The sequence below is a fragment of the Zeugodacus cucurbitae genome, chromosome 2 (assembly GCF_028554725.1).
Source record: "Zeugodacus cucurbitae isolate PBARC_wt_2022May chromosome 2, idZeuCucr1.2, whole genome shotgun sequence".
Taxonomy (NCBI): domain Eukaryota; kingdom Metazoa; phylum Arthropoda; class Insecta; order Diptera; family Tephritidae; genus Zeugodacus; species Zeugodacus cucurbitae.
In genome coordinates this window covers 56,619,405-56,853,068 of record NC_071667.1, presented here as the reverse complement: position 1 = coordinate 56,853,068, position 233,664 = coordinate 56,619,405, and the positions used below count along the sequence as shown (strand labels likewise).

Here is a 233,664-nt window from a genome sequence, read left to right as displayed (position 1 = left end):
GACTTGACTTGAAATTGTCGCGAGCAGCAGCATAAATTAAGCCTTTCAATTTCACACTAACACACATATATATATACTCATATATGTGTATATATGTATATAATATACATATGTATGTATGCATTCATCCTTGCAGCTGCGCCTGTATGCCTATGAATAAGAATAGTGAAATTATTATTGTTGAAGAAAAAAAAACTTTATTTTAAAATGCATTTATAACGAAAAAAAGTGAAACAACAACAAAAACAAGCGCGGCTGCATTGTGGTTGAATTGCACGAGCCGCCTTGGCTTTGCTCTGCCACACCGCACCAAGGCAAACTATATGATGTGTCAAGCAAAAAGTTGTTGGTTGAGGTGTATGACATTGTTGTTGTCATACGCCATACAAGCGCAACGGCAACAATAACAACAACAAATATGCGGTAAGTAAATTATTGATATTTTCAATAACTTCATCGAAGTGGAGGTATAAAGAAATATTATTAAGATTGTCGGCTGCTGGTGTTGACCTGTGTGTTGTTGTAGCACACTTATGTATGCACATATAGCCAACAACAACAGCAACAGCATTGTCAACTCTGCACGTGTGCTGTTCACCATTTTCGAGACGATTGAAATTATAAATGAATTATGGCAAATAAAAATGAGAGAGAGAGAGAAAGTAAAAATGTGAGAATACGGATTTTTCTGGAAATATTTTTTTTTCAATAAAATGCATGAATTTTCATTTTCGTGCCACGCATAAGCGCGCATATATTTTAATAGCTGTCAATATATATAAATTCATATAAAGTCAGAAGTGTGTGTGTTAATTGGAGATATAGTTATATACATACATACACACAATTTACTCACATATGTGTTTGTAAGAAGCATGCTGTGGCGCCTCAATAGTGTGAAGTTGCTTCATTATGCATTGTTGATTAAAACCGCACGCATCGGCGGCACCTTCAGTAAACACATACATACATACATATGTATATGTATATGAGAGTGTGTGCTTGTGGTTGACCTGTTGAAAAGCCGTACACGCTTTGGTTATGCTTTAAAGTGCATTTTCATACACATGAATACACGCAAACATGCATATATCCACACATACAATACATACATACAACATACAAATAACCACGCAGCCTCTCCTTCCATCCTTACTGCCACCTCCGTCACGCAAATTGATTCCTGCAAAGTGTATTTTTAATGCAAAATATTTAATATATGTATGCCAAAAACAAAAAGCATTTTCGTCTCGAAATTAAGGTCACACTTTTTGCGCATGTTGCATGTGCAACACTATTCGTTTCGGCATAATTATGCGCTTTTTCTGGCATTCATACTTGCAAGTCTCTTATGTGCTGTCTTTAAATATTTCGCAATGATTTATGCGCTGGCACTGTGCGTCTGTGACAATCTTTTATTTTTGGATGTTGTTGCGCAGCTGTGGCGGTTGACAAAATGTTGCATGCTGCATGGTTATATTTACCAGTAGACGAGTAAATTTTATATTTATGCTTAAAGCTCGTGTTAACTGCTCGTAATGTGGCACTAATTGCACATATCATTTTACAAGGATGATTATTATATTAAATTGTTGTAGATGCGTTTTTATAAGATTGGCGATTTTCTTGACCCATATTCGCCAGAAATGACTCCTTGTGACTTTTTTCTCTTAAAAACAAGTAAGGAAGAGCTAAGTTCGAACATTTTATACTCTCGCAATTTATTTATTTCATTTTATTAATATAACCCACTATTTGACACACATATTCGTCCTAACCTAATATTAGGTATGTGGGACCTAGGTAAGGTTATGTATGACCCGATTGCACTCAATTTTGGTGCCTCTGAATTTCTTCAAAATAACCGAGAGGATTACCTATATTTTCGTTAAAAAAATGTACTAGAAGCACTGATGTCCTCATGTCCGATATATGGGGCCTTAAAAACTGTGTGATCAGATTTCGATGATTTTAAGAAGGGCGATGCCACACTATAAATGCAGTATTTGTGCAAAGTTCTGTTCCGATATCTTCACTAGTGCGTACTTTATGTATTGTATTGAAAGTAAATGATCCAGATTGACTTCACAGTTCTGGTATATAGAGAGGGCGTAGTTGTGGACAGATTTGGCAAATTTTCACAACATATCATTGGGATTCCAGAAAAATATTACGAACCGAATTTCATTTTAAATTGGTCGAGTAGTTTCCGAGATGAGATTTTTTACCCATAAGTGGGCGGAGCCACAGCCATTTAAAATTTTGTATAGCAATTTGGGTGGAGTCCTTCTGTACCTTATAATTTATGAAATTTATGGTTTCTGGTGTTTTCCTTATTGGTAGTTTTCAACATAACGTTTGTAAAGGAGATGGGGGTGGTTATAATCCAATTTCCTCCAAATTTAGACTCTATAAGGTAGTACCTAAAAGAAACGACTATGGAGAATTTGAATTATAAAGCTCTTTTGGTTTACGAGATATATACCAAGAAACACGTGTACCAAGTTTCATCCAGATATCTCAATTTTTACTCAAGTTACAGCTTGCATGGACGGACAGACGGACGGACGGACAGACAGACATCCGGATTTGAACTTTACTCATTACCCTGATCATTTTGATATATGTATATAACCATATATCTAACTCGTTTAGTTTTAGGACTTACAAACAACCGTTAACCCTTGAAAGATTAAATTTTACGAATCCCGTTATTTTTTGAACACACTACGTATAATACACTATGAACACACTAGTACCACGATGAAGTGAAAATCTGCAGATGGGATTTCGTATGAATCCATCGTCTTTGGCTCTGTAGTTATTCCGTAATTTATACAATAAGGCATCAGCCGAAGTTAGCGAGGAAGAGGTAGACCGCCTTCTCGATGGAGGAACAAAGTGAGGATGGTATTGGCTTGGTGTTTCCTACTTACGTCAGATTAAGGAAGGGGTCTGGGTTTCAGCGCACAAAAAATCATTTTTTTTGTGTTTCTTTATCTCAAATATCGATTAAGCAATTTTATTCAAACCTTCTATACATTATTGAGCATAATTTTGACCATGTTCTGTAAATTTTTCATGCAAAAATATTAAAACATTAGCTCTTGACAGAGCTCCCCCTAGGACGTCTTGAAAAAAAAAAAACAATTTGCGGTGTTCACTGTAACTCGGCCGGAAATCATCCGAAAATGAAAACCCATAAAAATTGAGTAAAATTTTAAACAAATCTTCCCCCCAACGTTCTCTGATTATTATTTTTTTATTTAAACATTTTTGGCGGCCATCTAAAGTTTGAACCGTTATTTTAGACTAAATTTCCGCCATTTTCAGGGTGGGAAACACCGTTAATGTTAAAAAAAAAATTTACTAAACGTAGGGGGGGAAGTATTTTATGTGAAGAAAATGTGTACCAAGTTTGAAAAGAATCGGTCGAGTAGTTTTCAAATGACAGTGAACACGGACTTCAAAAAAGTAGTTTTGAGAAAAACGCGTTTAAAGCCGTAGCTGTTAGAGTTAGAGCGTTAAAGGGCCCGAGACTAATTAAACAATAACTTCAAGAATATTGCTTAGATCGGATTAAAATTTTGAGGACATATTCTTGAAATGTTAAACAATAAGATAAAACAAAAAAAATCGATTTTTCGAAAGTGAAAACCTAGACCTCTCCCTTAGATTTAAGAAAAGAAATTACCAAAAAGTGATTATAGAATCGATTATATTCGCTTAGTTGATGAAGAAAGGAAGGTATGATTTTACTTTTCTAAACTAAGATCTTTATCAGAATTATCTAAGAAATAATCACGCGATCTAATTTTCAATCTGAATCGATATTTTGAAGTAGTTTTCATATAGAAACTAGCAGACCCAGCCACACGTTTTGTGGCTAAATTAGTAAATCTTTCAATGCAGAGAAAAAATTCTTACGCATAAAGACGAAAACGTTATAGCCGATAAATTTTAAAATGATTGATAGACATTATTGTAGATCTGTGTTAAGCGTAAATCACCATAATTTGTATAACTTTGATTTTTTTTAATCGTATATTGAAGAAAGTAACAAATGACCAAATTTCTTGGCTTTGGTGACGATATTGATTATCTTTTTCACATAATTTATGTTACGCAGCATGATGACAACTCACTACTTCTTTTAATTGCAGGTGAGTGGGGATAGTCCAGAATTTTAAAATAGTCTGTGGGATAATTGAATAATTCATCCTGGTTTGTAGCTGTGTCAACTCTCCTTTAACGAAATTCTAAATTGTCGCATTAAGATCAAAGTGATCCTTGTTTTTTTACCACCAATATATGTCATTCAATCAGCCATTTATGTTTATTATATTATGGTTTCATGTCAGAAAAAACACGATCAATAAGCTCCTCTTTCGAGGCCATGAAGTGACAGAAACCCGTTAAAAATGTTATTAATCCATCAATCTCAGTATGATATTGTTGGAAAAACACTCGTATGTTATTTGTTAATTGCCGATTCTTTATGTGTCGCCACAAATTAGATGATTTTAGGAATGTGATTAGTTCGTCAGCAACAGTTGATCCAGGAATAGTCTGGCGAAAATCACCTGTCAACAGAATCATGGATTCACCAAAAATATTTTCGTTGTCGCGTAAATCTTTTAAAGTCCTGTGCAGTGCTTCCAGCGACTTGAATATCTGGAAAATCTTCTTATAGCTCTTTTTTTTGGCGATTTTGCAGACTGGTATTTCGTTGATTTGCAATTTAGGAGTAATTTCAAGGCCGAATTGCCGTTTGTCTGCCTACTAACAGGTGCCAAGTTGCTCCTATTCCCATTATAACTGGGCGTTGAAAATTATTGAAAACGGTTCAGGAATTACCTCAACCCTCATGTACTATATATGCTGATTTTCGTTATTCTATTGGACTTTATTTCAAATTGTGTGTAATAAAATTACATCAATAAATTGCGACAGTATAAAATGTTCGGTTGCCTTTCCCTACTTGTTACAAATTGTTTTGGGCTATCGACACAGCCTTATACAATTGAACAATGATAAAAATATTTTAACAAAGCAACAATGACAACTTTCAAAATATTATTATTTTTATACTCTCGCAACAAATCGGACCACTGCCACGCCCACAAAATGGCGATAACCAAAAACACATAAAGAGCTATAACTAAGCCATAAATAAAGTTATGAAAACAAAATTTGGAACATAGGATCGCATTAGATAGGGGCATATTTGAATGTAATTTTTTTGGTAAAGTGGGTGTGACCCCGCCCCCAAATAGGTTTTTTGTATATATCTTGCAAACCAATTAAGCAATATAAACCAAACTTTCTGCAGTCGTTTCTTTTAGCCGTTTCCTTATACACTCCAAAAATGAAAGACATCGGATAATAACCACGCCCACCTCCCATACAAAGGTTAGGTTGAAAATTACTAAAAGTGCGTTAACTCACTAACGAGAAACGTCAGAAACACAAAATTTAACATAAGAAATGGCAGAAGGAGCTGCACTGAGATTTTTTTACAAAATGGAAAATGGGCGTGGCGTCGCCCACTTATGGGTCAAAAAGAAAATATCTCAGGAACTACTCGAGAGATTCGAATGAAATTCTTGGCACCCTGATGACACGTGTGGAAAATGGATGAAATCGGTTCACAACTACGCCTACTTCCCATATAACTCAATTTTGAATCCTTCTGATTCTTTCACTTTATAATGTATACATAAGGAACCGATAAAGATAAGATAAGAAATAAAACTTTACACAAATACTGTATTTGAGCTGTGACATCACTTGATGAAAAATTGTCAAAATCTGACCATGACTTTTCAAGGCCCCTGATATCAAAAATGAAGAACTCAGTGCCTAAGGGTAACTCCCGAACTTAGCCTTTCCTTACTTGTTTGGTTTGTTTTGTTTTTTTTTTTTATAATTTTGTTGTCAATTCAAATAAAATCATCTTCTTCCTCGCAATTTTTCAATATATACTTACTTTCTAATCCTTCCCTGACCTTCCATAAATATTTCAAAACTAAAATTAGCCAGATCGGTTTGGCCCTTCTTGACTTTTTTCGAGACTAACGACACAAATTGTTTGTTTGGGTGATTAGAAAATTGTGGATTTAAAACTCTTTCAGGCAATTTTTCTAATTTTTCTCTCCGTAAGAACCATCTCGGTACCTCTAAAAACATTCTAAACAAAACATTTGCGAAATCGGTTCAGCGGTTCTCGAGTTATGCGCTTAGCAACACATTTTGCGATTCATTTTTATATTATAGAAGATAGATATACCTGTAATATTGGCAAATATATAAAATTGTTTGACCCAAGTATGCAGTACTCAAAATGAAGAATATGTGCCCAAACATGTATTAAAGGGTTCCCACGCCTTTATTGAATATTCGTTCGTTTTCCATATTTTTTTTGTTTGTTAGAAGGTATACAAACATGGCAAATACTTAAAAAAGTAATTTCTCATAGAGCTGTCAACACGAATTTTAAGTGCTGTGCATAAACGCAAGCATATGTTTGCATGTTATATACATACATATGTACATATGTGCAGAGTTAATAACTGTACAAGCAATAGTCATTGCCTGCTATTGTCCTTTGAATGTAGATGTGAGTGTGCTTGCACCATATTGAACTGTAATTACTGTGGGAACTCAGTGAACTTGTTTGGAAAAAAAACCTCGTGAGCATCGATGAAAGTAATTGTTATGCAACAACAAAAACAATGCATGCTACAGCAAGTGCATCAAATCCTTACACGTGCAACGGTTTATAAAGATATAGATATGTATGCATCTGCACTTTTGCTGTTGTTAGCACGTAAAACTCATTAAATAGCTGACATCTGCTTTCGATTGAGAAGGCAATGCCCTCAAACACTTGAAGCGACAAGTTCTAGTGAGCATTATGCGTTGCTATGCTAAAGGACATGCGCAAGGATATGCAAACAAAAGCAAAAGTAGTTATGAAAAAATGCTGTAGTTGTTGTTATAAAAAAAAAAAAAAAAACAAAAAAAATATATATGCTTAATTGACATATATCGTACACTGGCACAATTGTCCTTTATGTGGCTGCGGCTCATTCTCAATTTCGCTCTACAACATTTTCTCCGACTAAATACCAGCAATATTTTTGTTTGAAAATGATATGCGTAGTTAATTTTTATTGCATTTTACATTTGAAAAAGAAAAAAAAATTTTTTTTCATTTTTTTCAACACACAGTTGACATAATGAGCACATCCTGCCCACAAAGAATAACAAAAACCCAGACAAAGTGGGTTGCACAGCGCAGTCGTAACTCAGTGGGCAACTGTCAATATAACTCATATTATTTATTTACTTTTCTGTGATTTTCCAAGGCAAAGCAATCACTTGCAGCTTATTTTCAATAAACTGTGAAACCACAAGCCTCCTAAGAGCATTGGGCGAGAGAAATCGCTGGAGAAAGTGGTTGAAGACGCGGGGAGTGCGGGAAAAGAAAACAACAATGCTGTAATGTGAGCCAACAAGATGTACTAGTAGCTAGAATGCTACTTCAGTGCACTAAATGCACACAAACACACATGCACATAGAGATACTCATGCGCACCTCATTGTACTTTTCGACAACTCACAGTCGTACGAGTATGTAAATACCCATAAGGATATTTATGCATGTATGTCTGTATGTATGTATGTGTGTGTGTAACTAATAGCAGCTCCTTGAGCGCAACTATTTACACTGCATCCTGCGAAAGTAATGTGTAATATCTGTCAGCTACCGTTAGCTGCTCTTTGACTTGTTATTGTTATATGTTACTTCTGTTTATGCTTCTTCTTGTTTTTCGTTGCATTGCAACGTGATTCCTTTATGTCCGCTAGAATTTATGCTAGTACATGCATACATACTTATATATATATGTACGATATGCAGTTAGTTATTTACATGTTTTGTTTGTTTTTTTGTTGGCAAGGATTTTCAAGATTTTCTCACGCATCCTGCGCTGCACCGCACTACACTTGACAGTAAACTGTCATAATTTAACAGTTTGAATGTGTCGGCAAAAATAACAATAGCGACGTGCATATGCAACGGGTCTTGTAGGAAAGTGTGCCGCAGTTCAAAGTGCTTCTAAAAGGATACATCTTCTTTAGAGATTTAGCTAAGATTTTAGATGGCATTTAACTGCAGTTGTAAGAAAAATCCAATTGTGATACTCGCTACTGTCGATAAGATCCAATATATGTAAATATTCTTGAAGTATTATTCTAAATCCGAGTGGTTCAATTTTGAAAAACAGTACTTTATTCTCTCCATTATCTATCTATCATTTCATCATATTGAAAATCACAACAATATAATTTGGTCTGTTTCTTAGTAAGATTAAATAATGGCGTTAGATGGTGCTGCTGACATCTGATTGCATGGATTGAAAATTAAGTAGATTTTATACCTCTATATGACGTCTAATGAGGTAGAGAGAGTCAAAATCAAGAACAAAAGTTCAAGATAAGAAATCAAAATGTGCTGCTCACTATTGTCGATAGGGTAATATATGTAAATATCCTTGAAGTCCTTGATATAAATCCAAATTCTTACTTTTTAAAAAAAGAGTACTTTGTTACATCCATTTTCTACAAATAATTTTATGGTAATGGAAATCATGACATTTCAACTTGGTTTGTCTATAAGTAAAATACGATAAAACGACGAAACTGCGGTAGGTGGCGCTGCTGATGTATGGATAAAAAATTGAGAAAACTCCAATTGGAAGTTGGAGATTTAAAAGACTTCTAACAGGGTAGAATTATTAATTAGTGCAAGATCAGAAAGCGAAAGTAAATGAAAAATTTTTACAAACGAGTCAAGTGAGTCTAAATTCTATAGTTGGAATGTATATGGTCCGACCATAGGTGATATAATGTATAAGGTCTCAGATATGATTTGAAGCTCTAAATTAACATGACCAAACCATTTGAAAACCAACCTTATTTAAATTATCGGATTAGGAATCACATATAGATGAAGTAGATAGAAATCAAGTTACAGTTAAATTCTAAATAAGAACATAAACTACAAGAATCAGAAATACATACGCCAGAATGTGGGTATTAATTTAAAAAAGAATATATAGTAGATAGCCCATTTTGAGTATAGCGAATTGGATAAAAATGAAGGTCTTACATATTTTCAAGAACCTCAAAATAGCTAATTGATTAGGGAATGCCTTGATATTGGCTTATCGGAGTGAAATTAGTTAGAATTTTGAATATGTAATTTTCTTTACCATGGAGCGTAATATTTAGCTTGAGATCACACATTCGAAACCATCCACTCTGACTTGTTCCAAATTTATAGAAAACAAGTAAGGAAGGGCTAAGTTCGGGTGTAACCGAACATTTTATAATTTTTTCGCAATTAATTTATTTAATTTTATTAATATAACACACAACATGACCCACATATTCGTGATATATATGGTATAAAGTCCATTGAATGTTGGAAACCCTAATATTAGGTATATGGGAGTTAAGTAAAGTTATGACCCGATTTCACGTATTTTAGGCAAGGAGACATATTATTAAAAGAAAGATATTCCCTCCGAATTTCTTCAAAATATCTGCGAGGCTTACCTATACTTTCGGTAAAAAAAATTAGAAGCACTGAGGTCCTCATATTCGATGTTTAAGGCATTGGAAATTTATGGTCCATTTTCGGCGATTTTTAGGAGGGCGATGTCACAGTATAAATGTAGTATTTTACTTCATATATTGTAAAATAAACGATTCAGACCGTCTTCAAAGTTCTGGTATATAGGAACTAGGCGTGGTTGTGAACCGATGTGGACTATTTTCACAACATATCATTGGGATGCAAGGAAAATATTACAAACCGAATTTCATTGATCATTTGTCGAGTAGTTTCGGAGATATGGTTTTTGACCCATAAGTGGGCGGAACCACGCTCATTTAAATTTATGTATACCATTTTGAGTGCAGCTCTTCTGTACCTTCTTTATAATGAAATTTATCGTTTCTGTTGGTTTTCCTTACTGAATTAAAGCATTTTTAGTAGTTTTCAACGTAACCTTTGTATGGGAGGTGGGCGTGGTTATAATCCGATTTCCCCCATTTTTGGACTATATAAGGAAATGCCTGAAAAGAACGACTCCTGAGAGTGTACATAAAACTTAGTAGTATCGCCATTTTTTGATCGTAGCAGTGGTCCGATTTCGCCCATCTTCGAACGTAACCTTCTTATGGTGCCAAGGAACACGTGTTCCAAGTTTCATTAAGATATCTGTATTTTTACCAAGTTACACAGACAGACAGGCAGACATCCGGATTTGAACTTTACTCATCACCCTGAACACTTTGGTATATATAACCTTATATCTAACTCGTTTAGTTTTAAGACTCACAAACAACAGTTATGTGAACAAAACTATAATACTGTTTTAGCAACTTTGTTGCGAGAGTATAATTATAAGTTATGTTCTGACAATCAAGATTGGGAACTTATAGTAAAAGTACTTTTGGCAAAACTACTTTTTCGGATATTATTTTTGCTTTTGTATGCTATCTTCGCCCGAACACTTTCTTTTAATGACTTGAAAATTTGAGATCAAAGAAGACTAGGCCTAGAAATAGTACTGGTAACATCAAAATACGTTATATAAAAGGATTGTTCAAAAAAATGTTTGCAAGTAATTTCTCTAAAATAATTTTGATATAAGATTCAATTCCTGAAGTGTATCAGTAGTAGTAATAGTATACATAAATTTATAAAATTTATTTTTTGGTGCAAATTTCCTACTAGGCAACTTTTTTAGAGTCTACAAATACTCATATGTGTTTCTATAAGGTTAAATACACTCACACATGTAGTGTGTAGCCATTGAGTAGTTTTATAGGTATGCACATTGAGCTTGCCAAGACATTGCCCTAGTTCTGGTTCATTACTTTTAATTTACATAAAGTGAAATATAAGTCAAAGAAAAATAAATATTAGAACTCTTATTTATTGACACGTTTTGGTTCAGTGAAATTCAGTGTCATTTGTGAAATACAAATGGAAACGCATAATACATACATACACTTAAAGGTATTCAACTGACTTTAAGAAGGGTTAAGCATGAAGCACTAATATATAAGAGTTCATAGCCTTGACTGAGTTCGGTTGAACTAATTTGACAATATGGAATGCAAACATATTTGGGTCTTAAAGTTCTGCAGTATTAGCTTATGTCTATTCCTTTTCTGGTAATACGTATTCCTATAATCGTTGAACCACCCATACTCGAAGTAATCGTATGTATTATTAATGCTTTTGGTTCAACAATTTTTTTTTTCGAGAGTGTCGAAGATCTTTAATATATCCTTTTATTGATCATTGAAAGAATTTCTACAGTTATTTGGATTTATTTCTTGATCTTTTGATATTAGGCGATATATGGAAAATCATTTAAGTATTAAACTCCTTCTGAACAACATATGAGTTTATGAGTTTCACGAATAGTATTTTCCGGCTCTGAAATATACTTGGAGCCTTACATTCTCTCCTTCAAGTTTCTCTTTCTTCAAGTTCTCGCTCTCTCTATATATATATCAACTGACTTCACTGCTTAAAATTTTGTCAAGTTTCCGCTATTCACTTCACTTTCAGTTTCTGATCTATATTGACCCTACTCTATATTAGTATAAATTCATAGTTGTTTTAGACTGTTTTTTCACTATTATTATTTAAACAAATAATAATTCGTTACCAATTAAAAACAGAATCTACTAATGCACATCTGTCACGAAGAATGTAAACTAATACGAGCATTATTATGAACAGCATACGACAGCTTCGAACACATGTGAGTCGTCAAAAAAAAAAAAAAACGGTTTTAAATTCAACACGCCCTCCTGTCCCCGCAGCATTTGTGCCAACACACACTCTTCATTAGAACATTTATAATTTTCCATTGTGAGAATTTTCAATCGAAAATCCGTTATGGAAAATTACAACAACTTAACAATGTACATTTGTAGCGTATATTACCTACAACAACAAAGTGCTCAAATATCTTGTAGCTTGTGGCGAAAGCGACACAAGTCCTTTGAATGACAGGAACAAATTTGGCACGAATAATTAAATTTGAAAATAGTGCAAAAAAGGGGAGTCGAAATAAAAGGACAACAACAGATCTACCAGGCTGGCAGGCAGCAAGAGTGTGGCTAGCAAATGTTGCATGAAAGCCTTAAGTGTAGCTGTATGGCTTGCGGTTGCGAACAGCCGGCTGAGCTGTTATGGCTGAGGTCAAGCGTTTCAGTGGGCTGTAGAGGCTGTCTTGGCCAGGTGTCGAGTGGTAGGTCTGACATCGTCTACATGACTGCACTTTTGTTATTTCACAAAATAAACACTTGACGTGTTGCTGCAAGTGGTAAACACAAACACAAACAATAACAAAAACATTGTCATTGATACTGGCAGGACCTGACACGAACAACGGTACATACATACATATGAACATTCATTCATACCATCACACACACATGCGTCTTAAAATACATATACATATATATACATATGTAGATGAGTTTCGTCAAAGATGGTAAATGAAAATTCTCCAGTTTTGACCCTTGGAAAATTGCAGACTTTTGGATCATTAAGACTATTTAAAGACAATATTAAAGAATTCAAAATCGCATATGTTCTGCTTAAATTAGGTTTTTTTTTTTTAATTTCCATACACTTAAATCGAATCGAACAAGCAACTGGTATAAATGAACTCGACTGGTATAAACACATAGTTATGGTAAAGAACGGGTTATACCATTTGAATGAGGTAACCACAAACAGTTTTAAATTCAACTTGATAGCTTTGTTGTTGTTTTCATAAGTAATTGTTGAATAAAGAGTCTAATATTTTGACCTAATTTTGATCATGTGACCACCTTTCGAGTAGTGTATGAATACTGTCTGTTCAATTTTGCATAACTTTTTCAGTATACACGGTATATCTCGCCAATAACGACCTTGATCAGAATGAAAATCCAAACATCTGTCAATTCGTCGAAACGTAAAAGCGATAACTGGAGTAAAAATGACGAAGTTTGATATTATAGGTGGAGGAAATCGGTTCACGTCTAATACCCAGGGACGTGTACACAATTTTGAATTCCATCTTATTCGTTCATATTGCAATATAAAAATCAAGAACCAATGAAGATATCGGAATAAAACCTTCCACGAATACTGACTGGAGGCATGACTCGATCATCTAAAAAAAAATGGGACTTTAACTTTTTCAAAGATCCGATATTCGATAAATGAGGACCTCAGTGCCAATTTGTTTACCGAAAAACCGTAAATCTCTCAGATATTTTATAGAAGTTTATATGATCCAAGTAGAGGTACTTTTTTCAATAGCCTTTTTTTTAAGATCACGCGTGAGTCGTGTCAAGCTGTCATTTTATTTTTGTTCAGTATTGTTTGGCATTTCATCATGGAAATACTTAAGCCTGAACAACGTTTACGAATTGTTCAACTTCATCCATTTTGGGACTCAGCATTCATTATTGGATTATATTCGACCGAATATACCACGTCCAGTACGCAGTGAAAAAATATAGAAGTCGCAGCTGAGAGCGCAGTTCGCAGCAACTCGGACTGTTATCGCGCCTTGATAACCGATTATTTGATGCCTGAAATTGACTCTTGATCTCGGCGAGATTTGGTTTCAAGAAGACAACGCCACTTCCCATCAATCAATCAATGGATTTATTGAGAAAACACTTTGGTGAGCAGATAATTTAACGTTTTGGACCAGTCGATTAGCCAACAACATCGTGTGATATCACACCGCTAAACTTTTTCCTGAGGGATTATTTGATGCCTGAAATTGACTCTTGATCTCGGCGAGATTTGGTTTCAAGAAGACAACGCCACTTCCCATCAATCAATCAATGGATTTATTGAGAAAACACTTTGGTGAGCAGATAATTTAACGTTTTGGACCAGTCGATTAGCCAACAACATCGTGTGATATCACACCGCTAAACTTTTTCCTGTGGGGATATGTAAAGTTTAAAGTCTATGCGGACATTCTCGCTTCGATTCATTCCTTGGAGCAAAACATCACGTATGTCATTCACTATTTACCTGCCATTTGATAAAGAAAAACTTTACAAAATAAATGCCAAAGGGTGTCCTTTGGAATAACCACCCTTTATAATGATTTATTTTAGTGGAATTTATGCCAAATATATGGGTCAAATCGTTTATTATCTGAATAAAATTAAATAAATAAATTCTGAACTTAGCTCTTCCTTACTTTTTTAAATTTGTTTTCGTAAAATTTCTTTTTTAATAATATATTTTGTGTTTTTTAAATTCTAATATCAAACAAAAAGGGAATAATAACCCTTTTTAGCCCAATATGTTGCATTGTGCTTAAGAGTTTAGTGTGAGTTAGTTGGGTTGTTGGGGATGCCCATACGCAGATTTAGCACATGAAAGAGCCACGAGTGTAAAATTGCATTAAACAGTGAACGTATGCTACTGTGAGCTCCAATTAAATAGGCCAAAATGTCTTAGAAGGAGATTAAATCCTATTTTAAGGCTTCATCACTCGTTTCGTATTTAGTAACTGTACATGAGAGATTCTCACTGGCATCCCCACAACTTAATGTGTATTTTAGTGTTGATTTTAGTTTAGTTCAGTGATCCCTCTTTTAAGGCGTTCAATAGTACTTTGCCAAAAATTTAGAAAACATTTAAAAAAATGTTGCACATAAAGGTCCATTTGCCTCCAAATTTTAAACTGAATATAGTTCATTTAAAGCAATTACATGCCACTCACTCGCATTACTAAATGTCTGCAATGTCCTTAATACGCTTGCTTTCACATTCTGATGTGTTGTGTCTGCAGCAACAAAAACACCAATAACAACAACAACAACAGCGTTAGCAGCAGGACCAATGCACTTGTTGGCCATTTAAGTAAGCAGCAATACTTACAATTGGCAGCCAAATGAGCTCAAGTAGCCTTTTAATGTGCGACAATAAGAGCAGCAGGCGAGCGCATAAGCGACCAACACACACACACACACACACACATAGTAGCAGTAACAACAAAAACAAAAACAATAACCAACAAAAATATGAGGAGAATTAGACAAAAAAAAATGAAATTGATTGTCATTCAAGTGGCTTACAATGTTTGTACAATGATTCTCCCTGCACTGACAAGTGCATACAAATCTCTCTGCATGTGTGCGTGAGTGAGTGTGTGTTGGCACATATTGGTGCGCACATCCTTTCGACAGGATGATTTTTAAATGTCAACCATTACTCGTGTTTCTGTTGTTTTTTGTTATTGTTTTTATTATTTTCATTTCGCTCTTCACTCACACACACACACACACACACACATTTACCCACACAGACGCAATCGCCTTTATTTATTTAATTTTATTTACCCAAATGCATTGTATGCTTCATTTGACTTGTTGTTGTTGCTGTTGTTGTTGTTGCTGCTGTTGTATTGCATTGTTTTCATTGAATGCATTCGTTATGTTTATTTAAGTTTATGGTGCTGCAATTGAAATCTGAGCCTTGCCAACATTGTCAATGGCATTATGAGTGTTCAACGCCAGAATGATTGGAGACTTTGTTTTCACAAGAGGCAAATTGGAGTAGACAAACGTACACATACATTCAAATGTGTGTGTGTTTTTTGTTGGCATATACTGTATGTGTGTGTTTGTATGTACTATATGGTATTATTGTGGCATTAAAATAAATGAAAGATTGGTAAACCGTAGAGTTTTATGTTTGAATTTTTTTGTACAATTTTCGGTGTGTGTGTGTGTGTACGTAGGAATTTATATTAAAAATTTCATAAAAAAAAATATTTTTTTTCATAATTAAGTATATTCATTTAATTTATTTCAGATATGAGTGCTCTTTTGCCGCGAAGGTGAGTCAAGCGGCTTTTTTGTAGCAGTTGAGAGTGCTGTGACTTCAGGATGAATCTGGAACTACCATAATAACTCACATCCGCATTTAACATTTCATATTAGACCAGTTGTTAGCCCAGTTATTAGACCGAGGCTGAACTTTTTACATCTTTTTTGTTTAGTTGATATTATTTTAATTATCTCTCTGAGATGCTGTGAGCGGAGTTTGAATATGTTGTAGTGACTTTTTAAACGTCTGGTCTAGTTAATTTAAAAGGAATTACTAATTGAGGTCCTATCTTTAAAATAGATACTTGAATAGGGTGTTTTTAATTGACCGATAGTGGTTTATATCTTTCCTTCTATACCTAAGGGGACTTTTAGATAAAACCGTGACATAAAGAATGGAAATGCGCAGTACTACTATATATAACCTGGGTTTAGATCTCTGTCCAGACGATTATAAAAAACAATTTTTATAGTTCGATGGGCCCTCGGTAAACAAGGTATTCCTACTACAAGACATCTTTTTTTCATCCTTCAGTCTTTTCGATTTAAGACTTGTAGGTCCCTCACTTCAGCAATATGTCGGATAGTTCTGTTCTTAATTTTTTTTATTTTTAAAAATAGTGGACGAATTTTTATACCAGACCATGCGCGGATTTCAGATATCTTACCTATACTCTTATCATCTTATGCAGTATCTTAATAAATCTTTGGTGAATGACCTCGGGTTTCAAATAATTTTAATTAAGGAGTAATCGTTTGAAGGTTAGAGTTAGGTTTTGGAGTTGTTTTGCCAGAAACGTAGATCAAGTATCCCACTTGATAGGAAGAAACCGGTACTTTGAAATGCCTAAAAATTCTAGGTATGGTTAAGGAGACCTGTGTATCGTTGAAGTTCTCTGAGTTTCTTATAAACTTTTAAAGACGGCAAATAACAATTTCAGCCCATTTTCCTGATTCACTTTGGTCTTAAGAATGCTGGATCGTCGAGGAGATAGTGTCGTGAGGAGTTGAGGTGTTAACTCACCGCCGAAGCACCCACTTACTCGAAGCCCAGTTGTATAGCGGTAGACCGCAGAGAACAAAGAGTTTTCAACTAAAAAACATTGCATAAATCCTGGCAACAACGTCTGTAGCGTTTTTTACAACGAATTTGAAAACTACCCAAACGTCAAATTTAACAATTAGTCTATTCTTGAGAGGTTGGTGTGAATCCGGTTAATCAGAGGGACTAAGACACCGAATTTCTCACAATTTCACCATTTTTGTCCCAGGGGCATTTTGGGCTATGCTTCGATCCATGTTCTTCTTGTATTTCAAGTTGTTAATGAATCTCATCTATCATATGTCTATGTCGTAATCTATTCCTTCACAATGACGAATGAATATCTCGCATCCAATCAAACATATCTATATACTAATCTCCACACATATACATATGTATCTAGACACTTGAAGTGAAGTGAAGCATCTATCCAATGCACACAGCTAATAGTTGCAATACGAAGAGATGACATTTTTCATCAGGACGAAGGCATGTCCTTCAAGTGAGACCTGTCACTCCATTTTATACACTTTCCTTTTCACTAATTCATCAGCAAATGTTGATCAATTATGATAAGGCGAGGGAAATACAACAACAGCGTGTGTTTTTGTTGTGTGTGACATTCGTCAAATTTCAGAGCCAGCGCTGTCGGTGCAGGTCATCACTTTACAACGTTGCTTTGCGTTTGCTTTTTCGGCTGACCTTTTGACATGGCACTGTCGAAGTGAGTATTGAAGCGGTGTCGCACTCTTTCGTACTCGCTTAAGCAGCTTGTTTGTCTAGATGTCTGTTTGTCGTCTGCAATTTGGATTTGTGCCATATGTTCGAGTTCAAAAGTTGACATTCAATTGACTGTATTTATAAACATTTTATTTTTCGGCATGCGATCGCCTTAGGGCAAATATGATTGGATTTTTCGAACGCTTATATATTTTTGTTGTTTTGAATATACCTAAGGGAGGATGTGCATGGATAATTGTACAGATGTACACCCAGTAGGAAATGAAAGTATTGACCGCCTTTAATTTTAACGAATTTAACGAATTCTGAACACACCCCTTTATTCTAAATCCCGCCCATTATTCTTGACGAGTATATATCAATAATATCCATAACTTCAAAATAATACCGTGGTTGCACCAAGTCCTGGCTAAGACTTGCTATATATTATGATCCGATTATAGCAGGAAAACTGCTTTGTACAATCCACTTAATTCAACTGATCGATGTCGAAACTTAATTTCTTGGCTGTTTTGGATTTTAAATTTCAACTAACTTTTAAACTTTCTATAAAGCTATGCTAATTATTGAACTCCTTAAACGATGATGGTAGATTTAGCTGCTACAGGAACATTCGAATTTTTTAGGCTCTTCTGTAAGCTAATGATTTCATTAAAAAATAGGCTCCATTCTGGCCAAGACAAAATGATTTACCATTTAACCCCTCCCCCATTGAAGTGGTTGAATTTGGCTAGGATGCTTCCTTCCATCGTATGTTCCACATATGTAGATTTGGCAATGCGTAAAAGGTCACTTATCGGATCGAATGAGGAGATATACCAATAATATAATGTTAGTACAACTGAACTTCCATAACTGAAATTCCTATAACACGAAGATCTCCATAACTCGAGTTCTTGAATTGGCAATAGAAGTAAAATTGCATACAAATTTAAGGGGTTATATACAGTAAGAAGGTCGAAAAAACGACATTTTTCAAGAATTTTTTCTAAGCAAACTATTTGGTTTATTGATTTGAAACTTGGCAGGTATATTATGACAACCTTAAACTATATTTACATATTTTTTATTGCCAAAAATAATTATCGGGAACGTTGATATTGCCAATTTTGCAGAGGTCCGCAAAAAAAGGCCTCTTACGGTGAGCACGATGTCCTTGGACTGGATCATCTAAATTACAAAAACCAAATAAGGATCCTTCCTTTAAAAAAATCCTACCACAAAAAATAATTTTCTGACAAAATGGCGGCCGCTCAAAGCAAAAGGTTCTTTAATTGTTTATAAAAATAATAAATTTTCATCAGATGGGAAAATCCTTCGATGAAATACTAAAAATATAGTTAAGAAGCTTGTGTAAAAATGTCAGACCGATCGGTTCAGCCGTTTCTGAGAAATCTTGCTCACCGACTTTGAAAACACCATTTCGAGAAAAACGAGTTTAAAGTTTTGCCCCTACTGCGAGATTCCTCGGCGCGCCTTCACTAATGTGTCTGTCTATAACTTCGAAAATATTCGTCGGATCGACTTGAAATTTTATGTGTGTATACTCAGATATATATATATATGTATTAAGAAAACGCAAAGTTCGATTTTGTGAAAATCCAAACTGTATATAACCCCTTAATACTTCCATAAATCGAACTTTTTAAAAATTGTATGTTTTAATTAAAACTTCTATAACTCGAAGTCTCTCTCTCTAACTCTAATTTGAGGTCTTTTTGTGAATTATCATGATTCGAGTTAGGGTAGTTCAACTTTATTTGGATACCTTTTATTACGAAGTAATAAGTTCGGCTTGCTTCTTTTATTTTGGTTCAAAGGTATAAGGTTAACTGTAGCATACTTTTAGGTTGACACAAGAGATGATTTCAAGTAAGATTTCCCCACTGGGTTTACTCTCTCCAATACATATACAAATACAAACAATTGTCTGTGGCATTTTGCATGCTCGTCGCTCTGCCTTCATCGTTGTCCTTTAGTTGTTGTTCTTGTTGTTGTTGCTCTGGATATTTGTTCATTTTTTACATATCAATTTTATGACAGTTGACAGGAAATGGGCGTGGTGTACTACTGTGTGTAATAAAAACGAAACTGAGAGTAAGCAAAAACAATAAAAAGGCACATTTTCCACACAAACAACAACAACAACCATAAAAAATAGACAACAGGAATAAGTCAACTACAGTCAACATATGATTGATATCATTGTTAAGCTTGTGTGTGTGTGTGGGTGTGTGTAATTGTGCACACACAGACAACAATGTGTTGCTCGGGCTTTATTTGTCGTTGGTTTTTTTTTTCGTTGCCGCTGCGGTCATTATTTACATATGCGTTTGTTTTTAATTACTCCACAAATGATTTATTTACTTTATACCATGTATATTGTAATTTTATTTCAGTTCCACATAATTACCGTATTTTGTTTGTTTGATTGCCGCGGCGACAGGAGACATGCGTAATAAAAACAACATTTGTGTATATTACATATACATCAGACATACATATGTGAATATCCTTGATGATGCGTCCTTGCGTAGACATACACAGACATGCGGATTTTATGTGCGCTACTCCTACTACTGTGCAACTTGTGGCAATAAAATTCAATGTAAATGCAATAAAAACCAGTTTGCCAGCTATGTAGCTGTTGTAATTGGAGGATAAGTAAGGATATTTGCAGGATCTAATGGTGGATGTTTTGTAATATGTCAGTAAAAGTGAAAAAAAAAAACAGAAATTAATTTTCATTTTCACATTTAGTTAGAAGTCAAAGCATACAACTGATTAGTTGGTTGTTCCTGGAAGATTGTAAGTACAATTCATACTTTACATACATATAGTATAAGCTTTATAGTTTCACTTCTATAGAAGACATACAATAGAAGCAGATACAAAATATCCAAGTAACACAGGTCGAGCGTAGGTGACATATGATGTGATCTTGATATTAAAAAATATCTAAATGTTGCTCGAGAATTTAAGAGTATTTTATATTGAAAGGGAACTAAAGAAGGCGGGTAAAAGTAGTTTTAGATTCACCATTACACTTTCTCGTTCTCCATTCAAGAAAAAAAAAATTATCTCTACAAGTAAGGAAGGGCTAAGTTTACAAGAATTTAATCCATATGTATATTCGGTATAAGCTCCACAAGAATAACGAAAAACGATATATGTATATAGGATATTAGGGATGGGGTTACTCTCGAACCGATTGACCGATTTCACTCTTTTTCGCTACCAAGCCATATGCAGCCTTATTGTAAATTTCATGTGAACGACATTCCCAATGTCGGATGCTTGTGTCTCCACCACACTTCAAAGGGCTTCACGACTATTTTAGCGTTATTAAAGCGCAAGTGGATGCTGTAAAAGTAGCATAGGATCTATTGGTTCGTAGAGTAGTATCTTTCAGTGAAGTGATTCCCTCTGGTAGTAAGTGTTCGAGACTGATAAGGAAATGTCTTCCCTCATATTCAGACAACACCGGTTACGATTAGACTAGTTTGGGTGTCTGGCCACAGAGGAATACCAGTTAATAACGTAAGGCTGATAACGAGCTTTCAAGGCTAGGTACATTAGTATTAACTACTGTAGAATGGGAACAAGTAGCAGGACTACCTATTCTTTTGTGATATTCCACTAGACAGTCAGGCTTCAGCTGAGTTCTGGTCATCCGCAAGGTTCTGCTGACCCAAAGAAAATCGTGAGACGTCTAGGAAGCACTTCGCTCTAAATAGTAAATCATTATTTGAACGCGTCATTGTCCCATTAAAAATTTTATCGAATGCTAGCTGCAGAAATTTCCTATGCAGAATCATCTCAACACTTGCGGATGGAATGCCCCACCTATGCGAGATCGATACTAAAATTCCTCTAATCTCACTTTTTTTTTTAACTACCCTCCGAATTTGTGGATTTAGAAGTAAAAAACTTATGTAGATTTGTAGTTCGTTCACGGCGTATAGACGAGTTCTAATATCTATTTAGGGGTTTTCTGAGTTCACAAAGGACTGTAGACTATAAGGTCTAAGTGTATACCTTCTGTTGTGGCATGTTCCGTTTTGGTAGAAAATCCTAATATAGCTCCTAAAGAAAATAAGAAGAAAGTGCATTCATTTGAATAGTAGCATAATTCCCTCGATATAATGGGACCACCATTGATATCGATTGGAGAAAAGAACAAGATTGCTACCCAATGTGCGTCCGATTAAGTTCTTTTCGTACATGGTATTTTGAAATATTCCATTACAACTTCTTCGGGGTGTAGAACGCAAGTCGGGCCGACACTGATAATTGTTATATAGATAATGCTAAAACAGTCTCATTTATATGTAAATTGATTTTTCCTTTATATTTAGCTCCAATAAAAAACATAAAAACAAAAATAAATGTGACAGAATGCCGAAATTCGAATGAAATTTTTCATTCACACGAAATTCATGATACGAATTTTTCTTTCGTGTGAAAATAAAAATTCGTTGGAATGCTTTATTCACATGAAATTTACAATAAGGCTGATTATATCGAATATTATACGTTTTCTTAATTTTGATGAGATATCTAAGTGAAGTAGGCGTAGTTGTCAACCGATTTCGGTCATTTGTAATAAGTAAGCGGTTAACTGATTTATGTGGTGTCACAACTTGCTATTCGATTTACATACATTTGATGGGTCCGGTCTGTTTGAGTTATACCAGTTGTTTGTCCGATTCACAATTTTCGAAATTAATCAAAACATGTTCTTATTCGCCATGAAACACTTTTTATCTAAGATTTGAAGAGAAGGAACCATTTTGCCTTTAGTTGTAAATAATGTCCATCAATGACTTTCATGGGCCACCCTATTTCGTATTTCCTAAGTGAAAATTTATGGTTAATAAAATAATTTCCATTAATAAATCTTAATAATCTCTACTACTACACTGCCGTTTTGTTGTACTTAAGTATTGTTTATTTTTGCACAAAGATACAATTATTTCATTTACAATTTTTACAGTTACAAAACTGAAATTTAAATCACATCAATGTAAACAGTGAAGTGACGGTCAATTGCATTAATTACAATTTTAATTAGTTCTGCAAGCATATTGTTTCAGTTCGTTGTGTTTTAATCAAAATCTGTTTAATAAACTCGATGCGTTTAACGGTATTTAATTGTTATATGGCTCATTGTTGAATATAAAGCCATTATTCTCTATTTAAATAGACATACTTACACCACTTGTATTTATTAATAATTTATTGTTTGATTCGTTTACATTCCATATTACATTTATATCAATTAAGATTTAAGCAAAATGTGTATTTAATTGCAATTTAATTTACTCAGCAATCAAGCCTGTTTTCATATAATGCTCCACATTGCGTGATTTAATACCAAGTGCTTACGAATAGTATTAGTGTGACATTGTAAATCATTATTGCATTAGTTACAAATATTATAAAAATTATATACAAAACAATAAATAAAAACGATCTTTAATTTTTAGTTTGAAAAAATATAATTTAAATATTTTCATTCGAAAAAATATTTAAAAAATAAATTACCGTGACATTATAGCTAAAGGGGAAAGAGTTTTAATAATATTAAATATCACAATTTCCAATAAACCATTATTCGTCCGAAGACTTCCTGTAACTCAAACTTCAATTCGCCTAAATGTAGGCAATTGATTACTTTGTAATCTAATTTAGTGTAGCGAATCGAACAAACAACTGGCATAAATCATAAAGAACCAGAAGAGAAGACGTTACTTCATCACTTTATTAAATAATGGGAATTATAAAATTTAAAATTGCATGGGCTTGGAGCGTTCAATTGTTGATATATGGTCATGCCTCTGAAGTACGATCAAAATTTCAGCTGCATTCATTGCTTACTTTATCTGTAGCAACGGAGCATTGCGATCGTTTGTTAAAAGCACCCAACTCGTTGCTTGTTCGTGAATTCTTGACCAAAAAAAAATGAAAATGAAAATACTCCAGCGGTGCCCCAGCCTCCTATTTAGCAGATATGATTAAGTGTAAATTTTTCTCATTTCCAAAAATAAGGGCTGTCGTACGAGAAATCGCTGAAAGAATTAAAGCCTATCCCAAATATCCAGTTTGAGAAGTCTTTCGACGATTGGAAGAAGCACTGACATATGTGCTTAATATCGAATGGCGATCATTTTAAAGGCGACAATATTAATGTAGACGAAAGAATAAATTTTTTTTTAAACGAAAATTCCCGTTATTTTTTGAACACCTCTTTTATATGTTTAGTTTTAAAAATTCTAGTTATTAGAGAAGATGAAATACAATTTTTTCACAAAAGAATATAGAGTATGGTGACACACTGTACAACCACTAATACAACTAAGACAACAAGGCTGACAACGTGCGAAAAAACCGAAAAAATTCAAATTGATATCAGTTCACACCTCATTGCATGTCAGCGTTTATAACAAGTCGCACCGAAAAAAAAGGCAATTCAATTCATCAGCAATAATTAAAATGTGTTTTTGTTTATGACATTTACAACAACAACAACAATATGCTGCTAACGAAATGCATTACAATAACAAAATGCAACTGCAATAAGAGACTGATTAAATGCCACATAAAATACGGCACATAAAGAAATCAACGGAAAAGCATACACAAACAGAAAGGGTAAGGAAACGAGTAGGGGTAGCAGAGATAGCAGGGGTAAACAGATTCAAAACGACCGAAAACGACGCCAACGGCGGTTTTGTGGCCTCAGATCTTTCGACGCTGCCGTGCAATATACGAACATTGTTTGTATTTGTTGTATTGCCTCAAGTGTTTTATAATAAAAATTTCAAAATCGTACAGCATCGGCATGTTTAGAATATTTTCGAAAATTACTGTTGAAATTTTTTCCGAAATTTTAATTGACGAATCTTTAATGTGTGTATGTCATATGTGTATTGGCTGTGTTCGTTGTTATTGGTCTGTTTATTTCCAATTGCCGACATCTAATAGACAGAAATAAAACAAATCGTGAAAAGAAAACAAATAGAAATGAATTTGTGGAAAGCGAACGAGCACTCAAACGCTCGTTTTGTTTTTGTTTTATTTTTCGTGAATGGTTTTTGGATGGCTGACGAGACTGAAAATGAAATTAAAATTTTATATTAATGCTATGAGCAGCAACATATGTATTTAGACAGGTACATATGTATGAAGTTGTACAAATGTTTGTCCTTTTGTTTATACAAAATATTGAATTTTGAATATTGCTAATAAAATTATTTTATGCATATTTGACTGTGCTTAGGCATAATAAAAAATACGCTTTGTAGTAAAATTAAAAGTGCGGAAATAATTTGAAAATCATAAAATTTAAATTGTTTCTGCATTTCAATGCTTTGAAAGTACTACATTTTACTGTAGTGTTAAATAAGTACTAAAGATTTAGTGATAAATAGGGTTGGTGGTTTCTATAACAAAACATAGAATTATTATGAAGTCTCAAGGGTTAACTCGCATAATATTTAACGTATTTTAATGAAGATCCCTGTTCAGATTAGTAATGCACATATCTTTCGTTCTCTATTATTGTATATGAGTGTACTTTCCGTATTGGCCTCCGATATTTCGCCTCAAATGGCTTTAAATTGGACAGTGGCGGAGTTAATGGTCTGACATTTCATTTATGAGTAGTACTTTGCTCTAGACATGCGGAAAGAACTAACCTATATATACCAAAAGGTGTAGCTCTATTGTAATAAGTCATTGACAGTTTTTGAGTTCAATATCTACAAATCCAATTTTAGGTTCGAAATCTTCGGAGTTTCGGAAAGATTATATTACCAAGAAGAAATTATTTCTTCTTCATAAAAAAATAAAATTTTTCATGCCGCGACTATTGATATTGATAGAAAAGTTTTGGTGAAAAAAGTACCCAAATTTATATATTCCAATCAGACCAATTCTCTCTACGTTTTCAGTTTATCTATAAAAAACTTGGGAAGACTTCTTAAAAAAACTTTAGTCTATACTATACATACTCTATGTGAGAAAATAAAAGTCCAATAATCTTTAATTTTTAGTTAGAATCACGGTCGGGCAGAAGTTTATAATTAGAGAGAGCTCAATAGCGGATGCCATCACTAAAATACTATTCAATAACTTCATGAATATAGCAAAGATTTCAAGTACCTTCGGCTCTCGTAGTGCAATATTTAGCATCGGCCAGATATTATGTATGCTGAATTAAATTATATCTTTCCTAGTTTCTGGGGGTGCAATATTACTTCTACTTAAGGGGCACACCTAGTGTATTGGCCTACAAAATGTGATTTTTGGGATTTTTTATTAAAAAAAATACTTTATCAATTATTTCAAAATTTTAAGAATATATTTATACATGTTTCAAGAATATACAGTGAAATTTTTCACGAAAAAAATTAAATATTTTTTAAGTTATAGTCGATCTCCAACGGCCAAAAAAAAAGGACCTTCACTGCTGCAGTGATTGTGGCCTTCTCTGTGGATGAAATCTAAAAAAAAATTCTCGTTAAACTAGATAATATTGTCTGTACAATGACCTACGATAAAAAAAATCAAAAATTGACAATATGGCGGCGTTTTAAAAAAAATAGTCGAATTTTACCCAAAATTTTGGTCGTTTTTGGCCTGCCAAAATTCGATTTTTTGATCAGATCAAAAATCGATAGGTCATTGTAGTGAGAAATATATATAGAACATGTGAAAAAAATTCGATAGTGATCGGATCATTTGTTTTTGAGTGATCACTGCAGCAAATTCGGAAAATGCTGTTTCGAGAAAAACGCGTTTAAAGATAAAATGATCGTTTTCACTGTTACCGAGCGGTTACTCTTTAAATTGCTATAACTCAAAAACTATTTGAGATATCGATTTGAAATTTTAATATGTTATTTTTAAAGGTGTAATCTACCAAAATTTGAAACAAAAAAATTGATTTTTTTTTTTGAAATTTCACACTAGATGTGCCCCTTAAAAATAGTTATTTATATTATTGCTTTCAAATAAATTTTGTTGTTCACGGCCTCCGCTGCTTAGATTTAGACGGCTAGTTCCTCTGCCAAATAACTGCGACAATTTGCATCAGACAAGTTACGGCTATTGATCAGCGGCCGATTAGAACTACCTCAACTAGGGACAACTGAGAACTCGGAATATCTAGTAGTGTGACTAGAAGGGCCATTTGTACGATTGTTACGATTTTATTTATGGATTTGATATAAACCCCTTTGGTTCATAAAGGGATGTAGTTATTTCACAAGATATAAAAAAAAGGAATTTCCATGTTATTATGAATACTCGACGCGAGAAAACCCCCACCCCGGACGACTACTGCGAGCTTGAAAATCGTGATGTGCCGAACCTGCTGGTTAACGTAGTGTAAAGTGTATATAGATCCTTCTGGTGCACGGGTGGAATCGAATGAGGAAGATCCCTTTCGGATCTATCCATTTTAATGGTTTGGGTGGCGAATTCCGGAGAGTCGAATCGTTGATGATCGTGTAGTTGTTGTGTGGTGTGATGTGCTGTGTGGTGTGATGAGCTGTGTTCCCTGCCAGCCAGGCCTAACCACTTTCCCCTCATGTTTCTTCAATTACTAACACCAACGCACACGTTTGGGTTGTTTTGTTTTTGTATTCGTACGTGTGAGGGGAATAGTGGTTAAAAAACTCACAAGCAGCTATGCTGGCCTATGGCAAACTCACCACTTTTTAACCACTTTTGTGGGTTTAAGAAACTTCGGTTTAACCAGCTTTTTCACCACCTTTGACTGGCAGGGTTGTGTGCTGTGTATGATGTGTACGTGTGTAGTGATGTGTGCTATGATTGAGTGTGGGATCTCAGATGTGGGATGTTGTTGAAAGTTCATATGATGGTTGACCGGCGCTTCCGAATGTTATGAGAGATCTAGTCGTACAGTAGTGAATTGCAAGAAGACAAGCAGCTCTCCGACTTAATTCCAATCTGTTTTATCTCTGAACTGAATTGTTACCTCTCTGAAAGAAGCTGCTTTTACTAGTACTAGTGTTATCTAACGCTGAAAAACACTGCAGTAGTCTGGAGACCAGAAAAGAAATCCCCAACAAATCCCCAACAATTTTCCCCAGCATCACTCCTTAACAAAGCATTTCCCTGATGCTCGCTTAGTACCGTAAACTTTTGTATATTGAACTACTGTGAAATACTTAGGTGCTCTTAAGTGGCTATAACAAATAACTTAAAAGTATTTTCAATTATTCTCGCTTGCTTGAGGTCAAGGTACGACTACAGCATAATCCATTTGAAGCCACTTGAAGTGCATAAAAGTCATCAACGATCGAAATTATTGACTTAAGGGCACTCGGCAGCTATCAGCAAATCACAAAGAAGAAACCAACGAGTGCGTAAGTGCAATAAGATGTGCATAATATGCAACATAACTGTAAATATACGTACATATATATTTATGGGTACATATGTATGATTACTGAAATGCTTGTTGAGGCATTTTGAATCATTGCCGCTATAAAACGTTACAACAAAAACAAACAAAATAAGGCTGTTGGGAAGGAAATCTGCAACTGAAAGTGGCAGCAATGAATTACATATCCTAACATGACATAAGCGGCAAATTTAGCTGCAACAGGGGAAAATTATATAAAACAATTAAATGGAGTGGAGGCAGCAAAAAGTTGTGGAGGAAAACTTGCGTGTGTGAGTGTGTGTGTTAGAAAAGTGCTTGGCGAAATGTTGACGCTGCAGTTGTGGCATGCAACAATACTAAAATAACAACAACAACAGTTTGTGGTAATGCAACAGAGCATATGTTACGCGAAATCGAGCATTTGAAGATCAGAAACAACAAAAACTGGCAAAAAATTGAAAAACTATAAAAATAAAGATCTTTTTTTTTAATAAAAAAAGTTAAGGAAAGATAATAATCAAGTAAAGCCCAATGAAACGAAATAAAATCATATGGAAGTGCAACAAATGCGCAAACACAAATGCTGACAAAGCCATCAGCTGGTAGTCGCGTGGGCTGAGGAAGTTCCTAGTAGCTCATACACACATATACAAACAAAACAAGTAAGGAAGGGCTAAGTTCGGGTGTAACCGAACATTTTATACTCTCGCAATTTATTTATTTAACTTTATTAATATTATAAAATACACAATTTGACCCACATATTCGTCATATATATTGTATAAAGTCCATTGAAAGTTGGAAACCCTAATATCAGGTTAGAAGCACCGAGGTCCTCATGTTCGATATATGGGGCCTTCAAAAGCTATGGTCCGATTTCGGCGATTTTTAGAATGGGGCTGCCACAGTATAAACATAGTATTTGTGCAAAGTTCTGCATCGATATCTTCACTAGTACTTACTTTATATATTGTAAAGTAAACGATTCAGATTGTCTTCAAAGTTCTGGTATATAGGAAGTAGGCGTGGTTATGAAGCGATTAGGCCTATTTTCACAACATATCATTGGGATGTAAGGAAACTATTACAAACCAAGTTTCATTGAAATCGGTCGAGTAGTTCCTGAGATATGGTTTTTGACCCATAAGTGGGCGACGCCACGCCCATTTTCCATTTTGTAAAAAAAATCTGAGTGCAGCTTTCATCTGTTATTACTTATGTGAAATTTAGTGTTTCTGACGTTTTTCGTTAGTGAGTTAACCCACTTTTAGTCATTTTCAACCTAACTTTTGTATGGGAGGTGGGCGTGGTTATTATCCGATTTCTTTCATTTTTGGACTGTATTAGGAAGTGGCTAAAAAAATCGACTGCAGAAAATTTGGTTTATATAGCTCTATTGGTTTGCGAGATATGTACAAAAAACTTAGTAGGGGGCGGGGCCACGCCCACTTCCCCAAAAAAATTACACCCAAATATGCCCCTTCATAGTGCGCTCCTTCATACCAAATTTTATTTCCATAGCTTTATTTATGGCTTAGTTATGGCACTTTATGTGTTTTCGGTTTTCGCCATTTTGTGGGCGTGGCAGTGGTCCGATTTTACTCATTTTCGAAAGCAACCTTCATATGGTGCCAAGAAATAAGTGTGCAAAGTTTCATCAAGATATCTTAATTTTTACTCAAGTTATAGATTGCACAGACGGACGGACGGACGGACAGACAGACATTCGGATTTGAACTCCACTCTTCACCCTGATCACTTTGGTATATATAACCCTATATCTAACTCGTTTAGTTTTGGGTGTTACAAACAACCGTTATGTGAACAAAACTATAATACTCTCTTTAGCAACATTTGTTGCGAGAGTATAAAAAGAGCTGTGCGACTTTGTGCTGCCGCTAGAGAGTTAGGTTGTTGTTACGAAGTGCAAAGATCTTTTGAAAAGTTGCCAAAAATCGGGAGGCACTTCCACGGCGGCTGCCGGTTGTTGGTTGCCACCAATTGGCGTCGCCTATGTCGCTGGTGCCATGCTGCCGCCGCTGTTGCAAGCTCATCAACGAGTGTGCAAGCGTTGCTCGCGGTACTTGGCAAACACAATATTTGTTATTGTTGTTGTTGTATTTTTTGTTGTTTTGTGTGTGTGTGTGTGTGCATTCAATTTCACTTGGCTCAAATGGCGCGGAATTAACCCCAGCAAATTTGATTGCAACTTGCCTTTGCAACATCTTTGTTTGCAACTTTGCACTCGCACACACACACACACACGCACACTCAGACGGGCGTACTAAGCACTTACACATGTAAAGTATGTACTTAGCTAAGTTGGCTGCTCTTCACACGCGTGGGTGCAATTTTCATTGGATTTTATTTAAATCGCTTTCAACTTTGCCAGCGCCGAGACAGCTGTTGCAAGAGCTGTTGCAAGTGTGCGTCGCGGCGTCATTTTTCCACAAACACTCGCACTTGGCGCACTTCGGGTGTTTATATTTCGCCTATAATTTCATGTTTTTCCATAGTTTTTTTTCCATTTATTTTATTTTGGTTGTTGTTGTTGTTGTTGTTTATCTCATTTGCAATGAAGCGTTAAAGAGGCCACTTTCATGTGCTGAAGGCCATAAATGCAATTGCCTGCCTCAACAATGGCACTCGGCTAAATGAAACTTTTAATCGTTTTATGCGTTGAGTGTGCGCGCGTGTTGAGGGGGGGTGGTTGTGGCTTACGAGTGTAGGTTAAAAATAATTGTCGGTGCTGCTTTTAATGCAGTTCTTATGAAAGTGCAACAATAAAATGAAATTAAAAAGCTTTCGCGTAATAAGTTTGTGGAAATTGTTGCTTTGGTAATCGTCAGGTGTTCCCAACTTAAGTGTTGCTGCTTATATGGAATTTTCACAAAAATAGTATTCGAACAACATTACAAAGAATTCATTTGCTAAATGGCAGAGTAGGAATTGCAAGCTTTCAAATGTGTTTCTAACATGTAGAAGCTTTTCACAAAATACATCGGGTTGGTGCTTAAAAGCTGTAAGCTTTACAACTCGTCGGTTAACAGCAAGGCAAGCATATAACGAATAGAAGAAGAGGGTCGGCTTAATATCAAGACATAATATTTGCTTTGCGGTATTCGTTTAGACTAACTTACGTAGCTTCGTTGTAGTATGTATGTATGTGATTGGCATTGCAACCGTTTAGCCGGTTATAGCCGAAACGATGATAGTGCGCCACTTTTCTCTATCCTTCGTAGTTCGGCGCCAGTTGGAGAACCCAAGTGTAAGCAGGTCGCTCTCCACCTGGTCCCGGAGTGGAGGCCATCTCCTTCCTCGGCTTGCTCCGCCGGGTACTGCAACAAACACTTTCAGAGCTGGAGTGTTTTCGTCCATTCGGACAACATGATTTAGCCAGCGTAGCCGCTGTCTTTTTATTCGCTGAACCATGTCAATAATCTCGTATAACTCGTACAGCTCATCGTTCCATCGTCTGCGGCATTCGCCGTTGCCAATGTTCAAAGGACCATAAATCTTGCGCAAAATTTTCCTCTTTGAAACTCCTAGTGTCGTCTCATCTGATGTTGATATCGTCCAAGATTCTGCACCATAAAGCAGGACGGGAATGACAAGCGACTTGTAGAGCTTGATTTTGGTTCGTCGAGAGAGGACTTTACTGTTCAATTGCCTACTCAGTCCAAAGTAGCACCTGTTGGCAAGAGTTATTCTGCGCTGGATATCGAGGCTGACTTTATTCGTGTTGTTGATGTTGGTTCCCAGGTATACGAAACTATCTACGACTTCGAAGTTTTGATTGTCAACAGTGGAGTGCGCTGACTGTTTGTTTGATGACAGGAGATATTTCGTCTTGTCCTCATTCATCACCATACCCATACGCTTCCTTATCCAGTACAAAACAAACGGCGCGGGTATTGTTTCCAATGATATCGATATCATCGGCGTACGCCAGGAGCTGTACACTCTTATAGAAGATTGTACCTTCTCTATTTAGCTCTGCAGCTCGTATTATTTTCTCCAGCATCAAGTTAAAGAAGTCGCACGATAGTGAGTCACCTGAAACCTCGTTTGGTATCGAACGGCTCGGAGAGGTCCTTCCCAATTATGACGGAGCTTTTGGTGTTGCTCAACGTCAACTTACACAGCCGTATTAGTATTGCGGGGATACCAAATTCAGACAAATACATTCAGCTGCATTGTAGTAGTAGGACAAAATAGGAGTCTGAATATTTTTTGTTGCTTCTAGAATCGTTGATCATTAATTTTACTGTTGTTGTGAGCAAACAAAATTATTTTGGAAATACGAATATGTAAAAGCTTAAATTGAAATAATTATAGCTGAGTCATGAAGATTAACACTGATAAAGAATGTGAACATTTTCTTCCATTTCGTTTTTCATCACCAGATTAAGTTCCCTATCGTAGTTGTCGTAATGTGGCATGGAAATGTCCATTCAAGCGTTAAATAGCAATAAGGGAGAATTAATCCGTATTTGGTTGAAAGTTAGAACCGATTTTTTTCCGAGGAAATTTTGTTCAAATTCCTCGTTCACCTTCGATAGGACGTTTCAAATCTACAAGTGCTTTCTCACATGCGAAAATTGTTCTCACACCCAATTATACACAACACACTGCACCAAAAATGAATGTAAATTTTTAACAAACAAAAACTTACCTCGATATTATGAATATTTCAATTTGGAACGAATTTCTTTATGCTGCTAATTCCATTATACCATATTTATTTACTGCAATCAACTATTTTAATTTCATTGCCTCAAAATTATTTAGTAAATCATTTATAAATACTCCATATTTTCTATCAAATAAAATAAAAAGCCGAAGCAAAAAATTGTTGAAACAAAATTTCGTGAGAATTTCACAATATTATAAAAACAAAAAAGAAATACATATAATAACACAACAGCTGAGCTGCATTATTGATTTCCAAATAAATGCATGCAATCTCTCGGACAAAGGCGCATATGCAATGATGATGAAAGTAGCAATATTTATAATAAATACTGTTCAGTTGTGTTGTGTTGTGTTTGCATCACTATTTATATAAATATTGCGTTGAAAAGGAAAGATTTCAGGAAAGCTGCAAATTAAACGGAAACATGAATTCACCGTAATTGAGTTGATTCGATTGAAAGGTGTGCGTCGAGATTTTGATGAAAATTTTTAACATTTAATAATTCATATTATTTTGAAAACAAGCAAGGGCTTTATATGTTGTTGTATTCGAATAAATAAAAAAAAAATTCTATACAAAAATGAATTTATGATAGCTGTACTGGTGGCATAACATAAGAGTTTCTATTTGAGATAAATAAATATGTTTATGAAAATATATATTTTTTATAGAGAATAATTTTGCTTCGAACATTAGTTGAATCCACGGTCTGTGAATTTTAATTTAATTTTCTGATTTAAAATGATTATATATTTCTTCATCATAACGCTTGTTTTTTTAGACTACCATTTTCGACATTGATCTTATAAACAGCTGTTATTTGATTTTTATTCAGTTTTGTTTGCCATTTTATAATGAACGAACTTACTCAGGAACTATCTTTATTGCTGTCATCCGACCCCAATTGCTGCAATAAGTTGGGCCTCTCGGCTGGAATTTATTTGTCACTTTCCCGAAATCATTTTCAAAACAAAATGGCGAACACTTTTCTTTAAAGTAAAGCTCAATTCTTGGCCATAATGATAAATTGTGTAGTCATACAGCCGTAAAGTCGTATCGTATTGTAGCTATGGGATGACGTCGTTTCAATTGAATCCATATGTTTTGTAGTCAGCGCGAGTCATTCAAGAGGACTGCGTTTATTGGAACGTTTGAATAGTGTAAGATCATAAGAAAGCCTTTCACCGTAAAAGTAGTTTCATCCAGACAGTACAGCGAGTTACAATTTAATAAAAATGAAGGCAAATTGTCTGAAAACAGTTTCGAACTTCTTCGGCATACACCGTATTCTACCGCTCTGGGTCTCCAAGGAGGCGTAGAGAATGTTTATTGGAAAAGCAATTCATCGATGATGAGGTAATTGTCGAGAAAGTTAGAAGATCCCTATAATCGGCATTTAGTTTAAAGAAGAGTTTTTGGATAAAGCACACATTAGATAGCATGAAAATGAGCTACCTATATGACGCGATGTCTGAAATTGGTATCCCTGCAAAATTAATATGGCTATGTAAACTGACGTTGAGCAACACTAAAAGCTCCGTCAGGATCGGGAAGAACCTCTCAGAGCCGTTCGATACCAAACGAGTTTTCAGACAGGGTGGCTCACTATCGTGCGAAAAAAAATAATATGAGCTGCAGAGGTAAATAGAAAGGGTACAATCTTCTATAAGAGTGTACAGTTACTGGCGTATGCCGATGATATCGTTGGAAACAACACCAAGTTCTGCTTTTTCCAGACTGGATAATGAAGCGAAGTGTATGGGTCTGGTAGTGAATGAGGACAAGACGAAATATCGCCTGTTATCAAACAAACAGTTGGCGCACTCGCGTCTTGGCTTCCACGTCACTGTTGACAGTCATAACTTTGAAATCGTAGATAGTTTCACTTCACTAGTTTACTTGGGAATCAGCATCAACAACACCAACAATGTCAGCCTCGAAATCCAGCACTGAATCACTTTTGCCAACAGGAGCTACTTTCGACTGAGTAGGCAATTGAGAACTAAAGTCCTCTCTCGGCGAACCAAAATCAAACTTTACAATTCCCGTTCTGATCATTATTCCCGTTCTGATGTATGGCGTAGAAGCATGGACAATGACAACATCCTATGAGGCGACTCTTGGGGTTTTCGAAAGGTTTTGCGCAAAATTTATGGTCATCTGAACATTGGCAACGGCGAATACCGCAGACGATGGAATGATGAGCTGTATGTGTTATTCGACGACATTGACAATAAAAATACAGCGGCTTCGCTGGCTGGGTCATGTTGTTCGAATGGATGGAAGAGGACGACCTCCATTCCATTGGAGAGACCAAGTGGAAAGTGGTGATCTGGCTACTCTTGGTGTTTCCAGTTGGCGCCAGAAAGCAAGAAGTAGTTTCGCAAGAGGGCAATTTTTATCCGCTTATCACTGTGACATCTCAATGCTTGATTATTCAATTGGGTTAACAGACGGACGGATAATTCAATGTTACAAACAACCATTTGGTGAACAAAACAATGTGTTCCTAGAGTATATAAGTATAATACACTGAGCTATCATATTAACTAAGTATATACATATATAAATAAACATTCAGACATGATGATCAGAAATATAATAAACATTGAAAATTCCGAATTTTCAATTAAATAAATATTATAAAAAAATAATTTTGTGGTGTTTATGACTCACATCCGCGCTTTTCTATTGAAATATTTGTATTTCCGGTTAGACGAATACAAATAATAATGAAAATCTTAACAATGTTCATTGTCAATTACGTATAAGCCTGAAAATATTTTTTGAGAAAACAACAACCACAAGAGCAATAATTCTTAAAGGCCCTAGCCGCAGGTGTGACGTGAATGAATGAATTTGGCGTGGAAAGTGGTCGCTGATGCTCGCCAGTGTAGGCGTCGCGGTGTGGGCGGCGAGCACCACTTTGGACAACATTTTATTTGAATTTGCGATTTTTGTTTCAATATTTTGACAAATATTCATTTTAAATTTAAGCATGATGTAAGCTGTCGCACTTTTGCTGCTCGTTAAACGGGATTTCGGTGACAGACATGATTGCCGTGACAATTGGCGACATGGCAGTACGGCCGACATTTTGGCCACGCGCCCAATTCGCAATGAGACGAGACTAGGCGAGCAAAAACAACAACAAAAATTTATAAATGAAAAGTGAGTAGCCAAAACAACAAGTGAGCAAGTGGATGGAGTGAAAAAAAACCGAAAAAGAAAATGCGTAAGAACCGCAAAAACTACGCTACTCTTCAAAATATCACGACATCGTTGCGATCCGAACAGCCAATGGCAAGTGGCGATGCTTTGCACGAGCGCAGAAAAAAAATGTAAATCAAATTTAGTTTGAGAGCGGAGAAAGAAAATAAATAAAGTGGAAGAAATGCACAAATAAACACAAAAGCGAAAAAAGAAAATGCTTTTATTTGCTGCAAATGGGGCGAGCGGTCGAGCGTTAATCGCTTTCGAATTGAGTTTTCAAGTCGTGCGCCAAAAATTTAACAATTGCCTGACAGCCGCAAAAGTGGCAGGCGACGCACACACACACACACACACGCATGCACACACTTGTGGTTGGCAAGCAGCTGCCAAAATTACAGCAACAACAACAACAATATGTAGCAAATAAAAATGAACTTATTCGTGAACGCACTTGAAGCCCTTGCGGTTGCTGGCGGCACCTGACTCACGCTGGCCAAAATAAACAAGGTCCTCTAGAGGCACCCGAGTGCCAAACGGAAAACACTTTAACCCCTTTCGGTGGCTGTGTGGCAGAGTGTTTGCGCTAAAACGCTGGCATTTCCAGTTGACAATTTACAAAAAAAAAAAAATAAAAGAAAAAAAATACAACAACAACATATACACATATGGCGAATGACAATCATGCTACAACAACAAAAACAACAATCGAAAAAAAACTCTAAAATGTCAACAGAGTAGCCAATTCGACCACAAAAACAATAGCAATAGTAATTACAACAACAACAATAATAAAATTACACTAACAACAACACTATTTTAGTTGAAGTGGAAAATGCAGAAAACTCGCTCGGTTTTTGCAAGCAAATTAAAAACACATTGTCCCATGCGTTGCACGTTGCACGTTGCCACTTGCAACTGCAGCTGCAACAACAATGCTGCGCGTTGCACTTGAGCACTGCTGCGCTTGGTTGCAGCGTCAATGCGTGGCAGGATTTGCTAAAAATAGACAGGCGATAGTGCGATTTGGCAAAAACCAACATCCATCCATCCGCTTAGGCTAGTAGCGTACACATGTGGCAGTGGCACATAGCTACATAATATCGTGTGTACACTGCGCGCTGAGTGTGGCAAGTGTGGCGGGCGGCTGTGTTCGGTGCATTGACAGTTGGTGGTGGCCAACAACGCCTGCCTGGTGTGTGCTGGTCCGCCTGCTTGCCCGCCTGCCTGCCTTCCTACCGGCCGGCAGTCCCGCTCGTCGCAAGCTGCATCTGCAAGCCATTTCTCCATCGCACTTCATAATAAAGTTAAACTGCAAATAAATTGTATACAAATTTTCTAGTTGGAGGTTCAACAAAAATCAAAACAAAAAATAAATGCAAAAACAATTTGCGTTTATGTTGTGGCAACAAGAAAAAAAATCAACAAAAAATTTTAGCGCAGAAATCGCAAGTGTTAAAGTTCGACAAAATGGCATATAAACGTGCATGTGTGTGTGTGACGTGGCGTCGTGCAGTAAAAGTAATCGTCAACCCGCAACACACTTGCAACATATGTGCTAAGATCGCTGTCGCCGCCGTTGCTCATGGCTTATTGCCGCACTTCTAGCTGAAGTGTAAAGGCTTTGTAATTCTTTTACACAAACACATATAGCTTAATTTCATATATGTAAATGGCCTGTAGGAAAGTTTTGCATATACTTTCTTGAGAGACACCATTTTTCAACTGAAAATAATATGAACCGGACACTTAACACTACGGACTGATCCAGCAAGCAGATCTCCCTTCTCACCTCACCTCAAATAATTATAAGAGCCTTCTATTGTATTTCACGATTTTGATAAGTGGTCCGAGTGGAGTGGGCGGTTGTAGTTTGATACTCATTAAATCATATTGATGTTCTAAGACCCTTATATCCATGGCTTTACAATATCAGATTTTCATTGTTTTCGATAAAAATTTAAATTATCTGCGGTTATCATGGCGCGATAACGGTTGCCATTGATGGTTACGTTCTCACCGGCATCAGTTTTGAAGAAATATGGACCGATGATTCCACCGGCCCACAAACTACCGGTTGTTTTTTCTGTATGAAATGACAGCTCTTGAATCTTTTCAGGTTGTTCTTCGTCCCAAATACGGAAATTTTGCTTGTTTACACACCCATTGAGCCAGAAATGTGCCTTATCGCTGAACAGATTTTGACTCGAAAACGTCGGATCTTCTTGAAACTTTTCAAGAGCCCATAGAGAGAAGCGATGTCGCTTGGAACGGTCGAGCGACTACAGTTTTTTTTTGTTTTGTATTTTGTACGCTTTCAATTTAAGATCTCGACTTAAAATGTGCTAAGTCGTTTCATTCGTCAGTCCGATTTGCTGCAAACGGCGCCGAATCGATTCTCCACGGTCGTCGTGTACACTCTCATCTACGGCTGCTATATTTTCTTCACAACGTGCTGGATGTGGTCTATTCGGTCGAATATCATCCAATAATGAATGCTGGGTCTTAAGATGGGTGACGGCGTTGCGAATAGTACGCTGAGTAGGCCGATTATATTGAATTTTAATAATAAAGTTGAACAATTTGTAGACATTCTTCGGGCGTAAGTATTTCCATGATAAAATGCAAAACGACTCATGCGTGACCTGACAAAAAAAGACTATTGGAAAAAGTACCTCAAATTGGATCACCCTTTACTTGCCAGGTGTCGAACAACTTAAGTTCTTCAAAGTATTATAAAATATGTTGTATTAAAACAACATATCAGAAGCTTTAGTAGTGTAAAAACAATATACATATTTTGAGAGAGAGTCAACAACTACCAAAACTAATGAAAGGAGAGTAATCAGAATTTTGAAATATTTATTTCCTCTTCAACCTCAACTTAAGATTTTACAAAAAAAATTCAGTAGGAATCAGCTGGAATATTTTGATCCAATTGGACCAATTGTTTTCTAAGCACTAAATTATTAATTCAATTAGATAACTTTAGATATGAAATAAAGCAATATATTCGAGAGTCGAAGAAGAAAGCTGTTAAATCTCCAATTTCCTACTGGGCTGCATGGCTAATTCAATATATCTTTTTTAAATACAATTAAACCAACAGCAATTTAGCAGCAAAACAGTGAAAACTATAAAAAAGAATAAGTTGAAAAGAGAAGACGATTTACAGCACGCCGAGCAGGGTAGAAAGAGTTGGAAGGCAAAAAAAAAAAATCTGAAAGAAAAAAATTAAAAAAATTTAGAAATAACAAAGCTACGAAGTGACATAGAGCATGAGCGCAAAGCAAGTGAACAGTAGCAAAGCAAAAACAACATAGAGAACAACTGAATATGTGCGGGTATATATGTACACACATGTGTTTCATCCATTTGAAGATGCTAGCGCTAGAAAGTGAGTGTGAATAGGCAATACACAAATAGTAAAGGCAACAATAGCTGCAACAACAACAATAGCTATAACGGAAGACGAAGGAGTGATCGAGTGGCGCAGATCCTCAGGATGCACGCACATGTGCTGGTTGGTTGGTTGGCTGATGCGTGTTGGGTGTGTGTGTTTGTATGTAAATTGTCGCACATGTGCAGCATCATTATTGGTGCTGTTGATGTTGTTGTTGCTATTTTTGTTGTTACATATGTGCAGCACCAAAGACACAAGACATTACCGCTGCTGCTGCTGTTGCTGCACGCATTTAAAACGTTGCAACAACGGACACACCGATTTATTAACGAACGAAACGTGATCGGAGGCGGGTGTCTTGAGTGCGTTAGGCAAAACGAAAATCTTTCACACGAATGCACGCAGACACAAATTATTGCTAATATACACTTTGTTAGTTATTGTTTTTTGTTCTATTAAACAGTGGAAATTCAAAACCGTGCCGATCGCCTTATTTCTGCGTAGTCATTGGGATTTCCCGCGTCGAGTCGCTTAATTTTTTGGCAGCGTTGCCAAAATTTCGCTAAGCGAAACCAAAGACACAATTCGAAACAAACACAACAACAACAAGAGAATAATTAATTTTTTCGTGTTAAAATGAAATGGACCAGCGCTGGCAGTCTGAGTGTCGTCGCTCTGCAAGAGGTGACAATTTAGCACGCCGCAGTGATTCGCATTATTCAACAACGGACACGCGACAGACGCGCGCCACCGTATTGCGGGCGGAACTTGAGTGAAAAAAGAAACGTTTTAAGCACTTTGCGTCAATGCGCGCACAATTGGCGAACGCGCGTTGAAAACATTAAACATCAGCCATTTATGTGTGGCATAAAGTGTTTTTTTCGAATGTGCAGCAAATTGAAATTTAAGAGATTGGCGACGGAAATTACTTGAACTGAAAGAAAAAATTGTGAAATAATAATGAACTTATATTGAAAAGATAAAATTAAGAAAAAAAAAAATTGAAAATTAAAATTTCGAAAAAGAATTTCGAAAACATAAATTTCGAAAAAATATATGAAATTAAAAAGTTTATTATATACAACATCACAAACTAAATAATAAAAGAAAAAAATTCGAAAACTACATTTTCGAAAAACACAAATTTCGAAAACATAAATTTCGAAAATAATTAAAATTTAAAAAATCGTATATCAGAAACACTTATCAAAAATTAAATAATAAAAAAATCGTGAAACTATTTTTGAAAAAAATTCGTACATAATAATTTCGAAAATAAAATTTCGAAGGTAAAATTGGAAAATAACTCATAAAAATTCTTAATGAACGCATATCAAAAATTAAATAATAAAAAAATCGCGAAACTATTTTCGAAAAAAATTCGAACATAATAATTTCGAAAATAAAATTTCGAAGGTAAAATTGGAAAACAATTCATAAAAATTCTAATAAAAAAATCGTGAAACTATTTTCGAAAAAATTCGAACATAATAATTTCGAAAATAAAATTTCGAAGGTAAAATTGGAAAATAATTCATAAAAATTCTTAATGAAGTATTCGTAAACATAATTCAACAATTTTTTTTGGAAAAAATTTATAATATTTAGTAAACTTTCTAATGAAATAAAGGAAATTCAATAAAAACAATAAATAATTATATAAAAAAATTAAATTGTATAGCTAAACTGTGTAAACTAAAAGTTAACTGAACTTCAACAAAAAGAAAACAATCTCAATTAGAAAGATAGCAAACGACTCAACATGTCTGCCACCATGAAAGTGAGCCCACCAAGTCTCAGCATATCACCGTTGAGCGCCGTAAAAGTGTCATTCCCCAGCAGCTCGCCAACTAACGGTAACAACAACAACAACGATAGCAGTAGCAACAACATAAAAAGTGTCAGTCATACCACAATGTTGCCACAAATTAAATTGCCACCAGCTTCACCGCTCTATTCACCACTTTATCCAGCCATGGATGCCATAGCATCTACACCTAATAATTATGCTAATAGCAGCAGCAACAGCAACAACAACAGCAACACAAGCAGTAGCAACGGCAATAACTGTGCGCTACTCATGTCACCGCCGCTCAGTGCACACATGTTAAGTGCCAAGACTGAGCAGGATAACTACCAAGAATCGGCAATTGTGCAACAACATCAGCTCAGCCTTCAACAGCAGCAACAACAACAACAGAGCGTTGACTTTCTTGCACCGAATTGTAATTTGAAAGCAGCTTACGGCGGCAGCAGCAGTCACAGCTATACGGACTTCACCAGCGCTGAGTTGAGCTTTCCGGATTTTTCGCTCAGTTACATGGTTGAGACGCCCACATCGGTTTATGGTAGCTGCAATAGCAACAACAACACAGTGGATTGTATAACTGGTAGTCAATGTGGCGGCAGCGGTGGCAACGCTTCGTCGACTAACGTCAGCTTTTGCTGTGCTGACAGCGATGAGGTCATGTTGCAACAGCAACAACAACAACAGCAATATAATCGACAAAAGCAGACAGCTTGCCAGGGCGGTGGTAGCAACGCCCAGGATGTGTTCCGTTTCGAGCCGGAGGATATAGCACGTTTAATATCGGCAGATTGTGAGACAAGCTGCAGCTTTGTGAACTCACCGGCAACGGTGGGTTCAGTTATGCCGCAAGGTGGCGGTTTGTCGGTGACAAATAGTTTACAAGCGTCTTTTTCGCCACGCACGCCCTACAGTCCTTACGTCACAGCGACGACTTACGCACCGTGTAGTGTGCCTCCCTCGCCGGCAATGGTGGGTGGCATTGTGCTGGCAGATGGAAATTATCAGGCGCTACAACAACAACAGCAGCACCAACAGCAAATGTCAACGGTGTTCGGTGGCGTTGAGAGCAATTGCAGTAACAGCAATAGCAGTTGCGACCTCGGTGACAGTCAAATGTTGTCGGCCGGCACTGTGACCACTGACTGTTTGAACTTGGACATCGAATACTACAACTATGATGAAATCAATTGTCAATCGAAAAATCAGTCACCCTGCTCTTCGCCACCGCTCGACCCCTGGATGACATTAAATCTAGCAGACACGATTGCGAATGCCGCAGCGGCCGAGACGGCGGCAGCGCAAGCTCAATTGAAACATTCACCGAAGCCGAGCAACACCAGCTACGCCTATCAGTCGTACGACACGCAGTACATGCCACAACTAACGCCGGAGATTAAACAAGAGTCGACGACTATTAAGTTGCCCTCGATGATGTCCACCTTTGGCACGCCTAAATATGAGTCTGTCTACAACTATGACTACGCCTTTGGGCATGAGGAGATCTCCACACAGCCACCGCAGTACCAGTGTCAGCAGCAGCAACAACAGCACCAACAGCAAATACAAGAGAAATGGCTGCCATACGGCTCCACCGCCGTGCCGGTTACTGCGGCTGTTGTACACAATTACGATCATTTGCCCGAGAACTATCAAAACTGCAATTTGTTGCATGCGGAAAAACCGAATCGTGAACACAAAATCATTTGGACCATCGACGAGTTGGACGAGATGCATGAGGAGCTCATCGATGAGCTCTGCTCGGCCAGCACCAAACAATCGAATCACATGAGCGGCGATGAGGATGTCGATGTGGACATTGCTGGCTATTTCGAAGAGGAGAACTCACTCGACTTCGCCCTGCAGGCGGCGAGCAGCGAACGTGCATTTGATGATGTAAATGAGGATGATAACGATTCTGTGTTTCACATTAGCGACTGCGCCGGCATCAACTCAAACACCAACAATAAAAATCAATTAGAACAACAGCCGGCACGTCGTCGTCGCCGTTACACTTCACCGGGCGTTGAAAAGAAATCAACTTGCCATACGAGTTATGATGCACACGCTCGTGGCGCTGTGGCGCAACAAGACTTAGAACAAATGGATGCCTACATCGATGAGCCGCAAATATGCCGTTGGACCGATTGTAATGAGGAATTTCCCAACCAAGCTGAATTTGTGGCGCATATCGAGAAACGTCATGTGGACGCGAAAAAGCGTGAAGATTTCTCCTGCTTTTGGTTGGACTGTCCACGTCGCTATAAGCCCTTCAATGCGCGCTACAAGCTCTTGATACACATGCGTGTGCACAGTGGCGAGAAGCCGAACAAATGTCCGGTAAGTTGAATTTGTTGTTTTTAGTTACCCGAAATAAGCAAGAGAGAAAAAAGTTGATGAACTGTTATAGGGGCTACATATGGTTCCTCATTAATTGCGAAATAGTATGTCTTAAGGTGCTGAGAAATAAGTTATAGAACCATCCTATAGACTGTATACAGATTTTGTCTTTCAAGAGTCAACTTCTGGTTTCAGCACCATTGCATGTATTCTAGTCTCAATTGAACGAATGAAATAGAGGTCTGAGAAAGAGGCGAAGCTTTCCGTTTTAGCAGGCACTGTCAATCACAGTCTTTTAGACCATTATTGTGATTTACAACTTTATAATTTTTAAATCGACAGACCTTTAACTATCTGGTAAATATTCACATATCCCAACCTTACTAAGCACATCTCTTTAATGAGTCCAGCATAGACCAGTTGTTTGTTCGATTCGCCATTCTTGAAGTTTGTGTCGAATCTAAAGCAACTCAGGAAATTTTTTCAGTGAGATTATATCGCATCGTGTTTTGTGGTGCATATCACTATAGCAGAACGTTAACTCTTACAGTCTGATAGATCTCTTGAAGAATATGTATTAGTCTCATTTTAGACTAAAACTCTAGAGTTATCATGTATATTGGAGAACGTTGGCTATAACATAGCGATAATCAAATTAAATGATGAACTTATATCGATAAGTGCTGGACATTAAGGCAAAATTGCAAAAAATTGACTTAGTATGTTTCAATAAAAATCCATGAAAATTAATCAAATATATTTTATGTGTTTTGTAAAGCATTGAAGTAATTAAATTTGTATATATGGAATACACATGTTTGTACATAAATATTTACATTATAAAGTCTATCCAGCCTTTGGTGTATTGATGACAAGTCAAGATGTTGGCAATGGACTTGGGACCTGTGCACTGAGCACCGAACACCGAACACTCAAATGCACAGCTGTGAGTTTGTTTGAAGCAAATGAAGTTGCATGCAACATATACACACAGGCACAAACACATATACGTGCTCCACGCAGCAATCGGTCTCACATGCGACTCTGCTTATGTTGCACTTGTGTTGTTGCTATTTTTAGAAAATGTAATGCATGTATGGAGGAACGTTTGTTTATGTTAAAGAGTTTAAAATAATAAAGGGGAAATGTACGGTGAGCATAAAAAACGAGTTGAAAGGGCATTTTTATGTGCACGTGTGAATTGAATAATACGAAACATTAGGGTGGTGCTTAAAAGTGATGAAGAAATTAAAAAAAAAAATTATATTTCATTTAATTTTAGACCACTGATGTCAAGAAAATATAATTAAAAATAGTGAAAGTTATTAAATATCAATTGTGTAAGGTTGTAAATGACTAAGGTGTGGTGACTTAAGGGGTTATATACAGAATATTTTGATTTTTCAAAAAATCAAAAAATTTTGTCAAAAAAATTAAAAAGTTTTCTTAGAGAAAATTCTGGAAATATATATATTATAATTTCCAAAGTTATAGCTGCCTGTTTTGACCCAGTTTCAAAAAAAGATCCTTGCGGTGACAATCATAAGTCCTTGGAGATTCATCTAAAATCAATCGGATAAAAAAAATATGGATAATCCTGGGCCTGATCTAAGGTTTTTTTTTTTTGTTTCAAAAGTTAACAAAATGGCGACCTCAGGAAATTTTTTTCTAGATTTTCGGAAAAAAATCTACAGTTAATTGGTATTAAAAAATCGAAATTTTTGAAAAAAAAAATCTTTGGTTCAGGCCTGAGTTTATTATGCATTCTAAAAGCTGTAGAAATTTCATTAAAATCTACCGAGCGGTTTTCCTGACTACCCCTAACCCCTTAAGCGCTCCATTAGTTCAGAATACTCTCAATAAAAGAGATAATTATTTTTTTTATAACTATAACGAGCTTAACTAGAAATATATCTATGATTGTGCTATCATCGATTGCAACATTTCAATGAAATTGTAGAAAAAATATATTTTTTTTATTTTTTTTTCATTTTTGTCAGTTTATGACCCACCCTAATGCTATATATACCGCCATACCTTCAATTTCATTTGTTTATTTTCGAAACAAATACTCCTCACTCCGCACATAAAGGTATTTGTACTGCCTGCCGCTTGCGCTAACGACGCCGCATACAACGGTTGTTTATTGAATAACAGTATCCACTGTTGAAGCAATAAAAATGACACATGCCATTTTATATTTCGTCATAGACGAACGTGAAAGGATTATTATTAAAAGAAATATTCAAATTGGAGTGAGAGAAATGAGAAATGCAAAAACAGGCGAAATAAAAATTCTATAGCTGTCAGCCAAGCAATTTGCATGCGCCACAAATGTTACAAGGACATTTGTTCTGTGATCTCAATCCATTTCGTCAGGCGTACTGCCAAAGGCTGCCAGCGGTTTGAGCGTTTTTCATTATAAAAGAGACATAAAAACGAAATAAACAAATATTAACGGTCCATTTTTGCTGCTTATGGCTGCTGGCGTTTTGCTTGCCAGCGCCTTATACTATGCAAAGGATATAGTTGTATATATATAGATATATGAGCATATGTAGACGACTAATGCAATGGATATGAAATGCCGTTATATACGCAGTGTACAGTTGCATTTACGCGCACCATTAAGATACGTCTGGTAAATGAACTCAGATGCTGTCGCACAGGTGTGCTGAGATATTTAAAAAATCTGTTCTTTTAAGTTTTTTATAATTTTTAAGATTTATTCTTAAATTTTTTTATTAATTTATTTTCTTTAATTTTTCTCCTCTTTCACAGTTCCCCACTTGCAACAAGGCATTCTCACGTTTGGAAAATTTGAAAATTCATCAGCGCTCTCACACCGGCGAACGTCCGTACGGCTGCCAATATAGCGGTTGCCTGAAAGCTTTCAGCAATAGTTCGGATCGTGCCAAGCATCAGCGTACACACTATGATACGGTGAGTGGAAGTGATAAAGCACTCTATATACTAATTCTGAATGAATAGGGATTTTAAGCGAACTGTTAATAGATTTAGGATTCAGAGTCAAAATAAAACTATCTTAAAGAGCTTTGAAGGGTCAATAAACTTCAGAAAATTAATCGCTAGAAAATTTTATTATCAGTCCACTTAGTCAAAAAATTTATAAGTTCAATGTAGAAGGACACATAGTGAAAAAATAATTGTGCGCCTAGAGGTATGCTACAGATTTTTGAAAACAATCTCTTGCCTTAATTTTTTAAATGTATTTAACATGAACGGATGTTCATATGATATAGCCGCTTAAATAGTAGGTTTGAGGTAACTCTCGTGCATTTCTGGCCTTACGTAATTCAATAATTTACTTCAGAACCGTATTTAAAAATAAATTTTCAATATTTTCATAATTTTTGAAAGTTAAAGTAGGTGCCGTCATGCCATAAATAACCTTGCTAACTTTAATTGCATGTTCTAACTACTTGGAACTGCTTTCGCTGCCACTTTTGTATTACGCAGTTACTTGCAACATGTTGAAAGCTTTTAGACAAAATGTTGCGAGCACCAAAAATGCACGCTTTGCTGTTAAAATGCTTTGCTACAAATTAAGTCAAGTCGCCGTGGCTGTTGCACCATTGACCTATCAACAACATATGCTTTATTGCAAAATTCATCAGCTAAGCTAATAGGAAACAACAACAACAACAAGATGCACTCGAACGCACAAAGTATGCAATGCAAGAAGGCAACAACAACAACAACAAGAGCGCACGCTGCAAGTCTGTCGGAAAGCCACAGCAAAGGGGTATAAAGCGTCACTGTGGCAGCCCTATGCGTGTGCGGTAGTATTAGTAGCACTAAGTCCTGTGTATGCAGCAAATACTAAGTAATTGCTGTGGCAGCATTACAAAGCAAGTGTGTGTGTATGTGTGGAGGGCAGTAAAGTCAAAAATGTATATACATACATATATGCGTTATATGTATTGCTGGCCAGCGCACAAAGTGAATTTCAGTGGCAGCATATGTGTTTGTTGTTGTTGCAAGCATACTGCTTTTGTTGGTTAGTTAGAAGTTTGGCTGTTTATTTGATTTATCGCTTCAACATGCAACTGCATGCAACGACAGACTGCACCCACAAACACATACTATGCTTGAGTGTGTGTGTGGCTTTGCAGCAGTTAAATGCTGCCGACTTGAGAGCCACAAAATGGCAACAACAAACATGAAATTATTAGCAATATCGAGGACAAGCGCCGCCATGGCAATGGCAAGAGAAATAGCACTAGCTACAACAACAATAATAATACAACAACAACTAGTGCACAACAATATCACCGAGTAGCTGCTTGTAAATAGCAATAATACCCATACAATATGCATAAAAGGGCACAGGCAAACTGCATGCGTGCCACAAGCAAACACACACGCGCACATAGACACTTACATACAGTTATGTTTATATTCTCAACTGGTTGTTGGTTGCTTGGCGCTGCCACTGCCGCTTGCAACATTTCGAAGAAAGCGAAATTTGCGCTCGGTGTCTACCAGTCAGCAGTGAGTGCAACATGTCGTGTGGCAGCTTTATGCATGTTACCGCAAATGCTTTCAAATGCATGTATTAAATGATTTACGTTTTGCTGAAGTTCGCTATGATTGTTTTTGCCCCGTTTTGCCTGCATTATTACGGTGTTGTTGTCGTTTTTGTTGTTGCGTGTAACTAGCTGTAGCTGGTAGCTGTTTGCCGCTTTGTTGGTCGCATTCGCGTACGACAGTGGCATTATGAGTTACTATGCTTTTGAGTTGCTGCTTTATGAAATTTATCGTTGTTGTTGTTGTTGCTGTGACCGTAGTGACCGCTTTTAGTGCTGCGTACAGCTGCTGCACACCTCTAATACGATGGCATTCTAAAGGCAAATTGGTTTTCGAAATTTTGGAAACTCAGATTCTGTGGTGTTGCCTACATTTAGGCGCATATATGAAATCTGTGAATTATGTATATGTTTATATTTGAGATTTTTTTAAATAATTAAATCAATTAAAAACATGTGGAAATGTCAGAAAAAATATATTTTTTGCTTTAACATTAATTATATGATTATCGAATAATAAAGAAGGGTGGCAATATCGTCTAAGAATATAATTATGCTCCACAGTTCGACATTATATGTAGTAATGCAAATTATTTTATTCAATTTATTCAACTTGTTGTTTATTTTGAAATAAATTTTAATTAATATTAGGTGGCAACTCTAAAATATTTACATACATTTCAGTATATTTATAATTTAAGGTTATGCTAATTATATATGTACATATGCATGAGTGGCAACTCTGTAATATTTATTTATTTCGAAAAAAAATTGTAAGCGAAATTACACACAACTGGCAACTCTATTATTATTATTTTTTTTTAATTTTAAAAATTATTATTATTGCATTAACATAAATGTAGAAAATATTTTTATTTTAATTATTTTGCAAGAACTTTATTTTTTTGTTATGTAAAATACAGCTGGCAACCCTTTTAAATTTTTTTTAGCTGTAAATTAAATGTTTTGTGTTACAATAATTAATAATTCTATCGGTTTTTTTTATTGTAATAAATATACATTTTTATGTTGATCTAAATATATTTATTTATTATCATCATCTGGCAACTCTGCGCAAATTTTGAATTTTAATTTTTATATTATTTACATATTAAATTGGCAACCGATATTTAACAGTTTTCAATAAATTCAATTTTATATATTTCTTAAATTCACATATGTGGCAACTCTTTTTAACTTTCATTATTTCTTTTTCATTACAGAAACCCTACGCCTGTCAATTGGCCGGCTGCACGAAACGCTACACCGATCCATCGAGCCTGCGTAAGCATGTGAAAAATCACGCGCTTCGCAATGCCAACGGCCATTTGGGACGACGAAAGTCAGCGAGCGCGGCAAGTGCCAGCAGTGGCAACAAAAAAGTCAACAACAACAACAATGGCCAACTGGCAACAGCAAAAATGCGCCGCCACTCGGAATCATCACTGGCGCATGCAACAACAGTGCAAATAGCCAGCGGCGCGACATTAGAGGCGCAAATAGCAACAACAACAACAAATGTTGCAACATTACCAACAACAACAACAACAACGGTGGCAACAAAAGCATTAGCGCAAACGACACTAATTGGCAGCAAATTAATGAATAATACACAGAGTCAGTGTCAGAGTCAGCAGTCAATGCAACAGTACACACAAACACGACAGCAGCGCAGCAATAGTTGCAGTGAGATGTCAACACATTACAACAATGGCAAGAACAACATGAACAATAAGCTCTCTCATTATGATAATCACGATGAGTTAATGACAGCAACAACTCAAGCGACAACAACAACAGCAATTGCTGTGCAGCCTACCCAACTATTGGCAGGCGCAATGTCAACATCAACACCAACAACAACAACAACAACAGCGGCGACGACGCCCATGTACAAGGCATCAACAGCCATGTCATATACGATGCGGCAACATGCCAATAATGCGTTGAGTATCAACAGCAACAGCGGCAACATGGCCGCATTATTTGTTGCCACGACTAATACCAGCGGTGGCAAACACAACAACAACAACAACAACAACAACAACAACCACAACACCGTTGGCAATGCGAAACAACACGAGTACACCACAAATGGTAGCAAAAGCAATTCGATGAACTTTAATGAGTTGTCAAATTGCATTGTAACCATCGAACACAATCAAAATGAGAATTCAATTGATTGCAGTGACGACAACAACAGCAACAGCAACAGTGACAACAATGAAGCCATTAACAAGTCCACGGGCGCTGGGCATGTGGCATATGGCATGCGACGCCACGACACACAGGAAATGGATACGATGAGTGTGTGCAGCAACAACAGCAACAGCAGTGGCAGTAGCAACAACAACAATAGCCACTGCAGTTGTAGCAGCAATAATGAACATATCAATCAATTAAAAGAACTTGGTCAATTTTTGGTATTAAGCCCAAAGGCCACGAACAACGACTGTAGCAACACAGTCGACGACGACGACGCCAACAAACAGTCAATAACGTGTGCAACAACAGCGCATACCGTTGCATGGCATACACCAACTAATTGCAACAAATATATGGTTCATACAAATACCGCTAATATAACGGCTATTAGCAACATTAGCGCGGATATGACGCAATCCACAGCGGTGAAGGCACGCACAGCTGCAACGTCGACGGCAGCAGTGGCAGCAACAGCGACAGCGTGTAAGCATATTAACAGCAATGCCACCACCATCACCATCACCACACCACCGCGGGCACCATTGGAGGAGTTCGTCTCGTTCGAGTATGTGAAACGCATGTTGGCCGACACATTCGAGCAGGAGGCGGCCGATATCGGCGATAGTCCCAGCGGTAATGATACGTATGCGGCAGCCAATAAACAGCCGACAATGAAGGCCGCAAATAATGTGGCTGTCGAAGGCGCTGTCGCCGGCGACGCGGCACAAGCCATTAGCGCAAATAAACAATGCAGCAACGCTGTAGCGCAAACAGCTAATGGACAAAATGCCGACGTGGCTGAAAGCACTTGTGCCAATAGCAACAACAACAACAAAAACAACAGCAGCAACAGTGCTGCCAATGCCGGATCGGATTATGCAAATAATTTCGAAATGGATTATTTGCAGAGTTTCATGTAGTGCCGACGCGTGTGCTTTGCTCACACACATACACACACAGAGAGACTCACGAGTACCCATTTTGTTTGTTGTTTGTGTGTTGCACTAGCTGCATTCGTGGCACAATCAATTTGGTAGCAGCAGCAGCAACTTATATTAGCCTCAGCGGCAGCAATACAGGCGTTGGCTGCCTATATAAGCCTATTTCAAACTAATTTTAATTAATTCGCCGCTGCCATATAACGGTATTTTCTTCTGCAGGCAGCTTTTAGTTTAGCATAGTGAAAGTAAGCGCACATTTACACTATTAAGTTGTTCATATTTGCATTTGATCAACACTACAGTTCACACCAAAGACATAATTCGTATACCAAGTAAACGCTATATACTCTTAGTAAATAAGTATATTTAGTAGGTTTTATATGCTTCCAAAGATCTCAAATTATTTGAGTTTTTAGCAATTTAAGCGTATATTTTTTATTATGCTAGTTGAAGATTTTTGATATTTTTTTATATATAAAAAAAATTAAAAACAATATATATATTTTAATTAATATAAAGATTAGTTATATATAATCCTTACCAAATGAAAATCGTTCCAAAGCTTTAAAAAATAATTTTAATATATAATTTAATTAATTATAAGTGTAAAACAGAGTTTTTTACTCAGCCCAAGGCCAACGCTTCCAGTTCTATTATATAATTTATGTATAAAACCTAGTATTTTTAGGATATGGCTTCGAATTATACACTAGTTTGTATGCTTATATCACAAAAATAATAAAAAATTTTAAACTTTTTCTGTATATAAATGCTTTGCTAAAATACAACTAGTTCTATAAATCTAAAATTATAATATCATAAAATAAGTAAAAAGAAAATTACAAAATTAAGCCATCATTTTAGAAAACTAAAAAAAAAATAATCTGAAAATGATAATTGATTTCAAAAAGTCGGTACTTAAATTGTAATGACAAGCCTTTTTACAATTTTTGTGATGAAAAGTAATTTTTAGAAATATATTTTTTAAAGTTTAAACTAAATTTTAAAATTAGCAAAAATTAAAAAAAAAATCTTAATATTTGCTACAAAACTTTGGCACACTTAACCCAGTTATTCTTTATAATATTGTGCAAAATGAAATTCCACTGAAATTTTTCATCAATATTTATATTTTAAATCTAAATTTAGTTCATAGAGTTTCCTAGTATAATTTTATTTAGTATGTCCAATTTATTTACAAATTTTTATGCTTCCCTTTGATATTGAAAAACAAAACACATAAATTTGGTGATTAAAGCGTCTTCCCTTTGCTGAGGTTTAAGTTTTATTTTAACATATAAGAAATAGTTAATATTTTTATAAACGTAGTTAAATACATATATTTAGTATACTTTTGAAACTAAGTTATATGACATTTATATTATTAAAATTTTATTTAATTGTTTGCAATAAATAAAGACAATTGTTTTAAAATTTAAATATTTTATATGCTTTTATTTCCTAACAAAAAACTGTTTGGTCAAAAACAAACAATTTAAAAATTTTCAAGGGTTTTCGAAATGGTATTGCATCCATCGTCTGCAAGTTCTATCATATTTTCAGGGTAAGAAAGACAATACAAAATTCTTTGAAATGGGCTATTTATTTTTCATAGTTTTTATGGTTATGAAAGTATAGTCTCGTCTCTGGAATGTATGCAACGGAAGGAGAACGTTAAGTCAGTAATCTTCTGAAAAGTGAACAGAGTTGATACGGTCGTCGAACAGTTTCAGAGATATCTGAGTAAACTTCAATGTATAGTAGCATGGAGTTATTTCTCTTTCGCACCCTGTCATACAGTATGTAAATGACGGATATTGGATAATGACCACGCCTACTCCTCATACGAAGGCTTGTTGGACATACACACATACAGTATAACACAATTTTGAATTCAATCTGATTTTTTTACTGTACAATGTATAAATGAAACACCAATAAAGATATTTGAACTAATACTGTTTAGGAGGTATGTCATATATGTGATTGTCGTTGAAACCGTTTAGTCGGTTATAGCCGAATCGATGGTAGCGCGCCACTTTTCACTTTCCTTCGCAGTTCGGCGCCAGTTGGAGATCCCAAGTGTAACCAGGTCGCTCTCTACCTGGTCCCTCCAATGGAGTGGAGGCCTTCCCTTCCTCGGCTTTCTCCGTCGGGTACTGCATAAAACACTTTCAGAGCTGGAGTGTTTTCGTCCATTCGGACAACATGCCCTAGCCAGCGTAGCCGCTGTCTTTTTATTCGCTGAACTATGTCAATGTCGTCGTATAACTTGTACAGTTCATTATTCCATCGTCTGCGGTATTCGCCGTTGCCAATGTTCTGAGGACCATATATCTTGCGCAAAATTTTCCTCTCGAAAACTCCTAGGGTCGTCTCATCTGATGTTGACATCGTCCAAGCTTCTGCACCATAAAGCAGGACGGGGGTGTCTCATCTGAGGGCTTTCTTCGATTTTTCATTGGTACTTCGATTTTATGTGGTGGGTCCCTAACCCTACGCACAACCGTAGAAGCGATTTCGTCTTCTCACTTTAGCTCGCCTTCAAACGGATGTATGTTAGCTACCCAGAGGATACTTGGTCTAAAACCGGAAGTCGTGAGCTGCTTGAATCATGTGGAAAATAATCGTTTCTGGCCACTCCCAAGTGAATGAAATACGTAAAGGACCAAAAATCGAGTAAACTTTTCGATTAACTTTTCGATTAACTTTTTTTAATCGTCCATGCTTCGTTACCATACAGAAGAACGGATATTATGAGCTACTTGTAGAGTGTTAGTTTAGCCTTTCGAGAGAGGGCTCCTAATTGCTTTCTTATGAGCACAGATAGCCGCAAAAGATTGTCGTCGACAAAGGCAAGTAGCTGGACACAGTGGTAAAACATTTTACCCGACCGATGAACACCTGTTCTACGTAAAATAATCTCCTTGATAAAGTTGGAGAGGTCACAATATAAAGGGTCGTCTTGACCGAAACCTCGTCGATAGCAAAGCTTCGGATAAATGATGGCGCTGTGGTTGCTGTGTGTTGCTGGACGTCATTCTGTAAAGGCGTATAAATTTTAAGATATACCAAGCTCAGATAATGCAGCATATACACGATCCCTTATCGGGATATCAAAAGCTGTATCGTAATCGGCAAAGAGATGGCTCGTCTCGATTTCATATTCTCGTGTCCAGGAATTGGAAACCTTGTACACACTGTGTACCATGAATCTTCGACACATTTGTTACCTGAATGAATTCATCAAAAATATATGTATATATTAAAATTGGGAAGGACCTCTCCGAGCCGTTCGATACCAAACGAGGTTTCAGACAAGGTGACTGGATAAAATAATACCAGGTGCAGAGCTAAATAGAGAAGATACAATCTTCTATAAGAGTGTACAGCTCCTGGCGTACACCGATGATATCGATATCATTGGAAACAACACCCGCGCCGTTAGTTCTGATTTTTACAGACTGGATAGGGAAGCGATGCGCATGGGTCATTAAGTAAACAGTCAGCGCATTCGCGTCTTGGCTCTCACGTCACTGTTGACAGTCATAACTTTGAAGTTGTAGATAATTTAGTTACCTGGGAGCCAGCATCAACAACACGAACAAACTCAACCTCGAAATCCAACGCAGAATAACTCTTGCCAACAGGTGCTACTTTGGACTGAATAGGCAATTGAACAGTAAAGTCCTTTCTCGGCGATCCAAAATCAAACTCTACAAGTCGCTTATCATTCCCGTTCTGCTTTATGGTGCAGAATCTTGGACGATATCAACATCATATGAGACGACACTAGGAGTTTTCGAGAGGAAAATTTTTCACAAGATTTATGGTCCTCAGAACATTGGCAACGGCGAATACCGCAGACGATGGAACGATGAGCTGTACGAGTTATACGACGACATTGACATAGTTCAGCGAATAAAAAGACAGCGGCTACGCTGGCTAGGTCATGTTCTCCGAATGGACGAAAACACTCCAGCCCTGAAAGTGTTCGATGCAGTACCCGCCGGAGGAAGCCGAGGAAACGGAAGGCCTCCACTTCGTTGGAGGGACCAAGTGGAGAGCGACTTGGTTACACTTGGGATCTCCAACTGGCGCCGAACTGCGAAGGAAAGAGAGAAGTGACGCACTATCGTCGATTTGGTAATAACCGGCTAAACGATTGCAACGCCAATCATATACACATATATATTAAAGAAAAATAAAAGCAATTGATATATGACTTTCCCAATACCAAAGCACTCTTCATTTACGCGCAATTACTGCTCTACATCAACTGCAATAACGTAATTTATCCAAACAATGCCAATTACTACTGTTTATAATACATTGCTATGTTGTTGCACACACACAAACACAATTAAGTTGAAGCGCACACGTAGACAAACAGATAAAGGCCACACGAAATGACTGCAATAAAACAATTTGTTAAAAATTTAATTAACCGAAAAATAAGTTTACAGCTAGTTGGGCAGAGAAGAAACAATAAAAAAATAAAAACAACAACAACAATGCAAATTACGGTACAGTAGCCGAAGAAATGTGCTGGTTGCGCAAACAAAAACATAAATCAGGCGTGAGCAACGGCTCATGAAAGCGGGACTAACGCATGCACTTTCCAATAGCACACACTCACATATTCATACATCCATATGTGAATATGTATATGTAGAGACACATGTGTGAGTGCCGAAAAGTTTGGAGAGCGCCGCCACACGTGAGGCAACAACTTTTAATGCTTAACTACAAGCGCAGTTTGTTGCACAAGTGCAGAGGGCACACTCATATGCACCGTCTGCCAGTGTCAAGGAGCTGCCTTGAAAACGTCTTCCCTGCTGGTGCGTTGTAGGGCTGATGAGGTTGGTCGGGGGTACCGCTGTAACGCCAACAGTGGCATTGGAGCACATAATTCATGCGCAAATTAAGTTTCAACTTTTGCCACCAATTTATTTATACGTTGCAACAACAACAACTCGCTTTGTTGTTATTTTGCGTTGTTTGTTGTGGCTGGTGAACGACGCTTTGCACTTTGCTCGTTAGGGCAGACATACTTACACATATATACATGAAGCACATATGCAACATCAAGCACAACGACAACAACAACAATTTTCAATAAGCGCTTGTTCTCGTAATAACAATATCACACGCATGTTGGCTGCACTAACAACGACAATAACAACAACAATGAACCACATTCGATACAATAAATTAGATTTTCTTGTATATTTCGTGGCCACTTGCTAACTACAACAACAAAAACAGTAGCACAAGAAAGTTATAATGTGTTGGCACTGAGTTTTTCTTAAGAATGTAATGAAAATGTTACTTGCAGCAAGCAGGCAAGTGACAGGTTGTTGTTGCAAGTAAGTGCATTTCTGTCTGTATATGTATATGTGTGAGTGCATCTAAGAATGTGTGGCATAAACACATTAGTTCTAATGATGATTTAACAGCAGCTGGCAATCATAAAAGAGAGTGATGTCATACTGTCTGCAATGCCAGTACGAAAATACAAGAATTTTTGCGATCCCACTAACTGAAGTTGAGATAGCCGTTGGCAGTTCGAAAATGTCGATAAATGTTGTAACTCAACACGAATGAAAGGGAAATAAATTTCTTCCCATATAATTGATTAATGACGCAAAGAAGAAGTGAAGCTACCAGGAAACTTTTCTGCAGAAATTCCAAAACTTTAATCTTTATTTCCAGCAATCACTGCACTTGCTACGGCATAGTTCAGCTAATCACCTCAAACTAATTTTTATAGTTGCTTTTTTTATTTTAATGCTTAGAATTTCCAAGAGGTACAGATGTCAAACGAGCTGTCAAAATGAAGACCTGTCATTTATATAATATAAACTTGGCAAATTGCATATGAAATGACTTGTAATGAAACAACATTTAGGAATTTAGGAATAGTAGAAATTCATTCCGAAAATTCCCCTCTGTGAGAGTGAGAAGCCCTATTGATACAGTCGATTTTCATTCGCATTTATTGAAGTGAATTTTTCACCAGCAAAATCATACTCTGTAGACAGGAACAGGTAAATACTACATTTAGTGCCAGATCGAAACTATAACATGAATGCCTAGGAACCTCACCAAAAAGATCACGGAGCTTCTGTCGAGTCACTATGGATGTGTGTTGTCTGGCGTTGTCCTAATGGAATCCAATTTCTCTTCTATTGACCAAAACTGAGCGCTTCTGAGCGGTTGTTTTCATCAGACGGTCTAATTGATGACAGTTCGGGTCCGAAATCAAGGGTGGCAGCTCATCGCACCAAACATCTATCAAAACCTTCATTACCACCAATTCTGGCTGGGCCACCGTTTGGTGCATCTTTGATATCAAAAATACAGGAACGAACTCGACGGAACTCAATTTGCGCTGGATTAGCTGTTACAGTATCAGGACTATACAATCTTATTTTCAGCCGTCTGGGTTGCGTTTACACTTTTATCGAACAATACTGTGTCAAGCAACTACAAAACTATCTAAGATTTTTTAGTGCGAAATTTTATCTTTATAAAGCCATATAGTGTAACTTGATCACCATTACAAGCGAGAAACAAACTACTAAAGCCATATATTGGAAAGAAAATGGATTTATTTTTGGAAACAGTTTGTAGACCTTTCATATGAATAATAAATCTTAATTTGTAATCTTTTTTACACCAGTTAAGGCTAACACTTTTCCAGCAACACATAAAAAACACGTTTTTATTGCATATTCTTTGGTGGAAAATGTACAAATTTGGCGAATAAAAATAAAAGGTTTTCGTTTGTCGCTTTATGTTTGCCTACCAATTCAATAGAATTGCCGATAATCACTGTCAAAGTAACCATTGATGACAACTATTTTCGTTGATGTAGCTCTAATTGAATTTACAAAAAAATAAAATGAAAAAAAGTTAAGAAAATAAAAATGTGAAACACCCACTTTTTGGTAGTAATTACAACATATTTATTAACGAAAATATTTCTGCTCCACATATACATATTACAAGCAAATACGTTGAATTATATGAATTACAGCTGCGTATGAAATAAAAATGGCCGACAGTGTTTATGTGCAGCATTGCATATGCGCAGTTTTATATTAAATGAAAAACTTCGGGTGCGACATGGCGTATGTGAAACCTTTTGCTTGTCGAACTTTTATATTTTTTAATTGTTTCGTATAAATACATTTATATTTACATTTTACCTTTGATTACAAATTGGTAATATTGCATTACATATGAGCATAATTTAATTTCATGGCGGTTGCGTTGAGAGACAGAGTGGAATATATAACAAATTTTCAAAACTCAGTATCTGTCAAAACTGGTACTCACATAGCAGTGAGTAGTCGTTTCGGACAGATGTTGAAAAGAAGGAGGAAGAAGGAAGGCAAGAATTTCCTCTGAAAATTGAATACTTACATCTTGGTAGAAAACTATTGAGATGATTAGCGTTATACTAGCGATAAAGGCAATTTATCCAAAATTTAGACCGCTATAGTTATGATAATTTCAGAGGTTCTAGACCTGAGAGGTTCTGGGGTTGTGCAGAAACGATTATACATACGTTCAATGAAAGCGAAGTAAGCATTGGAAATGGGAATTGTAGGAGCTAAAGAGCTATTAGGAGGACGTTCTCAAGCAGCTAGAAATTAATGGCGAACTATTTCCTCGATCAATCGATGGAACTTTGTATAACCTGTTAAAACTGATATATCACTCAAACCTCTAAAATTGACAAATTATTCATAGAAACCGACAGTTGATGAACTTAACCCTCTCATTCCCGAATTAAAATGGGCGGAGGTAACATTTTTTTAGAACAGATATATATTAGTCTTGACTCAAATATGAAGTTTATCCTAGTTCATTAGTTACAAGATGTTGCCTATAATAAATATATATATAAATATATTTAAAAATAAATTCTTAATTTTTTTCACGATTTCCAAATCAACGTTGATTTAAGCAGCTGATGATTGAAAACACCGCTGGTCAAAAAAATTTAAATAACGACATTTGGAAGCCGATAAGTACAATGTTGCCTATAGGCAACACTGGGCATGAAAGGGTTAACTTAAATCTGAAACAGGAGGAAGACATTTTTACTAAAAATTCATTTCGTGTAAAAGAAGACCCCAAAAATTGGTATTCATCAAGGACAGACTAAAAATAAATCTGGATGTTCGACCATGAGTTCGCAGGAATATTACCATATATTCGAATATAGTCTACTTCTATCGAAATATCGCTTGTTCTAACAGTGCTTGGTGTGCTGACTCCCGAAATATATCTGATTTGTGTTCTTTCATTATTTTCAATACTTGTTTTATATTAAAATTCCATAGTGAAGCCTTGGCCCAACATATCCAGCTATCATTTCCATCAATATCTGCCTGTATAGGCGTGTGTATGTGTGCGCCTACAATCATGTGTTCTGACTGTGAATCATTTTATAAATAAATACTTTATAAACAGTTTTATTTCGGTGTGAATTCAGCGCTTTTTGTATGCAGCTTGTGTGTTTCGTTTGTATTGCCACAAGTGTTTACTCACACATATATATTTACATAAACACAACGGTGGGCATGTGCGGGGCTTTTGAGTACTTGCAATCGTTTCATCGGTGTATAACTAGGACGCACGGAAGTGAGGTGGCAGGTAACCAAACACCACACTCGTATTTATAAAGCAAATTTCAACTGGTTTCACTATAATTAATTAATCACATTAAATGCTGTTCATCTCTGTGTGTGTGGGTGTGTTGACTTCTGTTGCTTTATATTTTAAATGAATTTTAAATGGATTTTAAATATTTCACTCATCATAAGGCGTGCGTAGCGACGTCACTGGCGGCAGCGGCGTTTTTCGGTTGTCTGCTTGCGTTCGAGTTGATGCTGCTGTTGATGGTGGTGGTGGTGATGGTTTCATTGAAGTACACATGTATCCGATTCTGTGGTTAACCGTTGGGTAATAAATGAAGTAAATAATGCCGGCGTTTGCATGTGAGCTTGTGCGTGTGTGTGTGTGCTTACAAGCCCTTTGAGCGCACTATTGAAGACGCTATTTAATTATATGAGTGCGGTTTTCTTGATGGTAATGTGTAAATTAATGGATATTAAAATTGATAAGTTGACTAGTTTGATTTTTCTTTCGTTTTCTGGTAGCGTAGTTATTTAATGCATGGTATTTATTGATGGTTAGCGAGCATAATTGCACTTTACGCTTCAGTATATTGTTGGAGAGATGCTTTAATTAAATTGTTTTCTTAATCGTTTTTGTTTTTTTTTTGTATGTTTGTGAGACAAAGCTATATGGAACTTATTTACGATATTCTTCATGCATTATTGCAAAAATCTTAAAGGCTTAGATTTATTTTATATAACTTTTTGTATTAAACTACAGTGTTTTCCAAAACATTTCACTTTATTTCCGGATGATTCAATGACCGATTTCACCAACTTTTGGCAAGATATTACAGTATGGTTTTACGCGAAAGTCGAAATTCGGTGTATTAGGCCCCCATACACCTAGAGGTAACTAAGGGGATTACTGAACCGATTTTATAACAATATTTTCGTGAGATAAGCTATAGGCACTAAAGTTTCCAGATGCTTGTAGTATTGTGGTGCGATATTGACCTTATTATGATGATGAGGGGTATCATACCTTAAAGATACAAGTTGTGCTTAGTGGGCATTGGCATTTTGTTCATTGTAAATTTTAAAATTTTCAACTCGGACGAACAGTTGGTGAGATTCATTTCATATGCAGTGCTGCTGCAGGTTACGTTGTATGAAACTCACGTAGACTATGACAGATAGTTCTTTGTGAAGGCAGGATCACCCATTGATTAGGTATTAAGATTCGACAAAGCACCCTGACCCTAGTACAAAACTGCAGAGACTTATGATTTCTATATCCATTATTTCGCATGGTTGTTAGTCTTGATCTCGCTAAGATCGATCTCGTTACATTCCAGTAGAAAGTGATGAGATGATTCCAACTCGTACTCTTTCAGACAGCTTCTACAGCTGGCGTCCGGTAAGATTTTTAATCTAACAACTTGGGTCCCTATGGGGTAATGGCCGATTAGAACACCTACAACTAAGGGGCGCTGAACTTCACTAAGGGCCAAGAACTCGGTAGTCCTTTTTGCGATTCACCTTAGGCCAGAAGAATCTGGCGACTGCGCAAGTGCTAGTGACTGACCAGCGCTTACCCAGTTCAGCCGAGGCCTATCTGTTCAGTAGTAAACCACAATAGGATAACGGTGCTTCTAATTGTTCCCATGCTATTGTGAGCGAGACTGACATACCTGACTTTGCAAGCTCATGCGCCTGCGTTTTTCTTCAGATAGTTACCGTACTTTTAGTAGTTTTGAATGAAACTTTGATTAAGGGTTGGCCTTGGTTACTATCCGATTTCATCCATTTTCACACTGTTTTAAGAAAATACAGAGAGTGACGATTTGAGATATATACATCAAACTGGTAAGGGTGTGAGATAACTCACTTATTTTAAAGAAAACAATTAAATTTAAATCACACATTTCCCTCCTTAATCTTATACTGTCTACCAAGACTAAGCTGCTTTATTAGTGATATAGTTATGACTATTTATACAGATTTGTGGGCGTGGCTGTGGTTTCATTTAGGCCATCTAGAGTAACAATCTCCTCTGTCTATGGATCGTGATCATTTTGGTGTGTAAAACACATTAAAAACTAACAAATCTTTTGACAATCCTTATGTGACCTGATTACCATATTTTGAAATGGTTTTTCTTCGACAATGTGCCATAAATTGCAACGCCAAACAAGAATTGCTGCACATTTTCGAAGCCTCCATTTGCATAAATTAGCCAGGCTGTGCTTAACGCATTACCAGCGAGACGCGATAATGCGAAGGACATAATTTAAGCACACTTCTCACATCTTATGCGCACTTCCTGCCACCACCAACACCACTACAGACCTCTCAGCAGTGAAAATGAATGTTTGTCATTGCTTTGTTGCCGCCACTCGCTGGTAATGCAGCATTTGTGCTTGTTTCATTGACTGGATTTTAATTTGTCTGCATGTAATTTACAATGAGTTTCTGTGAAATGTGGCACGGTTTGAAATGTTGCAAGTACATCAGATGGTCCTTAAATGCAATAAAATACAAGCGCCTTTTTATGTATGGGTGTGTGGGGAACACGCCCAGCAGATATCATATTAATGAGCGGTGAGAGAAAGTAGCACACAAACACACACTCTCAGTCATGTTGCAACTCCATTTGCATGCGCTTGTTGCAGCGGCGTCACAGTGGTGAGGACTTAACGTTGAGCTGTGGTCAACTTTTCACCCGAGAAAGCTGCTTTTCGTGGTCACACGCACTTCATTGTTGTTGTTGTTGTTGTTGTTGTTGCTGTTGCATGCAACATTATTGTTGCGCTGTCGCTGCAATTGCTGTCAGCAATTATTTTTAAATCAATTTGAAAATGTTCGAAAAAGAAATTACGCGCTGTCGTTGCGAACAAACACACACACACACACACACACACACACACACACACACATATATATATATATATATATGTATATGTACATATGTATATATACTCACACATATATATGTATATGTAAATGAGGCCTTACATATTACAGGCGCATGTATTTTTTTAAAATGTAATGTATTTTATGTTATTGTCGACTACTTTTGTTGTTGTACTTGTTGTTGTAGCATGCAACGTTTAACCCGATCACCTGTTGTTGTTATTGTTGTTTTGTGCTTTTCAACATGCAGTGCAGCCGCTGCTTCTTTGTTTATTTTAATGGGCGTAGCAAGCATCGCTTGTGTGTGTGTGTATGCGTGTTGGTTGCGCCCAACATTTGGCTGAAGTAACTGCGGTTTTTGTGCTCATCATTAATTTTACAGTTGTGTTGCAAGTATCCAGCAAACAGTTGCAAAGGTAATAATTTGCGCTGATTCATGAATAATTAATATTTATTTATTTTCATACGCACATTAACACACACAGCCCAATTAACATATAACACACACACATATACCCTTACAAGAACATATATATGTATGTGCATGTACCGTTACACATGTATTTTATGCATATTGTTAATTAAACGCTGTCACGCGTTTGCGTAAATTTGAAGATTTATTTACTTAAAGCAATTGGCGTACAACTGTAAGTGCACACACAAACACACACACACACATTTTTACATACATATATAAAATAAATATGTAAATATGGAGCCTTAAGTAGCCGCTGTAATTGCCTACATCTGTGCGGTAATGCGTTAAAGGCACAAATTAAATATTTAAATGATGCATTGACATGTCGAAGTGCTCAATTAAAATCGGTAATTTATTAGGGTTTAATTTAAAGCTACGAACTGAAGAAAATATTCCTTTTTTTTACGGCGTTTATTTCCAATTCTGCGTGTACATGATTGGCGGCAATATCAATAATACAAAAAAAGTTTCGGTTGAAATATGTAAATATTAGCGTTTGATGAAGTAAACCACTTCAGTTAATATGCATTTCTGAAGAAATTTTGATTTGGAGGCAAAAATTGCGGAGTAAATGAAAAAAAGAAATTAAAAAACATTAAAAAATTATTAACCCTCGCTATAATGCCATTAAGGACTGCGGCAAGAATGTTTTAATTAACTGAAAATATTAAATTAATTTAAATATTAATTATTTTTAAATGGCCAAACCTCAGTTAAAGTAAGATAAGATCTAGGGTATCAAAAGTACTCCGTGATGGAGAGTCTTAATCTGAAAATCTTGCAAGTCATTCTCTTTTCGTTTCTCGTCTCATTTCTCGTGTGCCAGAGAGTCGAATAACGAGCGCTCGCAGCTGCTTGCTGAACAAAATTTCTAAACCTCCCAAGTACGCGCTTGAGAGTCGAGTACGGAGCGTGTGCTGCGGCTTGAAGAACAAAACTGAGCGTTCCCAATGCCTTCATAATCAGAAAGAAAGATATCGGACACAAAAGATTAGAGGTCGTAATCAAGTTTTAGCTCATTGCAAATAAAATATAATTTCATGTTCGAATTTTCCTCATTTTCCTTCTTTATTATGAACCCACGCAAGAAACGGTAAAGTACAACATATGTATGGGAGAGTCTGTATAAGTGTGTAAAAACTTATAACTTTTGAAATGTTTATTTAAGTCCGTGCGTAGCCGGAATGGTCTGCTAGTGTAAAATAAAACTCTTTTATTTGTGGAACATACAGGTGTTGAGAGCTAATTAGCACTTATTTATATTAATAATCTTGTTCTACTAAAACACTTATGTTTATATTATTTTTGCTTATTTTATTTCAACTCATGGCCAAACTAATAGAAAACAAATAGAAAACAAACTATTCAAAACTCATGTCTCAATACCTTTGTTTTTGTACAAAAACATGTGAAATCCACGATTTAGGTGAGACCGCTAATTAGAAACGAAGATATGTATCAAGATAAACATAATTATTATGGATAGTTTACATTTATTTTTAGTTAGTATTTTGTTGTATAACCCTTTAACTTCAATACTGACCCATATCGGTTGCGTCTTCATATAATAAAATTCCGACAACGCGCCACTTATACTGATTTCCATGTAGTTCTTATTTTATCAAACAAGTCATCAATATTTGGGATATTTTTGTCACTGACGGCTCTTTAATGTCACCACAGAGATGTTTTAATGTGTTAAAGTCAAAACAAAACAATGGTCATGCCAAAACATTGATGAAATTTTAATTTTCTGTAACTTTGGCATGTACTTTTGATAGTTATCCTTTAAAATTTTCACATAACAGCCAAATTTTACTGAGCCCCTGAAAAAATAACATTCTTAGGTATAACAACGAGTTTTTTCTTACTTAAAATTCCATCAATTTTATGGAATACACAAACACCACATCAACAAAATCATCAACACACATCGACCAGCATGCTCCAATAGTGATAGTAGAACTAATGATGCCTTGGTGATTAAACATACTTTCGATTATTTAGGCCTATGTTTTAATAACAAACACTGAAAAATCCACACGTCGTTTTCATTCAACCATAGCTAGTTAGAAGCGGCGTCATGCGTGCGCCGGTAAATTTTTCTTTTAGATATTTAGACTCAAATACGTCCTAAATTTTTCATTAAATACCAGTGAAATTCTTTTTGGAGTGTTTTCGGAAGAGGATTGCTATCTTGGGGTCTAATCTGATGTATTTTCCTGGTGTTTTTTAGGTTCAAGATTAGCAATGGTGGTTTTGAAATTTTGATTATTGTTTAGGCCATTAAGGGGCTATACCAGTGTGACATTTTTAAAAAATCGATTTTTTTATTTTTTGCGTATTCGATAGTTTATACCTACAAAAATGTCCTGTGAAAGCGGTAAGATCGTAACTTGAATAGTTTTTGAATGGAAGCGTTCTAAAGAGCGACCGCTCGCTGGTATAATCAGCTATAGTCGAAACTTTAAACGCATTTTTCTCGACTTCAAATTTAAACTGAGTATTCTTGAATATATTTACTACACAATGTCCTTTTTAATTGGTTGATAATTGTCAATTTGGCATTAAAAGAAAGCCATTTTTTACCTAAAAAACGGTCATTGTATAGGAAATATATATAACTTTAATAACTTCATTCGGCCAGAATCTTGTCAGCAGTTAGGGCATTTTTTTCTGGCACCTTCGAAGACAGCATATAACTCCGTTGTTTTTCAATATTTTTGTAAAGAAAAAATTTGGAAAAGTAACCTTATTATGTGCAAACAACTTTGAAACAATCGATCGAGTACTTTGTTTTAAAAAATTCACGAAAAACGCCTAATTTTTCAGGGGTTACACTGGTATAGCACCTTAAAGAACAATTTTTAAACATTCGATATGCTTTGCAATTTCACGAATTTGTAGCGTAATGAATATCAAAATAAGACATGGGCAGGGCAAGGGTACAGCTGATAAAAATAATGAAGAAAAACAATCATTTTGTATGAAATTCCTCCAAATTACCACTAAATTACCACTCTTGTTTAGTTGAATCTGCGGCTAAATTGAAAAAAAAAAATCTTAGTAATTGCATCTATACCTACAGATTGGATCAAATCAACTTCAAATAACAACTGGCAAGCACATAAAATATATTTCATTTCAGAAATATAGTTAATATGTAAGCTGCCACGCCCATTTTATAAATCTACTTACACACTCTGAGTTATCGTTTAAACGAGTATTGCATTTTCAGTATTTGGAGCCAAGCATAAATGTTACGTATACGCCATGGCGAGCACATAAACATTCCTTTTTGCTTTAAGTCTAAAAGTATTTGTAGGAAATACCAGGAATATGTAATGGTAGCTGTATTCCAATAAAAATAGACTTTATTTTATTTTATAATTTATTAAACTGTAAAAATATCCGTTGATAATCGAAATAAATTAAATAAATGTGATAATCCTTGAAATTTGTTTGCATTTAATTGCATTTTATTAATACAAGATTAATATGTTAACTAGCATAAAAAAAGGTTGAAAAAAACTGACTTGAAATAAAATTAGTGAGATTTCGAATGCAACAGCCAATGTAAAGCCATTTGCCGGAACAGATAAAACTTGTATTTTTAATAGGTCTTAATTATTTTTTGAAGATTTGTCCATAAATCATTCAATAAACCGCGAATTCTCAGAAAATGTATCATATATTCAAAAATTGTCATCTCCGAAAAGCAAAAGTGATAACATAAAATTAATATTTACCTGCATCCACCACAGCATTTTTGAAATCATTGCATTTGCGACATGATCAGCGATTTGTATGCACAAGAACAGCAACAATCAATGTATACAGGAAGCAATTACAAAACTAGATTGTATGATTTTGTGGGAAAAAGGTCCTGCGGTCATAAAATTTTACGCCCGATGTGATTGTTGCACGATTTTGGCACCGATAGTGACAGCATAAACAATGCTAAGCACACAAACAAACACACGCACACACAACGCGCGCGCATTTTAGAACCGTGACATTGGCGCTAATGCGCTCATAGCGCTGAAAGCAAACAAATATGCAGATGCCACCTAATGCATAAACAAATAGGGTGTGAAAAGAGCGTGGATGTGACAGCGTACGCGGGGACAGCGGACAGTTTGCAGCTTTTGTGTTTTGTTTGACGTCAACCACCTGCTGGGCGACTGCATTTCGTGCGTTCGCTGCATTATTGGCATTTAAAACATTTTGCACTGACATAGACACACACACACACACATATATACATATATACAAACATTTGGCTATGCATGTGTGTGTTTATGTGTGCAACAAAGCAATTAACACCAGCGCAGCAACTGAATTTCCCCCTTTTACTCTGAAAATAAATAATTTGCATTCACAAAAATTTTCCGATGGCATTAAGGTGTGTCTAAGGTCTCTTTGGCAATGGAAATCGCAATGTTTTTTGCAAAAATTCACAGATTTCGGCTTATTTCCGATATGACCAAGCAGTGAAGTGCTTGAGATCTGAACTGTTATGATTCTAGTTAGTTATGCTTCAATACTCATCCATGTTGATTAGATAAGTTTTCACTTCAAATTCAATTGACAAGTGAATTCAGCAGTGCATTATCTACTTCTCTTTGAGTCTCAGATAGTCCATCCGTTGAGTCCAATTTTCGATGATTCGCTCGATCATTGCGATTGGTACCTGGCGATTGACACGCGTAATGTTTTGTTCCAAAGCCTGAATCGAAGCGAGATCCGATGACCGGAAAAAGACGCCGTCTTTTTGAAACCAAATGTCACCGAGATCACGAGCTTCAATTGCTGGCATCAAATAGTCAGGTATCCTGGCGCGATAACAGCCGCTATTTTCGGTTACGTTCTCACCGCCATCATTTTTTAAAAAATATGGACCGATGATTCCATCGGCCATAAACCAGACCAAACCGTTGTTTTTCTGGATGAAATGACAGCTCTTGATTTTCTTCAGATTGCTTTCCGTCCCAAATGCGGATTTGCTTATTTACATACCCATTGAGACAAAATTGGGTTTTATCACGGAACGGAATTTGACTCGAAAACGTCGGATCTTCTTCGAACTTTTCAAGAGTCCATAGAGCGAAGCGATTTCGCTTTGGAAGGTCGAGCGGTTTCAGTTCTTGCACAAGCTATATTTTATACACTTTCAATTTAAGATCTCGACGTAAAATGCAGTAAATTCCAGTCAGTCCAAGTTGCTGCGATTGGCGTCGAATCGACTCTCCACGGTCTTCGTATATACTCTCAGATAAGGCTGCTATATGTTCTGCACTGCGTACTGGACGTGGTCAATCGATCGAATATTTTCCTATAATGAATGCTGTGTCTCAAGATGGGCGATGGTGTTGCGAATAGTACGCTCAGTAGGCCGATTATGTTGACCATAAGTTGAGTGAAGCGCGCGAAACACATTTTGTACAGAATTTTCATAATGAGGTTGAACAATTTGTAGACATTGTTCAGGCGTAAGTATTTCCGTGATGAAATGCCAATCAATACTGAACAAAAATAACATGACAGTTTGACATGTCTCCTGCGTGAACTGTCAAACAAAGACAATTGAAAAAAGTACCTCTTACCCGATATAACAAGGACAAGGAGATGCGTTCATTATTTTTTGTGTGAATAACTAAATAGTGTAACTTAATCATGCCTAAAATGGACTTCATTAATCCACATTATAAATGTAGAAAATAAAAATTTACAATTTCAATTTGCTTATATTTCACAGCATAAATCGTGATTATTCAAATTTATTTTCAAAATCATACCTTGGACTAATAAATCACACTTTTAAATTAATTTTGCAAATTTATATTTTCAGCTATAAATATCATGTTTGTGAGCACGTCCGTACATGCTATTGGGTTTTCAGTTGCACCAAGGGTCATATAAAATCTGCATTGTTGGGCGCCTGAAAGTGGACAACAAATGTATGCGTTGGGTACGTGAAATCATTTTCGCCAAAAATTGTATGCGAATATTCCAATATGCATTTTAGCCTAGTGCAAAATGTTTGAACAAAGGTAAAATTACTTTTTTTTTTTGTTTTACTTTAGTAAATAATTTGAATAAAGGTCTTCTCATTGTTTAAGATAAAAAAAATTATATATATTGGAGCTCAGTTAAATTTCTTAAATATGCTTTATTGAGAAATATTAAAGAAATGGCAGCGAAATCACGTTTTATTATAATTCAAAGCCAGAATTCTGGTTTGATTCACATGAGTGCTCCCTAATTATTACGATAACTATGGAAGTATGTATGTGTTTGTATGGTGTGTATGAGTGTGTGTACATTTGGTGTGTTTGGTTAAACATAAAAACATGTGAATACTTACTGACTGCGACTGCACCCTGTGCTGCATTGCTGTTTTGGTCCTTGTGTCTGCTAGCGGCAAACGAATTATCATAAACAATACCAGCCATGGTCACCGCACATTACAAACAGCAAACGCCTGTTGTGTTCAGCTCCACACTCCCATACAGACATATGTACATGTGTATATGTGTGTTGCATATGTATGCGTTGCAAATGTATGGCAGAGTTGCATGGCATCATTTATGAAATGGCGGTAAAAGACATTCAAAAATGGAAAATACACTAAACCAATAGCATTTAATCGGCAGTGAGCATATTCTATGTTAATAATAACAGCCAAACAGCAGCAGTTATGACCATGAAAAATATTGTATTAAACTAGTAAATCCGAAACACTGCTTGTGGTCTTAATAAATATTTTGTGAATGCGTTTGACTTTGCAGCAATTATTGTCAGGGATGCTTTGGCGATATTATCAAGCAGCACGTGGTTGGTTAAAATGAACCCTGAGTTAGTAGTAACGATTTTACGATATATTTCATAATTTTACAAAATTGGAAATATTACTGTTGGCGGTGAGTCGAAAATAGTGAGTCATGAAAGTGCCAGAAGGAATTAGAGAGAACGCTACTTACGAGTGACATCTGAACTATGAATTTTTCAGGTAATATGGAGAAACGTGGCAGCCGAACCTTTACTTAATCTGTGAATATTGTGGGACAGATTTACCGTTATACTCATCAAAATACGAAATTCGCTGTTTCCTCTTTCTTGAGATCAATAACTGGATTGTGATGGGATGAAACTTCATGAAACTTTAACAGCATTTCAATTAAGATGTTTTAGTTTAGTTTACAATATGTCAAGGATGAGTTTACGCATTGCATATAAACACACTTTTTCACTTTCCGCAGAAAAATGTATTCATTTTTACTTCAGTTTGGACTTGGACCACTGCACCGCGGAACCGTCCCCTAGAGGTTTCTTCTCTTCACACGTACCTACGAGGGATATGTGGGATAGAAGATGTCAATGGAGGAGAAGTGCAGTCAGCTTTTTCACTGATGGATCGAAGCTAAGGGGAAAGGTGGGTGGGGGAGTTTTCTGCATAAAGCTCTCTATCAATACGAGCTTTAGGCTACCTGACCACTGTAGTGTCTTCCAGGCAGAGGTCGCTGCTTGGTTAAAGTAGCAGTGAACGCACTGCTCCGTTTGGTGACCTCTTTTAAAGAGGTATGTATTCACTCCGACAGCAGGGTGGCAATACTGGCATTGGATTCGATGACAGTACGCACTGTGCTAGTTAAGGAGTGTCTTAGATTCTTATCAATAGCTTCTAGCTATTTTGCGAACCCACTAGTGTGTGTACCCGGTCACCGCGGGATCGTTGGTAACTGTATAGCGGACAAGCTTGCAAGGGAGGGTACCCTAGCTACATTGACGTCGGAATGGGAGCGCATTGGTAGTCCATGGTCCACCTGCGCAAGAGCGCTGGACATGCAGACTATACATGAGCTCGTCAAACGCTGCTCAACTACCAGTACTTGTGCAGTGGCGAGGTCCTTTTGGCCCTTTGTGGAGCGTAAGCGGTCCTTTCAACTGCTTTCTCTGGACAAGGTTCATCTCAGCGTCATCATGGGTGTACTTACTGTACATTGTCCAATGAGTACCCATGCGATGAGACTTGGGATCGTGGCAGATGCAAGTTGCCAAAGCTGTATGGAGGAAGGCGAGATGGAATCATCTAAGCATTTCCTTCTACATTGTCCAGCTTTTGCCAGACTGAGATTGAAACACCTCGTTAGGCCCTTTTTCGGCGATCCTAGCGAATTGGCTAGAATCGATATTAGCCGCCTTAAGAAATTTGTAACGGATTCCAAGCGTTTTGCTGAATCCTAAAGGTCTTTGATACACAGGGAGTTTTATTGGTACCACAATGGACAGCGCCAGGCTATCTAAGTGAGATCTTCTGTTTTTACAGAGATCTGCCTACAAACCTAACCTAACCTAACCTACTTCAGTTTAATTACTCTTTTTAATTAAATATGTTTATATGCATTATGCAAAAGGGATTGATACAAAAAAAGTGCAAACGCAATGCAAAAATGAACCAAGAACAACAAAAACTTATATCATTTAATTTTGTTAGTGCCAAGAAACTCTTTTCACAATTCGTTTTTTTTTATTTCTTGGAATGTGTTACATAATTGACAGTACTTTACCGTTACATATTGTCGAAATGATATTTTAAATGAATTTGCGAATTAGTTGATGATGCATTTTTGCTATTTTCTTCCAATATTGTCTTTTTAAAATACCTGGCAAAGGTTAATAGTTCAACTATTGTGCTATAATCACCATTTGGTTAAAAACGTTTGAGAGCTATGAGAAATGTTTCTGTAACACTCGAGAGAGTCTATAAAGGGTAAAATCATTAAATCGCTAACGGACGACGTGAGAAGCACTAATTGTTACATTAAAGAATAAAATTGGACTATGGAAGTGGCACCGCCCACGTTTGGGTCCGAACCGAACTCAAGAACTACTTGATCATTTACAACCATGTTTAATACATATCATATCCTCGACATCCTGATCACAGTTTGAAAATTTGCAAACACATTTGTGGATACAATCTGATTCATTCGCTTTACAATATATAAATCAAGCACTAATGAAGAAATCGGTATTAAACTTTGCACAGATACTGCCATGTAAAATCACTCACCAAAAAATGGTCGAATGTGGAGCATCTAACTTACGCTATAGATCATATCTGTAGTCTATAACATATGCATTCGGGTTAACACTAATCTGTTATGGTCTAAAAATTTCTATGTCTTGCATTTTATGATTTAGGAACTACTTCACAAAAAAAGTAGATGTAACGTCTTGAGCTTTCGAATAAGTATAAGTAAACTCCCTTTTTTGGAATAATTCCGTTTCAGCTACCTTCTGAGTTGGGATCCTACCGAAAGCTGAGGAGTAGCTCTACTACTGATTTTGTTTCCACTCTCAAATTTCTTCTTTTCTGCGCTTAAGATAATGCTAAAACCCAAAAAATATCTTTGTTTTGATCATAATTAGTAAGACTGAAGGTAAATTATATGGGAATGTTAAATTAAGCTCATAAATAATGCTAATTGCTTGGGATCTTAATAACTAATTAGAGAAATCAGATTTTTATGTTGAAATTACTTCTAATTTTCTGATTACGCCTACATCACTGCTTCTGATAGCTGACTGGCGTTCTGCATGCGGCAGCATAACGTGCCGGAGAATCTAATTTTGTTAGTGGTAAACCAATTTCACCTTTTTTTTTGCCGGTGCATACTCCGCGCTTCACAATAGCAAAATGCTATTAAAATTGAAATAACCGCACGCTCGTTTCGCGTTGCGCTGGCGTACAATGGCAACAATTTTACTTAACAAACCAGCCACAAATTTCACGACGTGAAGCAGCAAACACAAATTGCTACGCGAGTGCGCACACACACATGCACATACACTCATGCAAATATTTATGTAGCAGTTGGTGTGTGTGTGTGTGTGTGCGCGCTTGCAACCGTATAACTACATACTTAAGTAAGCATAAATAAACGCGGAAAACACAATCAAATTGCAACCAACAGCGGCAGCTCAAACAACAACAACAACAATGAGAACTACAACAGCAGCAGCAGCAGCTAGAGCAATGCAAACATCAGAGGCAACAGGCAAAAGGTAGTTGATAGTCGGTGGAAGCAAAGCTACTAAAAACCGACACCGCAGCGACCAAAGCGAATGCCAGCGCGTACATAACAACAACAACAGTAAAAACAACAACATCATAAGCAAAAACAACAAAACGTACTAAAAAAACATGTGGACAAAACAATATTGTGGGTGGATGAGCAATGCTTGCTGTTCGCTGTTGGCTGCTTGCTGGCAATGGCACGGGCGGCAATACAACAACAAAAAGGTGATTGCTGTGGCACGTTGCTTGCTGTTGTTAACTCTGCTTGTGTGCCTGTGTGTGCTTGTTAATGTTGGTGTGGCACACCGGAAGCCAAGCATATAAATAAAAATTAAATTTCCATTGATTAGAAAATTGTAAATGCATAGAATTTTAGTATCGCTGGCGGAAAATCGCAACCAAACGCCATCTTTGATTTACATAATTGCTGCAGCGCATGGCGGATGTAAGCGCGCGCACATACATACACACATACAATCATATATTTCCATACAAGTTAGCCAGCGATTGCAGGCGGAATGGATGTTGTGTGTGCTGTGGTTGGCGCTGGTCAGCTGGTGGAAGGCAACAACGCGCACCGCTAAGTGAACAAACGAAAGCGCTAGGTGTGTGAGTGTGTGCGCGTGGGTATGCGCTGGCGAAAAAACGGCGCATAAACAAATGGTGATGCTAATCGCTTGCCAAAGCTGCAAACCTGCTGTGGCCAGCTAATACGCGTTGCGCCGCTCCGTGTTTTTTCCACATTTTCTAGTTGTACTTACCGACCGCGCGCACGCACACCAGCCGCGCAGCAGCACAGCGGATGCTTGTAATTTGCCATGTTCACCATTTGTCCGCGCTTCCGACTAAGCACGCCAAATCGAGCGCTGCGGCCAGGCGCTCCTCTCTGATACATACTCCGACACACACCGCTGGCTGGCTGCATGATTTCGCTGTGATTACAATATTATTGAGCACAAATTTGTACACACTCTACAAATTTCTGAGTATTCGAAACAACAACAACAACTACAAAAACAGCGCGCGATAGCGGTGTGATAGCAACAACAAATGTGTACCGTCAACCGCCAAAACCGACTGGATCAGTGAAATATGTGGAGCTTTTTGCTGTAGGCATTACCACCAAAGCAAAACACAAGCTGTTGTTGTTTTTGTTGTTGCAGTGCTGCTGTGCTGCTTGGCATTTGATTTCGGTTGGAAAATTGCGAATATTTATGGATATTTAATATTTAGCGCAATCCACGAAATGGCAGCTTTACTTAATAAATATCTCGTGGCATTTGATTGCATTGTTTCTATTGCTGCTCCGCTAAACTACCGTTATGGGTTTTTGGAAATTTTTAATTAAATTGCAAATTCGGGCAGAAATTATTTCTGAGTACGAGTTGGTGGTATGAAAGTGGATATTTTAGAAAATGATTGTGTGTGTGTTGATGTTGTGTTTTTAGGTTCGCATTAATATCCCATCGCACTTGCAAACCTAAAAAAATGAAATCCAATTATTTTTGGACCTTCAATTAAGAATGTGCGCTAATCAAAGGTGAGACTAGTGTGTGTTTTAAGCTCATTGCAAATGTTTCAAAAATATAAGTTTGACTTTGCTTGCTGAAGATGTCGAAATAAATATCTAAATAAAATACAGAGAAAAAATGCTTTATTTTTTTTTACGACTTCCAAATGAATGATGATTTTAACTAATTGGGCTAGGCTTTTTCTTAAATGCTCAAAAAGTTTGTTTGGAGGAGAAGAAAGTCACTCGTAAATTTAGTGTACCGTAGCTTGTATCAATGGAATTTAACTTCAAGACCTGCATGCTTCGAAAAGTTCAGTGCCTCACTAACGAAGATAAGGGCTTGTTAGTCGCAAAATGAAAAGAAGATTCAAAAAGATTCCGTCTGAATTTCTATAAAATATATGAGAGATTTACCAATATTTTCGATGAAAAATTGTCCATAAGCTGAGTTCGATATATAGGAGCTTGAAAAGTTATTGTCCGTTTTCGACAATTTTTAATTCTGCAATCAGTTTACTACATACATTATGTCAAATAAGTAGCCGGATTTGAAATTTTAATTAATTTGAAATAATATATAATTATATATATAATTATAATTAAAATATTATATCCCCTTCAAAATAGGCCCCTACTGAGGCAATACACTTCCTCCAACGAACATTCCAATCATCGAAACACTTTTTAAAGCTATATTCCGGGATGGCCTTCAGTTCTCGTTGCGATTTAGTTTTGATGTCTTCAATGCTCTTAAAACGGGTTCCACGAAGTGGTAATTTGAGTTTTGGAAACACGAAAAAATCACATGGTGCCATATTTGGAGAGTACGGTGGTTGCTCGATGATATTTGTTGAATTTTTGTTCAAAAACTCGTTCACAATGATCGCTTTGTGCGCTGGTGCATTAGCGTTGTGCAAAATCCAACTGTTGTTCGCCACAATTCTGAACGACGAACATTCTCTCTCGCTTCATAACGGAGGGCAAGGTTAGAATTCCGAATGAACAACGCCACGAATATGGAAGAAAACGGTCAGCATCACCTTGATTTACGATTTGCTTTAGCGCGGTTATTTCGGTTTCGGCTCATTTTTGTCGCGCCATTCCGATGATTGTTGACTTGTTGGCATGCAAGTACTCGAAAACCCATGTCTTGTCACCAGTTATGATGCGTTCGATGAACGTTGGATCGGAATTTACGCGTTCAAGCATGTCTTCAACCACCTTAGTGCGATTCATTTTTTGAAGAAAATTCAGATCTTTTGGCACCGCTGCGACTCTCCGCATACCCAAAACATCAACCAAAATATGGCGAGCGGTCTCATGAGACATATCCATTATTTGGACTATCTCTCGCAAACTATAATGACGATTTTCGAGCACCATTTCCTTTATTTTGTCGACGTTTTCTTCAGTTGAAGAGGTCGAAGGCCGTCCTAAACGTGGCAAATCGTTCACTTCTTCTCGCCCTCTTTGAATCATTTTTACCAATCGTAAACATGAGTTTTCGACATGGTTGAATCACTAAATGTTTTTTTTCGTTTGAAACACAAAATTTCACATATACTCTTTGTTCAATATTTTTATTCATAGTAAAAATCGCAACGCACACAAAAGGTTGACTTGTTTCCAATGACGCCGTAAACAAACTAAATGACACATAGCAATAAAATGAATAAATAAATAATGAGATTGAATTAAAATTAAAATTTGATTTCGCCCATTTTCCATCTGTGAAATCAGAGTCTTAAGAAAATATTATGTACCAAATTTGGTTGAAATTGCTCGACTAGTTCCTTAGGTATGGTTTTTAATCCAAAAGTGGGTCCATTCCCCATTTTATTTAAATTAATGTGAGTGCGGCCCTTCTCCATATTTTCTAAAAAATTTTGGGTTTCTGAACTATAGATTTTTTGAATCACCTGGACCTCTCTCGAGATTAGTGAATGTTTGTTGAATTTGCTAAGCTATCGCTTATGTCACATCTTCTACTAATTTCTCTTCAGGAATCATTGTTCTGCAACAAGCTCTTCATCAATTATCCATCCTTGACTTGTTAAGAAGATCTTTTTGATGTTATGTAACTGCTGCATTGCACTACATCTTATTTTCAACACAACATTGCTCACGCAAATAACAGCAGATCAAATAAAAAATGATGAAATGATGAAATGTTGCTGAGGCTTGATTTCCTACTGAAATAGAAATTTAATATGAAGCCGTATACACAACCAGAAAATACAAAAAAATAAAAAATCGTGTACTGTCACTCATTCGGCAGCAATTAATTGCACTCAATACAAATTTAATGCGGCTTCATCCCCTAACCGCTACTCGCAACTCACCAAATGCAATTATAACACCATTTTTTCTTCACAACTCTCTCTTGTTTGCACTCTTTTTGCGACGCTTTCAATTGCACTTAATTCGTTTCTTCATTTACGGGCACGGCACATTCAGCTAACGCACTGCCAAAGCCCATTAGCCCGCAAAAATCAATTTAACCCCACAAATGGCGCTAAGTGCCAGGGGGAAAAAGTGCAGAAATAAAATTCAATTATCGCTTTTAAATTAAACTGCCACTTCCGGTTTTGATGACATTATAATCAGTTGATTGCGAGGTGGTGAGCCGTGACAGGCGGGCGAGCGGCGAGTTGGGGGCTTAAAGTGCTCTTACTGCGGTTGCAACGTTAGCATAATAACTGATTAAGCCGGTGAGCGGAGAGTGAGTGAGAAGGCGCGTGCGGGTGTGTATTTGCTTTTTGCTCTATTTGGTTGGTCGGTTGGCGGTGGTCGCCGCGTCATCGGCGCTGCAGTTGCAATTGACACGCTCGGCTAATGGCAGTTGGTTAACGGACGCGGATTGAGTGGTTAACTGAGTTGTAGGTTAGCTGCTCGATTGCTTTGCCGGGCTTACATCCACCAACCCATATACAAATATACTCTATGTTTATATATCTATATCATTAAGGTGGTCGGTATTACTAGAATAATAAGTCGGATTAAGGACCGGGTTCCAGTTGTTGAAGTTATTTGCAAGAAGACGGGATAGAATTGTATTAAGTCTGATGTATCTTGCCTTTGCAAGATCATCTAGACGAACTAATATAGTGTATATAAATCAGCCGATTAAACTGATATAAGACGAGTTCCAGCAGCTTTTTCAAGACATGAGATCCATTTGCAGTAATTTTCTGGTTGTACAAAGCACTTGTCTTTAACTAACCAAATGTTAGTTTCATCTATAGCTGATGGAATCTAACCTAACGCAACTCAATGAGTATATATTCAGCTTAGAGCATATGTTACAAAAAGCATACTTTTACGTAAGACCCACCCTAATATGGATATTTACAACACAATAGGTATGCGATAGAGCGTTCAACATTGCACTGTGTGCTCTGAGCACAGCGGTGCACGAAAGAATGTGAACGAAAACTAATCAACTCGTCATTGTTTTGCATACAAGAGGCTGGGCTGGGCACAAACACCACAAAGCCGCTTGCATTTTGCTGTCGAATATTGGGCTTCTTTGCAATTTGTGCTACAATGTTTGTTTATTTCTTCTTATTTCTAGCTTCAGTGCTTTCTTTAACCAAGCACCATTTATATACAGTTTTTAAAATAACAGCCACGGTTGCATGTTAGGTCTGCTCCCGCATGGACTATCGACAAGCGTCAACGCTTGAAAGCGCGTGTCATTCTCAGAACTTTCAAACATAACGCAGCCGTCAATTTTCCGTAGCGGTTTCGCAATATTAATTGGCGCAAAGACATTCTCCAATGCAAAAAGCTGTCATTTAAATTTACGAGAACGACGGTTGCAATGCATAGTGTGTACTCTAAAGGCAAATAAGAAAAGAAAAACGAACAAATGGTCATGCGAACACTCTTCGAAGGAAAAACTGATATGGAGAGTTGCAACAAAGGGTTAGGTTAGGTTATGTGGTTGTCAAAACGAAAGGGTTAATATGAAGAAAATATTTTCGAAGACAGTCAGCTTTTTTTCTCCTTTACAAATAAAACCGGTGATATTTCTAAAACTTGAAATTACCACGTCTAACAACATCTATTTTTTTCGTGCTGGTCTAAATACCCTTTGAAGGAACCGTTCAGAATATTGCCATCCGAATAACTGTGGTTACTGATATTCTTGGTACCAAAACTGAAAGCTGAAAATTATTTTATTAATGTAGTTAGACTGAGATCTGGGCTATTCTTACTCATATTTAAATACCAGCCATATTGAGGTCAAGTAACCTATTTTATTAAAATATTACACTATTAACCGTATATATCGGTCGGAGAAGGTCAAGTATAACGTCGAAAATCACTACAGCGGATATATGGACCGATATCCATATTTGGCACTAGACCACATTATCCTATAATTTGGTAGATATTTTCGCTATTAAATCAGACATAGGCACTGAGGCCGTCATATTTGATATCTGGGAGCATGGAAAATTATACTCAGAATTTGACCATTTGTTGGAAAGCAGAGACACACCTTGAAGCCACTATTTACGCAACGTTTTATGTTGATATCTTATTTGGTGTTTGAGTTATAAAAGGTTTTTCAAAAGAGTCGCCACAAAAGTAGAGACCGAAAACGACGCTATAAATGTTCATCGCTCTATTGACGTTAAGGTTAGTAAGGTTTGTCATTTCATTTCATCATGGAAATATATACGATCCAACAATGAGTAAAAATTATTCAGTGGCCTTAACTTTAAGAGCTCTACACCCTTCGTAGCAATGAGGCTCATTCCAGTTTGAATAGCTTTGTCAGTAAGCAAAATATGCGTTATTGGTTAGGCAGCAATCCACACGTACTTCATGAGTCACTATTAGTTCCCTAAAAAATTACGGTTTGGTGCAGTTTATGGGCCGGCGGCGTCATTGGCCCGTACTTTTTCCGTGATGATGAAGACCGCCACGTTACTGTGAATGGAAATTGCTGCCGCTCAATGATAACCGATGGTCTGAATTGGATGATATGGACTTGGACAATATGAAGTTTCACAGGACGGCGCCACAAGCCACACAGCGAATGTCACAATTGATTTATTGAAAACCAAGTTTGGTAAACATGTTATCTCACGAAATGGCGCAGTCAATTGGCCGCCTCGGTCGTAGGATTTGAAGCCGTTAGACTATTTTATATGGGGCTACGTCAATACCAATAAGCCAGCGACAATTGATGAACTTCGTATGAATATCGAACGTGAAATTTCACCAGTATCGACCGATTTATGCTTGAACACTGTCGAAAATTGGGTTCAGGATCTGAACTTCTGCAGGCGTGTCCGTGGTGGCCGTTTTTGTTTTAATTAGCGCAGAAAACCCCTTTATATTAAAAGTGAAATAAATTAATGGAAAATGAATTAAACATTGTTTCATATGGGAGTAGGAGTGGTCGTAGTTCGATTTCACCCATTTTCAACTGTAACATAAAGCTAATAGGAACGATTATAAACTGAATTTTATTGATTAGTTGGTGAGATATGACATGACAAGTACTTCATAAACCGAATCTCATTCATAACTTCTGTATTTATTAAACGTTTGGTGAACAAAACTCTACTTCTGTTGCATTTTTTAATTTTTATTATATCGATATTTATTTATGTTTTACTTATGCATACTTAATGATTATTGTCAAGTGTTGGCTATATACATAACAATATTTATTGCTAAGTACTCCTTATAGTATATGTGGTTATAAATACTTATGTAAAGGCCAAATGCGCTGGCACTTTAGAAAATATAGTGTTATTGTTGTTTTTCCTTTTTAACTTTTGCCAATATAATCACTTTAACGCCTTACAACTTTGCTGTCATATAGAATGTGCCCCACTTGTTTTGTTGTTAGCTTTGTTGTTGGTATAGTAACATTGCCTGTCGCTGATGTGGTATTAAGCTGTGGCCAAAGTGCTGGTGGCTCTAATAGTCAGTTGTTTTGTTTGTGTTGTTGTGCTGTTTGCAGGCCGTCGTTGCTGCTGCAAGCTAATGCCGTCCATTGTTATTGTTATTGCTATTCGTTGGAGCGGCTGCTGTGTTCTGTTGTGGTTGCTTTCAGCTTGGCCGCAGTGTAGCCCACTGAACGCGCTGTGCTTTGACAGGCACCGCCAATGGCGACCAACACACCAGTTACAGCTCGTTGGCCGCTATTGGTCCTTTTGCAGTCGGTGTCGTGTCACCAATACAACTTAATCGCATTTTCAGCACATAATCAGCAGCACTTTCCGCTGCGGTTGGTTGCAACAACGCTGTCGTGTGAATGCAATCGCTGGAAGAGTGGTGAAATTTTTTATAAAAAAATTTGTTTATTAAATTTTGGTGGACCAAATTGTGACGTGATTTTATAATGATTTCGTAATTGTAAGCTTTTAGAAATGTTTTTTTTTTATTAATTTTCTTTTATCAATTAGATTTTAGAGCTTTTTGAATAAATGTTAGCTCTTGAAAGTTTGACCTCGCCACTGTTCGGGTTAAAGCGCTTAGGAAATTATGCAAGTTCAGTAGCTGTGGCATGCACTTGTAAGAATTCTTTTTACATCTCTCCCCTTTTACTTTGACACATCTCAACAGGCGCGTTTGGCCTTTTGCCATAAAGGAATTCGCTGAAATGGCGGTTTTTCTGCTCACATTCTAATATTTTCTCTCTTTTTTGCATTTCAGCCGCTTCAATGAGGAACACAAAAGCTTTGCCATCACATAAGAGGCTCACTCGGCACACGCACTCACACATACACACTCGTAAACACATATTTGCAAGTGCCGTTAGATGCACTCGTCTACTTACTCGTGCGCTTTTATTCTAATCCAACATTCTCTAGTTTGCTCCAGTTGCTTCTCAATATCCTTCGAGTACACATCCTCTCGGCTTCCTTGCATATCTGGCCTTGCTTTGTGCACATCCTGCACATCCATGTTGTCCACGGCGTTTAATTCGCCTACGCAATCCGCATTGTCCTTCTGGCCCACTCCTCGCCACGCATCACTGAGCACATTGTCCTCATTGCAGTGGTTCTCGTTATCGTTACTGTTGTTTTTGGCGTTGTTGCTGTTTGTACTTTCGCTTGTGCGCGCTTCCAATATGAGCACCGCATCCGCCAACAGCTGTCGCAACGGCACAGCGCTGAGTGCGCGCTCATCAACAACAAAGCTCAGTATCGGCAGGCGATGCACCACTTTGATGTGCCGCTGTAAATGTGATGAGGCTGCGAGCGCGGCAGTAAGTGAAGAAATTCAAAATTCAAATGAAAAGGAAAGCAGTTTTTAAAGAAAAGTTCGAAAATGTGGTGAAAATTTTAAAGTAAAAATTTAATGTAAAATTTCATTGATGAAATGTACGATGATGCCTCAAATATACATATATACTAGCTTGGATCCAATTGTAAAATTTTTTATTAAAAAAAAAAATTATCTATTATTGATATCTTAAGTCCACTTCCACTAAAAAGGGGTTAAATTAAATAACATGGAACGATGGCTAGTTTCATTCTTATAAAGCTCTTCATTAACCTTTAGGAACACATTCGATGCCACGTATGCTCCAGGTATTGAATGTCCCAACTGTAGTGGTATTCAAATTAACAATTAGTCCACATCCTCATAAATCGAATTAACAGCTGCGGTATTTTGTACCGATCATATTAAACTTTGATTTGGTTTGAAAGAAGCTAAGCTCTAAGTCAACTTCCACTTCTGTATAATTGAAAGACTTAACATTTAACGAGTAGAGACTACATAGAACACCTTTTTGAAGAGAACATCATCGCTTTACATGTAAAGGGATTTTCAATAGGGAAGCTACAAAAGTAGACTGATAGGTCTACTAACGACGTCATATTGTTTGACATTTCTTTTCAGTGAGGTTTGCCAATTCATCATGAAAAGATATACGATCCAACAACGAGTCGAAATTATTAAAATTTACTTACGAAATTGAAGTCAATGGTTGAAGAGCGCTACGTCCTACGTAGCGTTGAGGCTCATTTCTGTCTGAATAGCTCTGTCAGGAAGCAAAATATGCGTTATTGGTCAGGCAGCAATCAACACGTACTCAATGAGTCCATGAGTCATCATTGAATACCGAAAAAATTACGGTTTGGTGCGGTTTATGGGCCTGCGGCGTTATTGGGCTGTACTTCTTCCGTGACGATCAAGACCGGCACGTTACTCTGAATGAGAATATTTTTGTTGCGGACTTGGTAAATATGTGGTTCCAACAGGACGGCGCCACAAGTCACGCAGCGAATGGCCATGCAAAAGAAATCGAGTTCCATACATAATGGCATCAAATGTACTTTCACCATAATAAAGAATATCATTGATATCCCAAACCTTTTTTGTTTTATTTAAACTTTTGTAGCGTCCTTATTGAAAACCCCTTTATAAGGAAATATGTTCCGATGTATCATTTCCAGAACACGAACTTACAGTATCTTACAGGCAAAGCTAAAATATTCTCTACAACTTTAAGGTCAAAGGTTATGAATGGAATATACTCAAGTGACCTGAAAGCCGAACTTAAGCCATTTCGTAGACTGTAGATATAGATAATATCATTTCGAACACAGGGTAAGTATCTAAATCGAGCTTTCCCCGATCCCGAATGTTATTTTGTCGATCCTTCTGGTTAATATCGGTGAGTTTAAGTATATGAAAGAGGATTAAAAAAAAAATTATGAACTTGGCTTGAAGTAAAGTCTTTGAAGAAGATTTTATACATTTTATCGAAAATTTTAACCCGATGATTCTCATTATCAGTGATTGTTTTTCGTGTCTACTGCTGTTTTCCCATAGATAATATATGTAAATAAAAAATCTTTTTCTTCGACAACTTTCAACACTCTACTCACCTTTGAATCTCTCGTCGCAGCCATCGCAGGGACAAGGCAACGCAGCTTCGCCAAACTGCTGGCATACAAATGTTCCAAAGGGTTCCACGTTGGACAAATGCGTTACCGATGGCGCGACTTTTGTTGCCGCCGAAGACGGTTGGTCAGAAGAAATGACGATGGAATTAAGGACGGCGCTAGATGGACAATCTTCAGTGCATGCAGCCGCCGTTAAGGGAAGCTGCGCTTCATCCGATGTTGTGGATGAAAAGCACGATGACGCCAAAGACGATAAAGAACGCAATGACGAAGTTATTGATGATGACTGCCCCAAGCTGTCCACTGGCGATAACAACGCATTTTTGTGCGCCGTAATGGCCGTAATTTCTGCGGCGTCATCAGGCGGTGCATGGCATGCTACAATTGACGCAGCCAAATCGTTTGGATCCACTGAAGTGGAGAACACACCAGACGAGAGCGATGATGCAGGTGTTAGAATTGCATGTGCTGAGGCAGCGATGTCGCTGCTGCTGCCACAGCTCTTGTTGGAGTTGGAGGTTTTCCTGCTGCCTGCACCATAGTCAACGCAGCATTGCTTCATATCGACAGGTGTGTGCGGTGTTGCATCTGTTGCTGCTGGCTGGCAGAATTTATTTAAATATTCAGTGGAAGAACTCAGCGTGCGACTGGCGGGACGTCGTCTGTCCACGTAGAGCAACGTGGATGACGGACAATTGCAGTTTTCATGCTGTTCGTTGTTTTTGTAGTCATTAAATATGCTTTGAGACGACGGTTGACTTCGCTGCATGGACGGACAGCGTTCCACGGCGATGGCGTTGACGGGTGGTGGCTCCGTTGACTGGCTGTCACTTGTACTGTTGGCAGTTGAGAGCTGCTGTTGCTGATTTTGGTGCTGCGGCTGCTGCGCCCACGTACTCAATTGCGAATGCGGTTGAACGTGCCGTTGCTTCGGCGATATTTTTCCATTTATCCATTCTTTAACTACTTCTTCTTCTTCTTCGGCTTCTGGCTGGTGGTTTTCGCATGCTGGTGCGGAGTCATTTGTAGTCAGTGTTGCTGTTGCCGTGAAATGCTTTGACACGGCTTTTACCTGCATCAGCTCATTTGTTGTTGTAGTCGCATTTAAATTTGTTTTTCTTGTTGTCACACAATTCAATGGCATTGTCATCGTCCTCGTCTCGTTTTGCTGTTGCGTACACATCAACAATACCGAAGTTTTCATTTCGGCTGCTGTGGCTTCCACCGCCTCACATGTGCCGACGCTGTCGCCGCCGCCGCCATTGTTGTCACTCAAAGTCGAGTGGTTTTGTGAATTTTTCATCACCGCTTCCACATCGCTGCTGGCATTTCGCACAAATCGATTCGAAATGGATTGCAGTGGCTGATGGAGACGCGCGGCGGCGGGTTCATCATGAATTTGCGTCGCTGCTGCTGGGGTCGTTGCACCAGCAGACGTCGTCAATCCATTATCAATGCTGCTCATACCAATAACTTTGCCATTCAGCTGTCCACTTGTAGCTGCAACACTTGTTGAGAGATTCTCCATAGATGTGGATGTGGCACTGCCATGCCATAATTTCATTAGAATCTTTTTTCTTTTACTCGCACGCTTCGTCGCACACGTTTCCGTTGCTGCCGCAGCTGTGTCTGCCAGCTCGATATCCACCTTCGGTGCGGTGTCTGTTTCATTTGTAAAGCTAAAATGTCCCGGTTGCCCACCACCGGGTGCCACATGTTGACTAGCACCCGGCGCACCGTTCGACTGTGTCGCTCTCAGCCAACTCCGCCTTGTGTAGACATTCGCTTTTCTAACTTCCGTTTGCGCATCGGAGTCATCAATCGTTTGTTTGGCTGCCTCGGCGCGTCGCCCACGTCTAGTCAGCACTTTTGCTCCACATTTTACACCCGGTCCGTATAACTTCTGGCGTAATTTGTCTTCATTGCCGCTACACAAATTGTATGCACTCGTGATAGCTGCGTAGATTTGCTCGGCAATTAAAGCGCGCTGCGGCGTGTAGCGGTCCCGACAGACGGGACAACGTTCGGCGCGTATGCGACAGTTGAGACAGAGCAAGTGACCGTTTTGGCATTGCATTACCGGCGGTGTGATGGTGTCCAAACAGACGGGACACTCGATTATGCCCAATATGGATTGTACGATGGTGGCGAGTCGCTGCAGTGTGCGTGGCATTGGTGCACAGCAAATACTCTGAGTGTGGGGAAAGTGACCAGGAGTGGGAGCGCGTGTTGAAAAATTGTAAAAAATTGCAATTATCTATAATGTAAGTGAGGAAGTTCGAATGAATGATTGAAAGTCGATGAAGTGATTGAATGCTGAGTGGAATTGCGTTGTTTTCGACTGGTCATTAATTATCGTGCAGTATTTGTTGATTGCGTCAGATAAAGTTCTTTTTAAATCTTCGTTTGAAACAAGTAAAAATCTTTAGCGATTAGGGAGTTTATCTAATCTGATAAAGTTACAATTAATGTCTGAGACGAATAAGAGAGTGAATAAATGTTAAATACCGTTAGGAGCGAGTTTTCAGTAAAATTTGTTTTCAAAGACACCTCTGAATTCTTATACTATAAAGAGAGTATTATAGTTTTGTTCACATAACGATTGGATATAAGTCCTAAAATTTAAAGAGACAGAGATATGGGATTATATAAATCAAAATGATCAGGGTGACGAGTAAAGTTCAAAATCTGGATGTCTGTCTGTCCGCCTGTCCGTGCAAGCTGTAAGTTGAGTAAAAATTGAGATATCTTGATGAGATATCACAAAAAGTATTTTGAGTTCGAAAATGGGCGTAATCGGACCACTGCCACGCCCGCTAAATAGCAATAACTGAAAACATATTAAGAACTATGAATTAAGCTATGAAAGTAAAATTTGGTATGAAGGATCGCACTGTGAAGGGGGATATGTGGATGTAAATTTTTTGGGGAATTTTTTTGGCGTGGCCCCGACCTTTACTAAGTTTTTGTACACATCTCGTAAACTACTAAAGCTATATTAAGGAAACTTTCTAGTTTCTTTTTCTTTTAGGTACTACCTTATACAGTCTAAAAAAGGAGGACATCGGATTATAACCACGCCCACATCCCGTACAATGATTATGTTGAAAACTACTAAAAATGTTTTAAAGCAGTAAGGAAAACCACAAGGAACCTTAAATTTCATTATAAAGATGGTACAGAAGAGCTGCACTCAAAATGGTTTACAAACTTTTAAATGGGCGTGGTTCCGCCCACTTATGGGTCAAAATTCATATCTCCGAAACTGCACGACAATTTCAATGAAATTCGGTTCATAATATCTTCCAGGCCTTCCAATGATATGTTGTCCAAATCGGTTCACAACCACACCTACTTCGCATATAACAGAACTTTGAAGACGATCTGAATCGTTTACTTTACAATACTTTGGATAAATACCGCACATTTAAGAGTGTCATCGCACTTTTAAAAATTTGCTGAAATCGGTCCATAAGTTTTCAAGACCCTATATATCGAATATAAGGACCTCAGTGCTTCTAACAAATTTTTTACCGAAAATATAGGTAAGTCTGTCAGATATTCTGAAGAAATTCAGAGGGAATATTTTTCTTCTAATAATATGTCTACGTGCCAAAAATGAGTGAAATCATAATTTCAGATAATTATTTTTTTTATTTGCGGCGGTTACTGAATGGTTTGAGAACGCCTCTAATTAAAATAATAGTATAAGTACTAAGTTCGAATATGGGTCAAGGCTTGACTCGGAGCGTCTAACTGATATTTTGAGTTGGCTGCTTCAAGTTACTCTCGGGTTCGTACCAACCATAGCCTAAGGCTATAGAACAACTCCTTTAGTAGAATGCCATAGGGCAAAGTGGAAGTGGTTTGGAATTAAGAGGCTGCGGAATTTCGGCAAGGGAATTCTATTTGATTAATTAGCAGGACTTTAATCTAAATTCAAAGACGTTTGGAAGTGCGTCGGCCTTAAACCGATATCTAGGTCGTCAATAGAGATAGAGAGAAACATTAATACCTTTAAGCTTTTGCGCTTCACAGACTACAGGTAAATATATTTTATACGGTTATATAAACTAAATTCTCACTACCATCAAATAATATTTTAGCAATTATTTAATAAAATTCCAGTCGCCATTCTATTTTCTCTATTTCATTTTTCAAATATCGAGAGCAATTTGCCTTACAACGAGACTAATGACTTTTCAACGGCGAAATGAGAGCAGTTGCAAGATAGACTAAGCAGTTTTCGCTTTCACTTTGCCACTATTTCCACACAAACTATGCCATAATTTACTTAAATCAAATCTCACACATGGAAATATATAAATGTATGTGTATTTATGAATAGGTGTGTGTGTGTGTGAGGCTGCAATGTGCAGAATGCAAAATTTACCTCCGGGTCACATTTGAAATCACTACCACAGCTCCAGAGCAGCAACGTGACATGTCCTGATTTGGCTTGAACCAATTTTGCAATATCCGTTATGCGCAACCCCAACACGTCTTCGCCATTAACCTAAAAATGGAATTTTAAAAATTGTATTTTCCGCATTTTGCAAACGAACAACGCGCGCATACAAACACCCATATGCACACACACACACGCACACACATACTGGGGATAGTATTAAAGTTCACATATGCACAAGTTGGAAAGAGAACGGCATAAATCAGACAAACAAACACGCACACATATGAGCATATCAAGTAATAGAACTAAATGTGAGGCAAAGCGGCAAAGATATCACACATATATATATATATTGTATATATCGGCTGGCATTTGCATGTGTGTTTGTGTGCGTGCATTTGTGACGAGCGAGAGTGAATTTGTGGTTTTATTTACCTGCAAGTTTCTCTTGTTATTTCTATACTGTGCTGCTGTTGTTGTTGTTGCCGTTGCGGTCAAATTACTGCAGGTTGTTGCAGTATTCACCAAATCAATGACAGCAATACAACAACAATAGCATACAACAAAACCACAACGCTTACAAAAGTGCAGACATCAAATAGTCTATGCCTGCATTAGGTCAGCACAATTGTGACCGCGGAATTAGGTAGGTTGTACAAATATTTCATATTTGATTTGGGAATAAGAAGGATTTGAGTTAAACTAAATAATATTTTAGAAAACCATTGAGATTAAAGCTGTTGACCATATTCAAAACTGGTGCCGTAGCGGTTCCATGGGCACAATTATTTTTCTTCTTGACTGGCGTAGACAACGCTTACGCGGTTATAGCCGAGTCCAAAACAGCGCGCCACGCATCCCTGCTTCTGGCAGTTTGGCGCCAATTCGTTATACCAAGCGAAGCCAGGTCCCTTCCCACCTGGTCCTTCCATCGGAGTGGAGGTCTCCCTCTTCCTCGGCTTCCACCAACGGGTACTGCTTCGAATACTTTCAGAGCTGGAGCACTTTCATCCATTCGAACAACATGACCTAGCCAGCGTAGCCGCTGTTTTTTTATTCGCTGGACTATGTCTATGTCGTCGAATAACACATACAGCTCATCGTTCCATCGTCTGCGGTATTCGCCGTTGCCAATGTTTAAGGGAAACGCAATTTGAGCGAATCTAATATCGGCGATTGGCGGCATGATGAGAGCAGCAAAAGTGCTTTTGCAAGTAAACTAGACATTCAGCCGACGCTCGTTCCCGACGAAGCGGACTCAACCGCCGAGCAGACGTACAGCAGCTTTTGCATTGATATAAACTAATGGAGGTTAAAGAGTGCGCGAATGACACCCAGGAACCTTGAGTCAGCGTACTTACTGGAGCTGCATGTCATTCGAACCGGACACCGACATTTTCATGAAAAATCGAGGGCCTTCGATGGATTCACGTCATCCAATCCCTAGGAAACTTGGAAATCCATGCATTTGAAATTGTGCTATGAAATTATGCTCTGCTTAATTCGGCAGCGCAGCTTACCTGTGATTTGTGAGACACCAGAACCGAAAATATAACTATCACCAACTTAAACCGAATATGGAACATCGGATACAGGAAACGGAAGTTAAAAATTAGCGGAAGTCAAAATAAAGGAAGTCACAGGGCGGCGAGAAACTGACCTTACACATGAAGTACACTGGATAAAAAAGTGACGGTAATCACCATTACAGTAATTGACATAGCCGCTTCCTGCGTCCTACTTCCGTTTCCCATATTTGATATCCATTTTGAATTGGTGTTGTGTTCATTTCGAGAACCATCAATGATCATTTCCGTTGCCCACAGTACATCCGTTGACCCATAAATTCATGTGTATACATATCTATACTCCCCGGCCGCACATATAATATAAATATTTCCTCACCATACATACGAGGGCTGCTATATATATTTCTGGCCTAGGCAACACTAAGTGTTGCCAGGTGCAATCTGACATTTCCATTGGAAAGTTTGACATTTTTTAGCATAACATCACTCAGAACATTTTGTCATTTAATCAGGGAATTAACAGGGAATTAAAAAAATCATCTCGGCCAAAAAATGGAATTAACTCGTGAACATTTTCGTGCGATCATTTTTCACAACTTTCGACGTGGATTATCGCGACAAGAATGCATCGATGAACTAAAATCTTTGTATGGCTATGAAGCACCATCTTATAGCACTGTGAAAAACTGGTACAACGAATTCAATCGTGGCCGACGCTCGCTCAAAGACGAATTCCGTGAAGGTCGTCCAAAAACAGCCGTTGTGCCAGAAAACATCGATGCCGTACGTGAACTGATAATGCAAAACCGTCATGTAACATACCTTCAGATAGAGGCATGTCTATGCATTTCTCCCACCAGCATACATTCGATATTGCATGAACACCTGGCCGTAAAAAAGGTTTGATCTCGTTGGATCCCGCACAATTTGACAATCGCTCAAAAAAAGGCTCAAAAAGAGTGCTTCGAAAATTGGTTTGAGCGCATGCAAAAGTGTATAAATCTTGATGGAGAATATTTTGAAAAACAATAAAACCATTTTCGTTGATAAATATTCCTATTTTCATTATTAGGCCAGAAATATATATAGCAGCCCTCGTATCTACATATACCAGCCAATATTTTCCGACATCCACCTGCTGCACAGAAAAACCCTCATAACATATTTTCATTAAAATTTTTTCGAAGAATTATACTCGTTTGACAGAACTTATTTTTAAAGACAGCCGCTAAAATTGCGAGGATAGATAATATTTAGTTACATACACCCTTGCTTGGAATAATAAATTTCAAGAACTTGGTTACAAATGTAAGACATTGCCCTAGATATATTATATTGTCGCGCTGATGTCTTTAGGGAAATGTTTAAGATGAATTAAGAGAACGATAGTTCCGATTTATTGAAGAACTTAGAGCAGGAAAAAAATCTAATATACAAGAGACCCTTAGAAAGTGTAATATGTAGCCCTACAGTAGCAGTCAGCCCTAATGCGAAATTCAGTACTAGTATTTATATATATACACGGCTATATAAGTTTGTATGTACAGCTGACCTTTTATGCGGTTTTATGCATATAACAGATATGCGTATGCGTAGATATATTCTTTATATATACAAATGTATATATGCTGTGCACCATTTGGGCAGCTGCTTTGACACGTTCGTCCGGAAGCGACGATCGCAACGCTTAATGATTTGTTGGGTGTCAAAACCGCAAAATGGAAAATCGATAGTCGAAGCTCGAAGCTTGAAAATCGAAGCACCGACGACGACTTATTGCTTTTGTTTTTGTAATACAGTTGAAATTATATGTCACGGATGCAGAATGTTTCAACGCTTCAATTAGGAGAGGTACATAATTGTGCCGGTAAAGCTTCTTTAAAACGCTTTTTACCGTTTTATTTACTGTCAATGGGAGAAAATGTAAAATCAGCAATGCATTCTGTACTCTGCTGTTTTTCGTTACTCAAAAGAACTCACACTCATTGAGGCAACTGCTTTACCGACCAAGCGCCTAAGCCTAGATTAAGCTTACTTGAGTGCTACTTACATACAGACACTCAACTGGGAGCTTTTCGATCGAGCTAAATGCTTAACACTTTGGAAACCAGTTAGCTGGTTTACACAGCTTCCGCTGCTACTGAATATAACTTTGTTGTTATTGTTATTATTTTTTTAAACTTTTGTTGGTAATATTGTTTTAATTCTGTAGCTTATTGCTTATACGCATTCTTTTGGTTTATATACCGCGATATATATGGTACTTGTGAGATATATGTATACATGTATGTATGTATGCATGTGGGTATGCAACGATATGTGCAGTATCTAACTGGTTCTAAATTGCTCCCTGAACCTGACCTTGTCTACGATTAAGTGCTCATTCAACTTCTATGCTGCGTAGCGTGCGTACTCAAAGCGATTGAAGGCAAGAGCGGGTGAAAGGTGGCAAGTGGGTTTCGTTACATGACTGAACAAGTGTATTCTCAAAGCACTGGCAATGCGGAAAATATACGCGTAACGCATTAAAATACTATGAAATGACCTTTGAATAAAAATGCTGTTATTATAATGCTCCGATGATAATGTTGATGAGATTTAATATCGATTTTTGTACAAATAGTTATTTATAATAATATAAAATTTAAATACTGAGGCATATTTATCAGTAATGATAATAAGGCTGTCCAAGTTTATCGACAGTAATCAGGCGGAAATGACTTTAAGATGCATTTTGAACTTGTAAGGTTTTGAGGGTTTATATCTTTTGATAGTCAGAACGGCAGAAAAGCACTGTATCAGGAAACCCAAAAATGACGTGAGATATATTTTCATGGAATTAGTTAAGAATATGTATGGGGTTAAAGTTAAAAATGGGGATCACGCTTCAACTACTAAAGGCAAGTACACGAAGTTCATCTATAAAAAATATCTTAAGCCCTTCTTAAATCTCCTTTGGTCTTATAACCCCAACAATATCATTATCTGTCCATTAAAGATTGAACTATTTTGTGGGTAGATGTATTAATGTTTTTTCTTTTAACGCTTACTCTGCTTTTGAGGTGTGCTGTAGTATTACTCTCTAACGAATACATATACCTCATACAAATAATTATATGTGCATGAACTTTTTGCAAAAAAACTAAAAGATTAGACAAGAAAAAACGTTAACTTCGGCTGTACCGAAGCTATTATACTCTTCACAGGTACATTTCTTTTATAAAAAAAGAAAACATTTTACTAATTCTTTTTAGCCGGGTTGTTTGCTAGAAATATTAAGGTTATATAGTTAACCGATCTAAAAAATTTCTTCGGAGATTATATTATTACCTTAAGCAGTAATCCATGTCAAATTACGTGAATATACCACGTCAAATGCGAAAATTTTCCATACAAGCCATTGATTCCGATCGTTCGGTTTGTATGGCAGCTATATGCTATAGTGAACCGATCTGAACAATTTTTTCGGAGATTAAAAAAGATTAAAGATTCTATGAACAATAACTCACACCAAATTTCGTGATGATATGTAGTAAAATGCGGAAGTTTTCCATACAACATACAGACAGACAGACAGACGGACATGGCTAAATCGACCCAGTTCAACATACTGATATACTTTATAGGGCCTCCGACGCGTCCTTCTGGGTGTTACAAACTTCGTGGCAAACTTATTATACCCTTTTCAGGGTATAAAAATTGCGAAATGTTTGTTATTACGATTATATATGATATAAAAAAACAGAACATTAAAAAATTAAAATTTTGTTTTAAAGTATAAAACATAATTTAATTTGAGACATACAGTAAATATTTATATGTGCATTTTACTATTTTTACCAGTAAATCTTATACATTTGAGTTTATCTGAAAGAAATGTTTATTTTAATAGTCAGGAATTGGCCCTTACATTTTAAAGCTGAATTAAGCCACTTAATCAGAGAGAATTAACTAATGACAGTAGAATCATCAAGTCCGCAACTGCTAGCCGTCTCATCATCCTTTTGCACCGATCCTCAATGAATCCGCTGCGTCGCACTGTACCATAATTAATGGGGTTTTTAAGATGTTTTGATATACATTTTCGATATTGCTTTAGTCTAGACGCATTTTGGAACCTGTTTTTTTTCTATGATTGTTCCTTGGCTAACAAGCTCGTACCACGAGTCATTTTGGGCTTAAAGTTAAATGAATCTGCTTAACTCTTTAATAATTAATTAAACCAATACACCTACAATAATTTTGCAAACCAATTTTAACGAAAAAGATTTTGTCGCAACACTATCAGCAAGAAAGTTAAGCTAAACTGATTTTGCACATATAAATATTTACTACACAATACCTAATTTACAAGTATATTCTTAATGTAACGGTACAGCGAACGGGAAAAGTATGAACGAGTTTTCGTTGCATAGTAACGGCAACATATCAACCTTTTATTCTAGATTTACCGAAATTCAAAAAATAACAGTGAATAAGAAATATAAACAATATCAAAAATGCACATATACATATTTGTATGATATTATATATTTATCAGTTTTACAGTTTTCAGACTGATCAGTTTGTTTGTCGAATTTACATTGAATTACATTTACGCATTTCTTCATAATTAATTTATTTTAGTCCCTATATCCCCGAGACAGAAGTATAGAAAAACTATTCCAAAAGAACAAATATTTCCGATAATTTGTGTGCCATTTAAATGCTGGACACTTTTCTGAAGCCTCTTCGATTTGTCGTAAAATAGTCCCTCTTAGAAACAGCGTTATTTGAAAAGCATTTACTTAAGCTAATATACAAACATAATGCCATTAAAATCTAGTTAAACACTTAGTAAGTGTCGTTAAATACACTTTTGTTAATGCAACAAAATGAACTCGGAAAATTTAACGAAACAGAAATGTTGATGACATCAAAGCTTATATTGTCATATGACACATAAACATCTAAAATCTACACAGGTGTTTTCGATTTTGTTTGACATCCGGAGACTGGCTTTAATAAATGAAATAGTTTCAGAAAGCTTTGTCATATATAATGTATAGTAGATTAACATTAAGTTTTTTGTTCAAAGTCAGTGTAGGCCGGCACGACAAGTATTTGCTAATTATACACTTTCCTTAAACGACTCTAGAATCAATTCAATTAAGAATAAAGCCCTTATATTTATATTTACCTATATATATGATATAGATTACGACAATATTTGCTCATTTGTGTTAAGTAAACCCTTTTAGAATTTCGAAAACAACTCGCTTCGTTCCAAGTTCACATATATGTATACATAAGTATATAGGCATGCAAGCTGATATTGCAGCAAGATAACTGCACATATTTATTTAAGATTGTCGTTGTTATTTTTATCTGTTGTGAAATATTTTACTTGTCTGACATTTTTCGAACTCATTAATTGTGCAATTTGTTAATTACTTCTAACACGCCATATATTATTGTAAACATTTTTTTTAATGTACACAACAATAGTATTTTATTTATAAATTTTCTTTATTATAGTGCAAAAGTAGTGAATAAAAATATATTCGGATATTTTCTTTCGTTATTAAATTTTTTTCTTAGAAGATGATTACTTTGAAATAAATATTTTGAGATGAAGAAAAATTAAGGGCCCTTACATTAGATATGGCCAAATCTACGTTTTTTGTGTACCAGTAAAAGTAAAAAAGTGTATAAGTAAAAAAGTATTTTTTCAATTTTTCGAAGTTAGGTGACAGGTGCTTCAAGGCGTCAAAGTAAGATCTTCTTAAACTTTTTTTGGTGAAAGGTCTATACAGAAATTCAACAAATACATATACATACATACATAGGTCGGATTATCATATTCACATATTTGTCTTTTCACAAATTGGACCTGTATTTTTGGAAATATAACGATCAAACTTTGACCTCTCCTAGTTACTGGCATATAAGCATGACCTAAGGTAGATTAGATTATACCCCAGTCAAATAATTATATGTGCATTTCGGCTTTTGTTTATATTTCTTATTCACTGTTATTTTTTTTGGATTTCGGTAAATGTGGAATAAAAGGTTGATATGTTACCGTTACTATGCAACGAAAATTATTTCATACTTTTCTCGTTCGTTGTACAGTTTCATTAAGAATGTGCTTGTGAATTGGGTATTGCATAGTAAATATTTATATGTGCAAAATCAGTTTAGTGGATCTTTCTTACTGATAGTGTCGCAGCAAAAACTTTTTTTGCAAAAATTTGTTTTCAAAATTATTGTAGGTGCATTAACTTAATGAATTGTTAAAACTTTGATTACATTTATTTAACTTTAAGCCTAAAATGCCTCGTGGTACTAGTTTATCAGCCGAGGAACAAGTAATAGGAATGCATAGGAATGCATCCAAGCGGTTCCAAAATGGCTCTAGACCAAAGCGACATCGGAACTGTATCTCATAATTTCTGAAAATGGTATAACAAAATGGTATAATATGGTATAGTACGACGCAGCGGAAGAAAAACAACATTGATGACCGGTGCGAGAGGATGATTCGACGGCTAGTAGTTGCGGACTTGATAAGCAGCGATCAAATATGGACTTAGTTAAGACAGAAAATCACAATAAATATAATTTTTACAATTATACATAAAAATCAGTTTCTGAAACACACCTCCATGGTACCTAAACCAACGCTAAAGAAAGACACAATAAAGCACATTTGAGGTTTGCAAATAAATACCAATTCTGTGCCGATGAGCGATAGAATACAGTCTTTAGTGACGAAAAAAAAATTAAATTTGGTCGGCCCAGGTCATTGCAAGAAATATTGGAGGGAATCGCACCAGGAACGACGGTCCTGCTAAAAGCGATGTTTTGGAAGCGGTACCTTGATTTCATGGGCTGCAGTGGAAAGCTATCTACATGTTTTATATTCACTCAAATGAATGCTAATATCAATGTAGATCTTTTGGACAGCGAGTTAATAAAATTTGCTGGCAATATTTATGGCATATAACTGGACATATCGAAAGGATAATGCTTCAATTCACACGAAGAACATCTTTAACGACCGGGAAATTCCGGTATTACAATGTGCAGCATTGAGTTCGAACCTAATTCCTATTGAGGATCTCTGGGGGAACCTCTCTGCTCATGTTTTCCAAAACGGAAAGCAGTTTGAGACAGTACGTCACCTTAAATTAGCCATAAAGCAAGAATTTGCCAATATTTACATAACTATTCTACAGTCAGTAGTTAATTCTCTGATTAAGCGGCTTAATTTAGTTTTAAAATATAAGGACAATTCTACTGACTATTAAAATAAACATTTCTTTCAGTTAAACTCAAATGTATAGGCTTTACTGGTAAAAATAGTAAAATGCACATATAAATATTTACCATTAGCCTAAACTTCAATTTTGTTTTATAGTTTAAAAAATATTTTGAAATTTGTTAATTTTTTGTTTTTTATATCGTATAGATTAATAATAACAAACCTGCATACTCAGAAATATTTTACAATTTTGTAATCTTTAATTTTTTTTTGCAAAAAGTTCATGCACATAAATTGCACAAATTTTTGATTTCTTAGAAAGTAAATTATATAATTAATAATATTGTTTTTGCATTACATTAATTTCGAAGGCAAATATTTCGATTTTGGAGACTTATTTCGAAAAACGTAGAAATTACTTTATTTTCTTATGACTCAATATATAAGAAATAAATGTTTTGTGCAACACCCAGCCGAGTTCTGTATAGTGCTATTCAAAAGTAATCCCAAATATCCAATTTAACTCACGAAGCTAAGTAATTATCTTTGCCAGTTAACTTGTTCGAAAAAGGAGATTTCATAGAAAAGTGGTAATTATTGTCTGCAAAATTTCTCAAATTGGTGAAAGAAAGTATTTTCCCGCAGTACCTATTGGTATTAACTTTGATAAAATATAAACAAAATACATAGATAGCTCGCAAATAAAAATATTTGCTAAATATTTCCGCTTTGGTGTGAATGGAGTACGTAGATAAGGCGCAAAAACGGCGATGCCTTATGTGACGGTAAATATTTGTGTTTTGCACATAAAGATGAGCAATTATGCGTTAAGAAAATGAAAACGCGCCACGTGACTTCGCATAACGGTAGAGATAACTATATAAAAGCTTCCAAGTTTTTTGAGTAGCTAAAATAGAACGAAAACATTTAAACAAGGTGATTATTTGTTAATGAAATAATTTTAATTTTGTCCAAAATATTAATAAAAAAAAAATAATAAAGCAATCAAAAATAATATTTTCTCAAAATACATTTTTTTAATCAAAAAGCATTTCTCACATTTCATAACAAATATGAGTCAGCCACTTCACGATATAATAAGAAACAGTGTTCCAAAAATAAATTCATCTTGAATGCAAGCCAGAATATCCGATTGCCAATAAATTATGCATATTATAAAGTCATTTCTCATTTGTTTACAAAAATCAAAACAAAAACGTAAACAACAAATCAAATGCAATTGCTGGCCTCTACATGCGCTGCATATGAATCACAAAAAGAAATGTGGCGTCTAATTACAACGCACTTTATAATAATATGGACGATATATATGCATGTGTAATTGTGTACGATTGGCTCAAAACTCAAATGAATTAATGAGAGCCATAAATTCGCTAAATAAAAGTATGTTTTGTTGACAAAAACTCTCAAATGCTAAAAATACACCTTTGCAGTATGAACCACCAAATGACGCGTGTGAATTGCCCTCAACGAGTAAAAGAAATAAAAAATAATAACAAAACGAAAGTAATAACAGGAGAAAAACAAATAAAAATAAAAAGAGCGAAATACAACAACACGCATTGCGGCACTTGTTAATCAAAAAAGTAATGGCTTACACACAATTGTATCTAGTGGCCATATTAGGCCACAAAAAAAAAAAAATGAAATAGTACAATAATAACAAATAAAGTAAGCAAGTGCTTTTCTATGTTTACACATATGAATTAAGAAAGTGCTTAACGTTAATTCAGCAGAGCGTGTGCTCGTTTTAAAAGTTAAAAATATGTATGTAAATTTTGCTGGAATTTATAGTACTGTTAGATATTACAAATTTAAAAACAGTAATTTTAATAAAAAAGTGTAATTTTTCTCCCATATGAAGGTTCGAAGCATTTTTCAAATGATATCAAATCAGACTTAAATTGCTAAAAAATAATATTTTCCACAATTTTCTGTTCAATAGAAAATATTGAGTACCAAAAAGTTAGAAGTAGACTCTAAAACCGTGTTAAGGCACATGCAGTACTGTGGACTAATCTTCCAGGCTTAAAACTTATTATTTGGCAACAATTAAAAACATATTAATAACGATATACATGAGTGCCTTAGTTCATTACCCGGCACAATAATTTGATCCCGATAATAATTAGCGGTACAATATTACTTATACGACATGGATTTCTTAGGATATTATACAGTACTGCCTTAGAAGTATGTTGCAACGACAATTGCAAAGGGATAAATTGATACCAACAACTGGCAGTTGGTACAACAACTATGTAAGGTTGTAAGGCTGTTTCCCAAAGGGAAGCCTGTATCCCCCCTAGATGAACAATTAGGAGTCGACAAAGCTCTGAATCTGCTACAAATCTGCAGAAATTTTTAACTTCAATATTCACTATTTCGAGAGCCTGCTCGAAAAAGTGAGATCGAAGAAATCTCGTTATTGATCTCGCAAAGGCGAGACATTCCAGAAGAAAGTGATGAACCGAGTCCTCCTCATCCTCCTTCTACAGCTAGCGTCTGGTAAGATTTTTAACCTTACAGCGTGGATCCCGATGGCACAATGGCCAGTGAGAACCCCTAAGACTAAGGAGATGTAAGGTTTACTGAAGGCGAAAAGTTCGGTAGACCTACCGCGGCTTACCTTAGGCCAGAAGGATATTGCGACTACGCATGTGTTGGTAACTGACCAGCTCCTACCCAGCTCAGTCGAGGCCCATCTGTCCATTACTCCTACATGCTTCCATGCTTCTAATAGTGAGTTCGTCGTTCCTGACCTTGCAAGCTCATCAGGCTTACAATTCCCCACGATTCCGCAGTCGCCAGGAACACAGACTAATCTAATTGAAAAGTATAACGATGCCACCGACAGTAAGGATAGGCATTCCTTAGCCAACCTTGAGCGCATGGTCAGTGAACTCAGGGCTAGTATCGCCGCTCTACTATCCGAATGGATCGTCATCTCCCTAAAGGTTGGTGCGCTTCGAAGAAATATATCCGACAGCTCCCGACAGTAAACTCCTCCGCCAACCTTTTTCGCCAACTCCATGTTAAGTGCCAATGTTGGTGTCGCTCGTTGAACATTTACTATAGTTTCATATAGCCAGAAAACCACCTTACTGCTCCTTGGGGGGTTCCCCTGTTAACAGCACGATGCACACGCGCGCTACCCCAATCCGCCACGATCGTTTTATTGCAGAGAAGACTGAGGACAAGATGCTTAAGGTTGGATTCAACCCCGAACCTATTCAAAGCTCCAATTATCGCATCCGGCAGTACATTATTGAAAGCCCCCTCGATATCGAGAAAGGTTCCAACGGCAAAGTCATTGTGTGCGATAGACTTTTCTATCCAAGTAACCACTGTATGTATGGCGGTGTCTAATGACCTACCTTTACAGCAAGCGACTATAATAATTTTTTTTTTTTTTAATTTTCAAATATTATACATTTGACTGCGTTTTTCAATTTAACAAAATTAAAAATTTTGCACTAAATAACAACAAAAGCGCAAAAAATGAAACGCTTCCTAAAAATAACAACTAAACACCGAACAAAATCAGCAGCATGGAGAAAATCCCCGAAATTCAAAAGTCATTAGTCACAAAACAATAAAATAACAATCAAAAATTACGGTTAAAAGATTAATAAAAAAAATATATATATTTTATTGATGGATGTGTTATGTTTAACTTTTTGATCTTTGGTGATTCCGAATAATAGACGCATCACCTTTTCCTAGGTTGTTATGCACTCTTAATTCATTTGAAATTTGTTTCACTAAAATCCGTGAAGACTTGTTTCTATGGAAATTTTGAATTTTACCGTTTTAAGTTGGTTGTGTACTATTTTCAATTGTTTTAATATGATTTCGACACTGAGTTATTTTAAATTTTAAGAATATATTGATTTTATATTTTTTTATTCATTATATTTATTATGAATTTTTGGATTTCGAATTTACTCGTTCGATGTATACATTGTGGATTCGGTATTTAAGAATATAATTTTCATAGATTTTGCGGTTTTTGATTTTTTTCACGGAATTACTTCCCAACAATTCGTGCTAGTTTCTTAAAACCTCGGAAACCATTTGGCGAATTGTGTTTACCACATTTTTATCTTGAATATCCTGGTTTTATTTTTGGCGTTTATACTTAATATAATCAACAGAATTTCGACACAATTTTTTCTTTGCAATTTCTATACTGAATTGAACTGTAAAATAATATAAATTATTGAACTAATCTTCACTTCTAAGCTATTGTACTAACATTCTTGAATAAATGCTAAATGATGCTAAAAAACTGAAAATATAATTGGTAATTCTTGTTCATAAAAAAACCTGTTTTTCCCAGTTATGATGGAACACGTTTCTTGCATTTTTTTAACTCAACAAAAATGAACACAGACACAATAGACTTAGCATACAGAGGCACACACGCGTCAAAAGAATTGACGGCTAATTGCATTTTATTGCAAGAACATAAAATTATTTATGCTTTTTTGTGCAACTTACTAACCTCCAGCACACAATCGCCCGACTTCAGACCGCTCATTTCCGCTGCGGTGTGTGCATCGACCGCGCTCACCTAATGACAATGAAAATCGAAAACGAGAACGAAAATGCATGAATGAATGAAAACGCCAAGGCAAAGTTGGTTAACAAATCAGATTACGAAATCGCATAATCTATCTATGTTTGTATGTAGCTATGTTAAGCTCAGCAATATTTGTTGATCGCTACGTATACGCTATGTAGCACACTTGGCACATCACTCATACGCACCCACGGATAGGGATCCCATTTGGTGCGCGTCAAATGGAAGCCACACGCGCCCGTTACGGTCTTTCGTATGCGCAACAAACGCACCGAGGGCTCGTAATGCGCGTAAATGCTGTCAGAGTCGAAGGTAGGTTCCTCACTTTCATCCGGTTTTTCGTTTGCAAAACTATTCTTTGGATCCGAATTGTTTTCAAAATCGTTCGAAAATTCGTACTTCATCTTGGTGAATAACCGTTATTTTGATTCACATCCGTAACATTGGTCGCGTGTATTTCACCAATCGCGGCGTCTAAATTCTACTGACTATGCAACGCTCAATAGATCGTCTTCACACCGGTAGGTACTGGCGATGACAATACATTTGCATATACAGAAGAGTACGCACATACATAAAGAGATATAAACAATGGCTCGTTGTGGTTAAGATCGTTTGCAAGCGCCATAATCCGCTCTGCTAATTCAGTTTCAATCGCAGGTGAGCTATGTGCAGAGTTGCTACCCACACACACAGACACTTATGTTCCAGCGAGAGCGACAATTGCGCTCTCAATTTGCATACTCACGTGTGAGTGATAACAATGCTGAAGCGTTTCAACTTTGTTGGTGGATGTGTGAGTTGAGAGCATTGGCGCATTTGAGAGTTTTTCTTATTTTTTCTCAGCTGTTCACACACCTTCGTTTTGTAATCTAGGGCAGAGTGCGATGATTAGTTGTAGATAACCGCCTATTAGTTCACTCTTAGGACAGGTTTATACGCCAATTATTTATCTTACTGGTTTATTTGAATTACAAATTCATCAAGGTCAGCGCAGGGCAGCTGAATCGTGTTGAATAAGTATAAAGATAAATGTTTTTTATATATTTTGGGTATGAGTGGAAACAATTTTGTTTTTATGAGTACAATGATACCATTTGAAAGTGAGATTTCGGACCATGCACAACGAGAGCAATCCTCTGCGCGCGCAGATGTACTCAGTATCTATTGTAATACTTGGACCCATGCAGAAAGAAACCATACTTTTTGATATAAGAAGTCAAAAATTGACAATAATTATTGATCAACGGTTTGGTTGCTGGTGGTCATCTCATTTGCAAAGGTTCGGTACGTATTTGGCTTGTTGTGTACTTGAGTCTCCATTTGGAAGGCATCAGTGATTGACTTGTAACCAGAAGAGCGAGACACAGCTCATTCAAAAGTTACTACAATGTTTCGGATGAGAGCTCCGTATTTAACTGATTACCTTTGCTGACGGTTTAATGATTGTGATTTCAGAAAAATATTTATAATGTCCGGTGCCTCTTAAGGAACTTAAGGAACCATTTACGTGCGACAATGAAAAATACTCGGGTAAATAAAAGCACAGCATCTACCGTGTGAGCTGTACTGGGCGAGACAAGATACAAATTCCGCTTTACGCCTACCAATTTAATTGAGCAATTAAAATTTTGATTTAGAAACAAATTTGTGCCCTTCACACTGCCGGCTACTCAAACACCGACCAGTTTTTGTTTTTGTTTTTCATAAGAAGTTGATAAGTTTCATCATTTGGTATAATTTAATTTATTTTTAGCAGCGACACCTACCGTCGTGTGGCGTGAACAACAATTCACAGACAAAGAACGTATATATAATTACGAATACGGTCTTTGTTGTAGAGTGGCATTTCATTTTAAGTCGATTAAAATTCAATTAGAAATTAATATAGATTTTTATTTTGTATGGCAAATCGATCTCAATCAGCGTTTTCATCGAGCAGTGGCCAGTTAATTGATCAATTAGCTTCTGTGTCATAAGGCTATTAAGAAAAAAATATGGAAATTAATTCCGATTATGGTACAGCCAAAGCCCGCACCTGTCGTGAAAAAGGAAGCGTACGACAAACGTTACAATCAATCTTATTAGGTTTCGGAATTTAGGTTTTAGGTTTTAGGTATTTTACATTTTAGTGAGAAAATTTAACTGATAAATGAACTCTACAAAATTCTAAATTTTTTCCATGAGGAAGAAGATAAAATGAAATCGTCTTCGGAAAGTTTTAGTGAAATTTTTATTAAATTTTTATATGGAACTGTTGCAGCAATATTATTAAGATTATCCATGATTTGTAATTAATAATATGATCCAAAACGGTAATATCATTCTTATTAACGTAAAAATATAACAAAATTATTGCTTGTCGTGATCTCTTACACAGGATTTCCTGATGCGATAGTCGTCAGAGAAAGAGAAGGGAAATTATTTCTTCGGGAACAACGTTTACGAAGCATGATAATAAGCCTTTAACACTCTGTTTCTGTACGACAGCCTTGTAGAGCGCTTCGGAAATAATTGCTATAAAAAGGTTTCAACGGGGACACAATCCATGCAGCACTTAATGCCTTTTAAGAGGACGAACTTTGAAAGATCGAAATATATCAAGAAATAGCTGGATCAATTGCTGGTTAGATTATATGGTTAAACTTCGTTAGAATACTTTCTGGAGGTGTACGTGAAGTCAATGGCATATGCCCAGGTACAAGTTCGTATGACTATGTTCGTCGCCTTATTATAAAGATATGGTCGTTTATGGTGGAAAAGTAGCCAAAAAGTTCTTCAACAAATGTTGTTTAGTAGAGTAAACTACTATTTAGAAAAATCATTTTAATATTTTGTGTTTTATTTGAAATAATTATTTCCCTTTCTATATCTCTGAAACTTCAAGTATATACTCATTTATGTATCTATATAAATAAATTGGTATCGAATATGCTTTTTATTACAATTTATGGTCTTATAAGCTTATTTATTAAAAAAAAAATGGCTTCAGCTAGTGCTTAGGCTTTCTTCCCTCTTTCACAATTGTTGTCAATAGCTTGAAATTTATTATTAATATACTCGTACAATTAAATGATTTCTAAAGAAAAATGGACAGAATCAGATTAAAAAGTATTTTAGAACTAAATAATTCTCAAATGAAAAATCGTTCATAACGATTTTTCTTACAATGAACAATAATTTCACAGTGCCTACATTTGATAACAAAAACCGTATATTTTTCTCGTTTTTTAAACCCTTTACAAACGCAACAATAATAATAATAATAATGCTAAGCTCGTAATGACATCATAACCGACTGACCCACATACAATTTAAGGCGAAAGTGTATGAAATGAAATTAGTTGCCATTATCACCATTGTAACTACACTTACAATGCACATAAAGCACAAATCATGATTTTTCACAAAAACATTTGAGAGTTTGAGAGTCGCCAAAATGCCATACATACATACAGACAAGAGACTCTTTGTATGTGATTTGTAGCATTTTCTGTAAATAATGGAAATTATGGCTACACTTTTCACACCTTTGTAAAAATGTACGAAAAATTACAGAAAATATGAAAATCACAACAAAAGCGTTGTCGAAATCCATTGAACAAATAATTAAGCTCCAAGCATGCATGACAAGTGTTCGTGCAAAGCTTTTTATTGCACAAACAAATATACGCGAGTGTGTGTGTGTGAGTGTCAGTATAGGCCATTGTTTGTGGACAAACAGGAAAATTGGCAGATATACATATAAGATATATGTATGAGTATGTATGTATGTGTGTGACATTTTAGCGCTTTTTGTAGTACTCATCGCCGTGGCTTGTAGCCGCGTCTTCCCACTGCCCACACTTGAGCTTGCACGCAATTGTTTGTTTGCCATTTCAATAACGTCAATTATAATTAACTGTGCGATTCACAAAGCACACACACACACAACACTTCCACTTGCCACATACAGACATACGTACAATATGTGTATATATATCTACGTGTCTGCTTGACTCTTTGACAGCGCCAGTGGTTTTACAATTACTCTTTGACAGCATCCGTTTAGCAGCCGCAGCTTCTGTTGTATTGCCCACACACTCACGCACACACACAGTGGCGAGTACTTGAACAGCCGATTGTGCTAAATAATAAACTATAAAATGTTATTAAAAAAATTTCAGAAATAAATAAAAATTGCTTTTGCGATTTGCGAAAAGTTCAGCGCACTTCTGACGCAGCGGTGGCGGTGACTTTTGGCAATGATCGCAGCTGTTGACTCCCCGCTGAACTCGAATCAAAACAGTGATTGTCTTGCAATTTGCCTAATTATATTGGCGAAATAGTTTTGTGTGATCGAAATCGAAAAAATATTAATTTTTTTGTTAGCGCAGAAATTTATTTGTACGAGTGCATTTACCTTTTGAGTTGAGTTGAGTTTTGAAATTATTTGGTACCACATGAATGGTAGCTTTTAATCAAAAATATGACCTATTAAATGTGCTGTCATTTGTTTATTGTTTCGAAAAATTACTTATTACTCTCCTACATTTTTATCGCAGCGCGATTGTCTATCAGTAAAATGTGAGTAGCCTAAGAAAAAAGCTTTAAGAGGGGTACCCAATTCGACAGAGTGTCACTGACCAAGCTTTGAATTGAACTTCATGGTATTCGGTAGTGACGTGCCGTTACTCATGACGTCTAGCAAAATGTTCAGAATCTTGTCTCATAATTTATTTTGTTTCTTTTCTTTTGTGGAATAAGTCGGGTCAATCTTCGTGTGCAAGTATACGTCATTCGCAACATTATTTGTAACAAATTTCTACTCTATATGTTGTATCTTAGACACTTAGTCGTTTCTTCTGCGGTTGACCTCTGGAACCTCTAGTATTAGAATGTTTTCGACTTTGTAACTTGTGTTATTCGAAGCTTTATAAATGTTGCGTAGATATTTTCTCTAGGCTGCAGACGTCAGAATCTAGTTGCATTGTAAGGATAGAAATTATTTCAGTTATTTTGTGAAAGATTTATCTAAATTTCTTGTGTAATTAGTGACCTCTTAGAGCCCACATTTTGTGGAACATATATTAAAATTGTTAAAATATTTACTGCCGTTTAGAATTAAAGTCCATTATTCCCTGTCCCAAGCGCAGTTAAACTTTCTGTATCTTGACTGCAAAAATATTGTGGTCTATATTGATATTTGTTTCTGGGATTGTAAATATGTATTTCTGATAAAACTACAGGTTATCTGACATCTATCACACATTTTGAGAGAACTTCTCACCGTTTTTGAATCTGTACTACGGACAGGCAAGTAGCCTGAATAATCTATTGACTTATCTTGGCGATGAAATAGTCGATAAGAATTTATACAGAGCAAATATTACGACTACAATAACCCTCATAAATAACAATTAAATTGTTATATAAGAGACTTACATCATTTCCTATTAAAATTACAGAATGTATTGGCCTTTTTTTATGTATAATACTGTATCTGGATAAGTATTGGTTTCACTTAATAATCCAAATCGTCTTCAAATCTCAGAAACTAGATTTGAATAGCGTAGGGCATTAGTTTAGAAATTTTTTAAGTTTATGAATTATGATTTAATGGGTTAGGTGGGCTTAAAAATTTCAAAATTTAAAAAAATATTTTTTTTTGACTTATCAAACAGTGCAATATATCAATTGATTTGATATTCGAAGATATATACCCTTTGGACGTTAAGCCCATCAGGCCACCTCAGTATGATTGTAAAACTTTAAACGCGTTTATCTCAAAACTCAATTTTTCATGTCGGTGGACACGATTACTCAAAAAGTTATAAAGCGATTTTGTTCAAATTTTGCACACATCTTTGGAATAACATCATCTAGTCAATTAATGAATATTTTTTTAAGTCTGTACTATAACTATTTTTTTCAAGCCAATATATGCCGAAAATTTCACCAAAAAAGTGAATTTTTTGGTTAAAACTCTGATCCACAACTGACCACAATTGCGGTTCCATTTTCACGGTTCAGCCTTCAAATATTATATTATGCAAGCAACTAACAGAATATCTGACTTTAGAAGCATGACAGTGAATATAATATACCGATGTTTGTATTGAGTGGAGAATTTTAATATCTCGGTGTTTAATAAATTCTTTAGCCATTTATGGAACAATGAATTCCATGAGTTGTTTGCTGGGGGTACCGCAAATGAATATTCAAAGCTACTAAGCTTTATTTTAGGTTGAGTGTTTCATGTCATGCAAACTTTCTTATTTTGTTCATCAACTATTCACTTTCTTAAAAACATTGAAAATTTCCACAGCAAATGTATAAATCAAAATAAAATACAACTTTCCAAAACTCACATTGGAATGCAATTTTGAACTTAACAGGCTGCAAATACCTCCCACACCATTAACACTCCCTCGAAAAAGCCACTCAAAAAGCTGCGCCAAGCAAGCTTACACTCAATTGCGGTTAAATACAATATTTCCAGCCACAAACGCTAACACGTTTGGTAATAACAATTTTCAGATTAACACGGGTCTTTGAGTGGCGCGCACACATGTCTTTAAGAAACGCTCGCGCATGCGCATTGAAAGTGCCAAAGTGAATTGTGCAAACGAAACAAAGTTTGCGAATTTCACACCAAAAGTAGTACAAGAAAATATACAAATTTGTGAAATTTTATACACCAATGCATATTATACGGCTGCACCGTTTAACAAAGCTTACTAACCTAACTTGCCTGAGTTGAGCAGAGCGCGCGCATGCGTTGGCCGAAGTGTTGCAAGATCAAGCGCATTAATTAAAAGCGAATATTGTGTTTCAATCGTTGCTAAGTAAATGAAAAATTGTGAAGAATTGCGAGTATTTATGAAATAAGTTGGGAAATATTTTTAATGAAAAAAATTTATTTGTGAAATAATTATAAAAAATTTAAATAAAAGTAATATTTTACTGAAAGTAAAAAAAAAAATAAAATATTTTTAAAGAAAATATTACGTGAAAACAGCATTGCCGTTATAATAAAATTACACTACATTCGGTAAGTTTAGCAAATTTGTGCATAAAACTCAAGCATTTGTGATCAATATAAATAATTTTTTTCCAAGTGAGCTCTGAGTAGTCTAAGCTCTAATTACTAATCCATTAGTCGTTCGTATTCAAATCATGTTTTGCTGCACGTGCACCAAGGCAGTGCGCCCAACGTGATGCTGCAGCAATCAGTCAGATGTGGGTTTCAATGAACTTTTTTTGCATTAAGCATGTCGATGGGCTTGCTAATTGACGCAGGTGCTTGAAGTGTTTTCTTATTCTCTTTTTCTTTCAATGCAAATTTGAAAGTTATTGAACTGGTTAATGTGCTCAAATGATTTTCGAGTTTTTGAATTAATTTCCGTAAGTAAAATATTGCCGAAATATTTCTACTGAATACATATTGCATAATGCTAACCGGTATACTTATTGTGAACTTTTTTTTATATAATATATGACAATTTTTCAAAGTAGAGCTTTTATTTTAAATAAGGCATATAAGGCTCTTACATCAGCTTTAGAAATGGCTTGAAAACCCGCTACATTTAGTCTTTTTGAAACTGACTGATTTTTTTTTTCTTTTGAAGGACGAGCAGTCATGAATGATGTTACATCCTTTGTACCCCTGATTACAATAATATAGAAAGTCATAAAGAGAAGCTCGAAAGTAAAACTATTTCAAGTTGATAAAACTCATCATTGTGCATAACATCAACTCTGATAGCTTCCCTGATTTCGTATCTGATTGTAGCCTAGAGTTTATTGAAAGATACATATGTGCGAAAATCGAAAATTTATTTTCGTTTCGAAAACGTTGTCTTTATGCCGGCAATGGTCTATTCAACATAAGTCCATTCGCCCAATATTTTCTTAACTGCGCGTTGCTTTCATTATGTACATACTTCCCTTAAATCGAAACTTCGAATCGACAAACTAAATAAACAAATCTGCTCCAGCGGAAGCGAATACCCCGGACATATACACCCGAATTATTAATGTAATGTACAATCTTCATGAGGGAAGTCAATTTACAAATCAAAAGCCTAAGGTGGTAACTGTTCTATAGGTTTTACAATTTTTCAATAGAGTCAGATAGATGATATTGCTATGAAATAATAAAAAAATACATATCAGATCCCAAAAATATCGTTCAATTGAAGTCTTTTATATGTCTGTCGAATATATTTGAGTTGTTCATTGCATTGTTGATTAACCCATTCCCGCTCATTGAACTCGCTTGGATACAGAAAATATCATTTTTTTGTAACCAAGTGAGTACAATGGGATTGAATGGGTTTTTTGTACCATTTTTGTCGGTACCCAAACGAGTACAATGGGAGGGAATGGGTTAAGAGGTCAGAAGATCATGTGGGTTGAGGATGAATATGCTTTTGCTGAACCAAATTTCTAGAGTCAACTTATATAGGACCAAACAAATCTCCATTGAACTGTATTTTCTCAGTTATTGTTCACTACCATGTCTATAAACCAAACTTCTGAGCAAAGAGCTTGTTAAGGCTGTAAACTGTATATAAACTGGGTATATGAAAATACTGGTTATCGAGATGAAGATACTTTTTTGTTATGCGGCGAATATTGCAAAAGTTCACTAAATTATCAAAGAATCTCCCCTATTTAAAAAATAATTATGAGTCATGAAATTTCCCCTAAGATTTCCCTACACAAACTCACTCCGAAAATCACCAAACGGTAATTTGTTGAGGCATAAAGTAGCCTTCAATTATTAATTAGCAAAATAAATACTCGATAAAGAGGAAAACATTTGTATATGGTTATTTTAGGTACTTCCGTCTTTTAATTAAAACAAACATTTGAGCGTGAACTGGTTTCATTAAAATAGTACATAAGTACATATATATAAATAAAGAAATATGAAAAAGTATTTCAGCAGGCCTATACAACGAATAGTCACATAGGTGGCACCTATGGCGGCCACTTAAATACAAATCTGCCGAAGCAGCTGACTGTATGTTTGCTGTGTGACCAACAAGCGGTCTATTATAGGTTCGAAAACCACGATAGACCTCTATAGTGATATTTGCTTTGTTGGTTTATTTTAGAGTGAGAAAAAGTGCTGAATCTGATCTACTAAAGATGCTTAGACCTCTTAAAACTGTTGTCTCGCTTATTTGTACGCTGAAGCCATCTTTTGTATTGGAAACATGGCCTAACCTCTGCCGCATTTATTGAAGCAAATGAACTGCCACTTTTAAGTATCTCATAGATAAATATTTACAAGCAATCAGCTGCGTGCAAGTAACTTGCCGCTAAAATGCAATGTAAGCACTCGTTTGTCTAGCGAATGGCGCAACCACCGACACACACACACACACCGAAGTCCCCGCGCACTTCGCCTATCTCTGTCTGGGGAATAAAACGCATGCGCAACAATTGTTTGCGGCAACTGGCAATTGGGCCAACATTGGCGCGTTTGTTTGTACACGCTCAAATAGCTAGTTTCGCATGCTTTGCAGCGTTTTTTTTTTGTTTTCATTTCAAAGAGCTTTATTTGTTTTACACATTTGTGGGTTGGCGCTGAGCTGCCGGTATGACGGCGGTGCTTGATGGCGGCTCTGATCAATGTATGAGCTATGAATGCGCTAATGCTTTAAAAGCCATAGACAGAAGTATAACTACATGAGAGAGGTGCGGTTATGGTGTTGCCACTTGTGACGCAACCGTTTTGTATGGAGAAGCCGACGAATTTGTTTTACTCAAAATATTGCTTTTGTTGGGAGTCGCTTAGGTACTGCGAAAATCTGAAAATAATTTTTTCGTTTATATATTCCCACTAACTGACTGACTTTATTTGAAAACTGTTTCCAATTTACAATTACAGTTAAGTTGATATTATTTATGTGCAAACCGTTGCTGAGAAATAAAACCGCAGTTAATACTTGACTAACCGCTATCCGAGCAATTGGAGCGTGAACGACTGTATTTAATTATTTATTTACGAACATTTGCAACACTCAAGCGCCGCTTAAAAAACAAGCGTTAATTGTACAACCAACGACTTTTATTTACAAACTCATTTTGTAATGATTTGATTTGTGTAACTGTTAAATTGTGATTGCCTAATGGGGCATTGCCGCTGGAATAAATGAGCTCATTAATGCAGTAAACATAATCATATATGCATGCAGTCTGAAAAGTTTGTATAATTTCTATAAGAGGGCGTAACGTGGGATCGTGGGATATAGAATTTGTGAATCGTTATTTGTGAATCGATATAGAATTTGTGAATCGTGGGAACAAACAAATTATTAAGTCACTTGTGGCACCAGTAAAGCAATAATTGAGAATCCCCAAGTAGAAAAAGCGCGTGTTACTGAGTCACTTGAAATCAGACAAAATTATTTCAAACCGTTTAAAGCACTTCCGTGGTTGAGTTCACGCTTCTAATATTATCTTGATCAAACAATAGTACTATTTTTTCACCCATCTAAACTCTAATACGAAAATAAGCGAAGAGCTCAAGTAACAAAGGCATTTAAAGAAACAAGAAGACGAGACAAAGATTACACAGACGCCAATACTTGATTAATTGCATAATAAATCAAAAGTGTTGACAGCAAACGTTCATTTGAAGCATCGCAAAGTTGGAAGTACTAAAATTGCAGAAAACATAAGCTTTCAAGACGCGAGCAAACAATTAAATTCATTTGCATACAGGTAAACCCATTGTCCATGTCCGTATGAGTATAGACTCAAATCGACTGCTAAACTATGAAAGAACATATTTCGTAACTACCGCATAATTAATATTTCTTTTATGCGAGAATTCTACATTCAAACGAGTGTCAGCGTTCTTTGGCCAGCCGCCAAGCCGCCGAACGCTCGTTGCTCGCGTATCAAGTGCGTCTGATCAACGTCACGCAATGTCAGTTCTAAACACTCGAAACCTGTATTCGAAAACGTTTTCATGGTCAATGTCAGTGAATAAATTTAAATTAATAGCATGAAGCAAAATTGTTCGACATAAGGCCGCTCCGGAAAAATATGATAACGACATTTTTGAGCACACTTTTGAGTGTTTATAATGCCTGAATATCTGAGTTTATTTTTAAATGAGCTAAATATATTTTTTAATGATAACACTTGGATATTGGATTGTGAAATAAAATAAAAAAATATTAAAGAAAAGACAAGTCACAAAGTCAATCATATATTTATATGACTTCCACAGTAGATCTGCCAATATACATATATTTAGATATAGTAAGTAGTTCGAGGTTTTGTCTGCTGTAAAAATTTTCTAATTTTTCAGCGGTTTGATATCTTTACTACTGAACTGAAGCTGATAGAAAAGTCGATATCGGCTATCAGGCGATCTCTCGAAGGAATACGACTTGAACTATCAGAGAACCATACGATTTATCAGATCGCCTTATATACGATGAAGATGACAGATATTTTAATGCGCGTGACGTCGGTCACTTATGGGTCAAAAACCATATCTCAAAAACCACTCGGCCGATTTCAATGAAATTCAGTATATAATGTTTTCTTGACACCCTGATGACACGTGTGGGAAATGGGCGAATTCTGTTCATAACCACGCTTGCTTCCCAGCGGAATAAAACACTACACAAATACTGTATATCATCTGTGGCTTCACTTGTGGAAAAATTTTCGAAATCGGACTATAACTTACCAAGGCCCCGGATATCGAAAATGAAGAACTCTGTGAATAAGGGTAACTTTTCACCGAAAATATCGTTAAATCTCTCAGATATTTTAATGTAATTCAGAGGAAATTTTTTTTTTAATAGTGTGTTCCTGTACCCAAAATAGCTCCCATATTATAGTTTTTTCAAAAATACGATGTGTCCTTACTCCGCATATATCGGTTCATATGCGAGATATCTTAGGAAAATTAAGTGAGCGTATAGTCTTGGATATAGTGTACCTGGGTAGTGAAAATGTGTGAAATGGGTTCAGGAATTATCTAAGCTATATATCATGATTTTCGTTATTCTAGTGGACTTTATGCCGAATATATGGGTCAAATTGTGTGTTATCTATATAAAAATACATCAATAAATTGCGAGAGTATAAAATGTTCGGTCGTACCCGAATTTAGCCTTTCCTATATTGTTTTATTTGGTATTAGATCAACTTTTGCTAATGCCATGCGGTTCAAATTCGAATAATTATTGATTTTAATGCAGATTTCACAATTTCACAGTTTCTATGCAGAAGAATAATAGCGATTTCTTCTATACATATAGATATATGTGTATATAGTACACGCCCCATTTTATATAGACGAAGTTAATGAAAAGTACATAGCTTCGGCATATTGCCTTTCGAGCTTTCAAGCGTCATTCTAAGCGGATCTGTGACGACTTGGCTCGAGCCAAGCACGTCAACTGTCAGCTAGATAATAAATGAAGTGAGAACTGCTAAGCAAAGATAAAATAAATTTAATTAAAAATAACATAAAACTAAAATAGACACTAAAAAATATTCAGTATGAACACGTTTACGGTTCCTCAATCAGAACTCAGAAATATTATCGGCAAACCTGAAGTGCAGTTCGTAACTATTCTACTGAGCAGAAATTTAAGTGCGGTTGTCGGACTGCACTCATTAGGGGGTGCATGCGAAGGCAGAATAAAAACACGGGACCAAAACTTTTTCCGGCTGCCATTATTACCGCACGCTGTTTGCCGCCAATTGTTGAGCTGAGCGTGCGAGTTGATAAATGATGCCTGCCCAATTAAGCGAGCAGGCAATCGCTCGTAATGCGTTTGGTTTGAGCATTTATTTATAACTTTGCCGTTCGACAGCTTTTGCAAATTCGTTTTATTTTTTTCCTTTTTATTCATCAAGTATTTTATGTTTATTTTGTTGCTGTTGTTCATTGTTGTGCGCTTAAGTGTGCTTGGGTGCTGCCAGCATTTGCTCTCGTAGTTCCGGTATGAGCTTAAATACCTGTCTCCATGTAGAAACCCGCATAAATGTGTGTCTGTATGTAGTCACATGCGGATACGTGTGGCTTCTACAGCAGATTTGCGCACAATTTTTCTCGAGTTACCTGCACTTTTTTTGCGCGCTCATAATTATTAGCGCTGCTGTCATGATTACAGCTTAAATCCGCATATCACTTAAGTACGTAAGTATGTCCGCGTAAGTTGCGAAAATATTTTATGATGAGTCAGTGGTAAAATTTCTTGATTTATATGCATATATACATATGTGTTTGTATTTATATATAGTATATTCGCACATTTTTACTTCCCCCTTTCTCAAGTAATTCATACAAAAGCTTATACAATTTAATAAGTGTGTGCGTTCATTGTTCGAAATTACTTTAAAGTAGCTTATGAGTATATATGTACATATTTACGAGTATAAATACTTCAATAATCCCTTACATACCATATTATATGTTATAGTTATACATAAATGATACATACATGATACATGATATATACATAAATACGAGGAAATAATAAGTTTGGTAAAATCAAAAGTCATCTCAGAAAGCGAGAAATTAGGTTAGGTCAGTTAGCGAATGTATTAAGTGAAAGAGTTACTTCATCTTTTTTTGGATAACTATATACATGTTAGAAATTCAATGAAAAATTTGATTTTTATTAATTTTATTTAATTTATATTAATTTATAAAATAAAAAATAAAAAAAAAATAAATAAAAATATTAAAATTTTTTTGGTCTAATTAAAAGTGATGTCAAGGTCATCTCCTTGGACGCTCTCTCAAGGAAACTTTATTAAGCACAGCAGATTAGTTTTGGTGAAAGCAGTGCTGAATGTAATTAGTAACTTTTATGGGTCGTCGATGTCATCTTATATGATATCCAGGCACTCTGTAGGTTCGTTAAGATAACCAACCAAAGCGGTCTATAGATTTCGCGATCTGTAGATTTTCGGATGGATGGTAGCTGTTATATGGTATTACATATTTATATGATAACGGAGACCTCTATGTGGTGGTATTCATAAATCTAGATGTTGATGATGATAGAATTTTAACAAAAGCTTGACCAAAGAAGGATTTTATGTTTTTCAACTAAAAAATGGATTTAATATCCTAGGCTGATCTCATTCCTTTTATTGAAGCAGTATATGTTTCGCACATAGTAGGAACGATCTTATAGTTTCTTCTGGATAGCAAGCGGCGATATAAACAACCTCACTAAATTCGGGAAGTTTGAAAAGATAAACTGAGTGAACACCAATTAACCCCAAATTGTTCTCAATTTACGATTAATTTTAGAATTTTATTAATTGTTTAATTAGTACTTAATTGACATTAAATTTATATACAACTATCTGAAGTGTTTTTGAGAGATGTGTCTTAAATGATGTGTCAATTAGAATCCAGTTTGGTTTTTCGGGTGTTAAGTGACAGTACCAGTGTGACATTTTCAAAAAATCGATTTTTTTATTTTTTGCTTATTCGATAGTTTATTCTTTCAAACATGTCCTGTGAAAGCGGTAAGATCGTATCTTGAATAAATGGCAGCGTTCTAAAGATTGACCGCTCGATGGTATAAGCAGCTGCAGTCGAAACTTTAAACGGGGTTTTCTCGAAACGACATTTCTCAAAATTTCTGACATCAGACCGATCGATTTCAAATTTAAACTGAGAATTCTTGTATAGTAAATAATACAATGACCTACGATCATTTGTATTACAACGACAAAGGCTTTAATAGCCTTTTTGAATTTTTTTGTTTCGGCAACTCATTCGGCAGGAATCATGCCAGCAGTTAGGGAACTTTTTTCTGGCACCTCCGAAGACAGCATATAACTTCGTTATTTTTCAATATTTTTGCAAAAAAAAATGTTGAAGTGTAGCTGAAAATAAACCTTACAGCTCTATTCTGTGCACTTGACAAAATAACAAAAAAATTGAAATTTTTTTTCAGATTTTTATCAAGTAAGATTTTTTTTGGTATTCTGTGACAATTTTGATAAAATAAAAAGCTTCAGAACGCATGCTTTTCCCCACACGTGTGGGAAACAAAAAATGTAAACAGAAACAGCTGATTTCTGTCCAATTATATTTATTTGAATTGAAGAATTTATTTTGAATTATTTTATAACGCAAGTTTTCACATGCATTTCAATATTTGTTGCAAAATAGTTAATAATTTAACTTCAATTTCACAATAAATCCTTTGCTCTTGGTCTAGGCGTGAAGTTTCTGAGAGAGCGCAAATATTCCATGCTCCGAATCTAGCCCCATTCTTAACCGAGCCTTCTTCATTGTTTCTTCGTTGATAAGTTTGGTTTACGATTGACCAGTTATCAGCCTAACTATCCGATTCTGATGTATCGAGAATTCTGAGATATCGACTGAAGCCTTACAGGCCTGATGCAAAGTATTTGGTTTGATTTTACAACCCCATGTACTCTATATAGATGACAAGGTTATACCGCATTTACGCGGTCGTCAGAGCCTCGCTAATCCCTCTAACCAAACAAGGAGAGCCGCGCGTAAATGAGATTGATTGATAATCGGATGACAGAGGCTATATGTTCGCTTTTCCATACCAGCTCCCTCTCTAGTCGTTTGCTCCCCTCAAAGCCAAATAATATAATACATATACATATATCCTTTATAATATATTTAAAACTATTTGGAATGCAATTTTGATTTAGGTGGTTGTTATGTTTAGCTTCAGAAAAGTTCCTTGGGGACAACGAAATCTAAACTTTGTTCTTTATTGGCAAAAATTTGCTAAGCTGTAATCACATGCAATATATAGAAAACAATTTCGTCAAAGTTACCCTCATTATATTAATTTTTTTATACAAAAAAGGGAAAAATAAACTTCTTAATATAAACTCAATAACGCGAGCCATCCACATGTTTATATTTTTCCTCTTTGTACAAAAATAACGACAAATGTAAAATATCTCCATTACAACAAATTCACTTTCACAAGTATCCACAGCGAGATATTTTATTTGTCAAGAGCATTTTACTTCTTAACAACTTATAAAGAAAAAAATTTTTTATTTTAGACACAGAATACGAAATGCTTGATAAATTTCAATTTTTTACAAATTAGAAATTTGTTGAATTTGTAAAGTGCACAGAATAGGGTTGTTATTATGTATAAAAAACTTCGAAACAATTAATCGAGTACTTTCTTTAAAAAAAATCACGAAAATCGCCAAATATTTCATGTGTTACACTATAGCTATAGCTATAAATAGGCTATAGGAATAGCCCCTTAAAGTAGGTCTACTTGTGAATAACATTTCAAGCAATATAATAAATATATTTCTATAAATATTTTTGAAAGTATGAAAAGTTAAGTTAGCTTTCGGGACCGATCTTCGTGACAAAGATCATGCGGAACCTACTTGATTTTATAAAATAGAGGTTTTTGTGGTTCCAAAAACTGCCTGATATGGATCAATTGATCCTCGTGTATCGACAAAGTGCTTTGAACCGACCAAAACTCTTTTAGTTTATATCGAATTCGTTCAGTTCACTGAAGTTATGTCATCGAGTTTAAACTGGGCCTAACGCAAGGTAGAAATAACATTAGTACATGTTTATCGTTTCAACATATTTGAAAATGTTGCGAAATTTAAATATTATATTATTAAAAAGTTGGTGCATCTATTTCGCTAACTGTTTCAAATACAATCCAAAAAATGTATATTGTTTACAAAAAGCACCTCACCAGACAGTGCCTCCTTTAAGCTCAAGGTCAACAAATTGCGTTAACTTCCATTTCGTGTTCGTTCTCCGATTCAGGGCTAAGCTACGCAATTACACCGCTGTCACCGAAAATGCCCCGCCCAGTCAAGAGCATTGAGCCATTAATGCGTTCGTGTGATGCATAATACAACGGCGGCTTCACTTTCGATGGCGATAACGTGAGCGTCATGTAAACGATGTCATTTGTAATGCAACAACAACAGTAGCAACATTCGCAATAATAACAACAACTATAGGAATTATACTAACGAGATGGGAACACAACAACTGCGATGTAACACCTGATCGACAGGCGACACACGCCGCCAACAACAACTAAAATTGCAACAATAAAAACAACAGTTACCTTTTAAGGCCACCAGCGCAAGCCGAAGCGGCAAGCAAATAGCAAAAATTAAATGAACATTTGGGCGCGCTCGCCGTTGCATACAAATTGACGCACATCGACATACAAAGAAACATATTTACACAGACATACATACATACATACATACATATATGCACATATGCACGTAGTGCCTTGCTCAGGTGTCTACTCACGTGTGTTGTAATGACGCTGGTCATATTGTTGTTGTTGTTGTTAGTGTTGCTGTTGGTTTTTTTTGTGTTTGGGATTTTCTGTGTTGTTAGTTCACCGCTACGAAAAGGGTTATCAGCGTTGTTGGTGTTGTTGTTGCTGCATTTTTCATGTTTGTACAGCGATTTTGTAGGTGAAGGCTTTGTGCCAATTCAACCGGCAATTAAATTCACGTCAACAAACACGCATCAACGGCCAGTGAACGCCAGCGAGAGTGGTGCCAAGTGACAAGCACTTTTGCCCAGCCCGTTGAGCGTCAAGCGTTGATGGCACATTGTCGCGCCCGCTCTCCATCGTCTGTATGTGCGAAGCAGCTGTTAACTGTGTCTTTATTATTATTGTGGTTTGGCAAGTCGTGTGCTGAGGTCGCTGGGCAAGTGGCAACCACATATGATTGTTGACTTTTATCTTTGTTGATATATTTGCCATGCTGCTTGTTTGCTGTCGAACAGATTCGTGAGGGATCAAGTGTATGGTATACTATATATGATAGATAGTAGATAGTTGTGTAATATTCATGATTCTGATGTTAATTCTGTCTGTGCGTGGTAACAACTCGCAGATTTGTGTATAGTAGATTTTGGTAGAGACTATGGAAGAAAGTTCAAAATTTAAAATTGAGTTCTTGGTTTTATCTGTTCAATAACAATTTGGTTTTATCTGTTCAAGACGAAGTAACACCCATTAGCTGTAGATTTAAGAATTGCAGACTTATCTGAATTACCTCTCTAAAAGAAATAGAAAATATTTCTACACCACAATTTTAGTAATCTCTTTTAACGAAATAGTTTGTTACCCTGTAGGATCTGATGTCTCCTTTATACGAGTATAAGTAGCAAGGTTTAAGCCCTTTACAGCAAGCTTCAGTTCAAATACTTGATTAGGCCTATTGGGATGAGCCCTATATGGATTGTGAGTTCGCTGGACGAGTTACAGTCGAATTGTTTTCTCATGAAGAGTTTAGTGAATATTTGTGATCCAACTTTGGGCACGGGTAGAGAAGATAATGCCTTCTTCTACTAGTAGAGCTGGATTCTTCTTCTACTATTACTTAAAAAAAATCACATTTGTTCTATATAATTTTTGAACATCACAGGTTTTGAGAAATGAATTAATAAAAAAAAAAAAGGATTAAATTTCAGTTTTTTCGACACATGTATTGGCAATAAGGACACAAAAAACATTGATTTTGGGGTTTACAGTCATCTAAGAACTTAAAGACGGACTTATTCTGAGAACCTTTGCCAAAGAAAGTTTACCAAAAAAGTCAACATTAAAAAAGTTAGAGACCGAAGAAAAATGTGCCTTTCTCTTACAATGGGCAACGTTGATGAAAAACTTCAAGAAAAATTTTTGTATGAAACCATGATTGTAACTCAAAAAAGTAATGATGCAGTTCGATTCGTAGGACCCGAAATAGGGGGAAACCGTAGAATTTGGTCTTGTCTTTTTTGAAATTAACTATCACAGTGTAATATTTCTCTCCCTCTCAGAGGTTGTCGGTTGGTAATAGATACCACAGTAGTCATGACTAAGGCAGAAACTAACTGGTAACGGTCTGTCCTTGTCGCAGTTGGGGGGTTTCTAGTTAAGGTATAGCCCCTTCATGCGGTGTTCATTGCACAGCGTTCAAGGATGAAGTCATACAATGGAAGGGTATGCAAAAATGGCTGGATCACGCGACCTTTATCGAGGATAAACCTGGGGTCCTTAAACAGCCTAGTCTCGAACTGACCTTACGAATATTTAATTCCATTCTAAATGTCTTTGCTAGTCTACAAAACTTCTAAATTATCATAATTCCTAACTGTAGATACAACTAAGAATATTTTTTTTAACTAATTCCAAGCTAAACTATTTTATTTATAATCTATAATATTTATTCATGAAATATTATTTCCACTTCCAGCGATCACCAACAGCCAGTAAACAAGTAACAAGAAAAGAAAATGTTGAAAATATGCAAAATAAATGCCTGTCCGAATGGCACACTTGGCCTACACCTAAGTCGAGCACCCTGGGATCCCTATCCATGGGTGAGTGGCATACAGGAGGGCTCCAGCGCAGAAGAGGCCGGCATGCGCGTCGGCGATACAGTGCTGGAGTTTAATGGCAGCGATGTGTTGGGACAGAAAATTTTCGAAATTGCAAATAGAATACGCGAACACTGGCAGAGTGGTGCAACCGATGTGACGGTGGTGATTTGGCGCAAACAAGCGGAGGAGGACAGCAGTTGTGATGAGGATGCTGACGAAAACACCGAATATGAAGAGGATGAGGAAGTGGATGTAACGAATAGTAGTGATAGTGAGACATTGACGTCACAGGAGGAGGGGCAACGTAAGGTGAGTGAAGTACGAAAAAAATGAGTGTTTTCAAGCCACTAGACTAATTTTATAACAACTAAGAGTCCAAATCTTAATGCACTTTTGTCATAATAGCTACAGTCTCGCGTCAATGTAAACCTTCGTTTTTTGGTTTTTACCGCTGCTAGAACTTTAGCACATGTCGAACATGTTGCAACTTGCATGTCACGCGATGCCTGCATTTTTCAACGTTGCTTTGTTGTTGTTGTTGTTGCCAGTCATTAACATCTTCTTCACGCAATCTTCTTTAATTAAGGTAATCATCACGCTTCACTGTTACGTAAATGCCGGTGTTGTTGTAATATGTATTTGTAAGCATGCGCCGAGAATGTGGGTCAGTCGTGCCTCTACCACAACGGTATTAAACGCTTCGTTTACTTCTAGCCATAACGGTAGCACTTAGCATTGGTTTTAAAGCATTTCAGTTTTCGCAATTTTCACGCATAGTTTGCCAAGTTATTAATTAACTGTTTAACGGTAGCACCCAGAAGGTCACAGCACTGTACATGGATGCTTAGGTTAAGAAATACGAAAAATTATGAAATCATTTTGAAATTATGCGCTTGACTATGACTTACTACTATGTAAATAAATATCAGAAAAAATGTAATCACTACATTTTAGAGTTGAGCCCAAAACGTTTTCATTTAATTAAGCATATTGAGCTTATTGGCGTTTGGCTCAGCTACTGTGGAAGTCGCTCAATGTGAGCATATGTGAGCATTATCCAAATACTAATTTAATTGATTATGAATATCAGTATCAACCCACACACACACATGTATATGCACATATGTCTGTCCGCTTGTCACAGTGGGCTTAACAGGCCAGCAGCCAGCAGCTATACGGCCGCTTCCCTTTGAGTTGCGTTCAGCAACCAAACAATTTTATTGAATTATCCATGCAGCAGCAATATATTGACTATGATTATGCTGCATTACAATTTAATTGACCTAAATATGCAAACGGTGGCCGTAAATAACCGCAAGCGTACACACGCACACACACGCATGCATTATAATCGTCAAAGGTTTCTAGGCTTCTTTGGGGTGGAGAGTGAGTTCACAGAGTTGAGTGGCGCATATCAATTTCAATCAAATTTCAAAATCTTCTCCATACGGCTATCAAGCGTTGCTTATATTTACTTAAGGCCAAAAACAAAGCGAGATATTGCTCATAAGTAGTAGTGTTTCCATTCGTGCTCATAAATAGAAGGCCGTTTGCTAGATCATCTAAAAATAATTATGGGAAAGGTATTGAATTTATGGGGATCCTTCTAAACTTCTTGTCCAAACGGAAGGGCTGGTGATCTAAATATAATATTTATGTCCTCTCAAAAGGGTCTAACACGACATGAAAGATTTTATACTTGGAAGTAGAAATATTATACTCGAAATCCTATATCTCTGAATAATCTAAAGATGTAATATAATTTGCGTTGTAAATATAGAATTTGAGAAGTGACTTTTCAAAAGGGGATATTTACATTTTTTAACTAAGCATGCAGTCTTGGTTTTTGTGCTAATATACACAATTTCGTCACTTCGATTATGATCTTAAATGTATAGTTTTCAAGTAAAAAAGTTTTCAATGTGATCGTCCGTTTCAAAAAACGATATTTTATATCTATGTGCATTTCAAAACAAAAGAGGATATTTACAAAATAATTTTTTATAGCGCATGTTAGATTTTTCAAAAGGGGATATTTACTTTTACAAATTGTTTTATTTGTATCTTAAACAATCTCAGCTGCGGCTGGTTTGGACATTCGCCCAGTTTTTTTACTAGCTGATTTAGTGAGTGATTTTAAAGACTCTTATTGATTGATTGATTTTACCACATCATCAATGAGAAAACCATAGAAGATCGAAATAGTGGTGAAAGAAAGGATAATAGTGCGAAGAAACAGCGAGAACGGAAGTCGTAAGGGAATAAATTTGATTTGAATTTCTATATTTTGCAGTTATGCAGACAATGATTCTCTGTGTATTAGTTCTAAGATACCTTGCTCAATTCAAAATTCTGATACAAGTGCAAATTCATTCCGCTGAACATCGGTCGAGTAGTTCCTGAGATATGGTTTGGTACCCATAAATGGGCGACGTCATGCTCATATTAATTTTTTCTTTAATGTGAGTGCATCATTTTTCTACCAAAACTAAAGAGGATATTATGAAAATCCCATATCAAAAGGGGTATTTTGTTTAAAAAAAAAAAAAAATATTTTTTAGTAGGTCTATAAATATTTCCAATAGAATGTTTTCTTATTTTGTGAAACAAATTTGAAGATGTAGATATCCCCTTTTGAAAAGTCACTCCTCATTTGGTCTGTTATTAGGTAGGTACACATACTGACTATATTAGTTATATGTAGCTGCTATTCAAACAAACTAGTTCCAGAATTAAATTTTTTTCGATGGTTTGTGGCAGGGTTTCACTCGAATATTCCATCTAAATCAATACTAAGGGTACTCTGTGCTCTTTCGAAACCGAATTTTCTAGTTTACTATAATTTGCAGTTTCAATGAGTAAGTGAAGACTCTGTATTGGTAGTGGGGCAATGCTCTTAAAAATTGTCGCAATCGAACTTTAACTTTTCAAAGTCTCAGATATTGAAAATGATAACCTCAATGCATATGACTAACCAAAAATATCGGTGAATCTCGCAGATACTTTATAAAAATTCGGAGATAATTTTTTTCTACTAATAAGGGCCTTTGTGTCAAAAATGGTTAAAATCGGGTCATAGCTTCTCCTAGCTTACACAACATTTGTACCTATTATAATGATTTTGAAATATCTGGTGAGTTTTATATATTGGTTAATATGTAAGATACCTTAGCCAAATTAAGTGAGCGCATACTTTTGGATTTAGTGTACCATGGTGATGAAAATGAGTGAAATCGGTTCAGTAATACCTGAACCCTCATATACAATATATAATAATTTTCGCTATTGTAGTGGGTTTAATGCCGAATATAAGGGTCAGTTTGTTTGTAATCTAAATAGAATCAAATAAACAAATTGCGAGAGTATAAAATGTTCGGTTACACCTGAACTTAGCCTTTCCTTACTGGTTATATTATAAGAATTTTCAATACCAACTAAAAGCAGATGATTATTATTTGTTTTCAGCTCAAATCATTTACTTAATAATATTTGTATTTTTAGTATTTGCTACATTTGATTTTCTCCAATCGAAAAAAGTTCTCTAACTCTACAGTAAAAAATTACCCACATTGTACTCCGTAATTGGCGAGATTTATTTAAACAAACTTTCCGCAAAATTTTTCTAAAAAATCCACTTTACTTCTCTCTCTTTTCATGCGAACACGGCGACTTTGAACATGCGACGGCGTACATATTTGCAGCGCGTGCAACGGGCGCATCAGCAGCATTCCAGCATTAATCAGCAATCGTTGCAGAAGTTCGCCACATGCCTGCAACACATTGCCCAATTATTGGAGTGTCCTGTTTGCCTTGAGGTAAGTGTGCCGTGCCTAGCATATCGATGAGTTGGCAAATAGTTTGTCGGCCGCGGCGGAGTGGTAGGCGGTGGATAGCAATTGCACTCAGTTAAGTTTGTTGTACGCCTAGTTGCGGGTCATGGCAGTAATTTAATGCGAGAAGGGGAGGGGACACACACTTTGCGTTCATGCATATTTGCTTGCATTCAATATGCTTAATAATTGAGTGTGTGTTGGTGTGTGTGTGTGTGTGTTTGTAATATTTGAGTCCTTAACATGCATAGTTAAGCAATGATAGCATCAATATGACTCTGCCTGCATGCATGTGTGTGTGTGTGTTTGTGTATATATATATGTGTGCATACGCCAATTTAGCTTGTTAAGCCGTTTAGCTGTGTTGAGAGTGTGTTAGTCGGAGGGGCGGGGCGGTGCGGTGCAGTCAACTATTAGCTCGAACCATTGATAGCGCACACATGTATACTGAAATATGTAAGTATATATATAAATGCCTGTATGAGTGTGTGGGTGTATTTGCACTGGATTGCAGTCACAATTGCTAATCACAGCCTTCTGCCTCTGCTGCTGCCTTTGTGTTTGTTTGTTTGTATTTGCTATTTACTTTAGACGCGCGTTGCAATTGTTATTGTTTGTTTTGCAGTGCATTTACCAAAAACGACAACACAAACACACACACACCCACACACACAGCCAAAAAGTCTTCAAAAACAATATTAAGCACACACTTGAAATTTTATTTGTTTGAAACACACACACACACACAAACTCGAGCTGGCTTGTTGGCAGTGGCAAATTGGGATGCCATGCGCTAAGTAAATATGCACAACAACAAGAGCAACAAAAGCGCGTGAGTGTGTGTGTGTGGGTCGCTAACAAGCGCATCTAGCGAAATTAAGTTTGGCTTTGCCAGAGAGTTGCAAACTTTTTGCGTGCACTGTTTTCCGCGCGACTGTTTACTTAGCTCGCTGTTTCCATGTGCATTTCGCTGCTTGCTTGACTCACACACAAAAAATAATGCACTCTCACAGAAGAGAGCACCTGAACTAATACAAACACAAATAAAGCTACAACAACAACAGCAGCAATAACAAAATGAAAAGTTTAACGCGGTCTGCCCAATCAATTTGCAAAGTGAAATGTGAGGCTATTGCGTTGTTGATTTCTTTGTATGCCAGGGCGTATGCGTAACACTTTGCAGGAGCACTGCGAATGCGTGATGTTGGTTGACTGTGGCGTATGAGTAACATGTGCCGAGTGTTGCCTGAAGAAATATAATGAATATGAATGCAGTGATTGCAATTGGATTTGCATATGCTAAATTTAGGAAAATATAAGTTAGAAATAATAATGGAATAATAGGTGAAATAGTTATGTGCAAACAAGAGGAGAGAGAGAGTGAAGTAATAAAATTAGCGAGAAATAAATAAATTCATTTTTGTATAAATAAAAATTGAAGTGAGAAAGAAATTAAATAAACTCATTAAAAAATTGAGGATATCAGTATTATGCATATAGATTTTTTTTTGAAATGGAAGAAAATGATTGCGGTAAACGGAATTTTAAGACGATAGTGTACTGTATTTAAGGCTTAAAAAACAATATTTATTTTAAAAAAATATTGAAATTCTTTCAAAATTGTAAGTATTTTTCTGAAGCGCCTGGAGTCTGCACTTGTAAATAGGTGCCGGTGATTGAGGTCGTGCGATGCATCTGAAACAGTCGAACCAATTTTTTTTTTATTTTTATAAGTTTCTTTTCTTTATGAACTAAAAAAATACCGAAGAAGTTATAAAATTCCAAACTTTTCCGAAGTTTGAAAAAAAATTCGCTTTTTAAGAAAAAAAATTTACTTTAAGTTGCAAAACAAGTAGTTTAAATAATCCTTTTGTCCTACTTTTTTAGTTCAAATAGAAGATATTTTAAAGCTGCAGCTAGATCACTTTGGGTTTTTTCGATCGGCGCTTTAAAGTCTGCGTGAGCATTCGCACCTGCTCGACGCTCGGCCCCTAAAACTGCTCTAGCTATAATATGTCGAATTGGCCTCTGGAATTTTAAAGACATATTCTTGGATAGTTTTGGAAGAGATATAAAACGAAACAAAAAAAATCGATTTTTTGAAGCCTGTAAAGCAGACTACTGCCTTAATCTGAAACTGAAAATCGTCTTGCAAGTCATTCTATTCGCATTGCAATCGCATGCCAGTGAGTCGAGTAATGAGCGAAATTTCGAAAACTCCCAAGTGCGGGTTTGAGAGTCGAGTACGGAGTGTGTGCAGTGGCTTGAAGAAGAAAATATTAGAAATATTAGTGCGAGCTTACTAGGACATCGAGGTCTGAGCGTTCCCAACGCTTTCATAATCAGAGAGAAAGACAACGGACACAAAATACTAGAGGTCGTAATCAAGTTTTAGCTCATTACAAATAAAATATAATTTCATGTTCGAATTTTCCTCATTTTCCTTTTTTAAAATGGACCTATGCAAGAAACGGCAAAGTACATACATATGTATGGGGGAGTTTGTATAAGTATGTAAAAACTTATAAATTTTGAAATGTTTGTTTAAACCCGTGCGAAGCCGGATCGGTCTGCTAGTATTTTATAAACTTAAAATAATTATTTTCAAATTGTATATAAAATAGATTTCTATATAATTATATTTTAGTCTCACCAAAATAAGCAAACATTCCTTTCGAGAGAGATTTCTACAATTTTCCAGAATGCTTTCCAATATCAATACAATTTACTACAAATAATTAAACATTTCTTTCCTATTGCAATGCCTCTGCATTCTCCTGTAGTAAATGTGAATATTACATTTAATAGCAATTAAAATTATTTGCATTCTGCATGATAAATAGAAGAGCAAGTAGGGAAATATTGCATAGTGCTTGGAGAGATGAAATATGCATGTGTGTGTGCACTTATACATATATGTATATATATGTAGGTGCAACTGGAAGTATAAGGTATATATAATAAATATATAATAATTACATATATGTATGTTTATATAGACATGTAAATATCTGCGCCAGCGGCATTGTGTCTGAGAATTTCGTAAGCACAATTTCGACAATTTCGTTCAAATCAAAATTATTATTATGAAATTATGCCAATAAAGAGTACAACAACAAATCGACAGTGCCATTGGTGAATTGCTCAAGTGTCAATGTGGAAATTTTACTTTACTGCTATTGAAATGATTACAGGCGGTAGATCTAGTAGATACTAGATTTTACTAATATAAATTTCGGCACACAAGCAAATAGCAAATGGATTGGTAAAGGAAGGGAGCAATGGGACTTGGTAGGTTTCATATGTATAAAATTGCAATTTGGATTATTAGTTCGAGCAAGCTGCTCATACTTACGAAAGTCGGATAGCCAGCAACTTATTATTGAAGCATTTTCAAAAGGGAAATATATCCGTGCTTTCAAACTTGTTTCTCACGTGTGGACCATCTATAGCGCCGTGAAGGTATTATTTCTAATAATGCTATCTTTCCTAACTGAAATAGAATTTCGAGTCCATGAATTTCATTTCAGTTTATCCACTGTGTTTGGGATCATATTTTAAAGTTAGGTGAATTTGCTAAACAATTTTTAAAGCACAGTATTCTATGTAAGACCTTGATATAAGTTTCTAAAATATTTAATTGCATTTTTTTTGTACAGACCTAATATTAATTATTGCGAAGATGCAGTTATTTATTATAAATAATAATTAGCAAGTCTTCTATAACACAGCAGAACTGAAGTATATATATACATACTGAAATAAATGTATATGTAAAATTATTTAAGCCAATCCTTATGTCCATATGTACCTTTAACAGAATTATTTTATTACTTGTAAATATACTCGTATGTATGTATATGCAAAACCATAGAATATTTATGGAAATTAAATAAGTAATAAACTGCACCAATAACGGTAAGTTAATGCATGCAACAATGCAAGTTTGCCTCAGCAAGTTAATCAAGTTGCACTAAAAGTGAGGTGATTTTGTAGAAATCGTACTAATAATAAATACCCTTGCGGTAGCACAAAGCACAGTGCCTATGCGGCTACATATACACTCATACGCATAGATAAATGTAATTATCCAATTTTCAAAAGCTACTAAACTACTCGAATACTAATGCTTTTGTGCAGTAATACGCTCAATTTGCTTTAAGGGATAATTGCGGATACAGATACATACTTATATATATACATATATATATACTATATATAAATATAGAAATGTAGTTATATTGGTGAGTGCAGTAATATTTGATTTTTAACTCTTACCAATATCCACACCAGCTTCTAAGTCGACGCGTTGAGGTGGAATGCTGTGAAAGCTTTAGGCGAGGATACACGGAAGAAGAATAATTATAATAATAATAATAAGAAGAAGAAACAGAAACAGAAACAGACACAACACAATTCGCATTCGGTTTACATTATGATTTTAGCCTTTAGTAATCTGTTTATTTATTTAAACACTGCATATCTAATGCATAGATCTTTGCATAACTTGTGTATAATAACAACAACAGCAACACAACACTTTGAGATATAATACTCTTATAGAGCTTCGTCAAATCTGCTGCAAAGATTGTATAATGACATTCACATGTATATAGATTAAAATGATTTGCAAACACATATGTATGTATGTATGTGTATATTATAGTACACAAGTATATACATAAATATCTTCAATTTATTACCTAAGTTCGCATATTGGAAGCACTTTCACTCGTGTGATACAGAAGACATCTGTTTATTTTAGTTGGGTGGACATGGAAAGGTAAGGTCAAGCTATATTAGAATGAAACCGAAGCTTATTATTATTTATTTAGTTTAATTAGTTTTCGAAAACCTCTTGTTCTTCCTCAAGTTATTGTTTTGTTCAAAAACTTAGAACGGCTTGTTAGAATATTACAGTTATTTCACTGCTAACAACGTCTATTGTTGGTATGGAATAATTACGGGATATAACATCGAATGATGTACTCCGGATGATCAGAAAGGTTATGTTTATACTTTCAGATCAATGAGGAGCAATATTCTAGTTGAAGAAAATGAAAATCTAACATTGAGCCTATCTAATCTCACTTAGTTCCAAAGGATGTGTCTTTATTCACGGGGTATATGTTCCATAAATATGCCGCGAATACAGAAACCGTGAATACGGGATGGTAACTTATATGGGATTATAGGGGATATGTTCCTAGGTGACAAAAAAAAAAAAACAAATAGGTATATAAAAAATGATTTAATTGAAGTTTTTAAACATTTTAACTAATTATCTTAAGGCTTAGGCAATGGTTTGAAGAATTTTGTAATTTTTTCTTGCTTAGCAGTTTTCAAAAGCTCCTGATACACAACAGTCGCATTAGCAATTTGTCTCTTAAAAATTAGACTTCGTTCCATAGACGAATCAATGTTCATAAAGAAATCGCAGAGCTCATTTGCCATTCTTAAACCTTCACTAAGATTTTTCAAATTGAATGTCACGTTTCCAGAGCTTGTTGAAAGCTCTTCTTCAATAGGTTGTGTTCAGTTCCATGTGAGCCCCTTCTATATGGAAATATTACCAAAAGTTCAAAAATATTGCAAAAATAGTGAAATATTTAACATTTTCTGGTAATAAGATCTATTTTACTTTTTTATTAGTCCATTTGACAAGAATATTGGGTTGGATACCTATTGGAATAATTTTATTATTATGTATGTATGTGTTTATTAGATCCGCGAATAAAACAATTTTTAGTCGCGAATATAGAAATTGGGTCTCATTTTTTTAATCCGCGAATAGCGAAAACGCGAATAAAGGAAGCGCTAACAAGGAGCTTTTACTGTATGTAATTTGAATGGAGGAAAAGGAGAGTAACAATTTTGAAATTAATTGAGCTGCTATGTTAAGATTGATTGTGATTAGATTTTATGCACTTTGTTAAATTAGTTTGTATTTCTTGAATATAAACTAGTTAATAGAATTTTTTTTTATTAACTACAGTTTAAATTATTGATATTTTTAATTTCAAAAAATAAAATTTCACTCATTAAAATAATTTACAGTTTAAGAATTGTATTTTTATATTACGTCTACAACTTTGCTTCCGCCGTTTTCCAATAGATGTCTCTAGAGTCAAGCACTGGTGGATTAAATCGATTAAATCGTGTTATATCGATCTTGGACATTTGTGTCAACATTAACCCAACAAAATATTTGTATAGATCTGTTTGCATCCCAAACTATTAGTTGTAGACCTAATAATAATATTTAAATTTATTTTTTCTACAATTTTATTCATACCAAAGCGCTCATATTCAAATACAGGTTCTACATTTCTGTCTACTAATTCTTATCACAGCAAAATATGCACACATTTCTAATTACTCTGTATAAGTGATAATGTTAAGCAATTGCGATTGTTGTTGTTGTAATTGATATCATTGCAAATTAATATTTCATTGCTGCTGGCTACTGCCACAAACAACTACTGTGTGCTGCTTGCAGGACTAAGATGAACATGAAATTTCGTTTTTTTGTGTGTGTGTAAAGTAAGACACGCACACAGAGAAGAAAATAAAGTTCTTACAGTTAAGCGTTGTTTCATTTAACATTTTCTTAACAAATACATATAGAGAAGCACCGAAATGATTATTACAATTAATATATAATAGTACATATTATATAAATAGACAAGCATTAGATTGACACACAATTTTGCTAAAATTATTCGTGGCAATTATAAACATAAATATGTTATCATACTGCAAAGGTCACTTGAGGCTATGTACACTTTCTGTACATATACACAGAAATATATGTTAATAATGTATATGTGTTTGTGTGCATAAGTTTACTTGCTTATTTGCTATATTTATTTACTAGGCAAACAATTTGGATGATCATGCTTATTGCCACATTATTGTAATATTTACTCACACAAACACTTCCATATACACACAGACATACATATGTATATAGACATAGAATAAACACATAGCCAGAGTTAAATAAATATTTATGATATTCGATTTCTGTGCGCGCAATGCAAATAAGCAATGATTTCCACCATGCGGAGACTGACTTGAGTATACATACAATAACATACATATATACCTGCATATTTGCCGAATTGCACTTTATTATTTGCCACAAAATCTCTTCTTCTTCTCCTGGTACTTCTTCTTCTTATGCTAACAAAATGAATTAACATTTTTGTCATCATTTGATGCTATCAATGTGGTTGTATTTGTGGTTGAATTATGGTTTTATAAGTCGTTTTGGTTATCTTGACTTTTGCCATTGCACACACACTATGTGCATATGTGTGTGAAAGTGCAACTATACCCAGCAGTAAAGTCATTTGAGACTGATGAGTGGCAGAAAAAATTATCGGTTAATTGGAATTCTATATGAAAACAGCGCATAATCTTGTACAGTTATACATAAAATATCTAAAAAATTAACCGTTATGTAATTAACCGAAAAATATTGCGGTAGTCAGTAAATTAATATCTGGCATACACTGAGAAATGTTGTTCTTGTTCTACTAAATTTAAAAATTTAGATTGCTATTGGCTGCTAATCCCCAATATCGAGAAAACACATAAATAGCTAAAAATAAATACTTCGTGATACCGAATAACTCTAGAATGTAGATCAAAGCCTATACCTATGTGTCGTCGAAGCGCCTTGAACAGATCGATTTCTCTACAAACTAGTTCGCCTAGATAGCAAAAATGTAATATTAGGTTGGTAAATATCTCCTTTTCGTTTTTTTTTTGCTCTTTATTCAGTGCTTTATAAAAAGTGTTACAGTGATCGGAAGCCCCTCCTTATTTACGAAGAACTCGGACAGCCTCTTTTCACAAGCCTCTTTAGAGTTCAACTATACAAAACCAAGGGCGTTGGCCATGGACAGGAATAGGTGGTAAACACTTGGCGCTATGTCAGGGAAGTGTGTGGTCTGGCGTTGTCCTGATGGAACACTACACCTTTCATGTTGACCAATTCTGGACGATTTTGGTCGATCACCTGTTTCAAGCGGTCCAGTTGTTCGCAGTAGATGGTAGAATTAAACGTCTGGCCATATGGGAGCAGCTCATGGTGGATGATACCCTTCCCATGCCACCAAACACACAACCGCGAAGCCGTGAAATTCGAAAGATAAAAAGGCGGAAGGGAGATATATTGCCAACCTCATATTATAAGATGCTAGTTGTTTCAAATTAAGAAGACTCTCTGTATTAAGAAGACACCAATTCGTCTTTGGTTAGAACTCCTACGAGTAGGAAAAGGCTAACATTACTGAGTGAGATGAGCTCAAAAGAACTCTAACAATCTATCTCAAGCCATAATATTTTGCGTTAACTCTAGTACCTATTTATTGGTATTCGGAAAAATATGTATTTCGAAGTTTGTATTTCTCTTTCTCGTACTTTTTTGATATAATTTTAAATCTTATATGTTATCTAATCTAATATTTTAGCCAATTATTTAAAAATGTGCTGTAGTATCTACAATAAGAACTAGTCTCTTACTCTCTTCAAACTAGTTACATTTACCACGGTGTACATATCTTCTACTTTGCTCGCTTAGCAAATGTCTACATGTGTATCTCATTTAAAGGAAATCGTATTTAAATTAATTTGAAAATTTTAAAACTTGTTTACTCTTTAAGTTTAACAAGCAACAGTTGGTGTTTAAATTTGAAATTTTCTAACTAAGTTGACATTTTACAAAGTTATTTATGTTTCATCAACTCTATCATATACCTTAATTTCTGGTATATTTGATAACAAGTGATTTTTGTGCACAAACAAGTACTAGACTCACTTGTTAATTGTAAGTAATTTTATTTCTCAAATCATGATAACGTTTTGTTATATTTTAGTATATTTTATTTTTTCCAACGAATGCTAATCGCCTGAGGATAATAATTTTAAGCCATAAAACTAAACGAGTTACATCAAAGTGATCAGAGTAATGAGTGGTGTTCAAATCCAGATGTCTGTCTGTCCGTCCGTGCAAGCGATAACCTGAGATATCTTAATGAATACCTGTATATTCCTTGCCACCATGAGAGAATTGGTATTGCAGATGAGCGAAATCGGACCATTGTCATGCCCACAAAATGGCTTTAACCGAAAAGCTATAAAGTACTATAACTAAGCCACAAATAAAGCTATGAAAATGTTTTTCGTTATTCTAGTCGTCTTTATGGCGAATATATGCGCCAAATTGTGTGTTCTCATAATAAAATTAAATAAATACATTGCGAGAGTTTAAAATGTTCGGTTATACCCGTGTTCTTCCTCTTTGGTTTACTGGTGTTTTCATGGATCGATCACATTGTGATTTGTATATTTTTTTCGCTCCTCCAGTTTTAAGTACGTAAAATTCTCATCGATATGTCAAAAATGGTTGATCAAAGTAAAGCTAGATTTTAAGGCGGTGGGGTCTTACTGAAGTTCATTATTCAAAATATCGAAACGCTTCGAAACGATTTTATTCTTGAAAAAAATTGTCGCTAATACTCTTTCAACTGTTTTATGAAAAAATCTCAACGAAAGCTCGCAAAACTCGACCACTTATGAAAGCACAATACTGTTGCTTGCTTCGTCATACTCTTCGGGACCATTGAAAGAACTAACTATTATTATACTCTTTAGAGATAAATATTAATAGGAGTTATACAGGTATAATATTATTAGGTCTACAACTTTGCCTCCGCCGTTTTCCCTCTCTCTAGGAAATGAACTGAAAATGTCACTTTTTGAGCCGAATTCTCGACATTTCTTTTTTAATTCCAAGAAAAGTGCGGCTGAGGCTCATCGAATGCTTTCGGATACGTACGTTTAGGCTGTCCTAAGTGAAAGAACATATCGCGAATGGTTTCAACGTTTTAAGAATGGTATTTATGAAGTCGAAGACTGGCATGGTGGTGGAAGGGAGAAGATTTTCCTGATCCTGATCCTGAGATTTTCGAAGATGCAAGTGAAACCATCACAGAAGATCGATACCGAATGCAATTGATGTGTTTGAGCCGAGCACTAAAAGAAAAACGGCCACAGTACGAGGAAAGACACGATAAACTCATTCTCCAGCATGACAATTCTCGGCCTCACGTCGCAAAAGTGGTCAAAAAATATTTGGAGACGCTGAAATGGGAGATCTTACCCTAGTAAAATTAATGGAAATAAGACTTTGCTTAAACTGTTCACGAGAGATACCTGGAATCTGTACTTTGTCTTTCCATCGAAATTTCCTCAGATGAAAGATCCATTCGATTTAAATGAGACTATTGAGAAGGTTAGGTAGGTAGATCTGATAATCAAAAGGTGTCTGAGAAGCCGGTTCAGATCTTCCAATATTCTATGAGCAATCATTCGTCGAGAATAGAGCTATTTTTCGAGTGATAGAGTTCTACAAGATATCTCAAAACTGAAATAAAGTAAAATAAAATAGAAAGAAAGTTCTTAGACGCCCGAAAAGACTTCATGAACTGCATTAATTTTCTCTAAATACTTTGTTTTTCTAAAATTGCAACAAAGCTGTGCAGTTGTTGCATTTCATTCATTTAAATGACATGTAATACTCAAATGAGTGCTTGTAGATAGTATGTATGTATGTATGCATGTCTAACTAAGTCACTTTGTTGTTGCGTGTTTAATGCGGTGTACACTGTGTGTCAATGGGACCACTGAGCTTTAATATAACATATCCATATTATGATAATTAGTTCATGTAATTGCGATGTGTTAGAATTTCAACATTAGCATTTCCTTGTATAAAACCGCACGACTGCACCGCATGCGTGCATGTATGTGTGTGCGCAGTTGCGTGTTAGTTGTGCATGCTTACTTAATATAATTAAATTTGTAAAGTTTTTTAAATTGAAAAACAAAAAAAAAATAAAAATACATTTTATACATACAAAACGCGCTGCTATATAATACAGTTCACCAACACACGCATCACTCATTCACACAAGAGTATCTCCCGCATTTATTTACTCATTCTTTATTTGTAGGTTATTCGCCCACCTGGTTGGCAGTGTTGTAACGGACATGTGTTGTGCAACAACTGCCGCAGTCGTTCGGTCAAATGTCCGGTGTGTCGTGTGCCGTTAGGACCCAGAGGACGCTGCCTCCTCGCGGATAAATTATTCACCGTGTTGGCTGAGAGTTTTCCCTGTGATGGCGGTAAGTTAACCACAAAAACAACTCATTCAAACCAGAACGCTTAGTTTTTGGAAATTCAACATTTCATCGTTTTTTTTTTGCAACTTTATTTTTTCTAAATTGCGCGTCCGTTATACGCGCGTACGAAGAGGGAGGGAATGAGTAGCTAAAATGTTTTAGCATTTTGTAAGTATCTTTTGCCAAACTCATTAGTTCACTGAAATGATATACTTACACGCAAAAGTTCTTTGGATTTAAAGTGATTAAGTGTGGGGCAGCATTTAAAACGCGCAAAGTTTACACAAAAGGGAAATTAGAATGCATTAGGGGTGTTCTTAATTGAAGTTAATTGTTCTTCATTTAAAAATTTTATTTTAACTTCGTAACCCTTAACATATCATAATGTCTGCCTGGAAGTGTGTCGAAAAGCTCTTTTGACATTTGGTTTGAATATTAGGTTTTATAGACACTATTCAGTTTCTACAACAAAACCGGGCGTCTGATGTTCGAAAAAATCTAACTCAGACCTTCAGATTTAACCAATGCAAAGCACCAAAGCATATTCCAGCAGTAATCATTGACGAGCTCTAGGTAAAGATTTTTAAATGTTTGAAGTCCTGATGCGTTGACCAATGCCTAATTTTTCACACCAAGAGATTTCCTGTAAATTATGGGCTATCTGACGAAGTAGGCGCGGCGATATACTGTCCGGAATTAAGAGTAGGGTAACAATTCAAACTAACGGATTACTGCAGTATATTTCAAGCGGAGGTGTTTGCAGCTGAGCTATCCTTAAGCGCAGCAACAGGATGGTCTAAAGTCAGCATATACGTAGACAGTCAGGCGGCAATCAAGGCTATATCCTCCTTCAGCATATCGGCCAAAAGTGTCTTGTGTGGTATCACAGCAGGGGATGATGTCGCCTGAAATAGGCGTGACTGTGGGTGCCAGGCCACAAAGGCATAGGGATGGCGCTGATAGATCGCGAAGACTGCAGGATATGTCAAGAGCAAGGCACCAGAGAAACAATGGAGCACCTCTTGTGTGAGTGTCCTGCATTATCAAGACAACGGCTTCAGCATTTAGGGGCTACACATTATGTTAATCTGGAAGAGATTTCGTTTGTGAAGCCACAAAGCATTTTGAAATTCGCGTCAAGCGCAGGCATCCTAAAGGATGATTATTCCTACCATTAACTAACTCCATTACCTACGTGGCGGCACTCCATCTGGTGTCTCAAAGGACCCTATCTATCTAGCTAACCTATGGGCTATCTGTTTGTTCTACAATGTCCTGTTCCGAGCAATACAAGACAAGAATTGAATTAAAACACTTCTTTTGAATCATTATAGTCAGGAACCCTGTTAAGCAGCTATATGACAAGAGTTCATAAAACGTGTTGGACTACATTTTTTCCTGAGAAACAATAATTGGGAAAGTAAATGTTTCATTTGAAATATAAAATACTGGCGAGCTTGCTGGATAAAGCTATTTAGGAAAACTTGTTCATTATAATGAGCTTTTTGATGCTCCTCTATATAACTTACAAGCGTTGAATAACCTAATCTAAAGTTATCCAGTAAAGTTATCGTGAAAGTTGGTGCATTTCGGTCGAATGGTTCATATATTAAGGCCACGAAAAATTCTGAAAATAATTTATATGTTCGTGTTAACGAATTCCGATCGTTATAATTATCACTCCAACTGTCCGGTCAAACCAGTATATCTTAAGGTTCTGAAAAGTGTGGTTCTTAGATGTAATATCGACCCTTCGCTTTCATTACCTGAGAGGCACGTCACAATCCAATACTCTTCACTGTTCCAGCAAATAAGAACAACCTTACCGTACATATTATACTGCAATTTTTCCATTAAACTAATCACTGTGTGATTTTCTTGTCATGACAACAAATTTCCTTAACAAAAAAACGAAGATAAAAATGAAAATCCAAGAAAAAGCGAAAAATAACTAAAATTCTTGAAAGAAAATATACTTCAACTTGTTGCCACTAATGACCTCTCCCGTGCCCAATTACAGTTATGCAGCACTGTGCCGCTGCTATATGCTGATAAGTTTTGCAACAATCATTAGAATGTGCTTATTAATTTCCGTTTAGTCGCCGTTGCCACTGACAGCACTCAGCACAGCTCAGTTCGTTCGTTCGTTCTCGCGCACACTTTTGTCATCCAAGTCTTCAGCAGTTTCGTTTACACTCATCGTCACGTCACTGTCGACGCTATCTAACTTTCTTTTTTTTTTTCTTTTTTGATTCCGTTTTGCACTGTTGGGGGCCATAAGTTTCATTTGCTATTTTTCCGTGATTTTTCTTTTATGTTTGGTGCACTTCTTGTTTTCTTCTTCACGCGCTTCAACTTGTTAGCGCTTCCTCAAGTTTTCCAGAATGACGTTCAAATTTGCGTTAAGATTAAGTTGATGTTTACAACCATTAATGATGTCAAATAGACCTCTGGGCGTCAATGGCGGCAGTGTCGAAGAAATAAAAGTAAAATTAAACCAAAAATTATTAGAAAATGTAAGGACGGCTTGTTGGGGGTCGATGAGGGTATAATTTGTTTGATGACACTGTGTGATTTTTTGGTATTTAAGAGCACTTTGCTTGTTGTTTTATTTTCAGAATTCAAATATACGGTTTTAATAATATCTATGACGTAAATCTACAAAATGTTTTCAAAATAGGGATTCATATGAACTAGCTCTTCGACGTTCAGAGAAAATTCACATTTGGTTGTAATTTTGTGACACTTTCGAGTGTTCTCTTTTTATAAACTCTTTCTTGTTTATAAGACGAATCTCGACGGCTACATTAATGAGCGAAAGTATGACAGCGGTGGAACGAAAACCCTGACGTTTTAGTAGAGAAGCCCAGCTTTCTCTTAAATCTTATAAAGCTTAATGTCTTAGCGCTGCTTGTTACACATTTCAGCTCTTCGATAAAGCTGCAACAACGTTCTTCTTCGGATCTCACAAATGATCGCACAATTGCTTGATCGTCAATTCTTTTGTATTAGCAGTAATAAGACATTCCGGATATAGAAATCCGTGGAAACACACTTAAAGTTGTTTATTCCAAGATGGAAGGAAATAGTCTGGGCGTTATCGAGAGCAGAAACACGAGTTAACACACTAAAAGTTGTTGTTGCTTCCAAGAAGAAAAGAAACTGTCTGAGCGTTATGAAGAGCATATCCCCGATTACTAGCTTGATAACATGAAAAATTTTTCTTCCTCTCTGTTTCTCTCCCATCTACTCAGATCAACTTTTCGTCAGCATCAGGCTGGATTGGAGCAGCCTATATGTACTTTCTTCACTTTCCTTTTTGAAGTTAATGAGTCAAACTTTCAAATCGCTCTTGGAATGTTTAAATTGGTGATAGGCGCAGCTTTAAGTACAACTTTCTCTCCCTTACTAAACGTAATCTTCTGACTTCGAAGTCACAAAAATATTCGCCTGCTCAGCCCGTTATCCATGCTGGGCATGTTTGTGTTGCGTTATGTGCTGTCGTCACTGTCACAGCACGCATTTACATGCTGTTTCCTTGTTCTCCGCTGCACTGCCACTCCGCTGCAGAGCGCCGGTTTATTAAGCTTTATTTTATTTCTCTTCTTTACTTTCATGGAATAATTATGTTACATAAATTACTAAAGTTTTTCCATATCGTTAGTGTTATTGTAAAAGTAATCGCCGCATCCGGTGTGCTCCACGCATCACTCCGCACCGCACCGCACCGCATAGCATGGCATGGCGCCGCATTGTTGTTGTTGTTTTATGTTAATGCTGATGTGCAGGCTGTTTTGTTGTTATTGTTATTTGTTATTGTCGTTGTTCTTTAAGTAGTTGCAGTGGTTATTATTATTACGCTTGCCGCCGACACCATTGCTGTTGTTGTTGTGAATTTTGTTGTCCGTCCTGCTATGTTATGTCTTGCGCTTGTGTTTGTATTGTCGTAAACTTTCCGCGTGTTTGTGATTTTCAATCTGCGCGCATTCATAATCTTAAATACATAGCGTTTCAGCTAACGCATAACACGGACCTACACTCCGCCACCCCTCTTTTTAGGTACGGATTAAGTGAAGTTGTTCGGTTTTTTTGTGTGATTTGTAACAACTTCCGTGGCTGACGTTGTTGTTGCGCTGTTGTCAACTCTTCTTTCTTTTGTTTTCCAGGTTTTAAGAGCCATCAGCAGCAGTAGTGGGGTTGTATTAGTTAACGGCAATTTTTTTATTTTTCTTTATACAGTTACAGTGCACAAACACAAACACACCGTGAAGAACAGCTTACTTCCCACTCACAAAATCAGCTACACTTGTAGCCAGCCGACGATGGTGCGTTGGCGGGGAAACAAGGAGTCTGTCGCTGGTGAAAAAAACTTTTTTATGATGTACCCTAACGAGGCCAAGGGACACTTTCAACTATAATAAAGTTGAAATTGTGTAAACATTGACTGTGAAAGCATATTGTTGTAATCTTTGAGAGTATCCATTACAATAACAACAATAACAATAATGATAATAATAAACTATAAACACAAGAACAAAGGCAACGGCATAAAGCATAACGCATTACTTGGTGCTTGGTTATAGGTGTGGGAGTGAGGGGAAAGGGTGTAAACTTTAAAACATTTTGCATAAGTATTAGTGTACCGTTATTTACTGTTACTTATGAACTTACATGCCCGCTTACTTTCAAGCGCATTTAAGCGCTTTTTTACTTTCATTAAATGTTGCACTTTCTACTCCATTTGATCGTTCTACAAAGTAGGATTAATGAGTAATGGCTTAATATTGGCATATATTAGATTGTCAAACATCCTTTCTGCTTTCTTTTCTCTTCGTTCAATGCTTTATAATAAGTGTTACAGTGATCGGATTTAGTTCAAAGATCCGCCGTTTCGTTCGATAATCTGTTTCCATCTAGACTGCAACTTCATAATACCCCCCTCGTAGCAGACCCTTTTTTTATTTTCGAAGCCCTCGGACAGCCACTTTTCACAAGCCTATTTTGAGTTCAACTTTACACCTTTACTCCTTGGCGCTATGTCCGGACTATATGGTGGATGCGATAAAACCTCCCATCAACGAAATGTGTGGTCTGGCGTTGTCCTGGTGGAACACTACACCCTTCTTGTTGGCCAATTCTGGTCGCTTATGGTCGATCGCCTGCTTCAGGCGGTCCAGTTGTTCGCAGTAGATGGTAGAATTAAGCGTTTGGCCATATGGGAGCTGCTCATAGTGGATGATTCCCTTTCAATCCCACCAAACACACAGCAAAACCTTCCTGGCCATCAATCTCAGCTTGGCCACTGTTTGAGACGATTCACCGGCCTTCAACCACGACCGTTTTCGCTTGATATTGTCGTATGAGATCCATTTTTCGTCGCCAATCACCATCCGCTTCAAAAATGGGTCGAGTTCGTTCCGTTTCAGCAGTCCAGAGGGTTTTTTTTGCGTCAAATCATGCGGCACCCAAACATCAAGCTTTTTTGAGTATCCAGCATCTCATCTCCTGGGCGATGTCACGAGATGCCACATGTCGGCTGACTTATCCATGGCGTCGTTTTCACCCGCTCTAAATCGTTGAAAACAGTCCTCCGCAGTTTGAAATGATAGAGTACCATCCCTCAAAACAACATTAATCTCACGGAACGTTTCTCTAGCGGATTTGCCTTTAACGAAGGAAAACTTTAAAATAGCGCGAACTTCGGCGTTAGTGAACTCCATGTTTACATGTCTATAACTGCTGAACGCAATATCCAAACTAATCACTCAAAGAGTGGTTTTGTAGGCTATGTCAAGACCTTTCAAAGATATATAGTATTGCCAGATACGAGCCCTGTAGCGCTTTATACATAGCCGCGAAATTCCAAAGACAAAATGGAGGAAGGGAGATATTTGCCAACCTAATATTAATATTTATTCATTAGAACACATTATTGTAGTCGCCTTCCAAATGGTCCCATTCGATATTAAGAACGCTTCTTCTGACCGTCGAAACACTTCTCAAACTAGATTTTTTGGATAGCCTTTGGATCTGTCAGCAATTTCTCGTTTGCTTATCTTTGGAAATAGGAAAGAGTGACAAGGTGTCATGTCTGTGGAATATGGAGGCTAGGGAATCGTTGCAGTAATATTTTTGGCCTGAGCTTTTATTAAACGAAAATCGCAAAGCTCATTAAGGTAGTCTGCTTTACAGGCTTCAAAAAGTCGATTTTTTTGTTTTGTTTTAAATATCTTCCAAAACTATTTCTGAATATTTCTTTAAAATTCCAGAGGCCAATTCGACATATTTTCGAAGCTAGAGCAGTTTCAGTGGCCGAGCGATATACATATATTTTTTTGGACCGAAATCTTTAAAGCGCGTTTTCTCGAGTTTTCATTTTCACAAGTGTTAGAAAACGGTGCCGGCGATAGCAAAAAGAATATATGTCCGATCGAAAAAAACCAAATGATCTAGCTTCAGTATTAAATTATATTCTATATGAACGAAAAAAATTGGACAAAAGTATTATTTAAACTACATGTTTTGCAACTTAAATTCAATTTTTTTTTTTAAGTGAATTTTTTTTCAAACTTCGAAAAAATTTGGAATTTTATAACTTCTTCGTTTTTTTTAGTTCATAAAGTAAAGAAGTTTTTTAAAATTAAAAAAATAATTGGTTCGACGGCTTCAGATGCATCGCACGACCTCCATCACCGGCACCGATTTACAAGTGCAGACTCCAAGCGCTCCAGAAAAATACTTACAGTTTTGAAAGAATTTAAATATTTTTTAATAATAAATATCTATTGTTCTTTAAGCCTTAAATATGGTACACTATCGTCTTAAAATTTCGTTTACCGCAATCATATCCTTCCCTTTAAAAAAAATTGAAAAATTGCTAAAAAACGCTTTTTTTCGGCTTCTAAAGAAGACTACTGCTTTAAAAAACACGTCTAACCTTAGCGTCTGCTATCTACAAAGTAAACAATTGCACTTCAGGAGGATAACCAGTGATATATTCAATTTTAGAATTCCTTGTATTTTTTGAACAGACACTCAACAGAAGTTTGTAAGGTTCGTCTTTAAACGATTTAAATGCAAATCGGGGAAAAATTTTGGATTAAATTAATCAAATTGACCTTGATGTGGCGGGCGTGCAATACAAACACGGCTGCTGGAAGCAAACTTTTAAATACTTTACTATAATTGGCAATAATAAAGAAATTATAGTAAGAAAAAACCAACAGACGGCGCTTGCTGTAATTAAATTAGGTCATACCGCAAAGTACTAGCGCTCAAGTGAAGCGAATGTGTGTGCGAGTGTGCAAATCTACAAATAACTGTATATTAGCTTATGGCGGAATCTAAACGGAGACACGCCGAAAAACAGCGATGATTAAAGCTTAAGAGCAGCGGCGCTGAGGCAGCGTGAGCGACAATTAAGCGCCAGCTGCTGATGAGTAGCGCGTGCTAATCGCTTAAAATGTGTTCAATTAATTAGAAAATATTAACTCAATTAACGAACGGCAGCGCACAGTTTTCGCATGAGATGAGCAGACTGATATTGCGCTTACAAGGCGGTGAAGCTGCTGGCGACAGCCAGACTTGATTAGTCAATGTTGGACGAATGGTGTGTACGGTACGCAGTAACGGTAAACGGTAAAGTGAATTTTTTATTTTTTTTTTCTCTAAAATTGAGATTTCTGTACGAAATATGTGCGCTGGCACGCACCACAAATGGCTGCTAGCCACTTTGGTGCTCCTTGCGAGCCTTAACGTCGCGCTACAGCAGAGCATCGCGCAAAACTACAGCAGCGGCATCTTGCGCATGGCCAAAGCGGCGCAAATACGCGCCTACATTGATCCAGAGCGCGAAGCTTGCGATGATTTCTATGAGTTTGCCTGTGGCAGATGGCGCAAATTGCATGCCAGCAGTGCAGCCAAACCGCGCTCTGCCTACTTGGATCAGCTGCAGGATCTGTATGTGCGCAAGAGCGCCGATATGTTGCAGAGTGGACGCCAAATGGCCGACACAGCCGATCGGAAATTGACACAATTTTTCGAGTCCTGTCGCAATGAGGTCACCGTGCAGCAGCTGGGCTTGTCACCGATTGTAGACTTTGTGGACTTTCGTGGCGGTTGGCCGGAGATTAAGTTGGCCACCTGGTATGAGTATGAATACGATTGGTTGAAAGTTGTTGCCGAGTTGCGACGTCGTTTGGGTGTGGACATATTGATTGGCTTGGAGGTGGTGCCAGACTACGAGGAGGATGATATGAATCGCCTGAGAGTCGGTGCACCACAACTGAAGTTGGGTGGCAAGCAACTTTATTTGGACAGCAGCTATGATGATGAACGTGATGACTACCGCGATGATATAGCGGAGAAGCTGCATAAATATTTTCCCGATATGGGTGAGCGTTGGGCGAAGGAGGTTGCACAGCAAGTACTCGATATTGAGCAGCACTTGGCTAAAGGTCTGCCAGATAATTCAAAGCTCACGCTGGCACAGATGACACGCCAACGCTTCGTTAGTGAATTGAAGTCAGTGTATGGCAGTTATGTTGACCTAAACCGTTACTTAACAATGGTGGTGAATCAAACGATATACTCAAAAGTCTATGAGACACCTGAGGAGTATTTCTCGAATCTCGTAGAGGTCGTAAGGGATACACCTAAATTGCATATAGCCAACTATACAATGTGGCGTGTGCTCGATCATCTGGACTTCGCTGGCGAGATCAATACGCCACACAATGATAATTGGTGTGTGCGCAAGATTATCTCCTTCATGCCGGCGCAATTGCAGAACATGTTCAATCGCAACTACAACAACATATTGTTGGTGAATGACCTGCAATCGACTTGGGCTGACATCAAACGCACTTTCAAAGACGAACTCGCCTCGGAGCTTGAATGGCTTACGGAAAGCACACGGCAGCATGCCCTACAGAAACTGGAGAAAATACGTCTGCGTTTAATTGCGCATGAGGACGCCGAGCTGGCGGATCAGTTACGTAATATTGACATACAGCCAGGTCAATATTATAGCAATCTGATCAATATTTTAGAGTGGGACACACAGCATAAACTGCAGGCATTGTTTACCAAACCAAAGACCGCACAGCCTGAGGTACGCTTGCCACGCTACAATCCATTGAACAATAATATTGAAATACCCATTGTCTTTCTGCAATCGCGTTTCTTCTGGGATGCCGAGTATCCGGAAGCCTTACGCTACGCTACGCTCGGTTACCTGCTGGCGCACGAAATGTTGCGTGGCTTCGATGCGGCCGGTCGTCGTTACGATCAGCATGGCTATCAGCGTTCGTGGTGGGATGCGGCCTCAACGGAGGCTTACGATGAAATCGCCAAATGCTTTATTGCAAATCACTACAACAATTTGAAATATCGCGGCCAGAATATGTTCAGCAGCACTGCGGAGGAGCAATGTATTTTGGATAGTGGCGCTGTGGCGATTGCGCAACACGCCTACCAGGATTGGTGGTCCAATATGGAAGACAGGCAAGATAAGCTGAGTATGGAGTCACTGCCATTGTTGGATTATACGCCACAGCAGCTGTTCTTTATTGGCTACGCTCAACTGTGGTGCGTGGATTATCACGATTCGGTAGAGAAATTCGAGACCACGCCCGAACCGCTGCGTGTGAACGGCGCATTAGCCAATCTGGTTGACTTTGCTCGTGAATTCAAATGTAGCATGAGCAGCAAAATGCATCCGCAGCGAAAGTGTGAACTGTTTTGAGTCACAGTTAAATAGAAAAGGATGATTTTATTGATACATAAATACATACGTGTACAACATACCATACTAACATAGTGAACTTGCTTAGATATCGTCTGCACTGTATTATAATTAATAATTTACGATAACTGTCGAGGAATTTTTATGAATAAACACATGTGTTTCTACCAAATAATAATCAGTCTCATTTATTTATAAAAAAGCATAAACATAATATATTTATTTGTATACAAATTCAATGTCAACACATGAGCAGTGATAACCCTATGATCCCCAATGAAGTACATATATATGAGATTCTATGAATGACTATGACAAAAATAAAACTACAAGCTAGGAAAGACTAAGACTAATCGACCTCAAATAAATCTTCACAAATATTTTTAGTTTCTTTCCACATTTGATTGAATTTTTAAGGCGAGTTGAAACTCATCAATATTATTGAACAGTATACTAAGAAAACGCCATCAAGGTGAAGGATGAAGCAATTACAACAAGGTTATAGACAAGGTTCTTCAAACTAAAAGCATAGGAAGTTGCCATAGAAATGAAATATTTTAATACTAATTATAGAAAGAAAAGAAAAAATCTACTGTGGAAAACCGAAAAAACTTACAATTGGATACAATTTTAGGAAGGTTAGGAAGACAATGCGGATATAAAATTATAGACTTTTACAAAAAGCTGTCAGTCGGAAACTCTATTGAAAAGGGTTGCCATCTTTTACAATTTGTTTATTAAATTAAATTTTCCGTCATGCATATAAACTAAAGACAGATTCCTATTAAAATCATTTTTATTTTTAAAGGTATGAGTATATATGTATAAATATATAGGATTGAAAAGATTTTGAGAAGAATTTCCGAATATCTTCATATAATATTTGGAAAATTGATGTAATAATAATGCTCTCAAATCGTCGGTATATCGAAGTTTAAAATAAATTTTGCTAATAAATTACGTCTACCAAATGAGGTACGGCAATATATTATCGCGCCATTAACCACTTATTTCCTCATTAAAATTTTCAAAATTTGTTTTTTTTTTATTTGTTTTGAATATTTCATTATCAATTTTAAAGTCAACGTCCCAATTTAGTGCCCATTTCATTATATGAAAATTATTGAATACAAGTACTTAAGATTAGACTTAAACACTAAATTTCAAGGTCAAAATCTGTTTGTTTGTGAACGTAGCGTCAAGCTTATCAGTATAAAAACATATACAACAAAAATTAGAAATATTCTCCAAATATAAAATCCTCTCTCAGCTCAGAGAGTAATGTGACAATGCGCTCAAATGGCTTTTGCTATGAAATTTGATAAGAAGGCGCATATAGAAAACAGAACCTATCTTAACACCAATAGCATGTAATATGCGGGCATATAATACATATTTAAAAGGTGGGCAGCACAAATAATCACATTAAATCCAGCTCTCTGAGCAGCTTATATGGTCAGATATAGGATTGAAAGTCTTAAATTAGAAACTGTAGAATTCCCATACAAAGTTTTGGGTCAGTAAGAAAGTGGACACAAGCAGCATGATTCTTCATCAAAAACTCCCATGCAGAAAGCATCTTCATACTAAATGTCCGCAAGTATTTATTGATGACAGTATTCATAACGTTGGAACTCCATACCAAAACTGTTAAGACCTTTTCCTTTTCAGTACTTATTCAACTCAAAATAATATTACCTGATAAAGACGCTGATTTGCAAAATTTGGTATGGAGTTATACTTTTAGCTATGCGAAAGACTTCTCGACTTCCACTTCACCTGTAGAGTTCGTCAACCATGTTGCCTCAAACTGAGTACTAGTTCGAAGTGAACCTAGGGGCAATCAAGCATGTCAACACTAAACCCAAATACTCGTACACTAAACACAATCAAAAAATTTTCAATTCGCAAGAAATGAACTATTATCATTCGGAATTACTAGTTAAAAATGCTTTCCTTACATATTCCTTATTGATGCTTAGTTGGAAACGCATATGGATCAATATTAACCTGCTACTGTTTCATGGTTTCATCGATCAACTGCCTAGAGCGGAGTTGTACCGAGCCATGTGCAAAACCTCTACGCAGTTGGTCGGGTACGGAAGATAAACTTGATAGTGAAACCCTGAAAGATAATGTCGAGTATTCGTTTGAAATTTGACATACTAAAATCTGCATCTGAAAATCAAGAAGCTGTTCAAAGACGGCGTGAGACCCACCTTATGCCATCAACTGCCAAATTTCAAACTCAAACTGCCAAATAAACTCACAGAGCTCTAAAAATACTAGTATAGCCCATAACTAAAAATGTTGAATAATTTTCTATAGAAAACATTTTAAACAGTTTTTTTTTTTAATTTTTCATTTAATTTCTTCTCTCTTGTAGTTCGGAGCAACCGAAATTCTCCAAAGGAGAAGCGCAAATGCACACCTGAATCCAAGGGGCGTCCCAAGGCGACCACGACAGCAGCAAGAATACAGCAAAATGAAAGGGATCAGCAACACCCAAACCAACAACACCCACAAATCAAAGCCAAAGAAATGCAACAACGAGATAAGAAGAAGGTCAAAACTGCTGTTGGCAGCCAAAAGAATGTGTCGAATGGAAAAGTTGCTGCCAAGGAATGCACGGCAACACCAACAACTACAGCAGAACAAGTGAACAGCACGACTGACAATTGCCGGAGCAATAACAAAAAGTTAGCGGAGGCTGGCGGCGCCGGGGACGGCAGTTCAACGTTGCGCTGTCACTGGCAATGGCGGCGGAGTCGGGCGCGACTTGGCAAAGAACAACAACAACAACAGCAACAGCAGTCGAGTGACGCTACACAGCAAGTTTATAAAAGTTACGCAGATGAGCAATTGTCCATCACAGAGTCCAGGGCGGTGACAGCGTTGAGGAGCATCCCGACAGGGACAACAACGACGACGACAAATGTCAGCAGTTGAGCAGTCCTATAAGTTAAGAGTACAAGCGCGGGAGTTTAGGGGGGATGCATGCAATGCATTTTGTGCAGCAAACTGTGGGTTGGAACTGTGCGCAATTCAGGGAGGGGGACGTTGAAAGTAGTGCTGGGCGGTGGCAAGTGCGTGGCGTTGTGACGGAAGGAAATGCACTGGTCAACAATGTGCTCGTTAAACTCAAGTTGCAGTCAAGTAAGAAATCAGCAGATAACATAGAACGAGGTAGAAAAGTCACGAAATGTTAAACAAAAAGGAGCGCCAAGCAGTTCGCAGGAGTACGAAAGTAACAATTTGTGTTGAAAAATAAAAATAAAATAAAAATAGTCATAAATAAATAAATAAATAAAATAAAAACTCTAGAACAGTTGCAGTTGCAATGATGAAGTTGCAAACTACAATCACAACAACAACAACAATAAACTATTCAACTAAAATAAAACAACATTTATAATGCCCAGATTAGCAGTTGTTGGCATTAGCCAAGCCGAGCCGAACCGAGCCAGTTGAGTTGAGTTGAGTTGAGTTGTGCGGTGCCGGGCCGCGTGTGCCACGCCGTTATGTGTGTGTTGCCGTCGGCAGCTACTGCTGGGGATTAGCAACAATATCAAAATTATCATTGTCCAACTGGGAAATCATGTGGCATTTGGAACGTGCAACATTCAGCACATTGAAGTGTGGTAAAAATCAAGCAAAACAATGAGTCTTGCCGTACTGGCAATACAACAACAATAATGTTTGCAACAAATTACGGCAAATAACAGTGTGTAATGATGGCACTACAAACAACAACAACAAATTCAGACAACACAGTATGCAGTAAGGCAACAATAAAGTAGTTTGCAAATAGATGAGGCAACACACTAAAGAGGTACAGTGCGGCGAGCAAAAGTTTAGGCGAAACCTAATATATTATTTATGTGTTTAAGTCTAATGAAAGGAAAACTTGCATCGATATTTTTTATAAAAATTGTTAAATCAAAGGATTGCGAATATAATCTGAAACGAATATTCTTTATAAAATAAATAAAACTTGTCATGTAACTAGTTACGAACTAGTTTTCTATGTACCAGTTTGCAACTAGTCAGATTTTAGACAACTCTTTTTGTACATAAAATAATATGTAAACAATTTTATCAAAAGCTCTACTACGTAAGTTTTCTTAACTTATACAAATTCATTAAAATTCTGTATCAGTTTAGAACCACTGTGTCACTTGAAATTTTTCAAAAACATAATAAATTCTTAGTGAGCGGAGGCAGTATTAGGTGCTTCATTTAGATGTAGGTATAACCTTCTCAGTCAAGTCAACAATTGCAAAATGCGGGGTAAGAAAATCTAGCAAATTTCGGATAACAACAAACAGTTCATCAAGGCGTTTTGGAGATGAGCGCACAGTTGCAATGAGCAACAACTTGCTTCACCGTTAAATATATGTAGGACAGAAAAGTTGTTCCAGTTTTTTATTTTCACCACGCTGTCGCCCTAACCGACCAGATTTAGGTGAATTCATGTCTGATTAACCACAATTAGCGTTTATACTGGTACCTCCACCGGCTGAGAATAAGCCACTAGTTATATGTCTTGCAGCCTTTTCTTCTGCGAATTACTTATGGTGTTGAAAACGTGAAGTGAAGCTTTGAAAATTTAAACTTACTGTTCCCAATAAAAGAAGAAATGCTCTATAACATTTGATCTCTCTATATATTTTTGGCTTTTTTCTCTTTCTCTCTCGCTCGATCTTTGCAGGTGATTTCCTCATAGTTTTTAATATATTATATACAATATTTATATTTAAAAAAATATCGACCCACGTAGCATAACGCTTTGGCTTTACTACCTATACCATACAAGACATTACATTCTGCTGATGATTTCATGATTATTTTAAAGGATTTCATATTTGTTTCATGTTTTTAGAATAATGTCTTTAGAAAATAATTATCCGCCAGTTCACATAATAATTTTTAATACAAATCATTAAATTATGTATCTCTTAGTCTTAAATATAGATAGTCTATATACATATGTTTGTACTTGTCATTGCATGTTTTTGAGATGTTATCATCCTTATTGTTCCAACTTTATATTTTATATTTATTTAATCTTCTTAGCTAATTAACATAATTGTTATGATAATAATATAAAATAAATAATTATATTATAAATCGCTGTTATTTTTTTAATTCCATTCAAAAACTATTCAAGATACGATCTTATCGCTTTCACGGGATAATTTTGAAAGCATATCGAATAAGCAAAAAAAAAATCGATTTTTTGAAAATATCACACTGGTATAGCCCCTTAATGTAGACGAAAATTGTTCCATTAAAACACAATGATGATAAGGGTTACAAAACTAACGATCGAGTTAAAGGTAATGATGTTATTCGTGGGTATATTTCATGAAAAATTTTAACTTCCTTCCTAATAAAAGCTATAGTACTTGAGAATACTTTAGATATATATGAGAATACTTACGAAAAAGATAAATATAAAGATAAAAGATAAGATTTGTTGTAAAGATAAAGATAAAGATAAAGATAAAGATAAAGATAAAGATAAAGATAAAGATAAAGATAAAGATAAAGATAAAGATAAAGATAAAGATAAAGATAAAGATAAAGGTAAAGATAAAGATAAAGATAAAGATAAAGATAAAGATAAAGATAAAGATAAAGATAAAGATAAAGATAAAGATAAAGATAAAGATAAAGATAAAGATAAAGATAAAGATAAAGATAAAGATAAAGATAAAGATAAAGATAAAGATAAAGATAAAGATAAAGATAAAGATAAAGATAAAGATAAAGATAAAGATAAAGATAAAGATAAAGATAAAGATAAAGATAAAGATAAAGATAAAGATAAAGATAAAGATAAAGATAAAGATAAAGATAAAGATAAAGATAAAGATAAAGATAAAGATAAAGATAAAGATGTAGGCGCCTTCTTTTCACAATTACCTTAATATTCGCTATTACATGTCTTTATATGTATATATTTGTTCAGTTATTTTCGCACTATTTTATTATCTGGGTCAATTATTTCTTTTTCAGTCGATGGCTAACGATTAAAGCTCCAATTTCAATTCAAGCACAAAACATCCCCAAACATTCTACATAACATCTTTACCAAAAATAGCACTAATTAAATTAAGAACTGAGAGTTTCAATAGAAATATCAGCAAATTCGATAAAAATGGAATTGTTCTTACAGCAAGTTGACATGCTAGAATTTCAGCTGTCAATGTGAATATTTTCGAAGTGAAATGTAATTGCGAACGTACCAAGTGCCATTATAGAACATACGAAAATATATCGCCTCGAACAAAAGTGGCGAATGGAAGAAGAGAGAGGAAAAAAATAATGGTAAAAATAAAATATGCTTCCATATTCTACGAAGAAAACAGAAAATAGAAAGTGCAAGCAAAGATGAATTTGCGAGAAGTAAGGTTTGAAAAAAAGTGAAATCACTTGCACATGGCATATCAGTATTTTAGGGGGTGGGGGCGGAAAGTGAATTTCTCGACGATTGCTACTATGAGTTAGCGTCTTGGTTGCCGTTGAACTGCCTGTCAGGCAATTGGCTACATGTCTCCTACTGCTACTGCTATTCGGCTACTTTTGTTGTTGTAACTGCTGCAGTTTGAGTTGCTCATTTGCAGTGACAGTTAGGTGGAAGTGCAAGTGGACGAAAATAACACACATACACACACACATCCATATATAAATATATGTATATAAGAATATTCGTGTATACTTGTATGTATGTGTGTGTGGGTGTGTGTAAGTGCTTGATGGGTGTGTAATGCAACTACTTGGGCGTTCTGTCTGCCGATGTAGGACAGTTGCATTAAAATGTTCAAATCTTCGAGGTCTTTGAAAAAGGCGGTATGGTGAATGGCTCAAATGGTTTGTACACTTTTGCTGGTAACAAATGAAAAGTGAAAGCAAGTGAATTGAAATGACATTTGAGAATTTTTGGAATTGAAAGTGTGTCGACTTTGGACAGAAATAATCAGACGAACTGAATGCGCTATTTACGCAATTTCAATTTTGTGGTCAAATGGTTGCGAAAGAGAGGAAACTCATAAAGCTGCTTTATTGTTGTTTGATTTTCGACTGTTGAGTTGTGTTGAGCTAGTGATCTTTTGCTGAGCTATTAAGGGTCCAAGTGATCTTCACATTGTAAAATCAAGTGAACGCGAGGTCAATGGTTTCACTTATTGACTCAATTGTTGAAATCTTAATAATGTCAAGATATTTTGTAGCTTTCGTTGGTAGTCATAAGCACCTTATCCGAAGGCCCCGCTCAGACTAGCTGTTCGGTTTAAATCTTTTTCTCAGCATGTATTCTTATTAAGATAGGGTCATTTTAACACTCATCTCTTCCAAGTTTCCCGCTCTCAACTATTTTAAAAATAAGTGCCGAGTATTAAGCGAGTTGTTACCATAAACCAAATCCACTAAGTTTTACTCTCTGTGTACCATGTTATTGTCTAATCTCACTCAACGAAGTAAGGAACAAATGTTTACTGCTACAATTTTCACAACGTAGTGTAAGGAGATCTCAAAAAAATATTTGCTAAGTAGAGCAGATTAAAAAACCCAGAAAACTTGTCACGAGACTTACCCAGCTCCTTGCCGGAGAAAGCGTGTTCAAATTTTAGGTAAGTATTCTTGAAAGGTCTTGATTTAACTTTCAATACGCTGCTCGCCCAAGCGATGATTGAATATAAGCAACATTGAGAAAAGCTTTCCGAAGAAGCGCTACCTTTATTGGGAACAAGATATTTTTAATTTTTTTTAGACACTGGAATCGGCATCGGATTCTGTGAACTATTAGCTAGTATAACTTTAACTATTTTATTGAAGCGGACGATTTCAAAATGTGCCTTCTTTTAACATTTTTAAGTTTTTTTCAACCACAGCAAGCTTTTGAAGAGTTTTTCAGTTAAACTGTCACTGTGTAGTTCAAAATATTCTTATCTTGGCATCACTTTTCTACCCCAGAAAGGTTTTCAAGAGCTTTTAAGCTAAACTATCTCAGTTTTGTTCAAAATATTCTTATCTTGGCATAATTTTTTCAACCACAGCAAGCTTTTGATGAGCCTTTCAGCTAAATTGTCGCTGTTTTGTTCAAAATATTCTTATCTTGGCATAATTTTTCTACCAGAGTGCTTTTCAACAGCTTTTAAGCTAAATTGTCGCAGTTTTGTTGAAAATATTCTTATCTTGGCATCATTTTTCTAATACAGAGCTTTCCAAGAGCTTTTAAGCTAAACTGTCGCAGAGGCTTTTGAGGAATGATAAGTAAATCTTATAAACTGCAAGCTATATAACTAGTATTCGACGGTGGTAAGTACAAGCTTTTTCAGAAAATATCTAAAGAAATATTTTTCCAACAAACTGAATTTACATTATTACCATTTATTTGGGATTTCCTGAGGATTTATTTTCAATGAGTCCGCAAATATGAAACCCATATGTTTTAAGTAAACAAAAATAAAAAAAATATATAAAATACCTTTGTATTTGCATGTTAAATGTATTTTAATATTTTCAATAAATAAATTTACGTCACCACTTGAAAGTAGTTTGGTTTTTTCGCCTTTTCAAATTAAACGCAGTAATGTTGCAAGTGGAAAAAATTGTATATTTCAATCAACAACGGCAATATTCGCTTAATAAACCAGTGTACCACATGTACACTGTCGGCGAAAAAACCTTTGTACACTTTGCAAAAAGCTCAATTTACATAATTTTAAAAATGACAACGCTTGCAGATTTTTCCACAAAACAAAACAAAATGTCTCCATTATAATGCCGAGCGCTTGTGAGCCGGGCTCCATGCAACGTTTGGCGGCTTATAAATTGTTTATTGCATTTTTTTCAACTTTTTGCAATATTTCTTATTTGGTACCGGCGGCTTACATGCCAAAAAATATTTATATGTCGACATATTTCACTGCATGCGGCCACGGTTTTTTCAATTAACGGTGATTATAGCGAAAGCAGATTGAAAAAAAAATGGCGTTCCGCTCGGTGCACTGTGCAACATTTTCCGCATTTCATTTTTTAATCAATATTTTGCTTGATCAGCGAAATCAGAGTGAATACATTTATGTATATATGTGTGTGTGTGTGTGTGTTAGTGGTGGGTGTGACAACGGCGCGCACTATACCGCGCTCCACCTTTGCTATTTCTGTGTGTATGTGTGCCGTTGTTTGTGTGTGTGCGTCCATTATTCGCCGCGTTTGTGGTGTTGCGGGTGCGAGAATTAATAGACAGCGGTTTTTAAATTTTCTTATTTCACAAATAAATGTGACATAAACCCCCCCAAAAAAAGAGAGAATATGTTGTATTATAAAGACATGCTGTCTACTCGCAAATTTAAATGAAATAAATAACGACATTAATTGAATATTTTTGTGAATCTTTTTCGAATTCGTAATTTTTTCGACTTTAGAAAAGGCTTTGCATTTAAATCGGATGAGGGTCTAATAAGCGAATCTGTTATTACCAAACACATCAAATGCAAATATTGCGCCTAAAGGTATGCAACGAAATATAAGTACGCTGTAGTTTTTCTATTTATTGGATTTGAGTGCTTTATGCGTGAGTGGCTGAGTGAGTTTACAGTGATATTGACATTAAGGTGACCAGATTAACCACATTAACGTTTAGATCCATGCTTTTTAAATCAGTACATGTTAAAAATAGTTAAATATTATATTTATGTTTTATTGATTATTAATGAAAAAGTGGTTGAAAATATAAAAATGTTTGTCAGTGATCACTAGTATACTTGTAGTTAAAGTATTAATTTTGAAGTTGTGAAAAACATTAATAACAACTTTAAGGCCAGCCTTCCTTTTCTTCCAGCTATATTTGATTTAAGTGATTACACCATTCTTGAGCTTCGAAAATTCGGCATATTTTGATTGTTCTTAAGTTAAAATAATAAGTAGCAAAATTGAAATTATTGTCATGAAATTGCATGGTTAAAATTTTTTCTCTGAAATTAAAAATAAAATGGTGGCTTTTTGGGAGGTTGACACCAAAGCTGCAATTTTCACTCTGAAACAAGATTTAAATACTTTTTCACATCCTAACAGTATTCAAATACAGACACTGTAATTTTTTATTAAAACTGTATCATATTGAACGGACCCTTATTTTATTTATGTTCAAAATAATAACTTTCGTGAAATTCTAGAGTGGAATTTAAACGAGTATTTTCTTCTGACAAGTTCATTGAAGCTATTATTAAAACTGCAGAGTCGCATTTGAAAATAACATTTATAAATTTTGAAAACATTTCTAAACAACCCGTTATTTAATTATTTTCTGCAGAATTTTAGTCTTTCAACATTTATTTCCAGACGCAATTTCGATGTTATAAATTTATTTATTAAGAGCCTTCTTTGCAGAAGGTATCTTTTCAATTCATTAAACAATTTTCGTGGGGGCCATCCTGCTTTGCTTGTTATTGAGTTTGAGAAATAATCAATAAACAATATATAAGTAACTGATTATAAAATATGTGCATATTTTTATTAAATTAGCAAATGATTTTGGTAAAATCTTTCATAAATAAAAAATGTTATTAAAAAAAAACAAAAATTATAAAAATAAAAATAATGAAATCGGTCTGTTAAGTAGGTGAGGTGATATATGCATGATAAATGGAGTGCTTTTGAACGTTTGAAGTATTTCTTTTTCTCACTGACTCTGGTCACCTCAATCGAGGCTAGAAGCAGTCACTCTTGAGCACACCGATTTACTGCCTATATACTCTCGCCTGAGTGGATAACAAATTCTTTGTTTATTTACATTAGGTGCAGTCGCATGTTAATAGAAATATGTAATCGGTAAATAATTAGTACTAAACTGTGAAGGGCCTAAGTGAACTCTGCAATGACTTAGTGTAGTACAATAGGTATACAAATTAAAAAGGAAAATTCAAGACAAAGATTATGAAAGGTGTTTCAAATTATCTTAAAAATGTAAAAAAAAAAAATAAAATAAATTAATCGGGAACGAAGAAAAGTGTTGGTTGGAGACCTACTTCCAAAATATCCATAATTTAACATTTTTATTAAAATTATTATAATTACTATTATTAATTGCTATTATTATAAATACTCTTACCACATTTGTTATTACTGTTAATATAAATATTTTCGTAGCTAAATTCTTGCTAATTATTTATTATAAATATTTTTCCTCCTCTATATTTTCAAATATTGACTAATGCGATATTTTGCGCCACCAACCTGCTGAATGCACTATGCTTCCGCTATTTCTGTTCGAAAAATAATCCGCACTGCACTCAACGACTCTGACGCGCTCTTTATGAAGGCATACACATGCATTAATTGCAATTTTTCCTTATTTTATTTAATGTTTTTTTCTTTGTTTTTTTGTTTTGAGTCACATTTTATTGATTAAAAACCGAATGTAAGCAACGCAAGAACACTCATATGATTTTCGACTAGTGAGCTAAACCGGTGCGGCGCGTTCATTCAAAAGAGTTCAGTGCTTTCGCGCCGACTATTTACATACCTATGTATATACTTACGTAGATGTATACTTATTCGCTTTTATTTAAGGGAATGTTTGCTATATCAGCAGAGTAAACAAAAAATTTTGCGACGCGATTTTCTTAAAAGAAAAGTTTTTGTTTTTTTCATTCAAGTGATAACGCGAAAGCTGGTTTATACGCAGTTATTGTGGCAATGCATTTGTTGTAATTAAAGTGTAAATTTAATTGTGTTTAATTTTTTATAAAAATTCAAATTCTATATATCCAACTGCTTTGATCTGATGTAAGTAACTATAGACATATTTTGTTTAGTTCATTTAAGTTCTATATAGCAATAACAGCACGTGCTGTTAATTTATTTTCTCTTATTTATATATATTTTCTCAATTGTTGTGCTCAAAAGTTTTTGCTATGCGCGCCTTTGTACTCTGTCTGCCTATAAAGATATACACATATGTATACACATATATATGTATGTATATAGTGTGCAACTATTTGTATTTTAATGGTCGGGTGTTTAGTGCGTATGACGTTTAATGCGACACTCAAAGTTGAGTGAGTGACATTGACACTGACCAACTCAACAGATTGCACTGAGCGAATGCTCGACTGTAGTTTTTATTTCTAAGTTTTTCTATTTGTGAATGTCTAATAACATTCGCGGTTAAATATATAAGATTAAAGCGGATTGAAAGTAAAAGCACGGATTGAAAATGCTGCACGTCCTATCTTGCTGGTAGCTTTATTAAGAGAGACAGAAAAACGGAAGCATAGCTTGACAGCAGGACTGTAAGTGCTGCCAAGCCAGGCTTTTACAAACATATGATTGCGGTGGTGCCAGATAGGCGCGAACATGCCGGCCGCCTTGAACGACCGTTCAAAATATTACAATTTGATGAAAACTTAAAAATATTAAATGTCAAAAATGTCTCCTTTTGTAGGTAGTAGCGATAGTTTGATGATAGGTCTCAGCAACTCCCCTTCAGATGTCTTCAAGTTTACAACTCGAACTCGATCATCTGTCCCTGGAGAAGTCTTGATGACGCGGCCTAATTTCCATTTTGTAGGCGGTGTGTTACTTTCGTGGATAATTACAACATCATCCTTTTGCAAGTTTGGTGTTGAACGTATCCACTTTGAGCGTCGTTGTAGACTGACAAGATATTCGTCTCGCCATCGTCTCCAGAAGTGTTGCCTGATTGACACGATAATTTGCCAACGTTGAAAAATTGTTCCTTTGAAGATTTCTAGATCAGGATCAGGGAGTCCCTTTAGCGGTTCACCAATCATGAAATGACCAGGTGTCAGAACTTCAAAGTCATTTACGTCGGTAGGAATATAGCAAATTGGACGAGAATTTACACAGGCTTCAACTTCAGTCAATACTGTGGCAAATTCTTCGTATGTTAAAAGCGAAGGCCCTAAGGCGCGTTTAAGGTGGTATTTGATTCTTTTTATACCAGCCTCCCAAAAGCCACCCATATGTGGCGCGCTTGGCGGATTGAAATGCCAAGTTGTTTGAGCGTCTGTGAAATAAGATGAGATCTTCTTGTCATGAATGCAGCGTTCGTATGCGAGTCGTAACTCCTTTTCGGCACCCACGAAATTAGTGCCATTGTCGGAGTAGAGATGCTGGCAGAAGCCTCTTCTGTTAGTAAAGCGTTTGAAAGATGCGATGAAAGCGGTAGAAGAGAGATCTCCAGCAAGCTCGAGGTGCATTGCGCCAGTGCTCATGCAAATGAATGAGCAGATATATGCCTTTGTAGATTTAGCACCTCTTCCACGAGTAAATTTCAAATTGTAAGGTCCAGCATAATCTACTGCGGTATGTAGGAAGCAGCGGGTTGAAGTGACGCGGCTAGCGGGTAAGTCAGACATGAGCTGTTGCATTGGTCTACAGTTCAGCCGTCTGCAGCGGACGCAGTTACGATATATTCCACGAGCTAGGTTGCGTATTCCAGGTATCCAAAAACGTCGCTGAATTGTAGCTTGAATGATTTGAGGTCCACCATGTAACGTTAGGCGGTGTATTTCAGATGCAATTAATTTAGCGAGCGGTGACTTCTTTGGCAATATTATAGGATGTTTTACGTCGTTTGAAAGTGTTGCGTTTCTGATGCGACCTCCTACACGTAGGATACCATTTGAGTCTAGATACGGTTGTAGTCGCGCTAGACTGCTTCGAATATGTATGGATTTATTTGCTCTGCAATTAGAAATTTCCTTTTTAAAAGTAACTGACTGAGTATACTTTACCAAAGATATTTCAGCGTATCGAATTTCTGCGCAGGACAAATTGCCAGATTTGCGTGTCCTAACGCTAGATTGTGCATTATTGATAAAACGGAGTAAATAAGCGGTGATGCGTTTTAATTTGTTGAATGAATGATACTTCGTGAGTAAATCCCAATCGTCAGCGGTTTGTGTGAGGAGAGTCACTGGTCGTTTGGATTTTAACTCGAGATCTGTTGAATGTTGTTGCGTGCAGCCGAGCCATTGACTATTGCTCTCCTGCAACCATTGCGGTCCATGCCACCATAGTTGATGTTTGAGTAGTTGCGATGGTGACATCCCTCTTGAAGCACAATCAGCGGGGTTGTGCTCTGAAGCAACGTGTCTCCAGTGTAATGCTGGAAGCACTTCTTGTATTGCTGCGACGCGGTTGGCTATGAATACTGACCAGCGGCTAGGATCGCTTTATAACCAAGCTAGAGTAACCATAGAGTCAGTCCATGCGTATAATTTATCGATAGTGTAGTTCAAACTAAATTGAACTTGTTGTAGTAATTTTGCCCCTAAATGAGCTGCACAAAGCTCGAGGCGCGGTAACGAAGTAGTTTTCAGAGGTGCTACTCTCGTTTTTGCTGCTACTAATACGACCTTAAACGTACCATCCGAAGATTGCGTACGGCAATATAAAGCAGCTGCGTATGCGACTTCTGAAGCGTCGGTAAAAATATGAAATTCAGTATGGGAAGTTTTACTAGTTCCCAACCAGCGGTTTAATTTAATTGAAGATAGTTGCGGTAATTCACGGTGATGCGCTAACCAATCCTTGGCGACTTCGGAAGGAACCGGTTCGTCCCAGTCCACGTTTGAGCGCCAAAGTGTTTGCAACCAAATTTTAGAGCGGATTGTACAAGGTGCGATCAGACCCAGTGGATCAAATACCTTGCTTGAGTCAGAGAGAAACGTGCGTTTTGTAAGTGCGTTGGGTAATTCATCATTGTTTACTGCTATAGAGAGGCAATCGTGATTGGTATGCCAAATTGTACCAAGTGTGCGGATTTGATCTCCATCGGCTAGGAGATGCGAAATTTGTTTAGATGCGTGAGGTATTAATTGTTTCACGCGTTGACAATTTGTTGCCCATTTGCGGAGTTCGAAACCACTTTCAGAGAGAGCGTTGGAAACGTCTTTTTGAAGTGAAGCGAGATCGTGAAAGGTGTCTGCACCAGTGAGTAGGTCGTCCATATAGAAGTCTGATTTTATGACTTCTATAACCTCTTTGCTTGCATTGGATGCGTTGATAGCAGCTTGATGTAATGACTTTATTGCGAGGTGCGATGCGGAAGCGATTCCATACGTGACTCTGACGAGTCGATAATCACGTACTGGTTCTGCGGGATTTGAACGCCAGACTATGCGTTGATAATCGGTGTCTTCTTTAGCGACGTAAACCTGCCGGTACATTTTCTCAATATCGGCTATGATTCCAAAGCGGTGTGTACGAAAGCGAACGAGAATGGAAAAGAGATCTTGTTGTAACTGCGGACCAACCATGAGAGCGTCGTTTAATGAGTTTCCAGATGTAGATTTCATGGATGCGTTGAAAACGACTCGTAGTTTCGTTGTTTGACTTGTCTCCTTTACCACCGCGTGATGCGGCATGTAATACATTTTGTCCGTTGTCGTCTCAGCCAATTCCATGTGTCCCATAGAGATTAGTTCTTCCATAAAATCTGTGTACTCCTCAAGAAGTTGTTTGTTTGCGGCGAATCTTTTCTCCATGCGGAGGAGTGCTCGAACTGCGGCTTGTCGTGATTCACCAATCAATAGGTTTTTCTTGAATGGTAGACGAACGATGAAGCGACCATCCGGTGCACGTTGCGTTGTTTCATAGAATAATTTCTCACAAAGAGATTCTTCAGGTGAATAGAACTTACGAGTGGGTAACTCTTCAAGTTCCCAAAACTTGCTGATAAGTTGATTTAAATGAGTATCGGAATGTAAAGTTGTAACCTTTAAAGGTGGGTTCTGCGAATTAGTTGCATTGCCAAATAGTACCCATCCGAATACAGTGTTTTGTGCCATTGGAGTACCCCGTTCACCCTTGCGGAGTCCACTTAGTAGAAATTTGTCCATTGTGTCCATTCCAATAAGAATGTCGATTGGACCGGGGTCGGAGTAGTTCCAATCGGCTAGCGGTAAATCGGTAATATGCGGCCATGCGGATCTCGGTAGAGAAGCGGTTGGAAGATCGTTAGTGATTTTCGGTAAGATAAGCGTACTTACTTGAAATTGTGTCTTAAGGGTTCGAGGGGATATATTAAGCGTTACCTCACCCTTTGTACGACCTCCTTGTAGTGAGCCAATCCCAGTGACATAAGCGGATGAAGGCGATCTGGGAAGGCGAAGGCGTTGGATGCAAGCCTCGGTGATGAATGATGCATGTGAACCATTATCGAGGAGTGCGCGAGCGGGTTGCCATCGACCGGCGAAATCTTGTATCATAATTTCTGCGGTTGGCAGTAAGATGACGCGATCAGCGTTTGCGTGGTGTGCGGTTACATTAAAATGTTCATTTGCGGTGCTCTCGGATGTTGCGGGTTGATTGATGAAGCTTGCGTGAAGTAAGGTATGATGGCGGCGTTGACATATTCGACACGAAGATGTGCTGCGGCATCTTGTCAACATATGTCCTTTACTGAGGCAGTTTATACAGGTTCCTAACTTCTTGATAGCGGATAGTCTACCTTTGGGATCCAATTGGCTGAACTGCGAGCATGAATAGATTCTATGCTCTTCGTTACAATAAACACAATTCGACACCTTGGTAGCAGTTGATGTAGGAACGTGTATTTCTGGTTGCGTGAATGCGGTATGAAAGACATTCTTTGTTGTTGTCTTTGCGGTAGTGCTGACTGACGGCACCATTTCCAATGATCGTGCGCGGTTTTCGAGGAATTCTCGAAGAGCGGAGAAAGATGGCAAGTCATCTAGCAAGATTGATAACTCCCAATGTTTGCGAGTTTCGTAAGATAGCTTCGAAACGGTTAAGTGAATGAGCCAGTCGTCCCAAAATTCGACTGGTCGCCCGAGTGCACGTAACGCACCAACGTGCTGAAGTATTGAATTTAGCACTTGTTTTATGGCCTTAGCGTTGTCTTTAGCTGCGATCCCGACTGACATGAGCGCTTTGATGTGGCTGTCCACTATGACTCTCATGACCTTGTACCTCGCGGTCAATAAGTCCCATGCTTCAGCGTAGTTGCTATCACATACCGCTAAGCTACTCACCAAGTCCAATGCTTCTCCATTCAAGCAGTTACGTAGATAATGTAACTTTTGTCCGTTCGACAAATTTGCGTTCGTATGAATGAGAGAGCAAAAGGCGTCGTGAAATGGAAGCCATTGCGTAGGATCACCGCCAAATAACGGCAGTTGCAGTTTAGGTAGAGGTACAGGAACAGGTGATTCTGGAGCAGTACTTCGTTGCGGTGTCTGCCTTTGAGCTGCGCGTAGACGTTTCATGTTAGCTTTAGCGGTGCTATACCACTCCTCTCCTTGTATGCGTGATTGCTCCTCTAAGGAAACGTTCTCGTCCCCACATGTTAATTCTTGTTGTGCATCACAAAAGCGAGTCCATTGCTCTTCTAGCAATTGCAAATATGTTGTAATTACTTCGGTATCGACCGAAAGTGCATCCACTTTGCTGGATTGCAAATAGCGTTTGATGGAGTTTAATGCGGAGTCGCGAATTTTCACGGAAGACATGCTGTATAACTTACTGCGGAATGATTGCGAAAATAATAGCGGGTTTGACGAATTTTATCAAATTACTGATAACATCCGGCTCGAAGGACCAGAAATGTGAATGTCTAATAACATTCGCGGTTAAATATATAAGAATAAAGCGGATTGAAAGTAAAAGCACGGATTGAAAATGCTGCACGTCCTATCTTGCTGGTAGCTTTATTAAGAGAGACAGAAAAACGGAAGCATAGCTTGACAGCAGGACTGTAAGTGCTGCCAAGCCAGGCTTTTACAAACATATGATTGCGGTGGTGCCAGATAGGCGCGAACACTATTGTTTTGTTTAGTTTTTGTTATTTCAAACATACAACTATGAACACAATGAAACAAAGCAAATATTTACGCTAGTTTTTCTTATTATATAAACCTTATAGATAATCTATAAATAAAGTTTTTGTTAAAAATATTTACATTTTTAGTTTTTCGCTAAATAATTTATTCAAAAATTTCGAAATTTCAGAATTAAAAGTTTTTTGTTAAAAGGAAAATTTGCTTGCAATGGTCAATTTTTTATTCCATTCTGTGGAATTTGATGTTAATGACAAAAACTTAACATTTTTCAAACTATATTTCAAATTATACAAGCTTGTATAGAAGAAGAAAAGTTTCTACTCGTCAAAAGGGAATTCATGTTAGATGTATAAATATAGAATACATGCCAAAAAAATCTAGACCCCCACAGCACGATAAGTTGAAGGAAATAACGTTAGTGAGTCCTCATAATCTCTTAAAATTCTCGTCAAGTGCTGGCATCCTAACCGATATCTAGTGGACATTGTCTACTACCCAGGGAATACGTGACGGGACTCCATCTGGTATCGCTAAGGACCATAACTGGTATATGCGGGGGCTGTTGGTCCTCTAGACATAACTAACCTAACCTATAGTATGAAAAAAACTAACTTGGAGAGTCAGATTTTTTGCTAGAATTCAATGCGCTTATTTTGCATTTCGTCTTAACTTCGAATCATTAATGACAAGTGTATAAATGTGGCAGCTGTTGATAAATAGTTTCAAATTGCTTGTTACGAACAAAAACGTCAGCAAATTCCACAAAATTATTTTGGATGACCATGAAATGAATGGATTCATAGATATTATAAGAACTATAAGCACAATGACGAGGCAACTGCCGACATTAAGGTCTATCCTTTGGTAAGAAACCAATTGTTCTATATAAACTGTATCGAAAAGTTGAATGTATAATGGGTGTAATATTTATGGGGTTACGCCTCTTTAAAACTTAAAAAAATCAGTTTTATTTTTTTGCTTAATTTCAAAGTCTATATTCTAACGAGTATTTTGTGGTGTCTCCCAAAACAATGTCTCAATAATTACGAAAGTTATGATCATTAGAAGTAAGTGCGGTGGGAGCGCGCCGATAGTACATATTTTTCTTTTCTGCGTTTTTCTCAAAACCACATATTTTGAGACTGTGTACACGAGAACTCAAAGAATATTCAACCGATTGACTTGAAAATTAAAATACATCTTCCTAAATAGATTTTTCACAGAGTAACATGGTATTTTTTCGATTGAATAATTTGAATTTGATTTGTCAATTGTACACAAGTAAGTTATTACTTCCTCATGACCCGATAATTTAGTGTTCTTATCTTTCTCCTGATCGAATGTTGTTTTGTATACTTTTTTTTTAATTTTGATTTTTTTTTTGTTAGAATTTGTTGTTCTTTCATAAAACGTTTTCTTTTCAAGTTTTCTGTAGAATAATAAATTTGTCACAATAAGTTCGTAATGCTAAGGTACCATGCTTTGTACACTCATTTAATATGATTCTTTTTTTTTTTTTGTTTTTAGCGCCCTTGAAATCACCCTTAATAGCACAAGACTTGAGTAATCCATTATTACTCTTTCAAGGTACCCAAAATCGTCTTACTGATTACGGATGATTAAATTTTTAGTTCTTAAAATATATGGAAGGAAGATCCAAAACAAACTAGATACTCTTAGGTCTGATTTCTTGCCTCATAAGACGAATCATTACATAATAGAAATACGCTAGTATATACATACTTACAGTTATGAATTAATATTCATGTCACAAAATAGAATTAAATGTATTTCAAACCTTCATCCTGAAAGTAAAAAAAAAAACAAAAATGTGTTTGTAAAAAATAATTTAAATTCATTTTATTAAATATTATTATGTAAACCGAACACTAAGAATTATTTTTTAAAGCATAACTTTACTACTTACAATTTAATATTAAATGTGATTATTATTTAATGGAACTTTGCAATATATAGTTATTGCCTAATTTTTGTATTATTTCAGCATTTCAAATAAATGGAACCCAAAGCCCTTGCAGGTAAGTCAGAAGCAGTTCCCTTATTAACACAAAACGATCAAATCGACGGTGACCCCATAAATGGTGTTCAAATATTGCCGGAAGTTACAGTTGGAAAATTACAACAACAACAACAAATGATGGAGCAACTTGAAGAGGACAAAGATGGTGTTGAGCTTGAGCACTTGCTTTTATACAACCAAGAAGGTGAGCAGCATGGCGATAATTTTGATGCTGATAATGAAGTTGGCGATAAAAACTATACAAAAAAGGATAAAGATGGATTCCGTCTTGGTAAGTACCTTCTGAGTTTGTATGCAGTTAATTTAAAAGTGTGTGATATATAACGATCTTAAAGTAACGGCTGGAATTCGCTAAATCCCAGTATGTAACGAATCGAACAAGCAACTGGTATACATTAAATAGACTCGTATTGTTATTTTGAGATAGAAGAGCATATGGTTTGACACTTTAATGAGGTAACAATATACTTTCTAGTATAGAGTTCGGCTAAAAAGTTTTGTGGAATGCTTCCACATTGAAATATTTTGGCATTTAATTTAAATAAATTTTTTTAAATTTAAATTAAAATTTTTTTAATTTTTTTATGAGTGATTGAATGCTCACTAATGTCAGTAATTTCTTAAAGTCTATTTCACTTAACTTAATATTTGATGTGAAATCACAGTCTGCACTTTGTTGCTGTCAACAAGATCAATCGCACCAATCGTAGTAAAACGAATAATATGCTGTTGACAACAACAAAAAAATGTTTATCTCCATCATGTTATGCAATAAAAAGCGTGAAAACAAGCATTCAACACATTTTATGTGGCACAAAAGGAAGAAAACGAAATTTGTAGGGATGTATGTGTGTGTCTGTATATGTAAAAATGTTAAATATGTAAAGCAGAAGATGAATGAGAATCGGAGTGTGGAAAAATGCAAGCAGCAACCGGAATTCGCAAAGCTTTCTTCACATGTTATACGCCCCGTCTAAACAAAAACATAGTCGGCTTTTAGGTGCTTGTTGACTGCGGCTGCTGACTGCTGTGTGTGTGTATGTGTATGAGCGTGTGTGCACCATAAAACTCAAGTGTAAATTGTGACATGCATGAATTGACTGCGGAAGCAAACAGCCACACACAGATCTCAATGTGTGTGTGTTTGTACGCGCGTACCGTTGAGTAAATAATCTTATGCCAACAAAATTGTTCGCAAACATTTGCAGCTAAGACCGCAACTGCTTACTCTATGACTTGCATTTCCGCCCGATTGCTTTGGTGGTCGCCATGGCGTCCGCCTTAACGGCGAAATCAAAGTCAACACACACGCACAAATATTTGCACAAGCACACATGATTGTTGCTGTTGTTGCTTCTTTCTTTCTTACTTGTACAACACAAGGTATTTTCAGCGCTTTAACACTGTCTTCTGTCTGCAGCGCACAGCAGTAGTAGGATAAGTGGAATCCTCGCCAAACAAATCTGCATCGCTGACAACATGCTTTCCGTTCGCCGCACTCGCTCACTCTCTGCCTGTCTCTACTGTGCACAATGCCTTGGCTTTGCTTGCCACAGGCAAAGTTGAAGCTTTGGCTTTAGCTAGAACTTCAGCTTATGCAATCTCCATGCCAGTTTATCTGCTGGAATTTAACACGCTCTGACTGTGCGCCAGCTCCGGTGTGCCCGCTGCATAGTTGAGCTGGTGAGACTTGTGCCTTAACACCGACATAATTATTACTGAGCACTGCTGAGCAGCAGGGTTGGGTGCGCCGCATTACGGCGCTGTCAGTTTTGGCAGCCACACCAAAGGGTTAAGACTTCCTCAGTCGGCTGCTGCGAGGCTGAGTTGTGCGGTTGCACTCTAACATTACATGTTAAAGAGAATATCGTAAAGCGAAAACAGCAACAAAAGGAAATGTGTGCTGTTTCGGAGAATATAAATGAAAATAGATATCGCTCATTTACTTGAATAGTGTCACAACTCAAAAAACACGATTTTTGAGTTGAGTATGCAGAAATGTGCGTCCATATTGTATACAAAATTCATTCCGATGCGTAGAAAAATAAACCGTGATATAAGAATGTGCCGTTATTAAACTAGTTATGTTGCAGTATTTTTTAACCACAATAACGACACTTCTCAGTTTTGCCAGAATTAGGCATGGATTTTTTTCCGAAAGAGAGACATATTTTGTGTTACAAAGATATTGGTGAAAAGTAATTAAATTTTTCATATTGATTGATGAACAAAAACGACACATTTGACTTATGACGGCGAAATTGAATAATTTTTTTCACAAATAAGTACACAATTCAAAATGGGTCACGTTTATGCCCAAGAAAAATAATTAGTACATTCTATTTGGTCCATTTATGCTCAACATGGTAGTTAATATATTACACGCCACTAGAATTGTTAATAAACTTATGGAATTTTTCTATATTTGCTAAATAAGGGACAATTGAAAACTTTAAATCGCTCTCCTGAAAAATCGAATTTTTTGAGTTGTGACACTATTCAAGTAAATAAGCGATATGTTCTGAGGCTTTGAACTGATGTAAAGTTCATCTGGAGATTTCTAATACTTAAGGTGGATATTTTGAAGTACAATTAAAATTTATTTGAGGAGCAGAAATCATTTCATGAGTGAGTTTCGAAGTCTTTCCAGTGCGGCCTATCATATTTAGTTATAGATTGTTGTCTACATTATTCATAGCTGAGCTGGTGGTTTTCTCTATATATCAATTATCTGTCCAGTTATCTGGACTAGTGGCTGCTCCATAAACAATATTTCCCTGTCGGTCCGAAATTCTGTTAAGATTTTTTATTTGAATTTTTAACGTTCTTTCTGCCTGCCTGTAACCTATGTGTTACATTTGCTGTCTTTTTTCAACAAAAAAACTTCTTGCTTTTTTCCGATAACTCTCTACAGATTTTTTGCCGGTTTCTATTAGTGATGAGCGATAGTTCACTACCGGTGAAATAGCAAGTATATAGCAACTGCGATCAATTTTTGTAAATATCAATGATTTACAATCACAATCGACGTTAAGTAATTTGAGTTCGATCACAGTTCATATAGGAGTTCAGTAATTCTAATTCGATCACTGTAGCAATAGCAGTTCGAAAGTAGCAATCACTGCTCAGTGATCACAGTAGCAGTTGTGATTTTGATAATTTTGGGTACGTTGATTACAAAAGCAGTTAAATGTACCCAAAATTTATTAATTAGTTAATTGTGATTACAAAAGCAGGTAAATTGGGATATTTGTTAAAATTAATAAATGTAAAAAATTAAAAAAAAATGTGGAGTACCAATTCTCATAAATTCGTCTTTTTTTGTTTGTGATCGCAATAGCAATATAAAATCACAGTGATTTAAAAATAGCAATATCGCTCATCACTAGTTTCTATTACTTTCTACTGGCCCTATACACCTCATAGCCAATACATCACTCAAAGCGATTGATAAAGAAAAGCTGAAAGCCTGAGCTATCTTTTTAGTGCTAATGCCACGTGTTTTGATCACAATTTCCGTCGCAAGGAATACGTTTTTTAGCCATAAACCATCTCATTGAAATGCTCAGGCCATTCAAATGCTCGCATACAGATCAATTTTAATCAGATGAAACATGAGAATGTCAGTGGAGACATTTTATATGAAGAAGTTATGGCGAAGTAATTTGTAAAAATCACTGTTTCAATTACACATACATATTTATGAATTAATTTATGTAATAGTGAAAATGTATAATGAGCTGCATACACTTTTTTCAGGTTTTCAAATAAAATTTTCTGTTGAACTGTGCTCATGAGCGAGATGAGTTGATGTATTCCTCATCATTGCATTTGCATACGAAAAGTTTTTGCATGTGATTATAATGCAGATATTTATGTAGTGTATATGTAAGTCCTTCACAGTGAAAAATTATCCACTGTTGCTACGAAAAAATTAACGGTTAAATGTTCTACAAATGTTTTATGTGAGATAGAGTTGGAAATATATAATAATGAAATTACGTTGAATTCACCAATGTAAAACCTTTTTTGTGAATGATTTGTTTAAGCTGTCATCCCTTAATTCTGAAATTTATCGCGAGCAGTTTAATTTTCGAAAATTTTGAGCAATATAATAACTAACTGTTACATGTGACGACATTAAAAAAAAAAGCTTTGGTAATGAAATACGGTCGGGAAAGCAAAAATTAAATTTTTATATATATATATGGTTCTGAGGGAGCTAATCACAAGGCGCTTGTTCTCAAACTTGAACCATTTCAAATTGCTTTCAGATGACCGTACATCCAATCCAACCATAGAGCCATAATTAAACAACAGAGTTTAGTTGTTGGTTGTTGGAGTTGGTTTATATGTAAAGAACCGTCCAATTAAGTTTAAGAAGTTAATAGAAATGTAACTTAAGTGATTTAACACACTTCTACAAAGGTCCCATAAATGCCTTTATATAAGAACGCATTTTACCCTCATTCCGAAAAGTTTTAAAGTTCACAAGAAATATCGAAACAATTTCAGGTTATGTCTAGTCCCTTCCATAAGACCAGCTGTTCTTAAAGGTCTGCCAAATGATCTGATCTGATGTTATATGGGATTAACATTCCTCAAGATGAAAAAGGAATTACGTGGAACTATAGAAATTCCGATATCTGTAATCATCAGTTTCGAGTCATTAACCATACATTTGGATGATGTATTGGTCTAAGCGCTCTTAGGCTATTGCAGGCGAAAGTATTTCCGATCTAAAATAAACATTTCGATAAGAAATTTAGTGAACATGATACACAGGGACTCGGAGTTTTAAAATCGTTTAACTATCATTAAGGAAGATATATCAGATAATGCTATTGTATTTCTTTGCGTTTGTGCTAAATATATATAAATATCATTTTCTTAGAAAATATCAGCAAAAAAGTTCCATAGAAATCAAGTTCGTTTTCTTTTCCACTTTCCTCTAACAACTAATTGATAATATTTCTATGGTATTCTGTACTGATCCGTAAAAAGATAGACCCCACAATCTGCGCCAATTACCGTGGTATAAGTCTCCTCAATATCGCATATAATGTCCTGTCGAGCGTAATGTGTGAAAGACTTAAGCCCACCGTCAACGAACTGATTGGACCTTATCAGTATGGCTTTAGACCTGGAAAATCCACCATGGACCAAATATTCACCATGTGCCAAATATTGGAAAAGACGCGAGAGAGAAGAATCGATACTCACCATCTTTTCATCGATTTTAAAACAGTTTTCGACAGCACAAAAAGAAATTGCCTCTATGCCGCGATTTCTGAATTTGGCATCCCTGCAAAACTAATACGACTATGTAAACTGACGTTGAGCAACACCAAAAGCTCCGTCAGGATCGGGAAGGACCTCTCCGAGCCGTTTGATACCAAACGAGGCTTCAGACAGGGTGACTCACTATCGCGCGACTTCCCGTTGTTCTGACTTCGTTTGTTCTGCTTCTTCCAGACTGGATAAGAAAGCGAAGCGTATGGGTCTGGTGGTGAATGAGGACAAAACGAAATATCTCATGTCATCAAACAAACCGTCAGCGCACTCGCGTCTTGACTCCCATGTCACTGTCGACGGTCATAACTTTGAAGTTGTAGATAATTTCGTATACCTAGGCACCATCATCAACACCGATAATAATGTCAGCCTTGAAATCCAACGCAGAATCACTCTTGCCAACAGGTGCTACTTTGGACTGAGTAGGCAATTGAAAAGTAAAGTCCTCTCTCGGCGAACCAAAATCAAACTCTACAAGTCGCTCATTATTCCCGTCCTGATATATTGCGCTGAAGCGTGGACGATGACAACATATGATTAGACGACTCTTGGGGTTTTTGAGACAAACGTTTTACGCAAAATTTATATTCCTTTAAACATTGGCAACGGCGAATACCGCGGACGGTGGAACGGTGAACTGTACTATTTATACGACGACATTGACATGGTTCAGCGAATAAAAAGACAGCGGCTACGCTGGCTAGGTCATGTTGTACGGATGGAAGAAAACACTCCAGCTCTGAAAGTATTCAATGCAGTACCCGCTGGAGGAAGCCGCTGGAGAGGACGACTTCCACTCCGTTAGAAAGACCAAGTAAAAAGACCATATATATATATTCTGTACTGATGAATTTGTGTACAGTTCGAGGTACAGTAATAGGTAGGTTATAAATTGATTAATAAATTGGTTAATGAGGTCATAAGCATTTTTTCCCAAACATTTTTTATTCACGAAGTTTCAAAGTACTTCCGAAGTGCTGATATTTCCGAGAAACTATTTCGAATGAAAAATATGTATGCATGAATATTAAATATCGTTTCATTTCGGCCCGAAGGCTACGAGCTTTCCAACTCCACTACTATGCATGTAATATTGATTCACTGATGTTCTCTCTCAGAGTGGATTCTATCTAAAGATCGATTTGGCGCTTTCATTATATATTTGATCCACTTGCGAATCCCTCGAGCATCCATATAATAAGAAAATAAGATAACCTTTACTCAGAATTGCCATTTTCAGTGGACTGAATTTAAATTTTGCTCAACTGATAGCGTACAAAATTTCACACGCTGTGCTAGTTGAGCGCAATTCAGCACAGCTGCACTTGATGGCACTACTTACTTAAGTCCTTGCATTTGCTAATCCTGTAAAAGAACTCGCTTCATCTTAATTCAAACCTAACTCGCTGGCCAGAGCCCTGTAATGCACTGAAAAGTTGCATTAAAGCGCAGAAGTGGAAAACCCAAAGGCAAAGTGCTGAGCGGTGAAGTGCAATTGTTGTATTGTGGCAATGTGGTCGAGCACTTGTAGCGCCACAAATGTTATTTATGTATATGCGTGGATGAGTGTGTGTGTGTGCGTGTGCTTGTTGTTGTGTGGTCCACTCAGCAATGCTGAAAGCTTCACAGATAATCAACATCACAACGCATTGCATTGCATTACATCATCTTGTTTTCGAACTCAATTCCACTCGTCCGAACAAATGCATTGCATTTCATATTTGCCAATATGCTGTTGGTGTTGTTGTTGTTGTAAAAACATGTATGTACATATATGTATATGTATGAGTGTGTGCATATGAATAATCTGTGCGCACTAGCTCGCATTTTAAATGCTTGTCCAATGCAAATCCCCAACTCATGCGTCCGTGTAATCCTTTTGCTCTCGTCGCAGCAGCAGCGAGCGGCCCGAAGCGAGTCAAATGAATGAATTTCTTTGCAATGCAAGTTAATTATCCATCGTAGCTCATCAAGTGCCTTGCTTTTACCCCATACCCCAGTTGGAGTGCTGTGTAAATGTGAGGTTATGTGTAATTGTGCACCGAAGTAGTTTTAATGCTGAATTGCCTTCGAATGCATGAAGCTCATGAAACGAATATATGGGAATGTAATCAACCTAAATGACAGCCAAACAAGTGGACTGAATGAATGAATAGTGGCGTAGTCGAATGAAGCAACAGATAACAGCACAATGATTAGCATGAGTACATGTGTTTCTCTTTTTTTGGTCTCTGGCATGTGAGGCTTTGGTAAGATGAACACTACTCTTAGCACTTAATATTTTCGGAATTTTCTTTTTGTTTTCCCAACTAAACTCCTATTAAGTCTATGCACACTTACCGTTATGTGAATAACGTATTAAGTTGTCCGAATTGAAGCATACTTTTATATTTCCATTTCGCCAGGTTTTTTCCCACCCAGTTGATGAATTCATTTGGTTTGCTTCAATTATGATTAAGTTACTTCAAGTTAGATACGACCAATGTAGCCCAAGTGGTTGAGGGTGGATCCCCACTTCGACTCTTTTATTTCAGCACTCAGTCTCAGCCGTTTAGTTGGTGGAATTTTCCTCGCTAGTGAAATCAGAGAAGGCTTGAATCGTGAACAAAAATCAAATCTGGGATTTCAATTTCGAGACAGACTACATTTTTTATAAAAATATAATTGCCAAAAATCATGATGAAGTGATAGATATTGCTGGAGATAAATATACAATGCATACCATAGCTTCGGTTGCAACCTTACAATTTTATTTAAGTAAGATTTTGTTGAATCATTTTTCTTAGAATAGTCCAAGACCCGACTGTATACAAATAAAATTATCACTTAGACAACCCAATTGAACTTAGAACACTGAGCCCGAGTCCGAGTCCGACTCTGCATTGAGGACTGAACTGTAAAAAAAGGAAGCAAAAGTTTTATCGTTTCATAAAACAACTTTTCAATATTCAGCGGCTTAAATAGATAAAAACTCAGACGGCTTAAGGCTTACTCGATTAATAGCATATTGTTTGTGAACGAAAGATGACCTCTAGAAAGTTTACGAAATCTCAGAAAATCCAATGGTTTTGGGCTAGTACTTTATAAGATGGACTTCTAACAATGCGGAAATCCCAATACAGATGTAAACATGCAACACTGATCTGATTCCGAAAATAATTAACGAATAGGTGAATGAACAGACGATTAGACTATTCAATAAAAGAGTGGCAAGGGATTGATGGGAACGAACGGATGGATAATTTTATATAAAGATGGATTCACAGACGTACTGATGGTTGGAAAGACTAACGCACAGATAAAGGGCGAATAAATGGATGAAAGAACTAGCGTGCATAAGGATATAGACTTCCCTTTTAAATAAAAATATAATGGTCCGCCATTGTGAATTTTTAAAAACCACCAGATCAGATCAATAATCATTGACCCCCCATTGAAACCCCCGAGTAAGGAGTTTCAAGCGAATCTGATGAATTTTTTAGAAAAGCTCCGCCATATTGGGTCCGCTAATTTTGAAAATCCGACAACGGATCCGTAATCAATGACCCCGAAAAATCCGATGAAGTTTTACAAAAGCATATTGGTGTTATGGGATCGAACCTCGATTAGGATTGAGCTACCAAAACACATAGGGTACAGATAAGATAAGACCCACAGGTTAGAAACAAGTTTTTTTGTGTGGCTGTATTATTAATAATTCGTATTATAGTAATGAGAACCAATCAAAAGATAAGACCCGTAGGTTATTTAGATCGACTTATTTCGGTTAATCCCAATCTTAACAGAATTCTCCGACGCATATTTAGATACACAGTAACTTATACTTTCGAAGAAACCTTTTAAAAATGTTAAAATAAATTAACCTTTTTTTCATAACAAGTTCTAGCCTAGGAAATATACAGTAATAAAATTTTAACGAAAAAAAGTAAACAAAATTGCCAAAATATAGTGGAACTCAAATGAAATATAAATTCGAAAATAGGCAAAAGTAAAAGAATAATAATAAAGCACACAAACAAGAATCAGTATAAGTAAGAGTAAGTGGAGCATCCTTACATACCTTCCCCCCAAGTAAGTCAGAATATACCATAAATGCTAAACAGAAGGTCGCCTGACAAACCGCGACTGCCACTTTTGACTGTCACTCCACGCTCCGACCGCTTTAAAAACCAAATGTCGACAATATGTTGCATGCTGTTGGCAACGCTGCTGCAGGACATTTATTTGTGTGTCTTCCATTCAACGTTTTTGCACATTTTCTTGCTCCTCCCGTCCACATAACTGTGCACTGTGGCTGCCTGTGTAAATAGTAATACAAATCATAGAAATCAAATATAAACATGACACAAGAGAATTTTCTATGCGAGTAAAGTTGAATGCGACAGAATGTGAGAAAAAACAGGGAGATGAAAGTAATGGAAATGGGCAGCAAGTGTATGAAGAGGCTGCATTTTGATTAAAGCAGCATAATGTTGAGCGTTGCTTTAGGTGCTCCTTTTACCTTCGTCCACTAATGAGTTCGTCGAATTGTCACAAAGAAGCGGAATGCACGAGTTGAAACTACGAAAGTGGGAGCGTGAGTGTGACTTGAGCAGCTCTAGGGTTTTCGGTAGTATGTGTGGAGAGTGGGGAAAAATATGTAAATCATTTTTTGTGGCGCTGAGTACATTGTAAATATTAACTTTTGTTATGAAATTGCAAAAAATTTGCAAAAAATATGTTAAGCAAAACAACAACAACAGTTCTTCAGTACCACTCTCTGATTTATGCAGTGAAGTTTCGTACGAGATTAAAGAGTCCTGGAGATACCAGTATCTGTACTAGAAATGACTGTCCACCGAAGTATTGTATTTGCATCAATATAAATGAGAGCACTCAGCGTCGATGACGGAAAAGTTTCCAAGGCAGTTCTCCTTAGCAGTGACTCTCTTCTTCACTTGAAGTCGTTCCTCTGTTATGATTACCTATATCTTTAGTACGATATCAAAGAACAGAGAAAGAGAGGTAGTACTTAAAATTTCGGATCACTGATTGAAAGCACTTACAAAAAACCCTAAGCGCTTTAGATAGCAGTTTACTAAAGGTCTATCAGGTCTTGATACACTACCGTTATGGCTCTGGACACTCGTGGGAATCGGATTGCTAAGCTTTCAAGCTTTGGAGCTTAATAAGCTTACTGTAGGCATGTGTATTGATTAGCTAAAGTTCTCTGGTTTTCAATGCAATCAACGACTTTTTTGAGATTCATGTAAAACAACTATTTGATCTTAACAGAAGTTAAAAATTAACTTTTTATAATATTTCATTAATTATATATTATGGTGGTAAATACCTCCCTTTTTCCTTTTGAAATTCGCGACTATGTATAAAGCGCTACAGAGCTCGTATCTGGCAATACTATACATAATACTAAAACATCGAGTTAGACAGAAGATGGGAGTTCGTCACCAAACCATTTAAAACCATCTGCAGAAGGCCGGATACACAAAAAAGCTTGATTTTGGGTGCCGCTTGATTAGACGCCAAAAAACCTTCTGGACCGAATCAACGCCTGCGATATGCTGCGAACGAACTCGACCCATTTTTGAAGCGGATGGTGACTAGCGACGAAAAATGGATCATATATGACAATATTAAGCGAAAACGGTCGTGGTCGAAGGCCGGTGAATCGTCCCAAATAGTGGCCATGCCGGGATTGACGGCCAGGAAGGTTTTGCTGTGTGTGTTTCGTGGGATTGGAAGGGAATCATTCACTATGGGCTGCTCCCATATGACCAGATGCTTAATTCAACCATCTACTGCGATCATCTGGACCGCTTGAAGCAGGCGATCGACCAGAAGTCCTCAATTAGCCAACAGGATGGGTAGAGTGTTCCGCAAGGACAACGCCAGACCAGAAGCTACGGGAGCTCGGATGGTTTGTTTTTTCGCATCCATCATATAACCCGGACATAGCGCCAAGTGATTACCACCTGTTCCTGTCCATGGCGAACGCCCTTGGTGGAGTAAAGTTGAACTCAAAAGAGGCTTGTGAAAAGTGGCTGTCCGAGTTCTTCGCAAATAAGGAGGGGGGCTTCTACGAAGAGGATGATATTTTGAAGTTCCCGTCTAGATGGAAACAGATTATCGAACGAAACAGCGCATATTTGAACTAAAACCGATCAATGTAACACTTTTGATAAAGCATTGAATAAAGAGCAAAACAGGGATGTGGCGAGAATACCATGAAACATAGAGACTAGATTCAAACTCGTGTTTCAGTTATAATTTCACCGCACTAAAGTTTTTTGGTTTCATAATCTAATAATTTATCATAAATAAAAAATTTCTGGAATCGATTATACGGTACGATTTGAAAGCATCTCGTGGTGTGCATAACTTTAATGGCTCCTCTTAAAGCTTTATGCCACATTAACTAACAATTAGATTTGCACCTTTTGATCACTTCAATCAAGCAGAAATTCTGTAGTTGATGTGCCACAAAACTAAATGATCCCACACATGAAAATCATGCAGAATAAATGCAGGTGTGTGTGTGTATATTTTCAATTATTGCTTGGAGAACAGCACTTTAAATGCTGTACAGTAGGCGGCGGTGGCGTATGAGTGACATAATCGCACATGAACACAAACACTTACACACACCAATACATTTCTTAAATCATCAACTAAGTACCTGAGCTGCTGCTGCCGGAAAGTAGGTGAGTTGCTTTCAGTTATTTATTTTACGAAACTCTCCGACGGAAGTGCATAATTTACACGTTGTTATTTTGTGTGCGAGGTACACAAATGCCTCCAGTCGCTCCACATAAGCAAATATGTGCACACCCACACACGAACAGAGCAATTGTAAGGACTTCACATGTGTTTGTGGCTTGCAGTAGTTAATGGCTGCACCTCCACTTGCTGCGGCGGCGGCAACCCAGCGTCGGTATTCAGCTTAAGTAGCGCTTTTATTTAAATGCATTTAATTAGCGGCCTCAAAACTGCATGAAAACGCTGTTGTGGAATTCTTTTATTTACATACAAACATGCCACACTTCTTTTCAGCTCAGTTGTGTGGTGGTGTTTAAACCACAGCATTTTTATATGCGAAGGTGTAATGATTTTGTGCATAACGGTAATTAATTATAAAATAAATTGAATAACGGTATGTAGTGTGTAATCTGAAGAATTTGCTATATTTTTATTACAATGAGAAAATGCGAAATATGCTAAGAAGTGGTTGTATAAGTGGTTGTGTTGCATACTTCAAGGCGCATAATATGTTTTTCTATTATTTCTGCGCCAAATATGCATTGTATAAAAATTTCTACTGAGCTGGGTCCACAGGAAATTTCGATGTGAATAATTCTTTAGAACATATTAACCCATTAGCGACCATAAAAATTAATTTTACTTTAGGTTTGTGTAAATTATAGTTGAAAATAACTAAATTTAATGGGTTAGATTGTGCTAGAAAATTAGTTATATTTAACTTTACTAAATGAAAATAGTCTTTATATCCCGATACATAAAAGAAATTAACACTTTCTTTACTCACTATGAAAATACATAAGTTTTTAATGTGGCAACTACAAGTATTTGACTTGAGTGGAATAAAATATTTGAAAATCTTGCACTTTCCCCTTAATTTAAAAGTGCACTCTCGCAATTCTTTTTCTTATACTATTACCTCATTTGAAATGCGGTTTCAGTCGCATTTGACTTACCTTCACGCAACCAAACACATATACTCATACATATATTTGCTTCCTCATAGAAGATTTCATGCCAATTTGCATATTGAGTCGTTGTATATGATTCCCAACCAACACTGCGCTGCGCTTTTTGGTGCCTTCAAGTGTCTACAGGTGCTTAAGGAATTCTATTGAAAACAGCGCTTGGTTCTTTTTTCGCCGATTTATGCATACACTTGGCGCGTGTGTCGCAGTGTGATGCGGAAAAATTAGCAAATCAAGTATAAATGGCTTCGCCCACACACCCTTACACAAGCACACACCTTACTCACACATATGTACGAATTTTTCCCACCTTTCACTTGTCGGGTAATTAAATACAGCTATTTGTTCATTAACTCAATACTTGAAATTACACGCATGATAGCATGCATAACTCGCTCATGTGCTCCAATTAAGTTGAATCGCTTTTCTTTTTTCTCAGCGAGTATTTATACAATTATCTACAGGTCACTTGGCACCAGAAATGCCAAAAGATGTAATGGAAATCGTATTTTCTTTTTGTAGGGAGATTGGCATTTCAGGAAGTACGCTTCAAAATAGTAAAAATATTAACCTCAAAATCTCCCTTATTCATCGATGTGACCCACCATAACTATTTATGAAAATCCAGCGATGTGGAAAACCTACTCTCAGAGTAATCATCAATTCTTCCGTTGATCGTCAACTAAAATCATGAGCAATTCATGAAAGGATTACTTTAAAATTATTATTGTTCAGACAGTGTCTTAATGAAGAGTACCTTCATCTGACATCTATATTCGTAAGAGAAATTGGGCTTTTGTACATTGTAAATCGCACTCATATAGTAACATTTCGAAAAGTCTGTTTGGTTAGATGACATTTTTGACCTTCTCTTCTTTGAAAAATGTTTCGGCAAACGAAATTTTGGTCAACGATGGCAGTGATTGTTCTGTGTGTCATATCGGCTTATAGAGTTTAATTTTTTTTTTTCTCTAAGTTTATTCCGGAAATTGTTAAAATAAATCAATTAAACACACAGAAACATAGGAAAATAAATGTGTCTAAAATGTAAGCAACAAGATTGAAAAATATAAACTAAGTAACTTTTTTCTATCAAATTGTTATTCGTACTCGGAAAATATATGAAGTAATGACAATGAATTTGTTTTGTGTGGCATAGTGACAATTAAATTAACACCTATTTGACTGAACGATTTGCATATTCATTCATAACAACAGCGAGGTAACATGTGAATCGGTGGTTGATCTGACTAAGTTGGAGAGTTCAATTCGTAGTTTAACTCAGTTTTTTGATAATGTACCTAATTCCAGGAGTTTGCTTCAAGAATTGTTTGAACCTCTGACTAAAAGTTGGTAACAAATCAAATGCAACGAACTATGCATCAACTATAATTTTATGTTCCCAAATGAGAGAGTTTCTTAGGTTAAAACACCTCTGGTTTTCACGCCCACAAACTGTGCTATTGCAGCTTGATTCCTATTACACTTGATCTTACCAAAGAGAGGAGTCTCATCACTGGTACTGATAAAGCAAAGAGGTTTTCTTTATTCTTAGATTGTGTTCAGTGTTTATGAAGATGAGATTCCCAAATCTCACTGTTAATAGTGACCTGTGAACTAAGCCTCAAGTTCGTTCAAAGTTTATTCGATCATTGCAGATCTCAAGTCTCGCCCTCGTGTGTGCATTTTATCACTGTAAGATCCGCTGTTAGAGATATAAATCTTTGAGTCTTCGAAATCAAACAACCTCAGCATTCTTTGTCTGAATGCAAATATTTCAGGCTCAGCCCAATCAATCAATCTCATGTTATTATCGGAAGTAAGAGAGTTTGTGGATTGGAAGCTGCTAACTCTAGACGTCAGTGGATTCATTACTTATCATTATCAGTGGATTAAAACTGATTTTGCATAATTGCAGAGGCTGTGCTAGCCTCGAGAGAACCATGCTCAATTTAACTACCGGAAACTATTATATAATATTTCAATATTCATAACCGCTGCATCTCCGCTGGACCGCTGACAATGGCACTGCTAGAAATCTCTAATTTTATGACTTTCATTGTTAGTTTTTTTTGCTGTTTTTATAATTTTTTGACTGACACAAAACTTCGGCGAAAATTATTGTGCAAACTTTTGGGTAACAATTGAAAAACTCCGGTAATTTATTTCACTTGCAGCTGCACAAATGGACAATCGCAAATGCAGCGAGTATGGTGGGTAACTCTAAAACAACTCAAGCGCTTGTGGCCTTTGCCTTTGCCAAACCCTTCAACGGCGAATACCGTGAGAGTGAGGGAAAAGAAAAAAAATTGATTTCAAAATTTACATTTCAGCTAAAAAAGATAGAAAAAATGCGAATTTTCATAAGTTCCACCCAGCGCGTTCGCATCGTGGGCGCTCGAAATTCATATTCAAATTGTAAATTTCGTGCAGTGACTACCAGTTTGACAAGACAAAGTACCAAAGTGTGCCGAAGTACGCCGAGAGTTCTTGTACGCGTGGCAAATGAAGCGTTTCGAAGAAGTTGCAAAAAAGTATTAAGTGTTAAAATAATTCAGCAGGCGGTAAAAGTGCAGTAAGAAATGCCGAAATAGAGTTCGGGCAAAAGATGGAGAGGACTTAGCTTAACTTGGCATACAAGTTGTAGGAGTATGCGTTAGGGTGGAACTGAAATATGTAGGAGACTGAATTTACATATAATGTTTGTTAAAGCTCAACATAATCTAATTTTAATCACTAAGCCTGCTAAATATTATTGCATGTGAAATCAGAAATTCAGAACTATAAATGTTGGAAACCATCTTTGCATCTAATACAAGTGACTACTATTGCAGATTGAGGTTATTTGAACTACGACCTCCTCTGAAAAGCTTTCGTTTTCACTTTAGCTACGGTATATTTGACTTTATTAATTAAGACGATGAGTGAATGGATCCTTTATCTGATTTAAGGACCTCCCTAGTCCACACACTCAAAGTGGTACATATGTAAGTAGCTGAAGTTCATTTTCTTGCGAAGAGTCGAGTCATATCTTATCAACTTGCATTCTGCATTAATATAAGTTTTTAAGACATTTGGCAAGCGCAAAAAGTTTCATTATTTATTTGTTTGAGAAAATGACGAAAAATAATGTAGTTTGGTAACACTGGACTGATTTATTTTATCAAACTTAAATTTATTTTTTTTTTTTGGTTTTTCATTTCATACAAAGTTTTTTAGTATCATCTAAGCTCTCATATGAACTTTTATCGCTATTATTTAGGGTTGGTTGTCTTTTGTATTCAGTGTATGGATCAATTAGCTTTTGAAGACTGGTATTATTTTTTTCAGAATACCAAAGCTTTTCTATTGAAAGCTAATAAAGCTTTTATTGTATGGCTTTAGAAGCTTTCAGCTTCAGTTGATTTTATTGATGATTCTTTTTCTTTACCTTTCATAAATTATAGTGGGATGGTTTTAGGCGAATCCGATATATGAGATGAGCTCCTAAGTCATATGGGAATTGGGCGTGGTTATATCGGACTTCGCCCATTTTCAAGTTGCAACAGCAGGTTGTTCTGAAATATAAAATTTCAAATAAATGTGGGCATTGCCACGCCCATTGTATAGTTTTTGAACTAATCCACATTTAATAGCGTATTTAGACAGGAGCTAATTGATCAATTAATCGGCCTCTGCTCCATTAAAATGCTTATTAAAATCGATTTACCATACAAAATAAAATCTACATTTATCTTTTATTGAATTTTAATCGACTTTAAAATCAAATGCAACTTTGCGACTAAGACTTGATCAATTAATTTGGCTGTCTAAACGCTATCGTCAAACTCACATGATATAAACAACCGTTAGGTACAAAAAACATACCTTTTGCAACATGTTGCTAGAAAATAAAAATTACTATAAAGCTACTAACGTTTCATTCCTTTAAATGTAAAAAATATTGCAAAACTTCAAATTAAATTATTTAATTAAAATGTTGATTATTTACAATGTTCGCAAATTAATTAAGTACCTCTGGTAAACAAACCAACAACAACTACAAACTATTGCAAAAATTGGGTAAACATCGTCTTAGCATCTCTTTAATAACTGTAAAGATAATATTTCTATTTACCAAGATACATAACGATGATAACGGTGGATGATGGAGGAAGTAAAAATAAACGCAATAACTACAACCGAGCACAAATATTTGAATTTCATTGTAAGTCGCCGGGCATGTCTAATTAGTTGTACACGCATACAAATGCGTCAGTACCCATATTTATATTTGAATATACAGTATAGACAGCATTAAACAAACCGTGGCCTAAAGCTTAAATTTATTAAATACTGTTTTAAAATCAAATATTCAAGTGATCTGATAGTAATATTAGGGGGTGGAGTTGTTGAAAGGAAATTGTTATGGGTTTATGTTAATATTAAGGGCTCATAATTAAAGCTTAAATTAATTAATATATTTACAGGTGATAGCCTTTTCGCTAATTGAAAGCCCAGTTTTTGCCTTTCGCACAGCCGTTATATATTTTGTTTTTCACTGCTTATGTAGTAATTTGGTAATTCCCGCAGTGGGTAACAACACGCACAGTTGAATTCAGTTTCAACTCGATTTGTATTCGATTGAAAAATAATTACTACATAAATAAGACTTCGATTAATAAGAGTAATAACCGCTTCACACAGCCAAATTAATTGATCAATTAAAATGTTGATTGAGAAACCAGTTTTTGCCTTTTATACTGCTGGCTACTCGATAGCTGTTATACATTTTTGTTTTTGCTTTTCATAACAAGTTGGTAAGTTTCATCAGCTGATTGCTATTTTTAGCAGCGACTTCTACCGTCAATTAGCGTGAACAACAACTTGCAGAAAAATAATTAAAAATTAAGGTAGATTATTATTTTGTATGGTAAATCAGAGTTTTAATCGTTTAATGTTGTTGTTGTTGTTGTAGCGGTTATCTATCCCTGCCTGAAAAGAAGAGCATAAATCTAGTTGTCGTTGAAATCATCTAACGGGAGGGTAATTTCTACGGAAACACCCAAGTAGAAACAGCTTGGTAAGCAGTTCATTATGCTCCTCAATAGGCAGCATAATGGCCTCACTGTGAAGGTGTGTCATTGGTGACATCAAGAGACATCCTGTTGCTGTTCGGAGTGCAGTGTTCTGTCACATCTGTAGCTTCCTCTGCTGCGTGTCACTGCATCCAGGCGACCATACCGGCGCTGCCTAACTTCGTTTAATCGTTTTCGTTGACTTTACGGAATAGCATGTTGACATTGTCATAGGTAAGTGCCACTCTTAAATTTTTTCTTAACACGCACAATGACAAATCCAACATGCCAAATTTCTAGAAAATTACAACAATTGTTCAAAAACTTTTGGAACAAAATCATCGGTTTCAAAGTACCTGTCGTATGTTTATATTTTACCAATGTTTTTTTCGAAAATATTTCATAGCGGTCGATTAGTATTTGGTTAGCAAATATTTCCCTTCCGCCTTTTTGCCTTTTTAATTTTGCGACTATGTATAAAACGCTACAGAGCTCGTATCTAGCATAACAATATATCTTTGAAAGGTCTTGACGTAACTTACAAAACCACGCTATTCATGATTAGTTTAAATATTGCGTTCAACAGTTATAGACGTGTAAACATGGATTTCACGAATGCCGAAATTCGCGCTATTTTAAAGTTTTCCTTCGTTAAAGGCAAATCCGTTAGAGAAACGTTCCGTGAGGTTAATGGTATCTTGGGGGATGGTACTCTATCACTTCGAACTGCGGAGGAATGGTTTTGACGATTCAGAGCGGGTGAAAACGACACCATGGATAAGCCAGCCAACGAAAGACCAGTGACGACGACTACCGATCAAATCATGGAAAACATCGCGGTAGACCGACATGTGGCATCTCGTGACATCACCCAGGAGATGGCATGATTTTGTCGCAAAAAACCGTCTGGACCGAATCAACGCCAGCGATATGCTGCTGAAACAGAACGAACTCGACTCATTTTTGAAGCGGAGTGACTGGTGACGAAAAACGGATCACATATGACAATATCAAGCGAAAACGGTCGCGGTTGAAGGCCGGTGAATCGTCCCAATTCCAAACAGTGGTCAAGCCGGGATTGACGGTCAGGAAGGTTTTGCAGTGTGTTTGGTGGGATTGGAAGGGAATCTTCCACTACGAGCTGCTCCTATATGGCCAGATGAGAATGGTTTTTTGGAGTGCTCAAATAAAAGCGACTACAGTCTGTGAGTTCTATTTAGATCCAATACGTTTCACATTCCTCTCAAATCTAACAACTAACATTAAGTTAAACAATATTATGACATAAACATTTTATTCCAAATTTATCTCTCACATGATTTCACATTCATATATTAGACCAAGACAAATATAATAAGTTTTCATAATTTACTAATTAACAATTCTAATTTAAGGAAATAACGCAAACAATTTACTTTACACACAGTTTTTATCGCTCACATTCAAATATGATCGCATATCATAATGAGATAATATTAGGTTTTGAGAAGCTACTTTTTAGAGTTGAAGATTATAGTCTACTAATTAAAAAATTTGAAACTATAAGCCTCGTATATCAATAATGAACTTGTTTCATGTTCTATTTTGGAAATACTATTAATTCATAGTAGGCGTGTCACATAGGCGTGGCTTAAAATTCAGTATGGTATTCAAATTTTGAAAAGATATATGCTTATTAAATAAAAAAGGTTGGGTATGGTTTTGAAAAGAATTTTCACTATTTCACGTGGATCCACGAGTCTATTTTGGACGATCTAATAGAATTTATGCACATTTCAGCTTATTATACCCAGTGTTTCTAATATACGAATAAATATACTGACTAGTAGCTGCTAATTGCTAGTTCTAATTGTAAGAAAATATTAAACAAATGTTCTTTAGAATCGTTAAGAGATGCTAAATATGATATTCTTCACTATAATGAGTTCGATGAACAATGCAAACACAAGCGGTTTGTAATATAATAGAATATCGCTAATCAAATTTCTCACATATTTCATGGAGAAACGATTTACCTACTGGGTCTCCAACTAAAGTATAACATATTTAACTACATCTTCATCGCCGCCTGTCAACGCAATTTAACTACAAAATAATTATGTTAATATTTTTCGATTTAACGAAAAATCAATCATACAATTTGCTCAACGAGTTAACAGTTGATTTAAAGTGGTTCGATAATGTGTGAAATGTCGTGCAAATATTGATGCTCCCGGTAATAAAACAACATTACACAGCAAACAAGTGGCGACACAAACATACACACACACACACGTACTGGTTGTTGACAGCTGACAGTTGATTTCTCTTTTTTGTTACCATTTCGCTCAGCTCATGTGTTAGTAGCAAGTGTTGGAAGTACGAGACACATCAGCGCTGCCATTCAGTTAGGCGAAGCGTGTTCACAATCCTTTTGTGTTGATCTCTACAAATGTGTCACCTGTGGTTGCAGCGCATTGAATATTGTCTCTCCTCCAACTGCGCTCATTGCTTATCAGTTGTTTGTTTTATTCATTTTTAATATATTCACATATGTAAATTTGTTTGTTTGTTTGTTTTTATTTGCTCGCCTTGTTTATTTTGCACTGTCTGAACTATAATAATAACACAACGAGAGCAGCTCTTCTGCTCAGATGCTTCTTCATATCATTGTATCGCTGAGTAATCGCGTGCGCGATCTTCGTTTGTTGCTCACCTTTTCAGTAGTTCAGTTGTGGTTTTTAAACGCGTTCAATCGGTTCGCAGCGGTTGCGTAAATGTCGCCAGTCAACAGACACGCTCCTTGTCGCGGTACTTTATTGCTTCTCATATTGTTTATAGCGTTTTTGAACAAGTAGTTGAAATCTCAGAAATACTGAAGTAAGTTTGTGAAGATCAATTTTCTTTTCTAATTGTTGGTGGCTTTGCAGAGATAAGCGATATAAGAAGTTAGTGCATATTTAAAAAAAATTAATTCAGAACTTGTGAATGTGTGTGTCTTTATTAAAGATTTCAACGAGTATTACATTGTTCGTTTAATTTATAAAAGTCAACTGGAAATGACTCATCTTTTATATTTATAAATCGAAATATAATGCGTCAACAGCTAAAGGAACAAAGTGGACTTTGTTCTGACGTACAAAAAAATATATTTCTAGTTTAATTTTTCATCAATGTCTTTCCACTTTTCATTAAGGGGTTTCGTGGATTCAAAAAATTGATTTTTTGTTTATTGGGTTATTAATTTCTACAACATCTCAAGAATATTGTCTTAAATTTTTAAGTTGATCCGAATTATGGTTTCGGAGATATAGTCTTTGGAAGGTGTGAGCTCCAAGTCAGGTATTGTTGTTAATCAAAACTTTAAAGGCGTTTTTCTCGGAACCGTGTTTTCAAAATCGGCTGTCAAATTTTCTCGAAAACTACTCAACCGATCTTGATGAAATTTTGCACAGTTGTTCGAGATACAATTTAAAAAACAAATTGTCAAGCAAATTTGACCGAAATTTTTTTTTTTTTTTTTTGGAAAAATGTCTGCCAAAATTCCATATTTTACTTTTTTGTCTTTCCTTCGTTCAAGCACGAGGTGATGAGAATTGCATCGAAACTAATAAGTGTTCCTCGAGGACTACTAATCCTATGGCTCCTACTTTCATTATTAATATAGATATTGGGATTTGCTCAATAACATTGTGACCTTTCACAGAAAACTAAATTTTCAGGTCTTCAGAAAACTGTCTGAGTAAGGTTTACTTTACAGATTTGGGTATATGATGCGCGTCATCAGGATAGCGCACCCAAGCAGGCTTGGTTGATACCAAAAATTTTTTTTAAACTATTTGCATCAAAAAAGCTATAAAAGGACACACTACTAGTTTTTTCAAATCGTTTTCCATTTTGGGACGAAGAATTGTTTTATTTGTGGAGGAAAAATCTAAAATCGAAACGGTTCATGAATGTGGACTGTTTTTGCATAAAATGGGGCAAAAAGTGAGAAGGCATCGAAAAATAATTTTCAATTTTTTTTTTAAATAACGAAACTTATGAAAAGAGCTTCAAATATGGGTAATCGTATGGACCCTACTATTAGTACTCCTCGAGGAACATTTACCAGTTTCGGTACATTCTCATCTATTTAAGCTTCCTAAATAAGTTTCACTCCAAGCACCTATATAGTTAAATAATATAGTTAAAGAATATATATTCTGTCATATTGGAGGTTTTTAAGTGTTTCTATGTTCCGTAAAGAGGTCCGAAAAAGCGTTGAAACGACAAAATCTTCAGTTTATGTAACATTACAGAGGTGACTCACAACACGATCGACGAATTTTAAGTGTAAAAGATGGATTTCGGTAGGACAAGTTCAAATTCGAGTCTACAACTATGTCAAATTGCCTTTATAGTTAGTTATAGTATAAAAATAGTAGTACCTCATCCGAGCTCATCTCTAAAACTGAGAACTAATAACTAGATTAATGGTTATATTCCAGTATTTAGGCAATGAATTTGTTCTTGTATTCGTGTAATCTTACATCTAGTCCGAGTTCCGTGACTGAGTAGAAGACTATCAACTACAACGGCCACACTTCTCTCTAACTAACTTACTCTGAATGAAAGTGATGCTTATTGCAGCGGCAAATATTTTCCCAAAAATAATTCTGTGGAAGGTTACCGAGGCGACAGTTTCTGACCGTATACAAATCCACTCGGGTTAGGTAGACTACCCGACTATCATGATTGTAAAAGTTGTTAGTAAAACCAATCCAAGTTTGGACTGACTTCCCTGCTTCTTATAACCTTGCCTTTGACCATAACTGGGATATAGTAGACGTTTTCCAGCGAGAGCTGGAAATGTCTCATATAAATACGATATAATTTTACGAGCAGGCAACAAGGCTAAAAGGAACTCATCATCAGGTTTGACTAAATATTCAAGAAGATACTACTTATTATGGCTAAGTAGCACAGAAGAGGAAAAACTTAGTCAATAGTACATACTAGTCCTCATTACAATGGCATAAATTGAAATTATTTTTTCTGTTCGATTTTTTTTCTTTTCACCGCGATTTTCCACAATTTCTGCCGGTGGAAAGTTACCGCAAATTAATTATGCCGTATTTATTTGACAGAGAATTTATTGGTGGTGTATATACACCCGCATCGAATGATGACAAACAACAAATAATATGTATAAAAAATTAAATTAATCAACATGCAGATTATTATAATTCACACCTCATCAGAAGTGCTTGTTAAAAATTATTGTCGCGAGGTAAACCATGGAGGCGCCTGAAAGCGAACATAAATCAATTTATACGCGTGTGTGTGTGTTTTGTGCATAATATTGTCACATTGATCGATGCGAAAACCCAATAAATTCAAATATTTGCACAAACAAGTAACTGTTAATTGCAATATTTAATTTACACGCAATAAAAGTCAGAAATCAGAAATGGAAAACTTTCGTGAGGCAACACCTACTCGCACGCCTTTACGTAATCGGCTGTCTATGAAGCGGAAAATTGGTGTTGCGACATTTGACAGGGCCACTTCCGCTGCCACTGTCGCTGCGTCCGCATACACTTGCTGCGACAGCAACAGCAACGGCGACAGCTACAATGGAATTCAATTTAAATTATTAAGCGCGCGAAAATGCGCTGCAAGGAAACAAAATGAAGCCAATTAAGCGGCCAAAGTTGAGGTGCTACCTTGTGGTGTGGTGGTGGCATGAACGTGGGCGGAAGCAGTAGTTGCGCCAGCAGGTGGCAGGTGGCAGCGCTGTCTCAGTTGTTATACGAATGATGTTGCTGTTGTTATCATTGTTGTTGTTGTTATTAATATTATTATTGTTGTTGTTGTTGCTGTTACGGCTTTTGACACCCTCCACAGGCACGGTGTCGTGGTGTTGCCTCATTGTGGCAGGTGCGAAAAGTGGCAGCTAAGTAATCAGTGCTTATCAGCAGCTGACAATCTGTTTATGCCACTCGCCGCCACAATATGCCAGCGGGCTGTAGAAGCGTGTTTGCTCATGGAAGGGCAATAAAAGTTGAAGCGTTGCAAGGTTGCACCACTGCAGGCAACTAGCGCACAAAATCAGCTCTATTTAAAGGCAGACACAAGATAATGGCGCGACATTACAAAATGGAAAATATAGCAAAAATATGCAACACCGTTAGTTGTTAACAGTACTCACAACAGTTACGCCCGCTTAATAATGGCCAAGGGCGCGCACAACACTTTCATGCCACACACGGAGCTGATTGCGTTGCATTGCTTCCATTTGCATTTGCACACAATAAAATTCATGTTCTTTCTTGCCTTATTGCAGGAAAAGCCGCAGCCCCAGTGCAACGCTCGAAGTCTTTCAACGAAATGTCACAATACGACAATGCAACATCGCACCAAACAGTGGACGGTCAAAAAGCAGCAGTCAACGGCCAAGGGCAGGCTGGCGAACAAATGGAGGCGACACCACCGTCATCAGTGAATGCAACAGCAGCTGACAACTCCATAGAAATTGGAGTTGCGGGTGGCGGAGGTCCGCAAGCAAACGGCGCAGATCACGGCCATCATGATTACAAAGGTCCCAAGATGTAAGTGTTGGCATGTATAAGTTTATTTTAGATTGAATATTAAATAATGCTTTGGTATAGACCGTTTATCATATATTCGCAAGTGAATCTAGAACTAGAATTTACTGACTAAAACCGTACTCGATATTATACATTTTTTGTAAGATGTATTAAAAAAGATAGAAAAAGTTCTTATTGAAACTAAGTGTTTATTTTGGTAAAAGAACATATTTCAACAGATTTTTCATAAACTAAAGATTTTCTCATCGCGTATTCTTTGATAACACTTAAGTCCCAACTAAGCACCGCTCTCTCACTCCCACGGTTAAGACTGTGCGCTCTACCCATATTACAATTATTTGAACGTTTTTTTTATTCTCTCGTCTCGGTCGCGATATTAACTGCCTAACTATAGAACTCTCATCATACACACTTTTTAAAAATACTCTATTGAAGCACGATCAAATAATTGTTCCTATGCCCATATTACTTGTTTAAAATAATACTATTAACACTTTGACCACAATGCCATTTTCCCGACCAAAATCATTGTCAATTCTGAACTTTTTTATAGGAATGAGAACTAATAACTATGTGGCTGCATTTAAGCAATGAACTTGGTCTTGTATTCATGTAATCTTCCTTTAAACCTGAGTTCCAGGGCTGAGTGGAAGACTATCAACTACAACAGCTACACTTCTCATTTTGTGGTGGTAGGTTTATGGAAGGTTACCGAGTCGGCAGTTGCTGGCCGTATAAAAATTAGGGTTCATTCTGATAAGGTAGACTGCACTATTATAGTTGTAAAAGTAGTTAGTAAAACCGACCCAGATTTATATTGACCTCTCTGCCCTTCATTACTTTACCATTCACCATAACTGGGATATAATAGACGTCAAATAATTGTTCCTAGGCCCATCTTAAATAAAACAAAAACTACATGTCGCAGTATAATAACACCTCTGTTTATAACTGGAATTCTCGAAATATTCACATAGAATTTACAGAGCTTCGCCTAATCGATCAAAAAAAGGTTGCTTGAAAGAATGAAACAATATTGTCTTATTTACTCATCGGAGAAGCTACAGTTAGTTAATATACTTCATTTATTTATTTATTCATATTAAGAAGAAGAGCAAAAATACTGTAAGCGTTGTTCATAGTCTGAAATATAGAAAATAAAATTGATTGTATGGTTAAGATTGATCTGGCTAAAATTAAAGTATAAGGCTTCAGTTTTGAAAATCAATGCTGGTCTGATTAGCAAAAATCATCATCATATTCCCACTGGTGCAGAGTTTCAATGAGCTACCTAAATTATAAGAGCACACTCACCTTCGCAAAAACGGGCAGACCGATCTTGAAGAAGTTGGCAGCCTTCAAATTTGCCGGACGCTTCAAAAGTTCCATATATAAAATCATAAACTTGCGCGACGGTACATCAAATGTTGTCCAATCCGAGTTGAAGATATCATTTGTTAAAGCATTTGAATACTCATTTACCGCATCGCCATAGTGACAGGGCAAGAAAATTTGCAGAATCATCACTGAGGCAAATTGAATTGTGCTAATTAATATGCCAACATTTTCCATGTTGTCCATCTAAATATATCGGAAAAAATGGGTAAAGAGGTAAGAAGTTATGACAATTAAGTTCGAAATTATGGATTCATCAACGGATTTCTAGGTTCCTACTGCCGCTACCTGCCATACTGACTTGACAAAAGAAACACTCCTGTGTTAAGTAAAGAACTGTCTGACCAATAATTCAATACTACTCATAGTAATTAAAAAAAATACTACATTCCCGAAAATATATACATTTTTTGGGTTATAGAGTAGAGTTTAACTATTTTTATCCGATATTTACATACGGTACTTTTTGAAACACCTTATTTCTCATACACTCTTATCACTTTCAAAACTAATATTTTTGAGTTGTGGAAACTTACATGCTGCAGCCGATAACCACTAAAACATAGTATGAAAGCGCTGAGAACAATTTGTGCCAAAACGGGTACAGATACTAGGGCCTCACATTTCGTCGTCAATCTGTGAAGACACTCAATACAGAGAAATCAATTTTTTCAATATAAACTTGACCGGTTGAGATTGTGCCATACCGCTTCAGCTTCATATGCATTTGGAAAATCTCTGCCATTTGGTCAATAACTTCCGATTCATCTTCACCACCTCCATCTCGAACTCGCCCTTTTGTACTCTTCGGCCGTCGCAAAGCGGTCAAACGCCAACCGATCAATTTATATAACAGCGATAGGTGGAACATGAAGTAGCAGAAAATCATGTCCAGTGAAACATTAGAGATGCATGTAAGCAACATGCAAATACTGCTATAGGTCCATGCATACCAGTACTTACGCGGATGACGCCACTCAAAGGGTATATAAAAGTTGAAGGGCAAAATATAAACATCGGCCGGTGTTAACATAACACCGATGCAGCCGAACACCACCACGGCTAGGCTGCCTAGTATATAAGTGTAGGCGATGATGGCGAACGAACGCTGGGCGCGCTGCCACTTCGCCCTCTCGGACTGACGACGAAATGCATACATGGGCTCGTTGGCCAGCTCATCCATATAGCGCCAGGAAGCATTACGTAGACGCCAAATATGCAAGATCTTCACGACTAATGCAAATTCGGTCAACAGCACGTGAAGTACACTACTGATCTCCTCGAGTTCTTGCGACAATAACACCGCTGTAAACATAAGCGTAATGTAGGTGAATGAGATCGGCACGTGCAGTATTAAACCATGCGCACGCTGCAGTTTGAACAAGTATGATAGACGAGAGTTTGCGAGCTGACTGCTGTCTGCTGTCCACTGCCATAGACCGATTGCTTTGAGCGTAAAAATAATGAAACGCGCAGCAGAGATTCGCGAAATTGAAGTTGAGCTGTTTGATGAGCACTTTTTAGTCGCCATTCTCGGTTGGAATGTACGCAACTGATGGAAAATTGCACGCAAAAGCAGAGAATCGTATGGATTTCTGCTTTATATAAGGTAAAAGGTAAAAGTGCCCTTGGTTATTTAAATTAAAGCATCGTTAATGATTCAGCAACAGTTTTGTGTGGATATGTGGAACATTGACATGCAGTTAAGAAATGAAACCCAAAATGCGATAACAAATTGATATTTAATGAATAGTAGAGGTTGTACACTAGGTTCTCTTTATGCAATCAGATCTGAGCGAATAAAGAACAATTCTTCGTTAATACATAGACTTATCCCAAGTTATATTGCCAAAATTACAGTATTTGAACTTATAAAAACCGTACCAATTCAGTTGATGTTACAACAATCAACTACTATTTACAGTAACCATTTCTTCCAAAGCCCATTCAAAGCCCCCTTATTAGTGGAAGTAGGGTTTTAGTAGTCAACATACATAAAACAAAAAATTGCAAGACAGGAGATTTATTAGCCATTAAGCGAGAGAGATAATGTCTAAATGATCAATTCTTAGAAGTTTTGAAGCCAAAAGCGGAGACAAAAGACTCAACAAAGATTTTGGAAGTCGGAACTGACCATATAAATTAGACGCCTTAAACCCTTTTGGAACTAATAATGGCCTGCAAAGTGCAGATACTAATTGCAAAGGCAATGGTGTCTGGAATATGGATGAAATGCTTATCACATAGTTAACTCGATTATTTAGAAAGATAATAATAATCGGTTCAGGTGCTTCTGAAAACTCTTTGTCCTTTACTTGTGATGTGTGTGGAGTGTATTCTTGATTCAAAGTAGTGCCAAATGCGAAGTAAATTAAAATTGAAATAAAATTAGATTAATATTTTAAACCTAAATAATTTTCTTTTAAGTACCCAGTCTGAAGGATGAACTTTAAATTGTTTAGCCAACGTCTGCATATTTATCCAGGTTTTACTTTACCTACTGACAACGTTTGCAATTTTCAGCATTTACCTTCAACTAATTATAATACTTAATGTATTTCCGTATCGCTATGGAGAACGGTAGTAGAATCTGGTTTCAAGTGGCTAGAGGATTACTTAACAACTAATATTGTGTGAAAGGACTTACGTGTGCCAGTGTTTGTGTGTGTGCGAACAGTAATTGCAGTTATTAATTTAATTTAATTGGTTGCCACATAATTGTGTGTAATAATAGTAAATTAGTTGTACTGCATAAGCATTGTTGAATTTAATAAGAAACTTTAATTTTATAAATGAATTTAGAAAGATTTGTTGATATAATAATTATTAATTAAAAAATATATCAGTTCTTTAGTAAAATGCATATAATGAATGAGAAATATTGCAAAATGTTGGGAGAGTATAAAAAGCATTAGATAGCTAATGTCAAGTGACTTGCAGATGGCAACTGTCTACTGAACATCGTACGGAAGCTGTTAGACAGCTGTCAAATGGTGTCAGATGACAGCTGTCAAATGGTGTCACATGACAGCTGTCAAATGGTGTCACATGACAGCTGTCAAATGCAATTCGAATGACAGCTGTCAAATAAAAGTCAGTTTATGTTACGACGTTCTTCCAGTAATACGAGACATATCAAAATTATCGGGGTCCGAAAGAAAACTACAACTATTTATTACACTTTATTTATTTATTCATATTAAGAAGTAGCGCAAAAATACTATAAGCGTTGTTCATGGTCTGAAATATAGAAAAACAAAATGATTTTATATTAGGAACTTCTTTCCTTACAGCCTCAACTGTAATACAGTATTAAACTCTAGTTGCTGATCTTTTTCAATTTTATTTACATACCTTCGCAAAAACTGGTAGTCCGATATTGAAAAAGTTGGCCGCCTTTAAAGTTGCCGGACGTTTCAAAAGTTCCATATATAATATCATAAACTTGCGCGCCGGTACATCAAATGTTGTCCAATCCGAATTGAAGATATCATTTGTTAAAGCATTTGAGTACTCAGTTACCGCATTGCCATAGTAACAGGGCAAGAAGATTTGCAGAATCATCACTGAAGCAAATTGAATTGTGCTAATTAATATGCCAACATTTTCCATGTTCTTCATCTAAATATATTTAAGAGGAACATTTTTTAAACACATACGGCTTTTTCTATTGTGTTTAATCCAAAATCGAACTTGACCGATTTGACACTAAAATATGTCAGTTAAAGAAACTTACATGCTGTAGCCGATAACCACTAAAGCAGAGTATAAAGGCGCTGAGAATAATTTGTGCCAAAACGGGCACAGATACGAGGGTCTCACACTGTGTCGTCAATCTGCGAAGACAGTCAGTACAAAGGTATCAATTTTCTGTATTATAAACTTGTCTAGTTGATATTGTATCGTACCTCTTCACTTTCATATGCATTTGAAAGATCTCGATCATTTGTTTAGTTACATCTTGCGCACCCACATCAACGTATCCCATACTCTTCGGTCGTCGCAAAGCGGTCAAACGCCAACCAATCAATTTGTATAACAGCGATAGATGGAACATGAAGTAGCAGTAGATCATGTCCAGCGTTATGTTCGAGATGCATGTCAGCAATATACCAAGACTACTATAGGCCCATGCGTACCAGTACTTACGCGGATGACGCCACTCAAAGGGCACATAGTAGTTGAAGGGCAAAACATAGACATCAGCCGGTGTTAACATAACACCGATGCAGCCGAACACCACCACGGCAAGGCTACCCAGTATATAACTGTAGGCGATGATGGCGAACGAACGCTGAGCGCGCTGCCACTTCGTCCACTCGCACTGACGACGCAATGCGTACATGGGCTCGTGGGCAAGCTCATCCATATAGTGCCAAGCAGCGCTACCTTGTCGCCAAATATGTAAGATTTTCACGACCAAAGAGAATTCGGTCAGCAATATATGAAATACACTACTGATCTCCTCGAGATCATGCGATAATAACACCGCCGTAAACATTAACGTAATGAAGGTGAATGAGATCGGGACGTGCAGTATTAAACCATGCGCACGCTGCAGTTTCAGCAAGAATGGAATACCCGTATTTCCAAGATGACTGCTGTTCCCGGTCCATTGCCAAAGTCCGATTGCTTTGAGTGTAACAACAAGGTAGCGCGCACCATAGGTTCGCGACATTGAAGATGAGCACTCGTCTGCCGTCATTCTCGATTATAGTATACACGACTGTACAAAATTGAATGAATAATCCGGGGAAAAGTACAGTGCTTTATATAATTTATCATCCCTAAGGTGAATTGTACAAATATGCGTGTTTACAGCGAATCAAATCATCGAAATGTTTGGTCGTTAATAATTCGACAACAGTTTTGTGTTGATATTTGGAACAATCTGATAGAAGTAGGGAACCGTATCGAAATCTAGCAATATCTTGCTGTGCTATGATTAGCTCGAAAATATATAAATCGTAGAAGTCAGTTCATAAACAGAACTTCGGAACTTCGTCCTAACTAAGCAAAGCAACGTTAGAAATAACAACCCTCGGACTAATAAAATCCGTACCAAATCAATTCCTTTGGGGCGGTTATCGATAATGCCTAATGAAATCCTTCCACCAGAGTGCTTTTAACCTGGCTTTACATTACTTGCGCACATTTACCTTCAACTAATTATAATTCATAATGTATTTCCGTATCGATATCGTGAATGGTTCATCGCCTTTGTAGTGGAAACTCGCTTCAAGTGGCTAGAGAATTACTTAACAACTAATATTGTGTGCAAGGACTTCCTTGTGCCAGTGATGGTGTGTGTGCGAACAGTAATTGCAGTTATTAATTTAATTTAATTGGTTGCCACATAATTGTGTATAATAACTGTAAATTGGTTCTGCTGCATAAACATTGTTGAAATTAATAAGAAAATTGAAATTTGATAATCGAATTTTAAACGATTTGTTGATTTTCAGTTGATAAAACAAATACTTATCGAGAATTTATATTAGATCTTAGTAAAATGTTTAAGTGATTTATTGAAGTGTATTAATTTTCATAATCACAATAAAATAAAAACGCATTTTGTAATGTATTAGAGTTGAAAAGTGCCAACAGAAAAGTAAACAAATCAAGTAAGTAGGAGCCAAATTCGAGTACAACCGAATATTATGTACCCAAGCAAGTAGATTTATTGTATCTGGGAACATACATATATTAGCTCAACACCAAAAATATTTTTCATATATTTATAGCTATTAAAGCTACAAAAGAGCGCACAAATACATGGGGGTTAGACCAACGTCTGCAGTAGTCTCGTTTATATTGTATTGTAAATTACTTGATGGTCAAGAAGCCGTGTTGATCGCATTATTTCCAAGAACATATACTTATTTTGAAACAAATTGACCTCGTTTCGGCTACTAAGGTCTTTTAGTTCACCCCGTCTTTCCTTACATTATTATTATTATTTTATTCCGACATAATCGTTGCTTTTCTTAAGTAATCTTAAGAAATCAGTACTAGTATACTCTTCTTCGTAGAAGAGCTCATATAAAACCTATCAGACATATTTTTAACGATTAGCTCTCTGTTCTTTATTATAAGATTCACATTTTCTGGATTCGTGGAAATGAAGATGGCTTAGACGCTCTTACATACTCTTGTACTGCGAACTAACCAGGATTATACCTATGTTATGTTATAATTTGTCCCATATATTCGGCATAAATTCCAATAGAATAACGAAAATCATCATATGTCGTACATGAGGGCTGAGGTAATTCCTGAACCGATTTCACTCATTTTCAAATTATTAGAAGGAAAATAATTCTTCTGAATAAAATTAAAATATCTGAGCGATTTACCGATATTTTCGGTGAAAAATTACCCTTGGGTACTGAGTTCTTCATGTTCGATATCAGAAACCTTGAAAAGTTATAGTCCTATCTCGACAATTTTTCCACAAGTGATGTCACATTTTATAAAGTGAAAGAATGAGATGGGAAGTAGATGTGGTTGTGAACAGATTTTTCCCATCCGTGTCATCAGGGTGTCAAGAAAATATTATATACCGAATTTCATTGAAATGGGTCGAGTAGTTCCTGAGATATGGTTTTTGACCCATAAAGAGGCGACGCCACGCCCATTTTCTATTTTAAAAAATCTAAGTGAAGCTTTCTTCTACCATTTCTTCTGTAAATTTCAGTATTTCTGATGTTTCCGTTAGTGAATGAACGTACTTATAGTAATATTCGACATTACCTATTGTCCGATTTATGGTGTGCAATTGGGTACGTAAGGGAAGTGACTGCAGAAAGTTTGATTTATATAGCTTTATTGGCCTGCGAGATATATAAAAAAAATACATCCAAATATGCCACTCCTTAGTGGGATCCTCCGTACCAAATACTACTTTCATAACTTTATTTATATCTTAGTTATGACACTCTATATGTTTTCGGTTTTTGTGGAGATGACAATGATCCGATTTCGCCCATTTTCTATACCAATCCTCTCATGGTGCCAAGGAAAACGTTTATAAAAATTCATCAATTTAAGTTTAACTTGCACGGCCAGACGTACTGACGGACGCACAGTGTGAGATTTAGTCAATCTAGCATCTCGAAATTCAAAAAACATAATGTTTTGGTAACTCGCTCATATTTTTTTTTACGTGAGAAGAGACCCCAATTGTTACGAAAACAAACACAAAAGAGAATAAAAAAATGTTATTGGCGTGATAACAGCTATCAAACACGTGCAATTGCATTGCATGCTACAATTCATTTGCAAGCTTGCATTGATCACAAAAGTTTGAGTGATCAGGTCGAAGTTGTGAGTGGTTTTTTTGGCCTAAAATATTTTTTGTATTGAAGGTTATTACTTAAACTTAAAATTTTTGTTTTATACAATATTTATTTTTGCACTCAAGTATTTTGAAAAAATTGTTTTATAACCACATGAAAGGTAAGACAAATTTTAAAGTTTTCAAATATTTGATAGACTAGAACTTCCAAGTCTCACGGAGTTCCGTGATGGGAATGCCAGCAGAATCTTTGTTAATGTGCCCAAAACAAATTTAAAAAATAAAATCCTGCCCATATTTTGCCTTTTCTTAGTATGAGTGAAATATCGCGAGAGGAACTATTTTGGATTTGGTTGAGCATGGTGAAAAGCGAAAAAACAGAAGCGGTCGAAATGCACGTTATATCAATTTTTGGACCAGATGTTGACGATACCAAAATTAAAGATCGTATAAAAAAGCTTTGCTTCCAATTTCAATCGCGATGGAGCAAATCTCACCGTAATAAAGCAAGATTTATGCATGACAATGCTATTTGGCTAAGTTCAAAAATTTCTGCTGTTGATTCAGCTTCAAAACAAATACCTCAACGCGGAAGGCGAGAAAAAGAGTTTGCTGAAAGTGCTTCGAGTACACAAAAACGGAAATGCAAAGAGTTAATATCAAATGTAGCTTCGGAACAATTAACTATGGCTACCGCAATGTATCTGAGATCCTGTGAAAAAGAGACTCAGCAAATACTAATAACTAATTTTGAATATTTTCCATTCTTTTAAGAACTTTCGTTGAATGTTTTAGTTTTTCCTTTTTATTATGTTTTAGATATCAATAAATTTAACATTGAAACAACATTAACTTTTTATTTTTCTCATTTGCAAAGAATCATCGAAAACTAAAGTTCGAAACTTGAAGAATTTTATAGAAATGGTTGTATGTGGGTGCTTATATCAATATATCGACAATTTTTAGTTAGAAGAGAAAAAAAGAAGAAATTTTGTTTATAAATGAGTAAAAAAAATTGTCCCCAACTAATGGTTTTGAGGATAGTTCGGAACTAGTCCCCTTTGACACTAGTTGGAACTAGTTGTCTTTCACCATATTGAAGCTTATAATCTCCTTAACGATCGTGCCAAATTTCAAGTTCATATCTCTACAACTTCATATAAAAATTAATTTTGATATGCTAGATTGACTAAATCTCACACTGTGGGACGCACAGACATCCGGATTTCAAATCTACTCGTCATCTTGATCCTTTTCTCTTTTAATTATGTAAAAAAAAAAACTATTATACTCTCTTAGCAACTTTGTTGCGATCGTATACAAGATCATTTTCTAGCAATTTTTAATTTTTGAATTTTTCATTAAAGCATAATTGAGTGCATGTGAACAACAAACTTAATGACCTAATTTATGATTTAATTAATTCAATAATTTCATATTTTTGTTAGCGATATTTAATCGATGTTGGATAAATCAATGGTTCAGAGACGTTACGAATCGGCTTAAATTTTGCTCATCTCTCTTATTTACTCATATTCAGCAGCAGCGCCAGTAGGCTGTAGGCATTATTCATGGTCTATTAGGGAATAATTAAAAGTAGTTATTAGTTACATGCGGAGGTGCACTCATGTCATGCAGCAGCAACCTTTGTGAAGACAGGCAGGCCCACCAGGAAAAAATCTCCAGCCTTTATGTGCGCTGGCCGCTTCAACAGCTCCATATACAGATTCATTTGCTTGCGCGTGGACGGTGAAAATTGCTCCCAACTGCTGTTGTATACGCACGTTGTCAGCGCATCCGAATTTATGGTAATCTCATTGGCAAAGTAACATGGGAGGAATATTTGCAGCGTCAGCACGCTGGCAAATTGCAACATGGCTAAGAATTGGCCTGGATTCTCGCTGATTTGCATCTGCAAGGCATTTCAAAGCAAGGCAAAGTAAAGCAAAGCAAAGAGCACGACATCGAGGTCGCATTACAAAGGCGGGCGGACTGTGCACTAAATTGCATTTCAAGTTGTGCAACGAGTGCGCAAGCAAACACACACTCAAACAAGGATGATGGATGGGGATGGGGGTGCACTTGTACTTACACTTTGTAAGCGATAGGCGCTGAGGCATAAAATGAAGGCGCTGAGCACAATCTGCACCAGTATGGGCACGGACACCAGCGACTCACATTGCGTTGTCAACCTGAATTGAATGCACAAAGTACCGTTATTATTGGACACGCTTCAGCAGTGTTCTAATAAAGCGCGCGCTAAAAGTGCTCTCTCTTACCTTTTGACTCTTTTATGTAACTCGATTATGTTCATCAGCTGTTGCACGGCCAACGGTTCACTCAGATGCTGCAACGCCATTAGACGCATGCCAATTAACTTGTATAAAAGCGCTACGTGAAAGAGGTAATAGCACAGCAGCATATCCATGGTGACGTTCGAGATGCAAGTGAGCGACATCGCTATCACCTCATAGCCGTAGGCGTACCAATAATTCTGTGCGTTGTGCCATTCGAATGGCAGCCAATAGTCGTAGGGCAGCGAGTAGCCGCTCATGAATAGCGTTGCGCCGAACGCCGTAAAGAGCACACCCGCGCCGCCGCCAATATAACAAACGACAATGCGCGCAAAGAGACGCTGCTGCCCACACCACCAATCGCGCTCCACATCGTTGCGCAACGCTAAGCAGTCGCTGTGATTGAGCTCATGCATGAAGTGCCAAGCGCACCTCTCCATGCGCCAGAAGTTCAGCGCCAGCGCCATCATGCCCACTTCGGTGATGGAGATGTACAGTATGTGATCGGCGCGTTCCCAACGCGTCAGCGCTTCGATCCACATGAGCGTATTGTAGGTGAATGTGAGCGGCACGTGCAGCAGATAGCGGTAGTAGCGCCGCAACCAAATGCTGCATTGTGTTGACGCGGCGCTCTGTGGGCGTTCGTTCCACATTGGCCAGAGTCCGAGGAATTGCAGCGCGCACATGAGTACGCGCGCAATGCCAATGCGTTCACGTCGCTCCGCTGCTGATGTTTGTGTCATTTTGAGTTCGACTTTTCAAATGTGTTGCGAAAACATCTTATAACCTATTTTATATCAAGATACCAAGACTTTGATACAAAATCTTTCTTGGGTATGCAGCGCATTATATAAATAACCGCATTGTTGCATGTCTTAATGATTTATTGATATTATTTAGGTCTTTGACTGTCTGGTATTGATCTATCATTTAGTTACATGCTTGCTTCGTGCCACGAATTAGTGTTGCAATTCTTGATATAATAAGTCATAATAACAATTGGGCGCCTACAAATTTTCTATAATACTTAGTCAGCCGAATCAACCAGAGCGCGCCATTCATCTCTCCTTTTGGCAGTTTAGCGCCATTTCTTCGCTGAACTATGTCAATGTCGTCGTATAAATCGTACAACTCATCGTTCCATCGTATGCGATATTCGCCATTGCCAATGTTCAGAGGACCATACATCTTGCGCAAAACCCCAAGAGTCGTCTCATCGGATGTAGCCATCGTCCACATTTCTGCGCCATATATCAGGTTGTTGAGGTGTCGAGAAAGGACTTCTTTTCAATTGCCTCCTCAGTCCAAAGTAGCACTTGTAGGCAAGAGTGATTCTGCGCTGGATTTCGAGGCTGACATTGTTGGTGTTCTTGATGCTGGTTCCAAAGTAGACGAAACTATCTACGACTTCAAAAGTGACGTGGGAGCCAAGACGCAAATGCGCAGATTGTTTGTTTGATGACAGGAGATATTTCGTCTAGTCTTCACTCACCATCAGACCCATACGCTTCGCTTCCATATCCCGTCTGGAAAAAGTAGAACTAACAGCGCCGTTGTTGCTTCCGATGATATCAATATCATTCTTATAGAATATTGTACCTTCTCTATTTAGCTCTGAAGCTCATATTATTTTTTCCAGAAATAGATTGAAGAAGTCGCCTTGTCTGAAGCCTCGTTTGGCTCGAAGGGGTCCTTCCCTATCCTGACGGAGCTTTTGGTGTTACAGGGATACCAAATTCAGACTGGTCTTTTTCATGCTATCGAAGGCAGCTTTAAAATCGATGAAAATGTGATGTGTATCAATTCTTCTCTCTCGGGTCTTTTCCAAGATCTGGATTTTCTAGGTCTAAAGTCACACTGATAAGGTTCAATCAGGTCGTTGATGGTCAGCTTTAGTCTTTTATACAATAAGCTCGACAGGACCTTATATACGGTATTGTGGAGTCTTGTCTACAGACAATGTTTTGAAGAATATTAGGAACATTTGACAGGATTGTATTTCAATGGATAGTCCCTAAAAGCTTTCTTTGAACTTTCTCTCTCCTTAATGGATACAAACCTGACTACGGATTTATTTTATGAATCATTTCTATTACTAATAAACGAATTACGAATAAACTTGTGGCTTACATGAAAATAATAAATACTAATACTAAACTAAGTTCATAAGGCAGTCTAAACAGTTAAACAAAAGCTCAATAGAGTTTAGAGGATTGTGATAAAATAAATTAGGTCCGACACCAGAGAGTTGTACTCTTTAACCGACTATGAATTTACATATGATAGAATTCAGTTGTAGAGGTCTATTAAATTTAAATTGACATAAAGCTTGGGATCATGGTATATGGCTAATGTAATTCGAAAAAGTAAACTGTAATTTTGAATAAGGTTTGATTATGAGAACCGAAAACTCTTTAAAGGAGAAAACCTACAACGGAATCATTCAAAGAAATAAAAACTATGGCAGAGTTACATGAATCAGGTTTCTTATGGGTTTCGCATTCGTTCTGTATTCTCTTAACCTGATCCTTAACGGGTTTTTCTTGTTTCAGACCACAAGAATTTAAGACCATTTGGTAGGAATTTTAACGGTAATTAATAGGCTTACTCTGTAGTAAAATTTTAAATCATTTTGTTGATTAAGAACACTTTACTTTTCAGCTTGTTTAGTAAAATGTGAGAGAAAAACTGGTCAATTCAGCTATATTCTACATAGATGTTGCTCGACGCTAGACGCCTAAAAGCCTAAAAGCTGCGTATATCAAAAATATTTCTATTTAATTTATTTTACTGTGATTTAATTCTTTTGACTGAAACCACAGCACATCATGTGGAAATCTCATTTAAGATAACAAGCACTTAAATTCGCTATAAATCACAACATTTTCTACTGACGCAAAAACAATTCAAAATATGCTGGGAAAATCCAAGCCAAGCGTGCATATTTCATAGAGAAAAAACCGTAAAATCCTGCAAATCCAATTAAAGTCATTAACTTTTTAATTGACAATTAACATAATTTTCTCTTTTAATGAAATGCGCCAGGCGGCTTGACAGTGTTTGTGCTGAGCCATCACATATGAAAATTAATATTTGTTTATAGACATATACTGTATAGAGCAAGAGATGGCTGTGTGTGTGTGTAGCTATGCAACACTGCCTGCTTTTAAGTTTAAAGGGAGGTTGGATCAGGGTTCATGCGACTGCTTTTTAAAATGTAAACGAACGGCAATTTCATACAATTAGCTGTATAATAACAACTGCATATTTAATGAAATGAAATTTCGTCAACAACAAATGCAACACACGCACACATAATTATCTCACAGAGTTGGAAAATACAACGCAATTTCAGCGCTTCCATCGATTGCTGAGTTAAACAGCACTCTTTAACTCAGCGGTTGAGCATTGTTTGCGTTGCGTGCAACGAGGCGGTACTGTTTTGGTGTCAATAAGTGGCAACAGCGCAAAGTGTGCGCACACATTTTCCAATTAAAATTAAGTAAAAAATTTTAAAATTATTTGTGGTTTATTTATGCTTTTAATTTCATTTTGTATTTAATTATAAATAATTTAAAAAATTTCTCAACAAATAACTCTGATTTTCACCACACACAGCTGGCGCATTATCGTCAAACACTGGCCCTTCATCTCGCAACCGCTGGCGCTGGTGGCCATCGCCGTCGGCTTATGGGTGATCGCCTATGTTCTGCTGCCCGATTATGCGCTGCCAAATACGCCGATCATGCGCATTTGCTTCCTGTTTGTGGGCGCACAGCTGTCTGGTGTGCTGGTGACCTTCCTACGCCTGCCGGACATGTTAGGCATGCTGTTCTTTGGTGTGATCTACACCAATGTGGGTTTGGCTGATTTCACGGGTTATGATAAATTTGAGGCATTTTTGCGGTGAGTTTTCATATTTGCTTCATCATTTTCATATTTATTTGTGTTGTTGTGTTTTTCAGTGAGATGGCGCTCATAAATATTATGCTCTTAGCCGGTTTGGGGCTCGACGCAAATGCCTTCAAGAAGCTGTGGCTTATGATTTTGCGGCTCACACTCGTGCCAACGATCGCTGAGGTGGCAATTATTACAGTGATCGCTAGATTCACTTTGGGTATGCCATGGTTTTGGGGTATACTTTTGGGGTGAGTGTACAAAAATTAATACGGTTGAACTTTTTTTTTATGGATTGTGGGGATTCGAGTCTTCCGAGTTATGGAAGATAATTTGTATGAAATTTGACTTCTATGCCAATTGAAGAGTTCGAGTTATGGAGAACTTCGAGTTATAGAAGTTCAAGTTATAGAAGTTCAACTGTATATATGGGTACAGACCCTTTATAGTTTGGGTATTCTTTGTTTAACTATAACATAATGTTCCGATATTTTTATACTCTCGCAACAAAAGTTGCTAAGAGAGTGTTATAGTTTTGTTCACATAACGGTTGTTTGTAACTCATAAAACTAAACGAGTTAGATATAGGGTTATATATATCAAAATGATCAGGGTGACGAGACGAGTCAAAATCCGAATGTCTGTCTGTTCGTCCGTCCGTCCGTCTGTCCGTGCAACGGATAACTTGAGTAAAAATTGAGATATCTTAACGAAACACGTATTCATTGGCACCCTGAGGATGTTGCTTTCGAAAATGGGCAAAATCGGACCATTGCCACGCCCACAAATTGGCGAATACCAAAAACCTATAAAGTGTCATAACTAAGCCATAAATAAAATTATAAAAGTAAAATTTGGAATAAAGGATCGCACTAGGAAGGGGCATATTTGGATGTAATTTTTTTGGGGAAGTGGGCATGGCCCCGCCCCCCAAATCGATTATTTGTATGTATCTCGCAAACCAATTAAGCTATCTAAACCAAACTTTCTGCACTCGGTTCTCTTACGTACCCTACCACACAGCATGAAAATAGTTGAAATCGGAAAATAACCACGCCCACCTCCCATACACAGTGGGTTAACTCACTAACGAAAAACGTCAAAAACACTAAGCTTCACAGAAATAATAGCAGAAGGGAGCTGCACTGAGATTTTTTTAGAAAATGGAAAATGGGCGTGGCATCGCCCACTTATGGGTCAAAAACTATATATCAGGATCTACTCGACAGATTTTAATGAAATTCGGTATATAATATTTTTTGTCACCCTGATGACACGTGTGGAAAATCGGTTCACAGCTGGCGCATTATCGTCAAACACTGGCCCTTCATCTCGCAACCGCTGGCGCTGGTGGCCATCGCCGTCGGCTTATGGGTGATCGCCTATGTTCTGCTGCCCGATTATGCGCTGCCAAATACGCCGATCATGCGCATTTGCTTCCTGTTTGTGGGCGCACAGCTGTCTGGTGTGCTGGTGACCTTCCTACGCCTGCCGGACATGTTAGGCATGCTGTTCTTTGGTGTGATCTACACCAATGTGGGTTTGGCTGATTTCACGGGTTATGATAAATTTGAGGCATTTTTGCGGTGAGTTTTCATATTTGCTTCATCATTTTCATATTTATTTGTGTTGTTGTGTTTTTCAGTGAGATGGCGCTCATAAATATTATGCTCTTAGCCGGTTTGGGGCTCGACGCAAATGCCTTCAAGAAGCTGTGGCTTATGATTTTGCGGCTCACACTCGTGCCAACGATCGCTGAGGTGGCAATTATTACAGTGATCGCTAGATTCACTTTGGGTATGCCATGGTTTTGGGGTATACTTTTGGGGTGAGTGTACAAAAATTAATACGGTTGAACTTTTTTTTTATGGATTGTGGGGATTCGAGTCTTCCGAGTTATGGAAGATAATTTGTATGAAATTTGACTTCTATGCCAATTGAAGAGTTCGAGTTATGGAGAACTTCGAGTTATAGAAGTTCAAGTTATAGAAGTTCAACTGTATATATGGGTACAGACCCTTTATAGTTTGGGTATTCTTTGTTTAACTATAACATAATGTTCCGATATTTTTATACTCTCGCAACAAAAGTTGCTAAGAGAGTGTTATAGTTTTGTTCACATAACGGTTGTTTGTAACTCATAAAACTAAACGAGTTAGATATAGGGTTATATATATCAAAATGATCAGGGTGACGAGACGAGTCAAAATCCGAATGTCTGTCTGTTCGTCCGTCCGTCCGTCTGTCCGTGCAACGGATAACTTGAGTAAAAATTGAGATATCTTAACGAAACACGTATTCATTGGCACCCTGAGGATGTTGCTTTCGAAAATGGGCAAAATCGGACCATTGCCACGCCCACAAATTGGCGAATACCAAAAACCTATAAAGTGTCATAACTAAGCCATAAATAAAATTATAAAAGTAAAATTTGGAATAAAGGATCGCACTAGGAAGGGGCATATTTGGATGTAATTTTTTTGGGGAAGTGGGCATGGCCCCGCCCCCCAAATCGATTATTTGTATGTATCTCGCAAACCAATTAAGCTATCTAAACCAAACTTTCTGCACTCGGTTCTCTTACGTACCCTACCACACAGCATGAAAATAGTTGAAATCGGAAAATAACCACGCCCACCTCCCATACACAGTGGGTTAACTCACTAACGAAAAACGTCAAAAACACTAAGCTTCACAGAAATAATAGCAGAAGGGAGCTGCACTGAGATTTTTTTAGAAAATGGAAAATGGGCGTGGCATCGCCCACTTATGGGTCAAAAACTATATATCAGGATCTACTCGACAGATTTTAATGAAATTCGGTATATAATATTTTTTGTCACCCTGATGACACGTGTGGAAAATCGGTTCACAACTACGACAACTTCCCATATAACTCAATTTTGAGTTCCATCTGATTCCTTCACTTTATAATATATACAAGGAACCAATGAAGATAGCAAAATAAAACTTTACACAAATTCTGTATATTATCTGTGGCATCACTTGTGAAAAATTTGTCGAAATCAGACTATAACTTTCCAATGCCCCAGATATCGAATATGAAGAACTCAGTGCCCCAAGGTAACTTTTCGCCGAAAATTTCGGTAAATCTCTATCTTAATTTAATTCAGAGGAAATATTTTTCTTCTAATAGTGTGTCTCTGCACCAGAAAAGATTAAAAACAGGTCATAACTTCCCTTATATACGAATATATGAGAATACCTAATTATAGGACTTTCAAAAATACTATGAGCTTAATAGCTTATAAATCGGTTAATATGTGAAATATATTTGTGCCGAATATATGGGTAAAAATGTGTGTTTTCTTAATAAAAATATAGCTATAAATTACGAGAGTTTAAAATGTTCGGTTGCACCCGAACTTAGCCTTTCCTTACTTGTTTATATTATCGCCATCTAGTGGTTAAACAGTCTCCGTAATATAAAAGATCAGTTCCTGCAAATTTTATTAGTACAGTAGTAGATCTCAGTAGAGAGCAAACAAATCTTTGGTGAGGCCAAAATAAAGTCCTATTCGGTTTAAGCCACCCTTGTTGAAAATTAATCGGATATACATAAGAACAATGTACATGAGACCTCAGCGAACGCAGATTCCACAAAAAAATAACCTTTTCTCTTTGGATAATACTTGATAAGATTACAAGAACACCAAACGTAGATTCGATAAAAAGCTAGCTTAATTAATTATGTGACAAAAAATGGCTTCTGATAATATTAAACCGAATTCGTTTAATTTTTGACTTCTTGGTTGTCAGTGAGAACTTCTTTTATATACAATTAGCTCTCTGTTAGTGAAACCAGTTAAAATTACCCTTCAGGCGCCTCACAAATTGGTAATAATTCTTCAAATAAAAGATTTTGAACTTCAAACTAGTAGAATATGGATGGAAATAAGGAATCATTATAATATCACAAATAGATGGCGCTAATCAGAGTTTCACTAATAAAATTCATATATGTTAGGTGGTAGAAGCGATATTAGAATTTAATTATTGTAGGAAGGACAGCTTTAAAATTGAGAATTCTATTTATTATTTATTACGACGTATATAAAAAAGCTAAACTAGGGGAAAGGATGGTAAACTTCTTTAAGGCACTATATATCTTGAGTGAGAAGTCGTGGAGCGGAGCACTTTGGTCTTAGTTAAGGAACATTTTTTAATTCTTACCACAAGCAAAATGAATTTGAGGTTAAGACTTTGTTTCAACATTCAGCAAAGAGGATGCTTGTACACGACATGAGTTCAACGCGCTTTTATATTTTCACTTAAATAATTTCTTTATAATTTCAACAACTAATCACATCAATTAATACTTAAATTTAAGTTAATTATTCAACTCGCTTAAACTTTAACTTCAAAATGAAACTCCACACCACGCACACCACAAAGTCTAAAACATGTTTAACGCTTCGCAAACTCACATAAATCGCGCGCTCATTAATGCCATTAAATAACATGGAATTTTCCCCTTTTAATCCACGACACTGACAGGCTTGTCATCACCGCAGTCTCTCCGAACGTGGTCGTCACCGTCATGCTGAAGCTGCGCGAGGAACGGCTGGGCCTGAATAGCGGCATACACACATTAATATACGCCATGACCAGCTGCAATGACGTCGTTGCGATTTTTCTCTTCGGCGTCTTTATGAGCGTCATCTTTTCCACGGGTTAGTAAATTGGCGCGCATTAATTACGCCGCCGACATAGTAGTTTTGCCGCGTACGCTAGTGTTAAATTGAGTTTAATATACTGTATTTAATGTGTGCTATTTAACTATAGATAAATCGTTGACGGAGCAGATACTGCAGGGACCCATTGGCATTGGTATTGGCATTGTATTTGGATATGTTTATGGATTGATGCTGACCATTTTGCCCTCCACAAAGACGGTAAGTGGGTTTTTGGGTATATTTTTGAAAATAAATATGAGATTAAAGCATAAAAATGTTATTTTTAAATAACTGTTTATTATACCGTTACACACTATGGCACTCATATGTGTTGGCATAAAGCTGATTATTATTTTCCATTTTAACATTGAGCTCGGCGAATTGAGTAACAAAGATAGAGTGAAAAGATTATTTTGAAATATTTTAGCATACTTCTCGGCGCGCGCCATGACAGCCACTTACATGCATGCGCACTCGCGTACAAGCAACAAAAGCAGTTTAAAACTAATGCTATTAATTTTACACACACGCATACCCGAAAACTCAACACAAACACACTCGCATGCATAAGTGCCCAATACGCGGCGAGGTCACCGTTGTATCTCGAAATTACTGCATTTTATCGTTCATAAAGCGCCGCGCAAACGAGCTGCTGCTGCTGCTGAGACTGCGGCTGCGGCTGCTGCAATCTTCGTCGCCACAATTGCGCTGTAACAAAGTCTTACGTAAGCGCCGCGTTGTTGCAACAGTAACAATGGCACAGCGCAGCTACGTTGTTGCCGCACAAACCCCATATCACTTCCGAAACGTCACATATCAAGTGCATCACATATCTATTTCCCCGGTTTTTTCATACACACACACACACACACTCACACAAAAATACATGCGTTGTGTGTGCGTTTGCCCGCCAACACATTTGCTGCAAGTTGCACCGTTAATGGCGCACATAATCAAACGTTGTACGCCACGGCACTCGCACTCAAGCATCGCCGCCATCATCATCACCAGTCTTATTATTTCTTTATGCCTCACGCAGCGGGGGTTCCGTTTTAACACTCGAGTCGTTCGACGCCAGTACCGATTTCGGCAGCACATTTATTGCTGCAGCTGCGGCCACCCAGCTCTGTGCACTGCTAGACGGGTTGTTGCATATTGAAAGCTTTTGTGTGTGTGTGTGTAAGTGGGTCTGAGCCAGTACAGGGTCAACTGACTGTCTGAACTTTTAATCATAGAAGACAATTTGGAACGAGATAATTTCTTTAAATTGGTTAACAAAGTCTCAATGTAGAAGCTTAACGTCGAACTTATCCCATAACCTCAATATATAATTACGAAATGAAATTCGAAGATTGGCTCTCAAGAATTACCTCTGCAAAACTTTTATTATTTTTTGACCATTGGTGGGCTGCTTGGGTCTATTGCAGTTTATTCTAAGGCGAAAATCCACACACACACACTTCTTAGGATCGTCGAAGACTGAGTAAATAGCAGATCTACAGCCCGAGTTTTGTTATGACTCTACCAAATTGTAAGACCCTTAGTTGATTTTTTGGAGTGGACATAATCTTGGTTCCATATGTTACAAATCAATAATTTCGTCTTAATATTGCAGTTGTTGTAGTGTCATCAACTTTGCTTCCGCCGTTTTGCAATAGATGTCTCTAGGGTCAAGCACTGGTCGAGTAAATCGTTTTATATCGATCTTGTAAATTTGTGTCAACTTTAACCCAACAAAATATTTTTAGAGATCTGTTTGCATCCTAAACTTATTCTCAACTGAAAATGTCACTTTTTGAGCCGAATTCTCGACATTTGTCTCTAGGGTCAAGCACTGGTCGATTAAATCGAGTAAATCGTTTTATATCGATCTTGAACATTTGTGTCAATATGAAACCAACAAAATATTTGTAGAGATATGCTTGCATCCCAAACTTATTCTCAACTGAAAATGTCACTTTTTGAGCCGAATTCTCGACATTTGTCTCTAGAGTCAAGCACTGATCGATTAAATCGATTAAATCGTTTTATATCGAACTTGAACGTTTGTGTCAACATGAAACCAACAAAATATTTTTAGAGATCTGTTTGCATCCTAAACTTATTCTCAACTGAAAATGTCACTTTTTGAGCCGAATTCTCGACATTTGTCTCTAGGGTCAAGCACTGGTCGATTAAATCGAGTAAATCGTTTTATATCGATCTTGGAAATTTGTGTCAACATTAACTCAACAAAATATTTGTAAAGATCTGCTTGCATCCCAAACTTATCCTCAACTGAAAATGTCACTTTTTGAGCCGAATTCTCGACATTTGTCTCTAGAGTCAAGCACTGATCGATTAAATCGATTAAATCGTTTTATATCGAACTTGAACATTTGTGTCAACATGAAACCAACAAAATATTTTTAGAGATCTGTTTGCATCCTAAACTTATTCTCAACTGAAAATGTCACTTTTTGCCAGAAAGAATGGTCAAAAGTAGTAGCTAGCGACGGCGACATTTTTGTAACCGTTTTTATACAAAAAAGGCATACAAAAAAACTATAATTACGGAATACTTCCGCATCTAGTCTTCGAGTCACAGAAGTCCTACTTTCGTAATTTCTCTTTACAGTCAGAGTTTTTATGGATGCTCTATAGCTTCTCTCTTCCAGCCGATTTTCCGCTTAGAATTTTTGATAGCTAATGAAGTTTAATATATCCTCAGAACACGCCGATGATTATAGTTTAGAGTAATACACTTTATTTTCAGTCTTTTCAAGAAGGTCATGGCGCCAAAAAACAATTTCTTGAAGTGTCGAAGTCCTTTGGTGGAGCGATAGTCGAGTTGAGCTCTCTTACAACCCAAGTACTGTTTCTTTGCGATAGACTTTCCGTCATTTTTGAAGTGTTTTGAAGACTTTGGGACCCCTCGTTTGTCGATTGTGTAACACAAATAAAAGATGAGCCTCCACCCTGTTTGAGTAGCATAAAAATCTGCGTAACATCAAAGCTTCCGCACAAAACTACAAAGTGCTTGAGCAAATATAAAAAAAAAATCCCCAAACTGTGAAGTTTTGAGCATAAATTTTCATACACTGAGTGCATTACATATGCACGCTCGTCAGCAACCCCGACAATGGCACCGCAACGAGAAAGCTGCTTGGTTTTTTTTTTGCGTCAAAGCATTTTTCGCCAATTCTTTGTGATACTGCAGTACCACAACGTTAGTACGCAGTATTGTTAGTGATTTTTATTATTATGTAAGGTTGTAACTTTAACGCATACGACGCAGTAATACGTTGGCCTTGCAGCGCCTGGATCTTATTGTGTTTGAGTGTGTTGAAAGTGATCACTGTTTTTTGATACGCTCGGCGCTCACTCCTTCTGCTCTTTCTTCACATGTGCCGCATAATGCACAAAAAGAGCGATTGAGGGGAAAGCGAGAGTGTTGTTAATAAGAATATATCCGTACGCAGGCTATAGAAAGGATAATAGGAAATTAAGTGATATGATGAGCAAAAGTATGCGTCCAAGGACATGTATAATGAGCGTGAATCTTTTTAGGGCAGTGGAATTAAGTTCATTCACTTCGGTTTGTATGCCGCAACGTACGAGTTTACCACAGCAAGCGTTGAATATTCTAGCTTTAATGTGGTGCAATGTATATGGATACCTTTAGAGATATTCAAAAGTTTAAAACATAAGTGATTATACAGGAGATTATTAGCTTAATTGGTGGTCTTCACTGTCTTCTTTAGATAATTTAAACATTTTTTGTCGCATTGTGCTGTACTTGGAACTACTGAAATATTGAATGCATTGGTTTCGAACTCATTTTTTCGTTATTAAATTACGGGGACAGGTAATAAATAGAATACTAAAATACTAATAGCTTATAAGAGTTGAAAGCCAGAAAAGCCTGTTCATAGAAATATTTTGAGAAAAAATCCAAAATTGCAGGAAAATTATATCGATGAATATTTATATTTTTCGTTATATATCTACCTGCAAACTAAGAAATCAGCGAATCAAACTTTTGAGCCTAGATGGCTGACAGTCCAGCTCGCCTTACTTTTCTTGGTGTAAATAACCTCCCACGCAAGTTAAAACTAACTGCCTGACTGACTCAAGACTCCAATGAAAATTTCCAAGCTCGTCTTCGTCTTTGTTTCAAATTAGAATGTGCGCTCAATTCAGCACAAAGTCCGGGATTTCTCCGTCCACACTAGTTGGTTTTTAAATAGAAGGCAGCAAATATTAGGTTGGCAAATATCCTTCCGCTTTTCTGCTCCTTTACTCAATGCTTTATAAAAAGTGTTACAGTGATCGGAGTTAGTTCAAATATGCGCCGTTTCGTTCGATAATCTGTTTCCATCTAGAGGGCAACTTCATAATACCCCCTCGTTGAAGTCCATCTCCTTATTTGCGAAGAACTCGGACAGATACCTTTCACAAGCCTCTTTTGAGTTTAATTTTACACCACCAAGAGCGTTCGCCATGGACAGGAACAGGTGGTAATCACTTGGCGCTATATCCGGGCTAGATGGTGGATGCGATAAAACCTCCGAGCTCCCGTACTTTCTGACGAGTCATCAACGAAGCGTTCGGCATTGTCCTGGTGGAACACTACACCCTTCCTGTTGGCCCATTCTAGACGCTTCTGGTCGATCGCCTGCTCAAGCGGTTCAGTTGTTCGCAGTAGATGGTAGAATTAAGCGTCTGGCCATATGGGAGCAGCAGTGGATGATTCCTTCCTTCCAATCCCACCAAACACACAGCAAAACCTTCCTGACCGTCAATCCCGGCTTCGCCACGGTTTGGGACGATGCAACGGCCTTCGACCACGATAGTTTTCGCTTGATATTGTCGTATGTGATCCATTATTGGTCGCCAGTCACCATCCGCTTCAAAAATGGGTCGAGTTCGTTCCGTTTCAGCAGTCCAGAGGGTTTTTTTGCGTCAAATCATGCGGCACCCAAACATCAAGCTTTTTTGTGAATCCAGCCTTATGCAGATGGTTTAAAATGGTTTGGTGACTAACTCCCATCTCCTAGGCGATGTCGCGAAATGCCACATTCCGGTCTAACTCGATGTTTTCCATGATTTGATCGGTATTCATCGTCACAGGTCCTCTGCCAGCTGACTTACCCATGGGGTCGTTTTCACCCGCTCTGAATCGTCGAAACCATTCCTCCGCAGCTTGAAGTGATAGAGTACTATCCCCCAAAACACCATTAATCTCACTGAAAGTTTCTCTGGCGGATTTGCCTTTAACGAAGGACAACTTTAAAATAGAATTTCGGCGTTAGTGAACTCCAGATTTACGCGCCTATAACTGTTGACCGCAAAATCCAAACTAATCATGCATAGCGTCGGTTTGTAGGTTATGTCAAGGCCTTTCAAAGATGTATAGTATTGCAGATACGAGCTCTGTAGCGATTTTTACATAGCCGCAAAATTCAAAAGACAAAAAGGCGGAAGGGAGATATTTGCCAACTTAATATATTAGATTTTTTCGATTCTGGGTTTCTTTCCCTGTTATTAACTATATGTTGTTGTATATATCTACTTCATATATGAGCTCAATTGGACCTTTAATTCTTGGACCATTCGACTCTGGTGGGACCGGTCCTGATTTTATTATACTTATACAGACAAAAAGTTTTCAAAATTATATTGGAATCTAGCGGTCTCTCTCTCCATCTCAGTAGCTATATAGAGCTTCCCCAAAATGTATACTACCATAGCCATAATTTTCCAACAACTAGAGATTTTTTCAAACGAAAAATTTCGGCTTATTTTTTACCTAAACCACTCTTTACTTTATTTGTTTTGTATGTTTATGCTTAGACTGATTTGCTTTCACACTTTTTCCAAACATTTTCAGCCCTACCTAAACGGATTGCGTTTTGTTTTGACCATCTTGGGTGGCACGATATCCGTGATGGGCAGTCGAGCCATTGGTTATCCCTCAGCTGGTGCACTTGGCTGCATGACGATCGCATTTTTTGCCGGCCTCGGCTGGAAACGCCAACAGCGGCAGTGGACTGCGCAACAACGTCAACGTCAGTTGGAGAATGAAAATGTAAGTTTTTGCTGTTATCTATTTTGTTTTTGCAGCGCTGCCAACTCAACTAAGACTCAAGCGTGTGGGTTCATTTGCATATGAGCTCATTCAGAGTGCAGAAAAAAAACTACAACAACAAAGTTAAAGTACTAGCGCTGAGTTACAATTGTAGGCTTAAAGGTCACACAGATCTTTCCATTCAAATTGGCTTTCAGTTAAGCTAAGTGAAATGTTTTTTTTCAGCCAAAACAGTGATTTCCTTACAAACTTTCTGTTTGTATACTTGAGCGCATTCGTATTGCTGCATATGTGTATGGGTGTGTGTGTTTGTGTATGGCATGCAACGTGGGCGTCCATTTGGAAACGGTCGTTTCTGAAATGACAACTGGCTGTGTTGCAGTTGCAAAATGTAGTCTTTGGCATTTGACATGTTGGCTTTATGTTGCATATGCAACACACACACGCACTCACACATGGTTGCTTTGGTGAATTTGCGTTTGTACAAGGTTAAATATTTTTTGCTCGCTTTAGGCCTGTCAAATGTATTTTTTCCGTTTGTCGAGGAGATTTTTCTCCCAAATACATATAACCAAAATTTGTTGCTCGCAAGCGTATTTTCTGCTTTTTCGGCAATTGGGAAAGTGTGGATTTTACATTAACCTAGAAATGTAGTTCTGTGGAAAATTAAGTTTGACTTGTGGCACAGTGTTTTATCTGATTTGGGGATCTTTTTTTAACATGTTCATTGAAATTATTTTGATCAGGCAGCATAAAAAAGAGAGAAATGTACGTAAAGTTGTCGCCATATAGAGCATAATTGGAAGTGAGTGTTTTTTTGGTAGAGCTTTTAATGAAAATTCTGAGTGAAACTTACCATTTTCAGGGTATATGTTGTAGAGCTGAAGCATCGACGCAAAAATCTGTAAGAAAACAGCAGACAATTGTATAATTAATAGAAATTGTATGATCTCTTGGGTTGATATATTGCTTATAATTATCAAGAGATCCCCTAAATTGCATTTCCAGAAGGTTAGGAAAATGATAGTATGAAGATTTCTTTCACTTCTGTAATATATTATTTAAAAATACAAAACAGTATAATTGAATTCACATTGAATAAGCTTAAAGGCAGAATTATTCATTGTTTTCGTCGAATATTTCTAATAATTATACTCTCGCAACAAGTCGCTAAGAGAGTATAATAGTTTTGTTCACCTAACAGTTGGTTGTTAGTCCTAAAACTAAACTAGTTAGCTCTGGAGTCCCTTCGTGCAAGCTGTAATTTGAGTAAAAATTGAGATATATTGATGAAACTTGGTACACGTATTTCTTGGCACCATAAAAAGTTAAGTTCGTAGATGGCGATAATCGAAAACCTATAAAGAGCTATAACAAAGCCATAAATTAAGCTATACAATTTGGTACAAAGCATCGAACTAGGAAGGGGCATATTTGTATGTAATTTTTTTGGAAAGTGGGTGTGACCCCAGCCCCTACTAAGTTTTATCTCGTGAACTACTAAAGCTATATCAACGAAACTCTCAGGAGTCGTTTTATTCAGTCACTTCATTATATAGTCTAAAAATGAAGAAATGCGAATTGTAACCACGCCCACCTCCCATACAAAGGTTATGTTGAAAACTACTAAAAATCCATTAATTCAGTAAAGAAAACTAGAAATTTTAAATTTCATTATAAAGATGGTACAGAAGAGCTGCACTCAAATTTGTAAACAAAATTTTAAGTGGGCGTGGGTTCGCCCAGTTATGGGTCAAAAAACATATCCCCGAAACTACTCGACCAATTTCAATGAAAATCGGTTCATAATACTTATATTCTTGTCTTCCCAATGATATGCTGTGAAAATAGGCCAAATCGGTTCAAAAACACGCCTACTTCCTATATACCAGAACTCTTAAGTCGTTCTGAATAATTTACTTTACAATATATAAAGTAAGCACTAGTGAAGATATCGGAACAGAACTTTGCACAAATACTGAATTTATAGTATGGCATCACCCTTCTAAAAATCGTACCGTAATCGGACCATAAGTATTCAAGGTCTTATATGTCGAACTCGAAAATATATTTTCTAATATAATATGTCTCCGTATTTTTCTTCTAATAATATGTCTCCGTGCCAGAAATGAATGAAATCGGGTCATAACTTTCCCTAGCTCCCATATACTTAATATTAGGGTTTTCAAACTTTCAATGTCTCCAAAATTATTTTTAGACACGCGGCTAAGGCATTTTACTGGGGAAGTTATGGAATGAATGACGGAATGTTGCACCTATTATATATACTCTTTGTAAATATAAAATAATATATATACATGCATACATATTTTTTTCTACTTAAATCAAATTATGATTCTTGTTCTTGAAATTTGCACTAATTTCGCACGAATATTTATGATATTTCCTCTTCATTTCATCACTTCCTTTTTCCTTGACCTTTTTCTTATTGTTGTTGTTTTTTATCTCATTCTCCTGAATTAAAATTCAGTAGCAACTACAGTTAACAAAAACTAAAGTCACCAGCAACTGATTGTTTCCATTACGAACGCATATTAAATACGACACGGCGTATACGCAACATTTGACGGACAGAGTTTTTTGCAGAAAATCGCATAAAGAAATATACAGCAGAAGCAGAAAAAAAACTGTCGCACATGCATATGAAAACTTGATATCAAGCATATGAGTGTGTTGACTGACGTCTTTCCGATAAGGCAGCCAAGCAAGACAACAATCGACGCCCGCACAAGTATGCTTCTACGTGTGTGGCTGTGCAGTTGCATGCTATTACATTTTGTTGACACTTCACAAGGCAATGAAGCTTATGACAGTTGATTTGTTTTCTCATCGCTTTGGCATTTCGCACAACAACTAAAAGTACAGACGAGTGGCAGAGAAAAAAATTAAGTTCAACTGCATTGCTCATACGCACTGGCAGACTGAGACAGAAGGAGACAGAGCTGCGCATAAACAAAAGCTGTCTGTCGTGGCCTTACACTTTGCATATAGAGATATATTGAGATTTTATGAAGGTTTTTCTTGTTTTTTCTTATGTGCTGCCAAGGCGAAAGAGGCGTTGGCATAGTAAAAAGAGAAAATATCAAAAGCAAATGTAATTGAAATGATGCCAGTGTATTTTGTTTTCATACTCAAGTTTTATGGTTTTTATTTGTTGCACTTTATGCACAGCATACTTTTATAGCTGCCAAAGTGGCTGCTCATTGCACACCATATTACACATTTGTTTGTCTCAACGCCTGGCTCTCGGATCACAACAAAGCCCACTCGAACTGACTGACTCCATTTTTTATCGCACAACTGTTGTTATATTGCAAGTGTGTTGCTATTGTTGTTTTTGTAGTGGTTGTTTTTTTTTGTTGTGCCAGTCAGTGTTATTGTGTGTCTTTTAAAAGGCCAAGTATGTGTTTCATGCCATTCATTAGACACTTGACGGAAGTGCAAGTGGCAGCCCGACCAAGTGCCGGTGAAGCATGTGACATCAACGACGACGCCGAGACAAAAGTCAATGCAAGAGCAGCAATGAAGCAAAGAACGAGACACAGAGAGTAAGGCGCGCTGGGAAGTACGCTTCTAAATCATCAGTTAGCCAGTTTATCGACCAATGTACCATACGTATGGTGTGTTGGTCCTTTGGCAGGTAGATAGGCAGTGCGGCACAGCAATTGAGTTGAGTGGTAAACAACGAACGGAAATGGAAACAAACGGAAAATGGTCAACACTTTTAATTGTGAGGAAATGCAAATATTTTGTTTGGTTTTTCGTTTCTGCACTCTGGCTTTGCCTCGGTGACACACTCGTGCTCGTGCTGAGGAAAAAATTTTGATGTTAGCTGTCGTTGAAAAACAGCGTGCAACAAAAGCAACAAAAAATGTAGTAAGTCACAAAAACAACAAACGGTTTCTGTGTCAAAGTTGAAAAACGGCTAAACTCTTCAGTTGCCAGTTTCAGTAAACAAGAAAAGTGGATCGAATAGCTAATATTAAGTGGTCGATTAACTTTGTTAGCTGCATTGGAGACGGCTGGCAACTGGCATGAAGTTCAATAGCTTTGGTTGTAAAAATCATTTGTTGAAGCAGTGGTGGAGTTACTACTTTTCTATAAAAATGTGTACGAATCTATTTAATACTTTTTAATAACGAATAAGAGCTTTGACATAAGACAAATAAAAATTGAGTTAGATTTTCGAATTTATTCATAGGAATACTTAACAAAAAATGTTATAAAAACTACATAATCAAAGTAAAAAATAATATTATTCGTAATCCGAAATTATTTTATGGTTTTGTTAACTCCAAACGTATGATATCCAATTTTCCGTCCGCGATGAAATATAAATCAACAATGTCATGTGACAATTATATTTTTTCTAATATGTTTACAGAATTCTTCAAATCCAATTATTGTTCAAACTCCCCTATGAATGTGCCATATCATCAAGTGTTATGTCCGAGTACTGTAATTAATACACCAATTATTTCTGAAACAGATGCCTTAAATTATTTAGTTACGTTAAAAAATTCGTTTAAATATGGCCCTGATATGATTCCCTCAAGCTTTCTTAAAAATTGTGCAAAATATATCTATCTGTCCTTAACTGAGCTTTTCAACCTATCTCTTAAACAAGGTATTTTTCCGGCAATGTGGAAAAACTCTTTCATAATACCTTTGCATAAAAGTAGAGTTAGATCATCTGTTGAGAACTATAGGGGTATAGCTAAAATGTCAGCTATACCCAAACCTTTGAAGCTATTGTCACTGACCAAATAACTTTCTTAATCTCTCCTTTAATTTTATTTGCTCAGCATGGATTTTGCAAAGGGAAATCTACAGTAAAAAACTTGCTTGAATTTGTAAACCATGTGTCAATGGGTTTTAGGGATAATAAGAATACTGATGTTATATATACAGACTTTAGTAAAGCATTCGATAGAGTAAACCACTCATTTCTTTTGTAAAAACTGGATCTTCTTGGTTTTCAACCAAGACTTCTTGAATGGGTATCCTCATATCTTACTAAACTATGTGATTTTCCCGTAAATCTGTTGACCCTTCTCCATATGTAATAAATAACTTCAGTTTAGAGCAAGTTTTTAGCTTTGTTGATTTAGGAGTTACTATGGACCCTAAACTAAATTTTAATTCTCATGTAAATTCAATTGTCTTAAAAGCTAAAGGTGCTCTTAGCTTTGTTAAACGTTGGTCTAAAGAATTTAGTGATCCGTATATTACTAAAACTCTTCTTACAACGTTGGTAAGGCCTATATTGGAGTATAGTTCTGTGGTATGGAATCCTAGCTATCAATCCCATTCTGATATGCTTGAGTACGTTCAAAAACAATTTTTACTAGGCAGTTTAGGCCATCAGGATTTTAATTCTCATTCCATCACATTTGATCCATCTGACTCAATATTTAGCATCAAAAAAACTATTTTGTCTTCTCTTAATAAGTAATATACAGAAATTTTTAACTTTTTTGTTTTTATACATTTTTAAATCTCAGCTGTTGAAATGTTTCTTTCTGTAGTTGAGCAGTTTGAGAACTGGACGCTTAAAAATCTCTTGCCTTTTTAGACTCGGCAAATTCTGCTCGTATGCGGACTGCGCCCCACGCGTAGGTTGGGCGGGAGGAGGGTAATCGTTTGGGTTTATTATTATTATTAATAGACAGGCAATTGAATCAAAAATATTCTACAATTTTGTATTTGGGATTATTGTATGCTTTAATGCGAATGAAAAAAAAAAACCACAAAAAAACTCTATATCTCACTAGCGTATAAAAAGTGGGAACTTGAATCTTAAGAAAATGGAAAGTTGCTTTGGCTATGCCCCCCCCGGTATATTCGTATTACGAGTATATTGTAGTTAAAAATTTGTCAGTGTGATTCAATAAGTAGGTCAGTTGACAGAAGGTAAACGGTAGACAAAAGAAGCCAATTAACTGTGACCAAGACCATTAAAGTAAACATTTAAATGTATAACCGGAAAAAAATTGAGGCTGAAAACAACAAGTTTATTCTTTTGGATCACAAAAAATATCCCTAATAAAAAATTAAAATTCCAAAGTCACGATGATTCAAACTGAAAAAGATTAAGTACCCTTTTCAAAGTCATAGACTTTGTAGAATTCCTCAAAATATCTTTTCTGATTTGAATTCTGCAGAGAAATGCAATATAATAAGAAAAATTTCGGGTTGCAGACGTGTTTGTAGTCGTAATCGTCCATTTAGGTATGTTCGCTCTTGAGAACGAAATTTTCGATTAATATTTAGAGGATCGCACTGCAACCTATGGTCAATTGTACTTTCGCCTCTCATCACAGTATCTCATATAGCCTCGTGATGTCAAGACAATTTAATAGAGTTCCCGGGCTAAAGGAGGTGACACGTTCTCTTAAGGGACTCAATTTACTCGCAATCGCAAGCAGTCAAGAAGTAGATCCTCAGGTGTCTCAGCTTCCTGGTAGCAGAACCGACATCGATCTGGCAAGCAAATCCCCAATTTGTGCAGATAGCACCTTAGGCTGCAGTGACCAGTATATAGAGCTACTATATGCCTTAGTTTGCAAGTTTGTTGGAAGAGGGATGAGTTGCTTAAACTTTATATAGTTGTAGTCCCCAACAAACAATTTGTAGTGACGAAATCCAGGCAATTACAGGCAGTAGCGATTCCTACTTGCTCATTTCCCTTTCCGTAGGTTATCCCTGAGGATATAAGGACCTATTAAAATAAAGGGCTTTGTCCCTTTCAGAACTGAAGAAGCCTTCGCTTCTATAGAGATGAGAATAATCGAGTCCTGAATGTCAATATCATTCTCTACAACTCATCCTTTGGTTTCGGAACACATCAGCGAACGGCCATATCATCTAGGCAGGTATTCTGAAAATACTTACCGAATAGATTATAGGCAGACCTGTTGATAGCAAACAGATAAAAGAATCGATAAGTTTTAAGCCGACTTTACAGGTCAAACTAAATTTTACGAGAAGCTTTTTCATGAAAGAGATATCTTCGAAGACTTTGCCATATTTACCGATTTTGATGTTTATCGGAAAAGCGACCGACCACAGCAGGTATTGCTCACATTTCGGTGCTCATTACCGCAACTTTGAAACTCTAAATATTAAATTGATGAACCAGCCAAAATGTGTACTTAAACATAAAATGGCTTATTGGCAATTATAAAGTCATATGTATACTGTAATGATAAGCCCACCAAAACTTTAAATTAATTTTAAAGAACATAAAGGGTGATTTTTTTGAGGTTAGGATTTTCATGCATTAGTATTTGACAGATCACGTGGGATTTCAGACATGGTGTCAAAGAGAAAGATGCTCAGTATGCTTTGACATTTCATCATGAATAGACTTACTAACGAGCAACGCTTGCAAATCATTGAATTTTATTACCAAAATCAGTGTTCGGTTCGAAATGTGTTTCGCGCTTTACGTCCGATTTATGGTCTACATAATCGACCAAGTGAGCAAACAATTAATGCGATTGTGACCAAGTTTCGCACTCAGTTTACTTTATTGGACATTAAACCAACCACACGAATGCGTACAGTGCGTACAGAAGAGAATATTGCGTCTGTTTCTGAGAGTGTGGCTGAAGACCGTGAAATGTCGATTCGTCGCCGTTCGCAGCAATTGGGTTTGTGTTATTCGACCACATGGAAGATTTTACGCAAAGATCTTGGTGTAAAACCGTATAAAATACAGCTCGTGCAAGAACTGAAGCCGAACGATCTGCCACAACGTCGAATTTTCAGTGAATGGGCCCTAGAAAAGTTGGCAGAAAATCCGCTTTTTTATCGACAAATTTTGTTCAGCGATGAGGCTCATTTCTGGTTGAATGGCTACGTAAATAAGCAAAATTGCCGCATTTGGGGTGAAGAGCAACCAGAAGCCGTTCAAGAACTGCCCATGCATCCCGAAAAATGCACTGTTTGGTGTGGTTTGTACGCTGGTGGAATCATTGGACCGTATTTTTTCAAAGATGCTGTTGGACGCAACGTTACGGTGAATGGCGATCGCTATCGTTCGATGCTAACAAACTTTTTGTTGCCAAAAATGGAAGAACTGAACTTGGTTGACATGTGGTTTCAACAAGATGGCGCTACATGCCACACAGCTCGCGATTCTATGGCCATTTTGAGGGAAAACTTCGGAGAACAATTCATCTCAAGAAATGGACCCGTAAGTTGGCCACCAAGATCATGCGATTTAACGCCTTTAGACTATTTTTTGTGGGGCTACGTCAAGTCTAAAGTCTACAGAAATAAGCCAGCAACTATTCCAGCTTTGGAAGACAACATTTCCGAAGAAATTCGGGCTATTCCGGCCGAAATGCTCGAAAAAGTTGCCCAAAATTGGACTTTCCGAATGGACCACCTAAGACGCAGCCGCGGTCAACATTTAAATGAAATTATCTTCAAAAAGTAAATGTCATGAACCAATCTAACGTTTCAAATAAAGAACCGATGAGATTTTGCAAATTTTATGCGTTTTTTTTTTTTAAAAAGTTATCAAGCTCTTAAAAAATCACCCTTTACATCTTAATCATCTCCCTTAAGCACCTCTCTTCACACTCGCCGTGTCAGCTTCAGTCTGACAGCTGTCATAAGCCAAGTTCATTAAAATTCCTCAGACTGTGGTGTTTGGACAACCTTTCAATTACGCACCAATGCATACATACAGACGTCTGCGCTTTTGTAGCAACTTATTTCATACATTTTTTGTCTGAATTTACAAATCATAAATGTAAATAATGGTAAACGAAAACTTTTCATTTATTTTACTTATGAATATTTTCGCGATCAATTAACGCTAAATTCACCACACGCCCAGCCAACTTTTCCATTTTTTATTCTCTACTTTTTGCGATTTCCATTAATATTCTTTATTTTTTGTGCTTTATTTACTTGCAGGCGACGGTGCCGGCGCGTCTTGACCTATTGTGGAAATTTCTGAAGCCTGTCTCCTTCTCGCTCATCGGCAAAGAAATTAATTTCGCCGTATTGGATGGCCGTGTCGTCGGCTACGGTGCACTGCTGGTGCTGCTCGGAAGTTTGGTAATTAAACTCGACTGTGTTGTGCAACAACTTTTGCCATTTTGCAAATTTATTTTGCGGTGCGCTGCGGTGCGGTTTATTTGCACTATGCGGCGGTGGCGGTCAAAAATGTGTTGGTGGTCTGACGCACCGTCCTCTACCGTGCTGGCATTTCTGTGCGCCAGTCAGTAGTTGCAATACATTTCGGACTGTTGTTGTTGTTTGTGACCACAAAAGTCCACACATACAATAAAGCTTGCTTTCAGCAACTCGCAAGCAATTTTGTGAGCTTTTGTCGATCCAAATTACGGTGTGCAGACTAATCATGTCCAATCACATTCGTGTTTAAAAAAATATATATATTTTTTAATATTTATTCGATTCTTATTGATAAGCACCTCTCTTTGTCTCTTTCTTAATTCCAGTTCCGTTTGGGTTTCGCCTACTTGTCCACCTATGGCGGCGATCTGACGCGCAAGGAACGCGCCTATATTACAATTTCCGGTTTTTCCAAAGCAACTGTCCAAGTAAGTTTCCGTTCGCAAAGTAGCGGGTTTTCAGTGCTCCATTTCGTCTGTCATCTTTCGTGCCAATTCCCTTGGCTGTGTCACGTTTGCTTTACATTCATAGCTACATACTTAACACAATTGAAACATATTCGTTTTAGGGATGTTCTTAATATGACTTAATAGGAATCAGCCTTCTCTTAACGAACATAACAACCTTTCGTATTAGAATTAGAACATTGCAGGAGGGTTTTTCATAATGTTCGGAAGAAATATTCATGTTTCATGACTTTAGGAGAATGAGCTGAAACTGTCTAACTCAATCTAGCGGTGAGAATGGTTTTATTGCAGTTCATTGCTTTATTTTTATACTCGCTCGATCTTTTGGGTAATTGATGATAATATCTACTATATGGGCAAGAATTTTGGGCAGAGAGTAATATCCAATGGATATACGCAGAGTGAATTTATTCTGTATTTGAACTTTAGTAGGTTTCCTGAAGGTCCTTATAGTAGATTTTTCTTTCGATGATATCTTCTTCAACACTCAATCACAGAAATAGGTCTAATTTGATTACTTCATTGTTTAATTTCGAATATACACAATCTCCAACAAGAAATCTATTCAAGTTCCATAAAAAATTAGCCGAGTAGGATCCAAAAGAAACTTTTTGGACCAGAGTTTGTGCCAAGCCATTATGTATATTTTTCAGTACATATTTTTCAAACAAAGCGAAACAATCGTATTAAATCGAAATCGATGGAAAATGTCGAGACCTTCAACAGTTACTAGTAGTTTCAATAAGATTGAGAGAATGCTATGCCGCAGTGAGAAGGAAAAGTTTTAAATTCTCACACTAAAACCTCTGGGAACTCTGGGAACCTCTGAAACTCAAAAAGATGTAATATTTGTAAATTTTGATCGGGTTATTTAAAACAAAAGCATATGCCAGCAATCCTTGGACCATTGACGACTTTAAACAAACATTTCAAATATATTGGAAAGGGTCTAATGAAAGTGATCTTCGTGGATATAAAAAAAGTATTAAGTAATTTTTAGCTTAATACAATAACCTAGATCATATGATAGATTTTTGATAAAAGATCTAAATTTTAAGGCAGTTAGGTTAGGATTTCTCTCATAGTATACATAGGAGAGATATCTCCTGTCGCTATCACTGACTTATTTCGGTATTTTGTAAGAAATAGGTTGAGAGTGTTTTTTAGGTTCAAAGAAATTTGGAAGAAATTGCTTAAAAGTTTACTTAGCAGGCGTTCTAAAGTATAGAAAATATATTAGGTTGGCAAATATAAATCGCTACAGAGCTCGTATCGGCACTACTATACATATTTGAATGGTTTTGATATAACCTACAAAACGTCACTATGCATGACTATTTTAAAGTTTACCTTCGAAAAGGCAAATCCGCTGGAGAAACGTACCGTAAGATTAATGGTGTTTTGGAGAATGATACTCTTCACTTCGAACTGCGGAGGAATGGTTTCGACGACTCGGAGCGATCAAAGCATGGAAAACATCGAGTTAGACCGGCATGTGACATCTCGGACATCGCACAGGAGATGGGAGTTAGTCACCCCATGTTTTGACGCAAATGGTGACTGGCGACGAAAAATGAATCACATACGACAATATCAAGCGAAAACGGTCGTGATCAAAGGCCGGTGAATCGTCCCAAACAGTGGCCAAGCCGGGATTGACGGCGAGTAAGGTTTTGTTGTGTGTTTGGTGGGATTGGAAGGGAATCATCCACTATGAGCTACGATATGGTCAGAGACTTAATTCAAACATCTACTTCGAACAACTGGAGCGCTTGAAGCAGGCGATCGACCAGAAGCGTCCAGAATTGGTCAACAGGAACGGTGTAGTCTTCCACTAGGACAACTCCAGACTACACACTTCGGTGATGACTCATCAGAAGCTACGGGAGCTCGGATGAGAGGTTTTATCGCATCCACCATATGACATAGCACCAAGGGCTTGTGAAAAGTGCCTGTCCGAGTTATTCGCTAATAAGGATGGAGCTTCTACGAGGGAGTATCATGAAGTTGCCATCTAGATGGCAACAGATTATCGAACGAAATGGCGCATATTTGAACTAAATCCGATCACTGTAACAATTTTTATAAAGCATTGAATAAAGAGCAGAAAAACGGAAGGGAGAACCAATATGTAAAATTCCCAGAAAGTAGTTCTAAGCAAAGTTTCTCAGCAAAATACATAAATTATTATTTTGAATGTTTGTCTATATAAATGAACCAAATAAATAAGGACAACATTAATTCACATACCTATATATATATATATAGATAGATACTTGTATATGGAAATATGTTCGTATTTTTGGCAAAATATTCGGCATGCTCGTGGCGATGTTATTTAAACACATGTACCGTTATGTCGCCGGACGTTAACAACATGCTTTGAGACCGCGGCAAACCGCAACGGTGCAGCAAAACATGCCACAATTCGAAGACCAAACTGCCTGCCCACCCAGTCCTCAACCAGCCCCGCTAGCAGCAGCAACTTCAGAGGGCATTACGACATTAAATATTATGTTGCTATTATACATAATATATGTATGTGTGTGAGTTGATGTTCGTGCATGCTAGAAGTTTTTTGTGGCTTTTTGTACTTGTGGCAGATGAATTTAAATGCCACGTTTGGAAAGTTATTTTCCAACACGACCGCATTGACTGGCACCTATGCAATGCATAAATGTAAATAAATGTCTATATCTATAGTATATATGTGCAGCCTCAGCTTTTCTCACACACCGCTTGACTATGAATTCGACAATGAGCTCGCTTCTTTCACATTTTGGCCCTTGTTCACTGTCAGCGTTTCCGTTAGCTGCCCTTCTCCCGCACGCCGCTAGTACTTTTATTTTTTGGTTTCGCTTTTCGCTTGGTAATTTCCTTGTTGCATGTTGCAATGTAGCATGTGGCACATATGTTGCATGCTCCTGCGGTCAGCTTATACTTTGTTAGGCTAAATATGCGGTTTGCTGCGATTCACATTTTTCTCGCCCGTTTGGCTTCGTTCGGACGGCCCCATTTGGGAGCGCTGGCCAGTTGACTAACTTGTTGGCCGGTCTGTTGGCAGCTGCTGCTGTAGTGGCGGCTTGCTGTGTTGCTTGTTTGTTTGGTAAGTTGCGCGGTTGCCCACATTGGTCGGTTTGTTTGCTGCTGGTTGCTGTGTGTTCGCGCTGAGAATTACATTCGTGACGTGTGACGCGTTCGAGTGCCAAAAAAATAGTGTTGTTGTTGTTTTCTTTTCCAATTCTTATTTTTTTTTACTTTTATTAAATTTTAAATTGATTGTAACTGCTTTAGAGAGTTTCAAGCAGCATGAAATTGTTAAATTTCCAGTAATTAGCAACCACAACAACAATAAAATTATCAAAAAAAAAAACACAAAACAAAAAAAGTTGAACTGTTACATATTTCATGATTTATTTTTCGGCCCTAACCTCAAACTTTCCTTGTGACACGTTCTGTAAGTACTTTAATCTCCAAGGATTCCGCCAATTTCAATAATGAATTTTCGTTGAGTAAGGGTTAAAATCAGTCGAATATTCACACAAAAGTTTCGACTATATTTCCAGCAAAACTTTGTGTCGGAAAACTTAAAAAATAAACTTTCGTTCTGACTTCATCTTATTTCCATTAATTTATTTACTTTGGCTTTTTCTTTTGCTCATGACCTCGTGTCTTAAGTTTAAAAGACATATCAAAGAAAGGTGTTCAAGATTTTTTTTCAACGCTCCGCACGGAAGCTGTTGTAAAATAAGTAGGCAAATACAAAAACAACATATATTTATGTAATAGACCTCTCAAAGAGCAAAGCAGTTGAAGGGGAAGGGCGAAGTCAAAAGTAATGTGCGTAAACAACAAGTAGAAGCACACAAAAAGCACGCGTTTGTCCGCTTTTCATTTCTTTTTTCCGCGAATTCTCTTTGTTGCAGCAGTTTTTGCTGTAGAGACCGCATTTCACCTTTGAAAATTTGTTAATGCATTTTTAATGAAAGGCTGCAATACATTAAATATAGCAAATAGAGCTAGCACAAAGCAAATCTTCAATGGTACGGGTGATCTTCAAAGTTAGTTCAAAGCTTTGGTAACTCAAATACACTGAGTAGCTTTCATTTCATTTCTTCTGGAATACATAAAAATATAGTTCACTCCCTAGCAATCGCTATCTTAACATAATGTAGATTTTAGTGGAAATTTACTGCTTTCGAAGAAAAGCTCCATTTTCTCAGCAAAAAGGTTGTTTGTTTACATTGTACTTCATCCACTGAGGTTTCAGAATTTCCGTTGAAACATGTATGGAAGGACTAAGTTCGGGTGCAACTGAACATTTTATACTCTCGCAATTCATTTGTTTAATGTTATTAAGATAAAACACGATTGGGCCCACACATTCGGCATAAAGTCTACTATAATAACGAAAATCATTGTCCATAGTATATAGTGCTGGTCTAACTCCTGGACCGCGTTCACTAATTTTCACCATCAAGCTACATTAAATTGAAGACAATACGCTCACGTACTAAAATATCTCACATCTCAGTTTGGCAAATATCCTTCCGCTTTTTTGCTCTTTATTCAATGATTTAAACAAAGTGTTACGGTGCGGATTTAGTTCAAATATGCGCCGTTTCGTTTGATAATCTGTTTCAATCTAGACGACAACTTCAAAATACCCCCCTTTTTTGCGACGAACTCGGACAGCCACATTTCACAAGCCTCTTTTGAGTTCATCACCTCCAAGGGCGTTCGCCATAGACGGGAACAGGTGGTAATCACTTGGCGCTATGTCCGGGCTATATGGTGGATGCGATAAAACCTCCTATCCTAGCTCCCGTAGCTTCTGACGAGTCAATAACGAAGTGTGTGGTCTGGCGTTGTTCTGGTGGAACACTACACCCTTCCTATTGACCAATTCTGGACGCTTTTGGCCGGTCGCCTGCTTCAAGCGGCCCAGTTGTTCGCAGTAAATTAAGCGTCTGGCTATATGGGAGCAGCTCATAGTAGATGATTCCCTTCCAATCCCACCAAACACACAGCAAAACCTTCCTGGTAAAAAGCCCACCGGATGTTTGAAAATCCTATATGCAAGCTAGCGGAAGTTCTGACAAAATATTACAAGAAAATAAATTCCTTTAAATAACTGTAAATTATCTGAGAGGTTTACCGATATTTTCGGTACAAAATTATCCTTTGGCACTGAGCTCTCCTTGTTCAATATCTTCTTTTTCTTGACTGGCGTAGACACCGCCAATTGGCTAATTGGATACTAAGACAGGTCCTCCTCCACCTGGTCCTTCCATCGGAGTGGAGGTCTCTATCTTCCTCGGCTTCCACCAGCGTGTAATGCATCGAACACTTTTAGAGCTGGAGCACTTTCATCCATTCGAACAACATGACCTAGCCAGCGTAGCCGCTGTTTTTTTATTCGCTGGACTTGCCAATGTTTAAGGGACCATAAATCTTCCGCAAAATCTTTCTCTCGAAAACTCCTAGTGCCGTCTCATCGGATGTTGACATCGTCCAAGCTTCTGCACCATAAAGCAGGTCGGGAATGGTGAGGGACTTGTAGAGTTTGATTTTGGTTCGTCGAGAGAGGACTTTACTTTTCAATTGCCTACTCAGTCCAAAGTAGCACCTGTTGGCAAGAGTGATTCTGCCTTGGATTTCAAGGCTGACACTGTTATCGGTGTTGATGCTGGTGACTAGGTACACGAAATTATCCACAACTTCAAAGTTATGACTGTCAACAGTGACGTGGGAGCCAAGACGCGAGTGCGCTGACTGTTTATTGAATATCTAGGGCCTTGAAAATATATAATCCCATTTCGACAATTTTTAAATAAGTTATGGCACACTCAAACACAGTGTTTGTGTAAAGTTTTATTCCTTTATTTTCATGGGCTCTTGAGGTATATATTGTAAAGTGGTCGAATCAGATGAAATTCAGAATTATGTTTTATGGGAAGTAGGCGTGGTTGCTAACCGATTTCGCCCATTCAATCGGTAATATCACGCTTTTAAGAAATTATGAAGATAATGGTCGGGTAGTTCCTGAAAATGCGTATCGAACTTTTTGTAAGCTTACAGGCATCACGTGGCTTTTTTCTCTAGCAGAATGCTTATATGTATATGCTCTCGTTTGCTGACAAATTAAATCAATCCGGTAAAATGTACAAATACATACTCATTTAAGCTCCGATTTTAATTTAATTTTCTTAAATTGAATATGAAAAATATCCGTTCAGGCGACATGGCCTCACAGCCACAAAACTAATTTGCAATGACAGCGCACTGATTTATCGGCCGCTGTATCTTTTGACTGATTTCCTACAATAACAGAGCGTACATTTGCAAACGCCGACACGCCTGTGGGCGTAGTCAAGGCTACCTTCCTTCCTTTGCTCTGTGGCGTTCACCACCATCGACCACCTTATTTTATTTGTTTAATTTAATATCTTAAATAATAACAACGCCGTTGACAATATGACATTTTATGAGCGTGTAAATTTCTTTATTCATCTACGCGTACAATTTTAACGCTCACTTAGCCGGTGGCCGTCGGCAAGCGCGCTGGCATATGTTGACCACGCGGAAAGTGACAGACAGTCTGGTAGTTGATTGCATGACGACAATTTTGCGAGAAGCTGTCATTAAAGTGGCACCGCGACGAAATGTTGTGTAGAAGAACGGTGTATAATGAGAAGGAGGTGCGCGGGAGAGCAGGGATGACTTTCAGCATTATACTTCGAATATATTTTAATTTGCGCTTTCTTTTATTTTCATGCTTTATTTTTATTATCAACATAACTTCATCCATCAACGCAGCTACACACAGACATATTCACACAAACATACACAAGTTTTTTTTTCGTGTTTTCCTTTGTTTTGTACTAATTTGGGTTTTTATATCTTTATTTTTTCTGCTCCTTTCTCTTTGTACGCCATTCGTCTTGAGTTTCTTAATTTTCAACACATTTTCACCCTTAGGCCGCGCTGGGTCCGCTCGCCTTGGATATGGCCAGATCATTAAAACCGCTCGATGAGCAGAGCGTCGCTTTGGCCAACAATGTGCTTATCATTTCGGTGTTAGCCATCATTTTCACCGCGCCACTGGGAGCAGTGCTCATGTTAAGATTAGCGCCGCTTTGGTTACAGCATAGCGATGTCAGTGGTGGCGGCGGCGGCGACGGCAGTAGCAACAACAACGATGGTAACGTGAACGAAAAAGAGTACAAAAAGAAGCGCCTTAGCAATGGCAGCATCCTCGGTGATACGCTGAATTTCACGCCGCCAGTCGCGAGGAGTCTGAAAACATCGCGCATTAAAATCCAGCAGTACAGCAGTAGCAACAGCCTCAATACTATGGCAGCGGTGGATGAGCTCGGCGCTGTTGGTAAGGAGGCGCGCGTTGATGTGGATGCCACCTCCGCGGCGCGTACACCATTGCCGCAGGCCAGGGCGAAGGCGCCACACCACTTGGTCTGAATCCAATTAACAATGCGGATAAGTTGGCGCCTCACACAGCCCGGCTGTCCGACGGTCAACAGTTGTGTGTTTGTTTGATGTTGTGGCATTGTGGCGTTATCTTTAGCGGAGATTTGCGCGTGTGTTTGTGCGTGGGCGGCATTTAAACACAAAATTATATGCGTAGGAACACTTTTAAAGTGAAAAAATGTTAGCTCGTAAGTTTAAAATATTCCTTTTGTTGCATATAATATTTAATGGTTTGATATTAATACTTAAAGTGACTTAACGATTACTTAATGTGATGTTTTAGCTAATTTTTCTCATTCGGTTTTTAGTTATAAATATATAGTGTAAAAACTCAAATTATAAATAAAACCAATACTTTTTACAAATGTATGCAAAAAATGCTTGTTTTCAGCTGAAATACTGGTAAGTCCTCTCATCACGCAGAGCAGATTTTCCAACCATTATTCCATAATTATTGAATTATTGCTTTATTGAAACGTTCTTTGAGACTATCTTTCTTCTGCAATTTATAAAAATTATTTACCGTAAAATATCTGCTCTCTAAAAATTGGCGCACTATCGTCGATTCGGCTATAACCGGCTAAACGGTTGCAACGCCAATCACACAAAAATTATTTG

At 36.7% G+C, this 233,664-nt stretch overlaps 9 protein-coding genes across 15 annotated transcripts; 4 read left to right on the top strand and 5 right to left on the bottom strand.

Annotated features, from left to right (window-relative positions):
- The first annotated feature begins 41,039 nt into the window (after positions 1 to 41,039).
- LOC105209564 (uncharacterized) lies at positions 41,040 to 51,318 on the top strand. The gene is made up of 3 exons (XM_029038551.2): positions 41,040 to 43,604; positions 46,386 to 46,547; positions 49,378 to 51,318. The coding sequence occupies exons 1-3, from the start codon at positions 41,220 to 41,222 to the stop codon at positions 51,277 to 51,279; spliced, it is 4,449 nt and encodes a 1,482-aa protein (XP_028894384.2). The 5' UTR covers positions 41,040 to 41,219; the 3' UTR covers positions 51,280 to 51,318.
- Positions 51,319 to 80,356: 29,038 nt separating this feature from the next.
- On the bottom strand, positions 80,357 to 165,383 carry LOC105209512 (uncharacterized). 6 transcript variants are annotated; one of them, XM_011179929.3, is made up of 6 exons: positions 101,790 to 102,131; positions 101,524 to 101,592; positions 88,203 to 88,325; positions 83,792 to 86,000; positions 81,730 to 82,147; positions 80,358 to 81,213 (listed from the first exon to the last, which is right to left on the bottom strand). In XM_011179929.3, exons 1-6 carry the CDS (start codon positions 102,003 to 102,005, stop codon positions 81,075 to 81,077), a joined length of 3,174 nt encoding a protein of 1,057 aa, XP_011178231.2. In that variant the 5' UTR covers positions 102,006 to 102,131; the 3' UTR covers positions 80,358 to 81,074. The 6 variants fall into 6 exon arrangements, with proteins under 6 accessions (XP_028894396.2, XP_011178231.2, XP_054081721.1 ...); XM_054225746.1 differs by having other exon boundaries at positions 101,927 to 102,072; XM_029038563.2 differs by lacking the exon at positions 101,524 to 101,592 and having other exon boundaries at positions 80,357 to 81,213.
- On the top strand, positions 108,113 to 150,788 carry LOC105209511 (uncharacterized). The gene is made up of 5 exons (XM_011179928.3): positions 108,113 to 108,634; positions 120,844 to 121,279; positions 124,672 to 124,785; positions 135,825 to 135,996; positions 148,125 to 150,788. The coding sequence occupies exons 2-5, from the start codon at positions 120,884 to 120,886 to the stop codon at positions 148,685 to 148,687; spliced, it is 1,245 nt and encodes a 414-aa protein (XP_011178230.2). The 5' UTR covers positions 108,113 to 108,634; positions 120,844 to 120,883; the 3' UTR covers positions 148,688 to 150,788.
- LOC105209510 (membrane metallo-endopeptidase-like 1) lies at positions 143,562 to 145,916 on the top strand. The gene has a single exon (XM_011179927.3). The coding sequence runs from the start codon at positions 143,687 to 143,689 to the stop codon at positions 145,736 to 145,738; it is 2,052 nt and encodes a 683-aa protein (XP_011178229.1). The 5' UTR covers positions 143,562 to 143,686; the 3' UTR covers positions 145,739 to 145,916.
- On the top strand, positions 157,410 to 233,415 carry LOC105209509 (sodium/hydrogen exchanger 9B2). Of its 2 annotated transcripts, XM_054225750.1 has the most exons (14): positions 157,410 to 157,534; positions 165,584 to 165,617; positions 165,708 to 165,890; positions 190,003 to 190,267; positions 204,872 to 205,159; positions 205,219 to 205,401; positions 206,449 to 206,736; positions 206,796 to 206,978; positions 209,669 to 209,844; positions 209,957 to 210,066; positions 215,720 to 215,917; positions 224,870 to 225,013; positions 225,418 to 225,519; positions 232,540 to 233,415. In XM_054225750.1, the coding sequence occupies exons 2-14, from the start codon at positions 165,596 to 165,598 to the stop codon at positions 233,035 to 233,037; spliced, it is 2,640 nt and encodes an 879-aa protein (XP_054081725.1). In that variant the 5' UTR covers positions 157,410 to 157,534; positions 165,584 to 165,595; the 3' UTR covers positions 233,038 to 233,415. The 2 variants fall into 2 exon arrangements, with proteins under 2 accessions (XP_054081725.1, XP_054081726.1); XM_054225751.1 differs by lacking the exons at positions 157,410 to 157,534; positions 165,584 to 165,617; positions 165,708 to 165,890 and adding an exon at positions 186,347 to 186,554.
- On the bottom strand, positions 159,949 to 163,248 carry LOC128922101 (uncharacterized). Its single transcript, XM_054231632.1, has one exon. It carries the CDS (start codon positions 163,246 to 163,248, stop codon positions 159,949 to 159,951), a length of 3,300 nt encoding a protein of 1,099 aa, XP_054087607.1.
- On the bottom strand, positions 190,640 to 193,368 carry LOC114803654 (odorant receptor 94a-like). The gene is made up of 4 exons (XM_029038553.2): positions 192,370 to 193,368; positions 192,199 to 192,298; positions 191,582 to 191,848; positions 190,640 to 191,410 (listed from the first exon to the last, which is right to left on the bottom strand). The coding sequence occupies exons 1-4, from the start codon at positions 193,191 to 193,193 to the stop codon at positions 191,357 to 191,359; spliced, it is 1,245 nt and encodes a 414-aa protein (XP_028894386.2). The 5' UTR covers positions 193,194 to 193,368; the 3' UTR covers positions 190,640 to 191,356.
- On the bottom strand, positions 194,726 to 197,233 carry LOC114803650 (odorant receptor 94a-like). Its single transcript, XM_029038520.2, has 4 exons — positions 195,571 to 197,233; positions 195,399 to 195,498; positions 195,017 to 195,283; positions 194,726 to 194,902 (listed from the first exon to the last, which is right to left on the bottom strand). The coding sequence occupies exons 1-4, from the start codon at positions 196,365 to 196,367 to the stop codon at positions 194,849 to 194,851; spliced, it is 1,218 nt and encodes a 405-aa protein (XP_028894353.2). The 5' UTR covers positions 196,368 to 197,233; the 3' UTR covers positions 194,726 to 194,848.
- LOC114803660 (odorant receptor 94a) lies at positions 200,258 to 203,215 on the bottom strand. The gene is made up of 3 exons (XM_054225753.1): positions 201,239 to 203,215; positions 201,052 to 201,151; positions 200,258 to 200,871 (listed from the first exon to the last, which is right to left on the bottom strand). The coding sequence occupies exons 1-3, from the start codon at positions 201,994 to 201,996 to the stop codon at positions 200,590 to 200,592; spliced, it is 1,140 nt and encodes a 379-aa protein (XP_054081728.1). The 5' UTR covers positions 201,997 to 203,215; the 3' UTR covers positions 200,258 to 200,589.
- Positions 233,416 to 233,664: the final 249 nt, after the last annotated feature.

What these genes read in the sequence shown, in the direction of transcription:
- LOC105209510 (XM_011179927.3), top strand. Translation starts at nt 143,687, where the DNA reads ATGTGCGCTGGCACGCACCACAAATGGCTGCTAGCCACTTTGGTGCTC.
- LOC128922101 (XM_054231632.1), bottom strand. Translation starts at nt 163,248, where the DNA reads ATGTCTTCCGTGAAAATTCGCGACTCCGCATTAAACTCCATCAAACGC.
- LOC114803654 (XM_029038553.2), bottom strand. Translation starts at nt 193,193, where the DNA reads ATGGCGACTAAAAAGTGCTCATCAAACAGCTCAACTTCAATTTCGCGA. An exon ending in ATGCATATGAAGCTGAAGCG is followed by an intron (nt 192,299 to 192,369) that starts GTATGGCACAAT and finishes GTGTCTTCACAG; the next exon opens with ATTGACGACGAAATGTGAGG. An exon ending in GTGGTTATCGGCTGCAGCAT is followed by an intron (nt 191,849 to 192,198) that starts GTAAGTTTCCAC and finishes CGATATATTTAG; the next exon opens with ATGGACAACATGGAAAATGT.
- LOC105209511 (XM_011179928.3), top strand. Translation starts at nt 120,884, where the DNA reads ATGTTGAAAATATGCAAAATAAATGCCTGTCCGAATGGCACACTTGGC. An exon ending in AGGAGGAGGGGCAACGTAAG is followed by an intron (nt 121,280 to 124,671) that starts GTGAGTGAAGTA and finishes ACATATTTGCAG; the next exon opens with CGCGTGCAACGGGCGCATCA. An exon ending in GAGTTTTCCCTGTGATGGCG is followed by an intron (nt 135,997 to 148,124) that starts GTAAGTTAACCA and finishes TCTCTCTTGTAG; the next exon opens with TTCGGAGCAACCGAAATTCT.
- LOC105209564 (XM_029038551.2), top strand. Translation starts at nt 41,220, where the DNA reads ATGTCTGCCACCATGAAAGTGAGCCCACCAAGTCTCAGCATATCACCG. An exon ending in AGAAGCCGAACAAATGTCCG is followed by an intron (nt 43,605 to 46,385) that starts GTAAGTTGAATT and finishes CCTCTTTCACAG; the next exon opens with TTCCCCACTTGCAACAAGGC. An exon ending in AGCGTACACACTATGATACG is followed by an intron (nt 46,548 to 49,377) that starts GTGAGTGGAAGT and finishes TTTTCATTACAG; the next exon opens with AAACCCTACGCCTGTCAATT.
- LOC105209509 (XM_054225750.1), top strand. Translation starts at nt 165,596, where the DNA reads ATGGAACCCAAAGCCCTTGCAG. An exon ending in TAAAGATGGATTCCGTCTTG is followed by an intron (nt 165,891 to 190,002) that starts GTAAGTACCTTC and finishes GCCTTATTGCAG; the next exon opens with GAAAAGCCGCAGCCCCAGTG. An exon ending in TGGTGCTGCTCGGAAGTTTG is followed by an intron (nt 225,014 to 225,417) that starts GTAATTAAACTC and finishes TCTTAATTCCAG; the next exon opens with TTCCGTTTGGGTTTCGCCTA.
- LOC114803660 (XM_054225753.1), bottom strand. Translation starts at nt 201,996, where the DNA reads ATGACACAAACATCAGCAGCGGAGCGACGTGAACGCATTGGCATTGCG. An exon ending in TTACATAAAAGAGTCAAAAG is followed by an intron (nt 201,152 to 201,238) that starts GTAAGAGAGAGC and finishes CATTCAATTCAG; the next exon opens with GTTGACAACGCAATGTGAGT. An exon ending in GCGCCTATCGCTTACAAAGT is followed by an intron (nt 200,872 to 201,051) that starts GTAAGTACAAGT and finishes AATGCCTTGCAG; the next exon opens with ATGCAAATCAGCGAGAATCC.
- LOC114803650 (XM_029038520.2), bottom strand. Translation starts at nt 196,367, where the DNA reads ATGACGGCAGACGAGTGCTCATCTTCAATGTCGCGAACCTATGGTGCG. An exon ending in ATGCATATGAAAGTGAAGAG is followed by an intron (nt 195,499 to 195,570) that starts GTACGATACAAT and finishes CTGTCTTCGCAG; the next exon opens with ATTGACGACACAGTGTGAGA. An exon ending in GACTACCAGTTTTTGCGAAG is followed by an intron (nt 194,903 to 195,016) that starts GTATGTAAATAA and finishes TCTATATTTCAG; the next exon opens with ACCATGAACAACGCTTATAG.
- LOC105209512 (XM_011179929.3), bottom strand. Translation starts at nt 102,005, where the DNA reads ATGAAGTACGAATTTTCGAACGATTTTGAAAACAATTCGGATCCAAAG. An exon ending in AATGGGATCCCTATCCGTGG is followed by an intron (nt 101,593 to 101,789) that starts GTGCGTATGAGT and finishes CATTGTCATTAG; the next exon opens with GTGAGCGCGGTCGATGCACA. An exon ending in ATTTCAAATGTGACCCGGAG is followed by an intron (nt 86,001 to 88,202) that starts GTAAATTTTGCA and finishes CCCCACACTCAG; the next exon opens with AGTATTTGCTGTGCACCAAT.